The sequence below is a fragment of the Rosa chinensis genome, chromosome 3 (assembly GCF_002994745.2).
Source record: "Rosa chinensis cultivar Old Blush chromosome 3, RchiOBHm-V2, whole genome shotgun sequence".
Lineage (NCBI taxonomy): Eukaryota > Viridiplantae > Streptophyta > Magnoliopsida > Rosales > Rosaceae > Rosa > Rosa chinensis.
In genome coordinates, this window is record NC_037090.1 from 19110005 (window position 1) to 19391476 (window position 281472).

At 38.5% G+C, this 281472-nt stretch overlaps 29 protein-coding genes, 3 long non-coding RNA genes and 1 pseudogene across 82 annotated transcripts; 22 read left to right on the forward strand and 11 right to left on the reverse strand.

Annotated features, from left to right (window-relative positions):
* The first annotated feature begins 890 nt into the window (after positions 1-890).
* Positions 891-2289, forward strand: LOC112194241. Its single transcript, XM_024334487.1, has 3 exons — positions 891-1418; positions 1514-2005; positions 2095-2289. The coding sequence occupies exons 1-3, from the start codon at positions 891-893 to the stop codon at positions 2287-2289; spliced, it is 1215 nt and encodes a 404-aa protein (XP_024190255.1).
* Positions 2290-4358: 2069 nt separating this feature from the next.
* LOC112194242 (BTB/POZ domain-containing protein FBL11-like) lies at positions 4359-5025 on the reverse strand. Its single transcript, XM_024334488.2, has 4 exons — positions 4934-5025; positions 4765-4809; positions 4611-4679; positions 4359-4517 (listed from the first exon to the last, which is right to left on the reverse strand). Exons 1-4 carry the CDS (start codon positions 5000-5002, stop codon positions 4359-4361), a joined length of 342 nt encoding a protein of 113 aa, XP_024190256.1. The 5' UTR covers positions 5003-5025.
* An 8395-nt stretch (positions 5026-13420) lies between these two features.
* Positions 13421-16087, reverse strand: LOC112193373 (protein POLYCHOME). The gene is made up of 3 exons (XM_024333496.2): positions 15973-16087; positions 15407-15770; positions 13421-14295 (listed from the first exon to the last, which is right to left on the reverse strand). Exons 2-3 carry the CDS (start codon positions 15758-15760, stop codon positions 13936-13938), a joined length of 714 nt encoding a protein of 237 aa, XP_024189264.1. The 5' UTR covers positions 15761-15770; positions 15973-16087; the 3' UTR covers positions 13421-13935.
* Positions 16088-16445: 358 nt separating this feature from the next.
* On the forward strand, positions 16446-18431 carry LOC112195315 (iron-sulfur assembly protein IscA-like 1, mitochondrial). The gene is made up of 3 exons (XM_024335725.2): positions 16446-16658; positions 16770-16887; positions 18069-18431. Exons 1-3 carry the CDS (start codon positions 16469-16471, stop codon positions 18172-18174), a joined length of 414 nt encoding a protein of 137 aa, XP_024191493.1. The 5' UTR covers positions 16446-16468; the 3' UTR covers positions 18175-18431.
* A 4202-nt stretch (positions 18432-22633) lies between these two features.
* LOC112193537 (protein POLYCHOME) lies at positions 22634-25121 on the forward strand. Its single transcript, XM_024333721.2, has 3 exons — positions 22634-22727; positions 22923-23286; positions 24393-25121. Exons 2-3 carry the CDS (start codon positions 22933-22935, stop codon positions 24750-24752), a joined length of 714 nt encoding a protein of 237 aa, XP_024189489.1. The 5' UTR covers positions 22634-22727; positions 22923-22932; the 3' UTR covers positions 24753-25121.
* Positions 25122-26114: 993 nt separating this feature from the next.
* On the forward strand, positions 26115-45742 carry LOC112192839 (cell division protein FtsZ homolog 2-1, chloroplastic). 3 transcript variants are annotated; one of them, XM_040516044.1, is made up of 8 exons: positions 26115-26327; positions 26586-27351; positions 27452-27751; positions 28113-28203; positions 29090-29214; positions 29376-29468; positions 45220-45285; positions 45361-45742. In XM_040516044.1, the coding sequence occupies exons 2-8, from the start codon at positions 26698-26700 to the stop codon at positions 45478-45480; spliced, it is 1449 nt and encodes a 482-aa protein (XP_040371978.1). In that variant the 5' UTR covers positions 26115-26327; positions 26586-26697; the 3' UTR covers positions 45481-45742. The 3 variants fall into 3 exon arrangements, with proteins under 3 accessions (XP_040371978.1, XP_024188506.1, XP_024188505.1); XM_024332738.2 differs by lacking the exons at positions 45220-45285; positions 45361-45742 and adding exons at positions 29974-30039; positions 30117-30520 and having other exon boundaries at positions 26119-26395; XM_024332737.2 differs by lacking the exons at positions 45220-45285; positions 45361-45742 and adding exons at positions 29974-30039; positions 30117-30520 and having other exon boundaries at positions 26119-26327.
* LOC112192837 (probable disease resistance protein At4g27220) lies at positions 35990-44174 on the forward strand. Of its 7 annotated transcripts, none has more exons than XM_024332729.2 (12): positions 35990-36080; positions 36267-36955; positions 37083-37804; positions 37905-40763; positions 41923-42056; positions 42174-42336; positions 42405-42489; positions 42593-42662; positions 42764-42855; positions 42922-42969; positions 43070-43124; positions 44128-44174. In XM_024332729.2, exons 2-5 carry the CDS (start codon positions 36929-36931, stop codon positions 42011-42013), a joined length of 3699 nt encoding a protein of 1232 aa, XP_024188497.1. In that variant the 5' UTR covers positions 35990-36080; positions 36267-36928; the 3' UTR covers positions 42014-42056; positions 42174-42336; positions 42405-42489; positions 42593-42662; positions 42764-42855; positions 42922-42969; positions 43070-43124; positions 44128-44174. The 7 variants fall into 7 exon arrangements, with proteins under 7 accessions (XP_024188497.1, XP_040371966.1, XP_040371965.1 ...); XM_040516032.1 differs by having other exon boundaries at positions 42408-42489; XM_040516031.1 differs by having other exon boundaries at positions 42257-42336.
* Positions 45743-54081: 8339 nt separating the features above from the next.
* Positions 54082-56356, reverse strand: LOC112192842. 8 transcript variants are annotated; one of them, XR_005807960.1, is made up of 6 exons: positions 56147-56355; positions 55917-55993; positions 55735-55810; positions 55254-55578; positions 54780-54895; positions 54082-54523 (listed from the first exon to the last, which is right to left on the reverse strand). It is a non-coding gene; the product is annotated as an uncharacterized LOC112192842 (long non-coding RNA). The 8 variants fall into 8 exon arrangements; XR_005807959.1 differs by having other exon boundaries at positions 55735-55832; XR_005807961.1 differs by having other exon boundaries at positions 55735-55840.
* A 1281-nt stretch (positions 56357-57637) lies between these two features.
* LOC112194244 (pistil-specific extensin-like protein) lies at positions 57638-58213 on the forward strand. Its single transcript, XM_024334490.1, has one exon. It carries the CDS (start codon positions 57638-57640, stop codon positions 58211-58213), a length of 576 nt encoding a protein of 191 aa, XP_024190258.1.
* Positions 58214-70085: 11872 nt separating this feature from the next.
* On the forward strand, positions 70086-75311 carry LOC112192838 (probable disease resistance protein At4g27220). The gene is made up of 5 exons (XM_024332736.2): positions 70086-70279; positions 70411-71144; positions 71247-74051; positions 74824-75133; positions 75231-75311. The coding sequence occupies exons 1-4, from the start codon at positions 70253-70255 to the stop codon at positions 74951-74953; spliced, it is 3696 nt and encodes a 1231-aa protein (XP_024188504.1). The 5' UTR covers positions 70086-70252; the 3' UTR covers positions 74954-75133; positions 75231-75311.
* Positions 75312-75610: 299 nt separating this feature from the next.
* On the forward strand, positions 75611-78786 carry LOC121052090. Its single transcript, XR_005807956.1, has 8 exons — positions 75611-75652; positions 75754-75845; positions 76060-76114; positions 77116-77210; positions 77327-77451; positions 77609-77701; positions 78205-78270; positions 78346-78786. It is a non-coding gene; the product is annotated as an uncharacterized LOC121052090 (long non-coding RNA).
* Positions 78787-79816: 1030 nt separating this feature from the next.
* On the reverse strand, positions 79817-80554 carry LOC121052279 (pentatricopeptide repeat-containing protein At5g66520-like). Its single transcript, XM_040516985.1, has one exon. The coding sequence runs from the start codon at positions 80552-80554 to the stop codon at positions 79817-79819; it is 738 nt and encodes a 245-aa protein (XP_040372919.1).
* LOC121052089 (pentatricopeptide repeat-containing protein At4g18520, chloroplastic-like) lies at positions 80539-81932 on the reverse strand. The gene is made up of 2 exons (XM_040516045.1): positions 81919-81932; positions 80539-81383 (listed from the first exon to the last, which is right to left on the reverse strand). Exon 2 carries the CDS (start codon positions 81336-81338, stop codon positions 80577-80579), a length of 762 nt encoding a protein of 253 aa, XP_040371979.1. The 5' UTR covers positions 81339-81383; positions 81919-81932; the 3' UTR covers positions 80539-80576.
* Positions 81933-98209: 16277 nt separating this feature from the next.
* On the forward strand, positions 98210-159256 carry LOC112193791 (probable disease resistance protein At4g27220). 3 transcript variants are annotated; one of them, XM_040516035.1, is made up of 12 exons: positions 98210-98781; positions 98913-99718; positions 99823-102624; positions 103477-103539; positions 103659-103948; positions 104047-104126; positions 104223-104458; positions 104593-104704; positions 105165-105257; positions 105751-105816; positions 158428-158632; positions 158839-159256. In XM_040516035.1, the coding sequence occupies exons 1-4, from the start codon at positions 98755-98757 to the stop codon at positions 103532-103534; spliced, it is 3693 nt and encodes a 1230-aa protein (XP_040371969.1). In that variant the 5' UTR covers positions 98210-98754; the 3' UTR covers positions 103535-103539; positions 103659-103948; positions 104047-104126; positions 104223-104458; positions 104593-104704; positions 105165-105257; positions 105751-105816; positions 158428-158632; positions 158839-159256. The 3 variants fall into 3 exon arrangements, with proteins under 3 accessions (XP_040371969.1, XP_040371968.1, XP_024189790.1); XM_040516034.1 differs by lacking the exon at positions 158839-159256 and having other exon boundaries at positions 158428-158817; XM_024334022.2 differs by lacking the exons at positions 158428-158632; positions 158839-159256 and adding an exon at positions 105890-106373.
* LOC112194245 (pentatricopeptide repeat-containing protein At1g09410, mitochondrial) lies at positions 107178-108029 on the reverse strand. Its single transcript, XM_024334491.1, has one exon. The coding sequence runs from the start codon at positions 108027-108029 to the stop codon at positions 107178-107180; it is 852 nt and encodes a 283-aa protein (XP_024190259.1).
* LOC112194246 lies at positions 117670-118782 on the forward strand. Its single transcript, XM_024334493.1, has one exon. The coding sequence runs from the start codon at positions 117670-117672 to the stop codon at positions 118780-118782; it is 1113 nt and encodes a 370-aa protein (XP_024190261.1).
* Positions 118899-119582, forward strand: LOC112194247. Its single transcript, XM_024334494.1, has one exon. It carries the CDS (start codon positions 118899-118901, stop codon positions 119580-119582), a length of 684 nt encoding a protein of 227 aa, XP_024190262.1.
* Positions 136235-146066, forward strand: LOC112193794 (probable disease resistance protein At4g27220). Of its 5 annotated transcripts, none has more exons than XM_040516041.1 (11): positions 136235-136380; positions 136501-137270; positions 137376-140150; positions 141036-141224; positions 142070-142386; positions 143345-143435; positions 143626-143761; positions 144217-144323; positions 144830-144982; positions 145388-145524; positions 145632-146066. In XM_040516041.1, exons 1-4 carry the CDS (start codon positions 136348-136350, stop codon positions 141115-141117), a joined length of 3660 nt encoding a protein of 1219 aa, XP_040371975.1. In that variant the 5' UTR covers positions 136235-136347; the 3' UTR covers positions 141118-141224; positions 142070-142386; positions 143345-143435; positions 143626-143761; positions 144217-144323; positions 144830-144982; positions 145388-145524; positions 145632-146066. The 5 variants fall into 5 exon arrangements, with proteins under 5 accessions (XP_040371975.1, XP_040371977.1, XP_040371972.1 ...); XM_040516043.1 differs by having other exon boundaries at positions 142070-142160; XM_040516038.1 differs by having other exon boundaries at positions 142070-143435.
* LOC112193796 lies at positions 146430-152503 on the forward strand (annotated as a pseudogene).
* On the forward strand, positions 151992-158365 carry LOC121052280 (cell division protein FtsZ homolog 2-1, chloroplastic-like). Its single transcript, XM_040516986.1, has 7 exons — positions 151992-152135; positions 155625-155661; positions 155765-155895; positions 156374-156431; positions 156516-156655; positions 157680-157772; positions 158288-158365. Exons 1-7 carry the CDS (start codon positions 151992-151994, stop codon positions 158363-158365), a joined length of 681 nt encoding a protein of 226 aa, XP_040372920.1.
* Positions 159257-159871: 615 nt separating the features above from the next.
* LOC112194248 (G-box-binding factor 1) lies at positions 159872-162090 on the reverse strand. Its single transcript, XM_040516046.1, has 6 exons — positions 161598-162090; positions 161407-161464; positions 161143-161191; positions 160809-160990; positions 160409-160543; positions 159872-159954 (listed from the first exon to the last, which is right to left on the reverse strand). Exons 1-5 carry the CDS (start codon positions 161645-161647, stop codon positions 160415-160417), a joined length of 468 nt encoding a protein of 155 aa, XP_040371980.1. The 5' UTR covers positions 161648-162090; the 3' UTR covers positions 159872-159954; positions 160409-160414.
* An 11912-nt stretch (positions 162091-174002) lies between these two features.
* On the forward strand, positions 174003-176851 carry LOC112194249. The gene is made up of 4 exons (XM_024334496.2): positions 174003-174088; positions 175175-175322; positions 176214-176381; positions 176469-176851. The coding sequence occupies exons 1-4, from the start codon at positions 174003-174005 to the stop codon at positions 176667-176669; spliced, it is 603 nt and encodes a 200-aa protein (XP_024190264.1). The 3' UTR covers positions 176670-176851.
* A 301-nt stretch (positions 176852-177152) lies between these two features.
* On the reverse strand, positions 177153-177992 carry LOC112194250 (pentatricopeptide repeat-containing protein At3g13880). Its single transcript, XM_024334497.1, has one exon. The coding sequence runs from the start codon at positions 177990-177992 to the stop codon at positions 177153-177155; it is 840 nt and encodes a 279-aa protein (XP_024190265.1).
* Positions 177993-179743: 1751 nt separating this feature from the next.
* LOC112194251 lies at positions 179744-180526 on the forward strand. The gene has a single exon (XM_024334498.1). The coding sequence runs from the start codon at positions 179744-179746 to the stop codon at positions 180524-180526; it is 783 nt and encodes a 260-aa protein (XP_024190266.1).
* A 6866-nt stretch (positions 180527-187392) lies between these two features.
* On the forward strand, positions 187393-195637 carry LOC112193793 (probable disease resistance protein At4g27220). Of its 3 annotated transcripts, XM_024334034.2 has the most exons (13): positions 187393-187585; positions 187698-188344; positions 188449-191238; positions 192041-192131; positions 192228-192297; positions 192398-192497; positions 192570-192619; positions 192720-192774; positions 193915-194009; positions 194126-194250; positions 194408-194500; positions 195010-195075; positions 195151-195637. In XM_024334034.2, the coding sequence occupies exons 1-6, from the start codon at positions 187565-187567 to the stop codon at positions 192445-192447; spliced, it is 3669 nt and encodes a 1222-aa protein (XP_024189802.1). In that variant the 5' UTR covers positions 187393-187564; the 3' UTR covers positions 192448-192497; positions 192570-192619; positions 192720-192774; positions 193915-194009; positions 194126-194250; positions 194408-194500; positions 195010-195075; positions 195151-195637. The 3 variants fall into 3 exon arrangements, with proteins under 3 accessions (XP_024189802.1, XP_040371971.1, XP_040371970.1); XM_040516037.1 differs by having other exon boundaries at positions 192720-194009; XM_040516036.1 differs by having other exon boundaries at positions 192570-192600; positions 192720-194009.
* Positions 195638-196614: 977 nt separating this feature from the next.
* LOC112194252 (pentatricopeptide repeat-containing protein At5g13270, chloroplastic) lies at positions 196615-197910 on the reverse strand. The gene has a single exon (XM_024334500.1). The coding sequence runs from the start codon at positions 197908-197910 to the stop codon at positions 196615-196617; it is 1296 nt and encodes a 431-aa protein (XP_024190268.1).
* A 2268-nt stretch (positions 197911-200178) lies between these two features.
* LOC112193798 lies at positions 200179-203278 on the forward strand. Of its 3 annotated transcripts, XR_005807964.1 has the most exons (6): positions 200179-200297; positions 200409-200525; positions 201758-201910; positions 202025-202081; positions 202194-202297; positions 202423-202576. XR_005807964.1 is itself a non-coding variant. In XM_024334045.2 (5 exons), the coding sequence occupies exons 2-5, from the start codon at positions 200504-200506 to the stop codon at positions 203109-203111; spliced, it is 330 nt and encodes a 109-aa protein (XP_024189813.1). In that variant the 5' UTR covers positions 200179-200297; positions 200409-200503; the 3' UTR covers positions 203112-203272. The 3 variants fall into 3 exon arrangements, 2 of the variants coding, with proteins under 2 accessions (XP_024189813.1, XP_024189812.1); XM_024334045.2 differs by lacking the exons at positions 202025-202081; positions 202194-202297 and adding an exon at positions 203087-203272 and having other exon boundaries at positions 202423-202552; XM_024334044.2 differs by lacking the exons at positions 200179-200297; positions 200409-200525; positions 202025-202081; positions 202194-202297 and adding an exon at positions 203087-203278 and having other exon boundaries at positions 201332-201910; positions 202423-202552.
* Positions 203279-209662: 6384 nt separating this feature from the next.
* Positions 209663-218279, forward strand: LOC112193795 (probable disease resistance protein At4g27220). Of its 6 annotated transcripts, none has more exons than XM_040516048.1 (12): positions 209677-209985; positions 210091-210192; positions 210438-210994; positions 211104-213930; positions 214800-214914; positions 215046-215220; positions 215315-215394; positions 215487-215569; positions 216193-216273; positions 216362-216465; positions 216998-218098; positions 218256-218279. In XM_040516048.1, exons 3-8 carry the CDS (start codon positions 210795-210797, stop codon positions 215489-215491), a joined length of 3402 nt encoding a protein of 1133 aa, XP_040371982.1. In that variant the 5' UTR covers positions 209677-209985; positions 210091-210192; positions 210438-210794; the 3' UTR covers positions 215492-215569; positions 216193-216273; positions 216362-216465; positions 216998-218098; positions 218256-218279. The 6 variants fall into 6 exon arrangements, with proteins under 6 accessions (XP_040371984.1, XP_040371983.1, XP_024189810.1 ...); XM_024334041.2 differs by having other exon boundaries at positions 209686-209985; positions 215484-215569; XM_040516047.1 differs by having other exon boundaries at positions 209686-209985; positions 215484-215569; positions 216375-216465.
* A 2186-nt stretch (positions 218280-220465) lies between these two features.
* LOC121052281 (pentatricopeptide repeat-containing protein At5g48910-like) lies at positions 220466-226722 on the reverse strand. The gene is made up of 2 exons (XM_040516987.1): positions 226470-226722; positions 220466-220821 (listed from the first exon to the last, which is right to left on the reverse strand). Exons 1-2 carry the CDS (start codon positions 226720-226722, stop codon positions 220466-220468), a joined length of 609 nt encoding a protein of 202 aa, XP_040372921.1.
* Positions 226723-238468: 11746 nt separating this feature from the next.
* On the forward strand, positions 238469-247079 carry LOC112191380 (probable disease resistance protein At4g27220). Of its 7 annotated transcripts, none has more exons than XM_040517196.1 (12): positions 238482-238790; positions 238896-238997; positions 239243-239800; positions 239911-242737; positions 243600-243714; positions 243846-244020; positions 244115-244194; positions 244287-244369; positions 244993-245073; positions 245175-245265; positions 245798-246898; positions 247056-247079. In XM_040517196.1, exons 3-8 carry the CDS (start codon positions 239274-239276, stop codon positions 244289-244291), a joined length of 3729 nt encoding a protein of 1242 aa, XP_040373130.1. In that variant the 5' UTR covers positions 238482-238790; positions 238896-238997; positions 239243-239273; the 3' UTR covers positions 244292-244369; positions 244993-245073; positions 245175-245265; positions 245798-246898; positions 247056-247079. The 7 variants fall into 7 exon arrangements, with proteins under 7 accessions (XP_040373132.1, XP_040373131.1, XP_024186474.1 ...); XM_040517195.1 differs by having other exon boundaries at positions 238490-238790; positions 244284-244369; positions 245162-245265; XM_024330705.2 differs by having other exon boundaries at positions 238490-238790; positions 244284-244369.
* Positions 247080-249877: 2798 nt separating this feature from the next.
* LOC112191385 lies at positions 249878-251246 on the reverse strand. Its single transcript, XR_002932940.2, has 2 exons — positions 250259-251246; positions 249878-250132 (listed from the first exon to the last, which is right to left on the reverse strand). It is a non-coding gene; the product is annotated as an uncharacterized LOC112191385 (long non-coding RNA).
* Positions 251247-258351: 7105 nt separating this feature from the next.
* Positions 258352-269179, forward strand: LOC112191381 (probable disease resistance protein At4g27220). 14 transcript variants are annotated; one of them, XM_024330714.2, is made up of 17 exons: positions 258352-258505; positions 258620-259317; positions 259418-262240; positions 262430-262535; positions 262709-262798; positions 263009-263105; positions 263561-263655; positions 264085-264183; positions 264979-265228; positions 265323-265402; positions 265492-265733; positions 265799-265855; positions 265956-266010; positions 267101-267199; positions 267904-268056; positions 268462-268537; positions 268678-269179. In XM_024330714.2, the coding sequence occupies exons 1-4, from the start codon at positions 258479-258481 to the stop codon at positions 262452-262454; spliced, it is 3573 nt and encodes a 1190-aa protein (XP_024186482.1). In that variant the 5' UTR covers positions 258352-258478; the 3' UTR covers positions 262455-262535; positions 262709-262798; positions 263009-263105; positions 263561-263655; positions 264085-264183; positions 264979-265228; positions 265323-265402; positions 265492-265733; positions 265799-265855; positions 265956-266010; positions 267101-267199; positions 267904-268056; positions 268462-268537; positions 268678-269179. The 14 variants fall into 14 exon arrangements, with proteins under 14 accessions (XP_024186482.1, XP_024186484.1, XP_024186479.1 ...); XM_024330716.2 differs by having other exon boundaries at positions 265495-265733; XM_024330711.2 differs by having other exon boundaries at positions 262697-262798; positions 264979-265402.
* A 701-nt stretch (positions 269180-269880) lies between these two features.
* On the forward strand, positions 269881-276247 carry LOC112191383 (probable disease resistance protein At4g27220). 2 transcript variants are annotated; one of them, XM_024330727.2, is made up of 5 exons: positions 269881-270039; positions 270255-270839; positions 270941-273799; positions 274794-274975; positions 275659-276247. In XM_024330727.2, exons 2-4 carry the CDS (start codon positions 270292-270294, stop codon positions 274855-274857), a joined length of 3471 nt encoding a protein of 1156 aa, XP_024186495.1. In that variant the 5' UTR covers positions 269881-270039; positions 270255-270291; the 3' UTR covers positions 274858-274975; positions 275659-276247. The 2 variants fall into 2 exon arrangements, with proteins under 2 accessions (XP_024186495.1, XP_024186497.1); XM_024330729.2 differs by having other exon boundaries at positions 270304-270839.
* The last annotated feature ends 5225 nt before the right edge of the window (positions 276248-281472 follow it).

A 281472-nucleotide genomic window follows, 5' to 3' on the forward strand; every position in this document is an offset into this window, starting at 1 on the left:
CATTTGCTTACATATCAAAAGAGAAAGAAGACAACTATACATGGGCCTTAACTAGATTAAAGACTCTTTTAGATGACAAATGTGCTCCAAGTGTGATGATTACAGATCGAGAATTGGCACTGATGAATTCTATAAGTAATGTATTCCCGAATACACGACATGTATTCACGACATGTATTATGTCGTTGGCACATCAACAAGCAAGTGTTAACTCATTGCAAGAAATTATTCTCAACAAAAGAAGGATGGGATACATTTAATAATGATTGGCAGTCCGTGGTGAATTCAAATTCTGAAGATGAGTATTCGAACAATTTAAAATTACTTGAATCAAAATTTAGCACATTTCCTGGGGCCATCGATTATTTGAAAACTACTTGGTTGAACAGCTATAAAGACAGATTTGTGGCTGCATGGATAGATACTTGTATGCATCTTGGTACCACTACATCAAACAGGTAATTTTAACTATTTTGTCTTTATTTTTTGTCGTATTTCATTTATTCTTCTATGTGAAGACACTCTAAGTTATCTCTTTATGTTTTTTTTTCTTTCAATTTTTATTATTAGGGTGGAAAGTGCACATTCAAAACTTAAGAGACAACTTGGTTCTAGCCAACTTGACTTCAGCACATCATGGGATTATATTCACTCTTTGATGGAGTTGCATCACACTGAAATTAAGGCATCCTTTGAAAAAAGCCGATGTTTCGTCCAACATCAATTTAAGCATGCATACTTAAAAGAATTGATCGGTAATGTATCTATTACTGCTCTAAACAAAATTGTACGTGAATCAAATAGGTAATTTCCTTTGCTTTTATTTTTACGTTTTCTCTCTCTTTTTATTTTTAATTTTTCCTCCATATAACATACACACTAATTCAACCATGGTATATAGGGTTGATGCAGTTGGAGTTAATGTTGTATCATGTGGTTGTGCCATTCGCCGCACGCACCAATTACCATGTGCACATGAGATTGCCGAATATCGAAATTCCCATCAGCCTATCCCAATTGATGCTATCCATTCTCATTGGAGACGGTTAAGTGTAGGTAATTTTGTAGAGGAAATTGATCCCCAAGAAAAAGTTATGGTAAGACCACGTTTGACACAATTACAAAAATGGCTAGAAGAACAAGATGATGAAACCAAGAGACAAGTTTTGCTGAAGATTGATGAGCTTATAAATCCAAGTTGCACAATGCTTCAAGAACCAAATGAGAAGATTAAAACCAAAGAGCGTCCTTCTAAGATTGACAGTAGCACTCGTCGTCTACCATCTGCTTTTGAGATTGCCGAGGCTTTTTCCGTACATGGTAGTCAGTCACAAGTACCACTTGAAAAGGTTGTTCATGCATCTCCTAGTACTGTGTTGCCTTCTACGAAATCAAATAAGCATCCAGAGAAAAATCAGGTGTGTCTTTCAATTGTGATATATAATAACAATTTCAATTACAACGCCTAAATAAAAAAATTAAAAAAAGCTAACATGTAATTTTTTTTGTACAGCCTATCTGCGTGACTCAAAGCACTTCACCATTTGAGCTAACACAAAAATATACTGTGCAATTTGTTTTCGGTATGAGGCCTTACATTCTAGGTTCATTTGATGTTGAGTCTGATGGTAATTGTGGTTATAGAGTTGTAGCATCAGCTATGGGATTTGGTAGGCGTTTTTGGCGAAGAGTTCGAATAGACCTAATGAATGAGCTAAAAAGTATGCCCCACTTGTACATGAAACTATATGGTAGCGAAAGTAGTGTAGAGAATATTATACAGAGACTAAACCATTCTGGATCTACTGCACCACGTAGAAAATGGATGTGTATAACAGAGATGGGGCATTTGATCGCTACTTGCTATGGAGTTGTTGTGATAAACTTATCTGATCAACAGTGCCTTACCTTTCTTCCTTTGACTGAACACATTACTGGACGATTTCAGAACCAAGAACTGCCTGAAATTGGAATTGGTTTTGTTAACGGAGACCACTTTGTGCAGGTAAGTACTATGGCTACATCTTCATGCATTGGTAATTTATAAAAATCTTAACTAATTGGATGCATTTTTATTTTTTATTTTCTTAACAGGTGTCTTTGCAAGCGGGATGCCCATTACCACCAATCCCACCAAATTGGTACCCCCATGCTGATGATAAAGCAAGATCATTATACAATAGATACAAGGATCGTCTGCATCAATATACCCAAATACCCCATCCAGAAAGAGTTACTGCTATTTCCGAAATTATAACTCTTGAGACTGATGAGACTATGTTTGAATGATTTTTTTTTATATATAGAATTACTGAATCCTTTCTTTACATTTAGAATAATTTTTTTGTTGATTTGCTATATGTATTACACAACAATTGATTGTGAGAATGATTCATGTTTTGAATTAATTTTTTTATTTCACTTGTAATATTGTACATGGGTATAGGAAGAATTACAAGTTTATTGTCAAATCTTAAGAGCAACCATTTTACTTTGAAACTATTCAGTTGGGGTGCTACTTAATTGTCAGATTATGTTGTAAATAATTTTGTTTCAATTAAATGAAAGAGTTCTGACCGTTTGATTCATGAACGAAAATTCTAGAAATTTTGTTTGGGTAACTTTTTGTGTTTGCATGCAAAGAAGAAAAAAAAAAACAAATGGAGGTGTAGTGAGTGAATTAGAGGTATAATGAGTAATTTATTCTTTTGTATGTGAATAATATAGCTAAGGTTATCTTAGGAATTCAAAAGGAGGTCTAGTGAGCAAACAATGGGTATTTAAAAGCAAGAAGGAGGTGTAGAGAGTAGAGAGGTCAGATGAGCAAATTTAAAGAATAATTTACAGAATTTCATATAATTAAATCTGTATTTAATCCGTTAAATTAATAAATCAAGTATAAATTGTATCAGTATTAATTAAGCCAATAAGGCTTATGGTTAAATTTTCAAAAACCCACAATTTACCCTTCTTTGATAATAGTTTAAAAATTTATAATTTAACACATGAAGGATAAAATAGCAAATTGAATTGAAGAAATTACAAAAAAAAAATATCTTAGACGTTTTGTTGTTTTGTTAACTGCAATAGCAGTTTTTTTTTTTTTTTTTGGAGTTTTGCAGTTTAAATAAAAAAATTACTTATTAAATAAAAAGTTAACTTTTTTTTTTTGAAGAAAGAAAAAGTTATTCATAATTTCATAAAAAATAAACATTTTTTTAGAAAAATTACTAAAACAAACTCTTTTTTTATAAATAAAATATTATAGACACAAATAAAGTATAAAATGTCAATTGATACACGCGTGAGCGTGTGTTAAGAGGCTAGTTGCTAATTATGTGGATTTTAATTTGATTTGAAAAGAAAATGAGTAATATCAATCGTACAATTTTATTGGTAAATGAATGACGTCAATTTTATTCAAATTGAGTTGATAAAGAACATACGACAGCAAAATATGAGGGACAATTAGAAAACCGCGCAAAGGAAAGCGAAAGGCCTAACTTTTTTAAAATGATATAATTTTGGGCCATATAGTCGAATTGAGGCACATAATGCTTTTTTGGAAACAGATCAAGGAGACGAATAAGACTTACTCACTACACCCTGATGTTTGGGCAATTCTGGTAAAAAAGAACCGCTTAGGCAGGCAATTTTGTGTTTTAAGTTTTTGGGGATACAACAATATTAAGGTATGATTTACCCATGACATAGTGCAACGATCTAAGGTCAAGCTTTCGAGTAATAAACAAACAGAGAAGAGATTTGCCATCAGACATTGATCAAGAAAAACATCACGTAGACAGAGAAGTTAGCTGATTGAACGCGTCAAAATCAGTAGTAGGAGGTCTAAGAATACATTCCTCCAGTGACAATTGTTTTAGATTAAAAGTCAAGCCAACATGTAAACTCTGAGGGAAAACATATTGTTCATCTGGTATCATACAAAAACCAAGTTGAAGATGAAGCTCTTCAACTCCTTTTGTAATTGCAAAATGAATCCACTAGAAAAGAATGCAGTTATTTTGTGAGACCTTAAACGTGTGCTCAACACATTAGTAAATCATTTCAAATTCTTCTCCGCTTGTGTAAGTAATTGGCGGTGGTGATCAAATTTCATGATGTATTTAGAAACAGCAAGGACCGAAGTTACAAATCCAAAGATTTAACACAAAATTCAATTCTCACTTCCTGGCAATTATGTTCACCAATTTTCATCACATACACTCAAACATAACCTTTTGTGTATAATTGTCTTTAATCAACCTAAACAAAGTAAATTGTACAGCATAAATGCATAATAAGGCAGTTGGTTCACCACTTCAACATCCCTCGAACTTAGAGCATTAGTCTTTCCTTCACCACTGTTCTAATGATAGTTTTGCTGTTCCACACCAGCACAAGGTTTCTTTGTGCACAGGCCTCCTACGAGCCTCGACAAACTGAACCTCCAGACCATACCTCTGAGACTTACATCTAGCGATCTTCACAGTACTTAGAAAATATATGTCAGCATACTGTGAAAAATAAAATAGATTAGACCACGTAATCCAGGGGAGAAAGAGGGTGGAAGGGAGTAATATACTAATAGACAGATTTTCCAAACTTACATCAGGAATATCAAATTCACCTTCACTTGCATCACACAAATCTAATGATACCTTCCTAAGCAGTGGCAACTGAAACCAACATGAAAGGCAAAAAGTTGATGTTAAACTTGGTTCCTTTAACTGATATTAAGAAGCGGTACTACGTTATTATCACCTTTGAAGCAGCATCGGAAATAAAGCTTCTCTTTATCCCAGGACCCTGTACAATGTAGTAAATCCAGCACCACAGGAACAAGCAATCATTATATTGTCGGGGTATATACCTCTTTCAAATTGCAGTAAACATCAATCTAGGATGAAACGAAACAGTCATAGATTCTCACATTATGACGCAGCAAGGGATCTTCAAGAGCTTTACAGTCAAGAAGAAAAGAAACCCCTTTAGTTGTCATTTCTCCACATTCCTAAACAACAAAATTGATCACTTCTGTGAACATGCATAAGCATAAACGAAGGACACCATCTTATATCATACTAAAGCTTCCATCGTATAAATCGGTAAAGATGATCCTCAAGGTGATCCGACCGTTGGATCATCGTATAAATCGGTAAAGATGATCCTCTAGGTGATCTGTGAGGGTCCGACCGTTGGATTGTCGTATAATTGTGATTTGTGAATTATTTTTTGTCAAAAAAGGAAAGGAAAAAAAATCTAAAAAGATAGAAAATAAAAAATTTCAAAATAGAAAACCAAAAAAGTTTAATGGCAAATGAGGGGTTATATACATAAGTCTGAATTGGTTTTAGTTGCTTTGATAAAAAAAAAAAAAATGTTTACAGGTCTTAACGGGTTCCAACAGAAAATCCGCAAACCCGCAAGCTAACAGGTTCTTACCGGGTCGGCCCGTTAATTCTTTACATTCCTCTTATTTGATGTACGTGGCTAAAGCTTTGCTTAATTTTTTGTTTTTTCTTCAATAATGGGTGTTTTATTTGAAAGGTTGCTCAAGGATCCAACTCAGAGGATTTTCCATTAATCAGAAACACAAACTCGGAAGATGAAGAGAGTGATTCTTTCGAAAATGAGGTATGCAAATATAAAGAATTGTTTAAGGATATCTCTATTTGTGTTTGGCCCAAACTCTAGGTTACTTGACCTAGTGGTAATAGGGTTAAATTAGAAGGATCTAGATTCCTATTCAATGTACGATTACTTTCCTTGTACGATTGAGATTCTATGTATTGTAATCCTCTATATAAAGAGGCCCCTATTATCAATGAGAATACACAGCAAATTCCTCTCAAATTCAGTTTCTCTAAAACACGTTATCAGCACGAAGCCCTAACCCTGAAAACCCTAATTTTGTAACCTCCAAAATCCTGCAACCACCACCCCACATATCGAAGCCCTACTCCCAAGGAGCCTAGAACCGGCGGCGGAACCACCGGAACCGGCCGGAAAACCCCTGAACTGGCCGTCGGAAAAATCGAACCGGCCCCTGCCCTGTGCCTGCCCCTGCGAGACCTGCCGAGACCTACCGACAGCCCCTGCAAGCCTCCTGCCGAGAGCTGCCGAGACACCTGCCGAACCCTGCGCACCCATGTGCCTGCCCCTGTCGACATCTGCCGAAAGCTCCGCATAGCCCCCGCTGACACCTGCCGAGCACCTGCCGAGACCTGCGCACCCTTGTGCCTGCATCTGCCGACAGCTGCCTAGCCCCTGCCAAGCATCTGCCTGCCAGCCCTGCACAGCCTCCGCACACCTCCTGCACAGCCCCTGCAGCAACCCTGCCTAGCTCCGGCCACCAGTTTCCAGCCACTTTTCCGGCCATCTTCAACGACTTTTCCGGTCAAGATTTCCGGCTATTTTTCAAGGTAAACTTTTCTAAAAGTTCCCGTTTTTGAAGTTTTTTTTTAATTTCTTCTTCTTTTCTCGGGGACTTCCAACATCCCTTCTTCTACCCCCCTTTCTTCTTCATAGGGAAGACCAATAGCCGAACTGTGGGGGTTCGTGCTCACTCCAAGCTTGGAGCTTGTAGAGTCCTCCAAACTTAGAGTTTGTTGAGAAGAAAACGATCGACCACATACATCGTCATTTCGATCTAATCCAAAACCCCTCTTGGAATCGGATTCTCTTGGAAGCGACTACGCTCAGAAAAATCCCTAATTTCTTGAAAGCGACTACTCTCAGAAATTATATAGTTTTTCGTGGTAGCCTTCTTCGCTCCGAAACTAACCCTATTTTCTTGTTGTTTTTCAGGATGAATAACCTGAACAAGTTGAGCTTCGCTCCACTAGAGACAACAGGCGCAGGATACCACAAGTGGGTCCGTGATGTGCGCCAGCATCTTAAGGCTGATGGGATCCTAAGTACGATCCAAGAGCCAAGTCAGGACGTATGTACTCCTCAACAAGCTGCTGCTTTTGAAGCAAATAGAGCTACGAGAGAGGCGAATGAAGCTAAAGCCATCATTCTCATGACAAGGCACATGAATGACGCGCTCCAAAATGAGTACCTCAATGAGGAAGACCCAAGAAAACTATGGGTGGAACTCGAGCAGCGTTTTGGCAACGTCCGTGATTCCCTGCTTCCAGACTTAGAAGTGAGATGGCATAGCCTCCGCTTCTGTGATTTCAAGTCTGTACTTGACTACAATTCAGAAGCACTTCGTATCAAGTCTATGATGGAATTCTGTGGGCAGAACATCACTGATACGATGTTGATCGAGAAGACTCTCTCCACCTTCCCCGTCTCTGCATTGATGATAGCCAAAAACTATCGAATTGATGTCAATGCTAGACGCATCACAAGATTTCATGAGCTAATTGGCGCCATGAACGTAGCTGAAAAGCACAATAACATACTTGTGAAGAACTATAACTCTAGACCCGTGGGAACCAAGTCAATTCCGGAGTCTAATTATAGTCGCGTCCCCAAGGGAGGACGCAAGGAGCGAAACCCTAAGAGTAGGGATAATTCTGGACGTTCTGGTCCATATTCTCGCCCTAAAGAGGAAGGAAATCGCCAAGATAGGCGTACACGGAACCGTGGAGGTAAACATGTAAAGAGAGAGAGAGGCCAAGCCTCCGGTTATGGTGGTAACGCCACCAAAGGCAATAACCGTCTACAAAACACCCCCAGAGCGCCTCGATCAAGGGAATCTGACCATAATGATGCTTGTCTCAGATGTGGATTAAGTGGACATTGGGCAAAGAAGTGTACTGCATCCCAGAATGTTGCAAACGCATACAAGATGTATCGTGAAGCAAGGGAGGCACATTACATGGAACAAGATGGTCAAGATGGAGATCTCGATCTAAGGGTGGAAGACTACAAGGATCAAGACCCAGAAACTGGCGATTTTGATTAAGTCTTTCTATTTCCAAGAGATGTAGGCAATTGCCATATTATTTTTGTAGTAGATGCCAATGCTATTAGTCTTTCTTCAAACCTCGGAAGGCAGGCCTAGAAAAGGGTTTTGGGCCTGAGTTTAATTTTTTCTTTCTAATTTCTACAGATTTAATTTCAGTCTTTTCATTTTTTTTTTTATTATTTTAAATTGGGTCCGGCCCGAAAACGACTAAAGCAGGCTTTGGGCCTGCGTTTAATTTCCTCTTTCTAATTTCTACAAAATTAATATCAGTCTTTTTGGGTTTTTTTTTTTAATAAATTTGGCCCGGCTTGAAAACGATTTCGGGCCTCATTTTACCGCCCCAAACAGTAGGGTTTCTCATTCCCCTCCCCCTATAAATAGCTCCTTTAGGCATTTTGGCTGAGGCAGCCTACTTACCTTCTATTAATCTATTTGTACTTCACAATTTTATGCATAGAAAAAAAACAATAACAAGTATTCTTATACTTTGGAATGAAGTTTTATGTTTCCCTGCCGATGGCTACAGTCTCTATACTTTGTAGGTTCATATACTTCCAAGATTCCTCTTATTTCTCATTACACCTCTGTATCTGCTAAATTTCAAGTCTTGCAGCAACATGTGGACTCCTTTGCTAGTATAGACTAGGTCACAAAATGATGGAACATGTTCTGTTTATTTGCTATGACTCATTATTTTGGTTATATAGACTAGGTCAAAATGATGGCAGGTGTTCTGTTTATATGCTATGACTCATTATTTTGGTTATATATACTAGGTCACAAAATGATGGAACATGTTATGTTTATATGTGCATTAAAATGATTTGCATCATCAATGCCGTTTCTTTCGACTTCTGTTAGTTTAACCAAGTTTACATTTTTCTTAGGTCTTGCCACAGAGATGTTGTCCTTGCACTTCGGAACCTCTGTTGTGTCAACAACAGAGACTCTTGGTGCATTTCTAGGAAGCTACAGCTCCTCATTTCTATTTGGTGGGGTTGATTTTTCTGCACTCATTTGCTTGCTTTCGGAGGAGAGAGCAAAGTTGGAACGCCGAAGCCATGCAACTACACTGCTCTTGGTCTTGAGGCAAAAACAGCCCTTGGAGTTCTCACTGCACTATTCCTTCTGGGGATGAGTGTAAGTTATTCAACTGTGCATTTTTGTGTTTCTGCCCAAAGTTTTTTTGTTTTGTTTCTGATATGTGTGAAATTTGATTTTTAGGTTAAAGATGCTGAGAGTGTTGTGATGCAGGCCCTATTTCGTGTGATTGTCGTATCCAATGACTCCACACTGAATGGGTCTATCTTCATTATCGGTTTAGACTCGCTTGTTCCTAGTTTGAACTGTGTTTTTAGACATGGTCGTGGTGACAACTCCAAAGGTGAATGATCAACCATTATTTCTGTTTTTTATCGTTTGATTTGCCCAATTGAAAAGTTCATCTATTTGGAATCATTTTCAATTGAATTCAATTTTTGTCCAAAACCTTTACTACTGATTTAAGTTCACAAAACTATTAGGTGAATCATAAACTTAAATCTAGCATCAATTATACATAAACCCTAAAAGTTTCGAACCAATTAGAATTAACATATAAAAGATATCAATCAAGTAAATTCAATCGAACAATCTCACAAAAGCAACTTAGAATCACAAGTATAGGAATCGAAAACTTTATTTAATCATGGAAATTGGGCTTTAAATTTGCCCTAAACGTTATATGTTAACTAGAACAAAATCATACGAATTCAAACAAGGAAAACCGAAAAAGGTTACAAGGAAAAATGTTAAATTACACCGTGAATGGAGATGATGATGAAGAACTTGAATGATGAACTATTGAATCTTGAAAGCAAGCTTCAAAACTCACGGCTTCAAGGTGGATTATGGAGGGATGCTCACGGCTTCTTCTTCCTTGCTCATCCCTTGCTTGAAATCGTAAACTTGAACTAGAGAATGGAGAGAGAGCTTTTACGTTATGAAGTAATTTTCTGAATTAAAGGTTGCTTTTTAAAACGTCAAGAATGAGGGAGTATATATAGGGAACGGCAGAGTGCTCTCCAAGCTTCATGATTCTTCTATTATTTTCTAAGGAATTATCAGAAAATGTCACATAACTCCAACCAATCGCAAATTGTCATGTAAGCCCTATTGTGTTGTCCAACCAATCAAAAGTCTTCAAAATAAAGTCCATATATATTATTGCCGAAATATATAGGATTTATTTCTGATTTTCTTCACCAATTTCGGCCATAATATCCTTAGAGAAAGTAGGGAACGAATCTAGACTTGTTTTGAACCTTTTCTTGTTGCACACACTTCTTGTTTCCTTAAAAGTCTCCCTTGAATATCTCCAAACGTAATCTTTTATTCTCTTCTTGATTTTCACGTTGCCTCCTTCTTTTCCTCTTGGCATTTCACGGCAAACACATATAATTCTTCTCTTATGGGTCACAAACCCTAAATCCAATGGGCACTGAAAATCAAATAAGAAAAAAATATAATTTTCTTTTTTAAATGGAAAATTTCTTTTAAAGAAATACTAACGGAAGTGTAGAACTATATAACAAAATATTTTAGAATTTCTTTTTAAAGAAACATTAGCAAAAAAAAGTGAAAAATTGGCAAAACAATGAAAGAAAATATTGTAACCAAAGAAGGAAGGTGAAGAAAATGGGAAGAAGAAAAAAAAAACAGACAATGAAGGTAGTGTAACTTAACCAAAGAAGAAAGGATGGTGAAGTGTGTGGTTTGTAGTTTTGTACCAAAGAATAAAGAAAGAAGAAAATGGGGAAAAAGGATAAAAGAACTAAGTTCGCTTCTAAAAAGATTCGAACCATAAATAGGGAGGAAAAAGACTCAGCTGGTCTGCCAACTGAATCAAAGTCGCTATCAATGCATGCCGTTTTTTATATAACAGTAGAATAATTTGGGGTGGGCTATAGCCCTGACTTTTTTATTTTTATATGTTGCACCATAACATTTTCAGTTCTTACTGATTTACCCCTTACTATCAATTTCTCATTAATTTTTTCGTAATTTCATCCAAATTTATAATAAAACTCAATTAACATGCCTATCACATATGATGAAATTATTTTCATAATTTACACCATAACACGGTAATTTTTGTACTTTTACATCATTGATAAAATATTTAGAAATATGTCTAGGTAACTTATTAGGAATAAAATAAATGCATTGATGTATGTAGCATCTGAGTTGAATTTGACTACAAATTTGGACGAAATTGCAGAAAACTTGACCTCAAATTGACTAGAGGGTAAATTGGCAGAGATTGAAAAAGGGAGGGTGCAAGTGATCAAAATTGAAAAGTCAAGGGGTAAAAATTGACAGAAATGGAAAAAGTTTGGAGTTAATTTGACTATTTTTGTCTAATTCAATACATGTGGCTGATATCTACTTAATTTCTCAGTCTCTTAAATGAGTATGACTGGATACTGGGATCCACATTAGTGGGTATCTGATGCGCTGTATGGGGGATCCCTCACAATACCCCTTTGTTGGACACCTTTTTTTTTTTTTTTTTGAGACAAAACCCAGAACCACATTAACTTAATATCAATAACAAAGCAAAACTTCAATGGGAGTCCGACATCTCTTCTTAAAGAAACCGAATATAGAGCTTTAGTAAAATATATGCAAAAAGCTACATATTAGTTTAGGAATCTCATAATCAACTATGTGACACAAACAGTTGTACCCAGATAAGAACGGTAAGCTCAGAGCCTTCTTCCTCTTTTGCCACCCTTTCTACGAGTGCTATGGTAATTTCCCAATGAGGGTATTTACGACATATATTTCATTGTGTAGTGGGTAGTTGTTAAGGATAACAGCTTCTACGTTTTATTTTTATTTTTACTTATTTTATTTTTTGACAGTTTTATCCTTAAAAAATACTAAATTTGAAAAATTAGTAGTGTGTTTGGAGGGACATTATAGGAAAACTAAATTTTGCTAAAACCCTTTAACACCAAACTATGGCCTCGATTTATAGATGTATTTTTAACAAACTCAAGCTTGAGTTACACTCGGCTTGGCTTGATTTTAAATTTTGATGTTGAAAGAAATTAGAAAATTTCAATAATAGTTATAGAAAAACTGCGAGAGTAATTATTAATGCATAAAAAGAAAATACATTTTTATTTAGTATAGTATTTAATTTTTTTGGTATTCTTTTAAATATTTAATTAATTGGGTCATAAAGATATATGAGTTGTTCACAAGGTTTATGACTGGACTTGTATTGTGATACAATATCATACCAATTTACAGGACCAAGACTTTAATATTTCAATTTAGATTTTTATTTGGATTTATTTGATATATATGGTTAAATCTAGCTTTTGTTTTAGGCATGTTATTATTCAATAAAATTCAGAAATCAAAAGACTTCTCTCACATAGTGTTTAGGGTTAGATATTGGTCTACTTTTATCTATTAACTTTCACTACATTATGAGTGAAGATAAAAACGCGATCTTTGAATCCAAAGAAGCTGATTGATGTTGGGTTTTCTAGACTTGGTGCAAGAATGACAATGAGTCGAACTTGTTACCAAAATCAACGGTCACCTCAGGGTTCAGAAAAATGAAGCTCCATGATGTTCCTGCAGTCACACGACTACTTAGGGATTACTTGAGCCAGTTTATTGTAGCCCCTGATCTTGGTGAGAATGATGTGGAACATTGGCTTCCTCCAAGAAAAACACGACAAAAGAAAGTCATTACCTAAACAATTACATACTTGCGTATTAGCCATAAGTCATAACACATGCAGAGAACTGAAACCAAGATCTCGGAAGTCTGAAAAGAAGAAACTGAAATTACACACAGGGGATAATCTTTCTTATCTGAGGATAAAATGACTCACAGCTAAAATATGAAGCTCAAAAAAGTTTAGAGCATCTTCATGAGAGATCAAATTTGTATTCGACAAATCTTATCATCAAACTTCCAAATGATGTGTTAAACTATAATTGTACTGTTTTGTTTATGACACACTATTGGAGTTATACACGCTTTCAAATATGTCCATTTCTTCTCCACCAAAGCGATTGAAGGCTAGAATGAAGGTGCTCTTATTGCTTCTCATCCAATTGCTATTGAAGGTTGGGCAACATTTGCTTTTCGTTCTTAATCTTTCAAATTATTTGGAAGAGAAAGATTGGGTTTCCTAATAATCCAGCCACACTTCTTAGGGGTCCTAGATCAAAAAGGTTAACTGACCATTGACTTTTGGGGATTCCAAATGCAGCCAAGGATTTTCATCAAGTACACCCAACCTTTAAAATTTAAAAATACTGGGTTTCAGGCAGCAGATGGAAGCTATCTGCCTCATGTTGCCAAGGCCTACCCTGCATAGCTCAGGATACTATCAGCGTTCTGCTAGTGAAATATAAAACATTGGACAAGAACAGCATAAACGGAGATGATCCAAACAATGAAAGCACACCACATATTCTACAAGCTGATTACTTCGGAAGTCCTTGCTTCCACAACTATCACCGTTAGAAAAGGATCCAAACAAATGCTACAAAAGTGGAGTCCTTGCCATACAGCCTTTATATACATTTCCCCAGAATTATCAACACAATACAGACTAAATTGTCCACCTAAAGTAGAGGTCATATGGCCTGATGCATAAAAGAATGATGTAACGAAACTCAACCATAGTTACTACCCTAAACTAACTCCAAAAAAAAAAAAGAACTTCAGCAGTGATGATATTGCCTACTGATGACCCTAATTCTAAAGACACCTTAGTGAGATGTGAAGTGCAGTCAGCAAAAGGTAAGTTGGCTTGAACCAAGATGGTATCACCAGAAGGTGATAATTTCACTACCATTATCACCAGAGGGTGATGGCTTCACTGCACATTATCACCAGAAGGTGATTATGGTCATCAGTACATAGGGTAGAAAATGATTCACCAGAAGGTGATAACTTTTACTGTAGACGGTCTTCTTTGTCCAAACTACTTTTCTCCTCAACGCATTGACATCAAAGTTCGAACCTTTCTTTCCCTCTCTGCCTTCTTAGCACTCGGGGTCCTCTTCAGCCTCTGAAGTTCTTCCAAGACCACCTTCTCAACTTTGTCAATTGAGTTCAGCAGCTTCTTCTGTGGTGTAACGAACTCTCCCTCATCAGGCTGATTAGCCACCTCTAGCAGAATTTTGTGCACTTTAAGAACAGAAGGAGGCGGGCAAGGTCTCTTCTTAATGGTTGAAGGAGTAGCAGCAAGAACTTGATGCTCAGGAGGAGCATCCTGAACTTGTAGAGATGAAACTTGACCCTCTGCAGTTTCACCATTCTCCTCACCCAAGCGAGCTCTTCTCCTCTCAATGGCCTAAATAGAAAGTAGTGTAAGGCACTGATTAAACATATGGTATGGATCCATAGTGGCTGATAACAAATCATATTATGTGAATAAATAAGAGGCGCTAGTTTCATAACAGACAACACAGAAGCAAAACGTATGTTACATAAGCACAGTGCAGTTATAAACCAAATAAATAGTGTTGAAACAAAAAACTTCACCAAGTTTTTCATGTCCTGTTGGAAATATTTATATAAGGAAAGAAAATGCCAGACAAATGAATGGCATTAAAGAGAGGCATGTACAAAAATAAAGTGAACTCTACTCAAAAAATAGAATTACTAACTTGTTTTACAACTAAACAACAGGACTAGAGGCAAGTTTGATAATGAAGGTATGTGATTATGAACCATATAAATGACACTAGTTTCATAACTTGACAAGACTCCAAAGAGAGGAACGCTGTTAATTGAATATCTAACCCAAGAAAGCTGTGACGCATATATACAAATCAACCACTAAATCAATACAATAAAACTCTTTGATCAATAACCCATTCAAACAAAGAAAAACCAAGGGGTAACAACTGAATCACTGATGATATAGAACACTTTTACTTACGAATAAAGCCAATAATACACCCAAGACCATGAGATGAATCCAATGAGACTCTTTGTTCAACAAACCAATTAAACCCAACTGAGACATGGTAATCCAGTGGACTCTTTGTTCAACAAACCAAGAAAACAGCATTGAAAATGTGATATGAATCACTACAAGTATAGATAGGACACTTGGAATTTCCATTAAACCCCTTGATAAAACTGAGACACAATTTATCAATAAACTGCAAAATGAATCCAATGAAATTCTCCATGAAACAGACCAACCAGAGTGCAAATATATAGGTACTGTGCAAACAGATACCCAATAACTCAATCAGCCAGGAAATCAAATTTCTTCTGCAATTTACGGATCGAACAACACAAAAACCAAAGAGTAATACATGACTCACTGAAAATAGAACTGCAAGCCTAATAATCAGAGATCCATTTATCAATTAGCAAGAAGGTGCCAGACCAAAATTTGGGCTTAGGGTTGATGGTGATCAAACACAGAAGTCGGAGAAAGTGATCCTTACCCTGGAAATCGCAGTTATATCACGGAGAGGGGTTCTTGGATACCAAGAAGGCAACACACTGTTTGATCCCCGTCCCCTTCTCCGGCTAGAACTTCCGGCCAGCAGCACATTCTCTTGACCAATCGCGGCTCTCGGTGTCCTCATTCTGCTCCGCGCGAGCCCATCACCTCCTGCGGCCCATAACCCTAGCCGTCTCTGATGCACCGGTGTCGCTAACGCCCTCCGCCTCGCCGGCGATTCCAACGACTCCACGCGCTGATCGTTTAGAACAGCAAGCGAGCCAGATCGCCTTTGAGAAAAGGCCTCCGCAATGTCAAACGGCCTCTCAAGCCTGAATCTAGACTCCACCGGCATCTTGATTCAACTGGAAAGTTCAAAAACCAGGTCAGATCAATCAACTAATTTCATCACTCAATTTTTCAAGAAACAAAAACACCGCCGGAGATGACATTTTCACCGGAAAATGACCAGTCACCGGCGACTCAGATTCGGGGCTTTCAGTCTATAAATCGATCTGAGAGTGAAGAAAAAGGAACAAAGATTGAAGAAGAAGAGGAGTTGGTTACCTGAACAGCGCTAGGGTTTCTGAGGCTCTCTTTCTCTGTGTGGGTTTCTTTAAGCTCTTTGACACTTCGTGGCTTGGGATTTGAGGTCCGAAGGCAAATTTTTCAAAAAGCCAAACGAGCGGTATTATAGACCCCTAATCCCAAAACCCAAATTTTTGGCACGTGCGAGGTTCTGTGCATTCAAATTTCGTTCCGAGCGGGATTGAAATCTCCAGCGTACATCTGTCGTGGTTCATTGAAAATGGACGTTTTTAGATTAACTTGAGTGTTCATCACGGTTAGGTTAGTTAACTAAGGCGTAATGGAATCGCCTGCACATGTTAATCTTACTGCGTTTGTATGGCTGCACTCTCACAGCCGAGTCCTGTTGCGACAAGTGGGAAATGATAGATGCAATTGTGGGATGCCACGCGGATCCTAGGTGAAATGACTGAACTAGCCTTGATTCTTTGAGCTCTTATACGCTTTGGCTGGAATCTGCGGACGGTGTGTGTTGATGGCTTCGCAGATTCTGGCTGCGGCGGCGGGGAGGACGGCAGCGGCGGCGAGGCGGCAAGCGGTGAGCTTGACGGATGCGGCGGCTTCTAGAATACGGCAGCTGCTAGAGCAGCGCCAGCGGTCGTATCTGAAGCTGGGGGTTAAGGCGCGTGGCTGCAACGGCTTGTCGTACACTCTCAATTACGCAGGTGAGGCTTGCCGGATGCCGGTCCGATCATGATCGGTCATTTTCTGTGCTTGGATTTTGTTTTTGGTGATTCTGATGTTCATAGTTTTGTTAATTTCTGTTTGATGTGTAGATGATAAGGGAAAGTTCGATGAGTTGGTTGAAGATAAAGGCGTGAAGATATTGATCGATCCAAAGGCTCTGATGCATGTTATTGGAACCAAGATGGATTTTGTGGATGACAAACTCAGGTTAGCCTCCTCTCCTCAATTCATTTGGCGTTGATTGAAATTGAGAAAAACGAGAAATGATCACCTTTGATTTTATTTTTGGGATTTGAGGTTCGTTTATTCTTCAGAATTAAGAAATTGTGCTTTGATTTGGTTTAGTTAATATGCTTAGTTTCATTATAGAGAAAACTAGGTTGGAGATGATCGATTTTCTTCCCTGGTAGAAATGGAATAGCCCCTTTGTGTGGCATTGTGGTTATAACATAGCTGATGCAAAGAGAGATAATCGGTTAAACTAGCTTGTAAATGTGCTAAGGAACTCTTTGAGTTTCTTCTTCAACTGGAGACAATGTGAAAATTTTTCCTGATCGGATGAATTAGGACCGAATAACAACCCACAACAAACTCTTTCCTGCTGGAGATTCCCTCCCAAGGCTGATGTTGCTAGAATAGGTACAACTATAATCACATAAAGCAATATGAGTGAGCAATGCTTCCCATTGACTATACCTCTTCATTCTCAACTAGTGATGTTAAGATTGCACATTTTTTCATCTGTACTGATGGTAACACTTCAGCCCCTGCCATCATGACTATCTTCATTGAGTTCACTATGTAGCTATATTGATTAGATTTGTGTCTGTGAAGATAACATAGGATGGAAACCTGGATGTTTTTGATAAAGAATTTTACTCACTGAATTGTTAAGTGGCGTTTACATCTTGTGGTATATATACATATGCTTGTGTTGATCTAATATGATCACCCTGTGTGCATAAAGCTCGATGTTAGGAGAGGTAACGCTGCATATGCACACCAGACCTTGAAGAAAGATGGACTTTAATAGTTATTCGGATGGTTTAGACATATATGTGCTTGTGTTGATCTAATATGATCATCCTGTGCGCATAAAGCTTGATGTTAGGAGAGGTAACGCTGCGTATGCACACCAAACCTTGAAGAAAGATGGACTTTAATAGTTATTCTGATGGTTTGGACCACATAAATTATGCATGTTATTGGGACGTTGACTAGTCTGGACCAATTCCTTGTTGGTTTGATGAGAACTTTTTAATTTTAACTGCTATTTTTCATATCTTGACTAGGCGATTGCACTTCAATTTAGTTAATCAATATAAATTTTTGCTCCAGTTATATTTTCCCTTCCTCATTTGCTCACACTTAAGTTTGCATTTTGGCAGGTCTGAGTTTATATTTATCAATCCCAACTCAAAAGGACAATGCGGCTGTGGTGAATCTTTTATGACAACAGGTAGTACTGGAGCTACTAAGCAAAGCAGCCCCTAAGCAATTATGGCATACTTGTGATGAGCCAAGACTTCTACTAACAATTTTTGTGCTGGCGGTGGTGTGTCATTTATAGCAATCACTGCTGACATGGTGTTCAAGTTCATCTTCTCTGTAAAGCTGATTCCAGATTTCTTAACATGTTGTATACCTGTAGTTTCTGTGCTTGTTGAACTGTATGAACTTTTGTAATGGTACATGTTAAAGCTGCCGACTGGTTGGGGAAGTGCAAAGAAGTTGTCATGGGAAACAATAAAGCTCTCCTTGCTAAGTTTATGTTCTCTGCTTTAAAAAAAAAAAAAAAAAAAAAAACGTTCATGTTCTCTTTATTTAGGTGGATCTCTCTTGTGAGTAAGATGAGCATGCCCTCCTCGCATGGAAGTTTAAAACACTTGTATGCAATGGTATGCTCAACTCTTTCACTCTTAGAGCAAGTCCACCGGTATGACTTTGCCCGGGCAAAGTGAGAGAATGATGATGTGGTGACCGGGCATGGAGAGAAACAACCTTCCACCGGCAAACTCTTGACCAGCCAAACTTTAGCTTTGCATGACTGAGGTCAAAAAAAGGGGCAAGCCCATGACTAAACTCTTGCCCGAAGTCATCCGGCTGCCAGCTCGGCCAACCACAGAACGTGGCTGACCTCACAGGGGCTGCGGAGAGAGAAGAGAAACAGACGCCACGGAATTGCTTCGATCTCGGCCTGGGGGCAGCGTCTGGGCCGGCTGACGCCACGGAGTGGCCGGATGAGGTGAGGCGACCTCGGGTTGCTTCGATCTCGGCCTGGCCGGCTGACGCCACGGAGTGGCCGGACTAGGTGAAGCGACCTCGGGGGAGCCGGGTCAGTGGACGGAGGACGCCGGAGGAGGGAGAAATAGGCGGGTCGGGTCAGACGAGCAAAGTAAACAGTAAAAAAGCAGGAAAGTGAACAGTAAAAAACAGAAAAGTGAACGTTGCCCGGGTAAGAAAAAAACGGGTGCAAACCTATGTCCAGTGGCAGTGAATAGTAACTTGACTGGTCGAATTTTTGACTTTTCGACTTTGCCTTTTCTTGACTACGGGTGCACTTGCTCTTATAAGACAATTTCTCGATTCTCATGAGGCATAGTTACAAACTGGACTTTGTCCTTGGTACTAAGGACGACATTATAACTAATAACCTACGATTTGTATCGACAGCAAGGACTTGTGTGAGTAATGCAAAATATATGGAACTTTGTTAATCGTCTCTGTGTCGGCTTTACCACTAGCAATGTGGTTATTGCTCATATTTAGAGAGCTTCCTACTTCCAAAGTTGGGTGTGATGGTTGTTGTGGTTCTGATGTTCAGATTAGAAAGATTGTCCTCTGTGTGTAATTGAATATTAACTCTGTTTCTTCTGTTCAGACTTCCAAGATCTTGGTTTCAGTTCTCTGCATGTGTTATGACTTGTGGCTAATACGCAAAGTATGTAATTGGTTAGGTAATGACTTCTTTTTTGTCGTGTTTTTCTTGGATGCATATTTAACTTCACTCATAATGTAGTGGAAATTAATAGATAAAAGTAGACCAATATCTAACCCTAAACAATATGTAAGAGAAGTCTTTTAATTTCTGAATTTTATTGAATAATAACATGCCTAAAACAAAAGCCAGATTTAACCATATATATCGAATAAATCCAAATAAAAATCTAAATTGAAATATTAAAGTCTTGGTCCTGTAAATTGGCTTGATACAATATTACAATACGAGTCCAGTTCATAGACCTTGTGTCATAAACTCATAATCCTTGTTAACAACTCATATCTTTATGAACCAATTCGAATATGTCGGCTTATTTGCTAGAATTTATTTGACAGTAATTAGATATTTAAAAGAATACTAAAAATATTAAATATTATACTAAATAAAAATGTATTTTCCTTTTATGTACTAATAATTACTCTCATACGTAGTTTTTTATGTAACTATTATGAAAATTTTCTAACTTCTTTTAATATCAAAAAGGGTTTTTGTCCATTTACCCCATTTCTAGAGATTTTTTTCCCACTAACCCCATTGAGTTTTTTTAATTCCCTCTTACCCAATACACTCTAAGGGAGTCTTCCCTAATACCCCATTAAGATTTTTTTTTTTTTTTTAATTTTTTTTTAATACCATTTTACCCCTCACCCCTTATTTACTTAGAGAGAGAGAGAAAATAGAAGAGAGAGAAACCATAGGAGACTTCGCCGGAGCCCGTCACCGGTCGCCGGAATCCGGTCACCGGCCGCCGGATTCCGGCCAACTTTCGCCGGATTCCGGTCACCGGCCGCCGGATTCCGGCCAACTTTTGCCGGATTCCGATCGCCGGCCGCCGGATTCCGGTCACCGGAATTTGTTGAAAATCTCACCGGAAAGGTTTTTTGGCCCCCAATAGACATCTATTGCCCCCCAATAGACCTCTATTGCCTCCTATTGCCCCCCAATAGACGTCTATTGCCCCCTAATAGACGTCTATTGCCCCCCAATAGACTACTATCAGCCATGTATTGCCCCCCAATAAAGGAGCAATAGATGTCTATCAACCATGTATTGCCCCCCAATAGACGTCTATTAACCATGTATTGCCCTCCCAATAGACAATTATCAGCCATGTATTGCCCCCCAATAGACGACTATCAGCCATGTATTGCCCCCCAATAGACGTCTATCAGCCATGTATTGCCCCCCAATAGACGTCTATTGCCCCCCAATAGAATTTTCGTTTGCTGGAATGAAAATTAATCTTCCTAAAATTAGACAAATAAAACTTTAATTAACGAAAAAAAAATAAGAGAATACATCAATTTAAAACATCTATTGCCCCCCAATAGTCGTCTATTCCTTCACATATCTCTCTGTTTAGCCTTCACCTTTTTTTTTTTTTTCGAGAATGAAACCTTCACTTTCTTGAACCAGTTTCTCTTGCCATTTTTGCTACCTCATCTTTCTTCCTCCAATCCTTGAAACTGGTCTTTACAACTTGGTTCTGGGTTTCGAAGACAACCAGAGTAGCAAAGTAGCAGACATGTTGGATCTTAATGTTGATGTCTCTATCGGAGAAAGAGAAAAGATCTGGGCACCCTATCGGAGTTCAACCGTGAGACTCAAGACCAGACGTCGTCTTCAGCCGGAGATGTCGTTCAGCGTCTTGGTCCAGATCCGGTCACCGGCGAGCTGACGAGCTGACCAGAAGCAGCGTCTTCAGTCGGAGACGTCGTCGAGCTCATTGCTGGAGCAGCAAGAGGAAGAAGGCAGAGTGCTCCTCCGCCGGAACTGGAGATTGGAGAGAGAGAGGGAGAAACCAGATGGCACCGGGACTGAGTTCGAAGAGGAGAGAGCGACAGAGCTTTCATGGCAGAGAGAGAGAGGGAGAGAGAAACCGGAGGGCAAGGACCCAAGGGGATCGGAAACCTTCTTCGCCGGTAAGGTCGCTCTGGACCGCCGAGGAGGTCGATCTCGACCATCACTCACATCCTCCCCTTCTTCGTTGGCGAAATTTGAAGATCCGTTTCGAACTTCTGCTAGGACTTCTGCACGATCTCACTGTTGACTTCGTTTCCGACGACCGGCGACCAGGCCGACGGGGATGTGGCCAGATCGTGAGAGAGAGAGCGAGAAGAGAGAGAGATGAGAGAGAGTGGCATTGATGTAGTTATTTAATTAGGTTGAGGGTAGACTGGTCATTATACTCTAATTTGGGTTAGTGAGAATAAAAATCTGTTGTTGGGGTAAGTGAGATAACTTTTGCTCATTTTGGGGCTTTTGGTCAATGACCCATTTAAGATCAAGCCAAACCGAGTATAACTCAAGCTTGAGTTTGTTAAAAATACATAGCTCGGCTTACTTTATTATAAAAAAAAATCTAAATTAAAAAGAAAACAAAGAACTAAAATATGTCCAAAACTTAAAACACAAAATATTTTGTGCAAATCATAGAGCTGATAGCTAACTCACACACAGAACTCCAGTCATTTATTTTTTCTGCATCATTCCAAAACAATAAAAAATGTAAAGTTTTACATTGGACAAAGAGTCACAACTAAGTAACTAACAACCATAAGAGGAAGATGACATTGGTTGCATGTGGCTAAGAAAGAAAGAATTTGATTTCTCTATGTCGATAACAAGGTCATTTTAATATCTAACTTGTCGCCATGCACACTACTCCAAATCACAGGACACAGAGACTGCAACTAAAACAATGCATTTAAGACCATCTCCAACACTAAGATTAACACGTGCAGGCGATTCCATTACGCCTTAATTAACTAACCTAACCGTGATTAACACTCAAGTTAATCTAACAACGTCTATTTTCAATGAATCACGACAGATGTACGCTGGAGATTTCAATCCCGCTCGTAACGAAATTTGAATGCACAGAACCTCGCACGTGCCAAAAATTTGGGTTTTGGGATTGGAGGTCAATAATTACCGCTCGTCTGTCTGTTTGAAAACTTTGCCTTCGGACCTCAAAATCTCAGAGCTTAAAGAAACCCTCAGAGAGAGAGAGAGAGAGAGACTCAGAAACCCTAGCTCTTTAAAGGTAAAGAACTCTTATATAATCTTTGTTCTCTTTTCTTCACTCTCAGCTCGATTCATGGACTGAAAGCCCCAAATCTGAGTCGCCGGTGACTGGTCATTTTCCGGTGAAAATGTCATCTCCGGCGGTGTTTTTGTTTCTTGAAAATTGAGTGATGAAATTATTTGATTATTCTGATCTGGTTTTTGAACTCTTCAGTTGAATCAAGATGCCGGTGGAGTCTAGATTCAGGCTTGAGAGGCCGTTTGACATCGCGGAGGCCTTTTCTCAAAGGCGATCTGGCTCGCTTGCGGTTCTAAACGATCAGCGCGTGGAGTCGTTGGAATCGCCGGCGAGGCGGAGGGCGTTAGCGACACCGGTGCATCAGAGACGGCTAGGGTTATGGGCCGCAGGAGGTGATGGGCTCGCGCGGAGCAGAATGAGGACACCGAGAGCCGCGATTGGTCGAGAGAATGTGCTGCTGGCCGGAAGTTCTAGCAGGAGAAGGGGACGGGGATCGAACAGTGTGTTGCCTTCTTGGTATCCAAGAACCCCTCTCCGTGATATAACTGCGATTACCAGGGTAAGGATCACTTTCTCCGACTTCTGTGTAAGCCCAAATTTTGGTCAGGCACCTTGTTGCTAATTGATATATGTTTCTCTGATTATTAAGCTTGCAGTGTTCTTTATTTTCAGTGAGTCATGTACTACTCTTTGGTTTTTGTGTTGTTTGATGCGTAAATTGAAGAAGAGATTTGATTTCCTGGCTGATTGAGTTATTGGGTCTCTGTTTGATTACATTTAATTATCAAACCTATATATATTTGCAGTCTGATTGGTTTGTTTCATGAAGAATTTCATTGGATTCATTATGCAGTTTATTGACAAATGTGTCTCAGTTTTATCAAGGGGTTTAATGGAAACTCCAAGTGTCCTATACTTGTAGTGATTCATATCACATTTTCAATGCTGTTTTCTTGGTCTGTTGAACAAAGAGTCCACTGGATTACCATGTCTCAGTTGGGTTTAATTGGTTTGTTGAACAAAGAGTCTCATTGGATTCATCTCATGGTCTCAGGTGTATTATTGGCTTTATTCGTAAGTAAAAGTGTTCTATATTTTCAGTGATTCATTTGGTACCCCTTGGTTTTTCTTTGTTTGATTGGGTTATTGATCAAAGAGTTTTATTCTATTGTTCTAGTGGTTGATTTTTATACATGCGTCTTAGCTTTCTTGGGTTAGATATTCAATTAACAGCCTTCCTCTCTTTGCAGTCTTGTTAAGTTATGAAACTAGTGTCATTTATATGGTTCATAATCACATACCTTCATTATCGAACTTTCCTCTAGTGCTGTTGTTTAGTTGTAAAACAAGTCATGCTATTTTTGAGTAAAGTTCACTCTATTTTTGTATATGCCTCTCTTTAATGTCATTCCGTCATCTGGCATTTTCTTTCTCTATATAAATATTTCCAACGGGACATGAAAAAACTTCACCTAGTTTTATGTTTCAACACTATTTATTTGGTTCATAACTGCACTGTGTTTACAAAACATGCGTTTTGGTTCTGTGTTTTCATTTATGAAACTAGCATCTCTTATTTATTTGCATAATATGATTTATTACCAGCCACTATGGATCTATAGCATATGTTTAATAAGTGCCTTGCACTATGTACTTTCTATTTAGGCCATTGAGAGGAGAAGAGCTCACTTGGGTGAGGAGAATGGCGAAACTGCAGAGGGTCAATTTCCATCTCTACAAGTTCAGGATGCTCCTCCTGAGCATCAAGTTCTTGCTGCTACTCCTTCAACCAATAAGAAGAGACCTTGCCCACCTCCTTCTGTTCTTAAAGTGCACAAAATTCTGCAAGAGGTGGCTAATCAGCCTGATGAGGGAGAGTTCGTTACGCCACAGAAGAAGCTGCTGAACTCAATTGACAAAGTTGAGAAGGTAGTGTTGGAAGAACTTCAGAGGCAGAAGAGGACGCCGAGTGCTAAGAAGGCAGAGAGGGAAAGAAAGGTTCGAACTTTGATGTCAATGCGTTGAGGAGAAAAGTAGTTTGGACAAAGAAGACCATCTACAGTGAAAGTTATCACCTTCTGGTGATACATTTTCTACCCTATGTAGTGATGACCATAATCACCTTCTGGTGATAATGTGCAGTGAAGCTATCACCCTGTGGTGATATTGGCAGTGACATTATCACCTTCTGGTGATACCATCTTGGTTCAGGCCAACTTACCTTTCGCTGATATTGCTGAAGTTCATTTTTTTGGTGGAGTTAGTTTAGGGTAGTAACTATGGTTGAGTTTCATTACATCATTGTTTGATGCATCAGGCCACCTCTACTTTAGTTTGATAATCTAGTCTCTTTTGTAGTAAATAATTCTGGGGAAATGTACATAGATAATTCCACTTTTGTAGCATTTGTTTGGGTCCTTTTCTAACGATGATAATTGTGGAAGCAAGGACCTCAGAAGCTTTTGGAATATGTGGTGGGCTATCGTTGTTTGGATCATCTCCCTTATGTTGTTCTTGTCCTCTGTTTCATGTTACACTAGTAGAATGCTGATAGCATGCTGAGCTATGTAGGGTAGGCCTTGGTGACATGAGGCAGATAACTTCCACTGTTCCACCTGCTGCCTGAAACCCATTATTTCCAAAGGTTATGTGTACTTGATGAAAATCCTTGGCTGCATTTGGAATCCCCAAAAGTCACTGTTCTGTACCCTTTTTGATCAAGTCTACGACCCCTAAGAACTGTGGCTGGATTAGGACACACGATCTTTCGCTTCCATATAATTTGAAAGATAAGAGCGAAAAGCAAATGTTGCCCCAACCTTTGTAGCACCTGGATGAGCAATAAGAGCAGCTTCATAGGAGCCGTCAATCGCTTTGGTACGTGTATTTGATAGCATTTATAACACTAATGGTGTGTCCTACAAAAAACAGTACAATTATAGTTTAACACATCATTTGGAATTTTGATGATAAAAATTGTCGGATACCAACTTGATCTCCCATGAAGATGTTCTAAGCTTTCGAGCTTCATATTTCAGCCGTTGTTTTAGAGGTAAATGTGAAAAATTCATATTTCAGCTCTCTGTCATTTTATCGAAAATTTTCCTACTCCCTATAGAAAAACAAACCAATCAATGATGCTCCCCTGCAAAATTCACAAATGTTGTATTAAAGTTATTGGGAGGTCTTTGGAGATGTGTCTTTCCTATTGTCTTATTTGGAAGCTACTCTAGTAATATGGGCTCAATCATTTGGGCCCAAATAGTTCACACATTTTGAAGCATTTGAAAATTGGCCACTAGCTATCTAAACCCTTCACCCGAGCGATAAGGGGGGTTTATGACTTGGTTCACACTAGAGCATGTTGTTTTCAAGAGAGCCCACATTTTGCTCCCCCTTTCAACAGATCTTTGTTACTTTCCCCATTTCATTATCATCAAAGACCTCGACAGTCCAAACCTGAGTGAGACTTGAAGCTTTGCTAGAACCCCAATTTTTCACACCCCTTTGGGCTCTACGCCCAAATGCTTCAACCCAACTTTGTTGTCTCTCTTTGCTAGGTCTCTCTCTCTCATTTCTCACCTTCACTCTAAACCCCAGGTACCATTTTCTGCTTCTTGCTTGTTTTTTCGGAATTGGGTAGGCAATTTGTTCAGCATTTCTGCTTGGTGGGTCTGATTTGTTCTTAGCTGTTTTAGCTTCATAGTTGCATTGAATTTTGTATAATTGTTGCTTGTCTTTGTGTTTTGGGTTGTAATTATTATCTGGGTGTTTTAATGCCTGCTATGTAGTTTAGTGGGTTTCTCTTTGATTAGGCTTTAGTCCACTATTCTCATTTTATCTGGGTTTCTGTAACAGGAGTTGGAAGAGAGGATTTGTGGTGGAAATTGAAATTTTAAGGCACTTGGGTCTCTGAATTTATTGACATTCATCAGCTTACTGGTCTGAATTTGAGTTTCGCCACTATAGGATGGCGACATATGCATCCACGCATTTTACTTTTTCTGATACTCGAAACCCAGTTGGGGTTCTAACGAGACTGGGAGGGAGAGTATTAGTGGAGAATCACTTGGAAAGAGTTAGAAGTGTGAAAATGCTGCCCGAGAGCAAGTTTGGATTTTTGGGTGCGATCCATAAGTCGACTTTGCCTCAATTTAAGTGCTCAGCCAGCTCTCACAGTGTGGGTTCGTATCCGAATAAAGACCCTTTTCTGAATCTACACCCTGAGGTTTCTATGCTTAGAGGTGAGGGCAATAATACGTCGAGCAATCTGAGGAAAGATACTCCAGGTGGGAATGTGACTGAGAGCTTGAGTGAGAAATCTCTTCCGAATAATTACAACGAAGCAAAGATTAAGGTTATTGGTGTTGGTGGTGGAGGGTCAAATGCAGTCAATCGCATGATTGAGAGTGCAATGAAGGGTGTGGAGTTCTGGATTGTTAACACTGATGTTCAAGCCATGAGAATGTCACCTGTCTTTCCTGAGAACCGTTTACAAATCGGTCAAGAGCTTACCAGGGGGCTTGGTGCTGGTGGAAACCCGGATGTTGGTATGAATGCTGCCAAAGAAAGCAGAGAATCGATAGAAGAAGCACTATATGGATCAGACATGGTTTTCGTTACGGTAAGCTCAAATTCTGTTTCCCTGTTTTCCAACCTTAGCCACTTTGTGTTGTTATCAAATTTATTAAGCCATTCTACATTTGACGTTGAGTTACATGCAGGCTGGAATGGGTGGAGGAACTGGCACTGGCGGAGCTCCTGTAGTTGCAGGTGTTGCAAAATCAATGGGTATATTGACGGTTGGCGTTGTGACAACTCCTTTCTCTTTTGAGGGACGAAAAAGGGCAGTTCAAGCCCAGGAAGGGATTGCAGCTTTGAGAGAGAATGTTGACACACTGATAGTCATTCCAAATGACAAGTTATTGACTGCAGTTTCCCAGTCTACCCCAGTAACAGAGGCGTTTAATCTAGCTGATGATATTCTACGACAAGGTGTTCGTGGTATCTCTGATATAATCACGGTATGTGATTTTTAAAGATGTTGTAATTGTTAACTCTATCTTGATGTAAGTAGAGTATAATTAGACAAAAAAGGGAAAGCAAAGAAAATATTCAAAAGCAAATTGAGAATGAATTCCAAAGTCTGAAGTGTCCTATCAGGAAAGAATTTTTTACTTGTTTGTTCATAAGAGTGATTATATATTTCAAAATTCTTAAATTTATAAGTTGAATTTATGAGCATTGCGTTGGTATATGCTTGGAACGTCACCTTTAGATCAATGGCGTTCTATAAGTGCTTCATTAATCATTTGTAGTTTCCTGTCCTATTTCCTTAGGTTCATATTTTGTTACACTAGTTGATAATCATCACCTTAATTGCAGATTCCTGGGCTGGTAAATGTCGACTTTGCTGATGTAAGGGCTATAATGGCGAATGCAGGTTCTTCATTGATGGGGATAGGAACTGCAACTGGTAATTTTTGATCTACTAACTAGAATGTTTACAGTGCTAATATGATGTCAGAGTCAGAGGCTTCACTTATGATTTTGGACATGATTGTGCTGGAGCCTAATTACCATAATGCTTTCCATGATGGCATCATTGTGGCCAATCTTGTGAAAATTAGTGTTATGAATGACACCAAGAACTTCTCAGTTTATTGGGTTAGGTGTGAGGAGGAAGATGATCTAATCCCAAGTTTGGTAGAATATATAATAAGCCTAGAGAAATGTTCATTTGATTGGATACTCACAAAAGAGGGAAAGTGCCCTTTGCTGAAAATTTATTTTACTGAAAATGATATGTTAGTGTTGCACATGGTCTAAAATACATAGTTTTAGTTGCAGTCTCCATGTCCTGTGATTTGGACTGTGCAATGGCGATAAGTCTGATATTATAATGATTTGGTTATCAATATAGAGAAATCAAAGTCCTTACCTACACATGTGTAACCTTTTTGGTGGTAACCAATCCCATCTTCTAGATGAATGTTCCTCTGATGCTTGTTAGTTGTGACTCCTGTTCAATGCAAAACTTTACATCTTTTCTGTTTTGAAAAAATGCAGAAAAAATAAAATGACTGAGCTCTGTGTGTGACTTAGCTATCAGCTGTGGGATCTGCACAAAATATTTACTTGAGGGTTATACGGATGATGTGAAATTGCTTTCGTTTTTTTTTTTTTTTTTTCCAAAATATAACAGAGTTCTGCATTTCTGCCTTTAACATTTCCATCTGATGTGGTTGACTTGTTTGTTTTCATCTGTGCCTATTTCCTTGTGCGAGTCATTTTATTTTATTTTTCAGATGTAAGGAGATAACTGTCTTCGTGTTTTTTTTCCCCTTTGTTTTTGGGAATAGGGAAGACAAGGGCAAGAGATGCTGCGTTAAATGCCATTCAATCACCTCTATTAGATATCGGTATAGAGAGGGCTACTGGAATTGTCTGGAACATAACTGGTGGAACTGATTTGACACTCTATGAGGTACCACTTCTTCAGTTTGGCATAAAACTTCCTACCAAAACTGCCCTGAATTCCAATATAATTATTCCCCATATACTGAATTCTCCAAATGGTGGTTTTCACCCACAATCGATATGAGACATTTCTCTTCTGCTACACTCTAATTCTGGGTGTTCTCATAGGTAAATGCTGCAGCAGAGGTTATATATGACCTTGTTGATCCAACAGCAAATTTAATATTTGGAGCAGTGACAGATCCATCACTCAGTGGTCAAGTAAGTTTTGTTGCTTTCTCTAAAGTCTGTAATCCTACCCTTGCACATTATGACCTGATCACACCTGCATTAGTTCACTCCATAATATCTTAATGTGCCAGTAACTTAACAAATATGAAAAAGAATAATCAATTGATGGGAGAGTTCTTGTGAGGATTTTCAAATCAACGGTTGGATGAGTGTTTTGAAATTTAATTGAAATATTATTTTTTCAACAGACAAGTTATCCAACCGTTTTTAAAGTCCTACTGGCAAATGCTTTTACTTGGTACCTTCTTTCTGAAATTCTGCTGGCCAGCAAAAGTGGTACCAAGTAAAGAGCCTAAAGGCAATGAAGGTTTTGCATTTGTGCATCTAAAGGCATATTTTATACCTTTAATTTTCTTGTTACTAGGTATAACTATAAGCAAATAGAAGATATGTAGTCCTGATTATCCTAGTATCTGGTGGTATTTCAGTTTGAAAACCTATTAAATGTCATGTTGCTTGTCTTGGTTTCATTCAGGTCAGCATCACTCTAATTGCTACTGGATTCAAACGCCAAGAAGAAAGTGATGGGAGGCCACTCCAGGTATTCCTCATAGCTCACTCTATCTCGGTTTCTCCATACTTGTCTCTCGACAATTTTATTAAAATACCAAATTGCAGGCACAAGGAGACATTACCCTTGGAATCAATCGAAGACCTTCCTCCTTCTCAGAAGGTAGTTCAGTTGAGATTCCGGATTTCTTGAAGAAGAAAGGACGCTCACGTTATCCAAGAGTTTGAAATGCTTCCTTTTTATTCCAATGAGTGCCTTGTCTGAGGCCTCCCAGCCTCTTCATTACCACATCAGCATCAATCTGAGGGATTTAAGTATGCCTCTGTAGATACTAGATGATAGATCCTCGATATGTCATTTGTTAGTACTTGGTAGTGGTTTCTAGCCTTCATATATTAGTGCACACTCGTTTGAGTATCGTGTCTATGTTCCCTTTTGTTCCAAGAATATTTGAATAAAAGCCATTGGCGTGTATAGAGTTTTCCATCTATGAAGTGAGATAGAACTTATGGAGAAGCATGAATTGCTTTGCTTCAGAGAAAATTCTTCTTTGTTATTACTTGATATCTGATTTTAATTTAAGCTGTATTTTGTTGTCTTCAGAACTAGAAGCCATTTAAATATCTGAAAAGCAAAATTAATTGATGGGTGACATTCAGCAATTTTCTTGGTCCATAATTCTTGTGTCTTCCACGAGAGAAGGAAAAAAAAATGCAACTGGTTCCTGTTTCTACATGCCTGGAGATATGAATCTGGAATCCTTGATGAAGAATCTCATCACATCACCTGACAATAGCTACCAAACAATCACTTTTTTACGCACCATAAGCTAATTGAGCTAATAATCCAATGGATAGAGAAATGCAATCGCCTCTTCCAAGTTCAAGACAAAGGCTCTCAGGTTATTCGTCTTCTTACATGCTTTGAATCAAAGCCTATGAGTCCCTTATGCATTCTTAGTGACCCAGGTGGCTGAAAAAAAAATTGTCAGAAAAGTTATATGGCACGTAGGCTAGCTCTTAGTAACCAGGCAAATAACTTTTTTGTATGAGTTCCTTCATGAAACTTTAGCCTTCAAAATTTTTACCAGTAATCTCCACATGAACACAACCCATCTGCGAAATGGTGAAACCGAGTATTATCCCTAACAATAATCTTTCTTCCAACAACCAAGGAGATGTACTTGATTGCAGAATGGCAATCCAAGCACACCCTTATATTTTTCTTCACAATGATTGGCTTCCCAGCAGGCATACTTATCATTGCAAATGCAATCGCTATCCTCTCACTATGATGGTGAAGAAGCTCTACCTTTGAATTGTCGTCCATATCACGAAGAACAAGATCTGTATTTGGAACATATCCAGCTTTCTTTATCTGATCAAGAAGACTATCAAGCTTCTCATATATTTCTTTCTTCTGAGGATGAGACCAATCTTCGGCTCCAAATGTGTGTGTTTTGTTTCCAATGTCAATCCAACTATAACCGGGCAATTTCTTCATGCTGCTGTCCCTCATTATCCTCCTCACACCCCTGAAATCTTCCCATTTCTGCTCCTTTGCATATATAGTTGAAAGCAACACATGTGCTCCACTATTCTCAGGTTCAAGCTGTATCAATTTCTCCGCTGCCAGTTTGCCCCTCTCTTTATCACCATGAATTGTGCAAGCACCAAGAAAAGAGCACCATCCAAAAGCATTTGGCTGCATTGGCATGCTGTTAATGAATTCTTCGGCCTCTTCAAGCCTTCCAGCCCTGCCAAGTAAATCAATAACGCAAGAGTAATGTCCAGCTCTAGGTACTATGCCATATGTTTTCTCCAGAGAGTAAAAGTACTTTAAACCTTCCTCTACCAATCCAGAATGGCTACAGCCTGTTAAAAGACTGATAAATGTTATTGCATTTGGTTTCACTCCTGCCTGGACCATTCTACTAAAAGTTTTCAAGGCGTCATTTCCTAAGCCGTGAACTGCAAATACACTTAGCAATGAATTCCACGCAACTTCAGTTGGGGTGGGTACCTCGTCAAAAACTTGTATTGAATGATCAAGTAACCCACATCTCCCATACATATCAACAAGAACAGAAGACACAAAATCATCTCTGTCAAAATTAAACTTGACCACCTGAGCATGAAGTTGGATCCCTTGTTCAAGTGCAGCTTGGTTGGCACAAGCCTTGATCAAGCTAGAGAAAGTGAACTGATTAGGCTCAGCTCCCCTTCTCTGTAAGTCAACAAACACACTAAAAGCCTTCTCGATTTTATCCATCACAACATAACCATTGATCAGAGAGGAATACGACACAATATTTCTGCACTCAGGGTCAACCCGAAACACATTTAAAGCACTCTCCATATCACCTGATTTCGAGTACACATCAACCAGAGCATTTCCCACAGCAACCTCTACTTCCAATCCCAACTTCACACCTGTCGAATGGACACACTTTCCAAACTGACAAGCCTCCAGTGCAGAACAAGCACTCAATGCACTAGAAACAACATGTTTATCTATACCAATCCCATCACTAACCATCCTCTTATAAGTCAGTAAAGCTGCCTCAAAATCCCCACTCTTTGCATACCCATCAATCATCGAAGTCCACGATACAGCATCCTTACTCGGCATTTCCTCGAAAACCTTACAAGCCTCAACCATGAACCCACATTTCGAATACATATCCGCCAAGTTACTACCCACAAACAGCTCACAAGCCAAGCCCAATTTCAAAGCAAGAGAATGCAGCTGCCTCCCAATCTCAACCGACCCAAGAACCACACAAGCGCTGATGACACTTGCAAATGCAAACTGGGTCGGGCTCTCCCCAGCAATTCTCATCTGGGAAAAGGCCTTGAAACTCTCGGAGAACCTCAAGTTCTGAGAAAACCCAGTGACCATTGCAGTCCAGGAAACCAAGTTTCGGTGAGGCATTTGGTCGAAAACCTTGAGGGCATAATCGACGTGCCCGCATTTGGAGTACATGTTGAGGAGGTGGTTGGTGAGGAAAATGCATAGTGGGTAATGAGTGCGTAGGAGGTGAGCGTGGAGCTCTTTGCCTTTGTTTAGCTGCTTGGTTTTTGCGTAGCTTTGGATGACTTGGGCCAAGGTGGTCGACTCCTCTTTCAGAATTTGGCCGCCAAAAAGGCGCAAGGGTTGAAAATTCATAAAGAAAGGGGTGCAAATGAAATTTTCTGGGAAAAGCTTTACATTTCTACATGAAAATGGAATCATCAATTGTTCCCCATAGCCAAATAAAATGTTTCTATTGTATGATATTCTTCTATATTGCTCTTTAAATATATGTTTGGAGCTAATTTTATTTTACATCCCTAACCTTTACACGTTAAATCAGTTATGGTCTTGCACTTTTAATTTCATCACATGTACCTATGTGCTCTCCAATTTGATCAATCAAGTCCAATCATTATTTTTTTTGTCAATTATTTTTAAATTGAAAATGTGGGTCTAATAGGCTCCCATATATGATGATGATTCATTAATATGACATACAAAGTTATATTGTATGTATTTACAATTTTAGAATACATCACACAATAGTTGGCAAGAAAGCCAAGTGTTAGATAAGATTGATTGAAATTAGTTAGTATAGGGGCACCCGTGATGAAATTAAAAGTGCATGGTAGTAAAGTAAAATTTGCCCTTATGTTTGTGTATAGGGGGTCGATTTTTTGGAATGGAAAAATAACAAATTGCATGGAGCTATAAAAATTAATTGAGATCAAATTGAATTGATGCTAGCTATGTAATTTTAGTTAGTACTTAAGAAGAAGCGAGAAAAACCGAATCGAATAGCAAGAATATAACTAAAAATAGCTATATTATTATTAGGTGTGATTAGTTTTTATTAGTTTTAATTCTATTATAGGCTTTCAAACTAATTTATCATCCCTTTCGTTGGCAACGGTGGTCGTCTGCTGTGGTTTTCGAAGTCTAGGCGATGGAGGTGTGGTGGATTGTCGGCGCAGGTGGTTACTCGCATAGATCCAGTGAAGGAGGATGTTGTGGGAGGCGCGTGGGAGATTGGTGGTATTTTGTCTGTTTGAGTCGGCGGTTGGATCTCTTTTCCGGTCGTTCAACATTGTTGGTTGACAAATATAAAGGTGGCAGGCTGTGACAGTGGTAGTGACAGGGTTACAAGCCAGCGTTGAAATTGGCAGTGGTAGCCAGAAGCGCCAAATCCGTTACCAACTGTGCAGAAGGATTCGGATCTGGGACCCAAGTGAGGTTTGGGCTTGGACTATGGCCCACAATCTTTGTTGGGCTCTTTGTCATATGCTTTTTGGCTTGAGGCCCCTCTGTGTTGCTGATATTGGATTCAAGACCCAATTTTATGGTATCTGTTTGTGAAAGATCGTCTGCCAATGTGGCCATGTTTTGACAACCTTGGTCAACTTCGATCTTTAAGTGGGAGAGTACCCTCATTTCGTCGCTGAATTGATTTTTGTCAGTTTGGGCGTTGGATTTGCATGGGTAGTCAAACTATCGACTACTCAATTCACTATACTGTTGTAATTTGTAGTGTAAAATCAGCTATGAGCAACATTGCTGCTTTTGCTTTATTAATTACTTGTATTTCAGAGCAATTTTTGCATCTTTTCGTTTCGTACTTTCTATTTTCTTTATTGATGTATTTTTGCATCATATAAGTGGTAATCTTTCAATTTCAATGAAAAGCTAACCTCATTTACTCAAGGAAAAAAAAACTAAGTTATCGTCCCTAATTCTTTAAGTAGAAATTTTCTATTGTGAATGTGTTTTACTCTATTTTTTTTTTTTCAAGATATGTTAATTAAAATTATAGTTGAAGATGAGAATATTTTTGTTGAAAAACCATGAACTCAAAGTCTAGCACCTGTTAATGGAGCATCCGGTGGACAGATTCATCATTTTAATTGGTTAGCCCAAAACAAATGTTTGGCATTCACAGATTTCAGGACTCGTGTTACTCAGTTAGAAAATTTCGTCGTCCGCATTCCAGGCTAGGCCCAAACTACCATATGGTCTGGTTAATCTGAGGACCCAACCCACCCCAATTTAACAGCCTCGGTGATCAATCTCACAGCGAAGACAGAAAAGACTGGCCGCTCGCTTAACTCACGCTGATTCCGCGCGTGGAGGTCACTGGAAAACCAGTACTTGCTTGCAAATTAAGGTACTACTGCTAGTGTTTTTGATGAGCAGCCCTACAATTCTCTTTATTTACTCTGTTTCTGTGTTTATTGCTGTTTACAGGTTTAAACTTTGTATCTATCAAGTTGTAAACTTTGGCTGGGTAGATTATGCTTGTTGGGTTTTGCGGGAAAGTTTAAATTTTGACTTCATTGGAGCTTCTCTATTTGATTGATGGCCGGTCTTTTGTGTTCGTTGGATTGTATTGGCATTGTTGCCTGATTCTTCAACGTGGGCCTTGCATTACGAATCCAAGGTTGTATCTTTGAGTTTTACTATTAGATTCTAAACATACATTAGAGGTGAATCCTTGAACGACTAGTAATAATTCACGGCTTGGTGGATTAAAGGCCAGTACGTCACAGATTGGCAAGAGAAGCGAACAAGACGTTTTGATGAGTGTTTCTCTCTTGCAGGATGATGAACTTATGTAGGGTGCATACTAGAAGAGTCAGTTGATTGCGACTTAAATCCGATGACTGCAAAGACTACTTGTAGTAATTCAGGAAACTCATTCGAGTTTCAGTTGACATGCTTAGGATAATGTGTGAACATATTTTGGCTGGTGAAGTTGCTAAAACAAAAAATCTCATTTCAGCACATACTTTACTCACAATGGTTATTCACCTCCATGATTGTTCTTTAATCAATTTATTTGGATTACATAGTTTTTGGCACATATTTTCAATGATGTGTCAATATATATATCCAAGGTTGATAATCTTGCTGAAGCTGCAAAGTTGTTTGATCTAGCTGATGTGCCAATGTATCATCACATTAAAAAACAACTTCCAAAGGGATCATGCTTTATAAACTTCGTGAGAGTGAAGAGATCAGTTGACATGATCAGGATTATGTTTGAGAAAATTCTTGCCACGGTATGTATATACTTAATTCTCTAGAATTCTTTCTATTCACCTCATTGCTGGTCTTTTGTTTATTTCTAGAGTCTGTATCTGCTAGATTATCTTTGTTGCGTGTTTATGTGGATGCTAGCTTTCACTTTGATTTGGGGTATTTGGTTTTCCAAATGTGATTATAACCATCCTCGTGCTCATTGGCAGGGAATTCCTTGTAGTTCCGCTTCTACTACTGTTTGGATCGTAACGCCACCAAATGCAAAAAGAAGCAAACAAAATGCTAAGGATAGTGCAAATCTTTGAGAGAGTGTACTTGTTCTGGATCCAAGTATTTCTTGTTTGTACATCATCACTGTATTGAAACACATATACATAATTTACTCAACAAGGATTCAAATGTGAAACTTTTAGTGTGCATCAACTGCTGCGGTGGGGCCATAAACACCAGTAATTGCCTCAAGCTTTACCTTTTGATGGGGGCCAGCAAGTGGACGATCGAATTATAGGTTGGTCGGTTCAGTGATCAATAATCTCATCGGTCAAATTCGTAGGGATATGCATGAATGCATCTGTGGGAAATTCCAGGAAATGAAAGCGAAAAAGCAATTCACTCTCTTTCCTGTCCTGGGAATAGCAAACAAACCCAGTATGGTAGGAGAAAATTTCACCTCTTTCACATGTGAAAAAGCAAACCCACCCAGCATGTGAAAAAGCAATCCACTCTCTTTCACACTCTCTCTGTTCAACTTTTTTGTTTTTCACATTATCGAGCTTAGCTAGCTCTTAAGGCCAAGGGAGATTCATCTATCCAAAAGTCTCCTCGATCTCCAAGGCACAATACTCTGGGTCTGTAATAGCTGAAGCTAATGGAGTTCTATCACTATGTCTTTGAGGTTAGAAACATATTCTACTCACTATTTCATATATAAGTTGTATCCTCCAATATTTGTTTTCGTTGGTTTTGATTCATTTTTGTTTTCCTCCTCTATGTTTGCATATTGAAACAATAATAATTGAAAGACGATGAGGATGATTATTGTGATTAGTGCGGTAATGGTGCAATGGTTCGGTGTCATAGCCTGTCTTAAGTGGATATGGAAGAATTGGTTCATTATTGTGGTGATTGTGACATGGAACGTAATAGCCAGTCTTGGGTGGATATGGAAGAGTAGGTTCAGTTACATGGTTGAAACCCCACAGTCAATATCAGAGGATAATCAAGAACCGGTTGACGTGGATGCCTTTGCATCTCTTCCTCCATCATCAGCTGAATCATCAGCTCCTAGGTGGAAGCATGATGTATTTTTGAGTTTCCGGGGTGTAGACACTCGCGGAGGTATTACGTTCGAAATATACGATCGACTGCAAAACAGGAGAGGAATCAAAACATTCATGGATGACCAAGACCTTCAAGTAGGGGATGTTATTTCTCCCACTCTCCTAATGGCAATTAAAGAATCAAGGTTTGCAATTATTGCTCTCTCTCCAAACTATGCCTCTTCCACTTGGTGTTTGGAGGAACTTAGAAACATTTGTGAATGCATGAAAGAAGACAACAATAGAATTCTGCCACTTTTTTATAATGTGGATCCTAGTGATGTACGAAATCAGAAGAGGAGCTTTGGAGATGCTTTCACTAAGCATGAAAAATCTGGGAAACACAAATCAGAAAAGGTGCAGCAGTGGAGAGATGCTTTAACAAAAGTGGCAAATTTCTCTGGATGGCATACACTGAATTATAAGTAAGCATGATGAGACCTTTTTTTAATTATTAATACTTGTGCTTTTGGATTTATCATTAATTTTTCCAATGATTTTCTGATCCATAATGCTTTCTGGCAGAACTGATAGAGAGCTTGTGGATGCCATTGAGGAATCTGTGTGCAATAAATTACGATTGACTGAACCTGAGCTTAAAATGTGCATCGGAGGTTTTAATGAATTTGCAGCAACAAAACAAGCCATTGATAAGGTCATGAACGCGCTAAAAGATGATGAGGCCACTACCATTGGAGTCTACGGAATGGGGGGCGTTGGAAAGACGACAATGGTGAAATATGTTGGAGCACAAGCCCAAAAAAGTAGGCTTTTTAATCAAGTGATTATGGCTGTCGTATCCCAAAACCCCGACTTGATACAAATTCAAGAGACATTTGCAGAAATGCTGGACTTTAAATTGGAGGAGAAGACAGAAATTGGAAGAGCCATTAAATTGAAGGAGAAGATAATGAGAGGAACCGGGATCCTCATAATCTTGGATGACATTTGGAAGAGAATAGAGTTTTCAAGAATTGGAATTCCAAACCACAACGAACTTCTAAGATGCAATTCCAAAGTCCTACTGACCACCAGAAGATCAAGTGTTTGTCAGATCATGGAGAGCCATGCAAAAATTCGTCTCAATATCTTATCAAAAGAAGATTCTTGGAGCTTATTTGTGAAGGAAGCAAGGAAGTCTTTTGACAAATCTTCCAATTTCTATGATGTAGCGAGAGAGGTGGTTAGAGAATGCGCTGGTCTACCAATTGCTTTGATAGCAGTTGCGAGGGCCCTTCGAGATGAAGCTTTGGACGGATGGAAAGAAGCTGCTCGACGGCTACAAGTGTCTCAACCTCCCAACCCTGAAGATGAGGGAGATGTGTTCAAATGCATAAAGTTAAGCTATGATTACTTGAAATATGATGATTCCAAATCATGCTTCTTGCTTTGCTGCCTGTTCCCAGAAGATTATGATATCCCAATTGAATACTTACTTATGTATGGAATTGGGAAAGGAATGTTTCAAGATTCCAACATGCTAGAAGCCCGCGCCACAACATATTTAGTGGTGAAGGCCCTTAAAGATTCTAGCTTGCTTTTGGACGCTAGAGCTGAAGGATGTGTAAGGATGCATGATGTCATTCGGGATATGGCAATATTAATGACGTCATTATCTGAAGACGGCCAGCGGTTCTTGGTGAAAGTTGGCTTTGAATTGAAGAATTGGCCAAAGATTGATGCACGTAAAGGCTACTCTGCAATCTCACTAATGCATAACAACATTTGCAAGCTACCCGAAGAGTTGGTATGTCCAAATCTACAGATTTTATTACTACAGTACAGTTTGTCTCTGCATGAGATCCCAAAATCTTTTTTCCGAAGTCAAAATGAATTAAGAGTCTTGGATCTTAGCTACACTTGTATTTCATTACTACCCCAATCAATTAGTTTCCTAACCAACCTTCAAGCTTTGTATTTAGATTATTGTTTGAACATAATTGACATTTCTGTAATCGGAAAACTTCACAAGCTTGAGATTCTTAGTATGAGAGGAAATTCTCTGAGAGAATTGCCAAGAGAAATAGGGCAGTTGACCAAGCTAGGGATGCTGGATGTCAGTGCTGAACGTATCCATCTATTTGCAGTGTCTAAAAGTGCAAGTGGAACCTCGAGTAGACGTCTTGGCACAATTCCATCTAAAGTGATATCAAAGTTGGATAAATTAGAAGAACTATACATGCAATGTGGATTTTGGGACTGGGGGAGTAAAATTGATGGAAAAGGAGAAGAAACTAATATTAGCTTTGATGAATTAGCTGGTTTATCATATTTAAGCATTTTGAAAGTTTGCATATCAGATGCAAATTGCATCCCTAAAAGTGTTAAGACCGTACCGAATTGGGTTTACTTTGATATTAGTATTTGCAGCGACAGTGAAAGACAGAGAGACAATCATTGGTTCATAGAAACCTTTCCTGGGAGCCTACAATCTGGTCATAATTGTAGATCCTTGAGTTTTGATAGTACTGACACAACCATAGGAACCTTTCCGGACTGGTTTGTCAACGTTGTGGTAAAGAATACTGAGAGGCTAAGTTATAGAGAGTGCAGAGGGTTGATTAACATTCTTGTGGAGTTTGACCGTGGGAGGTTACATGGACTGAAAGTTCTCTCTGTACAAGATCGCTGTGAGAACTTGAAAGAATTGATGAATGCAATAACATGTGTTCCAGATATGCCTGTGTTTAAGAACTTGGAAAAGTTGTATCTGGAGAACTTGGATGACCTGAAGCAGTTATGTGTTGGTGAGTTACCATTTGGATCTCTCTGCAGTCTGAAATTACTGAGGGTATTTGACTGTCGTAACTTGGGGAATGTACTGTTGCCATCAAAATTGTTGCAGAAACTACCAAATCTGGAAAAACTACTCTGTAAGAGAAGTGGAATAGAATCTGTGTTTGGATGTGAAGGATTTGAGCCAGAAAAAACAAATCTGAGAGAGATGGAGTTGCAAGATCTATATGAAGTAAGACGCATATGTAACGGTCCTGCTCCACGCGGAATGTTCCAGACTCTAAAGAAATTGGACATTGACTGTGGCAAGTTCCAGGGAAGCCTCTTCACATTTGATGTAGCTCAGTGTCTTTTTCAATTGGAAGACCTTCATGTATCCTTCTGCCCTCACTTGGAAAGAGTAATTGAAGCAAGGAGGGAAACTGTGAATAGCAAGAAGACCGTTCTTCCAAAATTGAAGAACTTATGTTTGCAGTCTCTTCCAATGTTGTACGAGGGAAGTGCTACTATTGATTTTGAGTGTCCTTCATTGGAAAACTTGGTAGTGTTTTGCTGCCCCCACTTGTCATTTCCATCCTCTGCTTCTGACTACTTCCACAGCAGGAACCAAGTCATTTTCAGTGAACGTCCCAAATCTAGAGCTCCAGAGTATGTCGGCATGTCGCTGGGCCAAAAACTTTATTCAATTTTCTTTTCTCTTAAAGTCTGCTTATATAATTGGTAGGCTAGTTTGAATTCCTGCTAGTAAACAAATACAAATTAAAAGCTATTTTGGTGAGTGATCTACGGACGTCCGTAACTTTTCTTAGGTACGGATTTTCAGTTTTTTCCCACTTTCCGATCACACATTCACATCTTAACCATTCAGTTTTGAGATTCTAATGTATAGATCATCTGTACAAAATTTCAGCCAAATTGATGATCGTTAAGGCATTCAAAACTACAATTTATAATAATGTGCACGAACGGTTCCGGTTCGACAGATTCGGTTCGTTTGTGTAAATTGCAGTTTTAGGTACCTTAATAATCATCAATTTGGCTGAAAATTTGCAGAATTGATCTATACATTAGGACCTAAAAACTGAACGGTTAAGATGTGAATGTGTGATCAAAGAGTGGGTAAAAACTGGAAACCCGTTCCTATATATATATATATATATAGTTTTTCCATAATTAACATTATTTATTTTCTTTCTCAAATATCTTAGAGATTATTCTTAATCTTTTATTGCAAACGAGTTCCGCTTTCAAAAATTTAATTGTTAGTTGGTTTCTTCAGCTTTCAAATAATGATGGAAGTTTTTTGATTCGTTGATTCTAGGTTTCCTAATTGCACCACAATTGCGTGCTAGGGTAACTGGCTAGGACATAGGTATTTAGATTTTGCATCATGTTTGAAGGCTTGCTTTTGAATAAGTGAGCTCTCATTGTTTTAGTGAATGATATTCGTTAGGTTTGGTTGTTGTTTGATCCTCGTATATATGGATTGAACCTTGGAAAGCTGACGTATGTGTTGTTTTGGTCTTATTAATATTTCTGATTTTAAAAAAAAAATTGAAAACGAGTTCCACATTTTAGTAGACCAAACTAATTTTGAGTACCAGCTTATTTTTATTTTTTATTTTCATTCTATCTAGATATTAATTTACTCTGATAGTGATCCTGCATTTTAGACTATCTTTTTATTTTATTTGTAGTTCATTTTTTTGTCCATTTAGATCGTGGAGTGCAATGTAAACAATACGGAGACATTTATTAAATTGTTGACTTATTCACTTCTCTGTTTTTTTTTTTGTCATTTGACAAGATTGTCATGGGTGTGTCGAGATTTACATACACTCAAAAAATGGAAGAAACGTTCGGAAGAAGCAAACACCGCTAAATACGCCGCTAAATGAGAAAAGAAGCAAACGGAATGCTGAGGATAATGCAAATTTTTGAGTAAGTCTACTTGTTCTGGATCCAAGTATAGTCTACTTGTTCTGGATCCAAATTTTTGTATTCATTAGGCTTGTACCAATGGGACAGAAAGATCAGTATTTAATTGGTTCTGCACAGATTCCCAAGCTAATTGAGTGTATGGAGATTCCTACTCCGACTGCCTCAACTAACCGGAACTCTTTGCTTTCGTGTACGGCTAGGGATTTCCTCGTTCTCGAACTTCCGGCGAAGCCCCCGCACCACAGAAGCCGAAGAAAGAACCTACCGATGATGAAAAGAGGTAGGTAGCTTCAATTTTAGCAATTTTGAAATGCTACTCAATTTTCCTTGATTTTTGTTTGGTAATAGAAGGATGAAAATAGTGGCCGGAAGCTTGATGAAAGCAGTGATCAGACCTGGTGGAGGTGATTCAACACCTGAAGATGGTGATCAGGTTGGGTTTACATTACGCTTTCTGAAGCCAGTATCGCAATTGAACTGTGTATAAAAGCAAATGGTGGAAGCTAGATTACTTTTTTTTTTCTTTCTATTTGCAGGTCATATATCATTGCATTGTTAGAACATTGGATGGAGTTATTGTTGAATCTTCAAGATCAGAATTTAGTGGTGAGTTGAATTGTTTGTCATGAAGCACATTTTCACAATTCTCTATAGAGATTAATAGAGGAAAACTTTATATTTTGCCTCACAATTATATTTCTCTGTAGCCTTCTATTACGGCGAGAGTGCTGTTCGTTTAGTAATGGGGAAGCTGGTTTGGTTGAGTTGGGGAATTGGAGCTATAAAGCAACAGAATGAGGTACCTTGATATTTTTTACCTTGCCTTATTGTATTATAAACTCTTACCGAATAAATGAAAATGCAGTCAGCTTGGGATGAACTCAAGCATACTAGGCAAGCCATTGGATCCCTGGTATCTTTTAAATCTTATGTCATACCATCTCTTTCTACTTCCAGTAACAATGGTGAAAGCAATAAATGGTACAGTTGTCCTGAAATTTTACATTTTTCAGGTAACATCAGAAACCCAAAAACACAGTTGACGAAATGAGCCACGACCTGTGCCCAGTAAGTAATGTGTGAGCAAGGAATAAGTTAATACATTCAAATCCATTAACCTCCTCTTCAATCATACTCATGTGTACTTGATTTTACGTTTTTGTAACGTGGAAGATATTCTGAATTTTAGGTGCTATCATTTTCCGACCATGCTTTAGTCTTTGGATTTGTTGTTTTGAATTGGTTTTGTTGTTTTCATTCTCTTTGTTATGCAGCTGAGAACTTGATTTCATATCTTTTAGTTGTTTAGGGACTGCAGAACCAAAAAAAACCAATATACTGAAGTTTAATTGGTTTGGTCTTTTGGATTCTATCTGTACTCATTGTCAGTTCGTTTTAGTTGAATTGGTTTAGTTGTTAAGGGACTGCAGATTAAAAAAAAAAAAAAAACACAACTTAGAAATATACACATGATTCCTGTTGATTTTCATATATGTGTCTTATTTGAAGCATGTACGTATATAATTGCTGTTGAAGTTCATATGTTGTTGTTCAATTACGACATATATTACATGAATCATGGACTATCATACCATGCTCCTTTATACATTTTATTATATACCTTGATGCTGGCTTCAGAAGTAGCTTACTTAGCATTGTATCCTTCTCCTGCTTGCTCAGTCTTTGAGCCTAGGAACAAGGTAATTTAGTAGGTTTAAATTATCAGGAGTTTGTGATTGTGTATCTCTGTGTGTGTGTGAGGTAATTGGATTTCTCATAGTTTTCACTATCCATCACCATTGGTATTATTCCATTCTTGCTTCTTCAAAATCCTGAAATTCCCATCTGATTGAATATATATCCAGTGTCTGTAACTATCCCTTCTTTAAATCTATGATAATGCACTTTTGCCTGTAGATAATGAACTACAGACACAAAAACTTTTGGCTCAGTTTAGGAGAACAGAACTTTGAGGTTACCTTAGATGTATTCTAAGCCCATCATATCCAAATGTTTACAGTTGATTTTCTGATCACATGTTAACTTATCTTTCTGTTTAAATTTCATATAGGGTAAGATCTACGTGATTGCTGCTAAGAAGTCTTCAGGGAAGGTGGTGACTACGAAAAGAACAAAATTCAGCGGCTTCAACACATTCTCGAACAGGTTTGATCCTTCCATTGGATACTATGCATTTGTTATGACTTATGATCAAAGTCATGATTGTTACCACATCTTCAATGGAATAACTGTTTTTTTTCCCCTTCCTCTTTGGGAATAGGGAAGACAAGGGAAAGAGATGCTGCGTTAAATGCCATTCAATCACCTTTATTTGATATTGGTATAGAGAGGGCTACTGGAATGGTCTGGAACATAACTGGTGGAACTGATTTGACACTATATGAGGTATCACTTCTTCTGATTGGCATAAAATCTTCTTACCAGAACTTCCTGAAATTGGATTTATTCCCCATCTACTGAATTCTCCAAGTTGTGGTTTTCACTTACAGTCGATGTGAGACGTCTCTCTTCTGCTACACTCTAATTTTGGGTTTTCTTATAGGTAAATGCAGCAGCTGAGGTTATTTATGATCTTATTGACCCAACAGCAAATTTAATATTTGGAGCAGTGACAGATCCATCACTCAGTGTTCAAGTAAGTTTTGTTGCTTTCTCTAACGTCTGCAATCCTACCCTTGGCACATTATGACCTGATCACCTCTGCATTAGTTCACCCCCATAATATCTTACTGTACCAGTGATTTAACAAATAAGAAGGCGGATAATCCAATTGATGGGAGAGTTCTTGTGAGGACTCAATGAGGACTTTCAAATCAACGGTTGGATGAGTGTTTTAAAATTTAATTAAAAATATTTTTTTTTTCAACAAGCAAGTCATCCAACTGTTTTTGAAGTCCTCATTAAGAGAGAACCCATCAATAGATATATGTTTTTACTTGGTCCCTTTTCTTGAAAATCTACTTGCTAGAAAGGAATTGCATTCGTGCATCTAAAGGCATATTTTATACCTTTAATTTTCATATTACTAGGTACAACTATATAAGCAAATAGATGATATATAGTCCTGGTTATCCTAGTATGTGGTGGTATTTTAGTGTGAAAACCTATTAAATGTCATGTTGCTTGTCTTGGTTTCATTCAGGTTAGCATCACTCTAATTACTTCTGGATTCAAACACCAAGAAGAAAGTGATGGGAGGCCAATCCAGGTATTCCTCATAGCTCACTCTATCTCACTTTCTCCATAAGTCTCTCCACAATTTTATTAAAATACCAAATTGCAGGCACAAGGATACATTACCCTTGGAATCAATCGAAGACGTTCCTCCTTCTCAGAAGGCAGTTCAGTTGAGATTCCTGATTTCTTGAAGAAGAAAGGACACTCACGTTATCCAAGGGTTTGAAATGATTCCTTTTTATTCCAACGAGTGCCTTGGCTGAGGCCTTCCAGCCTCTTCATTACCACATCAGCATCAATCTGAGGGATTTCAGTATGCCTCGTTAGATACAAGATGATAGATCCTCGATATGTCATTTGTTATAGTGGTTTCTAGCCTTCATATATTAGTGCACACTCATTTGAGTATTATGTCTGTTCCCTTTTGTTCCCAGAATATTTCAATAAAAGCCATTGGCGTGTATAGAGTTTTCCATCTAGGATGTGATATAGAACTTATGGAGAAGCGTGAATTGCTTTGCTTCAGAGAAAATTCTTCTTTGTTACTGAATATCTGATTTTAATTTAAGCTTTACTTTCTGGAAAGCAAAATAAATTGATGGGTAACATTCAGCTATTTTCTTGGTCCATGATTCTTGTGTCTTTCACGAGAGAGTGTTATGAGTCACGGGCAAATCCATCCTATTGAAGCTGGGGATCAAGGAAACTCACCGTTTTGATTAGTTACTTAAATGGGGGAGCAGCTACTTTTGGTCGTCAGCATGGCTTGCACGTGGGCAAGGTTAATTAGCTAGTAATTAATAAATGTTCATGTACGAATTTCCTGTTAGGGTTTCTGTTCAGTTTTGACTTGGATGATCGACACATGTCAATCATCCGGATATCTACTGGTTGTATAAATAGTCTCTATTAAGTTTTGAGCCGTAATGAATGAATAGCCATTTTCTTTGCTTTCTGTTTTAATTTCCTTTTCTCTCTTCAGTATCCATTTGAGTTGGGGTAAGACCCTATCAAGTGGTATCAGAGCGCTCGTTCTTGGGAGCCATGGTGAAACAAAAAGGCATCGGGGTTGGTGGGCAGGCCCAAAGCTCGGGGGAGCTCTCTCATGTTGAATTTGAGCTGCAGTTACACAAAGATCACACAATAACTAAGTTTGATGAGTTGCAAACTACAATTAATGTGTACCAAGAGGCCCTCAATTCATTTCGCACTGAAATGCTTGAGGAACTTAGCTCCTTGAAGGGCGCCTCTGCAGCTGCTGAAGATAGATTAGATGCTTCCCTCTTAAAGTTTGGATCTTGACCTCCGTCACCGGTTTTAGCCGCTCAACTGGACTCTGCATCCTCCACTCGTGCTATGACTTCGTCGGGAGCTACATCTGGGGGTAAGGGTTCACAACCATCTACTTTTCTATTAGACATGCCTGAAAATGCACATAATGCGGCACCAGCTGCCGGTAATGATGTGGTTTCTTCGGGGATCAGTCTTGCTCCTTCTTGTGCTCTAATTACTAATGCCTCTGGTGCTATTGTGTCTACTGTCCAAACTACTGAAATGGGGGAGAAAAGAAACACTAGCTCTAGTCACATACCTGTGAGTGAAAGCCAACCCTCTACTCATTATTTTCAACACACTATTTTGGGAACTCAGCCAATCCATAATGGTGGCTCGTACTTGGCCGCCTCAAGCAGCTCACAACATGGCCAGTCCCAATTACATAACCATAGTGACCCTTTCATCATGAGTTACTCTGGCCCTTACTCCCATACTGTACTATCTGGGGCACACGCGTTCCCTCAGACTTCACACTCTTATCATGGTCACAATTGGATCTCAACTCCAATGATCTCCCAGATTAGCCCATACACATTACACCCCCAATATACTACACATCCACTTTATTCCACCACCATAACCCCTACTCCTATGTTTACTCAACAACCTGGACCACAATACACCCGCACCATGCATCCTATTCATCCCACCGGGAGCTTTGACCCCAATCTCCCTACCATGAAACAGATGAAATTGGAATTCAGCGTCTTTAATGGAGGCGACCCTGTGGAATGGTTAAATAAGGCCGAACAATATTTCGAGTTTTACCAAATACCAGAAGAGAGAAAGTTGGCTATTGCCACCATGCACCTAACTGAAAAAGCATCAGAGAGGTGGTTCATGTTCAAGCATGAGTTTCCCCAGACTTGGCTTGGTCTTGCAGATCTCTTGATGAGAGAGTTTAGTGGCCAGAATGTTGTGGACTATCAAGCCTCACTAGCCAGGATGTCTCAGAGTGGTACAGTTGAGCAATACATGGATCAGTTTACTAAATTGTCCAGGAGGGCTCCAGGTTTTTCTCCACAGGTACTTCTATCTTGTTTCATTGGTGGCTTGAAAGATAGCATTAAGGCAGATGTCAAGGCTCAAAAGCCCAGGACACTCTATGAAGCCTGTGAGCTGGCTAAGATATATGAACAAAGAGAGCTTAGTTTGAGACAACAGGCAAGAGTGACTTATCCCAACAGATTGGTCCAGAATAGATTACATAACGTCTCTGCCAGAGCACCTACACAACCTCAACCACCTCAAATTAGGCCTCCTGTTGCTCAGCTTCCTGTTGGGGGTGCAAACGTGGGAGGAAATAGACGACTCACTCAAGCAGAGTATCAAGAAAGGAGAGCTCGAAACCAATGCTTCTTTTGTGACGAAATTTTCAGGCCGGGGCATAATTGTAGAAGAGGACAGCTCATGGTGATCGAGATAGTTCAGGAAGAAATTAATGTGGCTGCTGCTGAACCTCTATTTCCTGAGGAAGTGGAAGATAGAGATAGAGTCCAACTTCAGATAGAAGAATTGGACAATCATGATATTGAGTTACAAGCTATGGGAGATGGTTCAAAGACTTCCACTATGCAGCTCAAAGGCATTGTCAACCAAAAAATGGTTCACGTACTCATTGACTCGGGTTGTGAGTTGGTATTAGGTGCAGTTTGGTTACGGACCTTGGGCGATATTCTATGGAATTTTGACACCATGATTATGAAATTTCATTTTGCGGGACATGATTATACCTTACAAGGAGAAACTGAACTCAGGTCTGCTATGGTAAGTTCCAAGGTGATGACCAAACTCTTAAAAAAAGAGAAGGAGGCTGTTTTGGTTCAACTAAGTGCAATGATGCCTTCCCATTCAGAGTCCAACACCCATCCTAAAATACAAAAGCTTATCCAGAAGTATGCAGCAGTTTTTGAACAGCCACGAACCTTACCTCCTGTTCGACCCCAAGATCACCACATTGAGCTCCTCCCAAACTCACCCCCCATTAGTGTGCGACCATACATGTATCCACACTATCAGAAAACTGAGATAGAAAAGATAGTTCAGGAGTTGCTTGAGAGTGGAATTATCAGGCCGAGTGTAAGCCCTTTTTCTTCGCCAGTCATTCTAGTTAAGAAGAAAGATGGTACATGGCGATTATGTGTGGATTACAGGTCCTTGAATGCAGTAACCGTGAAGGATAAGTACCCTATTCCAGTGGTGGATGAGTTATTAGATGAGGTGCATGGAACTACAATATTCACTAAGTTGGATTTAAGATCAGGATACCATCAAATTAGGATGGCGGCTGAAGACGTTAACAAGACTGCTTTTAGAACTCACTCAGGGCATTATGAATTTTTGGTCATGCCCTTCGGGTTGACTAATGCCCCATCTACATTTCAAGCGGTGATGAATGAGGTCCTTCGAGACTACCTCAGAAAATTTGTTCTAGTCTTCTTTGATGACATTTTGATCTACAGTGACACCTTGGAATCCCATTTGCATCATTTGGAGTTGGTATTCAAGAGGCTGCAACAACACTCCTTAAATGTGAAGGAAAGCAAGTGTACTTTTGGCGCACCACAAGTTGAATATCTCGGACATGTTATAAGTGCTTTAGGTGTGGCGGTGGATCCGAACAAGATAGAATGCATTAAGCAATGGCCGCAACCGAAAACATTGAAGCAATTGAGAGGTTTTCTCGGTCTGGCAGGGTACTACAGAAAGTATGTTAAGGGTTTTGGCATAATTGCAAAACCACTCACTAACATGCTCAAGAAAGATAGCTTTCAATGGAGTCCAGAAGCGGTCACAGCATTTGAGAGTTTAAAACAAGCTCTAACTTCCACACCCGTGCTAGCTATACCTGATTTTTCAAAGGAGTTCGTGATTGAGTGTGATGCATCGGATTGGGGAATTGGAGCAGTATTATCCCAAGAGGGACACCCCGTGGCTTACATGATTAAGGCTTTGGCACAAAGACATCTTGCCTTATCAGTGTATGATAAGGAGATGCTGGCAGCAGTATCCGCTGTCCAACATTGGAGGCCATATCTGTTAGGTCACCATTTCAAAATATACACAGACCATAAAACCATTGAGCATTTTTTGGGCCAAAGAATCACCACTCCTGCGCAGCAGAAATGGCTACTCAAACTTATGGGATATGACTATTCCATCCTATACAAGGCTGGGAAGAATAATGCGGCTCCTGATGCGCTGTCTAGAGAGGGCATGTTAGCCACTTTGGGGGTGTCCACACCTGTTCATACCTATGTAGAGGAAATTCAAAAAGCTTGCAAGGCGGATCCCACAACATCCGAGATTATACAGTTGCAGTCTGACCTTAATAGTTGCAAGCACTATACCATGCTGAACTCTCAACTCCTCTATAAAGGTAAAGTTTTTGTTCCTAATTCGGGTGGTTGGAGGCAAAGGGTGATGGCTGAATTCCATGATGGCCTTAGTGGGGGTCATGCAGGCAGCTCAAGAACTTATGAAAGGTTAAAAAAGAACTTTGCTTGGTCAGGAATACAAAAGGATGTGAAGAGATTTGTTGCAGCTTGTGAGGTTTGTCAACGAAATCATTATGAGACGCGCCTACCTCCCGGCTTATTGCAGCCTTTAGCTATACCAGACAAGGCTTGGAGTGTCCTATCCATGGATTTTATAGAAGGGCTGCCTAAGTCAGATGGTAACTCAGTCATTTGGGTAGTCATTGATAAACTCACAAAGTTTGCCCATTTCATTCCATTAAAGCACCCATTCACAGTTGCCACCCTCGCTCAAGTGTTTGTCCAGGAAGTCTTTAGATTACATGGTATGCCAGAAGCCATCATTTCTGACAGAGATCCCATTTTTTTGAGCTTATTTTGGGAGGCCTTCTTCAATCTGCAGGGTACCAAGCTTAGAAAATCTTCTGCCTACCATCCCCAGACGGATGGGCAAACTGAAAATTTGAATAGAACCTTGGAACAATATCTGCGTTGTGTTGCAGGTGACAAGCCACACACTTGGGTGCAGGCACTTCCCTGGGCAGAGTGGTGGTACAATACCGCTCACCATGCCTCCCTCAAAATGACTCCCTTCAAGGCTTTGTATGGCTATGATCCACCCATGGTCACACCCTACATTTCTGGTTCAACTTCAGTGGCTGAAGTGGATGCTCAATTAAAAGAAAGAGATGAGATGTTGGCCACCATCAAGAGAAACCTCCTGCAAGCTCAAAGTAGAATGAAAGGCTACTATGATAAGAAACATACAGAGAGAGAATTCCAGGTGGGAGATTGGGTTTATCTCAAGCTGCAGCCGTATAGACAACAATCTGTCAATGGTAATGCCTTTCATAAACTGGCGGCCAAGTACTATGGCCCTTTTCAAATCATTGCACGAATAGGAACAGTGGCCTACAAATTACAGCTACCAGATTCAGCCAAAATCCATAATGTCTTTCACGTATCTTTGCTTAAGAAGAAAGTGGGCACTTCAGTACTTGTTGAGCCTCATCTTCCCAATGTGAAGGATATTTCGATTGTGCGGTGGACTCCTGAGAAAGTTCTACAAACTAGAATGGTGAAACGCAAGGGAGAAGCAGCAACCCAGTGGCTTATTCATTGGTTGGGCACTTCACCTGATGAGGCCACCTGGGAATTCGCTCATGAGATTCTGCAAAGGTACCCCAATTTCCAATTTTGATAGCTCAAACTTGAGGACAAGTTTTTATTGGAGAGGGCTGCAATGTTATGAGTCACGGGCAAATCCATCCTATTGAAGCTGGGGATCAAGGAAACTCACCGTTTTGATTAGTTACTTAAATGGGGGAGCAGCTACTTTTGGTCGTCAGCATGGCTTGCACGTGGGCAAGGTTAATTAGCTAGTAATTAATAAATGTTCATGTACGAATTTCCTGTTAGGGTTTCTGTTCAGTTTTGACTTGGATGATCGACACATGTCAATCATTCGGATATCTACTGGTTGTATAAATAGTCTCTATTAGGTTTTGAGCCGTAATGAATGAATAGCCATTTTCTTTGCTTTCTGTTTTAATTTCCTTTTCTCTCTTCAGTATCCATTTGAGTTGGGGTAAGACCCTATCAGAGAGAGAGAGAGTGTGAGAGGAAAAAAAAAAAAAGCAACTGGTTCTTGATGACACATATCACCTAACAATGGCTACCAAACGGTCACTTTTTTACACGCGATATGATCTAATTGAGCTAATAATCCAATGGATGAAGAAATACAGTCGCCTCTTCCAAGTCCAAGACAAAGGCTTACATGCATTTGAATCAAAGCCTAAGAATCTTAATGACCCAGTTCACCCAAAAAGATTTGACAGAAAAGTTATTTGGCACATCGACTACCTCTAACCTCTTAGGTAACCAGGCAGATTACTTTTGTATGCGTTCCTTTACAAAACTTTGGCCTTCAAAACTTTGACCAGCAATCTCCACATGAACACAACGCATCTGCGAAAAGGTGAAACCAAGTATTATCCCTAACAATTATCTTTCTTCCAACAACCAAGGAGACACAACCAAGGAAACGTACTTGATTGCAGAATGGCAATCCAAGCACACCCTTATATTTGTCTTCACAATGATTGGCTTCCCGGCAGGCATACTTATCAATGCGAATGCAATTGCAATCCTCCCACTATGATGGTGAAGAAGCTCTACCTTTGAATTGTCGTCCATATCATGTAGAACAAGATCTGTATTTGGAACATGTCCAGCTTTCTTGATCTGATCAAGAAGACTATCAAGTGTCTCATATATTTCTTTCTTCTGAGGATGAGACCAATCTTCGGCTCCAAACACGTGTGTTTTGTTTCCAACATCAACCCAACTATAACCAGGCAATTTTTTCATGCTGCTGTCTCTCATCATCTTCCTCACACTTCTGAAATCTTCCCATTTTTGCTCCTTTGCATGTAAAGTTGAAAGAAAAACATGTGCTCCACTATTCTCAGGTTCAAGCTGTATCAATTTCTCCGCTGCCAGTTTGCCCCTCTCTTTATCTCCATGAATCTTGCAAGCACCAAGAAAAGATCACCACCCAAAAGCATTTGGCTGCATTGGCATGCTGTTAATGAATTCTTTGGCCTCTTCAAGCCTTCCAGCCCAGCCAAGTAAATCAATAACGCAAAAGTAATGTCCAGCTCTAGGTACCATGCCATATGTTTTCTCTACAGAGTAAAAGTACTTTAAACCTTCCTCTACCAATCCAGAATGGCTACAACCTGTAAAAAGACTGATAAATGTTATTGCATTTGGTTTCACTCCTGCCAGGACCATTGTACTAAAAGTTTTCAAGGCGTCATTTCCTAAGCCATGAACGGCAAATACACGTAACAACGAATTTCATGCAACTTCAGTCGGGGTGGCTACCTCGTCAAACACTTGTATTGAGTGATCAAGCAACCCGCACTTTCCATACATTTCAACAAGAACAGAAGACAAAAAATTGTCTCTATCAAAATTAAACTTGACCACCTGACCATGAAGTTGGAATGTTGGATCCCATGTTCAAATGCAGCTTGGTTGGCACAAGCCTTGATCAAGCTAGAGAAAGTGAGCTAATTAGGCTCAGCTCCCCTTCTCTGTAAGTCAACAAACACACTAAAAGCCTTCTCGATTTCATCCATCTCAACATAACCATTGATCACAGAGGAATACGACACAATATTTCTGCACTCAGGGTCAACCCGAAACACATTTAAAGCACTCACCATATCACCTGATTTCGAGTACATATCAACCAGAGCATTTCCCACAGCAACCTCTACTTCCAATCCGAACTTCACAACCGTCGAATGAACACGCTTTCCAAACTGACAAGCCTTCAGTGCAGAAGAAGCACTCAATGCACTAGAAACAACATATTTATCTACACCAATCCCATCATTGATCATCCTCTGATAACTCAGTAAAGTTGCCTCAAAATCCCCACTCTTTGCATACCCATCAATCATCGAAGTCCACGACACAGCATCCTTACTCGGCATTTCCTCGAAAACTTTATAAGCCTCAACCATGAACCCACATTTCGAATACATATCTGCCAAGCTACTACCCACAAACAGCTCACAAGCCAAGCCCAATTTCAAAGCAAGAGAATGCAGCTGCCCCCCATCTCAACCGACCCAAGAACCACCACTACTAGAAAAACAGGTACTTTCACACGGATGGATTCTGTGTGAATACATTGAAATACACACAGAAATCTGTGTGTATGGGCAGTTTCACACAGTACAGTCACAAATTCACAATTTGTATGTGTTGCGAGCGTTGCTAAATCATTTTCACACGGAAAGCTTATCCGTGTGAGCTATATTAGGTGGGTCCCGTATGAATCCCAATTATATTAACTTCCAAATTTACAAACATTTAATTACACTGTAGCATCAATGTTTCACACAGATGATATAACTGTGGGTTTCTTTCCAAAAAAATTAAAAAAAAATTCTATTAAAAAAAGTTATACAACAGAAAGTTTAAAGATACAACCCATCTTCAAAAGCTTAATTATATTCTTCAATATATACAATGGCAACTGCCGCACTAGATTAATAACTCCTAGAAATTTTTAGACAAAAACATACATAATCTAGAAGTCATTAAACCAGGACCAAAACAACAAAAACATGATTAAGTTAAGAGCAACAAACATCATGATGAAGTTAAAGAGTAGCAAACATGGCTGAGCAAATCATGTCCTTGGCATTTCCATCAAGTCTTGCATTTTTTTCATGTTCTCCATCATCTGTAGTTGATCAACTTTTATCTTATCCAACTCTGCCTCACGTTGTTTTTCTCTCTCAGCAAATTCATTCATTTCCCTTGCAAATTCAATTCTCAATCTTTCAACCTCCATCAATGCTCTTGCATACACACTTTTTTGTTCCTCCACAGCAGCCCTTAGTTCCTCCACCTCTTTTGAAATCCCTTTGTTTTCTGTATGGATAAAAGGAACATCAGCCCATTTATATATCCCATTCCCATTCCTCTAACTCAGTTCCTCCTCTCAACACCAAACACGTCAGCATATATATCTTCTACAACCTTAGGGGTTATTTCTATGTTTTGGTTAGCTTTCTCTGCTTCTTTTTGTTCAAAGATAAGCTACAACCATTGAATACAAACAATCATATTAAGCTGCAGCAATTTCAATTATAATGCAAATATTTGTAGTCAAATTTATAGTACTAACCACAGCTTGTGTTGATGCTTCATCAATGTACTTTGTTTTAGATCCCCCTTCTTTAGGTGGGTTATCTTGAATCTCTCTTTACGGTTAGGCGGTGCATCCTTTTTGTTTTCTAGTTGCTGCCAAAATCAGTACTAGTTAAAAATAGGGTGTTGGTGCAATTAATGCAGATAGTTTATTATATAATTAACCACACATATACATATAGAAATATATAATAAACTGGTTTTACAACTGAAAAATTTAGAAGTATGAAATCAATTAGATATATCCTACATATGAACCAAGCAAATATGATAAGAAACATCAGTCCAACCATATTAATCCTCTATAGAGGGTTGCAATTCCCATATGCAGTTGAAGTAACACTGATCAATCTAACCTCCTAACAAATAATACTATACTAGAAGCAAGTCTTCACCCGCAATACACATTATATACTGATGGATTAAAAGTGAAATAAAAAAGTAAACTCACCCATTTATAAATTTTTGCTGCATAAGTCATTGTTCCAGTAGTATGGCTCATCTTCTTTTGTTTCCTATTTCTGACATTAATTGCAGCTTTTTCCTATACGCAAGCACAAGTATGAATAAATCAATGACATCAATTGTTGTTGAACAAATTTCATTAATAAATCAATGACATCAATGGATCCATTTCCTCTATTGTCCTTCATGGTGATTCCGGATCTTCAGTCTTTCAAATTGTCTCAACAGGTTCTATGAAATAGGAAACTCAACAAAACTTGCGCAACTTCTTGATCAAAGCCATGGGCTTGAGCTTCAGACTCCTCTGGAACCTATCAACAACATAAAATTCAAACCAGCAACCCCATCAAAAAAAGTTCTCAGATCCACAAATAATAGATCTTACTCCCATAGATATACAATAAAGAAATAGAAAAAAAGGAAGAAAATTACAAAGAATAACAAAGAGAGGAAATTGAAATCCATACCTTACCTGCAGAGGATTTACAGATTTGGCATCTTGAATTTTACCCGCTGTGCAATGCTGTTTGACTTTCAAATTTCCTATGCATAAAAAATACCCAATCTGAAACCCTAACCCCCAATTATATCAGAATCATATAACGAAATTACCTAAAAAAATATACAAATTTACCCAAAAATCAGAAACCTTGCCAAGGAAGAGAAGGCGGTCTTGAGATTCTTCACGTCAGGGCAAAATCTCACCTCAGATCCACAAGTTTCGGTCTACAAAACAAATTTCTCGTCAGGCCAACCCCATCAGAAAAATTCTCAGATCCACAAATAATAGATCTTACACCCATAGATCTACAATAAGGAATCACAAAAATAGCAAGAAAATTACATAGAATAACAAAGACAATGGTAGAGAGAAATAACCAAAAATCAGATGTAAAGCTTAGTGCTTTATAGATAGATCTGGAGAGAGAGAGAGAGAGAGAGAGAGGTGGGTGGTTCTGACTTCTGACTTGAGAGACCAGAAAAACTTGAATGAAGAGATTAGAATGACTTAGACGACCCTGTTGGAATTTTGCAGAAAGCTATTGATAAGATTTCACACGGATATCTGTGTGAAACTGGAATAGTGAGCCAAATAAAATTACACTACTAAAATTATGTACTTAAATTTTTTCTTTCAGTTTATTTTGATATAAAACTCACACGGATGGTCGTGTCAATTCTAAATATTAACATTTGTTTTTTTTTTTTCAGTTACATAAATATTAACACCATTCATATATAATTATGTTTACTAGAATCTTAATATTCATAATTTTAACACAGATATCCGTGTGAAGAAATATTTCACACGGAAAACCGTGTGAATTTTTAATTTACCTCCAACAAATTTACAAAATTCTCTGAATTTTACTTTATTTGACACGGACTCCGTGTGTAAACTGACTTGAAAAATATTGGGTCCCAGTTTGAACCTTATGTGGCCACAATAGTCTGTGTGAAAAATGTATACACACGGATTTCCGTGTGTACTATAACACTTTATACACGGATAATTGTCCGTGTGAAGCTCTGTGACAATATCATCCGTGTGAAAGGACCTATTTTTCTAGTAGTGCACACAAGCTCTGATGACACTTGCAAATGCAAACTGGGTCGGGCTCTCCCCAGCACTTCTCATCTGGGAAAATGCCTTGAAGCTCTCCGAGAACCTCAAGTTCTGAGAAAACCCAGTGACCATTGCAGTCTAGGAAACCAAGTTTCGGTGAGGCATTTGGTCGAAAACCTTGAGGGCATGATCGACGTCCCCGCATTTGGAGTACATGTTGAGGAGGTGGTTGGTGAGGAAAATGCATAGTGGGTAATGAGTGCGTAGGAGGTGAGCGTGGAGCTCTTTGCCTTTGTTTTTTTTTTTTTTTTGGGAAGAAAAGAATCCATTAATAACTAACAAAATTACAAAGCATTGAAATAACCGATTGTGGTATCAACACCACGACACATATTCCTACCAAGATCCCTAGTTATGGGTCTGTCACTAATAGTAACATCCATGAACCGAAAAGGTCCAACCCCTAACCAATTTTTCCGCCTATCACCCCAGGCTACAAAGTACGATAACCAATCCCGAGCGTCACGATACGACCTCGTCACCAACATCCAGACGAACCAATCCACACTCTTCCACACCGTGTCCATAAACCGCCAGACCACGTGCAAGGGAAATCCACCTTTCCGTTGAAAACCAACCAGCATCGAAATTATAACATATTGTTCCCAGGAGTAACACCATATAGATGGCTCCACAACATGACCAGAACCTCCAAACCCTAGCTCAAAAGAGTAGGGACGATTTATTCGACCTAACCAAAAACCTGAAACTAAAACCCTAATAAAAAACTAAAAGAAACTACCATGATTGACCATCCCTTCACGCACCAGACCAAAGCTATGACAAACACCTTCCCTCTCTCCAATTTGACAGCCGGTAGACCACCGCCACAACTCTTGCCCTTCGACTCACCACCTAGAGGTACCCATTCAACACTGCAAGCCACACCGATTCACCTGCCTGTCGTCGGCCTGATCCAGATCTGGAAACACATCCACTCCAATCCAAACCACCGACAAACAAGAATGGAATCGCCGAGCACTTCCACCTCGGAACGAAATCGCTCCACCAATTTGTGCCCTTCCTCCCGGGAGCCCGAACCCACTGCTGCAAACATCACTGAGCGACCCACCTCCAAGCAGAGATCAGCGCCATACGATCCATGGCAAGCCGCTGCCACGATCTGGCCTCTGACCCCTTGCTCCAAGCCAGCGCCGCCGCCGAAATCCTTCTCCCCACCTGCGCCACTGCCTGAGAGTAGAGAAGAAGCATGCCACGCCCCGACCACCGCAAAGAAGACAAAATCGAAGGTCCCAAGACCCCCATCTCCCGTCCGACAACACCTGCCATTCGTCGCTGAGGCGGGAAGCCCCGATTGACGAGGAGGCGCCGCCGGATGAGCGACCACTGCTCCTTCACTCTTTCCAAACCCTAGTTTTCTCTCCTGTTTTCTCGGTGCGAAAGTAACTTTTGCTCTTTGCCTTTGTTTAGCTGCTTGGTTTTTACGTAGGTTTGGATGACTTGTGCCAAAGTGGTGGACTCCGCTTTCAGAATTTGGCCACCAAAAAGGCCCAAGGGTTGAAAACTCATAAAGAAAGGGGTTGCAAATGAAATTTTCTGGGAAGCTTTACTTTTCTGCATGAAAATGGAATCATCAATTGTGCCGCATAAGCAAATAAATCGAACTATATTCTTCTGTAGTACTTTTAAAATTTACGGGATCCATTTTTTAGAACCGAAGACCGACAAATTGCATGGAGTTGTAAAAAGTAATTGAGATTAAATTAAATCGATAGCATGTAACTTTTAGTTAGTACTTAAAAAAAGCGACATGATCTGAATTAAATCACAAGAATATAACTATCGTAGTTATATTACTTTTAGATGTGTGTTGAAGAATGTTGACATTTAGTGTGTCTTGTCAAACTATTATAAGTTCTATAGTTGTAATAGGAGAGAAGGTTATAGAATTCCTAGTCCTATTCGAAATAGTTTTCCTTGTATCACAAGATTATGTACTTTATAATTCCTATATATAGGGCTCCTATTATCAATGAATACAACACAATTCTCTCTACAATCTCTTTGCATACTTTATTCTTAAACACGTTATCAGCACGAGCCCTAAAAAAAAAACCAAAACCCAAAAATCGAAAAAAAATCCTCACCGGTTAGCCTCGCTGCACCTAGCCCACGCTAGCCTCGCTCGCTATCATTACCTGCGCGCCCGCGTGCCAGCGCGCTGTAACATCCCGACCTCGAAACCTTCTCTCTCTCTCTCTTTGCTCCCTCCATCCTCTATAGGTAGTTAGTCAGGAATTGGGTAGCCATCCAAAACAAAATGGATGGGTCTTCTTCTCACTTTTAACTTTTATTCCCCCCCCCCCCCCCCCCCCCCCCTAAAGTTTCTCTTCTGGTTAAGAGATTTTGAGAGAGTTGTAGAGAATTCTAGAGGGCTGGTGTCTCTTTTTTCAATAGATCTCCTCCTTTCCTCTTCTCTTCCCCCGAACTCTCTCCCTCCTTCTAGATTTGCTATATGGTAGCAAGATATAATACCACGTGTAGGCTTAGAGACCAAATATTTGTTATATGAAGATACAATTCATTTAAATTTCTTTGGATACCCATTGCTAAATCAATAGTAGTCAATTTCTTCGTTTACTAGAAATAACTAATTTCATATTCAATTCTTTTATTCACTTTTCAAATCTGTTAAGATAATAAGAAAATATTTATTTCATTTTCTCGTGGTCTCCTGGTCCTTCTTATTTGAGAGAGATATACTTTGTCAATAATTACTTATTATTAAACAATTATGTCCGTAAAGATTATTTATTTCTAAAGTGTCTCGGGTATTACACGCGCCCTGTCGGCTAGCCTCACTAGCGTCTGTCCTACGCTGCAAGCCAGTGCGTTTGCTGCCCGTGCAGCTCCTTGTTGCCCCCTGCAACGTTCGCAAGCCCTGCTTGCCTTCTGCTCTCGCGCGTATCTGCTAACCAGCTCGGCCAACTCTCTCGGCCTCACATCATCCTGCAGCCCTCGGCCCAGCTTCCAGCAACGTCTCGGCCAACTACTAGCAAACTTCTAACTGCATCCGGCCGCACCTAGCACCATCCGGCCAAGTTTCCTAGCAGCCTCGAAACAACCCTAGCTCACATCAAGCTTCTACATCTTCAAGAAACAAGGTTTTGAAGCTCCAAATTTGAACAAGTAAATTTTAAGATTAAAGTTCCTACTTTCTGCAATTTACTTTCTTCTTCTTTTTCTCGGGGACTTGCAACCTCCCTTCTTCTACATCCCACCTTTCTATAACGTGGGTTCGATTGTCTAAAAGCATAATCGTGGGGATTCACGCTATAAACGAACTAAGAGCGTCTGTAAGCATCGATTTTTGACCATACAAACATCATAGTTTCGGTCTAATCCAAAGATTCTTGGAAATCAATTTCTTGGTAGCATTAAGGCTCGGAAATCTTATATTAGTTATCGTGGTAGCATTGTCTCCGAAACTAATTCGTTCTTGTTTCACCTTTTTCAGGATGTCAAACTCGAACAGACTCGATTTTGTTCCATTGGATTGTGCTGGCAAAAGATACTTAATATGGGCTCAGGATGTTGAGCTCCACCTTGTTGCCCGTGATTTACTGCATACAATCCAAGTGCTCTGTCCTAAAAGAGCCACTCCAGACCCTCAAACTGAGATCAACAATTCTAGTACACTTGCCCTAATGATCCGTCACATGGATAGGGACCTCAGGTTTGAGTTCATGAATGAGGATAGCGTTATAAAGCTATGGCAAGCATTTCGTGAACGTTATGGCAACGTTCGTGACTCAATCCTTTCGAATTTAGAAGCAGAATGGAATGATCTTCGCTTCTCTGACTTTGATACAGTAATGCAATTTTATTCGGAAGCTCTCTGCATCAAAGCAATGATGCACTTATGTGGAAAGACGATCACAGAACAACAATTGATGTGGTACAATCGTCTAAGTGACTACTTGATTGGGAAGGGATCGATATATTAATAATGAAATATGCCCATTCGTGTTCATTAAAAGAACAAGTTTCAGATTTGTAATCGTAGTAGTTTATGTTGATGACATGAACCTAATTGGAACTCTAGATGAGTTAAAGGAAACTGCTAAATACTTGAAATCCAAATTTGAGAAGAAAGATCTTGGGAAAACATGGTTTTATCTTGGATTAGAACTCGAGCACCGTAATGATGGGATCTTGATCCATCAGTCTGCATATACTCAGAAAATTCTAAGGGGCTTCAATGAAGATAAAGTGAAGCTTGTGAGTACTCCCATGATTGTCCGTAGTCTTGAGCTCGAAAAGGATCCGTTTCGTCCAAAGGATGAGGACGAGGATTTATTAGAGGCTGAAGTGCCATATCTAAGTGCAATAGGCGCATTATTGTACTTAGCTCAATACACAAGACCAGACATCTCATTCTCAGTGAACTTGTTAACTAGACATAGCTCTGCGCCAACACGCCGCCATTGGATTGGTGTAAAAACAATCTTTCGATACTTAAAAAGTACGATTGATATGAGCTTGTTTTATCCCTATAGAGAGAAAAGGAAAGAGGGAAGTTTGGGATCAGACCCCATAACGCAAAACGCCACCGTCCATGGTGGCTGGCGTCACCCTCCTCCTCTCCATCAAAACGACAGTGATGTTTTGATGGGTTTTGCTGATGCAGTGTATCTCTCTGATCCTCACAAAGGTCGCTCCCAAATAGGTTATGTTTTTACCATGGGAAGCACTGCAATATCTTGGAGGTCTACAAAACAGACCTTTGTTGCTACTTCCTCAAATCATACAGAGATTATTGCTCTACATGAAGCCGTACGTGAATGTATATGGCTAAGGTCTATAATCAGACATATTCGAGGAAATTGCTGTTTGAAGTCTACCACAGATGAACCTATATGCATTTATGAGGATAATGTCGCTTGTATTGAGCAAATAAAGTTAGGTTTCATCAAGGGCGACAACACCAAGCATATATCGCCTAAGTTCTTTTATAATCAGCAACAACAATCACTTCTAAAGATTGAAGTGAATCAAATCCGATCAGAGGATAATGTAGCAGACTTATTCATAAAGTCGTTACCAAAATCCACCTTCGAGAAACATGTGAAGAGCATCGGATGGAGAAAGTTATCCGAACTCTCATGATTGTAGCAATCAGGGGGAGATGTCGACATCAGGAGGAGGTATGATGTCTACATGTTCGATCTCGAAGAGTGAAGGACGTGTTGTACTCTTTTTCTCTTCCTCGAGGTTGTTTTTCTCCCACAAAGTTTTTATTACTCAAGCAAGGTTTTTAACGAGGCAACGATCAAAGCGTCATCACCAAGTTTGAGCGGCACAAAGGGGATTCTTGAAGAATGTTGACATTTAGTGTGCCTTGTCAAACTATGATAAGTTCTATAGTTGTAATAGGAGAGAAGGTTCCAGAATTCCTAGCCCTATTTGGAATAGTTTTCCTTTTATCACAAGATTATGTACTTTGTAATCCCTATATATAGGGCTCCTATTATCAATGAATACAACACAATTCTCTTTACAATCTCTTTGCATACTTTATTCTTAAACAATGTGATTGATTTTTATTAGTTTTGGTTTTAGTTTCTATTATAGGCTTTCAAACTATTATCTTGACAATCTATGAAAATTACTTTGGGTGTGGAGATTGTGGGAAAACATGAAAGTTGCTTAGGACTTCCTACTTATGTGGGCCATAGCAAGACAAAGCATTTTGCTTTTATTAAGGCAAGTTTGAGTAAGAAGCTTGAAGGTTGGCGAGGCAAGTTGCTCAGTGGTGGTGGGTCGATGGGAAGGACTTGTTGATTAGGAAGGTGGCTCAGGCGCTGCCTTCCTATTCCATGAGTTGCTTTCTTCTTACTAAAGGATTTTGTGCTGCTCTACATCAAATGTGTGCCAAATTTTAGTGGGACAGCAAGCAGGATAATAGAAAAATTCATTAATTGGATGTCTCTCGTCTTCGTAGGCCCAAGGAGCAGGGGTATGAGTTTCAGAGACTTATATGCTCACAATCTAGCTTTACTAGCGAAATAGGGTTGGCGTTTGTTACGCTTCCCAAATTCTCTGCTAGTTAGACTCTACAAAACTCGATACTTTCCTTCTGGTGATTTTTGGTCAGCTAGGATCTCAAGTTTTGTTTCTATGTCGATGAGGGGTGTCAGATGGCAGGTGGGTGATAGTACTTCTATCCGGGTTTGGTACGACCCTTGGATACCTCGGCCTTCTTTTTTTCGTCCACTATTTCGGCCGGATACTCCTGTGACTCTAGTTAGTGATTTAATTTCTGATTCTTGTTGGGATACTAAGCTTATTAATAATATTTTTAATCATGCTGATGGGGATTTGATATTAGCTATTCCCTTGAGTTCAAGGTCAGTTCTAGATAGGCTTATTTGGCATTTTGATGCTAAAGGACTTTTTACCACTAAAACTGCTTATGTCCTTTAATTGGGTGCATTCTCCTGCTTCTGCTTCTAGTAATGATTCTGTTACTGTTAATGTCTAAAAGTCCCGCGGTAGCTGGATCTTAGTTAACGCTGATCCGGTGGGCGGATCGACACTTTCGTTGTTCTTGTTGCTCCCGTCACCTGTCAAGTAAAATACAACGGGCGTTAGAGGGAGACCGCGCCGGGCGGTCTTCAACTCTCCGATGCCTAAGTTAGTCAATGTATTTATGTTGACAAAGTAACAGTAGGTAAGTATTGAATGCGTAATTAATGAAGAGAGAGGAGAGAACCTTTTATAGGTGAGGAAAAGGCTGATCTTGTCTTCGTTTTCGATGTGGGACTGATATGCTTCAGTTCCCAGTTTCAGAAGCTTCTGATGCCATCTTGGCGTGGCGCGTGGCGGCGCGTCGGTGGTGATCTGGAGGTGATCCGACGCTGAGGCTGTAGCCCGCCTGGCGGTGTGTCTACGTGTCATTCCTTTAGTTGGAATTAGTACCCTTGGTGGTACAATGAGCGTGGCCCATTATAGCTAATTATGTTTGCAAATGTACATGTATGTACAGTTACATTGCTTTGGAAACGATTATGGGGAGCTAAAGTTCCAGGTAAGGTTAAAGTGCATACTTGGAGATTTTGTTCTTCTATTCTGCCCACTATTTCCCAGCTTCTTAAAAAGCATGTTTATATTGAGGATGGTTGCGCTTTATGTAACAATGCGGATGAGTCTGTTGAGCATGTTAGTCGAGATTGTCCCTTTCTTATGGGTGTATTCTATGTCGGTGCTTGGGCTTGGGAGGCATTTTTGCTAGCCATTATGAGGTTTCATGCTTAGATTGGTTGCAGTTATGTTCTGACCAAGGATTAAAATATATGTATCCACATATCTATCGAAACTTTAAAAAAGAGATATATCAGAAATACTTGGGAAAATATATCTTTTTTAAAAGAGTCAATTTATTGGAATTACATATAAATACATATAAATATCAACTTCATCTACATCCAAAGAGAGACTCTAGGTGGTTGAAAAATCGTTTGCTAGTCTATGAAAGTGCAATAATCAGACCAAGACATATGATCCATATAGTACGAATTGTAATGATGAACATGATAGTTATAGATCTCTTTACAGTTGCCGAATGTTTCCTTTATAAGGGGATAATAAGGATGAATCCATATATGGTTCCTTTAGCAAAGTCACTTGGCCTTATTTGAATAATTGAGCCTTTATCTTCTTTCCATTGTTCAACTAGAGACTACGTAGAGTCACAGACTACATAGTACCAAATGATTCATATAATTGCACCACATTTTTTTACACTCTTGTGCGGATCATAACCTAATAGTCTGTTCTATTTATCTGAAACTTTAATATAATTGAGACCAATATAGCCACAATATAGCCAACTCATGAAGTGAATGATGAGTTACTTTTTGAAATTGCTTCATCATGAATTCCCCTTGTCCTGATTCGTCTTTAGGGATTTTTTCCTCACCTAGATTCCACTCCTTACTTGGATTTCCCTCGAAGGGAATACTCCTCACCCAAATTCGCTTTGAGAAGATCTCTCCTCACCCCTATTCGCTTTGAGAAGATCTCTCCTCACACAACTTTGCATTTAGAGAATTATTTCTCACCTAGAATCGCCTTGATGGTATTTCTCCTCACCCAGGTTCACCTTGAGGAGAGTTCTCTTCACACAGATTTGCATTTAGAGAATTATTTAGTTTTTTCCTCTTCTTTTTTTTTCATCAGATTTTATAGATATTTCTTCATTTTATTGGGGATATATCCTCAATATCTAATATATCGGGGATATTTGACGATGTCGGAGAAATTTCACAGAAACGGTAGAAGATAAGATATTAACTCTTTAAGATACACCGGGCCCTCGAAAAAAAGAGATATCAGGTGATATATCGGAAATATCGCAGATATTTCAATCTTTAGTTCTGACTCCCTTTCTGAAGATTTATTTTCTCTTCTCTTATTGGGAATCTGGTCTATTTGGAAAGAAAGGAATAAGAGGGTTTGGCAAGATAAATGGTCTTCTCCTGAGCAGGTGAGGCATGGTATTTATTCTCAACAGTTACTTTTCAAATCTGTTGGGCTGAGTCAGAGGCTGGCTAGGAATAGGGTACTAAAACCTTGGTCTCCTCCTCCAGTTGGTTGGTTGAAACTTGAAAGCTAATACTAATGGTACTTTTGATAAGAATTTTGTTCTGGCAATATCGAGGTGATAGTGAGGGACTCTGATGGATTGATTAATTGTTGGTGGTTGTTGCTGCAAAGTTAATAGGATTTTGTCACGGGCAATGGTGGAAGCTCTAACTGCTAGAAGGGCTTGTCAACTTGCTATGAGTAATAACTTGTCTCTTATTATGTTTGGGTCTGATTGTCAGAAATCGGTGAGGGATATTATGTCTCAGGAGGAGGATGCTTCAGGATATGGAGGTGTTGTGGAGGATATTATCTTTATTCATGGTTCTTTATCTGGGTCCTCTTTTACATGTTTATATATAGTGAGTCTAATTTTGCTGGTCATATGTTGGCCAAATTGGCTCTTAATTCTAATTTTGATGTTTCTTGGAGTGGTCAGATTCCCTCTAGCATTAGCAATTATGTTGTACCCATTGTATGAATTAAGTCTAGTTGCTACCCATTGTATGAATTAAGTTCATCAATAAAAACTTGTCAGAAGTTGTCAGAAGTTGGCTATATTGTGGAGGATTGCAAGACTTATCTGAGCTCTATTCTTTCAACTAGAGTACAGTCTATATATCATGAAGCGAATGGTGTTGCACATAGATTGACGCACCTCGCTAGTCTATCGTATTTAGATGAGTATTGGCTAGAGGAGGCTCCTGTTATTATTTAGGACGCACTCTATGAGGATTCTTGTACTACTACTCGAGGTGAAGGTTATATGTTCCCCTCGTTGTACAATGGTTCTCCTATTATTAATAATATCCGGGCGTGGGGTTGAGCCTCCCAGTTAGGCAAAAAAAAAAAAGTCTATTGTCCTGATTCTTTGAGGAGTAATTTTCTATTGTGAGTGATTTTACTCTCTCTTTTTTTTTTTTCAAAGCATGTTGATTAAACTACAGTTAACAGTTGAAGATGAGAATACGTTGTTGGAATTTGGAAATGAGACTCAACTTTTAACACGGTTGGAATCAACCAAAATTGAACTGAATCAGTATGATTTCAATTTTTGAAAATTGAAAAATCGATATTATCAATTGAACTAGCAGAGAAACCAAACCGATCAAACCGAGTGTCATTATGGTGGGAGAATATGTGTGAAAAGCCAAGTATGAACTCAAAGTCTAGCACTTGTTAATTGAGCATCTGATGGACAGATTCATCATTTGGTTTGATAACATTGATAGATTTCAGGACCAAACAACCACATGCGTCGGGTTAATCTGAGGACCCGACCCGCCCCAATTTAACAGCCTCGCTCAGTCATCAATCACACAGCCAAGAGCAAAGTGAGACCTTCGGCTCTGGAACCGAACCATTTCCTTGTATCTGAGAAGAACTTCCAGATTAATAGGAAGGAACCTGCTTGCAATTTAAGGTACTACACGGTCTTTGATGTGTATTGCTGTTTACAATGATGCATAGTTTACTCAACAAGGATTCAAATGTAAAACTTTTAGTGTGCATCAACTGCTGTGATCTCATATGTGATCTCATATGTTAAACAGCTTTTGTTTGATCACATTTTTTTCAAGATACAAATCAGAAGTGATTACATGTCATGCAGAAAACTTATAAATACCAAATGGATCCGGCTCCTCTAAATTTACATTGTCTAAAGTTATGTAAATTTCATAAAATCACAATCTTTCATCTAATCTAACAGATAAAAATGTGGCCATGTCAACTTTTAGGTTTTTTTTTCCTCCCAACCATCTTTAACCCTACTGTCAACGTTAACTCCATCTCCCCAGAAAAATGTTAACAAACATGGATGAAGTGTATGTGAAATCTAGATTTCATGAAATTTCTTACAAATTGGATCAATTGCTCTACAGAATTGTAATCTCTTATTTTTTGAACAATTTTCCTCTCTTTCAGTCCCCCTACAATATCAAATAAGTGTTCAGATTTGAATACTATAGAAAAATTTATTTAGTTTTGTTTCTGCTCGAAGAAACAATTTGATCTGGCAATCACATATCCATTCAATCACAAAGAGATTTTGACTTTGGACCCATTCCTCTACTCCTTGATGTTTATCCGTTTTCATATATAAGAGATGAGGGTTTCTAATTAATTGGCGTCGTGATCATTAATTATTAGACATCGATTTGCTTTGATGCAACTCATTTATGAATGTTCAATCATCTTTTGCTTTGATGATTCTGAATGATTTCAAAATTCGAATGAAAGAAGAGAATTCATTTGTAGTGGAAATTAGTACCCAGAGCCCATAAAATTGAAGGAGTCTCAAATTCATCTTCAAGTAACAGAGTGTAAACTTATTAAAAAGGCAATTGTAACATTCTGAATGATTTCATTCTCGTATCAATGGAAGATCTCCATTGAAGAACAGAACTAAGAGGCTAAGAGTCGAGATAAACAGCTTAAATTAACGTCAGTTAGTAGAAAAGATAATAAAAATCCTTAAGGATCTATATTAGTTGACATGGCTACATTTTTGTCCGTTAGATTAGATGAAAGATTGTGATTTTATGAAATTTACGTAACTTTAGACAATGTAAATTTAGAGGAGCCGGATTCACCAAACGGTATAGTATGTGAAGAAAGAAAAAGTTGTTCATAAGTGGATTTTGGACTCAGTATTGATTTTTGAAATACATAATTTAATAATCTTTAGATTTAACCATATTGTCCTGTGAATTATTCATTTCAAATCGGTATAAGTATGCACATACTTGTGGTGTTGCATGACTACCTAAAACTGAAGCTGAAAGGTAAGTTTAGTTTTTGCAGAAATGAAAGCAATAATCAATGTGTTTGATTATCTAGTTGAAGTCATTTTTATTGAGTCAAGAAGACGAGAACTAAACGGACAAGGTTCAATGAAAAACTCGAAATCAATTGAGGTAGAATCTAAATTATAGAACTATTTAGTGTTATACACCTTGGTTGTAAGAAGTTCATTAAATTAGGCGTGTACCAAATGGGACAGAAAGATCAGTATTTGATCCTGAATAGATTTCACTTGTTAAATTAGCTAGATTCATTTCAACATTTTATAGGTCATATTCAATTCACAAGATTAATTGCACTGTCGGGGCTAGCTTGATGGTAGAATGGTTTCATAGGTTAAGAAACCGGTCATCTTCTCGATGGTAAAGATGCTGTAAGACCATAAGCATCAATAATTTCCTCAAGCCTTAACTTTTGATGGGGGGCCAGGGACCTGCAAGTGGACAAATTATAGGCTGGTTGGTCAGTGACCAATAATTTCATCGATCAAATTAATTTGTCGGGAGTTGCGTCTGTGGAAGTTTCAGAAAACGAGAGCAAATAACCAATTCGATTGTTATATTAGGTTCGTTTCAACATTTCATTTTTGCCCATTCCATTTATAAGATTAATTGAATTTCAACTGTAACAGAGTAAAGGCTTCAATTGAAAGGGTTTGATGCTTTATTTTTGTCGACAATATATTTGATCCAATCACCTTTGGTGTCTAAAGCCATCACATGATCTGGAACTAAAAGTCATCACATTTACATTGACTTTGTTCTCCAACCTGAACTCTGTTCACTTTGTAATCCACGGCTTGATTGATGGGCCGTGATTGAAGCTTGAATGAAACGAGAATTTATGGTGTTATTTTTCGGGTGGCGGGGTGGCTAATTTAGGATTGAATTTTTGTATGAGACCTGGAAATATCAAGACATTCTAATTGGTTGTGTGTATATAAAATCTTTCGAGATATACCTGATTACAGTATTGAAGTGCTAAAATCAAACGTTAACAAGGTATCGATATTACATTAGTATGGTTAAGAAACAGTCCTCTAAAAGACTAAAACCAAGTTCGATGTCTACAGGTGAAGGTGCTGCAGGGCCATAAACACCAATAATTGCCTCAAGCTTTACCTTTTGATGGGGGCCAGCAAGTGGACATGTTATAGGTTGGTCGGTTCAGTGACCAATAATTTCATCGGTCAAATTGGTAGGGATCATGCAGATTCAGAGCACCGTCGTACACTTACACTAACATAAATAAATAGTTAGATTGCATTAAATACACTTTTTGTTTATTAAAAATAAAGTTGATAATAAATATCAATAGTTGAGATTATTTTATAAGAATTAGGTCACTTATATCGTCGGTGCATAGAATAATTTCCAGGATCTGCATATGTGGGAAGTTCAGGATTTAAATTTAATCACCACTTTTATTTTGTGGTGATATCACCACCCTATTAAAATTTACCACATCATATAAAATTAATTAAATATTTAAAATATAATTTTTTCATAAAACATGATGATAAACTATAATTATGTTTTATAAACACGTGGCAGTTTGGTATTGAATAATGGTATCACCACCAAAGTATTAACGGTGAGCAAATTTGAATCTGAAATTCCAAAAAATGAAAAGCGAAAAAGCAATTCACTCTCTTTCCTGTCCTGGAAATAGCAAAACAATGTGTACTTTACCGTAATTTCACCTCTTTCACATGTGAAAAAGCAAACCCAGCATGTGAAAAAGCAACCCACTCTCTTTCACATGCCAGTATGAAGAGACTCTTTATGTTTCATCATCAAAACGACACACACTCTCTGTGTTAAACGTTTTATTGGTTTTCACATTATCAAGCCTAGCTAGCTCTTAAGGCCAAGGGAGATTCATCTATCCAAAAGTCTCCTCGATCTCCAAGGCACAATACTTTGGATCTGTAATAGCTGAAGCTAATGGAGTTCTACCAGTATGTCTTTGAGGTTAGAAACATATTCTACTCACTATTTCATATATACGTTGTATATATCCTCCAATATTTGTTTTCGTTGGTTTTGATTCGTTTTTGTTTTCCTCCTCTGTGTTTGCGTATTGAAACAATAATAATTGAAAGGCTATGAATATGAAGATGATTATTGTGATTAGTGCGGTAATGGTGCAATGGTTCGGTGTCATAGCCTGTCTTAAGTGGATATGGAAGAATTGGATCCTTATTGTGGTGATTGTGACATGGAACGTAATAGCCAGTCTTGGGTGGATATGGAAGAGTAGGTTCAGTTACATGGTTGAAACCCCAGAGCCAATATCAGAGGATAATCAAGAACCAGTTGACGTCGATGTCTCTGCATCTCTTCCTTCATCATCAGCTGAATTAACAGATCCTACGTGGAAGCATGATGTGTTTTTGAGCTTCAGGGGTGTAGACACTCGTAAGAATATTACCTTCTTTTTAAACAAACGGCTGCTAGAAAGGGGAATCAAAACATTCAAGGATGAACAAAACATTGAAGTAGGGGATGTTATTTCTCCCACTCTCCTAACGGCAATTGAAGAATCAAGGTTGGCAATTATTGTTCTCTCTCAAAACTATGCCTCTTCCTCTTGGTGTTTGGAGGAACTAGGACACATTTGTAAAAGCATGAAAGGAGACGAGTCAGACGACAATAGAATTCTGCCACTTTTTTATAATGTGCATCCTAGTGATGTACGACATCAGACGAGCAGGTTCGGAGATGCTTTCACTAAGCTTAAAAAATCTGGGCGACACGAATCAGCGAAGGTGAAGCAGTGGATAGATACTTTAACAAAAGTTGCACAAATCTCCGGGTGGCATTCACTGGAATTTAAGTAAGCTTGATGAAAACTTTTTTTAAATTAGTGACACTTGTGCTTTTGAATTTATCATTAATTTTTCCCGATGATTTTTTGACCCGTAATGCTTACTTACAGAAATGACGGAGAACTTTTGAATAACATTGTGGAAGCTGTGTGCAAGAAATTACCACCGACTGAATCTGTGTTAAAAATGTCCCTCGGAGATTTTGAAGAATTTGCAGCAACAAAAGAAGCCATTCATGAGGTCATGAAGGCGCTAAAAGATGGTGAGGCCACTACCATTGGAGTCTACGGCATGGGGGGCGTTGGAAAGACAACAATGGTGAAACATGTCGGTGTACAAGCCCAAGAAGAAAAGCTTTTTAATAAAGTGATTATGGCTGTCGTATCCCAAAAACCCGACTTGAAGGAAATTCAACAGGAATTTGCAGAAACGCTGGGCTTTGAACTCAAGAAGAAGACGGAAAGTGTAAGAGCCCGTGAATTGAAGAAGAAAATAATGGAAGAAACCAGGATCCTCATAATCTTGGATGACATTTGGAAGGGAATAGACTTTTCAAGAATTGGAATTCCGAGCCACAACGAACTTCAAAAATGCAATTCCAAAGTCTTATTGACCACCAGAAGATTGAAAGTTTGTAGTATCATGGGGAGCCATGCAAAAATTCCTCTCAAAATCTTATCAGAAGCAGATTCTTGGCGCTTATTTGTGAGGGAAGCGGGGATGTCTTCTGACAAATCTCCCAATTTCTATGATGTAGCGAGTGAGGTGGCAAGAGAATGCGCCGGTCTACCTGTTGCTTTGATAGCAGTTGCGAGGGCCCTTCGAGATGAAGGTTTGGACAGATGGAAAGAAGCTGCTCGACGACTAAAATCTTCTCAACCTCCCATCCGTGAAGATGAGAAAGCTGTGTTCAAATGCATAAAGTTAAGCTATGATTTCTTGAAGGATGATGAATTGAAATCATGCTTCTTGCTTTGCTGCTTGTTCCCAGAAGATTATGATATCCCAATTGAATACTTGGTCATGTATGGAATTGGGAAAGGAATGTTTCGAGATTTAACCATGCTACAAGCCCGAGAGTCAACATATTCAGTGGTGCAGGACCTTGAAGATTCTAGCTTGCTTTTAGGCGGTAGAGATGACGGATGTGTAAGGATGCATGATGTCATTCGGGATATGGCAATATTAATGACATCATTATCTGAAGACGGCCAGCGGTTCTTGGTGAAAGTTGGCTGTGAATTGACGAATTGGCCAGAGATTGATGCACATAAAGGCTACTCTGCAATCTCACTAATGAAGAACAAAATTTGCGAGCTACCAGAAGAGTTGGTATGTCCAAATCTCCAGATTTTATCACTACGACAGAATGCTAATTTAAATGATATCCCAAAATCTTTTTTCCAAAGTAAGAATGAATTAAGAGTCTTGGATCTTAGCAACACTCGTATTTCATCACTACCCCAATCAATCGTTTTCCTAACCAACCTTCAAGCTTTGTATTTAGATTATTGCAGAAACATAACGGACACTTCTGTAATCGGAAAACTTAACAAGCTTGAGATTCTTAGTATGAGAGGAACTGCTCTGAAAAAATTGTCAAGGGAAATAGAACAACTGACCAATCTAAGGATGCTCGATATAAGTGCTGCAGCTTTATCCTTGGGAGGAAGTATTTGCACAATTCCATCTAAAGTGATATCAAAGTTGCATAAATTAGAAGAGCTGTACATGCAATATGGATTTTGGGACTGGGGGAGTAAAATTGATGGAAAAGGAGAAGAAACTAATATTGGCTTTGATGAATTAGCTAGTTTATCATATTTAAGAATTTTGAAAGTTTGCATATTAGATGCAAATTGCATCCCTAAAAGTGTTAAGGTCGAACCGAAGTGGGTTTACTTTGATATTAGTATTTGCAGCGGCAAGAGTGGACAGGGAATCTATAACATCCTTCGATCTGGTAATAATTATAGATCCTTGAGTCTTGATGGTACTGACACAACCATGGGAACCCTTCCGGACTGGTTTGTCAACGCTGTGGTAAAGAAAACTGAGAGGCTGAGTTATGAAGAATGCACAGGGTTGAGTAACATTCTTGTGGAATATGACCGTGGGAGGTTGCATGGACTGAAAGTTCTCTCTGTAATTAACTGTGAGAACTTGAAAGAATTGATGAATGCAATAACATGTGTTCCAGATATGCGTATGCCTGTGTTTGAGAACTTGGAAGAGTTGTATCTGGAAGAACTGGATGACCTGAAGCAGTTATGTGTTGGTGAGTTACCACCTGGATCTCTCTGCAGTCTGAAATTATTGAAGGTCCATCAGTGTCGTAACTTGGAGAAAGTACTGTTGCCATCAAATTTGTTGCAGAAACTACCAAATTTGGAAATACTAAACTGTGAGGAAAGTAAAGTGGATCATGTGTTTGAATGTAAAGGATTTGAGCCAGATCAAACAAAACTGAGAGAGATGGAGTTGCGAGATCTAGATTTAATAAGAAGCATATGTAATGGTCCTGCTCCACGCCGAATGTTCCAGGCTCTAAAGCAATTGGTAATTCACAATTGCAACTTCCAAGGAAGTCTCTTCACATTTGATGTAGCTCAGTGTCTTTTTCAATTGGAAAGCCTTGTTGTATCCGAATGCCCTGTCTTGGAAAGAGTAATCGAAGCAAAGAGGAAAACATTGAACAACAACAAGACCGTTCTTCCACAATTGAAGAACTTATGTTTGCAATATCTTCCAATGTTGTACAAGGGAAGTGCTACTGTTGATTTTGTGTGTCCTTCATTGGAAACCTTGCATCTGAGGGACTGCCCCCACTTGTCATTTCCACCCTCCTCTGCTTCTGACTACTTCCACAGCAGGAACCCAGTCAATGAAGATTGGAGTCTGTTTCTCCGATTTAAGTATGCCGCTGGGTCATAAACTCAATTCATTTTTCTTGTTCTCTTATAGTCTGCTTATATAATTGGTAGGCTAGTTTGAATTCCTGCTAGCTAGTAAACAAATAGAAATTAAAAGCTGTTTTGGTGAGTGATCTATATATAAATAGAGCTTTTCCATAATCAACATTATTTATTTGCTTTCTCAAATATCTTAGAGATTATTTATTTTGCTTTCTTAATCTTTTCTTGCAAACGAGTTCCGCTTTCAAAAATTTAATTGTTAGTTGGTTTCTTCAGCTTTTAATGGAAGTTTTTTGATTTGTTGATTTTATGTCTCCTAATTTCACCACAATTGCGTGCGTGCTAGGGTAACAGGCTAGGAAATATGTAGCCAGATTTGCATCATATTTGAAGGCTTGCTTTTGAATAAGTGAGCTCTCATTGTTTTAGTGAGTGATATTTGTCAGATTTGGTTGTTGTTTGATCCTCAGATATATGGATTGAACGTTGGAAAGCTGATGTATGTGTTGTTTTAGTTTTATTAATATTTCTGATTTTAAAAAAATTGAAAACGAGTTCTGCTAACGTTAGTTTTGACTACCAGCTTATTTTTATTTTTTAAATTTGAAAACATAATCCTTGTTGTATTCAATTCATTAGGCTTGTACCAATGGGACAGAAACATCAGTATTTGGTTCTGAGTAGATTTCACTCATCAAATTAGCCAGATTCATTTCAACATTTTATAGGTCCCATTCAATTCATCAGATTAATTGGAATCCAACTGTGACAGAGTAAAGGCTTCAGTATTTCGAAGAAAAAACATGAAGAAAGCAAATCTGAGTGAGAGGGCGCGGCCTCGCTCCAGAGGGAGAGAACACATCAAGAAAGCAAATCTGAGTGAGAGGGCGCGGCCTCTCTGAGTGAGAGGTCGCGGAGGGAGAGAACACATGGAGAAAAAAAGTCGGATTGATAGGACGCGGACTCCCTCCGGAGGGAGAGAACGAGTTCTGGTTGGAATTCAAATACGGAACTGAAGCTTCCAGAATCGACGACTCTCGAGCCAATCACTCCTGATTTGTCCTCACCCATCCGAATTTCAGGTAACCTCTGTGATTCCCAAGCTAATTGAGTGTGGAGATTCCTACTCCGACTGCCTCAACTAACTGGAATTTCACTTTTTGCTTCGTGTACGGCTAGGGATTTTATCATTCTCGAACTTCCGGCGAAGCCCCCGCGCCACAGAAGCTGAAGAAAGAACCTACCGATGACGAAAAGAGGTAGGTAGCTTCAATTTTAGCAAGTTAGATGATGAATCTGTGGAAATTGAAATGTTACTCAATTTTCCTTGATTTTTGTTTGGTAATAGAAGGATGAAAATAGTGGCCGGAAGCTTGATGAAAGCAGTGATCAGACCTGGTGGAGGTGATTCAACACCTGAAGATGGTCATCAGGTTGGGCTTACATTACGCTTTCTGAAGCCAGTATCGCAATTGAACTGTGTATAAAAGCAAATGGTGGAAGCTTACATTACGCTTTTTTCGATTTGCAGGTCATATATCATTGCACTGTTAGAACATTGGATGGAGTTATTGTTGAATCTTCAAGATCAGAATTTAGTGGTGAGTTGAATTGTTTGTCATGAAGCACATTTTCACAAGTCTCTATAGAGATTAATAGAGGAAAACTTTATATTTTGCCTCACAATTATATTTCTCTGTAGCCTTCTATTACGGCAAGAGTGCTGTTCGTTTAGTAATGGGGAAGCTGGTTTGGTTGAGTTGGGGAATTGGAGCTATAAAGCAACAGAATGAGGTACCTTGATATTTTTTACCTTGCCTTATTGTATTATAAACTCTTACCGAATAAATGAAAATGCAGTCAGCTTGGGATGAACTCAAGCATACTAGGCAAGCCATTGGATCCCTGGTATCTTTTAAATCTTATATCATACCATCTCTTTCTACTTCCAGTAACAATGGTAAAAGCAATAAACGGTACAGTTGTCCTGAAATTTTACATTTTTCAGGTAACATCAGAAACCCAAAACGACAGTTGACGAAATGAGCCACGGCCTGTGCCCAGTAAGTTATGTGTGAGCAAGGAATAAGTTAATACATTCAAATCCATTAACCTCCTCTTCAATCATACTCATGTGTACTTGATTTTACGTTTTTGAAACGTGGAAGATATTCTGAATTTTAGGTGCTATCATTTTCCGACCATGCTTTAGTCTTTGGATTTGTTGTTTTGAATTGGTTTTGTTGTTTTCATTCTCTTTGATATGCAGCTGAGAACTTGATTTCATATCTTTTAGTTGTTTAGGGACTGCAGAACCAAAAAAAACCAATATACTGAAGTTTAATTGGTTTGGTCTTTTGGATTCTATCTGTACTCATTGTCAGTTCGTTTTAGTTGAATTGGTTTAGTTGTTAAGGGACTGCAGATTAAAAAAAAAAAAACAACTTAGAAATAAACACATGATTCCTGTTGATTTTCATATATGTGTCTTATTTGAATCATGTACATATATAATTGCTGTTGAAGTTCATATGTTGTTGTTCAATTACGACATATATTACATGAATCATGGACTATCATTCCATGCTCCTTTATACATTTTATTATATACCTTGATGCTGGCTTCAGAAGTCTCTTACTTAGCATTGTATCCTTCTCCTGCTTGCTCAGTCTTTGAGCCTAGGAACAAGGTAATTTAGTAGGTTTAAATTATCAGGAGGAGTTTGTGATTGTGTATCTCTCTCTGTGTGTGAGGTAGTAGGATTTCTCATAGTTTTCACTATCCATCACCATTGGTATTATTCCATTCTTGCTTCTTCAAAATCCTGAAATTCCCACCTGATTGAATATATATCCAGTGTCTGTAACTATCCCTTCTTTAAATATATGATAATGCACTTTTGCCTGTAGATAATGAACTACAGACACAAAAACTTTTGGCTCAGTTTAGGAGAACAGAACTTTGAGGTTACCTTAGATGTATTCTAAGCCCATCATATCCAAATGTTTACAGTTGATTTTCTGATCACATGTTAACTTATCTTTCTGTTTAAATTTCATATAGGGTAAGATCTACGTGATTGCTGCTAAGAAGTCTTCAGGGAAGGTGGTGACTACGAAAAGAACAAAATTCAGCGGCTTCAACGCATTCTCGAACAGGTTTGATCCTTCCATTGGATACTATGCATTTGTTATGACTTATGATCAAAGTCATGATTGTTACCACATCTTCAATGGAATAACTGTTTTTTTTCCCCCTTCCTCTTTGGGAATAGGGAAGACAAGGGAAAGAGATGCTGCGTTAAATGCCATTCAATCACCTTTATTTGATATTGGTATAGAGAGGGCTACTGGAATTGTCTGGAACATAACTGGTGGAACTGATTTGACACTATATGAGGTACCACTTCTTCTGATTGGCATAAAATCTTCTTACCAGAACTTCCTGAAATTGGAATTATTCCCCATCTACTGAATTCTCCAAGTTGTGGTTTTCACTTACAGTCGATGTGAGACGTCTCTCTGCTGCTACACTCTAATTTTGGGTTTTCTTATAGGTAAATGCAGCAGCTGAGGTTATTTATGATCTTATTGATCCAACAGCAAATTTAATATTTGGAGCAGTGACAGATCCATCACTCAGTGTTCAAGTAAGTTTTGTTGCTTTCTCTAACGTCTGCAATCCTACCCTTGGCACATTATGACCTGATCACCTCTGCATTAGTTCACCCCCATAATATCTTACTGTACCAGTGATTTAACAAATAAGAAGGCGGATAATCCAATTGATGGGAGAGTTCTTGTGAGGACTCAATGAGGACTTTCAAATCAATGGTTGGATGAGTGTTTTAAAATTTAATTAAAATATTATTTTTTTTCAACAAGCAAGTCATCCAACTGTTTTTGAAGTCCTCATTAGAGAGAGAACCCCATCAATAGATATATGTTTTTACTTGGTCCCTTTTCTTGAAAATCTACTTGCCACCTTTCATTCGTGCATCTAAAGGCTTATTTTATACCTTTAATTTTCATATTACTAGGTATAACTATATAAGCAAATAGATGATATATAGTCCTGGTTATCCTAGTATGTGGTGGTATTTTAGTGTGAAAACCTATTAAATGTCATGTTGCTTGTCTTGGTTTCATTCAGGTTAGCATCACTCTAATTACTTCTGGATTCAAACACCAAGAAGAAAGTGATGGGAGGCCAATCCAGGTATTCCTCATAGCTCACTCTATCTCACTTTCTCCATAAGTCTCTCGACAATTTTATTAAAATACCAAATTGCAGGCACAAGGAGACATTACCCTTGGAATCAATCGAAGACGTTCCTCCTTCTCAGAAGGCAGTTCAGTTGAGATTCCTGATTTCTTGAAGAAGAAAGGACACTCACGTTATCCAAGGGTTTGAAATGATTCCTTTTTATTCCAATGAGTGCCTTGGCTGAGGGCCTTCCAGCCTCTTCATTACCACATCAGCATCAATATGAGGGATTTCAGTATGCCTCGTTAGATACAAGATGATAGATCCTCGATATGTCATTTGTTAGTACTTAGTAGTGGTTTCTAGCCTTCGTATGAGTCTGAGCATTATGTCTGTTCCCTTTTGTTCCCAGAATATTTCAATAAAAGCCATTGTCGTGTATAGAGTTTTCCATCTAGGAAGTGAGATAGAACTTATGGAGAATCATGAATTGCTTTGCTTTAGAGAAAATTCTTCTTTGTTACTTAATATCTGATTTTAATTTAAGCTTTACTTTATTATCTACTCAGAAATAGAAGCCATTTACATTTCTGGAAAGCAAAATAAATTGATGGGAAACGTTCAGCTCTGTTCTTGGTCCATGAGTCTTTCACGAGAGAGAAAAAAAAATGCAACTGGTTCCTGTCTCTACATGCCTTCAAACCTGGTGATCTGAATCATCTTGATGAAGAATCTTATCACATATCACCTAACAATGGCTACCAAATGGTCACTTTTTGCACACGATATGAAGAAATACAATCGCCTCTTCCAAGTCCAACACAAGGGCTCTCAGGTTATTCGTCTTATATGCATTTGAATTAAAGCCTAAAAAGCCTCTTACTCATTCTGAATGACCCAGTTGGCTCAAAAAGATTTGACAGAAAAGTTATTTGGCACATAGACTAGCTCTAACCTGTAAAGTAACCAGGCAGATAACTTTTGTATGAGTTCATTCACAAAACTTTGGCCTTCAAAACTTTTACCAGTATTCTCCACATGAACACAACCCATCTGCGAAATGGTGGAACCGAGTATTGTCCCTAACTATGATCTTTCTTCCAACAACCAAGGAGATGTACTTGATTGCAGAATGGCAATCCAAGCACACCCTTATATTTTTCTTCACAATGATTGGCTTCCCTGCAGGCATACTTACCAGTGCAAATGCAATCACTATCCTCTCACTATGATGGTGAAGAAGCTCTACCTTTGAATTGTCGTCCATATCATGTAGAACAAGATCTGTATTTGGAACATATCCAGCTTTCTTGATCTGATCAAGAAGACTATCAAGTTTCTCATATATTTTTTTCTTCTGAGGATGAGACCAATCTTTGGCTCCAAACGTGTGTGTTTTGTTTCCAATGTCAACCCAACTATAACCGGGCAATTTCTTCATGCTGCCATCCCTCATTATCTTCCTCACACCCCTGAAATCTTCCCATTTCTGCTCCTTTGCATATATAGTTGAAAGCAACACATGTGCTCCACTATTCTCAGGTTCAAGCTGTATCAATTACTCTGCTGCCAGTTTGCCCCTTTCTTTATCACCACGAATTGTGCAAGCGCCAAGAAAAGAGCACCATCCAAAAGCATTTGGCTGCACTGGCATGCTGTTAATGAATTCTTCGGCCTCTTCAAGCCTTCCAGCCCGGCCAAGTAAATCAATAACGCAAGAGTAATGTCCAGCTCTAGGTACTATGCCATATGTTTTCTCCATAAAGTAAAAGTACGTTAAACCTTCCTCTACCGATCCAGAATGGCTACAACCTGTTAAAAGGCTGATAAATGTTATTGCATTTGGTTTCACTCCTGCCCCGACCATTCTACTAAAAGTTTTCAAGGCGTCATTTCCTAAGCCATGAACTGCAAATACACTTAGCAACGAATTCCATGCAACTTCAGTCGGGTTTACTATCTCGTCAAACACTTGTATTGAGTGATCAAGTAACCCACATTTTCCATACATATCAACAAGAACAGAAGACACAAAATTGTCTCTATCAAAATTAAACTTGATCACCTGAGCCTGAAGTTGAATCCCTTGTTCAAGTGCAGCTTGGTTGGCACAGGCCTTGACCAAGCTAGAGAAAGTGAACTGATTGGGCTCAACTCCCCCCCCTCTGCAGGTCAACAAACACACAAAAGCCTTCTCGATTTCATCCATCTCGACATAACCATTGATCAGAGAGGAATACGACACAATATTTCTACTCTCAGGGTCAACCCGAAACACATTTAAAGCACTCTCCATATCACCTGATTTCGAGTACATATCAACCAGAGCATTTCCCACAGCAACCTCTACTTCCAATCCTAACTTCACAACCGTCGAATGAACACAACTGACAAGCCTTCAGTGCAGAACAAGCACTCAATGCACTGGAAACAACATATTTATCTACACCAATCCCATCATTGATCATCCTCTGATAACTCAGTAAAGCTGCCTCAAAATCCCCACTTTTTGCATACCCATCAATCATCGAAGTCCACGATACAGCATCCTTACTCGGCATTTCCTCGAAAACCTTACAAGCCTCAACCATGAACCCACATTTCGAATACATATCCGCCAAGCTACTGCCCACAAACAGCTCACAAGCCAAGCCCAATTTCAAAGCAAGAGAATGCAGCTGCCTCCCAATCTCAACCGACCCAATAACCACACAAGCTCTGATGACACTTGCAAATGCAAACTGGGTCGGGCTCTCCCCAGCATTCTTGAAACTCTCCGAGAACCTCATGTTCTGAGAAAACCCAGTTACCATTGCAGTCCAGGAAACCAAGTTTCGGTGAGGCATTTGGTCGAAAAGCTTGAGGGCATAATCGACGTGCCCGCATTTGGAGTACATATTGAGGAGGTGGTTGGTGAGGAAAATGCATAGTGGGTAATGAGTGCGGAGGAGGTGAGCGTGGAGCTCTTTGCCTTTGTTTAGCTGCTTGGTTTTTGCGTAGGTTTGGATGACTTGCGCCAAAGTGGCGGACTCCGCTTTCAGAATTTGGCCGCCAAAAAGGCGCAAGGGTTGAAAACTCATAAAGAAAGGGGTTGCAAATGAAATTTTCTGGGAAGCTTTACCTTTCTACATGAAAATGGAATCATCAATTGTGCCGCATAAGCAAATAAATCGAACTATATTCTTCTGTAGTACACTTTTAAAGTTGACGGGATCCATTTTTTAGAACCGAAGACCGACAAATTGCATGGAGTTGTAAAAAGTAATTGAGATTAAATTGAATCGATAGCATGTAATTTTTAGTTAGTACTTAAAAAGAAGCGACAAAATCCGAATTAAATCACAAGAATATAACTACGAAAGTTATATTACTTTCAGATGTGTGTTGAAAAATGTTGACATTTAGTGTGTCTTGTCAAACTATGATAAGTTCTATAGTTGTAATAGGAGAGAAGATTATAGAATTCCTAGTCATATTCGGAATAGTTTTCCTTGTATCACAAGATTATGTACTTTATAATTCCTATATATAAGGCTTCTATTATCAATGAATACAACACAATTCTCTCTACAATCTCTTTGCATACTTTATTCTTAAACACGTTATCAGCACGAGCCCTAAAAAAAAACCAAAACCCAAAAATCGAAAAAAAATCCTCACCGGTTAGCCTCGCCATTAGCCTCGCTGCACCTAGCCCGCGCTAGCTCACTCGTTATCATTACCTGCGCCCGCGTGCCAGCATGCTGTAACATCCCGACCTCGAAACCTCGCTCGCTATCATTACCTACGCCCGCGTGCCAGCGCGCTGTAACATCCCGACCTCGAAACCTTTTCTCTCTCTCTTTGCTCCCTCCATCCTCTATAGGTAGTGAGTCAGGAATTGGGTAGCCATCCAAAACAAAATGGATGGGTCTGTGCCCCCCCCCCCAAGTTTCTCTTCTGGTTAAGAGATTTTGAGAGAGATGTAGAGAATTCTAGAGGGCCGGTGTCTCTTTTTTAAGGTTTCTCTTCTGGTTAAGAGATTTTGAGAGAGATGTAGAGAATTCTAGAGGGCTGGTGTCTCTTTTTTCAGTAGATCTCCTCCTTTCCTCTTCTCTTCCCCCGAACTCTCTCCCTCCTTCTAGATTTGCTATATGGCAGCAAGATATAATACCACGTGTAGGCTTAGAGACCAAATATTTCTTATATGAAGATACAATTCATTTAAATTTCTTTGGATACCCATTGCTAAATCAATAGTAGTCAATTTCTTTATTTACTAGAAATAACTAATTTCATATTCAATTCTTTTATTCACTTCTCAAATCTGTTTAGATAATAAGAAAATATTTATTTCATTTTCTCGTGGTCTCCTGGTCCTTCTTATTTGAGAGAGATATACTTTGTCAATAATTACTTATTATTAAACAATTATGTCAGTAAAGATTATTTATTTTTGAAGTGTCTCGGGTATTACACGCACCGGCTAGCCTTACTAGCGTCTGTCCTACGCTGCAAGCCAGTGCGCCTGCTGCCCCTGCAGCTCGCTCGCTGCACCTACAACCCCACACTGCCCGTGCAGCTCCTTGTTGCCCCCTACAGCGTTCGCAAGCCCTGCTTGCCTTTTGCTCCCGCGCGTATCTGTTAACCAGCCCGGCCAACTCTCTCGGCCTCACATCATCCTGCAGCCCTCAGCCCAGCTTCCAGCAACGTCTCGGCCAACTACTAGCAAACTTCCCACTGCATCTGGCCTCACCTAGCACCATCCGGCCAAGTTTCCTAGCAGCCTCGAAATAACCCTAGCTCACATCAAGCTTCTACATCTTCAAGAAACAAGGTTTTGAAGCTCCAAATTTGAACAAGTAAGTTTTAAGATTAAAGTTCCTGCTTTTTGCAATTTACTTTCTTCTTCTTTTTCTGGGGGACTTGCAACCTCCCTTCTTCTACATCCCACCTTTCTATAACGTGGGTTCGATTGTCTAAAAGCGGAATCGTGGGGATTCACGCTATAAACGAACTAAGAGCGTTCATAATACTTCAGACTAAGAGCGTCTGTAAGCATCGATTTTTGACCATACAAACATCATAGTTTCGGTCTAATCCAAAGATTCTTGGAAATCAATTTCTTGGTAGCATTAAGGCTCGGAAATCTTATATTAGTTATTGTGGTAGCATTGTCTCTGAAACTAATTCGTTCTTGTTTCACCTTTATCAGGATGTCAAACTCGAACAGACTCGATTTTGTTCTGTTGGATTGTGCAGGCAAAAGATACTTAATATGGGCTCAGGACGTTGAGTTCCACCTTGTTGCCCGTGATTTACTGCATACAATCCAAGTGCTCTGTCCTAAAAGAGCCACTCCAGACCCTCAAACTGAGATCGACAATTCTAGGACACTTGCCCTAATGATGCGTCACATGGATAGGGACCTCAGGTTTGAGTTCATGAATGAGGATTGCGTTATAAAGCTATGGCAAGCGTTTCGTGAACGTTATGGCAACGTTCATGACTCAATCCTTCTGAATTTAGAAGCATAATGGAATGATCTTCGCTTCTCTAACTTTGATACAGTAATGCAATTTTATTCGGAAGCTCTCTGCATCAAAGCAATGATGCACTTATGTGGAAAGACGATCACAGAACAACAATTGATGTGGTACAATCGTCTAAGTGACTACTTGATTGGGAAGGGATCGATATATTAATAATGAAATATGCCCATTCGTGTTCATTAAAAGAACAAGTTCCGGATTTGCAATCGTAGTAGTTTATGTTGATGACATGAACCTAATTGGAACTCTAGATGAGTTAAAGGAAACTGCTAAATACTTGAAATCCGAATTTGAGATGAAAGATCTTGGGAAAACATGGTTTTATCTGCACTACAAAAAAGAATTGCAATGGCTACACATGGATAGCGTCGGCACTGATTTTCCGTCGCCAATGGTGCAATATTTGCTTCGGCAAAACATGCAGTGACCAAAATTGCTTTGGCAAAAGATGCCGTCGCCAATGGTCCAGTATTTACTTCGGTAAAACGTGTCGTCGCCCAAAATTGCTTCAGCAATATAAGGCCATCTTAGTAATTGCGACCGCCTGTGGTTTCCGTCGCCTTATCTTCTTTACTTTGCATTAAGCACCAGCCCTAGACATCATATTTGACAAGGAAAAAAAAACAGACATCGAGCCGGCCAACCACTTTAGGCATAAGCTCTCTCTCTCTCTCTCTCTCTCTCTCTCTCTCTCTCTCAATCTCGCCATCGACACCAGTACTCTTGAGAAGCTGCCATCGCCACAGGGGCGGATCCAGCCAGTTCTCTCCTTGGAGCCCCACCGAACTCAATCCTTCAGCACTCCCGGCCGACTGCATAGCCTGATAGCCAGAGTCTTCTTCTTCAGAGTTCAGACTACCGATTCTTCAGATTGAGTTCTAGTCTTCTGCTTCTTCAGTTCTTCCTCCTCTCTTAACTGTGTAACTATCATGTTGGGTCGTAATTTCATATTACCAAATTGCTGGTTATTGATTTAATGATTTCAAATCAGGTGAATAAATTGCTGGGTTGCCGGCAGTGTGTGGGTTGACGAATTTCCTGGGTGAGTTACTGAGTTTGATGAAATTGCTGGGTGAATTGGGTATCAAGCAGTTGAGTAAAAGATTGGAGCTTTTGGTTCTTTGACGTTTTTGGGGAGGTGGGCTTGAATTGGTTTTTGTTGTTTGGATCAGTGAGAGGTTTCTGTAATCATTTGAACTTTGAAGACGTCTTGAAGATTTCTTCTAGTGTAATCATGAATTGAGGTTCAAAATTGATCGTATTGAGTGAATGGTTTTGTATTAGTTTTGGAGAAAGGATGGAGCAAACAACATGGGTTGGTGCTTTTTCTGCAATTTTTCTTTTGTTTTGAAATGCTAGGGCTTTTACTGCAAAGAAATGTATGTTTGTGTCTTCTCTGAAATTGGAAAGGATTTCAGTCAAATCAATTAGTTTTGTTTTAGTTTCTACTGAATTACTGATACTCGTTGTGGGTACCCAATTCAGTAATCATGAAAAGTCTGAAGCTTTTGTGAGACTGGTTTGATGGTTTTGATATTACGGTTTGTGTTTTGAATTGGAGTTTGAGGAGGTTGGAATGAAAAAGATCTATGCTTTTGATTTTTGCAAAGGCCAAAGTTTGTTTTGGTAAGTAAGCTTTGAATTTGATTTTGTCGTGGGATTTGAGAATTGGGGATTTTTTTGATATTTTGAATTTTTTTGGTGCTTCATTGATTTTTGTTGCAGGACCATATATAGAGGAAGCTGAGAAATCATTTGTTATGCGAAGCTGAGGTATGCACCAACAAATATGAGTCTCAAGCTGTATCTCTTTTTTATTTTGATTCATGTGTCTTTGTATCTTTAATAAAATTGGATAAACAAGCCAATTTCATTTGTTAGGATCGTTGTTATTGTTATTATTATCCATTAATTAAGATAATATGTATGAATATGGTTGTGGTGCTAGACCATTACGTATGGGATGTACTGTAAAATACAGGAACAAATGTTAGGCATTGCCTTGAAATTCCAGTTATGTTCATTGAAAGAATCTTGCTTTTGATGATAACAACCCCAAATAAGTTACATTGTTATTTGCTTTGATTATTTGCATTGAAACAAACTTGCTTTCGATTCAGGGTTTTTTGAAAACTCACGCAGGGGCTCCTTATTTATTATGGCTAATTGAGTTCTGTTTATGTCTTTATATGTTCAGGGACTACTCTCTTTTATTTACAATGCAAAAGTACACAAAATGCATGATTCTCTTCTATTTTCCTTTGAACTTGCCTTTGGTTTTCTTTTTTTAGTATTTGTTTTGAATTAGATTGAGTAATAAAATCTGGTCCTTTGGAACCAATAGTTGTGTTACGTAGTCTCTTCCACAATGGGTCAGTCTCCTATTTCATTCATGGTTTTGCATATGTGCATCAAAATGTGATCTCTTAATCTATTTTTTAAATCTCATTTATTATGCTCCTACAACTCTGTTTGGTTATGAAATGATGACTTCGCTTTCTCTTCAAAGGTTGCATGATGAAAATGAAGGGTGTTTGGTATATTCACAGAGAAAGCATCTTTGGCTGCACCACCACAGGTCTCTCCCTTTTCTTTTCCTACCCTCCCTCTGCCTCAAAATCTCATTGTACTCAAAACTATCAATTTAATGTCACTATCCACTGCATTTCTCACAGTTCTAGTTTCTAATGAAACTAAAAATGACTGAAACTTGCAAGAATGATCTGTTATCAGGCTTTCAACTTAGTGTGCATCTCGGTGACACTGTTAGGTGTTTATCAGTTGATGGTAAGAATTATGAAGATTTGGATATCTATAGTAACACTGAGGAGAAGTCTAAACATTTACTTTATAGCAAATACTTATAAAAAGAAGGAAAAAAAGAAAAGAAAAGGTTGTGCTAAAATAAACAAAAATAACTGTGACAGTAAAGGCTTTCAAAGTTTAAAGGTTCACCAATCATCATCCAAAATGTCATACCATTGTACTTGATTATTGTGCAGTGGAGGGAGGGATTGTGCTTGATGAGAGATTTGCTTTAGTGACTGGGTCTAAACTTGATTTCAACTAGTTGATAAAAAAGTAGTACGTGTTTCTTAGTTTTCTCTTTGATTTCTACCCTTCCATTTCATTATCAGTCGGCCTTCTTGGTGGTTTTTCTTTTAGGTTTTCTATCTGATAAAAGAAAATCAGAACTGATGTCTTGTGATGCTTATGCTTGAGCCTTATTCTATACAGATATTTTATAAGGAGCCATTCTTCAATGGACATGATAACTACGATCAGCTAGTGAAACTAGCAAAAGTATGTATGCCGTTCACAAATCTGTCTTGTATATTTGCCTTTATTTATCTTATATGGTCAATCTACTGCCTCTGTCCTATTCAGTTGCTTCCTGTGCCATCACTCTCCTTGCAGCAATTAGTAGTTTAGTTGATTTACTGTGAGTGGAATACTTTATCAAAGGCCTTAGTTGATTTCTAAAGGCATAGCAATAAGACCAGCTAGTGAACTACTCACACTTGCTGAATGCTGACTCAAAAATTAAAAAATTGACTAAGAGTTCAAGTGAAATATTGAATTTAAAGGTATGAACAATATCTGTGTCATGTACATCTCCCATTGATTTTCTAGCTTTTTTTTTTTTTTTTTTTTTTTTTCCGTTAATGAATGCTTGAAGATTTCTGACTTTGTTTTATTGAATTTATAGGAGGCTTGCAACAACACTAGAGTAATTGGTACATGAAGTACGTAGATCGAAGAAGATTCCTGCAAAGTTTATCTTGAAGTAGAGGAAAATAACTAACTTATAAAACTTAATTATCTTGAATACTTTGGTAGAAGCTTCATTCCTTTTGTAACATTCATGAGGAAAATTAAAATGTAACATTTCCTTTTATATTAGCTTTATTCCTTTTTGTATAGCTTTTATCCATAAAAAAGAAAAAGAAAAATTGACATGTAAATGCTTCATTCCTTTTTGTATAGCTTTTATCCAAAAAAAAAATAAAAAAAATTGGCATGCATATTTGCATGCCAATTTTTTTTTATTTAAAAATAATACTTTTGCGATGGCATTTTTGCCGTAGCAAATTTCTTTTGGCAACGGCAAAACACTGCAGTCGCGGTTAGTGGCGTCGCCATTGGTATTTGTGACGGCATTATTCAGTCGCAAAATTCTTACAACGGCAAATGATTTGCCGTCGCTAATAATCTTGCGACGGCGCATTTGCCGTCGCAAATACTATTGGCGACGCCACCAATTGCGTCTGAAACATTGCTGTCGCAGAGCCATCGCCAATGCTCTTTTGCCGTGCTTTTGCCATGGCATGGCGCCGTGGCTATTGCAATTTTTTTTTGTAGTGCTCGGATTAGAACTCTAGCACCGTAATGATGGGATCCTGATCCATCAATCTGCATATACTCAGAAAATTCTAAGGCGCTTCAATGAAGATAAAGTGAAGTCTGTGAGTACTCCCATGATTGGTGACTTGATTCATAAACTCTTCGCAAGTGTACAAATCGTTGTCAAGTAAGGGAAGTAATTGGACCTTAGTTTATCGTACCTCGGGGATTAGGTGTTAGACCTAACCAAGATAATTGGCGGTAGGATACTAAAAACACACAAGAAAAATAAAAAGTAAAATAAGACTATGAACAATCAAGGTGCCAAGCCTTGGCAATGCTCGGCTTAGCTCACACCAAGCCTATTCAAAGCCACTAACTTGTAGCCTCAAGATGGGTATACACAAATGAGTCGATGGATTTAATGTTTGAGAGTGGATTTGAACTTAACAAAAAGTAATAAAATGTAAAGCGATTAATAAAAATGCAAGGAAATTAAACTAGAAAAGTGTGAACAATATAATGAGAATGTCGAGTGCTAGGGAGGTTCCTTCACCCAAATCTCATGTATCGGAATCTAATCTACTGTAGATGCAAATTTTCTACTTGGCGGTAGTCGTATCCAAGGCTGTTCAAGGCTCAAGGACCGAAATTCTCTTGCATGGTATTCCTACTCCGGTTCAAGGGTCGTAGGAACTCACTTGGCATGAATTAGAGCCGGTTCAAGGGTCTCTAATTCACATCAAGAGGCCTAAAGATCGGGGAATTAAACTACTAAGCGACCCACCCGCGCAGTCACGCAACGGGTGTAAATCACCATGCTTATAACCCCTTGAATACGAAATTGAAGGTTTCTAGCTTAGGAATTAGAGGGGGTCAAGCCTCTAACTCCATCCTAGACATGCTCAAAATACACACCCTAGAGTTGACTAGTTTCCTAGACATGCATTTTAACCCAACAAAAATAGATATAAGCATCCATCATATGAAAATTGCATCATTACATTAAAATAAGCATCTTTTACACAAGATTTGGACTAGGGCACACAACCCTAGCCCCCAACAACAAATCTACTCACTACCCATCATTAAACAAACATCAATATACATAATTTAAAAAGGAACAAAGTGAAGAAAAGTAGGAGTAATAAGAACAAGCCACAAATTGCTATAAAGCAATTATGGCTAGCCTTGAATTATGGCTCCCCACTTTTACCCAAATTTGATTTGATGAATATTTTGATGCTTGGGCTTCCCTTTGAATCTTGTGAAATTGATGATAATTAGTGGTGGAGTAGTGAAGAAATTATAGAAAATGGGTTGGTGGTGGTGAGTTTCGGTGGGAAGTAGAAATAGAGAAGGATGTGTGGCGTGGTGGTGCGGCTGATGAAGGAAAATGGGAATTGGAATGAATTCTGGGCGTGTGAGAGGAAGGAGAGGAAAAATGGGGTTTGCAAGAGAGAGGTCTGATGGGATATAGGGTATGCGGCGGAATTGGGGTTCAGAGGTGAGAGAGAATGGAATGAGATATGGGTCGTGATTTCATTCGAGAGAGAGGAGTGAATCCTTAATTGAAGTGGGCGGCTGGGATCTTGTGTGAAGAGAGAGAAAGATGGGACAAGCTGAGGTGTGCCACGTGATGTCACAAAATGAGAAGGGGAAAAGGAGCACGTGGTGTGCTGTTGGCTTTTGGCAAGAATAATTAACCAATTGATTAATTTGTTAATTAATATTCATTTAATTAACCATTTTCTCTTCTCCAATTTTCACAATTAATGCTCTTCCACATATTTTCAGCTCTTTTCATAACATTGACCGCAGTTGACCGGCTTCATCTAATTTGTCAAAAACTCCCAGTTACTTCAATTTCGAGCCAATTTATCTCGGTTTCTACAACTCTGCTTATTTCCTACAAAATAAATAAAAATGGATTAATTACATAATAATTGACTTGAGGATTAACTTATTTTAGTGTTTTAAATACAATTACATGCATAGAAATGCGTGTAATCAATTGGTCGTAATCTTGAGCCCGAAAAGGATCCGTTTCGTCCAAAGGATGAGGACGAGGATTTATTAGAGGCTGAAGTGTCATATCTAAGTGCAATAGGCGCATTATTGTACTTAGCTCAATACACAAGACCAAACATCTCATTCTCAGTGAACTTGTTAGCTAGACCTCTGCACCAACACGCCGCCATTGGATTGGTGTAAAAACAATCTTTCGATACTTAAAAGGTACGATTGATATGAGCTTGTTTTATCCCTACAGAAAGAAAAGGAAAGACGGAAGTTTGGGATCGGACCCCATAAGGCAAAACGCCACCGTCCATGGTGGCCGGCGTCACCCTCCTCCTCTCCATCAAAATGACAGTGATGTTTTGATGGGTTTTGCTGATGCAGTGTATCTCTCTTACCCTCACAAATGTCGCTCCAAAATAGGTTATGTTTTTACCATGGGAAGCACCGCGATATCTTGGAGGTCTACAAAACAGACCTTTGTTGCTACTTCCTCAAATCATATAGAGATTATTACTCTACATGAAGCCGTTCGTGAATGTATATGGCTAAGGTCTGTAATTCGAGGAAATTGTGGTTTGAAATCTACCACAAATGAACCTACATGTATTTATGAGGATAATGTCGCTTGTAGGGCTGGGAATTCCAAACCGAGATCCCGAAACCGATCCTGTCAGATCCGAGCCGAAACCGATCGGGTCGGTATGATGAGTCGTTTCGCCGGAATCCCGATCGGAACCGTACCGAAACTTCTGCAAACGGGTCGGCACCGGTATGGATGAAAAGCATACCGAATGGACGGAACCGAGCTGAAACCAGATCATGACGGCGGTTCCCGTGGCAGTTCTATCTCGGATTGAGTTGCTGGGATTCGTGGTGAGCCATGGGTATGGGTTGATGGAGAAGGCGGGGTGGTGGTGTCCTGTGCGTGGTCAGATCCAACTCCAAAAGCAAAGCGAAAAACAGCTCTTCATCTCCATCTGCAACTGTTGAAACCGATTGAAGCCGAACTGTACCGAATCGATCGGTTTCGGGACCAATCGGTATGCCTGCGAAAATTCCGGTATCGGTCTCGGTATAGGCTCATTCCCGAGCTGAGCCAAACCGATCCCACCCCTAGTCGCTTGTATTGAGCAAATGAAGTTAGGTTTCATCAAGGGCGACAACATCAAGCATATATCGCCTAAGTTCTTTTATAATCAGCAACAACAATCACTTCTAAATATTGAAGTGAATCAAATCTGATCAGAGGATAATGTAGAGGACTTATTCACAAAGTCGTTACCAAAGTTATCCGAACTCTCATGATTGTAGCAATCAGGGGGAGATGTCGACATCAGGGGGAGGTATGATGTCTACATGTTAGATCTCGAAAAGTGAATGACGTGTTGTATTCTTTTTCTCTTCCTCGAGGTTGTTTTTGTCCCACAAAGTTTTTATTACTCGAGCAAGGTTTTTAACGAGACAACGATCAAAGGGTCATCACCAAGTTTGAGTGGCACAAGGGGGATTTGTTGAAGAATGTTGACATTTAGTGTGCCTTGTCAAACTATGATAAGTTCTATAGTTGTAATAGGAGAGAAGGTTCCAGAATTCCTAGTCTTATTCGGAATAGTTTTCCCTTTATCACAATATTATGTACTTTGTAATCCCTATATATATGGCTCCTATTATCAATGAATACAACACAATTCTCTTTACAATCTCTTTGCATACTTTATTCTTAAACAATGTGATTAATTTTTATTAGTTTTGGTTTTAGTTTCTATTATAGGCTTTCAAACTATTATCCTGACAATCTATGAAAATTACTTTGGGTGTGGAGATTGTGGGAAAACATGAACGTTACTTAGGACTTCCTACTTATGTGGGCCATAGCAAGACAAAGCCTTTTGCTTTTATTAAGGAAAGTTTGAGTAAGAAGCTTGAAGGTTGGCGAGGTAAGTTGCTCAGTGGTGGTGGGTCGATGGGAAGGACTTGTTGATTAGGAAGGTGGCTCAAGCACTGCCTTCCTATTCCATGAGTTGCTTTCTTCTTACTAAAGGATTTTGTGCTGCTCTACATCAAATGTGTGCCAAATTTTAGTGGGACAGCAAGCAGGATAATAGAAAAATTCATTAATTGGATGTCTTGGGAGTGTCTTTGTAGGCCCAAGGAGCAGGGGTATGAGTTTCAGAGACTTATATGCTCACAATCTGGCTTTACTAGCGAAACAGGGTTGGCGTTTGTTGCGCTTCCCAAATTCTCTGCTAGCTAGACTCTACAAAACTCGATACTTTCCTTCTGGTGACTTTTGGTCAGCTAGGATCTCAAGCTTTGTTTCTGCATATTGGCAGGGCATAATGGAAGCTAAAGCTATGTCGATGAGGGGTGTTAGATGGCAGGTGGGTGATAGTACTTCTATCCGGATTTGGTACGACCCTTGGATACCTCGGCCTTCTTTTTTTCGTCCACTATTTCAGCCGGATACTCCTGTGACTCCAGTTAGTGATTTAATTTATGATTCTTGTTGGGATGCTGAGCTTATTAATAATATTTTTGATCATGCTGAGGCGGATTTGATATTAGCTATTCCCATGAGTTCAAGGTCAGTTCTAGATAGGCCTATTTGGCATTTTGATGCTAAAGGACTTTTTACCACTAAAACTGCTTATGTTCAAGACCTTTAATTGGGTGCATTCTCCTGCTTCTGCTTCTAGTAATGATTTTGTTACATTGCTTTGGAAACGGTTATGGGGAGCTAAAGTTCCAGGTAAGGTTAAAGTGCATACTTGGAGATTTTGTTCTTCTATTCTGCCCAATATTTCCCAGCTTCTTAAAAAGCATGTTATATTGAGGATGGTTGCGCTTTATGTAACAATGCGGATGAGTCTGTTGAGCATGTTAGTCAAGATTGTCCCTTTCTTATGGGTGTATTCTATGTCGGTGCCCGGGCTTGGGAGGCATTTTTGCTAGCCATTCTGAGGTTTCATGCTTAGATTGGTTGCAGTTATGTTCTGACCAAGGATTAAAATACATGTATCCACATATCTATCGAAACTTTAAAAAAGAGAGATATCAGAAATACTTGGGAAAATATATCTTTTTTAAAAGAGTCAATTTATTGGAATTACATATAAATACATATAAATATCAACTTCATCTACATCCAAAGAGAGACTCTAGGTGGTTGAAAAATCGTTTGCTGGTCTACGAAAGTGCAATAATCAGACCAAGACTGATGATCCATATAGTACGAATTATAGTGATGAACATAATAGTTATAGATCTCTTTACAACTGCCGAATGTTTCCTTTATAAGGGGATAATAAGGATGAATCCATATATGGTTCCTTCTGCAAAGTCACTTGGCCTTATTTGAATAATTGAACCTCTATCTTCTTTCTATTGTTCAACTAGAGACTACGTAGAGTCACAGACTACATAGTACCAAATGATTCATATAATTGCACCACATTTTTTTACACTCTAGTGCAGATCATAACCTAATAGTCTGTTCTATTTATCTGAAACTTTAATATAATTGAGACCAATTTCATATAATTGAGAAACATGAAGTGAATGAGTTACTTTTTGAAATTGCTTCATCATGAATTCTCCTTGTCCTGATTCATCTTTAGGGATTTTTTCCTCACCTAGATTCCACTCCTTTCTTCGATTTCCTTCGAAGGCAATACTCCTCACCCAAATTCGCTTTGAGAAGATCTCTCCTCACCCATATTCGCTTTGAGAAGATCTCTCCTCACACAACTTTGCATTTAGAGAATTATTTCTCACCTAGAATCGCCTTGTTGGTATTTCTCCTCACCCAGGTTCACCTTGAGGAGAGTTCTCTTCACACAGATTTGCATTTAGAGAATTATTGAGTTTTTTTTTTTTTTTTTTTCATCAGATTTTATAGATATTTCTTCATTTTATTGGGGATATATCCTCAATATCTAATGTATCGGGGATATTTGAAGATGTCGGAGAAATTTCACAGAAACGGTAGAAGATAAGATATTAACGCTTTAAGATACATCGGTCCCTCGAAAAAGAGAGATATCAGGTGATATATAGGAAATATCGCAGATATTTCAATCTTTAGTTCTGACTCCATTTCTGAAGATTTATTTCTCTTCTCTTATTGGGAATCTGGTCTATTTGGAAAGAAAGGAATAGGAGGGTTTGGCAAGATAAATGGTCTTCTCCTAAGCAGGTGAGGCATGGTACTTATTCTCAACAGTTACTTTTCAAATCTGTTGGGCTGAGTCAGAGGCTGGCTAGGAATTGGGTACTAAAACCTTGGTCTCCTCCTCCAGTTGGTTGGTTGAAACTTGAAAGCTAATACTGATGGTCCTTTTGATAAGAATTTTGTTCTGGCGATATTGAGGTGATAGTGAGGGACTCTGATGGATTGATTGTTGGTGGTTGTTGCTGCAAAGTTAACAGGATTTTGTTGCGGGCAATGGTGGAAGCTCTAACTGCTAGAAGGGCTTGTCAACTTGCTATGAGTAATAACTTGTCTCCTATTATGTTTGGGTCTGATTGTCAGAAATTGGTGAGGGATATTATGTCTCAGGAGGAGGATGCTTCAGGATATGGAGGTGTTGTGGAGAATATTATCTTTATTCATGGTTCTTTATCTGGGTCCTCTTTTACATGTGTATATATAGTGAGTCTAATTTTGCTACTCATATGTTGGCTAAATTGGCTCTTAATTCTAATTTTGATGTTTCTTAGAGTGGTCAGATTCCCTCTAGCATTAGCAATTATGTTGTACCCATTGTATGAATTAAGTCTAGTTGCTACCCATTGTATGAATTAAGTTCATCAATAAAAACTTGTCAGAAGTTGGCTATATTGTGGAGGATTGCAAGACTTATCTGAGCTCTATTCTTTCATCTCGAGTACAGTCTATATATCATGAAGCGAATGGTGTTGCACATAGATTGGCGCACCTCACTAGTATATCGTATTTAGATGAGTATTGGCTAGAGGAGGCTCCTGTTATTATTCAGGACGCACTGTATGAGGATTCTTGTACTACTACTCGAGGTGAAGGTTATATGTCCCCCTCGTTGTACAATGGTTCTCCTATTATTAATAATATTCGGGCGTGGGGCTGAGCCTCCCAGTTAGGCTGTGTTCCAAACCCTTTTTTTTTTTTAAAAAAAAAGCCTATTGTCCTGATTCTTTGAGGAGTAATTTTCTATTGTGAGTAGTTTTACTCTTTTTTTTTTTTTTTTTTGCAAAGTATGTTGATTAAAACTACAGTTAACAGTTGAAGATGAGAATACGTTGTTGGAATTTGGAAATGAGACTCGACTTTTAACACGGTTGGAATCAACCAAAATTGAACTGAATCAGTATGATTTCAATTTTTGAAAATTGAAAAATCGATATTATCAATTGAACTAGCAGAGAAACCAAACCGATCAAACCGAGTGTCATTATGGTGGGAGAATATGTGTGAAAAACCAAGTATGAACTCAAAGTCTAGCACCTGTTAATTGAGCATCTGATGGACAGATTCATCATTTGGTTTGATAACATTGACAGATTTCAGGACCAAACAACCACATGCGTCGGGTTAATCTGAGGACCCGACCCGCCCCAATTTAACAGTCTCAGTCATCAATCACACCGCTAAGAGCAAAGTGAGACCTTTGGCTCTGGAACTGAACCATTTCCTTGTATCTGAGAAGAACTTCCAGATTAATAGGAAGGAACTTGCTTGCAATTTAAGGTACTACACGGTCTTTGATGTGTATTGCTGTTTACAATGATGCATAGTTTACTCAACAAGGATTCAAATGTAAAACTTTTAGTGTGCATCAACTGCTGTGATCTCATATGTTAAACAGCTCTTGTTTGATCACATTTTTTTCAAGATACAAATCAGAAGTGATTACATGTCATGCAGAAAACTTATAAATACCAAACGGATCCGGCTCCTCTAAATTTACATTGTCTAAAGTTATGTAAATTTCATAAAATCACAATCTTTCATCTAATCTAACGGATAAAAATGTGGCCATGTCAACTTTTAGGTTTTTTTTTCCTCCCAACCATCTTTAACCCTACTGTCAACGTTAACTCCATCTCCCTAGAAAAATGTTAACAAACATGGATGAACTGTATGTGAAATCTAGATTTCATGAAATTTCTTACAAATTGGATCAATTGCTCTACAGAATTGTAATCTCTTATTTTTTGAACAATTTTCCTCTCTTTCAGTCCCCCTACAATATCAAATAAGTGTTCAGATTTGAATAATATAGAAAAATTTATTTAGTTTTGTTTCTGCTCGAAGAAAGAATTTGATTTGGCAATCATATATCCATTCAATCACAAAGAGATTTTGACTTTGGACCCATTCCTCTACTCCTTGATGTTTATCCGTTTTCATATATAAGAGATGAGGGTTTCTAATTAATTGGCCTCGTGATCATTAATTATTAGACATCGATTTGCTTTGATGCAGCTCATTTATGAATGTTCAATCATCTTTTGCTTTGATGATTCTATACTGATATATGCCAAAATTCGATTGAAAGATGAGAATTCATTTGTAGTGGAAATTAGTACCCAGAGCCCATAAAATTGAAGGAGTCTCAGATTCATCTTCAAGTAACAGAGTGTAAACTTATTAAAAAGGCAATTGTAACATTATGAATGATTTCATTCTCGTATCAATGGAAGATCTCCATTGAAAAACAGAACTAAGAGGCTAAGAGTCGAGATAAACAGCTTAAATTAACGTCAGTTAGTAGAAAAGATAATAAAAATCCTTAGGGATCTATATTAGTTGACATGGCTACATTTTTGTCCGTTAGATTAGATGAAAGATTGTGATTTTATGAAATTTACGTAACTTTAGACAATGTAAATTTAGAGGAGCCGGATCCACCAAATGGTATAGTATTTGAAGAACAAAAAAATTGTTCATAAGTGGATTTTGGACTCAGTATTGATTTTTGAAATACATAATTTAATAATCTTTAGATTTAACCATATTGTCCTGTGAATTATTCATTTCAAATCGGTATAAGTATGCACATACTTGTGGCGTTGCATGACTACCTAAAACTGAAGCTGAAAGGTAAGTTTAGTTTTTGCAGAAATGAAAGCAATAATCAATGTGTTTGATTATCTAGTTGAAGTCATTTTTATTGAGTCAAGAAGACAAGAACTAAACGGACAAGGTTCAATGAAAAACTCGAAATCAATTGAGGTAGAATCTAAATTATAGAAATATTTAGAGTTATACACCTTGGTTGTAAGAATTGTGTTCATTAATTAGGCGTGTACCAAATGGGACAGAAAAATCAGTATTTGATCCTGAATAGATTTCACTTGTTCAATTAGCTAGATTCATTTCAACATTTTATAGGTCATATTCAATTCACAAGATTAATTGCTTGATGGTAGAATGGTTTCATAGGTTAAGAAACCGGTCATCTTCTCGATGGTAAAGATGCTGTAGGACCATAAGCATCAATAATTTCCTCAAGCCTTAACTTTTGATGGGGGGCCAGGGACCTGCAAGTGGACAAATTATAGGTTGGTTGGTCAGTGACCAATAATTTCATCGATCAAATTAATTTGTCGGGATTTGCGTATGTGGAAGTTTCAGAAAACGAGAGCAAATAACCAATTCAATTGTTATATTTTAGGTTCGTTTCAACATTTCATTTTTGCCCATTCAATTCATAAGATTAATTGAATTTCAACTGTAACAGAGTAAAGGCTTCAATTGAAAGAGTTTGATGCTTTATTTTTGTCGACAATATATTTGATCCAATCACCTTTGGTGTCTAAAGCCATCACATGATCTGGAACTAAAAGTCATCACATTTACATTCACTTTGTTCTCCAACCTGAACTCTGTTCACTTTGTAATCCACGGCTTGATTGATGGGCCGTGATTGAAGCTTGAATGAAACGAGAATTTATGGTGTTATTTTTCGGGTGGCGCGGTGGCTAATTTAGGATTGAATTTTTGTATGAGACCTGGAAATATCAAGACATCCTTATTGCTTGTTTGTATATAAAATCTTTCGAGATGTACCTCGACAGAATTGAAGTGTTAAAATCAAACCTTAACAAAGTATCGATATTACATAAGGGTAGTATGGTTTAGAAACCTAAGAACCCAGTCCTCTAAAGACTAAATCCAAGTTCGATGTCTACAAGTGAAGATGGTGCAGGGCCAGAAACACCAATAATTGCCTCAAGCTTCACCTTTTGATGGGGGCCAGCAAGGCAGCAAGTGGACGAATTATAGGTTGGTCGGTTCAGTGATCAATAATCTCATCGGTCAAATTCGTAGGGATCTGCATCTGTGGGAAATTCCAGGAAATGAAAGCGAAAAAGCAGTTCACTCTCTTTCCTGTCCTGGGAATAGCAAACAAACCCAGTACGGTAGGACAAAATTTCACCCCTTTCACATGTGAAAAAGCAATCCACTCTCTTTCACACTCTCCCTGTTCAACTTTTTTGTTTTTCACATTATCAATCTTAGCTAGCTCTTAAGGCCAAGGGAGATTCATCTATCCAAAAGTCTTCTCGTCCTCGATCTCCAAGGCACAATACTCTGGGTCTGTAATAGCTGAAGCTAATGGAGTTTTATCAGTATGTCTTTGAGGTTAGAAACATATTCTACTCACTATTTCATATACAAGTTGTATATATCCTCCAATATTTGTTTTCGTTGGTTTTGATTCGTTTTTGTTTTCCTCCTCTATGTTTGCATATTGAAACAATAATAATTGAAAGACGATGAGGATGATTATTGTGATTAGTGCGGTAATGGTGCAATGGTTCGGTGGCATAGCCTGCCTTAAGTGGATATGGAAGAATTGGTTCATTATTGTGGTGATTGTGACATGGAACGTAATAGCCAGTCTTGGGTGGATATGGAAGAGTAGGTTCAGTTACACCTTTGAAACCCCAGAGCAGATATCAGAGGGTAATCAGGAACTGGTTGACGTCGTTGAAACCCCAGAGCCAATATCAGAGGATCATCAAGAACTGCTTGACGTCGTTGAAACCCCAGATCCAATATCAGAGGATCATCAAGAACCGGTTGACGTCGACGCCTCTTCATCATCAGCTGAATCACCAGCTCCTACGTGGAAGCATGATGTGTTTTTGAGCTTCAGGGGTGAAGATACTCGTAAGAGCATCACATTCTCTTTATACAATCGACTGCAAAAAAGGAGAATCAAAACATTCATGGATGACCCAGATCTTCAACGAGGGGATGTTATTTCTTCCGCTCTGCCAACGGCAATTAAAGAATCAAGGTTTGCAATTGTTGTTCTCTCTCAAAACTATGCCTCTTCCACTTGGTGTTTGGAGGAACTGAGACACATTTGTGAATGCATGAAAGGAGACAACAATAGAATTCTACCACTTTTTTATAATGTGGATCCTACTGATGTAAGACGTCAGAAGAGCAGTTTCGGAGATGCTTTAACTAAGCATGAAAATTCTAGGCGACACGGAGAGAAGGTGCAGCAGTGGAGAGATGCTTTAACAAAGGTGGCAAATTTCGCCGGGTGGCATTCAGCGACATTTAAGTAAGCTTGATGAAAACTTTTTTTTTAAATTAGTAATACTTGTGCTTTTGAATTTATCATTAATTTTTCCCGATGATTTTTTGACCCGTAATGCTTACTTGCAGAAATGACGAAGAACTTTTGGTTCAAATTGTGGAAGAGGTGTGCAATAAATTACGACCGACTGAACCTGTGTTAAAAGTGTCCCTCGGAGATTTTGAAGAATTTGCAGCAACAAAAGAAGCCATTGATAAGGTCATGGAGGCGCTAAAAGATGGTGAGGCCACTACCATTGGAGTCTACGGCATGGGGGGCGTTGGAAAGACAGCAATGGTGAAACATGTAGGTGTACAAGCCGAAGAAAAAAAGCTTTTTAATAAAGCGATTATGGCTGCCGTATCCCAACAACCCGACTTGAAGAAAATTCAACAGGAATTTGCAGAAACGCTGGGCTTGGAATTCAAGGGGACGACGGAAATTGTAAGAGCCCGAGAATTGAAGGAGAAAATAATGAGAGAAACCGGGATCCTCATAATCTTGGATGACATTTGGCAGACAATAAAGTTTTCAGACATTGGAATTCCGAGCCACAAGGAACTTCAAACATGCAATTCCAAAGTCCTAATGACCACCAGAAGTTTCAAAGTTTGCCATTCCATGGGGAGCCATGCAAAAATTCCTCTCAATACCTTATCAAAAGGAGATTCTTGGCGCTTATTTGTGAGGGAAGCGGGGATTTCTTCTGACAAATCTTCCAATTTCTGTGATGTAGCGAGTGAGGTGGCAAGAGAATGCGCTGGTCTACCAATGGCTTTGATAGCAGTTGCGAGGGCCCTTCGAGGTGAAGGCTTGGATGGATGGAAGGAAGCTGCTCGACAACTAAAAGCGTCTCAACCTCCCATCCCTGAAGATGAGGGAGATGTGTTCAAATGCATAAAGTTAAGCTATGATTACTTGAAATCTAATGATTCCAAATCATGCTTCTTGCTTTGCTGCCTGTTCCCAGAAGATTATGATATCCCAATTGAATACTTGTTCAAGTATGGAATGTTTCAAGGTTCAAACTTGCTACGAGCCCGAGAGAGAACACATTCAGTGGTGAAGGCCCTTAAAGATTCTAGCTTGCTTTTAGACGGTAGATATGACGGACTTGTAAGGATGCATGATGTCATTCGGGATATGGCAATGCGAATTTCGTTATCTGAAGGCCCGCGGTTCTGGGTGATCAAAGATGGCTATGAAATGAAGAATTGGCCAAACTATGCGATCTCAATAAAGCATAACAGCAAGCTACCCAAAGAGTTGGTATGTCCAAATCTCCAGATTTTATTACTACAAGCCCGTTCTCTAAAGGAGATCCCAAAATATTTTTTCGCAAGTCAAAATGAATTAAGAGTCTTGGATCTTAGCTACAATGATATTTCATTACTACCCCAATCAATCAGTTTCCTAACCAACCTTCGAGCTTTGTATTTAGATCATTGTAAGAACATAACTGACATTTCTGTAATCGGAAAACTTCACAAGCTTGAGATTCTTAAAATGAAATCAAATGGTCTGAGAGAATTGCCAAGAGAAATAGGACAATTGACCAATCTAAGGATGCTGGATGTCAGTGTTAGTGAAAGTTTCTTTCCTAAAATCTTTTCTAGATACAGGGATGGATGTATTAGCACAATTCCATCTAAAGTGATATCAAAGTTGCATAAATTAGAAGAACTGTACATGCAATACTGTGGATTTTGGGGTTGGGGGAGTAAAATTGATGGAGAAGGAGAAGAAACTAATATTGGCTTTGATGAATTAGCTGGTTTATCATATTTAAGCATTTTGAAAGTTTGCATATCAGATGCAAATTGCATCCCTAAACGTGTTAAGGTCCAACCGAATTGGGATTACTTTGATATTAAAATTTCCAGCAGACAGAGGGACAATATGAAATTACAATCTGGTCATAATTGTAGAACCTTGAGTCTTGATAGCACTGACACAACCATAGGAACCTTTCCGGACTGGTTTGTCAACGCTGGGGTAAAGAATACTGAGAGGCTACGTTATGAAGAATGCAAAAATTTGAGTAACATTCTTGTGGAATATGACCGTGGGAAGTTACATGGACTGAAATTTCTCTCTGTAATTGGTCGGTGTGATAAGTTGAAAGAATTGATGGATGCAAATCATGCAATAACATGTGTTCCAGATATGCCTGTGTTTGAGAACTTAGAAGAGTTGTATCTAGAAAACCTGGGTGACCTGAAGAAGTTATGTGTTGGTGAGTTACCACCTGGATCTCTCCGCAGTCTGAAATTACTGGAGGTCAGTCGGTGTCCTAACTTGGGGAATGTACTGTTGCCATCAAAATTGTTGCAGAAACTACCAAATCTGGGAAAACTAATCTGTGAGACAATTGGAGTGGAATATGTGTTTGGATGTGAAGGATTTGAGCCAGATCAAACAAATCTGAGAGAGATGGAGTTGATGGATCTAGACGCAGTAATAAGCATATGTAATGGTCCTGCTCCACGTGGAATGTTCCAAGCTCTGAAGGAATTGGTCATTGACGGTTGCAACTTCCAGGGAAGCCTCTTCACATTTGATGTAGCTCAGTGTCTTTTTCAATTGGAAGACCTTTATGTATCCCACTGCCGTGTCTTGGAAAGAGTAATTGAAGCAAGGCGGGAAACAGTGAATAGCAAGAAGACCGTTCTTCCAAAATTGAAGAACTTATGTTTGGTATATCTTCCAAAGTTGTACGAAGGAAGTGCTACTATTGATTTTGAGTGTCCTTCATTAGAAAACTTGTGTCTAACGGGGTGCCCCCACTTGTCATTCCCATGCTCTGCTTCTGACTTCTTCCACAGCAGGAAGCAAGCCCTTTTCAATGATCCTCTTCTTGGGAATCGGATTCCCAAATTGATAGAGAAACAGTATGTCGCAGGGTCATAAACTTTTAATTCATTTTTCTTTTCTCTCATAGTCTGCTTCTATACTTGGTAGGCTAGTTTTTGAATTCCTGCTAGTAAACAAATAGAAATTAAAAGCTGTTTTGGTGAGTGATCTATATATAAGTAGAGCTTTTCCATAATTAACATTATTTGTTTGCTTTCTCAAATATCTTAGAGATTGTTTGTTTGCTTTCTTAATCTTTTCTTGCAAACGAGAGTTCTGCTTTCAAAAATTTAATTGTTAGTTGGTTTCTTCAGCTTTCAAATAATGAAGTAAGTTTTTTGCTTGTTGATTCAATGTTTCCTAGTTGCACCACAATTGCGTGTTTGGGTAACGGGCTAGGGAATAGGTAGTATCATGTTTGAAGGCTTGCTTTTGAATAAGTGAGCTCTCATTGTTTTGTGAATGATATTTGTCAGGTTTGGTTGTTGTTTGATCCTCAGATATATGGATTGAACCTTGGAAAGCTGATGTATGTGTTCTTTTGGTCTTATTAGTACTTTTGATTTAAAAAAATTGAAAACGAGTTCCTCATTTTAGTAAACCAAGCTAATTTTGACTACCAGCTTATTTTTCTTTTTTATTTTTGCAATCAACTGACTGTTGCAAAATTTGAAAACATAATCCTTGTACAGATCATGAATTAATTCATTTCATTCTATGTAGATATTAATTTACTCTGTATTTTAGACTACCCTTTTTTTTTATTATTTGTAGTTCATTTTTTGTCCATTTAGATCGTGGAATGCAATGTAAACGATACGGAGACATTTATTAAATTGTTGACTTATATAATTTTTTTTTCATTTTTTTTCATTTGACATTCTATCTAGACTTCAGAATAGTATGAGACTGTGCCGAGGTTTGGAAGTCATATATGCCGAGCCGTGAGTGAGGTACAATCTAAATTATGGAAATATTTAGTGTTATACACCTTGTTGTACAAATGGGACAGACAGATCAGTATTTGGTTTTCAGTTGTTAAATTAGCTAGATTCATTTCAACATTTTGTAGGTCCCATTCAAAGAATAAGATTGATTGGAATCAAACTATGACAGAGTAAAGGCTTCAATTCAAAGACTTTGCATGAAGAGAAACAGTAAGAGGGTGACGTTTGTATCTTCGCAGAAAGACAGTGGGGGTGGGAGAGGTAGAGAGTGAGGGGCTTCTTTGCTTCACACGGAGAAAGAGAAAGAGAGAGAGAGAGAGAGGGAACGAGTTCTGGTTGGAATTCAAACAGGGACCTGAATCGACGACTCTCGAGCCAACCACTCCGGATTTTTCCTCAGCCATCTGAATTTCAGGTAAGCTCTGTGATTCCCAAGCTAATTGAGTGTTTACGGAGATTCCTACTCCGACTGCCCCTCAACTAACCGGAACTCTTTGCTTTGTGTACGGCTAGGGATTTCATCGTTCTCGAACTTCCGGCGAAGCCCCCGCACCACAGAAGCCGAAGAAAGAACCTACCGATGATGAAAAGAGGTAGGCAGCTTCAATTTTAGCAATTTTGATGATGAATCTGTTATCTGTGGAAATTGAAATGCTACTCAATTTTCCTTGATTTTTGTTTGGTAATAGAAGGATGAAAATAGTGGCCGGAAGCTTGATGAAAGTAGTGATCAGACCTGGTGGAGGTGGATTCAACACCTGAAGATGGTGATCAGGTTGGGCTTACATTACGCTTTCTGAAGCCAGTATCGCAATTTAACTGTGTATAAAAGCAAATGGTGGAAGCTATTTGCAGTTCATATATCATTGCACTGTTAGAACATTGCATGGAGTTATTGTTGAATCTTCAAGATCAGCATTTGGTGGTGAGTTGAATTGTGTTTCATGATGCACATTTTCACAACTCTATACAGATTAATACAGGAAAAATTGGATCATATGTTTAATAAACTAAACATAGCTGATCTCTTTTCATCACTCTCTCTCTCTCCCCTAGCAGCCAGTGAATTGTACACACGGCTGATATACAAAACCCACATGGCCATACTACAGGGAGCTAGCCAACAGCTGCCAACGGGTTCCACCTTTCTTTACTCTGAATTTTGTTTTAGGTATAATTCCTTTGGATTTAAGCATGGAATCATCGCAGTTGGATTTTATGGATGTTTTAGGGTGCTGCATCATATTCCTTTGCGTGAATTTGAATCTTAATCTTCTCTTGACTAAAACTAAAATCCTAGAAATTATTATTTTCATATAGAACAAGGTGCAATTAAGTTATTTTCTGTTAGAAGCATGTGGGTTATCAGTTATGGTTAATAATAACTGCAGTAGGGTTTCTGAATCAATGATGGGCTATAGGTATTGGAATTTGGATGAGCATTATTGTAGAATCTTTTTTTAAATTGATTTATGGAAAGCCTAGTTCTAAGCTAATTTAATTTGGAATATAATGACAATGAAACCTTTCTCTACATGGTCTTTGTGTCTTGTGCTTGCTGTGGTTAGTGAACTCACATATGATATGAGACATTTCTCTTCTGCTACACTCTAATTTGGGTATTCTCATAGGTAAATGCTGCAGCAGAGGTTATATATGATCTTGTTGATCCAACAGCAAATTTAATATTTGGAGCAGTGACAGATCCATCACTCAGTGGTCAAGTAAGTTTTGTTGCTTTCTCTAAAGTCTGCAATCCTACCCTTGGCTCATTATGACCTGATCACATCTGCGTTCACCCGCATAGTATCTTACTGTACCAGTAATTTAAAAAATAAGAAAGAGGAAAATCCAATTGATGGGAGAGTTCTTGTGAGGACTCAGTAAGGACTTTTAAATCAATGGTTGGATAAGTGTTTTTAAAATTTTTAAAATATTATTTTTTCAACAAGTACGTCATCCAACTGTTTTTGAAGTCCTCATTAGAGAGAGAACCCCATCAATAACTTTTACTTGGTCCCTTTTCCTGAAGATCTACTTGCCAGAAAGGAATTTCATTCGTGCATCTGAAGGCATATTTTATACCTTTAGTTTTCTTATTACTAGGTATAACTATAAGCAAATAGATGATATATAGTCCTGGTTATCCAAGTATGTGGTGGTATTTTAGTTTGAAAACCTATTAAATGTCATGTTGCTTGTCTTGGTTTCATTCAGGTTAGCATCACTCTAATTGCTACTGGATTCAAACGCCAAGAAGAAAGTGATGGGAGGCCACTCCAGGTATTCCTCATAGCTCACTCTCTCACTTTCTCCATAAGTCTCTCGACAATGTTATTAAAATACCAAATTGCAGGCACAAGTAGATATTACCCTTGGAATCAATCGAAGACCTTCCTCCTTGTCAGAAGGTAGTTCAGTCAAGATTCCCGATTTCTTGAAGAAGAAAAGGATGCTCACGTTATCCAGTTTGAAATGCTTCCTTTTTTATTCCAATGAGTGCCTTGTCTGAGGCCTCCCAGCCTCTTCATTACCACATCAGCATCAATCTGATGGATTTAAGTATGCCTCTGTAGATACTGGATGATAGATCCTCAATATGTCATTTGTTAGTACTTAGTAATGGTTTCTAGCCTTCATATATTAGTGCACTCTCGTTTGAGTATTATGTCTATGTTCTCCCTTGTTCCCTTAGTATTTGAATAAAAGCCATTGGCGTGTATAGAGTTTTCCATCTAGGAAGTGAGAATAGAACTTATGGAGAAGCATGAATTGCTTTGCTTCAGAGAATTCTTCTTTGTTACTTGATATCTGATTTTAATTTCAGCTTTATTATATTACCTTCTCAGAAACAGAAGCCATATACATTTCTGCAAAGCAAAATAAATTGATGGGTAAACATTGAGCATTTTTCTTAGTCCATGATTCTTGTGGCTTTCACGAGAGAGAAGAAGAAAATGTAACTGGTTCCTGTCTCTACATGCCTTCAAACCTGGAGATGTGAATCTTGATGAAGAATCTCATCACATATCACCTGAGAATGGCTATCAAACGATCACTTGATCACTTCTTGTTACACTATAAACCAATTGCGCTAATAATCCAATGGATGAAGAAATCAATCGCCTCTTCCAAGTGCAGGACAAACGCTCAGGTTATTCGTCTTCTTACATGCTTTTGAGTCAAAGCCTAAAAGCCTCTTGCTCATTCTTAATCACCCAGTCGGCTCAAAAAATATTTGTCCGAAGTAACCAGACAGATGACTTTTGCATGAGTTCCTTTACAAAACTTTGGCCTTCAAAACTTCTACCAATAATCTCCACATGAACACAACCCATCTGCGAAATGGTGGAACCGAATATTGTCCCTAACTATAATCTTTCTTCCAACAACCAAGGGAGATGTACTTGATTGCAGAATAGCAATCCAAGCACACCCTCAAAACTTTCTTTCACAATGATTGGCTTCCTGGCAGGCATACTTATCAGTGCAAATGCAATCGCTATCCTCTCACTATGATGGTGAAGAAGTTCTACCTTTGAATTGTCGTGCATATCATGTAGAACAAGAACTGTATTTGGAACATATCCAGCTTTCTTTATCTCATAAAGAAGACTATCAAGTTTCTCATATAGTTCTTTCTCCTAAGGATGAGACAAATCTTCGTCTCCAGACGTGTGTGTTTTGTTTCCAACATCAACCCAACTATAACCGGGAAATTTCTTCATGCTGCTGTCTCTCATCATCTTCCTCACACTTCTGAAATCTTCCCATTTTTGCTCCTTTGCATGTAGAGTTGAAAGCAAAACATCTGCTCCACTATTCTCACGTTCAAGCTGTATCAATTTCTCCGCTGCCAGTATGCCCCTCTCTTTATCACCATGAATTGTGCAAGCACCAAGAAAAGAGCACCATCCAAAAGCATTTGGCTGCATTGGCATGCTGTTAATAAAATCTTCGGCCTCTCCAAGCCTTCCAGCCCTGCCAAGTAAATCAATAACGCAAGAGTAATGTCCAGCTCTAGGTACCATGCCATATGTTTTCTCCAGAGAGTAAAAGTACTTTAAACCTTCCTCTACCAATCCAGAATGGCTACAGCCTGTTAAAAGACTGATAAATGTTATTGCATTTGGTTTCACTCCTGCCTGGACCATTCTACTAAAAGTTTTCAAGGCGTCATTTCCTAAGCCGTGAACTGCAAATACACTTAGCAATGAATTCCATGCAACTTCAGTTGGGGTGGGTACCTCGTCAAAAACTTGTATTGAATGATCAAGTAACCCACATTTCCCATGCATATCAACAAGAACAGAAGACACAAAACTGTCTTTATCAAAATTAAACTTGACAACCTGAGCATGAAGTTGAATCCCTTGTTCAAGTGCAGCTTGGTTGGCACAGGCCTTGACCAAGCTAGAGAAAGTGAACTGATTAGGCTCAACTCCCCTCTTTTGTAAGTCAACAGACACACTAAAAGCCTTCTCGATTTCATCCATCTCGACTTAACAATTGATCAGAGAGGAATACGACACAATATTTCTGCACTCAGGGTCAACCCGAAACACGTTTAAAGCACTCTCCATATCACCTGATTTCGAGTACATATCAACCAGAGCATTTCCCACAGCAACCTCTACTTGCAATCCCAACTTCACAACTGTCGAATGAACACACTTTCCAAACTGACAAGCCTTCAGTGCAGAACAAGCACTCAATGCACTAGAAACAACATATTTATCTACACCAGTCCCATCATTGATCTGTTAGAGTTTGAATAGAAATAGGTTTCTATTGAGGAGGATTAGATCTGTCTCAAAGGGATTTGTCAAGGATCATCTCAAGGGGATATTACCTCTCTAAGATTGTCTTCCTCACCCGGATCCATCTCAAGGGGATTTTCACCTCACTTCTATCTTCCTCAATGAGATTTCCAAATAGTGGTGGAATAGAATTCAGTTTTTGACGGTTGAATTCAAAAGCACAAGTCTGATCAACTTACCTTTTGAATTTGAACTAAAGAGGTTATTGAAAGGCAACTTACCTCTTCAATTTAAACTGAAGTGGTGTCTCAAACATTATATAAACCCAACAGGTCTTCCTCTCCTATACACAGATTTATTTTTCCTTCCTTTCCTTCAGAGAGGAAAACACTTAGTACGTTCGCTAGAATCCAAGGTCTGGTGCTAGGCTCTTTGATTAAAGATAGTTGTATCCAGGTTGACAGAAGCCTAACGAACTACAAGCACTGAGTAGGGGTGAAATTCTGTCTAAAGGACATTGCCAATCTGCAAGCCTCTATCGAATCACAAGTCAGTTTCTCTTGCAATTATAATTCCTTTATCTCAGATACATGTTGAGTATTGTAATCCATATATTATTGTATAAATTATTGTTGTAATTACTTATATATTGTAGAAGCATATTTTCAATTCATTGATACAAATCCAACAATCTTTAGACAGAATTTCATGGATCAAGTATCAGTGAATGGTATGAAAACTCATGTTGAGAAACCAGAAAAATTCAAGGGTGTGGACTTTAAACACTGGCAACAAAAAATGTTGTTTTATCTAACAACATTGAACCTTGCTCATGTCGTGAAGGAAGAAGTTCCAAAGGCAGAAGGAGATGACGTGACTGCAGAACAATTGAATGCAATTGATGCCTGGAAACATTGTGAGTTTCTCTTCAGGAACTATATTATCAATGGTCTGGATGATACTTTGTATGATGTATATAGGTCATACACCACTGCAAAGAAACTCTGGAATTCTTTCGAGAAAAAATACAAAGTTGATGATGTAGGTTCAAAGAAGTTCATTATTGGAAAATTTTTGAACTATAAGATGGTGGATAGCAAGACTGTTGTTAGTCAAGTTGATGAACTCCAGGTGATTATTCATGAACTTCATGCTGAAGGTATGGTGATTAATGAAAGCTTTCAAGTTGGTTCTGTTATAGAAAAATTACCACCTTCTTGGAAGGATTTCAAAGTGCATTTGAAGCACAAGAAGAGTGAAATGACCATGGAGGATCTGGTTTTGAAACTACGAGTTCAAGAAGACCACCTGAAAAGTGAGAAGCAACCCGATGGATCTGTCATTGAAGCTAAAGCAAATATGGTTGAGGGAGTAACTTCCAAGCCAAAATTCAAAGGTCAGAAATTCAAAGGCAATAAACATGATGTCAAATACGCAACAAAGACCAAGAATTTCAAGAAAATTAAAGGTAGTTGCTGGGTGTGTGGAAAGCCTGGACACAAGGCACAAGAATGTCGCCACAAGAAAGATGCACCTGCTGCCATTAGGAACAACAACAACCAAGCAAATGTGGCTGTGGCTATGGGGGATTTTGTGGCTGTTGTTTCTGAAGTCAACTTGGTGAATGACAATAAGGACTGGTGGATTGATACCGGTGCGACAAGGCACATTTGTGGAGATAGAAATCTGTTTACCACCTATCAACCACTTAATGGTGAGGAGCAATTGTTCATGGGAAATGCATCTGCATCAAGTGTCGCTGGAAAGGGTAATGTGGTTTTGACATTCACTTCTGGGAAAAAACTCACTCTAACTGAGGTGCTACATGTTCCTGAAATTAGGAAGAATCTTGTGTCTGGTCCTTTGTTAAGCAACAAAGGATTTGAACTTGTTTTTGAATCTGACAAGTTCGTTCTCACTAAGGGAGGAACTTTTGTAGGAAAGGGTTACCTGGCAGAGGGGCTCTTCAAACTCAATCTGTATGTATATGATGTTGCTAATAATAATATAAATAATGCTTCTACTTACTTGCTTGAGTCTTCTAATTTATGGCATGCTAGATTAGGACATGTCAACTTTCGTTCTTTACATAGAATGATTAATCTTGGTTTGTTACCAAAATGCACTATAGATGCTGCACATAAATGTGAAACTTGCACAGAATCAAAATTTGCAAGGCAAACTTTTAGATCAATTTTTGGTAGATCAAATGAGGTGTTGGGATTGATTCATAGTGACTTATGTGACTTTAAATCCACACCAACTCGTGGGGGAAAGAACTATTATGTTACTTTCATAGATGATTGCAGTAAGTACTGCTATCAAAGATGAAACTTTGAATATGTTTAAGACATATAAGGCTGAAGTTGAGAATCAACTTGATAAGAAAATTAAAATCCTAAAGTCAGATAGAGGAGGTGAATATGAATCTAATGTATTTGCAGAATTTTGCTCTTTACATGGCATCATTCATCAAACTACTGCACCATATTCCCCGCAACAAAATGGAGTTGCTGAAAGAAAGAACAGAACATTTAAAGATATGATAAACTCCATGTTAAATAGCTCTGGACTTCCTCACAATTTGTGGGGTGAAGCATTACTTACTGCTAATGCAATCTTGAATAAAATCCCACACAAGGGAACCTACAAGTCTCCATATGAAATATGGAAAGGAAGAATGCCTTCGTATAAAACATTAAAAGTGTGGGGGTGCCTTGCTAAGGTTCAAATTCCTTTACCAAAGAGGAGCAAATTAGGACCAAAAACAATTGACTGTGTGTTTATTGGATTTGCCAATAACAGTGCAGCATATAGATTCTTAGTATTTAAATCAGAAGTGATTGATATACATGTAAATACTATTATAGAATATGTGGATGCAGAGTTTTTTGAAGATATATTTCCATACAAAACTAGAGTATCTTCAAATAAAAGGAAATATGATTCAAGTCATATTGATGATGCTACATCATCTGGTGTACAAGGAAATGATCTGGAACCAAATGCTATCAATAATGACGATCAAGAATCAGTCTTGGAACCAAGAAGGAGTAAGAGAATCAAAATTGCCAAGGAATTTGGACCCGAATTTCTTACTTATATAATTGAATCGGAACCACAAACATACAAAGATGCAATGACATCTCTAGATGCTCCTTTTTGGAAGGAAGCAATCAATAGTGAAGTTGAATCCATCTTGCAAAACAACACTTGGGAATTGGTTGACTTACCTCCTGGTAATAAACCAATTGGATATAAATGGATTTTCAAAAAGAAATTGAAACCAGATGGTACCATAGATAAGTATAAAGCTCGTCTAGTTGCAAAAGGATATCGTCAAAAAGAAGGGTTAGATTTCTTTGACACTTATTCACCGGTCACAAGAATTACATCTATAAGGATGCTAATTGCAATTGCATCAGTGTATAATCTAGAAATTCACCAAATGGATGTGAAGACTGCATTTTTAAATGGTGAATTAGATGAAGAAATATATATGGAACAACCGGAAGGGTTTGTGGTAAAAGGTCAAGAAAAGAAGGTTTGTAGACTTGTTAAATCCTTGTACGGACTTTAACAAGCTCCCAAACAATGGCATGAAAAGTTTGATCACACAATCATTACACATGGTTTTAAGATCAATGAATGTGACAAATGTGTTTACATAAAGAATTTTAAAAATTCTTGTGTCATTATATGTTTATATGTAGACGACATGCTCATCTTGGGATCCAACTTAGATGTCATAACCTCCACAAAGAAAATATTGAACTCTAAGTTTGATATGAAAGATATGGGAAGAGTTGATGTGATTCTTGGCATTCGCATTCAAAGGAGTGCAAATGGATATGTTTTAACTCAATCCCACTATGTGGAAAAAGTACTCAAGAAATTTAGTCACTTTGATAGCAATCCTGCCGTAACTCCTTTTGATGCCAACTGCCAGTTAAAGAAAAATGTTGGTGAAGGTGTATCACAATTGGAGTATTCCCAAGTAATTGGATGTTTAATGTACATTATAAATAGTACTAGGCCAGATATAGCTTATTCCATAAGTAGGCTTAGTAGATACACCAACAATCCTGGAAAAGATCATTGGGAGGCTTTAATAAGAGTACTAAGGTACTTAAAGTATACCATTGATTATGGATTGCACTACACAAGATATCCTCCTGTATTGGAAGGCTATACTGATGCTAATTGGATTTCAGATTGCAATGAATCTAAATCCACAAGTGGATATGTCTTCACTCTTGGAGGAGCAGCAGTATCTTGGAAATCATCAAAGCAAACGTGTATAGCACGATCAACAATGGAATCTGAATTTATAGCCTTAGATAAAGCTGGAGAAGAAGCAGAATGGCTTCGCAATTTCTTATATGACATTCCATTTTGGCCTAAGCCTCTTACAGCTATTTGCATACATTGTGACTGCATGTCAGCAATAGCTAGAGAAAAAAGCCATATATATAATGGTAAATCGAGGCACATAAGACGTAGGCATAATACAATCAAGGAAATGCTCAAAAATGGAACTATTTCCATTGACTATGTTAAATCAAAAGAGAATATTGCAGATCCTCTTACAAAGGGTATACCTAGAGAGCAAGTAAAGTATACATCGAGGGGAATGGGTTTAAAGCCAATTCAATGAATCAAACTTGGCGGAAACCTAACCTAGTTGATTGGAGATCCCATGGTCTAGGTTCAATAGGCAAACTAGTTGAGTAAGATTCAAAACTTTGAACACACAACATTACTCATTCCTAAGATGGGAAAAGTGTGTTACCTGTGACGAAGTGAAAGGTTGAATTCAATATTCTTAATGACACTAATCTCTTACATTTCAAGAGGAATATAGCAGGATATTCATAAATTAGGTGTTACCTATACGAGAGTAAATTTGGGGTCGCATTTATGAGAATTACATGGCTAAGTTCTCTAAAGCTCTCATGAATCCGGGATTTGTTCAGGACCAAAATGAACACAAACGTATGAACTGAAAAGTGTCAGAAGTGATACGTATGATGCTTGTTGTCTTGGCCTACTACAACGGTGAACAGTTCAAGATTTTATATCTACTGTGTCACCAAGAACGTCCGATAAGTATTCATTAAGGTAGGTTCAAGTCCAAAAGACACCTCTCCTGATGTGTATCAATTCCAAATTTCTCTCAAAATGTTTCATCATTAGTACAATTTTGCCATAGTTCCTTATATTCATCTTTCTATTCAAATGTGGGGGACTGGTAGAGTTTGAATAGAAATAGGTTTCTATTGAGGAGGATTAGATCTGTCTGAAAGGGATTTGTCAAGGATTTTCTTCCTCACTCGGATCCATCTCAAGGGGATATTACCTCTCTAAGATTGTCTTCCTCACTCGGATCCATCTCAAGGGGATTTTCACCTCACTTCGATCTTCCTCAATGAGATTTCCAAATAGTGGTGGAATAGAATTCAGTTTTTGACGGTTGAATTCAAAAGCACAAGTCTGATCAACTTACCTTTTGAATTTGAACTAAAGAGGTTATTGAAAGCCAACTTACCTCTTCAATTTAAACTGAAGTGGTGTCTCAAACATTATATAAACCCAACAGGTCTTCCTCTCCTATACACAGATTTATTTTTCCTTCCTTTCCTTCAGAGAGGAAAACACTTAGTACGTTCGCTAGAATCCAAGGTCTGGTGCTAGGCTCTTTGATTAAAGATAGTTGTATCCTGGTGGACAGAAGCCTAACGAACTACAAGCACTGAGTAGGGGTGAAATTCTGTCTAAAGGACATTGCCAATCTGCAAGCCTCTATCGAATCACAAGTCAGTTTCTCTTGCAATTATAATTCCTTTATCTCAGATACATGTTGAGTGTTGTAATCCATATATTATTGTATAAATTATTGCTGTAATTACTTATATATTGTAGAAGCATATTTTCAATTCATTGATACAAATCCAACATGATCATCCTCTGATAACTCAGTAAAGCTGCCTCAAAATCCCCACTCTTTCCATACCCATCAATCATCAAAGTCCACGACACAGCATCCTTACTCGACATTTCCTCAAAAACCTTACAAGCATCAACCATGAACCCACATTTCGAATACATATCCGCTAAGTTGCTACCCACAAACATCTCACAAGCCAAACCCAATTTCAAAGCAAGAGAATGCAGCTGCCTCCCAATCTCAACCGACCCAAGAACCACACAATCTCTGATGACACTTGCAAATGCAAACTGGGTGGGGTTCTCCCCAGCGCTTCTCATCTGGGAAAAGGCCTTGAAGCTCTCCGAGAACCTCAAGTTTTGAGAAAACCTAGTGACCATTGCAGTCCATGAAACCAAGTTTCGGTGAGGATTTGGTCGAAAACCTTGAGGGCATAATCGACGTGCTCACATTTGGAGTACATGTCAGGAGGTGGTTGGTGAGGAAAATGCATAGTGGGTAATGAGTGCATAGGAGGTGAGCGTGGAGCTCTTTGCCTTTGTTTAGCTGCTTGGTTTTTGCGTAGGTTTGGATGACTTGAGCCAAGGTGGTGGACTCCTCTTTCAACATTTGGCATCCAAAAAGGTGCAAGGGTTGAAAACTCATAAAGAAAGCGATCCAAATGAAATTTTCTGGGAAAGCTTTACATTTATACATGAAAATGGAATCATCAATTGTGCCCCGCCCCATAACCAAATAAAATGTTTCCATCGAATGATATTCTTCTATGTTACTTTTTAGATTTACATTTGTGTGCATGGGGGCTGATTTTTTTCGGAACTGAAAACCAACCAATTGCATGGAGCTGATAAAAACTAATTGAGATCAAATTGAATCGCGGGGCAGTTTTTAATTTTTTAATTTTTTTTTTTTGAGAAATAGATAACTTCATTAATTTATTCATGGCCAGAAAGCACATACATCACATGTTGTTTCATACCAACTGTACTAGATGACACAAACTGCCAAACAAATGACAAGTGACCCTCATTGTAAAATACGCACACTTATTAGAGTGCCTAACCAAATGAGAAAAAACCCAAGACTATCTAAGCTCTTCCTTTAGCAACTCTACTCGCCTAGAGACCTCAATTGGTGTACGAGTAAAGAGCTAACTTACATAGCATCAGACTCTAAGTCAAAGGTAGGCACAGAAACAAGAAACCTAAAGTTTCCCCTTGCCTTTAGCTTTAGGGCCAACCTCCTGAGCAGTAGTAATAGAAGGATAGGTAAGACGCAGAGGGTCAGACCAACCTTCTTTTGAGACTTGGGACCCTTGTTCTTGCTTCCCAGCGGTCTTCCCGACCTCTTCTTCAGAGTCACCAGGGCGACATCATCCTCAGCTTTAGCCAGACCAAGAGCTTCCGCATGGAGAGTGAGAAGCTTACCACCCAAAATAGTTTTGAATTTCTTAGGGGAAGGAACAGTTACCTCTTCTCGACCTCTTTTCTTGTAAATTAAGGTTTGCTTCTGATCAGTTTGCATGGCTGGAGTAATAACCGGATCTTGAGAATCCTGGTCAGAAGATTCCACAGCGGACAACCTACTAACCTTGTTCGGCTCCGAAATCTCTTGAACCATTCCTGCCATGTCTGCCGTGCTATACATGGTATCCTGGGAAGCAATTCCAGAAGATGATCGCTCTAACCGACGAATAACCGGCTTCTTCTTTTTCAGCAGTGAAGAAGAAGGCATGGGTAACTCTCGAGTAGGCTAAGCAGAGAATGAGAAGGCGCCACCAGAGGTAGAGGGGCCACCACCAAACTTCAAAACCCTAGGGCCAGAGACAACCGTATTGGGCTCCTCACATTTAGCCCTGGAGTGTGTAATCAATCCACACTAAGGACATCTCCCTTTGAGGTGTTCAAACTGGAACTGCAGAATAGGTTCAACACCAGGGGCCAAGAAAACCTTTCGCTCAAGAATGACCGGTTTAGAGATGTCATGGGAGAAGGGAATTCGAACAATACCTTTACGAAACTCTCTCTTATCGTAATCCAGATAACCACCCAGCAAGTTTCCAATGAGGATGAAATTATCGGGTTCCTAGTAGAGAGGAGGGATGTCAGAAACCCTTACCCACATCCTAGCATGCTTTATAGGGACTTCAGTGATGGGAAGAACACCATCATACTCCTCCAGACATATGGGGGCTCTGTCAAAACACCACACACCCCCTCTGAGTACCTTGTTCCTATCTCGGACCGAATCAAAGGAGAAAAGAAACCGATTGTCAAGCTTCTCTTGAATCCTAAAATCCTGCTCCACCATCCAAGTCTAAAAGAGATGCAATTTGAAGGCATTACAGTCAATAGGTTTACGGGTGAGAGGTTTTCCCAGAAGAAAAGACTAAGAAGATCGGCGAACAGGACCTCCTCCAATCTTATCCAAATCCGGGGCATTACCTCCCTCAGCAAGAGCCAAAGAGGTGGCAAAGCTAGCAGTGACAGCGTCAAGTGAAGCCATTGGGGTATCACAGACGTGGAGACGGCAAAGGATACCGACGTGATAACTAGGGTTTTTGGAGGAGCCGCTAGGTTTGAGAGAAAATCTTGCTAGGTTTCTTGGCAGTGCAGTTTTTAATTAGTATGTATGAAGCGACAAAAACTGAACCTCATAAAAAAGGATAAATAGATCGTCTAACTTGGAACTCGCCTCACGCGCTCTCTCCTACCTAACCTTTCACCCTTGGCCACTCACAATCGCTTTCACCTTACCGGAATACTTTTCTGGTCTCCATCCTTTGCCACTCTTGTCCCCTGGTGACGGCGTCGGAGCCGTCAGAGCCGATCTTCACCTTCTCCGCTCTCCCTTCGGGGAGTGGCGGAGGAGATTCAACTTCACCATCGACCTTCAAGCATGTTCGTATCAATGATAGTTTATGCCATAAAATCATGGCATGCCAAGTTACTGATTCGGAGCCTGATTCTCCTGCTCTGAACAATACTACTGAGCCGCTTAGCTATGCCTTTAAGCTGCTTACTCCCTTGGGTCAATCACGTATGACTGTCATTAAAGACTTTGTTATGACTGAGGAAGATTACCAGTACATACTCAAAAGGAACTTGTGGTCCTAATGTAAGTTTTTCTCAGCGTGTTAATGACAAATTGGATCTGGATTGGCGTTGTGCAGTCATAATCAAACTCATGGGTAAGGCAAACTCCACCTATACCTTTGATTCTATGCATCGTAGCTTAACCCGTAAATGGAAACCACAAGGACCCTGGCAATTGATTGATCTACCTAATGACTATTTTGTCTTTAAATTTCAATTGATTGAAGATATGAGTGTTGCTCTATGTGGAGGACCATGGATTCTCTCAGGTCAAACTTTAGTTGTTCAGCAATGGAAGCCCGATTTTGACCCAATCCATGCTCAAATTAGCAAGATGGCTGTGTGGGTTAGAATCCTTGGTCTTCCTTTCAGATATTTTAAAGACTTCACTATAGATAAAATTGGTTGTCTGCTTGGCTCCATGGTTAAAGTTGACAAGGTGACTTTAGCACAGTCTAGAGGCAAATTTGCTAGACTTTGTGTTGAAATTGATCTACAAAAACCACTTAGACCTTTCATTGAAGTTGAAGGCAAGGCCTATGGTGTCGTTTATGAAGGAATATCTATGATATGTTTTAACTATGGCTGTTATGGACATGTCAAAGCTTCTTGTCCTTATGTGAAGAATGATGATGATCCTACTAGCCTTGACTCTGTACCAAATGCTACTTTTGACAATAGAAAGACCACTCAGATGCCTAATACCATGGCCCCTGCAACTTATAATGAGTCTACTTTTTCGACCTCCTCTGAAATGCAAGTAGTTATGCAAAAGACTGCTCCTACTAAGACCAAAAATGATAATGGACCATGGATGCTAATGTCCTACAAAACTAGGCAAAAGCCTCCTAATGCTTCTCTGAATAATAAGCAAAATTCTGCTTCTGGGTCTAGATTTGAGTTGCTTCAGTCCTGTTCTGATGGTATTGATGAATTCACACAGGTAAATTCCACTGTTTCGCCTTCTAGCCTGAGCACTCAGTCGCAGACAATCCTTGCTAAGCCTCCAAAGATTTGGAAGAAAGTTCAAGATAAAACTATGCAAGCCAGTTCTTCTAAGTCTAATGATGCTCATGGAATTGATGCCTTCCCTCATGGTCCTTCAAAGGTAAAACCACTTCAAGACATCACTAATGATACTGTGCAATCTTCAAGAGTCCAGCTAAAGAATAGTACAGCCATATCGCACCATCCTAAATTGCAGGCTCATAAACTTAAAAATTCCATGGTGCAAGCTGGTGCTAAAGTTTATGTGTTTTCTGATCTCAATTCCTTGCTTAGCAACAATAAATATCCTTCTTCGAATGTTAATGCTTCTGCTGCATTTGGTCATTGCCCACTTGAGCTTGTTCGTACTTCAATTAATATTATGCAGGTGTACACTTCTACCTCTAGTTCTACATGCAATGATCAAATAATTTCTAAATTTGTTGATAAAGTTGTGTAAAACTCTGCAATTATCTCTGAAGATATTTCTTTAGATCCTCCTTCCTCCAATGCGGAGGATATGGAGGATGCTTGACTTTTTTTGGGATTATCCCCACTCCTCCCCCATCTCTCTCAATGTCTAAAGCTATTTTCTGGAATGCTAGAGGCGCTGGTAGTGATAAATTTAGGTCTGATGTTTCAGATCTTATTCAGATTCATAAAGTTGATATTATTGCCATATGTGAACCTCGAGTTCAATTTTCAAAAGCTGAAAAATGTTTTGAGAAATTAGGTTTCTCTGATCATAAAATCATGGAAGCTACTGGGTTTTCAGGTGGTATTTGGCTCTTATGGGACAAATCCAAGCTTTCTGTTGATGTGATTGATGTTCATTTTCAGGCTATTACTGCCAAGATTAATTTACCTGGGGCTTCTACTTGGATTCTATCTATTATTTATGCTAGTCCTACTTATTCCATGAGAGCTTCTTTATGGGGATATTTGGAGAATTTATTTGCTGCAACTGGTCTTCCTTATGCTCTCATTGGTGATTTCAATGAATTACTTGACAGTTTTGCTAAAAATATGGGATCTCTTGTTGGTCGCTTTGGTGGTTTAAGAGATTGGGTTAACAGGAATGGTATCATTGACATTGGTTTCCAAGTCTCTACTTACACTTGGACCAATGGTAGAATCAAGGAAAGGTTGGATAGAGGGTTATGTAGCAGTGATTGGAGGATTGCATTCCCTGAGGCTTTTATCAAACACCTAGCTAAGATGAAGTCTGATCACTGTCCAATTGCAACTTCACTCAAATAACTTGAGTAATCGTGATGCTATGCCATTCATTCAAGCCATGTGGCTCACTCACTCTGATTTTGCTCCTTTTATTGCTCAAACTTGGAATGGTTCATTTGTTAACCCGAATGAAGCCGGTTTGGGGGGTATTTTTAGGGATGCAAACAGTCAGTTTATAGGTGCTTTTTCTTTCAAGGTGGAAGTCCCTAGTGCCATTGATGCAGAAGTTTTAGCAGTAATTGAAGCTATTCGTGTAGCTTGGGTTCGACGTTGGACACATATTTGGCTAGAGACGGATTCTACTTTAGTGTTGCATTATTTTCAGTCTCCCAATCTAATTCTCTGGCGCCTTCGGCGTGCTTGGTTTAACAGTTTAATTACATCATGCTCGTCAATTGTCCGTGCGTGTCTCTCACATTTACAGAGAAGGTAATAAGGCAGCTGATAGTCTAGCTAAATATGGTGCTTCAAGTGCAAGCTCAATCTGGTGGCTCTCACCTCCATCCTTTTTAAGGAATATATTATATTGATCATGACGCATCATTGTGCTCAATGTATCGATCATAGTTCTTTGGACACTTTTTTCTTGTTCTTCCTTGTTTGTTTTGGAAGCGGTTTTGGCCTAGTCCCCCGCTTCTATCTCTTTGGGATTTCTTTTCTGTACTTTGTACTTTTGTATTTTACTTGGCAAGGTTTGGTCTGGTCCCCCTTGCTATGTTTCCTTTTTCTTGTTTATTAATAAATTCGGGGTTAGAGCGATGAGTTAGCTCTTTCTCCGCTTCCATAAAAAATATAAAAAAATAAAAAACTTCGAATGCTGCTCCTGGTGACTTCCAAGGTAAAACTTCCTATCTCGCTAATGCACTTAAGGATTGGAACTTTAATGTGTTCGGTCACATTTTCAAGAAGAAAAGAAGGCTCCTGGCTAGGATTGCAGGTATTCAGAAGTGTAGAGATAAGAGCAATAATCCTTTCCTTATTCAATTGAAGATGATCTCCGTAAAGCGTATGAAGTAAGCAGGGATCAAGAAAGCCTTTTCTGGAGACAAAAATCTAGAGATAAGTGGCTTCAGGATGGTGACAGAAACACAATATTTTTCCATTTAACTACTGCTATCAGGAGGAGGAAAAATAAGGTTGAAGGGCTGTTTGATGATAATGATGAATGGCATTGTGATATGGCTCATATGAAAGGTATTGCGGTTCAATTTTTTACATCTCTTTTCTCTGATAATAATGGTGATGACTTAAGATTTTTTATTCCTCACCTATTTCCTATCATTGAGACTTAAGTCCTTTCTTCTACCACTGCTGAAATCACCATGAATGAGGTTAAAAACGCTATGTTCTCAATTCGAGGATTAAAAGCTCCAGGGTATGATGGTTTCCGTGCTATCTATTATCAGAAATTTTGGAATCTTAATGCTCCTGATGTCTTTAGTGTGGTGAAAAATGCTTTTGACACTTGTACTATACCTGATGGTTTGAATCACACTTTGATCGCTCTTGTTCCCAAAGTCTCATTGGCCCCCAACATATGCATTAGTTCAGGCCTATCAGTCTCTGCACAACTATATACAAAGTCATTTAAAAAATTTTGGTGGCCAGGATTCGACCTCTAATGCAATTACTCATCAGCCCTAATCAGGTCAGTTATATATCCTTGGACGTCAAATCTCTGATAACGTTTTAATTACTCAAGAAATCCTTTATAAGTTTAGGAGATCCACTGGGAAAAAGGGATTTTTTGCTTGGAAAATTGATCTTTCCAAAGCTTATGATAAGCTTAGATGGAATTTTATTGAGAGTGTCTTGTGCGAAACACAACTCCCTCACAATATTGTGAAGCTTATTATGCACTGTATCACATCTACCAACTTTCAAATCTGTCTTAATGGTGAATTAACCTCAACTTTTAAAGCTCAAAGAGGAATTAGGCTGGGAGACCCCTTATCTCCTTACATCTTTGTGTTGTGTATGGAGAAATTGTCTCATCTAATTTTCTCGGCTATCAATGTGGGACAATGGAAGCCGGTTAAAGCTTCTCGTGTAGGGCCAAAAATTTCTCATTTATTCTTTACCGATGACCTTATCCTTTTTGCTGAAGCCTCCATCGAGCAAGCTACGGTTTTAAAGAAATGCCTTAATATTTTTTGCTCTTTTTCTGGACAAGCAGTTAACTTTGAGAAGTCTTTGGTTTATTGCTCTCCAAACACTAGAAATTCTTTAGCTTCTGCCATTGGAAACATCTGTGGCTCGCCTCTCACAAATGATCTTGGCAAGTACTTGGGTGTACCTCTTATACATTCTCGGGTTACAAGGCATACTTATTCTAATATTCTTGACAAAGTGAAAAATAGATTATCCAGCTGGAAATCGAATGTCTTAAGTATGGCGGGTCATCTTACTTTGATTCAATCTGTGCTCTCATCGATTCCTATTTATGCTATGCAAACCACTAAACTTCCTGCTGGATTATGTGAGGACATTGATAAGCTTAGTAGAAATTTTTTGTGGGGTGATACTAAAGAGAAAAGGAAAATTCATCTTCTCAACTGGGATCAAGTTTGTAAACCTAAAGCTCTTGGCGGGCTAGGTATAAAGAAAATAGCTGAAATGAATCAACATATGCTGGATAAAATTTCTTGGAGAAATTTTAACAATGATGCAGGTCTTTGGCACTCTATGTTTATCCGAAAGTACTTCACCAAGGATTCTTTATTCTCACATACTTACTCTCCTCCCACTGATTGTTCTAGTACCTGGAGAAGTATTGCGCATGGTGCCCAATTATTTAAGCAAGGCCTCATTTGGAGAGTTGGCGATGGGAGAACAATCAACTTCTGGACTGATTATTGGCTTCTCCATTCTTCCCTCCAATCTTATAGGTTACCTGATTGTCAAATTAACATTGATGCCGAAGTTTGTGACTTTTGGGACAATAATGGTTGGAACATGAATCTCTTATCTTCTTGCTTAACTTTGACATTATTCACAAGATTATCTTTGTTCCCCCTAGTTTTGATGGATGCGGTGAGGATGTTCAAATCTGGGGAAAAACTTCTAATGGAGTTTTTAGTGTGAAGTCTGTGTACAATTCTTTATTTGATTTCAATGATATTCTACAGACTCAATGTGTTTTACTTGGAAACTTAATGTGCCTCCTAAGCTTAAGACTTTTACTTGGACTCTAACTCAAGGAAAACTCCTCACTGATGCTCAGCGTGTCAGGAGAAATCTAACCTCTGATAGTTGCTGCCCTGTGTGCAGAGTAAACGGAAACTATGTTACACCTCTTCAGGGATTGCGCTAAGTCTATGCCTAGTTGGACTGCTATTTCCCCTCCTAACTCTGTAAGACACCTCTCTCATCTCACTTGGCATCAATGGCTTGCTGCTAACCTTCATTGCAAAAATTCTGGTCCTAATGGTTTAAAATGGTGTGATCTTTTCACTTTCGTTTGCTGGTATATTTAGAAATGGAGGAATAAGGTTGTTTTTGAGCCTTCTTTTCATTACCCTGCAATCACAAGCCAAATCGCTTCCAATACTGCTATGGAATGGTATCAATCAACGAGAACTGCCAATGTCACTAGTGATTATTATTTAAACATCTTGTCTTGGAAAAAGCCTCTCCTTGCAACTGCAAAGCTGAATGTTTATGGTGCTTGATGTTGTGCTAATGGTCGCATTGCTACTGGTGGAGTCTTAAGAGATTATAATGGGGCTTGGATCTGCGGTTTTCAAGCCAACCTTGGTATTGGTCAAGTGCTAGATGCTGAGGCTTGGGGTCTTGTTCTTGGCCTCAAAATGGCATCTAATTGCAGCATCTCTAAACTTGGGATTGAATCAGACTCTGCAATCTTAGTCAATTTAATTCTTCATGGGGATATTAAATCCCACCCTCTTGGTGCTATCATTAAGAGTTGCAGACACATGCTTTCTCTATTTGATTCTGTGAGCCTTATGCATATTTTCAGAGAATGCAACGGCACTGCGGATGCTCTTTCTAAATCGGGCCTTGATCATGACCATGGTGTTGTCGTATTTGACTCCCCTCCTCCCCATGTTGCTTCTGCATTTCTTGATGATCTCTGTGAAGTCTCCAGATCCAGGTCTTGTGTTAGACCTGTAACTTAGCTTTCCTTTTTGTCTTGCTGTGTTTGGGTCTTTTTAAGACCTCCTTGTAACAAAAAAAAAAACTGAACCGAATCACAAGAATATAACTAAAAATAGTTATATTATTATTAGTTTTAGTTTCTATTGTAGGCTTTCGAACTAAGTTATCGTCCATTTTGTTAGCGGCAGTGGTTGTTTGCTGTGGTTTCTAAAGTCTGGGCGATAGAGGTGTGGTGGATTGTCGGCGCAGGTGACTTCTCATATGGATCCATTGAAGAACGATATTGCATGTTGGGGGGGGGGGGGGGCAGGAGGGACAGTGGTGGTGTTTTTTCTGTTGGCGTCGATGGGTGGGTCTCCTTCCCAGCTGTTCAACGTTGCTGGCTGACAGGTCTGAAGGTGGTAGGCTGCGATAGTGGTAGTGACAGGGCTAGGAGTTGGCGGTGGAATTGTCGGTGGGGATGGGCTTGGAGCCAGAAGCGCTGAATCTGGTACCAACTGTGCAGAAGGATCCAGATTTGGGATCCAAGTGAGGTTTGCGCTTGGATTGTTATATTTGTTGGGTTGTTTGTCATATGCTTCAGTGGCTTGGGGCCCATGTGTGTAACTGGTATTGAATTCGGGACCCAAGTTTATGGTATCTATTTGTAAAAGATCGTTTGTCAATACGGCCATGTTTTGACAACCTTGGCTGGCTTTGATCTTTGGGCGAGAGAGTGCCCTCATTTCAGCGCTGATATGATTTTTGTCAATTTCTGCGTTGGATCTGCATGATTATCAAACCACTGACTACTTAATTCACTACATTGCTGCAATCCGTAGCGTAAAATCAGCTATGCGTTTCAATGTTGCTGCTATTGCTTTTATATTCCTTGTATTCCAAATGCAATTTTTGCATCTTTTCCTTTCGTACTATTTATTTTCTTTATTGATGTATTTTTGCATCATATCATTGTATTCTTTCAATTTTAATAAGGAGCTGACCTCATTTTACTCAAGAAAAATAAAACAAAAACTATAGTTGAGTAGTAATTTTCTATTGTGAGTGTGTTTTACACTTTTACTCTATTTAATTTTTTCAAGGTTTTTTTTTTTTTTTGAGGGAAATGGAATCAAATTCTGATATATTATGACGTCATAGCGTCAAGCTAGAGTCAAGAAACCACTCATAGTACAAGTACAAGCACAATACAGACTGCGCAAAGCAGCCAATCTCCTAACTAAACTGCCCAAATCAGCCAAATTATTATTAGCCAAATCTAGAAAAAGAAAAGGCAACAAGTAAATAAACCCAACACCTGCTATCTGACCCTAAATCAAAGCAACTGACATAACAAACATGGATGCCTAAGACCTTCATAGTGTACATCGACACTCATCAAATTAGCACACAGCAATGATCAAGGGAAAAATAGGAGATGAGCCGAGCCTAGCTCAATTATTCAGAACAAAAAAATTGAAAAGCTACCACTCTACCCAAAACCTAAACAGGCCTAATCTAAGAAAAGAAAAGGAATAAGAGAATGGGCTTGCCTAGCCAGACCACTAGGAGCGACCTATGCAGGCGAAGGCCCACTGGCCAAGGCCCATCTCCTACCCCTCTCCTTCCCAGACCCGCCCGAGTCAGGCTTCAGGAGAGCAGCCTCCATTCACCAGTCCGGCGGCCGGCCGTGGACCTCCACCATGGCCATGGTCAAGTCTGGACCCTAACCTGGATCAAACGATCTGTACTCCGATCGCATAGACCGCCGCCTCCTCGCCACTGAGTACGGCTGGACTGATCAAATCACGAACCTGGATCCAACCCTTAACCGCGAAAAGAGCCTGACACACCTGGAGCGAATAACGCCGTCGACCGCCCCAGCCCTCGCCGTGATCAAAGTTAGACATCTTCTGAAATCGAAACCCCACCAACACGATCTGAGAAGCCTCCAGACCAGGAAACCCCTCGTTGCACCCACGATTGCCACAGAGAACCTGCCTTGCGTCACCGCAGTCCACGATCACCGCCTAAAGGAAAGCGCTGCCGCCAGTCGAAACCTAGGTTTCGAAAACCAAGGTCACTTGCTCCAAGAAGCTCGGAGAGCCCGCTTCATGTAAAAAACCTTTTTTAAGGTATGTTGATTGAAACTATAGTTGAAGATGAGAATATTTTTGTTGGAAATGAGACTCAACTTAACGCGCGTGGTCAGAATCAACTAAAATTAAATTGAATCAGTAAGAATTTGAATTTAAAAGATGAAAAACTGATTTTTTTTTTTTTAATTGAACTAGCAAAGAAACAGAACCGATCAAACCTTGTCGTTATGGTGGGAAATATGTGTGAAAAACCAAGTATGAACTGAAAGTCCAACACCTATTAATTGAGCATACTAGAAGAGTTAGTTGATTGCAACTTAAATCCGATTTACTTGTAGTAATTCAGGAAACTCACTCGAGTTAAGGATTCAGTTGACATGCTTAGGATAATGTGTGAACACATTTTGGTTGGTGACTTGGTGATGTTGCTAAATCCAAAAGATCTCATTTCAGCACATACTTTGCTCACAATGGTTATTCACCTCAATGATTTTTCTTTATTGTTGTAGAGAATTGTAATCATGTGTTTATTATTGATAATAGGAGCCCTTATATAAGGAGTTACAAAGTACATAAAAGGTAATAGAATCCGATTACATTGAATACCTAGAACCTTCTCCTATTACAACTCTAAACCCTAGTTTGTAGAGGCACACATTATGTCGACATCCTTCAACACTCCCCCTTGTGCCGCTCAAACTTGGTGATGACTCTTTGACCGTTGCCTCACTAAAAACCTTGTCAGGTAACAAAAACCCTGTGGGACAAAAATAACCCTAGTCGAAGGATAAAAAGAGCACAACACGTCCTTCACTCTTCGAGATCGAACATGTAGACATCATACCTCCCTCTGATGTCAATATCTCCCCATGATTGCTACAATCATGGGAGTTCGGATAACTTTCTCAATCCGATACTCTTCACATGTTTCTCGAAGGTGGATTTAGGTAACGACTTAGTAAATAAGTCCGCTACATTATCCTCAGATCGGATTTGGTTCACTTCAATATTTAGAAGTGCCTGTTGTTGCTGATTGTAAAAGAACTTAGGCGATATATGCTTGGTGTTGTCGCCCTTGATGAAGCCTAACTTCATTTGCTCAATACAAGCTGCATTATCTTCATAAATGCATGTAGGTTCATCTGTGGTAGACTTCAAACCACAAGTTCCTCGAATGTGTCTAACTATAGACCTTAGCCATATGCATTCTCGCAAAGCTTTATGTAGAGCAATAATCTCTGCATGATTTGAGGAAGTAGCAACAAGGGTCTGCTTTGTAGACCTCTAAGATATCACAGTGCTTCCCATGGTAAAGACATAACCTGTTTGGGAGCGACCTTTGTGAGGGTCAGAGGGATATCCTGCATCAGCAAAACCTATCAAGACATCGTTGTCATTTTGATGGAGGGGAGGAGGAGGACGTCGGCCACCATGGATGGCGGCGCCGGCGTCTACATCACGGAAGGTGGCATTTTGCCTTGTGTGGTCCGATCCCATATTTCCGTCATTTCTTTTCTCTTTGTAGGGATAGAACAAGCCTATATCTATCGTACATTTTAAGTAACGAAAGATTATCTTTATACCAGTCCAATGACGTTACGTTGGCACGGGGCTATATCTAGCCAACAAATTCATAACAATTGAGGTGTCCGGTCTTGTATTTTGCTAAGTACAATAATGCGCATATTGTACTCAGGTAAGCACTTTTGCTATTAACACGTTTTCGTCATCATCCTTGGGATGAAATGGATCCCTCTTAGGGCCAAGATTACGGACGACCATGGGAGTGCATCTTTGACTTTATAAAAATGCCTAAGCATTTATTAACACGGTATGCAAGTTCTGAATCTAGACAAAACCGTGTTCTCCCAAGGACCTTCCTCTCAAACTCGGATTTCAGGTGTTCAGCGGTTTCCCTTTACTCTCATGGGTTCCAATTATGTTTATCAACATAAACCGCGACAATTGCAAATCCGGAACTTGTCATGGAAACGTGTGGGCATAGTTCATCATATCCCTTCCCAATCAAGCAGTCACTTTAGTGAGCATTTCAACCTCGTTGCAAACACGCTCCGTAGTCTAGAGCCACTTAACTTGGGTAAATGAAGTTCACAAGAACCTTCATTATATTCCATATCTAGATCCCCATAAAGATACGTAGTGACCACATTCGTAAGCTGCATGTTCAGTTATTCAGAAACTACCAAACTGACAAGGTAATGGAGTGTAATGACATCCATTACGAGAGAATATGTGTTCTCGTAGTCGATTCCAGGGCGTTTTGTGAAAAGCCTTGCGCCATAAGGCGAGATTACCATCTCTTTTTCTCATCACGCTATCTAACAAAGACCTATTAATGTCAACATGTTTTATGTTAGGAGGTGTTGGCATCTCAGGCCCGAAATCCTTCCTCTTCGTTAGTGAATCCAATTCAACATGGATCGCATCTTTCCATTTAGGCCAATTTTCTCTACGTTGGAATTCTTCAACGGAGTAAGGTTCGATGTCATTGGTCTCAATAATTCCACGTCTTTATGTATACTAGTGTAATTCGTAGAGATCTCTATATTCTCAGAAATTGGTTCTAACATTGAGGCGTCCCCCAACGATGTCTCTTGGACATAACCACAATCCAGAATATTCTCATGAGACAGATTTTGAGTATCAATGATCAATGGATCAAGTTGTGCCAAACTCACTCTCTTCTTAGGGCGAGAATCCATCGAACCTATGAGTCTCTTACGCTTTCTAGCGGAACTCATGGCCTATGACGCCATTATGCCACCTTTGTGGCATCACCATACCACCATCCATGGTAGTGGTGCCGTACCCATCTCCTCTAGGTGGCACCACGTCCTCTTATGGGGACATCAATCATAGCAGACATGTTTGCAGCAGGTATATGTGATCTTGTCACTTTTAGGGGATCAAGATGAGACATAGGTGGGGACAGACCATGACAATTCCTGTCGTTTCTGTTGAACATTGACGTTCTAATCTCCCCCTAATGACGGGAAGACTGTCTCATCAAAGTGACAATTCGCAAATCCAGTGAAAAAGAGATCGCCTGTCAAGGGTTTTACATAGCGGACTTATGGTTGGAGACTTATGTCCAAACAAATATATATATATATATATATATATATATATGCATTCGCTGCAATGACTCATGTTGATGCGTTGTGGCGGCGCAATTGGCACGTAAACCGCACACTCAAATATGCATAAGTACGAGATTTTAGACTCGAACCCAGTCACTAGCTATAACGCAAATAAAAGTTAAGTGGCTGCTATGAGTCGTAGACGAATTAGCATAGCTGCATCCGATATTGCATAACCCAAGCGGAAATATTGGTGCGCATTACCAAAGTCTGGGCTACCATCATAGTCTTTTAATGGTGGCTTTTCCGCTAGACCAATTGGGTGTATACATGGGAATATGGTACTTGATATCAATACCCAATGAGATGCAATAGTCATCGAAAATTTTCGATGTAAACTCTCTAGCATTTTCAAGTCGAATGGACTAAATGGGATGATCCGGGTAGTGAGCCCGTGGCCAAATGATTTGGGCTAGGAGTTCATCATAGGCAGTATTACGAGTGGATGATAGCGCGACACGTGACCAGCGTGTCCGCACATTAACCAACACCATAAAACATTTAAGCAGTCCGCAAGTTGGTTGAATCGATCCACAAAATCCCCTTGGATTCTATGTAAGAATGGAATTATTTCTTTAGTGTCGTTTGCATAGGATGGTCTTGATCCTAAAAAAAAGGCTTTACAGAACGAAAGATTGGCCTTATAATCAACCAATGAAGGTTTTGGTTAAGCCAGAATGTCACAATTTACTTTGAGAAGTAGAGAGAGGAGCGAAGTCTCCATACATGGCGTCAATGCCATGTATTGGCCGAAGGGGGTAGGCGGTGCCGGCCATGTGTGGCCAGTCTTGCACAGTCATGGCACCATGAGGCGCATGTGCAGCTTCTTGAACCAATTCTTGGTTCTTACTTCTTTTCGTTCTGAAAAATAGATGTCTGTGTGAAGTCTCTAATACACGGATCATCATGTCACGACCTGGGTGTCCCAAACGGTCATGCCAAAGCCTATATGTGTCAGAATCCCATAAGTCATCTCTCATGACATGGTTGGATTCAATGACTCGAATAGTGGTTGCATACAAACAACTAGAGCGACACATAAGTTTCTCTAATACTCTTTTATGTCCGTAGTCATTAGAGGTGATGCAAAGGAACTCTTGTCCATTCTCACAATGTGTTTCCACATGAAAACTATTGGCTTTTATATCTTTCAAATAAAGTTCAAATTAAGGTATGTCCAAGACATTAAGTAAAAGAATCGACACTTTATTAATAGCCAATGATTACATCAAAGTTTCTTAACCAAAGTCTAATTCAAAATAAAAATGAAACTTAGATAAATTGTAGTCACTCAATCCTTTTGGTAACTCTAATCAAATATGACCAGGAAAGTAGAGAGAGATGTCGGTGGAGCGACGCTCTCTTAAGTATCACTAATCTCGATCACTTTCCTAGACATCATACTTCATTGGATGCGCCACTTCAGAAAGAGTTAATACAAAATTGTCATTTATTGATTAAGGCATAATTGCCATTACATAATTCTTGAAAAAATAAAAGACTATTCGAAATAAAAATATGTGGCATTTTGTCTTCATCGCCAGATTTAAAGTCTTTTTGAACTCGATGTCTTGATCACCATTGATCAAGTACTCCATAAAACATAATGTACAGGATGCTCTCTTGATTGAGGCTTATTGACGCAATATAAATGGTCCCTAGGACCATTGGCGTTGGAATAGTGTTACCATGGCCAAAAGTAGCGCCATGGTGTCCAACCCCCAACCCTCAACGTCATGACTCCTTTGGTCATGTATTTGCCAACTTTGGCGATGACCTTCATGAGCATGTTGATCATATCATCCATGGCGACTTCTTCTAGCCATTGAACGGTGCTCATGGTAGCCATCTTGAGGCCTACCATATTTTCCATTCACAAAGTTCGTGGCTGTGCCTTTCAACACATACCATAGCTCCAATTAGCTGATGGAAATTTGTGATCCGTCTTGCATTTATATGAGTCCAAAATAAATCACAGGACCTCATAGCATAGACAGGGAAGGTATTGAGGGTTTTCTCAATCAAATGTTCTTCTGTGATAGTTGTTCACAGGCATGCATTAATGTCTGATGCGGAGAGCTTCCGAACAATATTCCATAACTTTGTCAAAGTTAGAGAAGCAGAGATAATTCCATCATGCTTCTAAGTTCGGAAAATTGTGAATGTTGTTAAAACATTCACGAAGCGCTACCCAAAGCTTTCTAGCGCTATCCTCATTCATGTACTCAAACTGGAGTGTCATCTCCATGTGGTGCTTCATCAGGGTAAGTGCCCTAGAATTATCTATCTCAGTTTGTGAGTCTTGAGCGGTTCCTTTAGAACAGGGCTCTTGGATTGTATGTAATAAGTCACGGGCAATAAGGTGGAGCTCAACATCCTGAGCCCACATTAGGTATCTTTTGCCTGCATAATCTAATGGAACAAAATCGAGTATGTTTGAGTTTGACATCCTGAAAAGGGTTAAACAAGAACGGATTAGTTTCGGAGTCAATGCTTCCACGAAAACTAATATTAAGATTTCCGAGCCTTAATGCTACCAAGAAATCGATTTCCAAGAAATTTGGATTAGACCGAAACAATGATGTTTTAATATGGTCACAATTTGGTGCTTACGGACGCTCTTAGTCCGAGCATCATGAACACTCTTAGTTTATTGATTACGAACGCTCTTAGTTCGCTTATTATGAACACCCTTAGTTCATTGATTACGAATGCTTTTAGTTCGCTTAGCGCGAATCCCCACAATTCCGCTTATTAAATAATCGAACCCATGTTCGTTTATGGCAAATCCTGCAGCAAATAAAGAAATTTAAAAGACAAGAAAGTAGGAACTTTAATCTTTAAAACTTACTTGGTAATTTGAAGCTTTGCTTCACGATTCTTTATACACGCGCATGTTGATGCAGGCGTGTAGCTAAATTAGGATTGCCGGAATCTGGTCGGAAATTGGCAGTTGGTGGGCTGCCCTTCTCCCTTCCTTTTTTTTTTTTTTTTTTTTTTTTTTTCGCGGCCCAGGCCTGCTTCCCTTTTTTTTTCTTTTCTCTCGGCCCAGGCCTGCTTTCCTTTTCTGGGCACGTGGGCATGAGCCTTTTTTTTTTCTTTTCTTCTTTTCTTTCTTTTCTTTTTCTGAGCCCACTCCTTCTCCCTCCTTCTTCTACGCGTCTTCTTCTTCTTCCTTCTGTTTTCTGGGTTTTTTTTTTTTGCTGGCAGAAGGTAGTCACTGGGTAACAGAGGGGCGGCAGGAGGCTTTTGAGTGAAGGGTTATTACGTGGCTGCACGGAGGCGGTGAAGGAACTGCCGGTAGGATGCGCAAGGTGACTGGCGTGCTTCTGCACTGGCTATCGGCGTGCTGCGTGCGGGTTGGCTTGTGCAGAGCGTGGCTTGGTGCTCGTTCAGCTATGGTAGCAAGGCTAGCACGGGCTAGGAGGCGCAGCAGGGCTACGAGGCTGCTGTGCAAGGGTAGCAGCGAAGGCTGGCTGCTGCGGGGACGGTGCTACTGCGGGGAGCTGGCAGTTGCGCTGCAAGGGCTGCAGGGCTTGCTGTAGGAGGCTGCAGGGAAGCTGCGACAGGGAGTTAGGGGTTTTTTCGGCTAGGGCTTGCGGCTGCAGTTTTGGTTTTAGGTTTTTTCTTTTTGGCTAGGGTTAAGGCTCGTGCCGATAACGTGTTGTAGAGAATTGTAATCGTGTGTTTATTATTGATAATAGGAGCCCTTATATAGGGAGTTACAAAGTACATAAAAGGTAATAGAATCCGATTACATTGAATACCTAGAACCTTCTCCTATTACAACTCTAAACCCTAGTTTATAGAGGCGCACATTATGTCGACATACTTCAACATTTATCAATTTATTTGGATTACGTAGTTTCTGGCACATATTTTCAATGATGTGTCAATAAATCCAAGGCATGATAATCAGGCTGAAGCCGCAAAGTTGTTCGATCTAGCTATGTGCCAATATATCATCACATGAAAAACAACTTCCAAAGGGATTATGTTTTATAAACTTCGTGAGAGTGAAGAGATCAGTTGACATGATCAGGATTATGTTTGAGAAAATTCTTGCCACGGTATGTATATACTTAATTCTCTAGAATTCTTTCTATTCACCTCAATTGCTGGTCTTTAGCTTATTTCTTAGAGTTTGTATCTGCTAGATTATCTATTGTTGCGTGTTTATGTGGAGGTTAGCTTACACTTTGGTTTGGGGTATTTGGTTCTCCAAATGTGGTTATAATCATCCTCGTGCTCATTGGCAAGGAACTCTTTGTAGTTCTGCTTCTACTACTGTTTGGATCGTAACGCCGCCAAATGCTAAAAGAAGCAAATGAAATGTTAAGGATAATGCAAATTTTTGAGTGAGTCTACTTGTTCTGGATCCAAGTTTTTCTTGTTTGTACATCATCATTGTATTAAAACACACAGTGGCGGATCCAGGATATGAAGTTGGGGTGGGCTAATCTAACACTCGCTTAGAAGAAATTTTTTTTATCGATTGTACTTCGAAGAATGTTGAGATTAGATTTTAGAAGAAATTTTTATTAATATATAATGTTATAACTGAAGAAATAATTAAGAAGAAAATGAGGAAAGAGCAAAAAGAAAAAGAAAATAAATAAATTACAGGCAATTCAAGATTAGATTTGCCTTTTAAGGGGGTAAATTTTTAAAAAGGCAGAAGGGAAATGTGAAAGCCTTTAGACAAAAGGGAAATGTTGTAACTAATAGCGAAAAAAAAAAAAAGAGAAGTAAATGGGAAAGAGAGGCAAGACTTGCATTCTGGGGGAGTCGAACCAAGTAAAGCTTGGAGACATTAGCAAAACAACATAGCACATATTGCCAACTGAACCAAACCTGTACTGGTGGAGACTTACACATCTAGTAGCTAAAATATTTTAAGGATTTTGGGTTGGGCTACCTCTCAAGTAGGTCCGCCCTTGAAACAGCCAAACCAGCCTCTCAAGTGGATCCACCCCTAAAAACACATATACATAGTTTACTCAACACGGACTCAAATGTAGAACTTTTAGTGTCCATCAACTGTTGTGATCTCATACGTTAAACAACTCTTGTTTGATTACATTTTTTTTTTTTTTTTGAGATACAAATTTTAATAAACAAAGGAAGGAAATCAGGAGTGATTACATGTCATACAGAAAACTTATAATACCAAAATTGAAGAAAGAAACAAAATTTTTCATAAGTGGATTTATTTGGACTCAGTTATTATTATTTTTTTTTGTTGAGAAAATAGATAACTTCATTCATTTATCCATGGCCAGAAGACACGTACATCAAATGCTGTCTTACACCAAAACCATAAATGGTATAAGCTTCCAGACAAAGGACAGATGACCTCACTGTTAACACATTCGCTCACTTATTGAGCCTAACTACAAGAAAGAAAATCCTCCCTACCAACTTCCCATGAAGTAGTAACCTAGCCGCCTAGAGACCTCAATTGGTGTACAACTAGAGAAACTAAGATGAAAGTAGTAGAAGACTCAACTTCTAGTATTAGGCAAGGAAACCTGGAAAAGCCTAAAGCTTTCCCTCGCCCTTGTCGCTAGGGCTGGGATCAATCCCAGTAACTGCAGGGTAAGAGAGTCGTAAAGCAGCGACATTCGGCTTCTTGCTAGGGAGATGATTCTTGTTCCTACTCCCAAGTAGCTGGCCCAACTTCTTCTTCAACATCATCAGAGTGACATCCATCCAAGTACAAATGAGGTGAGCCTTGAAGGCCGTAGGTTTGACCGGTCGGCAGATCAGAGGCTTCCCAATCAGAAAAGATTTGGAAGACTGACGAACAGGGCCGCCACCAATTCTCCCCAGATCAGGAGCACTACCTCCCTCTGCAAGCGCAAGGGAGGCAGCACAGCTAGCTGTGATAGCATCAATGGAGGCCATGTGGCTGAGTGAGGGTTGAGGGTGAGAGACGTAGAGAAGAAAGCTAGGAGAAGAGGAGGCGAGGGCGCCATAGAGAGCTAGGGTGAGAGAGAAAATCTCTCCTAGGGTTTTTTTTTAAATTTGGTCAGTTATTTGATTTTTGAAATACAGAATTTAATGATCCTTAGATTTAACCATATTGTTCTGTGAATTATTCCTTTCAAATAGGTAATAGTATGCACATACTTGTGGTGTTGCATGACTACCTAAAACTGAAGCTGAAAGATATATAAGTTTAGTTTTTGCAGAAATGAAAGCAATAATCAATGTGTTTGATCATCTAGTTGAAGTCATTTTGATTAAGACAAGAACTATACGGACAAGGTTCAATGAAAAACTGGAAATCAATAGATGTACAATCTAAATTATAGAAATATTTAGTTTTATACACCTTGGTTGTAAGAGTTTTATTCATTAGGCTTGTACCAATGGGACTGCCGAAATATCAGTATTTGGTTGTTAAATTAGATTCATTTCAACATTTTATAGGTCCCATTCAATTCATAAGATTAACTGGATTCCAACTGTGACAAAGTAAAGGCTTCAATTCAAGGACTTTGATACTCTACTTTTGTCGACAATATATTTGATCCAATCTCTACCTTTGGTGTCTAAAGCTAATCTGAAACTAATATGCTTTCATGTTGTTCTCCACTCGTAAAAGAGACTGCTGAACCCCCATCTACTTTCACTTTGTTCTCCACCCAGAACTCTGTTTACTCGTAATCCTGGTTATTGCCTCGATGAATTTCCTGTCATCATTGCAGTTGGCGTCAGTATATAATTGCATGCAGCCACCATTGAAGCATGAATTAGATGAGTTTTATGGTGTTATTTTTAGTGTGGCTGGCTAATTTCGGATTACATTGTTGTATGAAATCTGGAAATATCAAGACATTCTTATTGCTTGTGTGTATATAAAATCTTTCGAGATTTATCTGATCACAGAATTGAAGTGTTAATATAAAACGTTAACAAAGTATTGATATTTAGTTACACCACTACCTATGTACAAAGTCATGGGTTCGAGTCACCATGAGGGCAGAAGTGAAACCCTTTGATCATCTTTTAAAAAAGAGAGAAAAAAAAAAAGTAGTGTTATGGCTAGCAATAACACTAGCTGATGTAATTAATCAATTATATGGTGGTGGGAAGTTTCAGAAAATGAAAGCAAATAATTAATCAATCACTCTCTTTCCTGTCCTGGAAATAGCAAATAATTAACCCAGTAACGTAATTGAAAATTTCACCTCCTTTCACATGCTAGTACAACTGTAAAACCTTTTAATTAATGTCCAAGAAGACTCTTTTTATGTTTCATCATCAAAGCGACACACTCACTCTCTCTCTCTCTCTCTCTGTTCAACTTTCTTGCTTTTTCCATTATCAAGCCTAGCTAGCTCTTTTAAGGCTAAGGGAGATTCATCTATCCAAATTTCTCCTCGATCTCCAAGGCACAATACTCTGGGTCTGTAATAGCTGATGCTAATGGAGTTCTATCAGTATGTCTTTGAGGTTAGAAACATATTCTACTCTCTTTCATGTGTTGTATCCTCCAATATTTGTTTTCGTTGGTTTTGATTCCTTTTTGTTTTCTCCTCTATGTTTGCATATTGAAACAATAATAATTGAAAGGCGATGAGGATGATTATTGTGATTACTGCGGTAATGGTGCAATGGTTCGGCGTCATAGCCAGTCTTAAGTGGATATGGAAGAATTGGTTCATTATTGTGGTAATTGTGACATCGAACGTAATAGTCAGTCTTGGGTGGATATGGACGAGTAGGTTCAGTTACATGGTTGAAACCACAGAGCCAATATCAGAGGATAATCAAGAACTGGTTGACGTCGTTGAAACCCCAGAGCCAATATCAGAGGATGATCAAGAACCGGTTGACGTTGATGCCTCTGCATCTCTTCCTTCATCATCAGCTGAATCATCAGCTCCTAGGTGGAAGCATGATGTGTTTCTGAGCTTCAGGGGTGCAGACACTCGTAAGGGTATTACATCCTTTTTATACGATCGACTGCAAAACAGAGGAATCAAAACATTCATGGATAACCAAGACCTTGAAGCAGGGGATGTTATTTCTCCCACTCTCCTAACGGCAATTAAAGAATCAAGGTTTGCAATTATTGTTCTCTCACAAAACTATGCCTCTTCCACTTGGTGTTTGGAGGAACTTAGAAACATTTGTGAATGCATGAAAGGAGACAACAATAGAATTCTACCACTTTTTTATAATGTGGATCCTAGTGATGTACGAAATCAGAAGAGCAGTTTCGGAGATGCCTTCACTAAGCATAAAAAATCTGAGAAACACAGATCAGAAAAGGTGCAGCAGTGGAGGGATGCTTTAGAAAACGTGGCAAATTTCACTGGGTGGCATACACTGAATTATAAGTAAGCTTGATGAAACCTTTTTTAATTAACAACAGCTATACTTGTGCTTTTGGATTTATCATTACTTTTCCCGATTATTTTTTGACCCATAATGCTTACTTGCAGAACTGACATAGAACTTTTGAATGCCATTGAGGAATCTGTGTGCAATAAATTACGACCTACTGAACATGAGTTTAAAATGTCCATCAGAGGTTTTGAAGAATTTGCAGCAACAAAACAAGCCATTGATAAGGTCATGAATGCGCTAAAAGATGATGAGGCCACTACCATTGGAGTCTACGGAATGGGGGGCGTTGGAAAGACAACAATGGTGAAATATGTTGGAGCACAAGCCCAAAAAAGTAGGCTTTTTAATCAAGTGATTATGGCTGTCGTATCCCAAAACCCCGACTTGATGAAAATTCAAGAGACATTTGCAGAACAACTGGTGGACTTTAAATTGGAGGAGAAGACAGAAATTGGAAGAGCCATTAAATTAAAGGAGGAGATAATGAGAGGAACTGGGATCCTCATAATCTTAGATGACATTTGGAAGAGAATAGACTTTTCAGACATTGGAATTCCGAGCCACAACGAACTTCAAAAATGCAATTCCAAAGTCCTACTGACCACCAGAAGATCGAGAGTTTGTGAGATCATGGAGAGCCAAGAAAAAATTCATCTCAATATCTTATCAAAAGTAGATTCTTGGAGGTTATTTGTGAAGGAAGCAAGGAAGTCTATTGACAAATCATCCAATTTCTATGTTGTAGCGAGTGACGTGGCAAGAGAATGCGCCGGTCTACCAATTGCTTTGATAGCAGTTGCGAGGGCCCTTCGAGATGCAGGTTTGGACAGATGGAAAGAAGCTGCTCGACGACTAAAAGCGTCTCAACCTCCCATCCCTGAAGATGAGAGAGATGTGTTCAAATGCATAAAGTTAAGCTATGATTACTTGAAATCTGATGATTCGAAATCATGCTTCTTGCTTTGCTGCTTGTTCCCAGAAGATTATAATATCCCAATTGAATACTTGGTCAAGTATGGAATTGGGAAAGGAATGTTTCAAGATTCCACCATGCTAGAAGCCCGAGACACAATAAATTTAGTGGTGAAGGACCTTAAAGATTCTAGCTTGCTTTTAGACGGTAGAGATGACAGATGTGTAAGGATGCATGATGTTATTCGGGATATGGGAATATTTATTTCATCATCTGAAGACGGCAAGCGGTTCTTGGTGACAGTTGGCTGTGAATTGAAGAATTGGCCAAATATTGATGCGTGTAAAGGCTACTCTGCAATCTCACTAATGAAGAACAAAATTTGCAAGCTACCCGAAGAGTTGGTATGTCCAAATCTCCAGATTTTATTACTGCAAGACAATGCTTCATTAAATGATATCCCTAAGTCTTTCTTCCAAAGTCAGAAAGAATTAAGAGTCTTGGATCTTAGCCGCACTGGTATTTCACTACTATCTCAATCAATCAGTTTCCTAACCAACCTTCAAGCTTTGTTTTTAGATTATTGCCAGAACATAATTGACATTTCTGTAATCATAAAACTTAACAAGCTTGAGATTCTTAGTATGAGAGGAATTGCTCTGAGAGAATTGCCAAGAGAAATAGGACAGTTGACCAATCTAAGGATGCTGGATGTCAGTGCTGCACATATTCGCACAATTCCATCCAAAGTGATATCAAATTTGCATAAATTAGAAGAACTGTACATGCAATGCGGATTTTGGGACTGGGGGAGTAAAATTGATGGAGAAGGAGAAGAAACTAATATTGGCTTAGATGAATTAGCTGGTTTATCATGTTTAAGCATTTTGAAAGTTTGCATATCAGATGCAAATTGCATCCCTGAAAGTGTTGTGGTCGAAGCGAATTGGGTTTACTTCAATATTACTATTTGCAGCAGCCATAGAAAGAGAACCACTACGAACTTTCAACCTGGTCAGAATTGTAGATCCTTGACTCTTTATAGAACTGACACAACCATAGGAAGCTTTCCGGACTGGTTTGTCAACGCTGTGATAAAGAATACTGAGAGGCTACGTTATGAAAAATGCAGAGGGTTAAGTAACATTCTTGTGGAATATGACCATGGGAGGTTACATGGACTGAAAGTTCTCTCTGTAATTTGTCGTTGTAAGAACTTGAAAGAATTGATGAATGCAATAACATGTGTTCCAAATATGCCCGTGTTTGGGAACTTGGAAGAGTTGTATCTGGAATACCTGGATGACTTGAAGCAGTTATGTGTTGGTGAGTTACCACCTGGATCTCTATGCAGTCTGAAATTATTGAAGGTCCATCAGTGTCGTAACTTGGAGAAAGTACTGTTGCCATCAAATTTGTTGCAGAAACTGTCAAATTTGGACAAACTAATCTGTAGGAGAAGTAAAGTGGAACATGTGTTTGGATGTGAAGGATTTGAGCCGGATCAAATAAATCTGAGAGAGATGGAGTTATGTGATCTACATGTAGTAAGAAGCATATGTAATGGTCCTGCTCCACGTGGAATGTTCCAGACTCTAAAGGAATTGATCATTTATGTTTGCAACTTCATGGGAAGCCTCTTCACATTTGATGTAGCTCAGTGTCTTTTTCAATTGGAAACCCTTATTGTATCCCAATGCCCTGTCTTGGAAAGAGTAATCGAAGCAAGGAGGGACACATTGAACAACAAGAAGACCGTTCTTCCAAAATTGAAGAACTTATATATGGAAGATCTTCCAGTGTTGTACAAGGGAAGTGCTAGTATTGATTTTGAGTGTCCTTCATTGGAAAACTTGCGTCTGATTGGCTGCCCCCACTTGTCATTTCCATCCTCTGCTTCTAACTACTTCCACAGCAGGAAAGAAGTCTTTTTGAAATATAAGAATCCGAAGTTAAGGTAAGTCGCTGGGTCATAAACTTAGTTCATTTTTCTTGTACTCTTATAGTCTGCTTATATAATTGGTAGGCTAGTTTGAATTCCTGCTAGTAAACAAATAGAAATTAAAAGCTGTTTTGGTGAGTGATATAATTAACATTATTTATTTGCTTTCTCAATATATATATCTCAGAGATTATTTGCTTTCTCAATATATCTAAGAGATTATTTGCTTTCTCAATATATACAATTAACATTATTTATTTGCTTTCTCAACATATCTCAGAGATTATTTGTTTGCTTTCTTAATCTTTTTATTGCAAACGCGCGAGTTCCACTTTCAAAAATTGAATTGTTAGTTGGTTTCTTCAGTGATGCAAGTATTTTGATTTCTTGATTCTATGTTTCCTAATTGCACCACAATTGCGTTCCTGAGCTTTTAGGTAACATCATCTAGGAATTAGGTAGTTAGATTTGCTAAAAGCCCGAACACGCAATTGTTGTGCAATAAAAAAAACAAAGAATCAAAAAATCAAAAAATTTGCATCATTGTTTAAAAGAAACCAACTAACAATTAAGTTTTTGACAGCGGAGCTCGTTTGCAATAAAAGATTAGAAAGCAAACAAATAATCTCAAAGAGATATATTAAGAAAGAAAATAAATAATTTTAATTATGGAAAAGCAAATAAATAATGTTTTATCTAGATATTAATTTACCTTTTTTTTTTTTTTTTTCCGATAAGGTATTAATTTACTTTGATCCTGCAGTTTAGACTACTTTGTTTTTCATTTGTGCTGGTAGTTCATTTTTTGTCCATTTAGATCGTGGAGTGCAATGTAAACAATACGGAGACATATATTAAATTGTTGACTTATTTACTTCTCTTTTATTTTCATTTGACAAGGGCTTTACGTGGAGCCAGACTTAGGAAAAGAATTAGGGTGTTGAAGAACAGAGCTTCGGAAAAATCTTCCCATGTTGTATAGGGGAAGTGCCAAACAAACCCTGTTTCTTCTTCACTGCCAACGCGCCATCACCGACGGCTGCCGATCATGTCTACTTCCTCCCGTCCCCCATCTGAATTTTGTTCTAGGTATAATTCCTTTGGATTTAAGCACGGAATCATCGCTGTTAGACGGAATCATCGCTGTTAGACTTTATGGATGTTGTAGGGTGTTGCATGTTCCTTTGTGTGAATTTGTAATCTTAATCTTCTCTTGATTAAAACTAAAATCCTAGAAATTATTATTTTCATATAGAACAAGGTGCAATTGAGTTATTTTCTGCTAGAAGCATGTGGGTTATGGTTAATAATCACTGCAGTAGGGTTTCTGAATCAATAATGGGTTAGAGGTATTGGAATTTGGATGATCATAATTGTAGAATCTTATAATCACGGTATGTGATCTTTAAAGATCTTGTAATTATGACCTCTATCTTGATGTTAAGTGCAGTATAATTAGACAAAAAAAGGAAAGCAAAGGAAAAATTTAAAAGGAAAATGAGAATGACGCCCAAGTGTCTTATCAGGAAATAACTTTTTACTTCTTTGTTCATATACTACATCCAGTAAGAGTGCCTGACAGACTCTAAGATAGGCATCTAAATGCTTTCCCTAATGTGTACATCGTAAGGGCACTAGCAGTTCTGTATGAATACTTACTACTCTTTTCATGGGTTATTACTATTATTATTCTAAAACTGGCACCCAGTTCTGAATATAGTGATATTGTGATGCTATATTTTCAAACTTCTTATATTGATAAGCTGAATAGCCTGAATTTATAACTTATAAGCATTGCATCGGTATATGCTTGGAACGTCATCTTCAGATCAATGGAGTTCTATAATTGCTTAGTTGATCATTTGTAGTTTCCTGTCCTATTCCTTAGGGTCATATTTTGTTACACTAGTTGATAGTCATCACCTTAATTGCAGATTCCCGGGCTGGTAAATGTTGACTTTGCTGATTTAATGGCTACAATGGTGAATGCGGGTTCTTCATTGATGGGGATAGGAACTGCAACTGGTAATTTTTGGTCTACGAACTAGAATGTTTACAGTGCTAATATGATTCAGAGTCAGAGGCTTCACTTATGATTTTGGACATGATTGTGGTGGAACCTAATTACCATAGTGCCTTCCATGATGGCATCACGCTGGGTAACCTTATGAAAATTTGTTACGAATGACATCAAGAACTTCTCAGTTTATTGGGTTAGTGTGTGAGGAGGAAGGTCATGATATAATCCCAGGTGTGTTAGAATTTAGATATATAGGTATTTGTTCCCCAATAAGGTACACGATAAGCTTAGAGAAATGTTTATTTGATTTGGATGTTACGAAAGATGGGAAGTGCCCTTTGCTGATAATTTTTTTTTACTGAGAATGATTTCTTAGAATTGGAGATGGTCTGAATACGTAGTTTTAGTTGCATTCTCCATGTCCTGTGATTTGGAGTGTGCATGGCAGTAAGTTTGATACTAAAATGACTTTGTTATCAACATAGAGAATTCAAATTCTTTGGTGGTAGCCAATCCCATCTTCTAGATGCATGTTCCTCTTATGCTTGTTAGTTCTGACTCTTGTTCAATGCAGAATTTTACATCTTCTTTGTTTTGGAAAAATTTTAAAATGACTGGAGTTCTATGTGAGTTAGGTATCAGCTGTGGGATTTGCACAAAATATTCAATGAAACCTTTTTCTACAATTGGTCTTTGTGTTTTGTGCTTGCTGCGGTTAGTGAAGGAACCAATGAAGCTAGCACTTACTCATGCCATTTTGTTCCTCCGTAGAGGGTCTTAGGCTTTTCAGTTGCAGACCTTGATTCACTGTCTATCATTTTTAAAATATTGGTTTTCGCATTGCTAATTATTCTTGTTATGACATTCGTCTCCCTGATATGTTTCTGTTGGGGAATCAAAATATTATATTGGCTTATGTAATTGAAAGTATTGAAAGGGTGTAGATGGCGTCTCATGGCAAGTCACTGAAGGAATATGCAGCATACATAATTTTGATGCAAAAATTTGGTTTATTTGTTACTTTAAGTAGTGAAACTGATGATACCTTCATTAATTTGACCAAAAGAGCTCTATTGTTCCTTCTGACAATACATGGTAAAGCTTTTGAATTTAATAGCTTAATTTGAGCTTGTTGAGCTATTTAAAAGGTTGGTTGAACTTGGGCTATTTCAAATGCTATTCTGTTCAGAGTCATTGCTGGGAAGGTGGAGTCTAGGTGGTGCTCTCAGTGGAGGGTTACCCCCGCTCCCAATGAGTTCGATTCATTGGCTCATAATAAGGTATATCCATATGTACTATCAACTCTCATAAGGTATTTTTTAGAAAGAGTTATTTAAGGTACCAGTTTAATAAATAAATCCTTGTTTTTGTGATGTGTATACTTCCCTCCCTGTCCCGACTTTGTGGTTTTTAACTTTTTATGCCAATTGAACTCGGTACATAATACTTTGCTCGACAAAAATGTTGTAGGAATGCTATAACATGTTCAGTGCTTTGTTGGTGTCCTGGTGGCTCTATCAGAAGGGAATGGATTCTTTCTTGAAAGTGACTCTGATCTGGGAGCATTCCCCCCAAAAGAATGGAATGAGCCATCTCAAATTGAAAGGTACAGATGTCTACTTTTTGATATCTGGTTTTATTGCAAGTACTATTTTCTTCATTAATATGAATTAAAGTATGAAGCCGTTGAAATGGCATGGAACCAACCAAAGCTTAATAGCTTTTTGAAGAGGTTTCTATGAATTAACCTGCTCAAGACGTTGAGTCAACAATATCATGCAGTTTTTTCTTCTTTGACTAGATACCAGTGGAATAGACGTCAACTTTGTGACTAGATGTATTTACTTCTGGTAGCATTAGGCTTGTAAGTTGCTTTAGGTTTCTATTTCTGGACTAGGTAGTGCAGTAAGTTGAATTTACATATCTGTGCAACTTTAGATTTTGATCGGATGTGATGATGTATAATTGTATATGAATACATTTGCAAACACCATTTATATATTCAACTATTTCATGTTTTTATTTTTTTACTATATTCTTGTACTATGATTTGAATTTCAGGCATTCTTACAACTAAATCTAAATCTGGGTTACCATGGGTTAGCATCAATTGTACCCTAATTGCTTTTGCTTCTGTGAACATCACCACTTGTGCTCTATATATTCTGGTTGGTTCTAATCTCATTTTTGTCCTTCGAATTTATACCCATAAATTCTTGTTGCTCTACCATGCTCTGTATTTGGCTAAACAGTGGTTGATATCATGTTTTTATGTGAATTTTTGCATATAATAACTTGAGACGTCCGCTTGTTAAAATTCATAAACTAATTAAATGGCTTCTCATTTATAATACTCTGATAATTACTTCACATCAACTTATATTTGTCTCTTTATTTCTTTTGATGCCAAAACGAGCCATAATAGCACGACTGTGAACCCAAGCTCGTCATGTCCATGTTATATATGCAGCAGAGCAACTAAATGCATTGCGAGTGTAACTGTGTCAATATATGGTTTAGATAATTAAGTGCACACTTTGATTTGGGGTATTTGGTTCTCCAAATGTGGGTATTCAAGTTCTTCTCAAACATTGCTAATGTTGTTTTAAAAGACATGGAAGTTGAAATTTAATGGTGTTGTACTGTTTTTGGCAATTTGGCTTGCTGTCTTCAGCACTACAAAATGGTTGAAATGAAACTTCAAGCTCAACAAAAGGAAAGTATTATGTTATGTTGGTGAACTGGCGCAGAGCCAGAACAGGAGGAGGTGTCCAAGCTGCATGTTCCATGTCAAAAAGTTGGTTGGTTGCTTCTGCATGAAGTGGAGGTGATGAGCTGAACTTGGTTCTCTGCTAGCAGCCTCATATATAGATGTTTTTGGTGTTAATAGCTGGCTGTAATTTTCTAATGGGGAATAGTGTCTATTTGCTACATAAGTGGAACATGTTAGTTTCCATATTTTAAAGGGAATGATTTTTGATCTCCACTTGAAACTACTTAAAATGGAGTACAAGTATCAAAACGTGTTGAAATGTGGAGTGACTATTTTAATGTGTCTTATTCGTATCCTATCAAATATGACTCCTTCAACTTAGATCAACTTTCTCTTTTGCGTGTATATATAATGTTTTTTGTTTTAATATTGTTCATCATCAAAGTTGTTTAGCCGCAGGTGTGGATTTCTAGATTGTTTCTTTGTTTTACTGATGGATTGCCAATGTAAATTCTGTAGGCGGGGGATATACATTCTGTTACAATTGTGGAGTACAAGTTGTCACTCATACAGCTACCTGTGGAAGCTGTCATAAGTAATGCTATTTAATTGGCTTGCTTTTTGTTAATTGCAAGATTGCAAATCTTTTACGAGTTGTAAGTTCTGTGGTTGGACTGATATAAGAAGATTATATGGTTTCAGGATTTTTTTGACATTGTTTCTTCATATATTAACTATTAAGCGACTCCTTGGTTGTATGTAGGATGCACAGAATCACAGATAGTCAGCTGAAGTATGAAATATATTACGAATACAATCCGGGAAGTAAAGAAACCCGCAGAATCGCGCGGGCTTATGCACTGGTCCCAGACTAGATAGTCGTCACATTTGCTTTCGTGTTGTTCTCCACTCGTAAAAGAGACTGCTGGTCCCATCTACTCTCACTTTGTTCTCCACCCAGAACTCTGTTCACTCGTAATCCATGGTTATTGCCTCTATGAATTTCCTCATTGAAGTTGGCGTCAATATATAATTCAAGCCACCATTATCAAGAGTGTGGAAGTTCCAGATTCAGTAGATTGATTGAAGCTTGAATGAGATGAGTTTTATGGTGTTATTTTTAGGGTGGCTGGCTAATTCCGGATTAAATTCTTGTATGAAATCTGGAAATATCAGGACATTCTTATTGCTTGTGTCATTGTGTGTGTGAAATCTTTTGAGATGTACCTGATCACAAAATTGAAGTGTTTAAATGAAATGTTAACAAAGTATCGATATTTACATCAGGTAGTGTTATGGCTAGGTTGATGCTAGAATGGTTTCATAGGTTAAGAAACCAGTCCTCTACAACTAAGTTCGATGTCTTCAGGTGAAGATGCTGTAGGACCATAAACACCAATAATTGCCTCAGGCTAGTACGTGCTGTAAAACCCTTTTTTTTTTTTTTTTACCATTCAGGGACAGGCCCAAGCCCCAAAGGAGCCCAAAACCTGGGTCCAATAACTTACAAATAAAGAAAGGATACTGCTCGACCAAGTTTACAGCAGAAACTAGTAAAAGGAGAGCAACCCAATCAACTAAAACAGAAATAGTTTGGACAGAGACAGTCATAAACTCATAATCGTTTCTTCAATCACTGGCGAGGTGAGGACGAAATTGCCATTGCTGGCTTACTGCGATCCTTAGATTGGAGCAGTTTTTCAGGTTTGTATAGCGAAATGTTCCAGCTTTTTATGGAACACCAATTTCATATTAATTTGAAAGAGAAGCTTTAGTTGATTAAATGTTGGAAGAAACGATTAAATGTTGAAAGAAAGCTGTTTTGCTTTAGGCCTTTAGTTCAGAATCCATTTGATTTAATAGATCAGTTGCAATTGTAAGTTCAAAGGTTATTCGGGGTTCTTTTTCCAATATGCTTGATCTAGGAGTTGTTTTGAATGATATATTTTCATTGCAGGTTACTTGTTATATATTAACTTGATAAGTTACATGGTTGTAAAGCCTGAGCCAATGTTGGCGAATAATTAAGAACCGGTTGATGTTGATGCCTCTGCATCTCTTCCTTCATCATCAGCTCCTAGGTGGAAGCATGATGCGTTTTTGAGTTTCAGGGGTGCAGACACTCGCAAGGGTATTGCATCCTTTTTAGTTTTTATACTATCGACTGCAAAAAAGACAATTCAAAACATTCATGGGTGACCAAGACCTTCAAGTAGGGGATGTTATTTCTCCCACTCTCCTAACGGCAATTAAAGAATCAAGGTTTGCAATTATTGTTCTCTGTCAAAACTATGCCTCTTCCACTTGGTGTTTGGAGGAACTAAGAAACATTTGTGAATGCATGGAAGAAGACAACAATAGAATTCTGCCACTTTTTTATTATGTGGATCCTACTGATGTACGATATTAGAAGAGGAGTTTCGGAGATGCTTTTACTAAGCATGAAAAATCAGGGCAACAGAGATCAGAGATGGTGCAGCAGTGGAGAGATGCTATAAAAATAGTGGCAAATTTCTCTGGATGGCATACACTGAATTATAAGTAAGCTTGATGAAACCTTTTTCTTAATTAGTAATACTTGTGCTTTTGGATTTATCATTAATTTTCCCGATGATTTTTTGACCCATAATGCTTACTTGCAGAACTGAAAGAGAACTTTTGGATGCCATTGAGGAATCTGTGAGCAATAAATTACGTCCTACTGGACTCGAGCTTAAAATGTCCATTGGAGGTTTTGAAGCATTTGAAGCAACAAAACAAGCCATTGATGAGGTTATGAATGCGCTAAAAGATGATGAGGCCACTACCATTGGAGTCTACGGAATGGGGGGTGTTGGAAAGACGACAATGGTGAAATATGTTGGAGCACAAGCCCAAAAAAGTAGGCTTTTTAATCAAGTGATTATGGCTGTCATATCCCAAAACCCCGACTTGATGAAAATTCAAGAGACATTTGCAGAACTGCTGGGCTTCAAATTGGAGGAGAAGACAGAAATTGGAAGAGCCATTAAATTGAAGGAGAAGATAAGGAGAGGAACCAGGATCCTCATAATCTTGGATGACATTTGGAAGAGAATAGAGTTTTCAAGCATAGGAATTCCGAGCCACAACGAACTTGAAATGACCACCAGAAGACTGAGGGTTTGCCATTCCATGGAGAGCCATGCAAACATTCATCTCAATATCTTATCAAATGAAGATTCGTGGAGCTTATTTGTGAAGGAAGCAAGGAAGTCTTTTGACAAATCTTCCAATTTCTATGTTGTAGTGAGTGAGGTTGCAAGAGAATGCGCCCGTCTACCAGTTGCTTTGATAGCAGTTGCGAGGGCCCTTCGAGATGAAGGTTTGGACGGATGGAAAGAAGCTGCTCGACGACTAAAAGCATCTCAATCTCCCATCCCTGAAGATGAGGGAGATGTGTTCAAATGCATAAAGTTGAGCTATGATTACTTGAAATATGATTATTCGAAATCATTCTTCTTGCTTTGCTGCCTGTTCCCAGAAGATTCTAATATCCCAATTGAAGACTTGCTCAGTTATGGAACTGGGAAAGGAATGTTTCAAGATTCCAACATGCTAGAAGCCCAAGCCACCACATATTTAGTGGTGAAGGCCCTTAAAGATTCTAGCTTGCTCTTGGACGCTAGAGATGACGGATGCGTAAAGATGCATGATGTCATTCGGGATATGGCACTCTTAATTTCGTTATCTGAATGAAGGCCAGCGGTTCTTGGTGAAAGCTGGCTGTGAATTGAAGAATTGGCCAAAGCTTGATGCACATAAAGGCTACTCTGCAATCTCACTAATGGAGAACAAAATTTGCAAGCTACCCGAAGAGCTGGTATGTCCAAATCTCCAGATTTTATTACTACGACACAATGCTTCTCTAAGTGAGATCCCAAAATCTTTTTTCAAAAGTCAGAATGAATTAAGAGTCTTGGATCTTAGCGACACTGGTATTTCATTACTACCGCAATCAATCAGTTTCCTAACCAACCTTCAAGCTTTGTATTTAGATTCCTGCCAGAACATAATTGACATTTCTGTAATCGGAAAACTTAACAAGCTTGAGATTCTTAGTATGAGAGGAAATGTTCTGAAAGAATTGTCAAGAGAAATAGGAGAGTTGACCAATCTAAGGATGCTGGATGTCAGTAAAGCTGCTACTCCTTCTAGACCCTGGTATGGATGTGTTCGCACAATTCCATCTAAAGTGATATCAAAGTTACATAAATTAGAAGAATTGTACATGCAATGTGGATTTTGGGACTGGGGGAGTAAAATTGATGGAGAAGGAGAAGAAACTAATATTGGCTTTGATGAATTAGCTGGTTTATCATATTTAAGCGTTTTGAAAGTTTGCATATCAGATGCAAATTGCATCCCTCAAACTGTTGAGGTCGAACCGAATTGGGTTTACTTCGATATTAGTATTCGCAGCGGCAGTGATACACAGAGAGACATTATGAATTTTCAATCCGGTCATAATTGTAGATCCTTGAGTCTTGATAGTACTGACACAACCATAGGAACGTTTCCGGACTGGTTTGTCAACGTTGGGGTAAAGAATACTGAGAGGCTATGTTATAAAAATTGCAAAGGGTTAAGTAACATGCTTGTGGAGTATGACCGTGGGAGGTTACATGGACTGAAAATTCTCTCTGTAAGAGGTTGCTGTGAGAACTTGAAAGAGTTGATGAACGCAACAACATGTGTTCCTGATAAGCCTGTGTTTGAGAACTTGGAAGAGTTGTATCTGGAATACCTGGGTGACCTGAATGAGTTATGTGTTGGTGAGTTACCACCTGGATCTCTCTGCAATCTGGAGTTATTGAAGTTCCATTTGTGTCATAACCTGGGGAATGTGCTGTTGCCATCAAAATTGTTGCAGAAACTACCAAATTTGGAAGAACTATTCTGTCATGATGGTAAAGTGGAACATTTGTTTGGATGTGAAGGATTTGAGCCAGATCAAACAAACCTGAGAGAGATGGAGTTGTTGGATCTACACGTAGTTAGAAGCATGTGTAATGATCCTGCTCCATGTGGAATGTTCCAGGCTCTAAGGGAATTGGTCATTGACAATTGCAACTTCCAGGGAAGTCTCTTCACATTTGTTGTAGCTCAGTGTCTTTTTCAATTGGAAACCCTTATTGTATCTAAATGCCCTGTCTTGGATGGAGTGATCGCAGCAAGCAAGGAAACATTGAACACCAAGAAGACCGTTCTTCCAAAATTGAAGAACTTATGTTTGCAATGTCTTCCGATGTTGTACGAGGGAAGTGCTGCTATTGATTTTGAGTGTCCTTCATTGGAAAACTTGCGTCTGGAGGGCTGCCCCCACTTGTCATTTCCATCCTCTGCTTCTGACTACTTCCACAGCAGGAACAAAGTCCTTTTCAATGATCTTCGTGATCTGAATCTGATTCCCAAATTGGCAAAGATAGAGTATGTCACTGGGTCATAATCTTTATTTCATTTTTCTTGTTCTCTTATAGTCTGTTTATTTTTTTTTTTGAAAAGGGGTTTGGAACCCAGGCTCATCCCCACGCCCATGTTATTATTTTTCTTGTTCTCTTATAGTCTGTTTATTTACTAAAGAAGTTCGGTTCACTGTTCATCTGGGGTGGAAACGACGATCTTGCCCTCATTTTAAATTTTCTTACGGCTCTATCATTGTCCTAGGTATACCAGACCCTCCCATCGGTTTGAAGAAGCTAGTTTCGGTATAAATCCAAGATTGAGAAAGCAATTTGGATCTCCGCCGTAAAATCCCACTCTAAGCTCTCCCATATCAATATCGTCGACGAACAGGTAATTCTCGCCTTCAATTCCATCAAAATCTTCCATCAAACTTCATTGCTTTTGCTAAAGTTTGAAACTTTGGAATCTATTTCTGAAATGGGCGGCCAGGAACTATCTGATATTGAACCCAAATGTAGCGGATACCCAGTATAAGTAGATTCGGTGTATCTCAAATATTTAACGTTGCTTATGCCTCAGCTCATCATGCCTTCCCTACTGATTCTAACTAAGCCTCAGTTTAGACAGATTTACAAATACACTCATCATTACACAAGAGGACTTAAAGTTAATAAACCGAATTGTAATGCTTATCTACATAATTTTATTGAAACTTTAAGAACTTTTACAATGAGTCTTGCGTGAGAGAGTGATATTCCTATATTCAATTGTTTTAATTTTTATCTGTTATTAGAATCATTTTAGTCTAATATAATGCTACAGTAAGATCTTTACTAATGGTTTATTTACGAGATCAGTTTCTGTAAATTTCAATTCTCATCTTTCAGTTTTAGTCCTAAAAAGTTTCTGACCCACCTTAAATTAATTTGAAGAACATTGAAACACGCTAACCTACTATAACGTAGTTTGACAGTATCAATACTAGGCATGACTAACAGTGGCTGGTTAGCAACCGAATTGGTAATGTTAAGACTTATTCCTGTTTGATGAAATTTTTGGAGTGGTTCCATTTTGTTCATCGCAAACCATGACTCAATATTTGAGGCCAAAACCTCAGGTTTGCGGCAAGTGATGATGTTTTTACTTTCATCACCATCTAGCTAGCTAAGTGTCCCAGGCTCTGTAAGCATCTTTTCTGAACAGTTTTTATTCTCTTGGATTGATTCGTGTGTCCAATGTGTGTATATACTTACCCTGATTATCAGCTAAATGCCAGATAACTAACTTCACCCCATTGATTTAGATTTTTCATACTAAATCTAAGATTACCTAAGCTTTCTAGGTGTCTGGATAACACCCTTCCAAAATATCCTTCTTCATTAGCTGCTTCCACAGTATTATCCTTAGGTTGCTGACCTCCTATACCATCATAAATTATGACCACAAACCTTCCCTTTGTTCAATAAGAAACTGTATGCTTTACTCTGTTGTTGCCTGTGATTATTATGGCTATTGTGTAAATCAAACATGCATTGCCTTTGCTTATAAACTGAATGCCTGAAATTACAAGTCACTGAACATAAGCAGTTTTGGAATCGCAAATCAGTATCCCAAACATGTGCCAATAAAGTTATTGGAATGTTTTCAATTCACAGTACTGACTAGTAACTGTGTACAATATTCACAGGTAATAATAACAATGCACATAGGTAGAATTCGAGATATCAAGACCTTGGAGAATGATATTCAGATCAAAGTTCGAGTTTGCAGGCTGTGGAGGTTTAAAAGATTCAAACCTATTATGAAAAACGATGGACTTCAGTTCATATTGTTTGATGAGATGGTAAGAGATATCAACAATATTTCATATCATACTTTGTAAATAAACTTTAGTTAACCAACTAACACATTCCATGTCTTCCTTCGTTTATATAGAATGATGCTATTGACGGATCTGTAAAAGAAGCACATTATGCAGCTGTGGCACCTGGCCTCATTCAAGGAGAACATATGAGATCAGCCACTTCTACACAAGTCACAGTCAAACAACCTTTAGAGGATTGTTCAACATTCTGCATAGGGTCCATTTCAATACTATGACCGTGATCAAATATGTTCCAAAGCTAGCCCTCTCCATCCCGCTGCGTCATTCTTTCTTTATTGGTTATACTCCTCTTGCCAGCCGCATAGATAACCATGAAGTACTTTCAGGTAAACACTAGCTATTACATCTATTTAGTTTCAAAAAAATAAACAAATACGCCCTGTACTAACATATTTAATCTTTTGATCTTATGTGAAAAAAAAAAATTGGAAAAAAGAAAAAAAAAAGACATTTCAGTTGGATAAAGACAGTCCAACCTACAGAAGAGATATCAATTGGTGATAAGAGGACCGAGTCAAGATGCAAAATCTTTCTACAAAATATAAGGTAGCTGACAATTCCTTTACAGTAAAGTCAGAGAACCTAATTATTTCATTATATTGAACATGCCTGACCATAATTTTCAATTACAAATGCAGGAAAGAGGACACATGAGTGACACTTTGGGGGGTAATCGCACAAATTTTCGATATTGAGGCTATCAGAACAGCCACTCCACCTGCACTAGCTGCTCTCACAAACCTGAAAGTACAACAGTATCAAAGTATGTTATATGAACTTGGATTATATAAATTTCTAATACAAACTTATAAGAAAATCATAAGTCCACCTCAACTCTCACATAGTAATTATTACATATTTCATATTGCAGACAAGATCTCCTTATCAAGCACAGGAAGCACTTTTTACTTCCGTAATCCCGACATTCCTTAGTCTGAAGCTTATAAACAAGTGCAGGCACCTTCTCTAAGACACATCAATCTTTCACACTAAATACCTAAAAAAAGGACTACAAAACTAAACAAAAGACCATCTATTTTTAACATAAACATCTCTGATTGCTTCTTTGTAAAAACACAGATTTGCCCGTTCTTTTTACACACTGTATATCCTAGCCAGTTCTCCTAAGCAACTCATGAGTCCCGAAGAGCTGGAAGCTGTAGAGAGAAAAACAGTGTCAGATTTAAATATTCTTGATCGAAACATATACAAGGTAAAATTCTGATTTACAGTCATAAATTTTTTTTTTTTTTTGGTTGAAACTGGAAGACTGAATACCTTATTATGAAAGTTGTTAGGAATTAAAACCACTGGATACTTATGAATGGAATGGATTTATGCAAAACATTTATGTTCTAGCCATCTTAAAGTGTAGTGTTATTAACTGTGATTCCAGGTTGTTGTTAAATAGCAATGATTGTAGTATATATATCAACCTCACTGATTTAGTATCCTTTTCTGCCATAAGACTGTAGCAATCTGTATGACATAATAAAACCAGCTTTTTTTATTTTTTATTTTTATTGCCTCATGGCTGATAGACTCAGATTAAGGAATTTTATTGTTTTATTGTGGTGCACATGGTTTCGTTGGGGAGTTAAAGAGGTTAGCTCAAGACTTTTCCAGAAAAACCGAGACCAAGTTTTTTTTCCACAAAGAGAACTTTTAAATCCACCCTAACCATATATCCCTTTTTAGAATATTTTAGGGTATACATATAAATGTAATGTGTAAGTAACATTGATATCATTCATAAATATATCGATTTATTCTAATCATTAAAGTTTTCCAAGTTGTATAGTTTTGAACTAGAATGGAATGAAGCTGGTAGTTCCTGAATTATGAAGCTCTGTATTATAAGTATTCATTCAAAGATGCTACTCTTGCATTATGACCAACTTTTGGGAAATTAATTATAGCCAAAAGAATTCTTCCGAAAAAACTGAATAACTGATCTTAGCAGTTAATAAAGACCAATCTTTATGACCAATGCCTCCTAATTGGCAGTTCATTGGAATTTAAATGAAATTGATACCGCCACCTTACACTTTGAAATGACCTCATGGAATGCTTCATTAGTTTACTCACTTCCAGTTTCATCACATTATTTATGCTTTAAAAAGAGATAATGTTATTGTTTATCCAATTAGCTCTGTGTGTCAACAGTTTGAGGTGGTTTCTTTGTGAATCTTTGAAATTAGGTTTTGTTCTTCTCTATGGATTAAATCAGTTAATGGTGCGTACTTATGAAGGATGGGAGATTGGATACTCTTTTTTATTAAGCAATGGATGCAGAGTTACATAAAGTTTAAAGAAGGAGTGTAGAGTTGGGCAGGGCTGAGCGGAATGTCATGAGCAGACATGTTTAGGAGCAGGTTGTGCGAATCAAACCTTTATGATTTAGGGGAGAGACGAAGAATGACAGAAAGAGTTTATTAGCTAAAATTAGGTCTTTCATTATCCAGGGAGTGCACGTTATACAGATATAAGTACCAAGTCTCCTTCCACCCAATTTGCACCCTCTTTCACACAAGTGTCTTTTTCTTAGAAGAAACCTAATATTTTGCTAATATTGTTATTTTTAATTTCTCAAATATGCATGCCTCACTCTCAAATCTCAATAGTTCAGACCAATTTAGAGGAAGAACAAAAATTGTGGTATCCAACATTGCAGATGATCCTAAGCTGCAATAACTTATCACACAAACTATGAATGTCAAACAATCTAATGAATCAATTGTTTCGCAATTTTCTTTTCTCCTGCCTTCAATTAATATGATAGCATTTCTGATCACTGCCTTCAATTTCTTTTTGATTCACTAATAGTAAATATCGGGGGCGAAAAAATTAGATCTCTCACCGATGATTAGTGGCAAACATGTTTATTAATAAACTGAACATTAAAATAATAATATATCTGAACACTTTTCATCAGATTTAGAATTTATTATTTTCTTTTGACAACAGAGAATTTAGGGTGAGCCGATCTACAAAACCCACATGGCCATATGACGGGAAGTTAGCTAACGCGCCATCACCAACAGTTGCCGATCGTGTCTACTTCTGTATTGTGGGTTATGGTTAATAATCAGTGCAGTAGGGTTTCTGAATCAATGATGGGTTATAGGTATTGGAATTTGGATGAGCATAATTGTAGAATCTCTTTTTAGTTGATTTATGGAAAGCCTTGTTCTAAGGCAATTTAATTTGGAATATAATGACAATGAAACCTTTCTTTACAATTGGTCTTTCTGTATTGTGCTTGCTGCGGGTAGTGAAGGAACCAATGAAGCTAGCACTTACTTCTGCCATTTTGTTCCTTCATAGAGGGTTTAAGGCTTTTCAGTTGCAAACCCTGATTCACCGTCTATGATTTTGTAAAATATTGGCTTTTGCATTGCTAGTTATTCTAGTTATGACATTCGTCTCCCTGTTATGTTTTTGTAGGAGAATCAAAATATTAAATTGGCTCGTGTGATTGAAAGTATTGAAGCGGTGTAGATGGAGTCTTATGGCAAGTCACTCAAGGTATATGCACCATACATAATTTTGATGCAAACATTTGGTGTATCTGTTACTTTAAGTAGTGAAACTGATAGTCATTCCAAATGACAAGTTATTGACTGCAGTTTCCCAGTCTACCCCAGTAACAGAGGCATTTAATCTGGCTAACGATATTCTACCACAAGGTGTTAGTGGTGTCTCTGATATAATCACGGTATCTGATCTTTAAAGATGTTAATTATTACCTCTTCTTGATCTTAAGTACAGCATAAATAGACAAAAAAATTAAAGCAAAGAAAAAATTTAAAAGGAAAATGAGAATGAACGCCGAAGTGTCGTATCAGGGAATAACTTTTTACTTTTTGTTCATATACTGCATCCAGTAAGAGTGCTTGATAGACTCTAAGATAGGCATCTCCATGCTTTCTTTAATGTGTACATCTTAAGGACTCCAGTAGTTCTGTATGATTACTTATTACTCTTTTCATGGCTTAAATATTATTATTCTAAAACTCACCCAGTTCTGAATATAGTGATAGTGTGATGATATATTTCAACTGTATATGCTTGGAATGTCATCTTTAGATCAATGGAGTTCTATAATTGTTTAGTTGATAATTTGTAGTTTCCTGTCCTATTTCCTTTGGGTCATATTTTGTTACACTAGTTGATAGTCATCACCTTAATTGCAGATTCCCGGGCTGGTAAATGTTGACTTTGCTGATGTAAGGGTTATAATGGCGAATGCAGGTTCTTCATTGGTGGAGATAGGATCTGCAACTGGTTGTTTTTGATCTACTGACTGGAACGTTTACAGTGCTAATATGATGTCAGAGTCAGAGGCTTCGCTTATGATTTTGGACATGATTGTGCTGGAACCTAATTACTATAGTGCCTTCCATGATGACATCACTGTGGCTAACCTTGTGAAAATTACTGTTGTGAATGACATCAAGAACTTCTCAGTTTATGGGGTTAGTGTGTGAGGAGGAAGGTGATCTAATCCCAGGTTTGTTAGAATTTAAATATATAGGTATTTGGTCTTCAATAAGGTACAGGATAAGCTTACAGAAATGTTTTTTTTGATTGGATGTTACGAAAGAGGGGAAGTGCCCTTTGCTGATATAATTTATTTATTTGTTTGTTTTAGAATGATATCTTAGTTTTGGAGATGGTCTGAATACATAGTTTTAGTTGCATTCTCCATGTCCTGTGATTTGGAGTGTGCATGGCGATAAGTTTGATACTAAAATGACTGTCATCAGCATAGAGAATTCAAATTTCTTAATGGTAGCCAATCCCATCTTCTAGATGCATGTTCCTCTTATGCTTGTTAGTTGTGACTCTTGTTCAATGCAGAATTTATATCTTTTTTGTTTTGGAAAAAGGCAGAAAAAATAAAATGACTGGAGTTCTGTGTGAGTTAGCTATCAGATGTGGGATTTGCACAAAATATTTACTTCGAGGGTTAAAAGGATGATGTGAAATGTCTTTGGATGCTTTTCAAGATATAACATATATCTCCATTGCTGCCTTCCATAACATGTTCACTGAGTTATCTATACTATGAATAGTTTTGTCATGTGATTGACTTGTGGTGCATTAGCAGTTCATTTCATCTGAGCCTAATTCCTTGTGCGAGGTCAATTGACCCCATTTTATTTATTTATCTATTTTATGTAAGGAGATAACTGTCTTTTTTTTTTCCTTCCTTCCTCTTTGGGAATAGGAAGACAAGGGCAAGAGGTGCTGCGTTAAATGCCATTCAATCACCTTTATTAGATGTTGGTATAGAGACTTAGAGAGGGCAACTGGAATTGTCTTGACACTCTATGAGGTACCACTTCTTCTGATTGGCATAAAAACTTCTTGCCAGAACTTCCTGAATTCCAATATAATTATTCCCCATCTACTGAATTCTCCCAGTTGTGGTTTTCACTCACAGTCGACATGAGACATCTCTCTTCTGCTACACACTAATTTTGGGTTTTCTTATAGGTAAATGCTGCAGCCGAGGTTATATATTATCTTGTTGATCCAACAGCAAATTTAATATTTGGAGCAGTGACAGATCCATCACTCAGTGGTCAGGCAAGTTTTGTTGCTTTCTCTAAAGTCTGCAATCCTACCCTTGGCACATTATGACCTGATCACTTCTGCATTAGTTGATTTAGTTCACCCCCATAATATCTTACTGTACCAGTAATTTAACAAATGAGAAAGAGGATAATCCAATTGATGGGAGAGTTCTTGTGAGGACTCAATGAGGACTTTCAAATCAATGGTTGGATGAGTGTTTTGAAATTTAATTACAATATTATTTTTTCAACACGCAAGTCATCCAACTGTTTTTGAATTCCTCATTAGAGAGAGAACCCCATCAATAGATATATGCTTTTACTTGGTCCTTTTCTTGAAAATCTACTTGCCAGAAAGGAACTGCATTCATGCATCTAAAGGCATATTTTATACCTTTAATTTTCTTATTGCCAGGTATAACCATATAAGCAAATAGATGATATATAGTCCTGGTTATCCTAGTATGTGGTGGTATTTTTGTTTGAAAACCTATTAAATGTCATGTTGCTTGTCTTGGTTTCATTCAGGTTGGCATCACTCTAATTGCTTCTGGATTCAAACGCAAGAAGAAAGTGATGGGAGGCCACTCCATGTATTCCTCATAGCTCACTCTATCTCACTTTGTCCATAAGTCTGTCGACAATTTTATTAAAATACCAAATTGCAGGCACAAGGGGACATTACCCTTGGAATCAATCGAGGACCTTCCTCCTTCTCAGAAGGCAGTTCAGTTGAGATTCTCAATTTCTTGAAGAAAGGACGCTCACGTTGTCCAAGAGTTTGAAATGCTTCCTTTTTTATTCCAATGAGTGCCTTGTCTGAGGCCTCCCAGCCTCTTCGTTACCACATCAGCATCAGTCTGAGGGATTTAAGTATGCCTCTGTAGATACTAGATGATAGATCCTCGATATGTCATTTGTTGGTACTTTGTAGTGGTTTCTAGCCTTCATATACTAGTGCACACCCGTTTTGAGATAGAACTTACGGAGAAGCATGAATTGCTTTGCTTCAGAGAAAATTCTTCTTTGTTATTACTTAATATCTGATTTTAATTTAAGCTTTATTCTATTATCTGCAGAAATAGAAGCCATTTAAATCTCTGAAAAGCTTAATCAATTGATGGGTAACATTCAGCAATTTTCTTGGTCCGTGATTCTTGTGTCCTTCACGAGAGGGGGAAAAAAAAGCAACTGGTTCCTGTCTCTACATGCCTTCAGACCTGGAGATATGAATGAATCCTTGATGAAGAATCTCATCACATATCACCTGACAATGGCTACCAAGCAATCACTTTTTTACACACTAAACTAATTAAGCTAATAATCCAATGGATGAAGAAGTACAATCGCCTCTTCCTTCAAGACAAAGGCTCTTAGGTTATTCGTCTTCTCACACGCTTTTCAATCAAAGCCTAAAAAGCCCTTAGAGCATCTCCAATGGTTTTGTTATTTGGCTTTGGTCAAATTTGAATTTGACATATGACATGGCAAATTTGATATAGCAACATTTTGACAATTTTTAGCTCCAATGGAGATGTCAAATTTGAATATTATTTTAATATATAAAATTCTATTTATGTTGTTTTTCCTCTCTTTTTTTTTCTTGTAATCTAAGATCATACAATAAATGGTTCCATTTAAGAAACGCATGAACAGATTATGAGAAAAGAGATGCAATTGAGATTATGAGAATACATCAAGATGGGAATATATAGCAGGAAACAGAAACAACAACAAAAATAGCAGTCAACTAGCAACAAACAGAAATAGCTTGAATTTGATAGCAACAAACTGATATATAGCAACAAACTGAAGGAAACTCTGAGCTGCATTTCTATCATTGAACCATAAACCCTATCATTGACAATAATCAGAGATTATCATCACCTTTATATGTCACAAAAAAACTAAGTTCTTGGGGTCATAACAGAGGAGTCTTTGAATCAATGGTAGTCTGCAAAAAAATAAATCAGTCCGCAAGTCTAGCAAAAGTTCTTCTACCTCAACCAAATGATATGCTAGCATTTGCAAATTGTATTTGACCCAAATCAAATGACATTAGAACATGAGAGAATACTCACCAGTAATGGATTACCAAAATCATTGAAACGATATGCAGCTTCCAATGGTTTTAGTTTTTCAATGTACAATTTCTTCAAGCCATCAGTTATAGATGTAACTGCATTGAGAGGTATCTGAAGAGGAAATTTGCAAAGGAGACAAACAAAAAGAGTCAGGCAATATGGAACAGTGAAGACGTCTCTTTACATACATGTAAGAACAAGTGGATCTAATAGAGTAGAAGAAATTTTATTAAGAAACAGAACAAAACCTAAAAGCAATTTTACCCAAGACTGGGGGCAAGATTAAGGTACAATAGCCATAAAATAGAATAAAGGGAAGGATACACATATACTCACTTTCTTCACTAAACCAAAAACTATGCATCATAAGCTATTGACTACCAAGTTATTAACGATTCAGTTAATAAACTTTAACTCATCAACTTTCTTAAAAATCAATTTTGCTAACAGAGAAAGCAAATTTCATCTAGTTAATGCACATATAATCAAGAATATCAAAAAACACGAATCAACGCTTATTAGTCAAACAAAAGAAGCAAGCATGGAATAGCAATTTGATTCTTACCCTCATTTATGCAGCAACATGGCCACCATAGATATACTTGCGATGTACCTCAGCATCAAGCTGCTTGTTGTCCTTGGAGAAACCAGCAAACCTCTTATCACTGTGTGGAATATCCAAGCCACCGTCCAAAGCTCCCTGTAATCAATATTAAAGCCAAGATGATAAAAGAACAAAACAAATAGGTGCAAACTCCATTGAATTGACCTCAGTCTCTCATATAATTAGATACCACAGGGCTATAAGGCAAATGCATATATGTACACCACAGATTTGGCATACATATGGATATTACTACAATATTTGAACATATTGAGACACACACACGGATTGAAGAACAGAATAACTAGTGAAAAATATGTACTAAAAGAACAATAATTTAAAACATGAGAAAAATTTGTACCTGAATCCAATGGTCACCACCGACAGCGGATGGGGCTCCAGATTGATTTCCTCTCATTTTTGCAGTTCCAGCACCAGCGGGGGATGCATTCCACAAGTCCATTCCCATATTCAGACTAGTTGCAGGCAAAGAAACTACAGGCTTCCCAGGCACTAAAGCTGTGTTATTTTGTGCATTTGCTCCTGAAAAATGTGAGAAAACCATTTTACCAAAATTAATGCAAGTACCATTTACCAATGTCTACGCTTACAATATAGCCTAAAAAGAAGTGTATGTTGAACACGATCACTATAGCAGACCAAAATAAATAAATAAAAGCACAAAATTATAGTACCATCTGCAAGCATCTTGTCAAAGCTTCCCTTCTTGTTTGCACCATACTCCTAATGATATAACAGCCATGTTTCATTAGAAGAAAATCATGCCAACAGTTATTTCTCAGGCCAGGTTAAAGTCTAAAATCCAAAGCACAATATATACTGAGCCAGCTGCTATTTGCAGATAAGTTGCAAAAGCTACTAGAAATTTACTAGCCATTGAAGAAAGGTAGAAGAACTCGAGAACATCTTGGAGTATTAGCTGCAGGGCATACACATACCTGGTGGTTACCATTCTCCGCGCTTCCATCTGATGAACCCTCGCTGCCACTTTCAGCACTGTTAACGAGAAAGTTTACGGTCAAACTGGGTACAGCATCAATAAACTATCTTTAACCAATGTAAAATGGTAAAGACTCAAGAGCAATCTGAAGCTTGTAAAAAGGCATAATACTATGCAAAGACCACTAACCTTTGTGAAGCTCCATCATTTCCAGAACCAGAAGTTGCTTTTCCACTCATCAACTAACAATCCATTTTGCTAACAGATAAACATGCATTTAACTGCAGCTAGAATTCGAAGAAAAACATGTCGATGCATCTGAACCCTTCTCCGAAATACAACTTCTTCATGAACAGGATTTTCAGCAAAATAATCATTGTAGAGTGTTTCCTGACCTTGCAATCGTTGTCTATCTTTATATATGCGACCAGGAATTGAGCCTCGGCGTCTTCTTCTTCCCTTCTCTTGTAGAGCAGCAATCTCCAGATTCATCAATTCTTCGTCTGATGATGAATTGGCAAGATCCCAAAATTCCTCATTTGCAGGATTTGAAGATGAATCTGATAAATTTTGATCCATGTTCCTAATATTCAAGAAGAGAAAAGAAGCTTGAAAAGAGGAAAGCTTGAATTTCCGGGTGAGAGGAGAGGAAGAAAGACGTGAAAGGGAAAGAGAGTGAGTGAGAGAGAGAGAGAGAGAGAGAGAGAGAGAGAGAGAGAGAGAGAGAGAGAGAGAGAGAAACAAAGAATAAAAAAATAAAAGACAGAAACGGAGGAAGCTGTCAAATTTGACAGAGAAGACTCTTGTGTCAAATCCACGTGTAAAAGGCAAATGGGTTGGAGATTAATTTGGTTGGTCAAAAGTTGACGCTGGGTATCCATCTGCAAAAGACACATCTGTTGGAGATGGTCTTAGTAACCAGGCAAAAACCCTTGGTCCAGTCGCTGTTTTCTGTGTCTGTGGTAGGATATTTTGTCTTGCTGTCGTAGTGAATAGTGATAGCGTGTAGTCTGGCTTTTTAGTTTTTTGTCTTTCTGGTTGTTTTGGCTTTTGCTGGTATTGTTGTAGTTTGTTTGTTTCTTTGCCTGGGTGGCTTAATGAAGTTCTTCTTTCAGACCCAAAAAAAAAAAAAAACCAGGCAAATAACTTTCGTTTTAGTTCCTTTACAAAACTATGGGCTTCAAAATGTTTACCAGTAATATCCACATGAAGACAGCCCATATGCGAAATGGTGAAACTAAGTATTATCTCTAGGGGAAATGATCATTTACCCAATTTTAGCTTAAAAATTGCCCACTTACCTAAACACTCTAAGAGATTGCCCACTTGCCCAAACACTCTAAGAGATTATTTCCCTAATACCTAATTAAGTTTTTTTTTATTCATTTTTATTTATTTTTGAGACAATTTTGCCCTCTCCTTCTTTGTCACTTGGAGAAAGAAGTCATTGGATACCTTGCTGGACTCCGGTGGCGAACTCCGGCGTCGGTGAACCTACTCCGGCGACTGGAATCTGACAACCGATGACCGGAATCCGGCTATCGGTCACTGGAATTCCTAATTCGATTACCGGACTGGTGACCGGATCTCGGCGTCTGAATTTATTGCTCCCTAATAATACCTAGTAACCATATTATTGCCCCCCAATAATCATATTATTGCCCTCCAATACTCATATTATTGTCTACCAATAATCATATTATTGCCTCCAATAATCATATTATTGTCCTCCAATGAATTGCATAAACTCCCCAAACCAAAATGAATACACTACAGGCACAGTTGATCAATTTATATGCATATTATTACCCCCCAATAGTCCAATACTCATATTATTGCCCCGCAGACATGTATAACCACTCAAAAACTTTTTTTTTCGTTCTTCTTTCTTATTTCCTTATAAGCCTTCTGCCAAATTTACCAAAAAAAAAAAAAACAGAACGACGCCGTCCAACAGAGTGACGTCGTCCGAGTCCTGCCAGCGAAGCCCAGACTCGATTCGGAGCTTCCCGGACCTCTGACGAACAATACCGGCATCGCCTCTGTCCAGATCGGCTTCGACGAAATGCCTTGTTCTACGTCCGCCATTCTACATCTTCTACACTGCGATCCAAAACTGAACGCAGTAGTCGCCTCGATCTTGGAGATTTAAGACTCTTCGGGGGTCTTAGAGGCCACTAGAAATTGAGGAATTGTAGAGAGAGGATGGGCAATTTAGGGTTTGTAGTTTGGGATATGAGTACGAAGCATTGAGAGAGAGAGAGAGAGAGAGTATGAGGGAAATACTGTCAAACACTGTTAGATGGGGTAAATGGGGTTAAAAAACTTTTAGTGGAGTAAGTGGGCAATTTTTAGTCTAAAATTGGGTAAGTGGTCACGGCCCCTAAAAACTAATATTTTAATTGAGCAAGCAGATATTTTTAAGAGAATGAAATGTAATTTACAACCCACACTCTTTTTCTTTTTGAGGGGAATGGATTATATTTCAGTAATCGAAAGATCATAATGACCGTACAAGGTCAATCTAGGGGATCTGAAGATCACCCATTACATGCATTGCTCAACTGACTGCTGATAGAGTCAGGCTAGCATTTAAAAGGAAGCTGCTAAACCCTTCATCCCCCAACTCGTGCCAGCAGGATCTGGTCCTATCGAAGAGCCACCACCAGCCATCACTGCTCCGGCGGACGTCTGCGACTTTCCACCATCTGAGCACCTGGAAAAGACCCCGCCTTGGGTCGATCCAGGAAAACACACTCAAAACCCGCTGGAATACCAAAGCAAGCCTCCTTAGGTTAAATCAGTTTATTCGTTGATAAAAAAAGAGTTCGACGCTCGTTGCCGCATGTCGCGCGCCTTCACTTGTCACTAGTTCTTCGCTTCCATTCGTCGCTCGCCACCGCACCCCAATGTCCAATACCCACCGCCAAAGAGATGCGAGCGCCAAAACCAAAACACTAGGATTGATCTCACCACGAGACCGAGATCCCTGCTACCCGTAAGCCTCGCTGCGTCACCAGAGACGCTCCTAAGTAGAAAACGAACATAAGTTCGCCACCACCCTGCTGCCAAATCTCTAGGGTTTCGGTATGCTCAGCTCTGAAAAGTCTGGAGTGAATTTTAATTTGCTTAAGCTAGATTAGAGTTTTGATTCTCTGCCCACACTCTTTTTCTTTTCTTTTTTTTACTGAAATTAGTAAAAATGAAAGATAAAGTGTGAATTGTAAAATGAAGAGTGTGAATTTCACTCCTCTATTTTTATTAAAAATATGATTTAATTTGTTAAAATTAACGCCCGGTGAAATTTCGAAGTGGTATGGTTTTGATTTTAAAAAGGAGAAAATCAAAGCCATCAATATGGTAAGCAAAAAAAACCACACTGATCACTTCGAGAACAATCAACAAGTAATTTTGTGGGGACAATATGCGTAAAAAACCAACTATGAACTCAAAGTCTGGCACTTGTTGATGGATTCAAATTTGCTCGCCACCAATACTTTAGTGGTGATACCACCACTCAATATAAAACTGTCATGTGTTATAAAATATAGAGTCCTTGACCAAAAGCCCCAAAATTGGCTAAAATTATCCCACTTACCCCAGTAACAGATTTTTATTCTCACTTACCCAATTTCAAGTAAAATAACAATTTGGCCCTCAGCTTAATTAAAAAACTACATCCATGCCATTGATCTCACTCTCTCCTCTCTCTCATCCATCTCCGATCAGTCTCTCTCTCTCTCTCTCTCTCTCTCTCTCTCTCTCTCTCTCTCTCTCTCTCTCTCTCTCTCTCTCTCTCTCTCTCTCTCTCTCTCCATAAGGCATTTGTATATCCACGTCGTCGCTTTCCTCCTTCTCTCCATAGTCGTGTTCTTCCCCTTCTCCTCCGACCCGGCCCTAGAGCTCTCCCGGATCCAACTCATCCACGTCGGAGTCCACTCGTCGTCGGAAATCACCCTGGATCTCTCCTTCTCGTTGACGATCAAGGTCGATCAGTTCTCCGATCCACCACTGGTCATGGAATCAGACTCATCTTCGAGCCCAGAACCAGACTTCACCTTCGCCTTCAACTACCGCAATTTCTCCGATCAGGTTGTGGAAATTGACGAAGCCGCAAAGCCTTTTGGCTCTATCCCCACATCGATGAAGGAAGAGTGCTAGTTCTTTGAGAATCCGGACGGAGTGCACGTTCGGGATTTGCTCCTTGTTGGAGCTCGCGTCACACTATGTCATTGGATCAGGCTCTTGACTTGGGTGGCCAAATAAGGTTTTTTTTTTTTTTTTTAAGTAATGGGACAGAAGGAAAAAAAAAACAGTTTTGAATGTCTATTGAGGGGCAATAGACGTCTATTGGAGGGTAATAGACGTCTGTTAAATGTCTATTGGGGGCAATAAACGTCTATTGGAGGGTAATAGACTTTTTGAATTGATGTAATCTCCTTGTTTTTTTTTTTGTAATCAAAGTTTTATTTGTCTAAATTTAGGGAGATTAGCTCCCATTCTTGCGATTGAAAAGTCCTATTGAGGGGCAATAGACGTCTATTGGGGGGCAATACATGGCTGATAGTCGTCTATTAGAGGGTAATATATGGCTGATAGTCGTCTATTGGAGGGCAATAGACGTCTGTTGGGGGGCAATAGTCGTCTATTGGAGGGCAATAGACATCTATTGCCCCTCTATTAGGCCCTCTATTAGGGGTCAATAGATGTCCATTGGGGGCAAAAAAATATTTTCAGTGAGATTTTCAGCAAATTCCGGTGGGCGGCGGCCGGTGACCGGAATCCGGGGAAAGTTGGCCTGATTCCGACAGCGGGTGACCGGGCTCCAGCGAAGTCTCTTATGGTCTCTCTCTCTCTCTCTCTCTGTAAGTAACAAAGGGGTGAGGGTAAAATGGTATTAAAAAAAATTTAAAAACAAAAAAAAAATCTTAATGGGGTATTAGGGAAGACCTCCTTAGAGTGTTTTGAGTAAGAGGGAATTAAAAAAACTTAATGGGGTAAGTGGGAAAAAAATCTCTAAAAATGGTGTAAATGGACAAAATCCCTAAAATATAATTATAGTTAATTATGATGTTTTATTAAAAAAAAAAAATAAGTATTCATTTAATTCTATATGACGTGTCAAGTTTTAATAAGGTGGTGATATTACCACAAAATGAAAAGTGGTGAGCAAATTTGAATCCCTTGGCATCTGGTTAACCCAATTGTTCGAGCTCTGTTCAGATTAGTCTGCCCCCCCTGCTGGGTTTATTAAGCTCAATTTCGATGCCTCCGTTCTCAATGGCAATGCGGCTGCTGGTTTCCTCCTGGCCTAGGTAATGGCTCTGGAGCTCCTATATTGGCTGGTTCCAGAAGTTTGGGTCCCGTTTCTGTTCCTATAGCTGTAAGTTTGGCCCTTAAGTATGGTCTGCGGGCAGTCTTAAGAGCCAATATGTCCAATATCATTATTGAAGGAGCTGCTGCCCTCGTCATCCAGTCTGTGAAAGGAGGCTTTCAGATCCTTTGGTATGTGGCTTATTTCTATTATAAGGGATATCAGAAGCTTCGAGTCAGCGCTTGTGAGCATGTTTTCCGGGAAGCTAACTTTGTTGACGATATTGTGGTGGCTTGGGGCCACAACCTTATCAGACAATTTGGGTGAATCGGGTTCCCTGCTGCTACCCAGTTTGATTTATTAGGCTCTGGTTGCCTTCGTGGCTTTTTCTTGTAATTTTTGTTTTCTTCTCAAAAAAAAAAAATAATAATAAAACAATGTAAAAGTAAAAATGGATTGGAATTGGTCTACTCATTTCATTCATAACCCCTTTATACAGGGATAGGATTACAACGGAAATATCAATTACATTTATGATACTAAATGCTGATTGAGCTGTGATTTGTAATTGCTTGATTCCCTCTTCGTCAGTTACTTTGAGGAAGGCACATAATGTGTTTTTCCTTTAACACTCCCCCTTGTGCCAAGTCAAAGACGAAATGGTGCATGAGTTGTTGCCTCACTAAAAACCTTGCCAAGTAACAATAAAAACCCTGTGGGACAAAAATAAAACTTGGTCGAAGGAAAAGAGCACAACGTACCTTCTACATTTAAGAATGACATGTGTGTGTTAGACTCCCCCTGACGTCTACACCTCCCCTTGATCATTACATTAATCAAGTGAGCTTGGAAAGTCTTCGCATTCCTATGCTTTTCACATGTTTCTCAAATGTGGCCTTAGGCAGTGATTTGGTGAACAAATCTGCCACATTCTCCTCAGACCTTACTTGATTCATTTGAATCTTGAGGAAAGTCTGTTGTTGCTGATTGTAGAACAACTTTGGCGATATGTGTTTTGTGTTATCACCCTTAATATAACCTAACTTCATCTGTTCGATGCAAGCTGCATTGTGTTCATAAATGCAAGTAGGCTCTTCAGTGGTAGAACTCAAACCACTTATCCCTCGAATATGTGCAATGATAGTTCTTAACCATACACACTCACGAACCGCCTCATGTAGAACAATGATCTCTGAGTGGTTCGATGAGGTAGCCACAAGGGTTTGCTTGGTTGATCTCCAAGATATCGCCGTGTTCCCATTGGTAAATACATAACCAGTTTGGGAACGACCTTTATGTGGGTCAGAGAGATACCCAGCATCTGCAAAACCAACCAAAACATCATTTGGCGTTTCAGTGTAGTGATTGGCACTTTCGCCATCAATATTTTCTTCAGGGATTGCAGTTCCATCTGCGGTCCCTCTTGTCTCTCTGTAGGGAAAGAACAGTCTCAAGTCAATGGTTCCTTTTAGGCATCGAAGATGTTCTTGATACCATTCCAGTGACGCTGTGTTGGCGCTGAGCTAAATCTAGCTAACAAGTTCATTGAGAATGCAATGTCTGGTCGAGTAAATTGGGCTAAGTACAATAATGCGCCTATTGCACTTAGATAGGGAATTTCAGCTCCCAACACTTGTTCGTCATCTTCCTTTGGACGAAATGGATCTTTCCTTGCATCCAAACTTCGACCGATCATGGGAGTGCTAGCAGGATGTGCTTTGTCCATGTTATATCGCCTGACTTTTGGACATATGCAGACTGGTGGATTAATATTCCACAAACTCGGTGTTCTAGTTCAAGGCCTAGATAGAATCGAGTTTTCCCAAGATCCTTCATCTCAAATTCGGATTTCAAGTAGCTCGCGGTTTCTCTTATTTCATCAAGAGTACCAGTTATGTTCATATCATTGTCATATACTACTACAATTGCAAATCTGGAACTTGTTTTCTTTATGAATACGTAGGGGCATAATTCATTGTTCTTATATCCCTTCCCAATCAAGTAGTCACTTAGACGAGTATACCACATCCGTCTGGATTGTTTCAATCCGTAAAGTGAGCGTTTCAACTTAATTGCAAACGCACTCTGTGGTTTAGAGTCACTTGACTTGGGTAATGTAAGGCCATTAGGCACTTTTCATATATATCTCTGAATCTAGATCCCCATAGAGATATGCAGTAACCACATCCATGAGCTGCATTTCCAGTCCTTCAGAAATTACTAAGCTAACTAAGTAGCGGAACGTTATAACGTCCATTACGGGAGAGTATGTCTCCTCGTAGTCAATTCCAGGGCGTTGTGAGAAACCTTTCGCCACAAGGCGAGCCTTGTACCTCAGGACTTCATTATTCTCATTACGCTTTCTGATAAAGACTTATTTATGTCCTACAGGCTTTACAGTTGATGGGGTTAGCACTACCTGACCAAATACCTGTCTCTTTGTCAGAGAATCTAATTCTACCTGGATTGATTCTTTCCATTTAGGCCAATCTGCTCTTTGTTGCTATTTTTCAACAGAGCGTGGTTCGATATCATCGTGCTCTATGATTCCTTGAGCAACAGTATATATCATCAATGTGTATGGAAGATCTTTCTATCAACTCATACGTACTCTCGTAATCCTTTGAGATTTCTTTATTCTCTGGAATCATTTCAAACATCGGTGCATCCTCCAGTATGGACATAACTATAATCAGAGACAATCTCATGAGAGGGATTCTATACATTGATGATTGGTTTGTGCCATACCCACCCTCTTCTTCCTTGGGTGAGTGTCAATCGAACCAAGTGACCTCCCCCTCTTCCTTGGGGATCCACGGCCTCAACCACACCTCCACTAAGTGCGGTTGCAGTGCCTCTATCTGCGGTACCGTGCCCCTTGTTGGGGACTTCTAACCTTGCAGGCACATTTGCAGCTGGTATATGTGATCTCGTCACTTTTACGATATCAGTATACGCATCAGGCATCGAATCTGTTACGTTCTGAAGATCGATTATTCTTTTCACTTTACTTTCACTTTATGAAGTGCGGGGATCAAAATGAGACAGAGTGGGGACAAACCACAACAATTCCTGTCGTTCCCTTGGAAAATCCTTTTTCCTATCTCCCCCTAATGATGAGAAGACTATCTCATCAAAGTGACAATCCGCAAATCTAGCGGTAGAGAGATCACCTGTCAAGGGTTCCAAATAGTGGATAATTGTTGGGGATTCGTATCCAACATAAATACTTAATCATCTCTGAGGACCCATTTTGGTGCGCTGTGGGGGCGCAATAGGCACATATACTGCTCAACCAAATATGCGTAAGTGTGAAGTGTCAGGCTCATATCCAGTTACCAACTGGTACGCAGAAAATGGTTGGCTAGCTGTGGGTCTTAAAAGAATAAGTAAAGCTGCGTGCAATATTGCATAACCCCATGCAGATATAGGCAAGTTGGTGCGCATAACCAATGCCCTAACCACCATCTGTAGCCTTTTGATGGTGGCTTCTGCGAGACCATTTTGTGTATGCACATGGGGTACAGGATGCTCTACATCGATCCAAATAGATATGCAATAATCATCAAATGCTTTTGATGTAAACTCTCCAGCATTATCAAGCCTTATAGACTTGATAGGGTGATCAGGGTGGTGAGCCCTTAAACGTATAATCTGTGCTAGGAGTATTGCAGCATTTCTTGTGGACAATAAAACGACATGTGACCAGATTGTCGAAGCATCCACCAGAACCATAAAGTATTTGAATGGTCCGCATTCTGGATGGATAGGTCCACAGACATCTCTTTGTATCCTTTGTAAGAATGGAATGTTTTGTTTTGTATCTTTAGAATAGGAAGGTCTCGATCCTGTTTTTGCTAAAGAGCAGGCTTTGCAAAACGAGTGATGTGCCTTTGAAATAGTCAATGAGGCATAATGGGAGGGAGGTAGTGCTTCTGGTACTTCATAAAGCAATGACTGCATTTGAGCAATCCTAGAATCGACACCTTGCAGTGTGGCGAATTTTTCTCCCATTTTTCACTCGAAAGAAGAGATGTCCGTGTGAGTTCTTGAAAAATACAGATCATCATGTCACGACCTCGGTGCCATAGGCGGTCATGCAAAAGCCTGTATGAGTCAGTGTCCCACATTTCATTGTTGGTGACAGTATATGATTCAATGATCCGAATCGTAGTGAGGTACAGTCCACTAAATTGACTCATAAGTTTCTCTAAGATGTGTTTCCTTCCACAGTCATTAGATGTAATATCAAGGTATTCAGTTCCATTCTCACGGTGTGTTTTTACATGATAACCGTTGGCACAAATTGCTTTGAAACATTAACAAGGTTCGATTAGCTCTTGGTGCATACAGAGCGTTTTTGACTTTAAATATATCTCAGATTCTTTAGAGTAATTTTAGTAGAATGATAATCTTTTCATTCTAATAATAATTTTTTCTCTAGATGTATTGCTTTACATCTTTATATTGCAATTTCAAACTATGTAAATATGTGTAGTAAATAAATTTGAATAAATTCAGTGCTTAAGAATAAAATTCAAAATTTATTAATGAGCCAACGATAATCAAATCAAGGTCTTGTTCTAATTCATCAAAACATTATTGAAATAAACTTTAAGACCAAGTAATAGTCTAATTAAGAATGAGGCATTATGCCTTCACAACTGTTTTTATAAAATAAAGTAAATAAAGCAGATCAGTCAAAATCTGAGGCATCGGTTGACTGAGCAAGTTCCTTGTTGCCATTAAAGTCTGCAATTGTGAGGTTGACGTCTGGGTCATGGCCTCCTTCTTCCATATAGTGAGCCTCTTGTTCTTTAGACTCCCTATACCTCTTGTAATTGGCTGCTACTCTGTTGCTTGCTTGGCAGTTCTTGTACCAATGCTCAATGACTCCACACCTATAGCATGGTTAATTGCCAACTCTATTCTGTTTGACTGAAGGGTTCTTATGTGCCCTTTGCACCTTGTTTCCATGACCACTAGGGCCAGCGCCACCATCTCTGCGCCATACATTGGAAGGCCCTCCACGGCCCATATCATGACCCCCATGTCCCTTGCCACGTGGTGCATTGTTGCCACGTGGGTAGGGATCAGCACGTCCAATCCCCTTTGCATTGGGGTTCTTTCCACCATTCATTTTGCCATAATTAACCTCAGGAATTTTCTTTGTTCCAACAGGCCTGGCATTGTTGTTTAACAGAACCTCATTATGACTCTCAGCTACTTGCAGTAGGTTGATCAGCTTGTTGAAGGTTGTGATTCTTTTGTTATCATACTCCAGCCTATACTGGTTCGCTAGTATGATTGCTGAAGTAGGAAAAGTGGAAAGAGTCTTCTTGATCATATCATCTTCTGTGATTTCCCTTCCACAGAAATTTAGACGTGCCTTTAGGCGCAACATGTCCTTGTTGAAGTTATTGACCCTTTTGTAGTCAAGCAAGCGGATTTCATTCCACTGAACGGTCAGTTCTGGGAGCAAGGTGTCATGAATGTTCCCAAAACGTCCCTTAAGGGCATCCCACAGTTCTTTGGGTGTCTTCAACTGAAGGTATTCCCAGCGTAGGCTAGGATCAATATGTCGCCTCAAAAACATTAAGGCATTTGTTTTCACCTTATCAGACGGTCCATCGTCTTTGGGGTCAGTGGGAGTTTTGATGGTGGCAGTGTAGTCTCTTGCCACAAAGGCAGTTTCTACATCGGAAACCCAACGGTGGTACTCAAGTCCGTCTGAGTCCAAAATGTCAAACTCAGGTCGAGTTGGATCAGCCATCTACATAAACAAGAGAGAAGAAATAAATTACGCAGTCATAAAGACATCCACGTTAATTATTTTCCAAACGTATGAATTAGATTTCAAGACCAAGATTCGTAATGGTCACATTTTTTCGATGCTATGTGACAACACTTTATCACAGTAAGTGTGTATTTATAATGCGCATGAACTTTCATTATCATGGCAAAAACGCAATTCTTTTTTTTTTGTATAGCATTCTAAACAAGTAATAATCATAACACGTAATAAATAATAAAAACATAGCATATATTAAAATGAATTACATAACATGCTCAAATTTCACAAATGTATACCAAAATATATGTTACACATAATAATAGTAATAATATATCATGCGTAAAATAAAATATAAATAATAGCATAATATAAAGCATGCGTAGGCATAATTTATATAAGCGTAAAATAAAATAAAACATGCTCAAAATTTCATGATAAAAAAAAACATAAGCAATAAAACATAAAGCATGCTTAAACATAATTATAAATCATGCTTAAATATAATCATATAAAACATAAATAATAAGGCATGCTTAAAATGATCAAAATTATCTAATTAAACATGCTTAATAACAAAATAAAAGCATAAACAATAAAGTATATAAAGCATGCTAAAAAAAATAAAATTCACATGCTTGGTTAAAATCATAAAAGAAAATAAAGAAAACATACTTGATTTCGAGAAAACAAAACTATCTTAGCGCACGCGCGTGTTGATGCAGGCGTGCGTAGCGATGTTTTTGTGCTTAAGGTTTCTCCCTTTCTTTTTTCAGCAGTGGGCCAGGAGGCCTTTTTTTTTTTCTTTGCTTTTCTCTTCTTTTTTTTCTCCTGGGCTGCAGGCCTTTCTTTTTCTTGTCTGGGCCGCTGGGCCTGCTTAAGCAGTGGGCCGGGTCTTTTCTTTTATTGTTTTTGTTTCTGGGCCGGGTGGCCTGTTTCTATATTTTTTTTTTCTTCTGGGCCGCAATGCCTTTTTTTTTTTTTTTTTGTGGGTCGCAGAGGCCTGTTTTCATTTTTTGGGCCGGGTCTTTACTTTGGCTCGGGTCAAGTCTTTTTTTTTTTTTTCTTTTTCTTTCCTCTCTTCTTCTTTCTCGGCTTCTCCTTCTGGTTTTTTTTTTTTTTTTTCGGCAGGGCTGCTGCGTCGGGGCGTTGCAGCAGGGGCTGGGCCGTGCTGCTCCGGCGTGGTTTCCGGTGGATCGATCTAGAAGGGCTGCCGGGCGCTGGTGTCCACCGGATCGATCTGGAAAAACAGCCGGGCGCTGGGATCTGCAGAGGCGGGGCCGTGAGAAACGGTGCTGAGCAGCGCTGCTGGGTTGTGCAGGCGTTGTGCTGTGTTGCGACTAGGCTGGGCTGTAGGTAGAGGTGGGCAGGAGGTGAGAGGCCGCGCAAGGCTACGCTAGGTTGCTGGGATCTGTAAAGGTGCAGAATCGCTGCAGGGCATGGCCGGGTGCAGAGAGGCTGCTGGATCTGTGTGCTGCTGTGCGCGGGGATGGGTGCTGCGAGGCCGTGGGGTTCGCTGGCTGTGGAACGAACCGGCTGTGAGGCAGGCCAGTTTTGGGAGGCTGCAAGGCGCACGTCAGAGGCGTTGCCGACGCTGGGGAATTGAATATGTATTAATTTTTTTTTGTTGGTGGCGGCAGAAATTTTTTTCTAGGTTTTGGTTTTTTTTTTTTTTTTTTTCACGGAAGAAGAAAGAAACTAGAAAACTAGATTTTTTTTCTTGGCTCTTGGCTCAGAGCGTGCTGATAACGTGTAAAAGTAAAAATGGATTGGAATTGGTCTACTCATTTCATTCATAACCCCTTTATATAGGGATAGGATTACAACGGAAATATCAAGGGTAAAAAATACAAACAGTACCCAAATTATGGTCGACTCCGAATTTCTGTACCCAAGTTTCCAAAACTATCACTTTGGTACCTGAAATTCGAACCCCGACCCAACTTTAGTACCTAGAACACTGTTGGTCGTTACGGAGTTAGTCAACTGTCAAATTTTGAGGGGTATTCTCATCCTTTCACCAGATTTCTTCTTCTTCCTCAAACTCTCTTCATTTTCTTCTTCCTCCCAACTCTCCCATCATCTTGGGCACGGGTGGGCTGCGCAGGCGCGGGGCGCTGGGTGGGCTGCACAAGCGTGGGACGCGGGTACATATGTTGGGTCGGGCTAGATAACCTGGGTACCATTGTGATAGTTTTTGAAAATTTGGGTACAGAAATTCAGAGTCAGTCATAAGTTGGGTACTATTTGTATTTTTTTCCCTGGAGGTAAAGACAGAGGGTCGGTTTTACCCCTAAGAAAATGCCACGTGGCATGATAGTTAACGCCGTCCATGACGGCAGGTACGAATGTTGGGTCGGGTGGGATATTTGGGGTACCATTGTGATAGTTTTAGAAGTTTGGGTATAGAAATTCGGAGTGGCCCATAAGTTGGGTACTGTTTGTAATTTTTTCCCAAATATCAATTACATTTATGATACTAAATGCTGATTGAGCTGTGATTTGTAATTGCTTGATTCCCTCTTCGTCAGTTACTTTGACGAAGGCACATAATGTGTTTTTCCTTTAACAAACAAAACAAATTGTTGGTTTGATAACAGTGACGGATTTGAGGACACACGTGTTACCGAATTAAAATGATTTGGGCCGTCCGAATTCCAGGTTAGGCCCAAAAAACCACATAGGTCGGGTTATTCTGAGGACCCGAGCCTCAGTCATCAATCACAGAGCGAAGAGCAAACTGAGAGGCGCGCAGAAGTTGAAGCGCGTGGAGTTCACCGGAAAAATCAGTACTTGCTTGCAAATTAAGGTACTACTACTTACTACTGTCCGCTCTTTGTTCTTGAAAATGGGTGTTTCTATGTGTATTCATATTTGGAGTTTTAAACTTTGATTGAAACTTGGCTGCTCCTCTGTGCTGCTGGGTTGTTGGGTCGAAATTTTGAGTTCATTTGATTGTTCTGGTTGATGAGTGGTTTAAAGGTTGGGGCTAAAATTTAATTTCAATTAGATGAGGGGAGACTACTGTTTCTCTGTAGTTACGCCGCATAATCTTCCATTTCAATTTCAATCGCTCTTGCAATTTCTATTATTGGTGGGTTTTCTATTTGATTACAAACTGCTCAGAATTTGAGGGGTCTTATAAGCTTGATTGATGGCCATGTGTTTTGTGTTTTGTTGGCTTCTGGCTCCTGTGCTTGTATTGGCATTGTTGCTTGATGTTTTTATTTGAGCCTTGCATTACAAATCCAAGGTTGTGTCTTTGAGTTTTACTATTAAAATCAAATCATACCATATAGTAGAATCCATGAACCAGTAATACAGGGCTTGAATTAAAGGCCAGGCAACAAATTGGCAAGTGAAGCAAGGAAGACATTTTGATGAGCTCCTCTCTTGCAGGATGATGAACTTATATAGGGTGCAAACTAGAAGAGTTAGTAGATTGCGACTTAAATCCGATAACTGCAAAGATTACTTGTAGTAATTCAGGAAACTCATTTGAGTTAAGGGTTCAGTTGACATTGCTTAGGATAATGTATGAACACATTTTGGCTGGTGATGTTGCTAATACCAAATGATCTCATTTCAGCACATTCCTTACTCACAATGGTCATTCACCTCAATGATTTTTCTTTAATCAGTTTATTGGGATTACATAGATTTTGGCATATATATTCACTGATGTGTCAATATATCCAAGGTTGATGATCTGGCTGAAGCCGCAAAGTTGTTCGATCTAGCTGATGTGCCGATATATCCTTACATTAAAAACTTCCAAGGGGATTCAAGCAGCCATCCCATAAACTTCGTGAGAGTGAAACGATCAGTTGACATGATCAGGATTATGTTTGAGCAAATTCTTGCCACGGTATGTATATACTTAAGTCTCTAGAATTCTTTCTGTACACCTCTATTGCTGGTCTTTAGCTTATTTCTTAGAGTCTGTATCTGCTAGATTATCTACTGTTGCATTTTTTATGTGGAGGCGAGCTTACACTGGTTTTGGGGTATTTGGTTCTCCAAATGTGATTATAACCATCCTCATGAGCATTGGCGGGGAACTCCTTGTAGTTCCGGTATCTACTGCTGTTTGGATCCTAACGCAGCTAAATGCAAAAGCAGCAAATGGAATGCTGTTATAATGCAAATTTTTTAGTGAGTCTACTTTTTCTGGATCCAAGTTTCTCTATACATCTTCAATGTATTAAAACACATATGCATAGTTTATTCAACAAGGATTCAAATGTAAAACTTTTAGTGTGCATCAACTGCTGTGATCCCATATGCTAAACATCTCTTTCATTCAAAGAATTAGAGTTGATTAATTTTTCTTTTTTAGATACAAAATATTTAATAAAACAAATAAAGGAAATCAGGAGTGATTACATTTCATACAGAAAAATTCTAAATACCGAACTATATAATATTTGATATAGAGAATGTAATGATCTTTAGATTTAACACTGATTTCCAGTCAAGTAGTTGCATTTTAAACCCCAAACAATATTGTCCTGTGAATTATTCCTTTCAAATGGGTATAACTATGCACATACTTATGGTGTTGCATGACCATCTAAAACTGAAGTTGAAAGATAAGTTTAGTTTTTGCGGAAATGAAAGCAATAATCGATGTGTTTGATCATCTAGTTGAAGTCATTTTGATTGAGATAAGAACTGGACGGATAATGTTCAATGAAAAAGTTCGATACATATCAACTAGAACAGAAGACACAAAACTGTCTCTATCAAAGTTAAACTTGACCACCTGAGCATGAAGTTGGATCCCTTGTTCAAGTGCAGCTTGGTTGGCACAAGCCTTGATCAAGCTAGAGAAAGTGAACTGATTAGGCTCAACTCTCCCCCTCTGTAAGTCAACAAACACACTAAAAGCCTTCTCGATTTCATCCATCTCGACATAACCATTGATCAGAGAGGAATACGACACAATATTTCTACTCTCAGGGTCAACCCGAAACACATTTAAAGCACTCTCCATATCACCTGATTTCGAGTACATATCAACCAGAGCATTTCCCACAGCAACCTCTACTTCCAATCCTAACTTCACAACCGTCGAATGAACACACTTTCCAAACTGACAAGCCTTCGGTGCAGAACAAGCACTCAATGCACTAGAAACAACATATTTATCTACTCCAATCCCATCATTAATCATCCTCTGATAACTCAGTAAAGCTGACTCAAAATCCCAACTCTTTGCATACCCATCAATCATCGAAGTCCACGACACAGCATCCTTACTCGCCATTGCCTCGAAAACCTTACAAGCCTCAACCATGAACCCACAATTCGAATACATATCCGCCAAGTTACTACCCACAAACAGCTCACAAGCCAAGCCCAATTTCAAAGCAAGAGAATGCAGCTGCCTCCCAGTCTCAACCGACCCAAGAACCGCACAAGCTCTGATGACACTTGCAAATGCAAACTGGTTCGCGCTCTCCCCAGCACTTCTCATCTGGGAAAAGGCCTTGGAAACTGTCGGAGAACCTCAAGTTCTGAGAAAACCCAGTGACCATTGCAGTACAGGAAACCAAGTTCCGGTGAGGCATTTCGTCGAAAACCTTGAGGGCGTAATCGACGTGCCCACATTTGGAGTACATGTTGAGGAGGTGGTTGGTGAGGAAAATGCATAGTGGGTAATGAGTGCGTAGGAGGCGAGCGTGAAGCTCTTTGCCTTTGTTTAGCTGCTTGGTTTTTGCGTAGGTTTGGATGACTTGAGCCAAGGTGGTGGACTCCTCTTTCAGAATTTGGCCGCCAGAAAGGCGCAAGGGTTGGAAACTCACAAAGAAAGGGGTGCAAATGAAATTTTCTGGGAAAGCTTTACATAATGTAAAATGGAATCATCAATTGTGCCCCATAAGTCCATAACCAAATAAAATGTTTCTATGATGTTATTCATCTAAATTACTTTTTAAATTTACGTTTGTGTACGGGGTGGATTTTTTGAAACTGAAAACCAACTAATTGCATGGAGCTGTAGAAATTAATTGAGATCAAATTGAACTGATGCTAGCGATGTAATTTTAGTTAGTACTCAAAATGAAGTGACAAAAATCGAATCACAAGAATATAATTATTAGATGATGTATCCATTTTGACCGATAGAAAAATAATATAGAAATCGATTGAGAAAATCTGAGCTTAATGGGCTTCTCCCCTAGTTGGGGCTCAAAATCTGAGAATATGAGCCGAAGTCTGGGTTGGGCCTGGAACTTTGGGGATGAAGTCGGGGCTTGGTTCTTGGGTCTGGAAAAATTATTGGGCTCTATGCCCATTTTTAGTTAGTTTATCTTGTACTAGCCTATTAATAAGCGTTATTGGCGATAGTTGAATAGGCTCGCTTTTAATAAGTGAGCATAACATGTTGAATAAGTCGTCATAGTCTATATATTACCGTGATGTTGACTTTATCACGACTTCTTGAGTATCTGTATATGACAGCGAAATGATATGTAATGGTCATTCTCGTCTTATCTTATATTAATGAAATCTCTATTATAATGTTCTCTGTCAAAAAAAAAAAAAATTATTAGTTTTCTTTTTCATTGTAGACTTTTCAAATTAAGCTATCGTCCCTAATTCTTTGAATAGTAATTTAATTTTTTGTTTTTACTCGGTCTTTTTTTTTTTTTTTTTCCATTCAAAGCATGGTTATTAAAATTAGGTTATAGTTGAAAATGAGAATATTTTTGTTGGAAATAAAGACTCAATTTCTTGATCTTACAGTGTGTTTGGATGAAGAATTTTTAATTTTCATAAACATTCTTAAATGACAAGAATTATGATTCTAGGAATTAAATTCTAGTAATTGAGAATTCCGTTGTTTGAATATCATCATATAGAATTTCAAAAGTGACAAGAATCCAAAGTATGGCACTTGTTACTTACGGCTCAATAAAATGAGAGCAGAGCAAAGAAAACAAGAAAAAGAATGAGCGCAAAGACATGTATTTCCCTTCTTGTGGAAGGTATTGTTTCTGAAAATTAAGGGATCCCTCCCTACCTTATCGCCATCTTCCAATGTTTAAAATTTTATGTTGGAATGTGCGTGGTGCTGGGGGTAAGAATTTTAGATCTGCTATTCCTGATCTTGTCCACTTTTATAAGGTTGATATTTTAATTATCTGTGAACCTAGAGTTCTTTTCTCTAGAGTTAAAAATTTTCTTCGAAGACAAGGTTTTCCTGATGCTGAAGTGTCTGAAGCAATGGGTTTTTCTGGAGGAGTTTGGGTTTTATTTGATAGGAATAAAGTGAATGTTGAGTTTGTTGATAATAATTCCCAATATGTCACTCTTAAAGTTTCTGTTGGTGTTGCTCAGGAATGGTTTCTTTCAACAATTTATGGTAGTCCTACTACCTCTATGAGATGCCAACTATGGAATTATCTATCTGTATTTGCTACCCGATGTCAGCTTCCTTGGTTAATCATAGGTGATTTCAATGAATTATATTGTAGTGCAGATAAAAATGGGGGCTCAGTGGCTGGAAAAATTAGTGGGATGAAGAGGTGGGTTGATCAATATGGTTTGATTGATCTGGGATTTCATGGATCTACTTTCACTTGGACTAATAAGAGGATTACAGAACGACTTGATAGAGGGTTTTGTAATGATTTATGGAGACTTGCTTTCCCTGAAGCTTTTATTCAACATTTACCACGCCTGAAGTCTGATCATTGCCCTTTACTTTTACAGTCTACTTCTTCTATCATTACCACTGGTGTGAATAGGCCTTTTTGTTTCCAGGCAATGTGGATGGAACACATTAATTATAATCAGTTTGTTCATGATCAGTGGAAGAGCTATAATGGTACCCTGCAAAATAAAGTTGTTCGACTTGCCTGTGATCTCAACGAGTGGAACTCTACTGTGTTTGGTAATCCTTTTAAGAAGAAAAGAAGACTGCTTGCTCGTATTGCTGGGATTCATAAATGTACGGACAGGAACTCTAATTCTTTTCTTATTTGTCACGCCCCGAATTTTGAATAACAAATTCAAATCCGAAACATGAATAATAACCAACGCAAATAACGTCCTAAATTTTTTTCTTAACTAGCGTCTCACAAACCATAATACAAGCCTCGTAGCAAACTATCTCTCAAGTCAATTATTACAATACCATCATAGATAAAAAGTTACGCTCAAAAGAGTCAACAAAACATAACAAAAGAACAAGTGCTGAACTCAACACTACCGCTCTACCCAACTCGATCTCCACCCTGATTCTCCTGACCTGTGAGATTCGCCGCTACACCGTTTGAATAGTGTACCGGGATTGCAACAACACAAAACCCGGTAAGCTTTCTGAAAGCTCGTGTGAGTAAATAAGAAATGAACGATTGATTTATTAAATCACAATTCTTTTAAATCAAGTAAAACAATCCAACAATCCGAACACACAACAATCCCAACAATTAAATCACCAACCCAACTCACGTGGCACAAAGTACTCACAATGCAATAACCTAGTTACCACCATGACCGTACTCCCACGACAGACTAGAGCTCTAACAGCATCGTAACCTGTCACCTCCGTCGGGGTTCAGCCTTACGATACCTGCATCGTAACCTGTCACCTCCGTCAGGGTTCAGCCTTACGCTAACTAAATCGTAACCTGTCACCTCCGTCGAGGTTCAGCCTTACGATATCAGTGCACCCAGGTTACCACTGTAACCTTCAGACTTCAGACCATTCGGCCCTCAGAACAAACCCAGGTTTACCACTGAAACCTTTCGACTCACAATTGTCACAACACAACCCCAAATCACTCTTTCAACAATATAAATCATCAAAAAAAAAAAAAACCACATATTTCAATGTCACACCATTCCGTATAAAATCAAGTAAATATATATATATATATATATATATATATACACGTAATCATCCACTCAGGAATGACCACTAATACCAACTATAGTTTACACGTAGTAAAATCAAGAAATTCATTTTCTTATATACTTTAAATCTCATTTTCTTAAAACCATTTTCTCACACATAACAATTAATTGTGCAATAAGGAAATTCGGTTCGTAAATGAACCATGTGAGATTTACTCACCTCCAATCCCGCTGCGTCTTCTCAATAGCTTAAAATACGGTTCACAATCGTCCGCCAACTCAAACTGTCAATCACCTAACCAAATACGATAATTAACTTAGCGTACAATTCAAAAACGCACTTATATGAAGATCCAACGGTCGGATCATCACCCGTGACCACACAAAGTCATCGGGACAGTCCTACGATCATCATATCACACTACAACTCTAACGGACGGTCCGATCTTCACAGATCACAAATCGAACGATCGGAATCGATCGAAATCGTAAAATTCATAACTTGATCATACGATCTCCAAAATTTACATGCTATTTATCAAAATGATCGTAACAACATGTAGAACAATAAAATGGGCAGAAACTGCCCTTGAGACCCCCGGAAGTGGCTGGAAAATGCCGTCGGAGTTAGAGGCAGAGCCGTCGCCGACCACCGCCAACGGCGTCGGGGCCAGGCTACTCCTCTTTGTTTCATCGATCTGAGAAACTTTCATAACTAGAACGAAGTCAGAAAAACGAAAGGAAGTGGTCGAAAATTACCAAAACAATCGTGTGTGGCCGGAATTTTTCCAGAAACCGATGATGCTCCGACGAACGAGAAAACCTTCACTTCAGGTGCTGTCGTTCTTGGAGCTTTATCAGGAGGTTGAGGCGAGTTCAACAAGCCAAGAAACTCGAGTTTTGGTGGCCGGAGCTAGGAGAAATCTAGATTGGAACCCAAATCGGCCTCTAACCGAAAACGTGCTCCCGCCGCCGCTACAGACTGTGCCGCAAGGCTGCCACTGGAAGCTGCGCAGGGTCAAGGCGAAGCTAAAGGAAGAAGTTTGATGAGGATTGGTGGCCGGAGGAGTGAGATATCGGCTGGAGAAAACGTGCTCTGTTTTCGGCTCGGGGGAGAGGAGAGAGAGAGAATAGGGCCGGCTACCAAAAATGGAAACTGACACTTTTGGAAAATTTCCAAAAATAGTTAGGTATTTATACCCGAAATGGAAACTTTTCAAACGCGATAACTTCTTCATACGAACTCCGATTCTTGCGTTCCGCATATGCACGAACTCATATCGACGGGCTCTACGACTTTTGTGAAGGAAGTTTTCGCAAATTCCGTACGTATAAAAAGTCGACTTCGTAACCCCCCCTTAAAATGTGCATTTCAAATAATTATTCGCCCGAAACACTTCTGCTCCATCCACGAGCCACGAAACCATCCAAAAATCACTAAATTAAATTCCAGAAAATCCTCGAAAAATAGTCACGAATTTCCGGGGCATCACATTATTAATTTGGAACAACAACTTATCCAGGAATATGAAGCTTTGAGGGACCAAGAAACTTTATATTGGCAACAAAAGTCCAGAGTGAAATGGCTACAAAACAGGGACAGAAACACCAAATTTTTCCATATGTCAACCATGGTCCGCAGAAGGAAAAACATAATTGAGGCTCTACTTGACAATGATGGAGTTTTATGTAGTGACATAAATGGTATGAAATCTATTGCAGTTGAGTTTTTTGCGAATTTGTTTTCTTATAATTCTGCTGAAGATGTGAGATTCATTATTCCTTATCTTTTTCCTACTCTGAATAGTTATGATTTGAGAAAGATGAGTAGATGCATTTCTAGGGATGAGGTTAAAAATGCTGTGTTCAATATTGGGGGCTTGAAATCTCCTGGTGCTGATGGATTTCCTGCTCTTTTCTATCATCGCCATTGGGATATCCTTGATGAGTAAATTTTTCAGTTGGTTAATTCTGCTATGCATTCTGGCCAAATTCCTGATGGTCTTAACCACACTCTAATTACTCTTGTTCCCAAAGTGGCGAGTCCTCAAACTTTGGCTCTCTTCCGACCCATTAGCCTTTGTAAAACTCTCTATAAAGTTATCTCCAAAGTGTTGGTTGCTCGAATCAGACCTCTTCTTAAGTATCTTATTAGTCCTAACCAGGTGAGTTTTGTGCCCGGTAGGCATATTACTGACAATAATATTATTACTCAGGAGGTTTTGCATAAGTTTCAACGCTCTGTTGGTAAGAAAGGGTTCATGGCCTGGAAAATTGATCTTTCCAAAGCTTATGATAGGTTGAATTGGAACTTCATTGAGTCAGTTTTATATGAAGCTTGCTTCCCTGAGAATATTGTTAAATTGGTTATGAGTTGCGTCTCTTCCACAAGCTTTCAGGTTTGCATTAATGATGAGCTTTCTAATACATTCAGGGCTAGTAGAGGCATCAGGCAAGGAGATCCCCTGTCTCCGTATCTGTTTGTTCTTTGTATGGAAAAATTATCGCATCTGATTACTTCTACTGTGAAAGTTGGGCAATGGAAGCCTGTTAGAGCCTCTGGTTCTGGTCCTTTTATTTCACATTTGTTCTTTGCAGATGACCTTGTTCTCTTTGCTGAGGCTAGTTGTGCTCAAGCTACAATTCTTAAGCGATGCTTGGATCTGTTTTGTGCTCTATCTGGGCAAGAGGTTAGTTATTCTAAATCTGTGCTGTTTTGCTCTCCTAATGTTTCTAAATCTCTAGCCAAAAATATTGGCAAAATTTGTGGTTCCAATCTCACCTCTAATCTTCGTAAATACCTCGGGACGCCTCTTATTCATTCTAAAGTTACAAATCAGACTTATGCTTCTATTGTTGACAAAGTCCAAAGTAGACTCTCTGGATGGAAAAGCAAACTGCTTAGCTTAGCTAGAAGGCTTACACTTATCCAATCAGTCACTTCTTCCATGCCAGTTTATGCGATGCAAACTGTGAAGCTCCCTGTGTCTATCTGTGAGAAGCTTGATCGAATAAACAGAAATTTTCTTTGGGGTGATTGCAATGGGGAAAAGAAAATCCATTTAGTTAATTGGGATCCAGTGTGCAGACCTAAGCAATATGGTGGTTTGGGCATTAAGGCTACAAAACATATGAATCAGGCTATGCTTGCTAAATTAGGTTGGCGACTATCTCAGGGTGATGAGGGCCTATAGAGCAAGGTTCTTCATAAGAAGTACATTAAAGATGTTCCTCTTCTGCACCCTCAATACTCTAGTCCTTCTGGTAGCTCTAGTACTTGGAGAGGTGTTGTGTCGGGTTTTCAACTTTTGAAAAAAGGATTATTGTGGAGGATTGGGAGTGGTACTACTATTAATTTCTGGACTGATGCTTAGTTGCCTATTGGACCTCTAATCAATGTTGTTCCTATTCCTCCCAATGCTGATATTAATTTGAAAGTTTGTGACTTTTGGGAAGATAATGGTTGGAATCTAAATTTGCTTTGTTCTTATTTTGATGAAGACATTATTAAAATGATTATGCATATTCCTGTTGGTTTTGATGGAAGTGGCTCTGACAGAATTATATGGGGTGAGACTTCTAATGGGTGTTTTTCTGTGAAATCAGCTTACTTGGCCTTGATTAAGGAAGAAAAGTATGATGCTTTTCCCTGGTACTTTATTTGGAAACTCCCTATTCCTCGTAAACTAAAGACGTTTATGTGGTTATTATGTCATGGCAGAATTCTCACTAATGTTGAAAGAGTCAAAAGAAGGATTGCTACCGATCTTTCTTGCCCTATTTGTCATGAACATCCTGAAACTCTTGTTCACATGCTTAGAGATTGTCCCTCTGCTAAGAATGTTTGGAATGATGTTCTCTGCCTGGATACTATTGCAAGGACTATGCAATTAGGATGGCATGAATGGTTGGCTGCTAACACTCACTGCAATAGACCTTGCTATGATGGGTTGTTTTGGTGTAGTGTATTTGCTTATACATGCTGGTACATATGAAAATGGCGCAGCATGGCAGTTTTTGATGGTAACTACTACCCTCCTTCAGTTTCTAGCAAAATCATTTTAGATTCAGCTAATGATTGGAAGAATGCTAATGTTAGTTCTACTGCTAGTCGTAGAAAATCTACAATATTGTTATCTTGGTCTAAACCCCCTGACCACTACTTTAAACTTAATGTTGATGGAGCTAGAGGACAAAATGGACATATTGGTGCAGGAAGGGTTTTGAGGGATCACAATGGTACTTGGATTTTTGGCTTTTCTGCTAGTCTTGGTATTGGATCTGTTTTACAAGCAGAGGCTTGGGGGCTCTTACTTGGTCTCCAATTGGCTAGTAAAAATCATTGCCAGCATCTTATTGTTGAACGCGACTCTGAGGTGTTAGTTAATCTAATCAACAATGGGGTTCATGACCTGCATCCTCTTAGGTCAGTTCTGTGCAGCTATCATTTTTTGCAGGAACAGTTCTTGAGTTGTGAAATTCGACATGTTTATCAGGAAATAAACTTGGTTGCGGATTTGCTTTTTAAAGATGGTGTTGGGGCTGATCTTGGAATGCATATCATGGGGCAACCTCCTCCGCAAGTTATCAATGTTTTGCTTGATGATTTGTGTGCAAGTCATAGATCTAGGACTGTAATTTGTGATATTTAGTTGTTGTTTATTTTTTTGGGCCTTTTGGCCCCCATCTATCCAAAAAAAAAAAAGAAAAAGACATGTATAACCAATTCACAATGGCATCAACTGTGAGCATAAATCATTCAAAACCTATAATACCATATTAGCAAATTTCAGGCCTTTGTTCATGTAAATAGTAAACTAGTGAAGCAATTTCAACATAATCTATTTACAAATTTTGCTTCCATGCCTCTTTGCAGCAACCAAATCATCATCATCATCACTCGTGAACCAAAGCAACAGCTACAGCAACAACAAGAAAAGATATAAAGTAAATAAGAAGATGTCTTTTTTTTTTTTTTTTTTACACCAAATTCATATTCAACAAAACCCCATTATTATTTTTAGCTGCCTCAGAAGTATAGTTGAAGCCATAGTGATTCAAGAATCTTGTTCATTCAGAGAACTAAAATTAGAATACACAGAACCGATTTTTATTAAATATAACGACAATCCATTTCCCCAATACAAGTCACCCAATCCAGTTTTCCTTCACCAAATTATAATCAAGTTGTCCAGTGGAGGTGAAACAAGGATGATACCGTCTCCTCTAACAATCAGATTTGGAAGGAGCGACAAGAGAGGGCAGAATGATGAAGGCGAGACAAGAGTAGGGGACTGGATGAGAGGCGAGACAGGCAGAAGAGGAGGAGACAAGGGAAGCGGTGGTGGAGATGGAAAGTCAAAGGGTGTGTCGTGGTGGAGAGTAGGCTCAAGAACCTGTTGCTGGCACCACCCATTTTTATTAGGATTTGGGATTTGGGTTCTAGTTGTAGTTTGCAGAGTCTATAAATAATGATTCGGTCGAAAAAAGATATATACAGTGAATCAGCAAGGAATTGATAAATAACATCTAATTTTGAGGGAATTGAAACCGAAAATCTCGACCCAATTCCCTCGAATTTTCCTCTGCTTCATTTACAAGTTATGTGGGATAGGATATCAAACGGGGAAATCGGACAGATGGAATTGTGAAATCCAGAATTTTAATTACATTCCAGCGTATTTTTTCGTATCCAAACACACTTTAACGCAGTTGAAGACGCGCGTTAGGTTCTTCTCAAAAAAAAAAAAAGGACCCGCCACTTCTTGTTGCAAGAGATGAACAAAAACGGTTAAATTGCTCGTTTTTACTTCCCCGCGGGTATAGCATGAGGGAATTGTTCGGAGTTTGCAGTTTAAACAATAAGGAACTCAGACGTGTTAGGCTTCAGGACACGTGTTACCCCGAATTAGATATATCTGGGCCGTCTGGATTCCAAGCTAGGCCCACACAACCACTTGGGTCGAGTTGTTCTGAAGACCCGACCCACCCCAATTTAACAGCCAGCCCTCGGTCATCAATTCAATCACACAGCGAAGAGCAAATACAGAGAAAAAGAGTCAACGCTCCGATTCCGTGGGTGGAGGTCACTAGAAAATCAGAAGTTGCTTGCAAATTAAGGTGCTATCCAAAAGTCTCCTCGATCTCCAAAGCACACTACTTCTGGGTCTGAAACAGCTGAAGCAAATGGAGTTCTATTTCTTCCAGGTAAGAAACATATTTTACTAACTATTTCATATGTAAGTTGTATCCTCCAATATTTGTTTTCATTGGTTTTGATTCGTTTTTATTTTTCTCCTCTATGTTTACATATTTAAAGATGGTGTTGGCGATTCTTGTGGTAATTTTGACATGGATCGGTGTCATAGCCAGTCTTAAGTGGATATGGAAGAGTTGGTTCAGTTACATGGTTGACAAGCCAGAGCCAATATCAGAGGATAATCAAGAACCAGTTGACGTCGATGCCTCTGCACCTCTTCCTTCATCATCAGCTGAATCATCAGCTCCTAGGTGGAAGCATGATGTGTTTTTGAGTTTCAGGGGTGGAGACACTCGCAAAGGTATTGCATTCGAATTATACGATCGACTGCAAAACAGGAGAGAAATCAAAACATTCATGGATGACCAAGACCTTCAAGCAGGGGATGTTATTTCTCCCACTCTCCTAACGGCAATTAAAGAATCAAGGTTTGCAATTATTGTTCTCTTTCAAAACTATGCCTCTTCCACTTGGTGTTTGGAGGAACTTAGAAACATCTGTGAGTACATGGAAGAAGACAACAATAGAATTCTGCCACTTTTTTATTATGTGGATCCTACTGATGTACGATATCAGAAGAGGAGTTTCGGAGATGCTTTTACTGAGCATGAAAAATCAGAGCGACACAGATCAGAGAAGGTGCAGCAGTGGAGAGATGCTTTAAAAAAAGTGGCAAATTTCTCTGGATGGCATACACTGAATTATAAGTAAGCCTGATGAAACTTTATTTTTTATTTTTTATTTAGGCTTGTGCTTTTCGATTTTCATTAATTTTTCAGATGATTTTTTGACCCATAGTGCTTACTTGCAGAACTGAAAGAGAACTTTTGGATGCCATTGAGGAATCTGTGTGCAATAAATTACGACCTACTGAACTTCAGTTTAAATTGTCCATCGGAGGTTTTGAAGCATTTAAAGCAACAAAACAAGCCATTGATGAGGTCATGAATGTGCTAAAAGATGATAAGGCCACTACCATTGGAGTCTACGGAATGGGGGGCGTCGGAAAAACGACAATGGTGAAATATGTTGGAGCACTAGCCCAAGAAAGTGGGCTTTTTAATCAAGTGATTATGGCTGTCGTATCCCAAAACCCCGACTTGATAAAAATTCAAGAGACATTTGCAGAACTGCTGGGCTTTAAATTGGAGGAGAAGACAGAAATTGGAAGAGCCATTAAATTGAAGGAGAAGATAATGAGAGGAACCGGGATCCTCATAATCTTGGATGACATTTGGAAGAGAATAGACTTTTCAAGCATAGGAATTCCAAGCCACAACGAACTTCAAAGATGCAATTCCAAAGTTCTACTGACCACCAGAAGATTGACTGTTTGTCAGATCATGGAGAGCCATGCAAAAATTCATCTCAATATCTTATCAAAAGAAGATTCTTGGAGCTTATTTGTGAAGGAAGCAAGGAAATCTTTTGACAAATCTTCCAATTTCTATGTTGTAGCGAGTGAGGTGGCAAGAGAATGCGCCGGTCTACCAGTTACCTTGATAGCAGTTGCGAGGGCCCTTCGAGATGAAGGTTTGGACGGATGGAAAGAAGCTGCTCGACGACTGAAAGCATCTCAACCTCCCATCCCTGAAGATGAGGGAGATGTTTTCAAATGCATAAAGTTGAGCTATGATTACTTGAAATATGATGATTCCAAATCATGCTTCTTGCTTTGCTGCCTGTTCCCAGAAGATTATGATATCCCAATTGACTACTTGTTCAAGTATGGAATCGGGAAAGGAATGTTTCAAGATTCAAACTTGCTAGAAGCCCGAGCCACAACATATTTAGTGGTGAAGGCCCTTACAGATTCTAGCTTGCTTTTGGACGCTGGAGATGACCGATATGTAAGGATGCATGATGTCATTCGGGATATGGCAATCTTAATTTCGTTATCAGAAGGCCTGCGGTTCTTGGTGAAAGCTGGCTGTGAATTGAAGAATTGGCCACAGATTGATGCACACAAAGGCTACTCTGCAATCTCACTAATGGAGAACGAAATTTGCAAGCTACCCGAAGAGTTGGTATGTCCAAATCTCCAGATTTTATTACTGCAATACAATGCTTCATTAAATGATATCCCAAACTCTTTCTTCCAATGTCAGAAAGAATTAAGAGTCTTAGATCTTGGCGGCACTGGTATTTCATTACTACCCCATTCAATCAGTTTCCTAACGAACCTTCAAGCTTTGTATTTAGATTATTGCCGCAACATAATTGACACTTCTGTAATCGGAAAACTTCACAAGCTTGAGATTCTTAGTATGAGAGGAACTGATCTGGAAGAATTGTCAAGAGAAATAGGACAATTGACCAATCTAAGGATGCTTGATGTCAGTGGTGCTGGATTTATTTGCACAATTCCATCTAAAGTGATATCAAAGTTGCATAAATTAGAAGAGCTGTACATGCAATGTGCATTTTGGGACTGGGGGAGTAAAATTGATGGAGAAGGAGAAGAAACTAATATTGGCTTTGATGAATTAGCTGGTTTATCATATTTACGCAATTTGGAAGTTTGCATATCAGATGAAAATTGCATCCCTAGAAGTGTTGAGGTCGAACCGAATTGGGATTACTTCGATATTCGCATTTGCAGCGACGGTGATGGAAAGATTGAAATTATGAGCTATCTATCTGGTGATTCTGGTCGTAAGTGTAGATCCTTGGGTCTTCATAGTACTGACACAACCATAGGAACCTTTCCGGACTGGTTTGTCAACGCTGTGGTAAAGAAAACTGAGAGGCTGAGTTATGAAGAATGCACAGGGTTGAGTAACATTCTTGTGGAATATGACCGTGGGAGGTTACATGGACTGAAAGTTCTCTCTGTAAGATATTGCTGTGAGAACTTGAAAGAATTGATGAATGCAATAACATGTGTTCCAGATATGCCTGTGTTTGAGAACTTGGAAGAGTTGTATCTGAAAAATCTGGATGACCTGAAGCAGTTATGTGTTGGTGAGTTACCACCTGGATCTCTCTGCAGTCTGAAATTATTGAAGGTCGAACGGTGTCGTCACTTGGGGAATGTGCTGTTGCCATCAAAATTGTTGCAGAAACTACCAAATCTGAAAAAACTAATATGTGGGGTAAGTAGAGTGGAATATGTGTTTGGATGTGAAGGATTTGAGCCGCCGGATCAAACAAATCTAAGAGAGATGAAGTTGTTCGATCTAGACGCAGTGAGAAGCATATGTAATGGTCTTGCTCCACGTGGAATGTTCCAGGCTCTAAAGGAATTGGCCATTGAGAGGTGCAACATCCAGGGAAGTCTCTTCACAATTGATGAAGCTCAGTGTCTTTTTCAATTGGAAAGCCTTGTTGTATCCAGTTGCCCTGTCTTGGAAAGAGTAATCGAAGCAAGGAGGGAAACATTGAACAGCAAGAAGACCGTTCTTCCAAAAATGAAGAACTTATGTTTGCGATATCTTCCAATGTTGTACGAGGGAAGTGCTACTGTTGATTTTGAGTGTCCTTCATTGGAAAACTTGCTTCTGAGGGACTGCCCCCACTTGTCATTTCAATCCTCTGCTTCTGACTACTTCCACAGCAGGAACCCAGTCAATGAAGATTGGAGTCTGTTTCTCCGATTTAAGTATGCCGCTGGGTCATAAACTTATTTCATTTTTCTTGTTCTCTTATAGTCTGCTTATATAATTGGTAGGCTAGTTTGAATTCCTGCTAGTATACAAATAGAAATTAAAAGCTGTTTTGGTGAGTGATCTATATATAAATAGAGCTTTTCCATAATCAACATTATTTATTTGCTTTCTCAAATATCTTAGAGATTATTTATTTTGCTTTCTTAATCTTTTCTTGCAAACGAGTTCCGCTTTCAAAAATTTATTTGTTAGTTGGTTTCTTCAGCTTTTAATGGAAGTTTTTTGATTTGTTGATTTTATGTCTCCTAATTTCACCACAATTGCGTGCGTGCTAGGGTAACAGGCTAGGAAATAGGTAGCCAGATTTGCATCATATTTGAAGGCTTGCTTTTGAATAAGTGAGCTCTCATTGTTTTAGTGAGTGATATTTGTCAGATTTGGTTGTTGTTTGATCCTCAGATATATGGATTGAACGTTGGAAAGCTGATGTATGTGTTGTTTTGGTTTTATTAATATTTCTGATTTAAAAAAAAATTGAAAACGAGTTCTGCATGTTAGTAGACCAAGTTAGTTTTGACTACCAGCTTAGTTTTATTTTTTTACTTTTGCAATCAACTGACTGTCGCAAAATTTGAAAACATAATCCTTGTTGTATTCATTAGGCTTGTACCAATGGGACAGAAAGATCAGTATTTAGTTCTGAATGGATTTCACTTGTCAAATTAGCTAGATTCATTTCAACATTTTATAGGTCCCATTCAATTCATCACATTAATTGGAATCCAACTGTGACAGAATACCGCCTTCAATAATTCAAAGAAATTACATGATGAAAGTAGTGATCAGACCTGGTGGAGGTGATTCAACACCTTTAGATGGAGATCAGGTTGGGCTTACATTACGCTTTCTGAAGCCGGTATCGCAATGGAACTGTGTATAAAAGCAAATGGTGGAAGCTAGATTAGTTTTTTTCGATTTGCAGGTCATATATCATTGCACTGTTAGAACATTGGATGGAGTTATTGTTGAATCCTCAAGATCAGAATTTGGTGGTGAGTTGAATTGTGTGTCATGAAGCACATTATTCACAAGTCTATAGAGATTACTAGAGGAAAACTTTATATTTTGCCTTACAATTATATTTCTCTGTAGCCTTCTATTACAGTGAGAGTGCTGTTCGTTTAGTAATGGGGAATATGTAAAAGCTGGTTTGGTTGAGTTGGAGCGTTGGAGCTATAAAGCAACAGATGAGGTACCTTGATATTTTGACCTTGCCTTATTGTATTATAAACTCTTACTGAATAAACGAAAATGCAATATGCAGGTTCAGCTTGGGATGAACTTAAGCATACTAGGCAAGTCATTGGATCCCTGGTATCTTTTAAATCTTATGTCATACCATCTCTTTCTACTTCCAGTAACAATGGTGAAAGCAATAAATGGTACAGTTGTCCTGAAATTTTACATTTTTCAGGTAACATTAGAAACCCAAAAAGACAGTTGACGAAATGAGCCACGACCTGTGCCCAGTAAGTAATGTGTGAGCAAGGAATAAGTTAATACATTCAAATCCATTAACCTCCTCTTCAATCATACTCATGTGTACTTGATTTTACGTTTTTGTAACGTGGAAGATATTCTGAATTTTAGGTGCTATCATTTTCCGACCATGCTTTAGCCTTTGGATTTGTTGTTTTGAATTGGTTTTGTTGTTTTCATTCTCTTTGTTATGCAGCTGAGAACTTGATTTCATATCTTTTAGTTGTTTAGGGACTGCAGAACCAAAAAAAACCAATATACTGAAGTTTAATTGGTTTGGTCTTTTGGATTCTATCTGTACTCATTGTCAGTTCGTTTTAGTTGAATTGGTTTAGTTGTTAAGGGACTGCAGATTAAAAAAAAAAAAAAAAACAACTTAGAAATATACACATGATTCCTGTTGATTTTCATATATGTGTCTTATTTGAAGCATGTACATATATAATTGCTGTTGAAGTTCATATGTTGTTGTTCAATTACGACATATATTACATGAATCATGGACTATCATACCATGCTCCTTTATACATTTTACTATATACCTTGATGCTGGCTTCAGAAGTGGCTTACTTAGCATTGTATCCTTCTCCTGCTTGCTCAGTCTTTGAGCCTAGGAACAAGGTAATTTAGTAGGTTTAAATTATCAGGAGGAGTTTGTGATTGTGTATCTCTGTGTGTGTGTGAGGTAGTTGGATTTCTCATAGTTTTCACTATCCATCACCATTGGTATTATTCCATTCTTGCTTCTTCAAAATCCTGAAATTCCCACCTGATTGAATATATATCCAGTGTCTGTAACTATCCCTTCTTTAAATCTATGATAATGCACTTTTGCCTGTAGATAATGAACTACAGACACAAAAACTTTTGGCTCAGTTTAGGAGAACAGAACTTTGAGGTTACCTTAGATGTATTCTAAGCCCATCATATCCAAATGTTTACAGTTGATTTTCTGATCACATGTTAACTTATCTTTCTGTTTAAATTTGGGTGTGTGTGTTTGGTGGGGTGGTAAGGCTTTGGTCTCATTTATAAGAGGTCAGGAGTTTGAGCCCCATCAAGGGTGGGAATGGGGTGGGGTTTTTAAAAAAAAAAAAAAAAAAAAATCTTTTTGTTTAAATTTCATATAGGGTAAGATCTACGTGATTGCTGCTAAGAAGTCTTCAGGGAAGGTGGTGACTACGAAAAGAACGAAATTCAGCGGCTTCAACGCATTCTCGAACAGGTTTGATCCTTCCATTGGATACTATGCATTTGTTATGACTTATGATCAAAGTCATGATTGTTACCACATCTTCAATGGAATAACTGTTTTTTTTCCCCCTTCCTCTTTGGGAATAGGGAAGACAAGGGAAAGAGATGCTGCGTTAAATGCCATTCAATCACCTTTATTTGATATTGGTATAGAGAGGGCTACTGGAATTGTCTGGAACATAACTGGTGGAACTGATTTGACACTATATGAGGTACCACTTCTTCTGATTGGCATAAAATCTTCTTACCAGAACTTCCTCAAATTGGAATTATTCCCCATCTACTGAATTCTCCAAGTTGTGGTTTTCACTTACAGTCGATGTGAGACGTCTCTCTTCTGCTACACTCTAATTTTGGGTTTTCTTATAGGTAAATGCAGCAGCTGAGGTTATTTATGATCTTATTGATCCAACAGCAAATTTAATATTTGGAGCAGTGACAGATCCATCACTCAGTGTTCAAGTAAGTTTTGTTGCTTTCTCTAACGTCTGCAATCCTACCCTTGGCACATTATGACCTGATCACCTCTGCATTAGTTCACCCCCAATAATATCTTACTGTACCAGTGATTTAACAAATAAGAAGGCGGATAATCCAATTGATGGGAGAGTTCTTGTGAGGACTCAATGAGGACTTTCAAATCAATGGTTGGATGAGTGTTTTAAAATTTAATTAAAATATTATTTTTTTCAACAAGCAAGTCATCCAACTGTTTTTGAAGTCCTCATTAGAGAGAGAACCCCATCAATAGATATATGTTTTTACTTGGTCCCTTTTCTTGAAAATCTACTTGCCAGAAAGGAATTGCATTCGTGCATCTAAAGGCATATTTTATACCTTTAATTTTCATATTACTAGGTATAACTATATAAGCAAATAGATGATATATAGTCCTGGTTATCCTAGTATGTGGTGGTATTTTAGTGTGAAAACCTATTAAATGTCATGTTGCTTGTCTTGGTTTCATTCAGGTTAGCATCACTCTAATTACTTCTGGATTCAAACACCAAGAAGAAAATGATGGGAGGCCAATCCAGGTATTCCTCATAGCTCACTCTATCTCACTTTCTCCATAAGTCTCTCGACAATTTTATTAAAATACCAAATTGCAGGCACAAGGAGACATTACCCTTGGAATCAATCGAAGACGTTCCTCCTTCTCAGAAGGCAGTTCAGTTTAGATTCCTGATTTCTTGAAGAAGAAAGGACACTCACGTTATCCAAGGTTTGAAATGATTCCTTTTTATTCCAACGAGTGCCTTGGCTGAGGCCTTCCAGCCTCTTCATTACCACATCAGCATCAATCTGAGGGATTTCAGTATGCCTCGTTAGATACAAGATGATTGATCCTCGATATGTCATTTGTTAGTACTTAGTAGTGGTTTCTAGCCTTCGTATATTATTGCACACTCGTCTGAGCATTATGTCTGTTGCCTTTTGTTCCCAGAATATTTCAATAAAAGCCCTTGTCGTGTATAGAGTTTTCCATCTAGGAAGTGAGATAGAACTTATGGAGAAGCATGAATTGCTTTTCTTCAGAGAAAATTCTTCTTTGTTACTTAATATCTGATTTTAATTTAAGCTTTACTTTATTATCTACTCAGAAATAGAAGCCATTTACATTTCTGGAAAGCAAAATAAATTGATGGGAAACGTTCAGCTCTGTTCTTGGTCCATGCGTCTTTCACGAGAGAGAAAAAAAAATGCAACTGGTTCCTGTCTCTACATGCCTTCAAACCTGGTGATCTGAATCATCTTGATGAAGAATCTTATCACATATCACCTAACAATGGCTACCAAACGGCCACTTTTTACACACGATATGAAGAAATACAATCGCCTCTTCCAAGTCCAACACAAGGGCTCTCAGGTTATTCGTCTTATATGCATTTGAATTAAAGCCTAAAAAGCCTCTTACTCATTCTGAATGACCCAGTTGGCTCAAAAAGATTTGACAGAAAAGTTATTTGGCACATAGACTAGCTCTAACCTCTAAAGTAACCAGGCAGATAACTTTTGTATGAGTTCATTCACAAAACTTTGGCCTTCAAAACTTTTACTAGTAATCTCCACATGAACACAACCCATCTGCGAAATGGTGGAACCGAGTATTGTCCCTAACTATGATCTTTCTTCCAACAACCAAGGAGATGTACTTGATTGCAGAATGGCAATCCAAGCACACCCTTATATTTTTCTTCACAATGATTGGCTTCCCAGGCATACTTACCAGTGCAAATGCAATCGCTATCCTCTCACTATGATGGTGAAGAAGCTCTACCTTTGAATTGTCGTCCATATCATGTAGAACAAGATCTGTATTTGGAACATATCCAGCTTTCTTGATCTGATCAAGAAGACTATCAAGTTTCTCATATATTTTTTTCTTCTGAGGATGAGACCAATCTTTGGCTCCAAACGTGTGTGTTTTGTTTCCAATGTCAACCCAACTATAACCGGGCAATTTCTTCATGCTGCCATCCCTCATTATCTTCCTCACACCCCTGAAATCTTCCCATTTCTGCTCCTTTGCATATATAGTTGAAAGCAACACATGTGCTCCACTATTCTCAGGTTCAAGCTGTATCAATTACTCTGCTGCCAGTTTGCCCCTCTTTATCACCACGAATTGTGCAAGCGCCAAGAAAAAAGCACCATCCAAAAGCATTTGGCTGCATTGGCATGCTGTTAATGAATTCTTCGGCCTCTTCAAGCCTTCCAGCCCGGCCAAGTAAATCAATAACGCAAGAGTAATGTCCAGCTCTAGGTACCATGCCATATGTTTTCTCCATAAAGTAAAAGTACGTTAAACCTTCCTCTACCGATCCAGAATGGCTACAACCTGTTAAAAGGATGATAAATGTTATTGCATTTGGTTTCACTCCTGCCCGGACCATTCTACTAAAAGTTTTCAAGGCGTCATTTCCTAAGCCATTAACTGCAAATACACTTGGCAACGAATTCCATGCAACTTCAGTCGGGTTTGCTATCTCGTCAAACACTTGTATTGAGTGATCAAGTAACCCACATTTTCCATACATATCAACAAGAACAGAAGACACAAAATTGTCTCTATCAAAATTAAACTTGATCACCTGAGCATGAAGTTGAATCCCTTGTTCAAGTGCAGCTTGGTTGGCACAGGCCTTGACCAAGCTAGAGAATGTGAACTGATTAGGCTCAACTCCCCCCCCCCTCTGCAGGTCAACAAACACACTAAAAGCCTTCTCGATTTCATCCATCTCGACATAACCATTGATCAGAGAGGAATACGACACAATATTTCTACACTCAGGGTGAACATGAAACACATTTAAAGCACTCTCCATATCTCCTGATTTCGAGTACATATCAACCAGAGCATTTCCCACAGCAACCTCTACTTCCAATCCTAACTTCACAACCGTCGAATGAACACACTTTCCAAACTGACAAGCCTTCAGTGCAGAACAAGCACTCAATGCACTAGAAACAACATATTTATCTACACCAATCCCATCATTGATCATCCTCTGATAACTCAGTAAAGCTGCCTCAAAATCCCCACTTTTTGCATACCCATCAATCATCGAAGTCCAAGACACAGCATCCTTACTCGGCATTTCCTCGAAAAACTTACAAGCCTCAACCATGAACCCACATTTCGAATACATATCCGCCAAGTTACTGCCCACAAACAACTCACAAGCCAAGCCCAATTTCAAAGCAAGAGAATGCAGCTGCCTCCCAATCTCAACCGACCCAAGAACCACACAAGCTCTGATGACACTTGCAAATGCAAACTGGGTCGGGCTCTCCCCAGCAATTCTCATCTGCGAAAAGGCCTTGAAACTCTCGGAGAACCTCAAGTTCTGAGAAAACCCAGTTACCATTGCAGTCCAGGAAACCAAGTTTCGGTGGGGCGTAATCGACGTGCCCGCATTTGGAGTACATGTTGAGGAGGTGGTTGGTGAGGAAGAGGCATAGTGGGTAATGAGTGCGTAGGAGGTGAGCGTGGAGCTCTTTGCCTTTGTTTAGCTGCTTGGTTTTTGCGTAGGTTTGGATGACTTGCGCCAAGGTGGTCGACTCCTCTTTCAGAATTTGGCCGCCAAAAAGGCGCAAGGGTTGAAAATTCATAAAGAAAGGGTGCAAATGAAATTTTCTGGGAAAAGCTTTACATTTCTACATGAAAATGGAATCATCAATTGTTCCCCATAACCAAATAAAATGTTTCAGTCGAACAATAGTCTTCGGTAGTACTTTCAAAGTTTCAATATTTACGTTTGTGTACAAAAGGGTCGATTTTTAGAACTGAAAACCAACAAATAGCATGGAGATGATAAAAATTAATTGATATTAAATTGAATCGATACTAGTGTATAGTTTTTAGTTTATTTTTTGAGGGAATAGATAATTTCATTATTTTATTTTTTTTGAAAGGATAATTCCATTACTTATTTATGGTCATAAAGCATGTTCCGTTAATTGTTGTCTCATACAAAAAAATATAAATAAGCACTATGCCAAAAACTGCATCACACTACACTTTTTAGACAACGAAAAAAAAAAAGTGTTGTGTGAAGAAGAAAAGTTAATCACACAACATGTTTACTAAACTTCCGTTGTATAAGGTGGTTAAAATTCTGAAGTTTTTGTTTAGAAGGTCATTGCACAACGGTTACAAGAATAATCTGTTGTGTGAATCAAAAAAAAAATTGCGGCAGATTTCCCTCCTAGATGGACTCAAATTTGGCTCCAAATTGTACCCTAGATGCTACTAAATTGTACAATAGTTTAGTTATTTGTGTTGTAGGAGTATACTTGCAAATCATCATACAATGGTTTTTAATGTGCCGTTGTGCAAGTAAGTGGCATAATTTGGAGAAGTCTCCAAAATGACATTCATTCCCCCCCTGAAAACAAGCAAATTTGGCTTCAATGGTTTGTCATGCTTGCAACTTCCTACAACATAATGAACTATCTCTGTGAATGAGAAATGCCTAGCCTAAGCGCCAAAACTGGCATTTTGATTTGCACAAGCGGGAAATTTTCATCTTTTGTTCCCTCAGCTATGTAGCAATTCAGACAACGTAAATGTATCTATACGTTGTCTGAGTAACTTAAAAAAAAAAAAAAAACAAAGCTATTGCTTACTGCGTAGACAACAAAGGGCGCATTTAAACAAAGTTAGTGCCTTGTTGTTTTTCATTACCTCTCGATCTCCTCTCAAGATGCCTAACACTCACAGCTCCACATCTCTCTCGCGAAATCTCTGTCCTCTCTCACGTTCTACTCTCTCTCTCTCTCTCTCTCTCTCTCTCTCTCTCTCTCTCTCTCTCTCTCTCTCTCTCTCTCTCTCTCTCTCTCTCTCTCTCTCTCTCTCTTCAGATCGCTCCTCTCCCTGTCTCACTCTCAGTCTTCTCTCGCTCTCTTCTTTACCCAGAAATCATAGTCTTCCTCTCTCTTTCATTCTGAAATCCCAAATAGGGAAACCCCAATCTCAGATTCCCCGAAATCAACCAAATCTCTATTGGTCGAACCCTCAATTTGAAACCCAAATTTCATTGACCTAACTCTTGTCTCCACAATTAGTCGGATTTACACTGCACAACCATGGGCCAGGAACTTGATGAAGAACAAGCAGCGCCGCCGGTCATCCTCTGATGGCAAGATTTGGGCGAGTTGCTAGAAAACGAGCTGATTATTGAGGCTCCCGAAAAGGCGAGAACGGGCGGTGGAAGATGGTTTGCAAAAGATTGCTTAAGAACAGCTGTGAATCTAGGGTTTTGTAGAAGAATACCCGATATCCACTACTAGTTTCAGGTGAACTCTCGGCGAGATTGCACAATTTCAAGAAGTCCCACTGCTTATTTCTGGGTATGATTCTTTTTCATGTTCTTCCTAGCGATAATTGACAATTTTTGTTCTTTTTCTATTCCGTCAAATCTCTTGGTTTGATAAGCCTTACTGATCTACTTTCTGTTTTACAAATCTCATCGATATAGATCTGTCTATTCAATTTTCTATTCAATTTCTTCTGTCTTAATACCTGGGTCATATCTTGGAAAAACAGGTTGAATGGCAAAATGGTGCTAATGGCCGGACAGTAGAGGTATCTTTCACTTTAATTAGCTCTACATTAGACTGTCAATATGCATAATATATAATGTATATCGCAATTTGTATCTGATTCTTGTTTGTGCAGATTATGATTCCGAAAGCTCGTGCAGATATACACATCAATCTTCCAGCACTTAAGAAGTTGGACTCGATGCTTATTGTAGGTGGCCTCTTATATGCCAGCAATGTTCATAGCACTTTTTTTCTTTTCTTTTCCTGGCTTACATTAACTGATAATTTCTGTTCACCTCATTAATCTTCAATTTGGCAGGAAACACTTGATTCAATGGTGGATACTGAGTTTGGGTATGTAGAAGGTGGTAGCAGGGCAGAAGGACGAAACAGAACTCCAGGTCAGAGCAAGAGATGGTGGCTGCCATCACCTCAGGTACCAGCTACTGGATTCTGGATCTGTCTGTTAAGCATTAATAGTTTCTTCCATGTTTAGTTTATGGAATTGCTTATGACAACTGTCATCAATATATATAGGGTATATGTATACGAGTGAATCTAGCAATGACAGATCAACCCTATTGTAGTAGGATTTATATTAGGATTACAGGGCCACTCCACTAGGCAATTAGGTAGAGATACCCTGTTGTTTTGACCTTACTAGGCCACATGCTTCAGATTATGATTCATCGAACACCTATTAATCCATAAAACAGCTTTAGGACGAATTGGCCATGGACTTGAAAACCAAGACATTGATATATCTTTGCTGCGATAAAGTTTTAAGTAATGATTAGTCTTATGTTCATGATTAAAATGTTCATTTTTATATGTTGTTGGGTTTTGATCGAGTTCAATTACATTTGATTTCTGTACTCTTTTATATGTCCCTTCACTTTGTTCATTATAGATGTGGATACCAATTTAGACTTGGAATAGCTGACAGGTGATAACTATGTTTTCTGTAATGATTAAATAAGAAACATCTTCTATGAATTTCATCATTGATTGATTGATAAATTGATTGATAATTTGAATATTGCTTGGCATAATTCCAATAACTCAACTACCATTTAGAAATGGTTAAACATTTCTTTCTTTAATACCATCTGTATTCTATAAGGTTTTGGCTTTTCTTTATTCATGTTCACCTAAATGATCAGCTTTATCAAATATACAAGATGCATGTACTGTATATGATGCTGCTGAAGAACACGGATTAGTTGAATTTTGCAGTTTATTTGCCTTCAGACCATATTTTTCATTGCAAGCTCAATGCTACTTGCCCACAGTTGATTTGCCTATATGACCATATATAAGGCATCTGAGGTTTTAATTTAGAATCTATATTTTCTATCATGCATATGTAATTGATTAATTATTGGATATATTGGAGCTTCTGAGATGATTTGAATCGATTATTCTACTGTTTGTTCTTGATGATGGCATATATATCATGAACTGTTTTCAATGTGGTGTGATCATCAAGTTATAATTTTTGTTATTGGAGTTGTTAACGTTAATTCCTTTCCATTCATGAGATATTGACTACACTCTGTGATACATGTATGAAGCTCATTTGTCAAGTGAGTTTTTGATTTCGATATTTGCTTTTATAATTTAGATCAATGATCTTACAAGTCGATAACAAAATCCATTTGAAAACAGTGATGTCAATAGAGTGTGGAAAAAAGAGCAAATTTTTAGGAGGCAATAATAGAGACAGTCAAAAGAGAGGACAAAGAATGCTTAATGATCAGAATATGACTATTCCTAACATGACCATGGATTGTAGAAGAAAATCAAAAAGGTGGAGAGAAGGTAATTAGGTATTATTAACTTGATAATGTTTGTGTAGATGAGTAATTTTCATAGAATTTCTTTTAGTGTCCATAGATGTAAGATGGTTGACATTATTAAAACTTTTGTTTGCAGCATCTGAGACATTAATCATCAAAGACAATCAGATTTTTGACAGCAATGATCAAAATGGTAATACATTTTGACTAAGAATGATTTTTTACTTGAATAATCAGTGATTTGCATCTTTCCAGCTAAAATCATGTACAACTTCATTGATAAATGATCGTCCTTTGAATACAAGGATGTCAACAAACAGTGGAAAAAGGAAACTAAGGAGAGTTTCAGAAGGTGATGTTGCTAATATGAGCATGTATTGTTGAAGAAAATCAAAAAGGTGGAGAGAAGGTAACCATATATTATTAACTTTAAATTGTTTATATCGATGAATTACTTACATAAAATTCCTTTTGCATTCATCTGCTGTATTTACATATTTAACATAGTTGATATCACTAAAATTTTGTTTGCAGCATCTGAGCCAGTGTTAATAAAAAAGAATCAGACGTTCGAGAGTAATAATGAAAATGACAATGCATCTAACTATTGTGATGAGGGAAGTAGAAACGATCGACAAAATTCTGACGTGATTGTAAATGAAAGGTTCTTTTCCCATGAAAATTCAGATGCTTATAATACAAATATGATAGGTAAGTGTAATAATGTTGGATACTTCTTAGTAATAGTCGTTGTTTTTCATTTATATGGACTGCTAAAACTGAGTAATAGTCATTATTTTTCCAAACTGAGTAATAGTCTTTTTTTTTTTGTTTTTTTTTTTCATTTGTACGAACTGTTAAAACTAAAAATGTAATTATTTCTGCATGACGACACTATAGTTTTCAACTCTATTTTCTATGTTTTTGAATTTAGACCTTAAATAATATCGTTGTAGTTCCAAAACCCGCAGCAAAGCGCGGGTACAATTTCTAGTCATATTAAGAGTGTAGCAATTGACTAATATACAGCTCAGAGATGTATATGACTTCTATTTGGACAACTTGACTTGCAACTTTCAATATTTAAATCATAGGCATAACAATTGGATATATGCACTTTTGGATGGCATGCAGAAGGTTGTGTTCTGATGGATAGAAAGGAATTTCAACTTTCTGAAGCTTATTTGTTTGTATATAGGTTCTGGACTGGCTTTTTTGGCTGAGGTGTCTTTGGTTGCAAACCACTCGCTTCAACTTTAAAGGCTTGACACCATGGTTGCACAGACTAAGTTCCTGGAATAGTGGGAAGACAAGAGTTTGTATCAATATGTTGGCTATTGAAACCAAGTTCCTGCACAAACTCTATATGTGGCATGTTTTACGTAGTTGTATAAGCTTTTCGGAAATGCTTTTAACATTAAGAGATATATGAAATAGGTTTGATTACTCATTTGAGCATTTGCAATGTGCTTTCTTTCCAATTGATCAACGATCTAGATGTACCATTATTAAGGTAATAATAGAGCATTAATTTTGCCTAATTCTGATCAAACAATGATCAGGTAACAAAAATAGGACAAAAACACATTGTAATCAATCATATCACACATCGATTTTTAACAAATCAGTGTCTTCTAATTTATACTCAGACAACAGAATTAATTGAACTCTGTTGTCCTAAAACTTAATCACACAACAGAATTAATTGAACTCTGTTGTCGTAAAAGTTAATCACACAACAGAATCAATTGAACTCTGTTGTCCTAAAGTTAATCACACAACAGATATAGTCCAAGAACTGAAGTTTGAAGATCAATCAGACGACAGACAAAATAAAAACATGTTGTCTGACACGCTTAACATACAACAGCTTAAAACTGACACTGTTTATTGAAGGCAGCGCTTCAACTGCTGCGCAGCTGCGCATGGCATCTGCCGAGCCATCTGTCGAGCCATCACACAACAGTTATAACACATACCCGTTGCCTGTTTATTTATCAGACAACTGTGTTCCACCGTTGTCTGAATTTTCAACAGACAACGGCTCGCTCTACAACGGTGGCACTCCAAATCAGACAACAGTTTCTGTCTGTCGTCTGATAAGGATTTTGGCATAGTGAAGCCGCCCAACAAATTAATCGACAACTCTCATTGCAAACAAAATGAGCTCACTTATTCGGGCCTAAAAATAAAAGGACCCAAACTCTCACAATCTATCTCTCCTTTATAGTAAATCTAGTCACTTAGAGACCTCAATTGGTGTACAACTAGAGAAACTAAGAATTAAGTCTTGGGACTTTCCAGTTGCAGGAAAAAAATTAAACTAGATTAGGACAAAGCACACTAGATCCACTAGAAAAAGCCTAGAGAGGAAAAAACTAGAAAACAAGGTTTGCTGGACCAATCAGCAGCTCAATCATGGTCCAAAGGAGAATCTAGCCCAAGGTCAAAGCCCAACAAGGCCAACCATGCCCAAACCCATCTCCACCCCTGTAGCATGTAAGCCCAAGCAGCAGCCACGACCCTGGTTGCCGTCCTTCCAGGAAAGCCACCTCCCATCACCGCCGCCATCCAAGTAAACGAATATGCATGCCAACCAGGCCCGAGCCGATCGGGTATGGGATGCCCAGTATACTCCGCCATCTACTGGATGCCAACAATGCTTCCACAGCCTCAAATCACAGTCCCTGGAATTCTGCCGCGACTTGCAATGTTGCCAAAGAGGATCGAAAAGGGATGAACGTTGGTGAACCAATGTTAGATTCTTCCCCGTCCAGAAAACCAAGAACCATCACTGAAGTCTGGTAGCACCGCAACATTAGTGCTACCAAAGGCTAGTAGTAACGTTGGGCCGTCGCCGGACGAGCACTCTTGAAACGACAGAGAAGACGCTAGGGTAGGAAACGACTGCGGCTAGCGAGAAGACGCTAGGTTTTTTTTTTTTTTTTTTTTCCCTTTCCAGAATGGCAGTGTGGTTTTTAGTTATTACGTAAGAAGCCACAAAACCACCCGAATCGCAAGAATATAAGTAAAAATAGTTATATTATTATTAGGTGTGATTAATTTTTATTAGTTTTAGTTTCTACTGCATGTAGGCTTTCAAACTAAGTTATTGTCCCTTTCGTTGGTGGCGGTGGTCGTCTACTGTGGTTTTCGAAGTCTAGGCAATGAATATGTGGTGGATTGTCGGCGTAGGTGGCTGCTCACATAGATTCGGTGAAGGAGGATGTTGTGTGGGGCGGTGAGGGAGTTGTGTCCTAAAACAATCATTTTGATATAATTATTAGGGCTAAATACTAGTTACTACTCTGTTGTTTAGGTCCAAAATCAATTCAGTCCCTGGACTTCTAATTTCATCAAAAACACCCCTGCACTTTCAATTTTGATCTAATAGGTCCAATTCGTTAATATTCTGTTATGAGTTCAAGTTATAGTTGGATTATTTGTTAAAAAACTATTTATTTTATAGTAGGACTCACTCCTAAATTGACTATGCAGGCCACCTCGACACTACATCATAAAACATAGGCCATATATGAGACACATTAACAAGTTAAATAACTTCAATTTTTGGAAAACTAATAAATTGGACCTATTATATCAAAATTGAAAGTGCATGGGTGTTTTTGATGAAATTAGAAGTTCAGGGACTGAATTGATTTTGGACCCAAACTACAGGGTAGTAATCAGTATTTAGCCCTAATTATTATTGTAATTATTATTAATCAAAAGGACAAGTTTATTGTTCATTGCTTATATTTGATATTTGATTGAACAAGGTCCAAGGAATATGAGTTAAAGAGAAAGTAATCTAAAAAGTTAGATGTGTGAGACCTTTACTCTTTTACACTCTTATCCTAAAAGGTTCCTAGTCATAAGATTATCACTTGGACATTGATGATCCGGAAAGACTGGCACATACTGTGTATGCTCAATATGGAGGATGATATGTCTCTTATCATTTGTGTAGAGACATTAATACAAGTATGTGGGTGCTCTTATCTTAAAGAGTACACTGAACGCGATCATTAGAGTTCTTGTATGGAGTCTTACTTACATGTCAAACTTGAACTCTAAATTGTAATAATACAAATTAGTCCTTTGACCTGAGACACCATAGTTGTCTTATGAGTGAATGGATTATCTCTTGATGATGCAATAATATTGTGTCCCTTAATGGATATAATAGATGCATTCATTGGTATAATCAATTCGGTCATGGAGACATGTGAGTGTAGAACAAGGAATCTCTATCCTTAAGTAAATAAGGTGTATGTTCAAAGATGTGATTCAATGAGTCTTTGGCCAAAGCAATGAATGAGATTAAAAAGGAGTTTCTAATCACATTCTAAGAATCACATAAGAAAGAAAATCACATTAGGGGATTGACATATTAATTCCATACCCCGATGATGTGATTTAGAACATCGTGTTAGAGAAGGACCGTATTGTAATGTAATTCCAATTGAATAGGTTCTTTCTCATTCTACATTAACTAGGGTAGTCATGATATGGTGCAAGACGTCACTCATATATGACTTGTGAAGTCCCCGAGGATTAATAAACATTTATAATCCTAATAATAAGGGAGAATCAAAAATGGAGTTTTTAATTCGTAACCAAAATAGAATGGTTTTTATAAGCTTCACTGCCTTGTTAATTAGAACCTAAGAGATTGCACAGCATATAAGTGGATCCTTGAGATTGTATATGAAGAAGATTAAACAAGAGTTGGTTATGACCAAATAATTAATTAGATTTATTATTTGGACATAATTAGGATTTTCGGGTAAAAACAGAATCTATTGGGCCTAAACGATTGTCGGATTTTGGTGTGGACTTGGCTTCACTAAATGAGATTTAAATGAAACCCCAAGACACATTTTTAGTGCCTAATAATATGTATGGACCAGCCAACATATTGGCTTTATGAAAGTCAATATTTTTCTTTTAGTAATTAGATTTATTTCCTATTATATAAAGTGAAATCATGGACAAAAGTGAGAGAGTATCTTCACACTATTATTTTCAGATTTGAGAGAGAGAGAGTTCTCTCTTGGTCCATTACAAAAATTAAAAGAAAGAAGAACACTTGCATACTTCTTCTTTTCTTTCATCTTTCTTCATCTCTTGATTCACTTGGTGAAGATCTTTAGAGGCCATATCCTTTTGTGACTTTACTTGTTACATCAAAGAGAAGATTACAAGCACAAGAAGGAGTTCTTAATCCAAGGTGCTTCAAGGTGGAGGAGACGCACACAAGGAGAGGAACTTTGGTGGTTCACTTGGATCGGATTGAGATCACGCTCCAAGGGTGAGTAGAACATAAACTCCCTTTTTGTTCTTCCTTACTATGCATGCTATGTTTGTATACATATCACAATAAGCCAAGATCATGGGTTAAAGGAATGAATTTTATGTCTAGTTAGTAGTTTAATTGTTAAACTAATTCCACACTAATTAAAAAGTTTTGAAATCCATCCATTCCTACAGGCGGATGGGACAGTGGTGGTGTTTTATCTGTTTGGCTTGGCAGTTGGGTCTCCTTTCTGGTTGTTCAACGTTGCTGGTTGACAAGTATGAAGGTGGCAGGCTGTGACAGTGGTAATGATCGACAGGGCTACGAGTCGGCGGTGGAACTGGCAGTAGGGCTGAGCTTGGAACCAGAAGCACCGAATCTGATACCAATTGTGTAGAAGGATCTGAATATGGGATCCAAATGAGGTTTGGGCTTAGACTATGGCCCATTATCTTTGTTGGGTTGTTTGTCATATGCTTCATTGGCTTGGGGCCATGTGTGTTATTGGTATTGGATTTGGGACCCAAGTTTATGGTATTTGTTTGTGAAAGATCGTCTGCTAATATGACCATAACCTTGACCGGCTTCAATATTTTGGATGGGAGAGTGCTTTCATTTCAGCTCCGAATTGATTTTTATCAGTTTGTGTGATGGATTGGCATGAGTATCAAACCACCGACTACTCAATTCACTACACTGCTGCAATCCGTAGTATAAATCAGCTATGCGTTTCAACGGTGCTACTCTTGCTTTATTAATTCCTTGTAATTCAGATGTAATTTTTGCATCTTTTCCTTTCGTACTGTTTATTTTCTTTATTGATGTATATTTGCATCATATCATTATAATTTTTCAATTTCAATAAAAGATTAACCAATTTTACTCAAGGGAAGGCAAAAAAAAAAAAATTTAAGTTGTAGTCCTTGATTTTTTTAGTATAGTATGACTGTGTTTTACTCTCTTTTTTTTCAAGGTATGTTGATTAAAACTATAGTTGAAGATGAGAATATTTTATGTTGGAAGTGAGACTTGACTTAACCTGGTTGGAATCAACCAAAATTGGTAATAGTGACAGATTTGCGGATATACTTGTTAAATTTCGGGTCGTCCGAATTCCAGGCTAGGCCCAAACAACCACATAAGTCGGGTTAATCTGAGGACCCGACCCACCCCAATTTAACAGTCTCGGTCATCAATGACACAGCGAAGACCAGCAAACTGAGGGAAAAGACCGGCCGCTCGCTCAACTCAACGCTCTGATTTCGCGCGTGGAGGTCACCGGAAAACCAGTACTTGCTTGCAAATTAAGGTACTGCTACTGTCTTTGATGAGTAGCCCTACAATTCTCTTCCTTTACTCTGTTTCTGTGTATTGCTGTTTTACAGTATTTAACTTTGTATCTATCAAGTTGAAGTCATTTTGATTGAGACAACAACAAGACGGACAAGGTTCAATGAAAAACTAGAAATCAAAACAGGTACAATCTAAATTATAGAAAAATTTAGTTTTATACACCTTGGTTGTAAGAGTTTTATTCATTAGGCTTGTACCATTGGGACTGCAGAAAGATCATTATTTAGTTGTTAAATTTGATTCATTTCAACATTTTATAGGTCCCATTCAATTCGTAAGATTAATTGGGTTCCAACTGTGACAGAGTAAAGGCTTCGATTCAAAGACTTTGATGCCCTACTTTTGTCAACAATATATTCGATCCAATCTCTACCTTTGGTGCCTAAAGCTAATCTGGAACTAAAAGTCATCACATATGCTTTCTACCTTTGGTGCCTAAAGCTAATCTGGAACTAAGAGTCATCACATATGCTTTCAAGTTGTTCTCCACTCGTCAAAGAGACTGCTGGTCCCCATCTACTTTCACTTTGTTCTCCACCCAGAACTCTGTTCACCCATAATCCATGGTTGTTGCCTAGATGAATTTCCTGTCATCATTGCATTTAACGTCAATATATAATTTCCGCCACCATTCTCAGGAGTATATATGGAAGTTCTAGCTTGATTTAAGCCTGAATAAGATGAGTTTTTATGGTGTTATTTTTAGGGTGGCTGGCTAATTTCAGATTAAATTCATGTATGAAATCTGGAATTATCAAGACAGTCTTATTGCTTGTGTGTATATAAAATCTTTCTGAGATGTAACAAAATATCAAGACAGAATTGAAGTGTTAAAATGAAATGTTAACTAAGGATCGATATTACATCAGGTAGTGTTATGGCTAGCTTGATGGTAGAATGGTTTCATAAGTTGAGAAACCAGTCCTCTAGAAGACTAAAACCAAGTTCGATGTCTTCAGGTGAAGATGCTGTAGGACCATAAACACCAATAATTGCCTCAAGCTTTACCTTTTGATAGGGGCCAGGGAGCTGCAAGTGGACAAATTATAGGTTGGTTGGTTCAGTGACCAATAATTTCATCGATCAAATTTGTAGGGATCCCCTGCGTCTGTGGGAAGTTTCACATTAGCAAATAACCAATTCACCTCGCCAGTAATAAGTATTAATTCACTCTCGTTTCCGGTCCTGGAAATAGCAAGCTAACCCAGTTAGGTAGAGTTAATAATAACGTAAGAGAAACTTTCACCTTTTTCACATGCTAGTACTACTGTAAAACCTTCTAATGTCCAAGAAGAGACTCTTTTTATGTTTCATCATCAAAGCGTGGAAGTATAGACTATAGACAGAGAATCGCCTTTATGTGTTTCATCTTCTTGTCTTCTAGTCTTCTTCTTCCAAAGAGTCTTCGTCTTCTACTCTTCTAGTCTTCTTCTTCTAAAGAAATTGTAAGTATGTATTTCAATTTGTTCAATTCAACGGATTCAATTTGGAGAAAATTTTAAGATTGATTTCGAATACAATATGCCGATTATATGGTTACTTTTGGGCAGAGACAGTCATTAACTCATAATCGTTTATTCGATCACTGGTGAGGTGAGACGAAATTGCTATTGCTCGCTTGCTGTGATCCTTGGATTGGAGCACTTTTTCAGGTTTGTACAGTGAAATATTCTAGCTTTTATGTAACACCAATTTCATATTAATTTGAAAGAAAGCTTTAGTTGATTAAATGTTGGAAGAAACGATTAAATGTTGGGAGAAAGCTGTTTTGCTTTAGGCCTATAGTTCAGAATCCATTTGATTTAATAGATCTCTTGTAAGTTCAAAGGTTACTCTGGGTTCTTTTTCTAATATGCTTGATCTAGGAGTTGTTTTGAATGATATATTTTCATTGCAGGTTACTTGTTATATATTAACTTGATAAGCCAATGTCAGAGGATAATCAAGAATCGGTTGATGTTGATGCCTCTGCATCTCTTCCTTCATCATCAGCTCCTCGGTGGAAGCATGATGTGTTTTTGAGTTTCAGGGGTGCAGACACTCGCAAGGGAATTGCATTTGAATTATACGATCGACTGCAAAACAGGAGAGGAATCAAAACATTCATGGATGACCAAGACCTTCAAGTAGGGGATGTTATTTCTCCCACTCTCCTAACGGCAATTAAAGAATCAAGGTTTGCAATTATTGTTCTCTCTAAAAACTATGCCTCTTCCACTTGGTGTTTGGAGGAACTTAAAGCATCTGTGAGTGCATGGAAGAAGACAACAATAGAATTCTGCCACTTTTTTATTATGTGGATCCTACTGATGTACGATATCAGAAGAGGAGTTTCGGAGATGCTTTCACTAAGCATGAAAACTCTGGGCGACACAGATCAGAGAAGGTGCAGCAGTGGAGAGATTCTTTAAAAAAAGTGGCAAATTTCTCTGGATGGCATATACTGAATCATAAGTAAGCATGATGAAACTTCTTTTTTAAAAAAAAAAATTAGTAATACTTGTGCCTTTCGATTTTCATTAATTTTCCCGATGATTTTTTGACCCATAATGCTTACTTGCAGATCTGAAAGAGAACTTTTGGATGCCATTGAGGAATCTGTGTGCAATAAATTACGACCTACTGAACTTGAGTTTAAATTGTCCATCGGAGGTTTTGAAGCATTTGCAGCAACAAAACAAGCCATTGATAAGGTCATGAATGCTCTAAAAGATGATGAGGCCACTACCATTGGAGTCTACGGAATGGGGGGCGTTGGAAAGACAGCAGTGGTGAAATATGTTGGAGCACAAGCCCAAAAAAGTAGGCTTTTTAATCAAGTGATTATGGCTGTCGTATCCCAAAACCCCGACTTGATAAAAATTCAAGAGACATTTGCAGAACTGCTGGGCTTTAAATTGGAGGAGAAGACAGAAATTGGAAGATCCATTAAATTGAAGGAGAAGATAATGAGAGGAACCGGGATCCTCATAATCTTGGATGACATTTGGAAGAGAATAGACTTTTCAAGCATAGGAATTCCAAGCCACAACGAACTTCAAAGATGCAATTCCAAAGTCCTACTGACCACCAGAAGATTGACTGTTTGTCAGATCATGGATAGCCATGCAAAAATTCATCTCAATATCTTATCAAAAGAAGATTCTTGGAGCTTATTTTTGAAGGAAGCAAGGAAATCTTTTGACAAATCTTCCAATTTCTATGTTGTAGCGAGTGAGGTGGCAAGAGAATGCGCCGGTCTACCAGTTGCCTTGATAGCAGTTGCGAGGGCCCTTCGAGATGAAGGTTTGGACGGATGGAAAGAAGCTGCTCGACGACTGAAAGCATCTCAACCTCCCTTCCCTGAAGATGAGGGAGATGTTTTCAAATGCATAAAGTTGAGTTATGATTACTTGAAATCTGATGATTCCAAATCATGCTTCTTGCTTTGCTGCCTGTTCCCAGAAGATTATGATATCCCAATTGAATACTTGTTCAAGTATGGAATTGGGAAAGGAATGTTTCAAGATTCAAACTTGCTACAGGCCCGAGCCACAACATATTTAGTGGTGAAGGCCCTTAAAGATTCTAGTTTGCTTTTGGACGCTAGAAATGACAGATGTGTAAAGATGCATGATGTCATTCGGGATATGGCAATCTCAATTTTGTTATCTGAAGGACAGCCGGTCTTGGTGAAAGCTGGCTGTGAATTGAAGAATTGGCCACCGATTGATGCACATAAAGCCTACTCTGCAATCTCACTAATGGAGAACAAAATTTGCAAGCTACCCCAAGAGTTGGTATGTCCAAATCTCCAGATTTTATTACTGCAACACAATGCTTCATTAAATGATATCCCAAACTCTTTCTTCCAATGTCAGAAAGAATTAGGAGTCTTAGATCTTAGCGGCACTGGTATTTCATTACTACCGCACTCAATCAGTTTCCTAACCAACCTTCAAGCTTTGTATTTAGATTATTGCAAGAACATAATTGACATTTCTGTAATCGGAAAACTTAACAAGCTTGAGATTCTTAGTATGAGAGAAAATACTCAGAGGGAATTGCCAAGGGAAATAGGACGATTGACCAATCTAAGGATGTTGGATATCAGTAGTGATTCTATACCCCAATCCCCATATGGATATAATCGCACAATTCCATCTAAAGTGATATCAAAGTTGCATAAATTAGAAGAACTGTACATGCAATGTGTATTTTGGGACTGGGGGAGTAAAATTGTTGGAGATGGAGAAGAAACTAATATTGGCTTTGATGAATTGGCTGGTTTATCATATTTAAGCATTTTGAAAGTTTGCATATCTGATGCAAATTGCATCCCTAAAACTGTTGATGTCGAACCGAATTGGGTTTACTTTGATATTAGAATTTCCAGCAGACATATGAGGGACAGTGTGAACTTACAATCTGGTCATAATTGTAGAACCTTAAGTCTTGATAGCACTGACACAACCATAGGAACCTTTCCGGACTGGTTTGTCAACGCTGCGGTAAAGAATACTGAGAGGCTATGTTATGAAGAATGCCGAGGGTTAAGTAACATTCTTGTTGAATATGACCGTGGTAGGTTACATGGACTGAAAGTTCTCTCTGTAAGAGGTTGCTGTGAGAACTTGAAAGAGTTGATGAACGCAAAAACATGCGTTTCTGATAAGCCTGTGTTTGAGAACTTGGAAGAGTTGTATTTGAAAGACATGGATGACCTGAAACAGTTATGTGTTGGTGAGTTACCACCTGGATCTCTCTGCAGTCTCAAATTATTGAAGGTCTGTAAGTGTCCTAACTTGGAGAATGTGCTGTTGCCATCAGAATTGTTGCAGAAACTACCAAATCTGGAAGAACTATTCTGTGAGGCAAGTGGAGTGGAATATGTGTTTGGATGTGAAGGATTTGAGCCGGATCAAACAAATCTGAGAAAGATGGAGTTGATGGATCTAGACGTAGTAAGAAGCATATGTAATGGTCCTGCTCCAAGTGGAATGTTCCAAGCTCTGATGGAATTGGTCATTATGTATTGCAATTTCCAGGGAAGCCTGTTCACATTTGATGTCTCTCAGTGTCTTTTTCAATTGGAAACCCTTACTGTATTCGAATGCCCTGTCTTGGAAAGAGTAATCGAAGCAAGGAGGGAAACATTGAAGAACAAGAAGACCATTCTTCCAAAACTGAAGAACTTATGTTTGATAGATCTTCCAATGTTGTACAAGGGAGGTGCTACTATTGATTTTGACTGTCCTTCATTGGAAAACTTTTATATGGAGGATTGCCCTCACTTGTCATTTCCGTCCTCTGCTTCTGACTACTTCCACAGCAGGAACCAAGTCAATGGTGATAAGCCTAAAAACTGTATCCCACTCCTCGATATAAAGTATGTCAGCTGGGTCATAAACGTAATTCATTTTTCTTGTTCTCTTGTAGTCTGCTTATATAATTGGTAGGCTAGTTTGAATTCCGGCTAGTAAATTTGAAGTTGTTTTGGTGAGTGATCTATGTCTATATATATATATATATATAGAGAGAGAGAGAGAGAGAGAGAGAGAGAGAGAGAGAGAGAGAGAGCTCTTTTTCATAATTAACATTATTTATTTGCTTTCTTAATCTTTTATTGCAAACGAGTTCCGCTTTCAAAAATTTAATTGTTAGTTGGTTTCTTCAGTGTTCAAATAATGAAGTAAGTTTTTTGCTTGTTGATTCTATGTTTCCTAATTGCACCACAATTGCATGCTAGGGTAACTGGCTAGGAAATAGGTAGTCAGATTTGCATCATGTTTGAAGGCTTGCTTTTGAATAAGTGAGCTCTCATTATTTTAGTGAATGATATTTGTCAGGCTTGGTTGTTGTTTGATCCTCAGATATATGGATTGAACATTGGAAAGCTGATGCATGTGTGTTCTTTTAGTCTTATTAATACTTTTGATTTAAAAAAATTGAAAACGAGTTCCTCATTTTAGTACACCAAGCTAATTTTGACTACCAGCTTATTTTTCTTTTTTGTTTTTGCAACCAACTGACTGTCGCAAAATTTGAAAACATAATCCTTGTACAGATCATGAATTAAATCATTTTCATTCTATCTAGATATTAATTTACTCTGATCCTGCATGCATCAGGCTGCATTTTAAATTTATTGTTATTATTATTTGTAGTTCATTTTTTGTCCATTTAGATCGTGGAATGCAATGTAAACAATACGGAGACATTTATTAAATTGTTGACTTATATAATTCTTTTTTTTTATTTCATTTGACATTCTATCTAGTCTTCGAAAAGTGGAAAGAAGGCAACGAAAGTATGCCGCGGAACTCCTCGACATGGACAGACTGCTAGAGCACTTGCAAAACAGGCAAACGGAACTGAGGATAATGCTAGAAAATGTAAGTCTACTTCTTCTGGATGCAAGTATAGTGTTATACAGCTTGTTGAGTAAGGTACAATATCTAAATTATGGAAATATTTAGTGTTATACACCTTGTTGTACAAATGGGTGACGTGTGTATCTTCGCAGCAAGACAGCCCGGGGGTGGAAGAGGTAGAGTGAGGGACTTCTTTGCTTCACACGGAGAGAGAGAGAGAGGGGGGGGAACGAGTTCTGGTTGGAATTCAAACAGGGAACTGAAGCTTCCAGAATCGACGACTCGCGCCAACCACTCCGGATTTTTCCTCAGCCATCTGAATTTCGGGTAAGCTCTGTGATTCCCGAGCTAATTGAGTGTACGGAGATTCCTACTCCGACTGTCTCAACTAACCGGAACTCTTTGCTTTGTGTACGGCTAGGGATTTCATCGTTCTCGAACTTCCGGCGAAGCCCCCGCGCCACAGAAGCCGAAGAAAGAACCTACCGATGATGAAAAGAGGTAGGTTGCTTCAATTTTAGCAATTTTGATGATGAATCTGTGGAAATTGAAATGCTACTCAATTTTCCTTGATTTTTGTTTGGTAATAGAAGGATGAAAATAGTGGCCGGAAGCTTGATGAAAGTACTGATCAGACCTGGTGGAGGTGGATTCAACACCTGAAGATGGTGATCAGGTTGGGCTTACATTACGCTTTCTGAAGCCAGTATCGCAATTTAACTGTGTATAAAAGCAAATGGTGGAAGCTAGATTAGTTTTTCGATTTGCAGTTCATATATCGTTGCACTGTTAGAATATTGGATGGAGTTATTATTAATCTTAATCTTAATCTTCTCTTGACTAAAACTAAAATCCTAGAAATTATTATTTTCATATAGAACAAGGTGCAATTAAGTTATTTTCTGTTAGAAGCATGCGGGTTATCAGTTATGGTTAATAATAACTGCAGTAGGGTTTCTGAATCAATGATGGGCTATAGGTATTGGAATTTGGATGAGCATAATTGTAGAATCTTTTTTTAGTTGATTTATGGAAAGCCTTGTTCTAAGCCAATTTAATTTGGAATATAATGACAATGAAACCTTTTTCTACATGGTCTTTGTGTATTGTGCTTGCTGAGGTTAGTGAAGGAACCAATGAAGCTACCACTTACTCCTGCCATTTTGTTTTCCTTAGTAGAGGGTCTAAGGCTTTTCAGTTGCAGACCCTGATTCACCGTCTATCACTTCGTAAAATATTGGTTTTTGCATTGCTAGTTATTCTAGTTATGAGATTCATCTCCCTGTCATGTTTTTGTAGGGGAATCAAAATATTAAATTGGCTCATGTAATAGAAAGTATTGAAGGGGTGTAGATGGAGTCTCATGGCAAGTCACTGAAGGTATATGCACCATACATAATTTTGATGCAAACATTTGGTTTATCTGTTACTTTAAGTAGTGAAACTGATAGTAATTCCAAATGACAAGCTATTGACTGCAGTTTCCCAGTCTACCCCAGTAACAGAGGCATTTAATCTAGCTGACGATATTTTACAACAAGGGGTGTTCATGGTATCTCCGATATAATCACGGTATGTGATCTTTAAAGATCTTGTAATTATGACCTCTATTCTGATGTTAAATACAGTATAATTAGACAAAAGAAGGAAAGCAAAGAAAAAATTTAAAAGGAAAATGAGAATGAACGCCGATGTGTCCTATCAGGAAAAAACTTTTTACTTCTTTGTTCATATACTACATCCAGTAAGAGTGCTTGACAGACTCTAAGATAGGCATCTCAATGCTTTCCCTAATGTGTACATCGTAAGGGCACCAGTAGTTCTGTATGAATACTTATTACTCTTTTCATGGGTTATTATTATTATTCTAAAACTGGCACCCAGTTCTGAAACAATATCACATATTGTGGTGATATATTTCTAACTTCTTATATTGATAAGCTGAATTTATAACTTATAAGCATTGCATCGGTATATGCTTGGAACATCATCTTTAGATCAGTGGAGTTCTATAATTGCTTAGTTGATCATTTGTAATTTCCTGTCCTATTTCCTTAGGGTCATATTTTGTTACACTAGTTGATAGTCATAACCTTAAATGCAGATTCCGGGGCTGGCAAATGTCGACTTTGCTGATGTAAGGGCTATAATGGTGAATGCGGGTTCTTCATTGATGGGGATAGGAACTGCAACTGGTAATTTGTGATTTACTAACTAGAATGTTTACAGTGCTAATATGATGTCAGAGTCAGAGGCTTCACTTATGATTTTGGACATGATTGTGGTGGAACCTAATTACCATAGTGCCTTCCATGATGGCATCACTGTGGGTAACCTTGTGAAAGTTACTTTTATGAATGACATCAAGAACTTCTCAGTTTATTGGGTTAGTGTGTGAGGAGGAAGGTGATCTAATACCTGGTTTGTTAGAATTTAAATATATAGGTATTTGTTCCTCAAAAAGGTACAGGATACGGCCATAAGCTTTGAGAAATGTTTATTTGAGAATTTTTTTTACTGAGAATGATTTCTTAGTATTGGAGATGGTCTGAATATGTAGTTTTAGTTGCATTCTCCATGTCCTGTGATTTGGAGTGTGCATGGCAATAATTTTGATACTAAAATGACTGTGTCATCAACATAGAGAATTCAAATTCGTTGGTTGTAGCCAATCCCATCTTCTAGATTTATGCTTGTTAGTTGTGACTCTTGTTCAATGCAGAATTTTACATCTTTTTTGTTTTGGAAAAATTTTAAAATGACTGAGAGTTCTGTGTGAATTAGCTATCAGCTGTGGGATTCGCACAAAATATTTACTTTGAGGGTTATAGCTTATAAGGATGATGTGAAATTTCTTTGGATGCTTTTCAAGATATAACATATATCTCCATTTCTGCCTTCTATAACATGTTCACCAAGTTATCTACGACTATGAATAGTTTTGTCATGTGATTGAGTTGTGGTGCATTAGCAGTTCATTTCATCAGAGCCTATTTCCTTGTGCGAGGAACATCCATCCCATTTTTTTTTATGTAAGCAGATAACTGTCTGTTTTTTTTTTCCTTCCTCTTTGGGAATAGGGAAGACAAGGGCAAGAGATGCTGCTTTAAATGCCATTCAATCATCTTTATTAGATATTGTTATAGAGAGATCTACTGGAATTGTCTGGAACATAACTGGTGGAACTGATTTGACACGCTATGAGGTACCACTTTCTGATTGGCATAAAAACTTCTTACCAGAACTTCCTGAATCCCAATATAATTATTCCCCATCTACTGAATTCTCCAAGTTGTGGTTTTCACTCACATATGATATGAGACAATTCTCTTCTGCTACACTAATTTTGGGTATTCTCATAGGTAAATGCTGCAGCAGAGGTTTTATATGATCTTGTTGATCCAACAGCAAATTTAATATTTGGAGCAGTGACAGATCCATCACTCAGTGGTCAAGTAAGTTTTGTTGCTTTCTCTAGAGTCTGGAATCCTACCCTTGGCTCATTATGACCTGATCACATCTGCATTGGTTCACCCGCATAGTATCTTACTGTACCAGTAATTTAAAAAATAAGAAAGAGGATAATCCAATTGATGGGAGAGTTCTTGTGAGGACTCAGTAAGGACTTTCAAATCAACGGTTGGATGAGTGTTTTTAAAATTTTTTCAACAAGTAAGTCATCCAACTGTTTTTGAAGTCCTCATTAGAGAGAGAACCCCATCAATAACTTTTACTTGGTCCCTTTTCCTGAAAATCTACTTGCCAGAACGGAATTTCATTCGTGCATCTGAAGGCATATTTTATACCTTTAGTTTTCTTATTACTAGGTATAACTATAAGCAAATAGATGATATATAGTCCTGGTTACCCTAGTATGTGGTGGTATTTTAGTTTGAAAACCTATTAAATGTCATGTTGCTTGTCTTGGTTTCATTCAGGTTAGCATCACTCTAATTGCTACTGGATTCAAACGCCAAGAAGAAAGTGATGGGAGGCCACTCCAGGTATTCCTCATAGCTCACTCTCTCACTTTCTCCATAAGTCTCTCGACAATTTTATTAAAATACCAAATTGCAGGCACAAGGAGATATTACCCTTGGAATCAATCGAAGACCTTCCTCCTTGTCAGAAGGTAGTTCAGTCGATATTCCTGATTTCTTGAAGAAGAAAAGGATGCTCACGTTATCCTGTTTGAAATGCTTCCTTTTTATTCCAATGAGTGCCTTGTCTGAGGCCTCCCAGCCTCTTCATTACCACATCAGCATCAATCTGAGGGATTTAAGTATGCCTCTGTAGATACTGGATGATAGATCCTCAATATGTCATTTGTTGTACTTGGTAATGGTTTCTAGCCTTCATATAGCACTCTCGTTTGAGTATTATGTCTATGTTCTCCTTTGTTCCCTGAGTATTTGAATAAAAGCCATTGGCGTGTATAGAGTTTTCCATCTAGGAAGTGAGGATAGAACTTATGGAGAATCATGAATTGCTTTGCTTCAGAGAATTCTTCTTTGTTACTTGATATCTGATTTTAATTTCAGCCTTATTTTATTAACTTCTCAGAAACAGAAGCCGTATACTTTTCTGCCAAGCAAAATAAATTGATGGGTAAACATTGAGCATTTTTCTTAGTCCATGATTCTTGTGGCTTGCTCGAGAGAGAAGAAGAAAATGTAACTGTTTCCTGTCTCTACATGCCTTCAAACCCGGAGATGTGAATCTTGATGAAGAATCTCATCACATATCACCTGAGAATGGCTACCAAACAATCACTTGATCATTTCTTGTTATACTATAAACCAATTGAGCTAATAATCCAATGGATGAAGAAATCAATCGCCTCTTCCAAGTGCAGGACAAACGCTCAGGTTATTCGTCTTCTTACATGCTTTTGAGTCAAAGCCTAAAAGCCTCTTGCTCATTCTTAATCACCCAGTCGGCTCAAAAAATATTTGTCCGAAGTAACCAGACAGATGACTTTTGCATGAGTTCCTTTACAAAACTTTGGCCTTCAAAACTTTTACCAATAATCTCCACATGAACACAACCCATCTGAGAAATGGTGGAACCGAGTATTGTCCCTAACTATAATCCCTAAATATAATCTTTCTTCCAACAACCAAGGGAGATGTACTTGATTGCAGAATAGCAATCCAAGCACACCCATAAAACTTTTCTTCACAATATATAATTGGCTTCCTGGCAGGCATACTTATCAGTGCAAATGCAATCGCTATCCTGTCACTATGATGGTGAAGAAGTTCTACCTTTGAATTGTCGTGCATATCGTGTAGAACAAGAACTGTATTTGGAACATATCCAGCTTTCTTTATCTCATAATGAAGACTATCAAGTTTCTCATATAGTTCTTTCTCCTAAGGATGAGACAAATCTCAGTCTCCAGACGAGTGTGTTTTGTTTCCAACATCAACCCAACTATAACCGGGAAATTTCTTCATGCTGCTGTCTCTCATCATCTTCCTCACACTTCTGAAATCTTCCCATTTTTGCTCCTTTGCATGTAGAGTTGAAAGCAAAACATCTGCTCCACTATTCTCACGTTCAAGCTGTATCAATTTCTCCGCTGCCAGTATATATGCCCCTCTTTATCACCATGAATCGTGCAAGCACCAAGAAAGGGGCACCACCCAAAAGCATTTGGCTGCATTGGCATGCTGTTAATAAAATCTTCGGCCTCTTCAAGCCTTCCAGCCCTGCCAAGTAAATCAATAATGCAAGAGTAATGTCCAGCTCTAGGTACTATGCCATATGTTTTCTCCATAGAGTAAAAGTACTTTAAACCTTCCTCTACCAATACAAAATGGCTACAACCTGTTAAAAGACTGATAAATGTTATTGCATTTGGTTTCACTCCTGCCTGGACCATTCTACTAAAAGTTTCCAAGGCGTCATTTCCTAAGCCATTAACTGCAAATACACTTAGCAATGAATTCCATGCAACTTAGTCGGGATTTTCAAGTTTTATGATACACACACATATGTAATTTTCAAGTGATGGTATTTTTTTTGTGTGTGTAATTTTCAAGTTTTATGATACACACATATGTTTTTATTTACGTAAAATAGATTAATTATATTAATAGCCTCGTCAAAACCATACTCAGTGTTGAAGGAAAATCAAGTTTAATGTGCCTTATCAAACTAGGAATAGGAATAGGAGAGAAGGTTCTAGATTTCCCAATCCTACACGGATTGGTATTCCTTGTAACATTAGATTATGCACTTTGTAATCCCTATATATAGGGCTCCTATTCTCTATAATGAAAGACATCTCTCTCATCAATCTCTCTCAAATACCAATATACTTAAACACGTTATCAGCACGACTCTAGCCATAAAGAAAAAAAAAGAAAAAAACCCCACAAAACTTCCTTTGCCAAAAATCTGCCGCAAGCACTTGCCTGCAGCCTTCTGTCTACCTGCGTGCCGACTACCCCAGCAGCCCCTAGCCGAGCCCCCACCGCGTCTGCCCTGCGCTACGCGCCCCTGCGCTCGTCTGCCTGCGCGCCCGTGCGCCTGCAGCCCTGCTGCCTGCCTTCCCTGCGCGCCCGTGCGTCTGCAGCCCCGCGTCGCTGCCCTGCTGCTCCTGCAGCTCTGCCGCACATCTGCTGCCCCGCGCACACCTGCCCCCGCAGCCCGTACGCACACCTGCGTTCGCTGCTGCCTTGCCCGCAACAACTGCTGCCCCGCAACCGGCCTGCCTACTTCGCGCCCGTAGCCCCTGCACCCCCTGCTGCCCCTGTAGCACACCTGCAACTCACTGCCACTGCAGCCCCTGCTGCCGTGCACCACTGCACACCTTTACTCGACTCGCTTCGTTCCATCACGCCTGCATCGACACGCGCGTGATCCGAAACCAAAAAGTAAGTATCCAAAAGAGTAAGTTTTAAAGTTCCTAAATTGAAATTCTTTCTTTTTCTCGGGGACTTAAAAACCTCCCTTCTTCTTCATCCCACCTTTCTTATAACGTGGGTTCGATCATTGAAAAGCGGAATCGTGGGGATTCACGCAATTAACGAACTAAGAGCGTTCGTAAGACTTCGGACTAAGAGCGTCCGCAAGCATCGATTTATGACCTAATAAACATCATTGTTTCGGTCTAATCCAATTTTCTTGGAAATCGATTTCTTGGTAGCATAGCTCGGAAATCTTAAATATTTAGTTGTCGTGGAAGTTTTAACTCCGAAACTAATATATTTCTTCTTCTTATTTCAGGATGTCGAAACTTGACTTTCCTGCACTTACCTCAACTGGCTCGGAATATCATAGTTGGGCCACGGATGTTGAGCACCATCTCACTTCAAAAGGGATCCTACCCTTAATTCAAGCTCCTAATCCTACTCTCATATTTGAGCGTACGGCTACGAACAATGCCACCGCCCTCATCTTGATGAGGCGCCACATGGATAAATCACTCCGACTGGAGTACATGGCAATCAAGGATGCTAGAGAATTATGGGTCGCGCTAGAAGAGCGATTTGGAAATATCAAGGATACCCTCCTCCCTGACTTGAAAGTTCAATGGGGCAATCTACGATTCGCCGACTTCAAGTCCGTAGCTGAATATAATTCAGAAGTTCTACGCCTCAAAACCATGTTGGGGTTCTGTGGACAACCCGTCACAGAGCAAGAACTAATTGAGAAAACTCTCTCCACCTTCCCCGTCTCAGCAATTTTGCTCTCAAAGCAATATCGAACGGAATTCGATACTAGACGGATCACGAGATTTCATCAGCTCATTACTATTATGTCTGTAGCTGAAAAGCATGATAATATCCTCGTGAAGAATTATAATTCAAGGCCTATCGGAACTAAGAGCGTTCATGAGGTGAATTATAATAATGCACCCAAAGGAGGGCGCAAGGAGCGGAACCCTAAGAATAAGGGACACAACGGACGTTCTGGTCCATATAACCGCCCTACAAAGGAAGGTACTCGTCAGAATGAAGGACGATCACGTGGCAATACATGGCAACGTGGGAGAGGAGGCCGTGGGGCTCCAGGACATGGAGGAACCACCCAGGGCCGTGGGAATGGCGCCAACTCCTATGGGGGACGCCACCCAAGTGCAAACAATGCACCTCAATTAAAGGGAGGAAATCACAATGACATGTGTCATCGATGTGGATCTAGTGAGCACTGGTTCAAACAATGCAACGCAAGCAAACAATTAGCTGCGCATTACAAGGCATTTAGAGACTTCAGAGAGCATGAAGCCAATTTTGCCGAAAATATAGAAGAAGATGGTGATGATGCCGACGTCAATCTCACCATAGCGGACTTCAAATCTGACAAAGAATTGCACAAGGATGCTGCAGATTTTGATTAGTATAGTCCTTTACTTTTCCAAGAATTATGTAATGGCAATTATGCCCTAAATCAATAAAATGACTTATTGTATTAACTTTTTCCCTCTAGGCGTACTCAAGAGTACTTGTGATGTCTAGGCAAGGTTTGATCTGAGAGAACGGTTTTAAAAAGTGAGCAACGCTCCACCAAAATCTCGCCTTACCTTACCTGGTCACAACCAAATTGAAATTACCGAACGGATTAAGTGACTACGATTCGTCTACTATTTGATTTTATATTGGATTAGATTTTAGTCAAGAAATTTTGATGTAATCATTGGCTATCATTAATAAAGTATCGACTTATTTTATTCAAATGTCTTGGACATATTCTAAATTCGAACTTTATTATTTTTCAGTATGTTTCCCGGAGAGCTCGAATGCCTCGTGGATAGTGCCACTACACATACCATCCTTCGAAACAGGCAGCTATTCCTATGGATGGCGCCTACTCGATCTTCTGTGACTACGATGGCTGGACCATCTCAATTGATTCATGGTCGAGGACCAGCTCAATTTATGTTGCCTAATGGCACTACTTTGAATGTCACCGAAGCTCTTTATGCTCCTAGGGCAGGAAGAACCCTATTGAGCTTCAAAGATATAAGAGCCAATGGTTTTCATGTGGAAACACATTGTGAGAATGGACAAGAGTTCCTTTGCATCACCTCTAATGACTACGGACATAAACGAGTCTTAGAGAAACTTATGTGTCGCTCTAGTGGGTTGTATGCAACCACTATTCGAGTCATTGAATCCAACCATGTCATGAGAGATGATTTATGGGATTCCGACACATATAGGCTTTGGCACGACCGTTTGGGACACCCAGGTCGTGACATGATGATCCGTATATTAAAGACTTCACACGGACATCCCTTTTTCAGAACGAAAGGAAGTAAAACTCGAAATTTGGATCAAGGAGGAGCACCTGCGCCTCACGGCGCCTTCCCCCTTCAAGTCCGGCCACCACTAGCCGGCGCCGCCATCCCCCTGCGGCTCCAGGGTGGCTTTGACGCCACCCCTGCTCCCCTGACTCCAATTTCTGCTTCTAAAGTCAAAAGTGACTTCATGGCTCAACCAAAATCCTCATTGGTTATTTCGAAAGCCCATTATTCGTTCTGCAAAGCCTGCTCTTTAGCAAAGTTAGGATCGAGACCATCCTATGCAAAGGACACCAAAGAAAATATACCATTCTTGCAAAGAATCCAAGGTGATATTTGTGGACCTATTCAACCATCATGCGGACCATTTCGATATTTTATGGTATTGGTTGATGCATCGACACGCTGGTCACATGTCATGTTATTGTCCACAAGGAACGCTGCATTTGCTAAACTCCTAGCACAAATAATTAAGTTAAGGGCTCACCACCCTGATCATCCTATTAAGTCTATAAGATTAGACAATGCTGGAGAGTTTACATCAAAGACTTTTGATGATTATTGCATGTCCATTGGGATTGATGTTGAACATCCTGTTCCTCATGTTCACACCCAAAATGGTCTCGCAGAAGCCGCCATTAAACGACTACAAATGGTCGCTAGGGCATTGGTAATGCGCACCAATCTCCCTATTTCTGCTTGGGGCTATGCAATATTGCATGCAGCTGTGCTTATTCGTCTGAGGCCCACTGCCACTCAACCCTTTTCTGCGTCCCAGATGGTGACTGGGTATGAGCCTAATGTCTCACACTTACGCATATTTGGGTGTGCAGTTTATGTGCCAATTGCGCCTCCACAGCGCACCAAAATGGGTCCTCAACGACGATTAGGCGTTTACGTTGGTTATGATTCTCCAACGATCATCCGCTACATAGAACCCTTGACAGGCGATCTCTTTACCGCAAGGTTTGCGGATTGTCACTTCGATGAGACAGTCTTCCCATCGTTAGGGGGAGATAAGAACATCAATGTTCAACAGGAACGACCGGAATTGTCGTGGTCTGTCCCCACTCTGTCTCATCTTGATCCCCGAACTGCACAGTCTGAAATTGAAGTGCGGAGAATTCTCGATCTTCAGAACGTAGCAGAATCGATGCCTGATGCGTTTTCTGATATCGCTAAAGTGACAAGATCACACATACTTGCTGCAAACGTGCCTGCAAGGATTGATGTCCCTAAAAGTAGAGGACATGACGCCAACTCAAGAGTGCATGAGCATGGCGCCAACGTCCCATCTCTCAATGATGGTGACGTTATGGCTAGGCCCACGGCTCCTGCCAGGAAGCGCGGGAGGCCCATAGGTTCGATGGATTCTCGCCCAAGAAAGAAAGCGAGTTTGGCACAGAATAATCCATTAATCATCGATATAAATAATCCATCTCATGAGAATATTCCGGATTATGGTTATGTCCAAGAGACATCATTGGGGGACGCTCCAATGTCAGAACCAACTCCAGAGAATAGAGAGATCTCCATAAATTACACTAGTGTACATGAGATGATGGATAGAAATTCTATGGCAATTGATGATGCATTTGCATATCATATTGCGAAAGGGATTATAGAATATGATGATATCGAACCTCGCTCTGTTGAAGAATGTCAACGAAGAGCAGATTGGCCTAAATGGAAAGATGCGATCCAGGTTGAATTGGATTCACTAACAAAGAGACAGGTATTTGGGCCTGTAACGCAGACACCCCCAAGTGTAAAGCCTGTTGGCCATAAATGGGTCTTTGTTAGAAAGCGTAATGAGAAAAATGAGGTGGTAAGATATAAAGCCCGCCTTGTGGCGCAAGGTTTCTCACAACGCCCTGGAATCGACTACGAGGAGACATATTCTCCCGTAATGGACGTTATAACGTTCCGCTACCTTGTCAGTTTGGTAGTTTCCGAAAAACTTGACATGCAGCTTATGGATGTGGTTACAGCATATCTCTATGGGGATCTAGATTCAGAGATATATATGAAGGTTCCAGATGGACTTCAATTACCCAAATCAAGTGGCTCTAAACCACGGAGCGTGTTTTCAATAAGATTAAAACGCTCACTATATGGATTAAAACAATCCGGACGGATGTGGTATAACCGTCTAAGTGACTACTTGATTGGGAAGGGATATATTAACAATGAAATATGCCCATGCGTGTTCATTAAAAGAACAAGTTCCGGATTTGCAATCGTAGCAGTTTATGTCGATGACATGAACCTAATTGGAACTCTAGATGAGTTGAAGGTAACTGCTCATCCATGAAAAACTTACAAGCCTCAACCATGAACCCACATTTCGAATACATATCCGCCAAGTTACTGCCCACAAACAACTCACAAGCCAAGCCCAATTTCAAAGCAAGAGAATGCAGCTGCCTCCCAATCTCAACCGACCCAAGAACCACACAAGCTCTGATGACACTTGCAAATGCAAACTGGGTCGGGCTCTCCCCAGCAATTCTCATCTGCGAAAAGGCCTTGAAACTCTCGGAGAACCTCAAGTTCTGAGAAAACCCAGTTACCATTGCAGTCCAGGAAACCAAGTTTCAGTGGGACGTAATCGACGTGCCCGCATTTGGAGTACATGTTGAGGAGGTGGTTGGTGAGGAAGAGGCATAGTGGGTAATGAGTGCGTAGGAGGTGAGCGTGGAGCTCTTTGCCTTTGTTTAGCTGCTTGGTTTTTGCGTAGGTTTGGATGACTTGCGCCAAGGTGGTCGACTCCTCTTTCAGAATTTGGCCGCCAAAAAGGCGCAAGGGTTGAAAATTCATAAAGAAAGGGTGCAAATGAAATTTTCTGGGAAAAGCTTTACATTTCTACATGAAAATGGAATCATCAATTGTTCCCCATAACCAAATAAAATGTTTCAGTCGAACAATAGTCTTCGGTAGTACTTTCAAAGTTTCAATATTTACGTTTGTGTACAAAAGGGTCGATTTTTAGAACTGAAAACCAACAAATAGCATGGAGATGATAAAAATTAATTGATATTAAATTGAATCGATACTAGTGTATAGTTTTTAGTTTATTTTTGAGGGAATAGATAATTTCATTATTTTATTTTTTTTGAAAGGATAATTCCATTACTTATTTATGGTCATAAAGCATGTTCCGTTAATTGTTGTCTCATACAAAAAAATATAAATAAGCACTATGCCAAAAACTGCATCACACTACACTTTTTAGACAACGAAAAAAAAAAGTGTTGTGTGAAGAAGAAAAGTTAATCACACAACATGTTTACTAAACTTCCGTTGTATAAGGTGGTTAAAATTCTGAAGTTTTTGTTTAGAAGGTCATTGCACAACGGTTACAAGAATAATCTGTTGTGTGAATCAAAAAAAAAATTGCGGCAGATTTCCCTCCTAGATGGACTCAAATTTGGCTCCAAATTGTACCCTAGATGCTACTAAATTGTACAATAGTTTAGTTATTTGTGTTGTAGGAGTATACTTGCAAATCATCATACAATGGTTTTTAATGTGCCGTTGTGCAAGTAAGTGGCATAATTTGGAGAAGTCTCCAAAATGACATTCATTCCCCCCCTGAAAACAAGCAAATTTGGCTTCAATGGTTTGTCATGCTTGCAACTTCCTACAACATAATGAACTATCTCTGTGAATGAGAAATGCCTAGCCTAAGCGCCAAAACTGGCATTTTGATTTGCACAAGCGGGAAATTTTCATCTTTTGTTCCCTCAGCTATGTAGCAATTCAGACAACGTAAATGTATCTATACGTTGTCTGAGTAACTTAAAAAAAAAAAAAAACAAAGCTATTGCTTACTGCGTAGACAACAAAGGGCGCATTTAAACAAAGTTAGTGCCTTGTTGTTTTTCATTACCTCTCGATCTCCTCTCAAGATGCCTAACACTCACAGCTCCACATCTCTCTCGCGAAATCTCTGTCCTCTCTCACGTTCTACTCTCTCTCTCTCTCTCTCTCTCTCTCTCTCCTCTCTCTCTCTCTCTCTCTCTCTCTCTCCTCTCTCTCTCTCTCTCTCTCTCTCTCTCTCTCTCTCTCTCTTCAGATCGCTCCTCTCCCTGTCTCACTCTCAGTCTTCTCTCGCTCTCTTCTTTACCCAGAAATCATAGTCTTCCTCTCTCTTTCATTCTGAAATCCCAAATAGGGAAACCCCAATCTCAGATTCCCCGAAATCAACCAAATCTCTATTGGTCGAACCCTCAATTTGAAACCCAAATTTCATTGACCTAACTCTTGTCTCCACAATTAGTCGGATTTACACTGCACAACCATGGGCCAGGAACTTGATGAAGAACAAGCAGCGCCGCCGGTCATCCTCTGATGGCAAGATTTGGGCGAGTTGCTAGAAAACGAGCTGATTATTGAGGCTCCCGAAAAGGCGAGAACGGGCGGTGGAAGATGGTTTGCAAAAGATTGCTTAAGAACAGCTGTGAATCTAGGGTTTTGTAGAAGAATACCCGATATCCACTACTAGTTTCAGGTGAACTCTCGGCGAGATTGCACAATTTCAAGAAGTCCCACTGCTTATTTCTGGGTATGATTCTTTTTCATGTTCTTCCTAGCGATAATTGACAATTTTTGTTCTTTTTCTATTCCGTCAAATCTCTTGGTTTGATAAGCCTTACTGATCTACTTTCTGTTTTACAAATCTCATCGATATAGATCTGTCTATTCAATTTTCTATTCAATTTCTTCTGTCTTAATACCTGGGTCATATCTTGGAAAAACAGGTTGAATGGCAAAATGGTGCTAATGGCCGGACAGTAGAGGTATCTTTCACTTTAATTAGCTCTACATTAGACTGTCAATATGCATAATATATAATGTATATCGCAATTTGTATCTGATTCTTGTTTGTGCAGATTATGATTCCGAAAGCTCGTGCAGATATACACATCAATCTTCCAGCACTTAAGAAGTTGGACTCGATGCTTATTGTAGGTGGCCTCTTATATGCCAGCAATGTTCATAGCACTTTTTTTCTTTTCTTTTCCTGGCTTACATTAACTGATAATTTCTGTTCACCTCATTAATCTTCAATTTGGCAGGAAACACTTGATTCAATGGTGGATACTGAGTTTGGGTATGTAGAAGGTGGTAGCAGGGCAGAAGGACGAAACAGAACTCCAGGTCAGAGCAAGAGATGGTGGCTGCCATCACCTCAGGTACCAGCTACTGGATTCTGGATCTGTCTGTTAAGCATTAATAGTTTCTTCCATGTTTAGTTTATGGAATTGCTTATGACAACTGTCATCAATATATATAGGGTATATGTATACGAGTGAATCTAGCAATGACAGATCAACCCTATTGTAGTAGGATTTATATTAGGATTACAGGGCCACTCCACTAGGCAATTAGGTAGAGATACCCTGTTGTTTTGACCTTACTAGGCCACATGCTTCAGATTATGATTCATCGAACACCTATTAATCCATAAAACAGCTTTAGGACGAATTGGCCATGGACTTGAAAACCAAGACATTGATATATCTTTGCTGCGATAAAGTTTTAAGTAATGATTAGTCTTATGTTCATGATTAAAATGTTCATTTTTATATGTTGTTGGGTTTTGATCGAGTTCAATTACATTTGATTTCTGTACTCTTTTATATGTCCCTTCACTTTGTTCATTATAGATGTGGATACCAATTTAGACTTGGAATAGCTGACAGGTGATAACTATGTTTTCTGTAATGATTAAATAAGAAACATCTTCTATGAATTTCATCATTGATTGATTGATAAATTGATTGATAATTTGAATATTGCTTGGCATAATTCCAATAACTCAACTACCATTTAGAAATGGTTAAACATTTCTTTCTTTAATACCATCTGTATTCTATAAGGTTTTGGCTTTTCTTTATTCATGTTCACCTAAATGATCAGCTTTATCAAATATACAAGATGCATGTACTGTATATGATGCTGCTGAAGAACACGGATTAGTTGAATTTTGCAGTTTATTTGCCTTCAGACCATATTTTTCATTGCAAGCTCAATGCTACTTGCCCACAGTTGATTTGCCTATATGACCATATATAAGGCATCTGAGGTTTTAATTTAGAATCTATATTTTCTATCATGCATATGTAATTGATTAATTATTGGATATATTGGAGCTTCTGAGATGATTTGAATCGATTATTCTACTGTTTGTTCTTGATGATGGCATATATATCATGAACTGTTTTCAATGTGGTGTGATCATCAAGTTATAATTTTTGTTATTGGAGTTGTTAACGTTAATTCCTTTCCATTCATGAGATATTGACTACACTCTGTGATACATGTATGAAGCTCATTTGTCAAGTGAGTTTTTGATTTCGATATTTGCTTTTATAATTTAGATCAATGATCTTACAAGTCGATAACAAAATCCATTTGAAAACAGTGATGTCAATAGAGTGTGGAAAAAGAGCAAATTTTTAGGAGGCAATAATAGAGACAGTCAAAAGAGAGGACAAAGAATGCTTAATGATCAGAATCTGACTATTCCTAACATGACCATGGATTGTAGAAGAAAATCAAAAAGGTGGAGAGAAGGTAATTAGGTATTATTAACTTGATAATGTTTGTGTAGATGAGTAATTTTCATAGAATTTCTTTTAGTGTCCATAGATGTAAGATGGTTGACATTATTAAAACTTTTGTTTGCAGCATCTGAGACATTGATCATCAAAGACAATCAGATTTTTGACAGCAATGATCAAAATGGTAATACATTTTGACTAAGAATGATTTTTTACTTGAATAATCAGTGATTTGCATCTTTCCAGCTAAAATCATGTACAACTTCATTGATAAATGATCGTCCTTTGAATACAAGGATGTCAACAAACAGTGGAAAAAGGAAACTAAGGAGAGTTTCAGAAGGTGATGTTGCTAATATGAGCATGTATTGTTGAAGAAAATCAAAAAGGTGGAGAGAAGGTAACCATATATTATTAACTTTAAATTGTTTATATCGATGAATTACTTACATAAAATTCCTTTTGCATTCATCTGCTGTATTTACATATTTAACATAGTTGATATCACTAAAATTTTGTTTGCAGCATCTGAGCCAGTGTTAATAAAAAAGAATCAGACGTTCGAGAGTAATAATGAAAATGACAATGCATCTAACTATTGTGATGAGGGAAGTAGAAACGATCGACAAAATTCTGACGTGATTGTAAATGAAAGGTTCTTTTCCCATGAAAATTCAGATGCTTATAATACAAATATGATAGGTAAGTGTAATAATGTTGGATACTTCTTAGTAATAGTCGTTGTTTTTCATTTATATGGACTGCTAAAACTGAGTAATAGTCATTATTTTTCCAAACTGAGTAATAGTCTTTTTTTTTTTTTTTTTTTTTTTTTCATTTGTACGAACTGTTAAAACTAAAAATGTAATTATTTCTGCATGACGACACTATAGTTTTCAACTCTATTTTCTATGTTTTTGAATTTAGACCTTAAATAATATCGTTGTAGTTCCAAAACCCGCAGCAAAGCGCGGGTACAATTTCTAGTCATATTAAGAGTGTAGCAATTGACTAATATACAGCTCAAAGATGTATATGACTTCTATTTGGACAACTTGACTTGCAACTTTCAATATTTAAATCATAGGCATAACAATTGGATATATGCACTTTTGGATGGCATGCAGAAGGTTGTGTTCTGATGGATAGAAAGGAATTTCAACTTTCTGAAGCTTATTTGTTTGTATATAGGTTCTGGACTGGCTTTTTTGGCTGAGGTGTCTTTGGTTGCAAACCACTCGCTTCAACTTTAAAGGCTTGACACCATGGTTGCACAGACTAAGTTCCTGGAATAGTGGGAAGACAAGAGTTTGTATCAATATGTTGGCTATTGAAACCAAGTTCCTGCACAAACTCTATATGTGGCATGTTTTACGTAGTTGTATAAGCTTTTCGGAAATGCTTTTAACATTAAGAGATATATGAAATAGGTTTGATTACTCATTTGAGCATTTGCAATGTGCTTTCTTTCCAATTGATCAACGATCTAGATGTACCATTATTAAGGTAATAATAGAGCATTAATTTTGCCTAATTCTGATCAAACAATGATCAGGTAACAAAAATAGGACAAAAACACATTGTAATCAATCATATCACACATCGATTTTTAACAAATCAGTGTCTTCTAATTTATACTCAGACAACAGAATTAATTGAACTCTGTTGTCCTAAAACTTAATCACACAACAGAATTAATTGAACTCTGTTGTCGTAAAAGTTAATCACACAACAGAATCAATTGAACTCTGTTGTCCTAAAGTTAATCACACAACAGATATAGTCCAAGAACTGAAGTTTGAAGATCAATCAGACGACAGACAAAATAAAAACATGTTGTCTGACACGCTTAACATACAACAGCTTAAAACTGACACTGTTTATTGAAGGCAGCGCTTCAACTGCTGCGCAGCTGCGCATGGCATCTGCCGAGCCATCTGTCGAGCCATCACACAACAGTTATAACACATACCCGTTGCCTGTTTATTTATCAGACAACTGTGTTCCACCGTTGTCTGAATTTTCAACAGACAACGGCTCGCTCTACAACGGTGGCACTCCAAATCAGACAACAGTTTCTGTCTGTCGTCTGATAAGGATTTTGGCATAGTGAAGCCGCCCAACAAATTAATCGACAACTCTCATTGCAAACAAAATGAGCTCACTTATTCGGGCCTAAAAATAAAAGGACCCAAACTCTCACAATCTATCTCTCCTTTATAGTAAATCTAGTCACTTAGAGACCTCAATTGGTGTACAACTAGAGAAACTAAGAATTAAGTCTTGGGACTTTCCAGTTGCAGGAAAAAAAATTAAACTAGATTAGGACAAAGCACACTAGATCCACTAGAAAAAGCCTAGAGAGGAAAAAACTAGAAAACAAGGTTTGCTGGACCAATCAGCAGCTCAATCATGGTCCAAAGGAGAATCTAGCCCAAGGTCAAAGCCCAACAAGGCCAACCATGCCCAAACCCATCTCCACCCCTGTAGCATGTAAGCCCAAGCAGCAGCCACGACCCTGGTTGCCGTCCTTCCAGGAAAGCCACCTCCCATCACCGCCGCCATCCAAGTAAACGAATATGCATGCCAACCAGGCCCGAGCCGATCGGGTATGGGATGCCCAGTATACTCCGCCATCTACTGGATGCCAACAATGCTTCCACAGCCTCAAATCACAGTCCCTGGAATTCTGCCGCGACTTGCAATGTTGCCAAAGAGGATCGAAAAGGGATGAACGTTGGTGAACCAATGTTAGATTCTTCCCCGTCCAGAAAACCAAGAACCATCACTGAAGTCTGGTAGCACCGCAACATCAGTGCTACCAAAGGCTAGTAGTAACGCTGGGCCGTCGCCGGACGAGCACTCTTGAAACGACAGAGAAGACGCTAGGGTAGGAAACGACTGCGGCTAGCGAGAAGACGCTAGGTTTTTTTTTTTTTTTTTTTCCCTTTCCAGAATGGCAGTGTGGTTTTTAGTTATTACGTAAGAAGCCACAAAACCACCCGAATCGCAAGAATATAAGTAAAAATAGTTATATTATTATTAGGTGTGATTAATTTTTATTAGTTTTAGTTTCTACTGCATGTAGGCTTTCAAACTAAGTTATTGTCCCTTTCGTTGGTGGCGGTGGTCGTCTACTGTGGTTTTCGAAGTCTAGGCAATGAATATGTGGTGGATTGTCGGCGTAGGTGGCTGCTCACATAGATTCGGTGAAGGAGGATGTTGTGTGGGGCGGTGAGGGAGTTGTGTCCTAAAACAATCATTTTGATATAATTATTAGGGCTAAATACTAGTTACTACTCTGTTGTTTAGGTCCAAAATCAATTCAGTCCCTGGACTTCTAATTTCATCAAAAACACCCCTGCACTTTCAATTTTGATCTAATAGGTCCAATTCGTTAATATTCTGTTATGAGTTCAAGTTATAGTTGGATTATTTGTTAAAAAACTATTTATTTTATAGTAGGACTCACTCCTAAATTGACTATGCAGGCCACCTCGACACTACATCATAAAACATAGGCCATATATGAGACACATTAACAAGTTAAATAACTTCAATTTTTGGAAAACTATTATATCAAAATTGAAAGTGCATGGGTGTTTTTGATGAAATTAGAAGTTCAGGGACTGAATTGATTTTGGACCCAAACTACAGGGTAGTAATCAGTATTTAGCCCTAATTATTATTGTAATTATTATTAATCAAAAGGGCAAGTTTATTGTTCATTGCTTATATTTGATATTTGATTGAACAAGGTCCAAGGAATATGAGTTAAAGAGAAAGTAATCTAAAAAGTTAGATGTGTGAGACCTTTACTCTTTTACACTCTTATCCTAAAAGGTTCCTAGTCATAAGATTATCACTTGGACATTGATGATCCGGAAAGACTGGCACATACTGTGTATGCTCAATATGGAGGATGATATGTCTCTTATCATTTGTGTAGAGACATTAATACAAGTATGTGGGTGCTCTTATCTTAAAGAGTACACTGAACGCGATCATTAGAGTTCTTGTATGGAGTCTTACTTACATGTCAAACTTGAACTCTAAATTGTAATAATACAAATTAGTCCTTTGACCTGAGACACCATAGTTGTCTTATGAGTGAATGGATTATCTCTTGATGATGCAATAATATTGTGTCCCTTAATGGATATAATAGATGCATTCATTGGTATAATCAATTCGGTCATGGAGACATGTGAGTGTAGAACAAGGAATCTCTATCCTTAAGTAAATAAGGTGTATGTTCAAAGATGTGATTCAATGAGTCTTTGGCCAAAGCAATGAATGAGATTAAAAAGGAGTTTCTAATCACATTCTAAGAATCACATAAGAAAGAAAATCACATTAGGGGATTGACATATTAATTCCATACCCCGATGATGTGATTTAGAACATCGTGTTAGAGAAGGACCGTATTGTAATGTAATTCCAATTGAATAGGTTCTTTCTCATTCTACATTAACTAGGGTAGTCATGATATGGTGCAAGACGTCACTCATATATGACTTGTGAAGTCCCCGAGGATTAATAAACATTTATAATCCTAATAATAAGGGAGAATCAAAAATGGAGTTTTTAATTCGTAACCAAAATAGAATGGTTTTTATAAGCTTCACTGCCTTGTTAATTAGAACCTAAGAGATTGCACAGCATATAAGTGGATCCTTGAGATTGTATATGAAGAAGATTAAACAAGAGTTGGTTATGACCAAATAATTAATTAGATTTATTATTTGGACATAATTAGGATTTTCGGGTAAAAACAGAATCTATTGGGCCTAAACGATTGTCGGATTTTGGTGTGGACTTGGCTTCACTAAATGAGATTTAAATGAAACCCCAAGACACATTTTTAGTGCCTAATAATATGTATGGACCAGCCAACATATTGGCTTTATGAAAGTCAATATTTTTCTTTTAGTAATTAGATTTATTTCCTATTATATAAAGTGAAATCATGGACAAAAGTGAGAGAGTATCTTCACACTATTATTTTCAGATTTGAGAGAGAGAGAGTTCTCTCTTGGTCCATTACAAAAATTAAAAGAAAGAAGAACACTTGCATACTTCTTCTTTTCTTTCATCTTTCTTCATCTCTTGATTCACTTGGTGAAGATCTTTAGAGGCCATATCCTTTTGTGACTTTACTTGTTACATCAAAGAGAAGATTACAAGCACAAGAAGGAGTTCTTAATCCAAGGTGCTTCAAGGTGGAGGAGACGCACACAAGGAGAGGAACTTTGGTGGTTCACTTGGATCGGATTGAGATCACGCTCCAAGGGTGAGTAGAACATAAACTCCCTTTTTGTTCTTCCTTACTATGCATGCTATGTTTGTATACATATCACAATAAGCCAAGATCATGGGTTAAAGGAATGAATTTTATGTCTAGTTAGTAGTTTAATTGTTAAACTAATTCCACACTAATTAAAAAGTTTTGAAATCCATCCATTCCTACAGGCGGATGGGACAGTGGTGGTGTTTTATCTGTTTGGCTTGGCAGTTGGGTCTCCTTTCTGGTTGTTCAACGTTGCTGGTTGACAAGTATGAAGGTGGCAGGCTGTGACAGTGGTAATGATCGACAGGGCTACGAGTCGGCGGTGGAACTGGCAGTAGGGCTGAGCTTGGAACCAGAAGCACCGAATCTGATACCAATTGTGTAGAAGGATCTGAATATGGGATCCAAATGAGGTTTGGGCTTAGACTATGGCCCATTATCTTTGTTGGGTTGTTTGTCATATGCTTCATTGGCTTGGGGGCCATGTGTGTTATTGGTATTGGATTTGGGACCCAAGTTTATGGTATTTGTTTGTGAAAGATCGTCTGCTAATATGACCATAACCTTGACCGGCTTCAATATTTTGGATGGGAGAGTGCTTTCATTTCAGCTCCGAATTGATTTTTATCAGTTTGTGTGATGGATTGGCATGAGTATCAAACCACCGACTACTCAATTCACTACACTGCTGCAATCCGTAGTATAAATCAGCTATGCGTTTCAACGGTGCTACTCTTGCTTTATTAATTCCTTGTAATTCAGATGTAATTTTTGCATCTTTTCCTTTCGTACTGTTTATTTTCTTTATTGATGTATATTTGCATCATATCATTATAATTTTTCAATTTCAATAAAAGATTAACCAATTTTACTCAAGGGAAGGCAAAAAAAAAAAATTTAAGTTGTAGTCCTTGATTTTTTTAGTATAGTATGACTGTGTTTTACTCTCTTTTTTTTCAAGGTATGTTGATTAAAACTATAGTTGAAGATGAGAATATTTTATGTTGGAAGTGAGACTTGACTTAACCTGGTTGGAATCAACCAAAATTGTAATAGTGACAGATTTGCGGATATACTTGTTAAATTTCGGGTCGTCCGAATTCCAGGCTAGGCCCAAACAACCACATAAGTCGGGTTAATCTGAGGACCCGACCCACCCCAATTTAACAGTCTCGGTCATCAATGACACAGCGAAGACCAGCAAACTGAGGGAAAAGACCGGCCGCTCGCTCAACTCAACGCTCTGATTTCGCGCGTGGAGGTCACCGGAAAACCAGTACTTGCTTGCAAATTAAGGTACTGCTACTGTCTTTGATGAGTAGCCCTACAATTCTCTTCCTTTACTCTGTTTCTGTGTATTGCTGTTTTACAGTATTTAACTTTGTATCTATCAAGTTGAAGTCATTTTGATTGAGACAACAACAAGACGGACAAGGTTCAATGAAAAACTAGAAATCAAAACAGGTACAATCTAAATTATAGAAAAATTTAGTTTTATACACCTTGGTTGTAAGAGTTTTATTCATTAGGCTTGTACCATTGGGACTGCAGAAAGATCATTATTTAGTTGTTAAATTTGATTCATTTCAACATTTTATAGGTCCCATTCAATTCGTAAGATTAATTGGGTTCCAACTGTGACAGAGTAAAGGCTTCGATTCAAAGACTTTGATGCCCTACTTTTGTCAACAATATATTCGATCCAATCTCTACCTTTGGTGCCTAAAGCTAATCTGGAACTAAAAGTCATCACATATGCTTTCTACCTTTGGTGCCTAAAGCTAATCTGGAACTAAGAGTCATCACATATGCTTTCAAGTTGTTCTCCACTCGTCAAAGAGACTGCTGGTCCCCATCTACTTTCACTTTGTTCTCCACCCAGAACTCTGTTCACCCATAATCCATGGTTGTTGCCTAGATGAATTTCCTGTCATCATTGCATTTAACGTCAATATATAATTTCCGCCACCATTCTCAGGAGTATATATGGAAGTTCTAGCTTGATTTAAGCCTGAATAAGATGAGTTTTTATGGTGTTATTTTTAGGGTGGCTGGCTAATTTCAGATTAAATTCATGTATGAAATCTGGAATTATCAAGACAGTCTTATTGCTTGTGTGTATATAAAATCTTTCTGAGATGTAACAAAATATCAAGACAGAATTGATGTGTTAAAATGAAATGTTAACTAAGGATCGATATTACATCAGGTAGTGTTATGGCTAGCTTGATGGTAGAATGGTTTCATAAGTTGAGAAACCAGTCCTCTAGAAGACTAAAACCAAGTTCGATGTCTTCAGGTGAAGATGCTGTAGGACCATAAACACCAATAATTGCCTCAAGCTTTACCTTTTGATAGGGGCCAGGGAGCTGCAAGTGGACAAATTATAGGTTGGTTGGTTCAGTGACCAATAATTTCATCGATCAAATTTGTAGGGATCCCCTGCGTCTGTGGGAAGTTTCACATTAGCAAATAACCAATTCACCTCGCCAGTAATAAGTATTAATTCACTCTCGTTTCCGGTCCTGGAAATAGCAAGCTAACCCAGTTAGGTAGAGTTAATAATAACGTAAGAGAAACTTTCACCTTTTTCACATGCTAGTACTACTGTAAAACCTTCTAATGTCCAAGAAGAGACTCTTTTTATGTTTCATCATCAAAGCGTGGAAGTATAGACTATAGACAGAGAATCGCCTTTATGTGTTTCATCTTCTTGTCTTCTAGTCTTCTTCTTCCAAAGAGTCTTCGTCTTCTACTCTTCTAGTCTTCTTCTTCTAAAGAAATTGTAAGTATGTATTTCAATTTGTTCAATTCAACGGATTCAATTTGGAGAAAATTTTAAGATTGATTTCGAATACAATATGCCGATTATATGGTTACTTTTGGGCAGAGACAGTCATTAACTCGTAATCGTTTATTCGATCACTGGTGAGGTGAGACGAAATTGCTATTGCTCGCTTGCTGTGATCCTTGGATTGGAGCACTTTTTCAGGTTTGTACAGTGAAATATTCTAGCTTTTATGTAACACCAATTTCATATTAATTTGAAAGAAAGCTTTAGTTGATTAAATGTTGGAAGAAACGATTAAATGTTGGGAGAAAGCTGTTTTGCTTTAGGCCTATAGTTCAGAATCCATTTGATTTAATAGATCTCTTGTAAGTTCAAAGGTTACTCTGGGTTCTTTTTCTAATATGCTTGATCTAGGAGTTGTTTTGAATGATATATTTTCATTGCAGGTTACTTGTTATATATTAACTTGATAAGCCAATGTCAGAGGATAATCAAGAATCGGTTGATGTTGATGCCTCTGCATCTCTTCCTTCATCATCAGCTCCTCGGTGGAAGCATGATGTGTTTTTGAGTTTCAGGGGTGCAGACACTCGCAAGGGAATTGCATTTGAATTATACGATCGACTGCAAAACAGGAGAGGAATCAAAACATTCATGGATGACCAAGACCTTCAAGTAGGGGATGTTATTTCTCCCACTCTCCTAACGGCAATTAAAGAATCAAGGTTTGCAATTATTGTTCTCTCTAAAAACTATGCCTCTTCCACTTGGTGTTTGGAGGAACTTAGAAGCATCTGTGAGTGCATGGAAGAAGACAACAATAGAATTCTGCCACTTTTTTATTATGTGGATCCTACTGATGTACGATATCAGAAGAGGAGTTTCGGAGATGCTTTCACTAAGCATGAAAACTCTGGGCGACACAGATCAGAGAAGGTGCAGCAGTGGAGAGATTCTTTAAAAAAAGTGGCAAATTTCTCTGGATGGCATATACTGAATCATAAGTAAGCATGATGAAACTTCTTTTTTTAAAAAAAAAAATTAGTAATACTTGTGCCTTTCGATTTTCATTAATTTTCCCGATGATTTTTTGACCCATAATGCTTACTTGCAGATCTGAAAGAGAACTTTTGGATGCCATTGAGGAATCTGTGTGCAATAAATTACGACCTACTGAACTTGAGTTTAAATTGTCCATCGGAGGTTTTGAAGCATTTGCAGCAACAAAACAAGCCATTGATAAGGTCATGAATGCTCTAAAAGATGATGAGGCCACTACCATTGGAGTCTACGGAATGGGGGGCGTTGGAAAGACAGCAGTGGTGAAATATGTTGGAGCACAAGCCCAAAAAAGTAGGCTTTTTAATCAAGTGATTATGGCTGTCGTATCCCAAAACCCCGACTTGATAAAAATTCAAGAGACATTTGCAGAACTGCTGGGCTTTAAATTGGAGGAGAAGACAGAAATTGGAAGATCCATTAAATTGAAGGAGAAGATAATGAGAGGAACCGGGATCCTCATAATCTTGGATGACATTTGGAAGAGAATAGACTTTTCAAGCATAGGAATTCCAAGCCACAACGAACTTCAAAGATGCAATTCCAAAGTCCTACTGACCACCAGAAGATTGACTGTTTGTCAGATCATGGATAGCCATGCAAAAATTCATCTCAATATCTTATCAAAAGAAGATTCTTGGAGCTTATTTTTGAAGGAAGCAAGGAAATCTTTTGACAAATCTTCCAATTTCTATGTTGTAGCGAGTGAGGTGGCAAGAGAATGCGCCGGTCTACCAGTTGCCTTGATAGCAGTTGCGAGGGCCCTTCGAGATGAAGGTTTGGACGGATGGAAAGAAGCTGCTCGACGACTGAAAGCATCTCAACCTCCCTTCCCTGAAGATGAGGGAGATGTTTTCAAATGCATAAAGTTGAGTTATGATTACTTGAAATCTGATGATTCCAAATCATGCTTCTTGCTTTGCTGCCTGTTCCCAGAAGATTATGATATCCCAATTGAATACTTGTTCAAGTATGGAATTGGGAAAGGAATGTTTCAAGATTCAAACTTGCTACAGGCCCGAGCCACAACATATTTAGTGGTGAAGGCCCTTAAAGATTCTAGTTTGCTTTTGGACGCTAGAAATGACAGATGTGTAAAGATGCATGATGTCATTCGGGATATGGCAATCTCAATTTTGTTATCTGAAGGACAGCCGGTCTTGGTGAAAGCTGGCTGTGAATTGAAGAATTGGCCACCGATTGATGCACATAAAGCCTACTCTGCAATCTCACTAATGGAGAACAAAATTTGCAAGCTACCCCAAGAGTTGGTATGTCCAAATCTCCAGATTTTATTACTGCAACACAATGCTTCATTAAATGATATCCCAAACTCTTTCTTCCAATGTCAGAAAGAATTAGGAGTCTTAGATCTTAGCGGCACTGGTATTTCATTACTACCGCACTCAATCAGTTTCCTAACCAACCTTCAAGCTTTGTATTTAGATTATTGCAAGAACATAATTGACATTTCTGTAATCGGAAAACTTAACAAGCTTGAGATTCTTAGTATGAGAGAAAATACTCAGAGGGAATTGCCAAGGGAAATAGGACGATTGACCAATCTAAGGATGTTGGATATCAGTAGTGATTCTATACCCCAATCCCCATATGGATATAATCGCACAATTCCATCTAAAGTGATATCAAAGTTGCATAAATTAGAAGAACTGTACATGCAATGTGTATTTTGGGACTGGGGGAGTAAAATTGTTGGAGATGGAGAAGAAACTAATATTGGCTTTGATGAATTGGCTGGTTTATCATATTTAAGCATTTTGAAAGTTTGCATATCTGATGCAAATTGCATCCCTAAAACTGTTGATGTCGAACCGAATTGGGTTTACTTTGATATTAGAATTTCCAGCAGACATATGAGGGACAGTGTGAACTTACAATCTGGTCATAATTGTAGAACCTTAAGTCTTGATAGCACTGACACAACCATAGGAACCTTTCCGGACTGGTTTGTCAACGCTGCGGTAAAGAATACTGAGAGGCTATGTTATGAAGAATGCCGAGGGTTAAGTAACATTCTTGTTGAATATGACCGTGGTAGGTTACATGGACTGAAAGTTCTCTCTGTAAGAGGTTGCTGTGAGAACTTGAAAGAGTTGATGAACGCAAAAACATGCGTTTCTGATAAGCCTGTGTTTGAGAACTTGGAAGAGTTGTATTTGAAAGACATGGATGACCTGAAACAGTTATGTGTTGGTGAGTTACCACCTGGATCTCTCTGCAGTCTCAAATTATTGAAGGTCTGTAAGTGTCCTAACTTGGAGAATGTGCTGTTGCCATCAGAATTGTTGCAGAAACTACCAAATCTGGAAGAACTATTCTGTGAGGCAAGTGGAGTGGAATATGTGTTTGGATGTGAAGGATTTGAGCCGGATCAAACAAATCTGAGAAAGATGGAGTTGATGGATCTAGACGTAGTAAGAAGCATATGTAATGGTCCTGCTCCAAGTGGAATGTTCCAAGCTCTGATGGAATTGGTCATTATGTATTGCAATTTCCAGGGAAGCCTGTTCACATTTGATGTCTCTCAGTGTCTTTTTCAATTGGAAACCCTTACTGTATTCGAATGCCCTGTCTTGGAAAGAGTAATCGAAGCAAGGAGGGAAACATTGAAGAACAAGAAGACCATTCTTCCAAAACTGAAGAACTTATGTTTGATAGATCTTCCAATGTTGTACAAGGGAGGTGCTACTATTGATTTTGACTGTCCTTCATTGGAAAACTTTTATATGGAGGATTGCCCTCACTTGTCATTTCCGTCCTCTGCTTCTGACTACTTCCACAGCAGGAACCAAGTCAATGGTGATAAGCCTAAAAACTGTATCCCACTCCTCGATATAAAGTATGTCAGCTGGGTCATAAACGTAATTCATTTTTCTTGTTCTCTTGTAGTCTGCTTATATAATTGGTAGGCTAGTTTGAATTCCGGCTAGTAAATTTGAAGTTGTTTTGGTGAGTGATCTATGTCTATATATATATATATATATATAGAGAGAGAGAGAGAGAGAGAGAGAGAGAGAGAGAGCTCTTTTTCATAATTAACATTATTTATTTGCTTTCTTAATCTTTTATTGCAAACGAGTTCCGCTTTCAAAAATTTAATTGTTAGTTGGTTTCTTCAGTGTTCAAATAATGAAGTAAGTTTTTTGCTTGTTGATTCTATGTTTCCTAATTGCACCACAATTGCATGCTAGGGTAACTGGCTAGGAAATAGGTAGTCAGATTTGCATCATGTTTGAAGGCTTGCTTTTGAATAAGTGAGCTCTCATTATTTTAGTGAATGATATTTGTCAGGCTTGGTTGTTGTTTGATCCTCAGATATATGGATTGAACATTGGAAAGCTGATGCATGTGTGTTCTTTTAGTCTTATTAATACTTTTGATTTAAAAAAATTGAAAACGAGTTCCTCATTTTAGTACACCAAGCTAATTTTGACTACCAGCTTATTTTTCTTTTTTGTTTTTGCAACCAACTGACTGTCGCAAAATTTGAAAACATAATCCTTGTACAGATCATGAATTAAATCATTTTCATTCTATCTAGATATTAATTTACTCTGATCCTGCATGCATCAGGCTGCATTTTAAATTTATTGTTATTATTATTTGTAGTTCATTTTTTGTCCATTTAGATCGTGGAATGCAATGTAAACAATACGGAGACATTTATTAAATTGTTGACTTATATAATTCTTTTTTTTTTATTTCATTTGACATTCTATCTAGTCTTCGAAAAGTGGAAAGAAGGCAACGAAAGTATGCCGCGGAACTCCTCGACATGGACAGACTGCTAGAGCACTTGCAAAACAGGCAAACGGAACTGAGGATAATGCTAGAAAATGTAAGTCTACTTCTTCTGGATGCAAGTATAGTGTTATACAGCTTGTTGAGTAAGGTACAATATCTAAATTATGGAAATATTTAGTGTTATACACCTTGTTGTACAAATGGGTGACGTGTGTATCTTCGCAGCAAGACAGCCCGGGGGTGGAAGAGGTAGAGTGAGGGACTTCTTTGCTTCACACGGAGAGAGAGAGAGAGGGGGGGGAACGAGTTCTGGTTGGAATTCAAACAGGGAACTGAAGCTTCCAGAATCGACGACTCGCGCCAACCACTCCGGATTTTTCCTCAGCCATCTGAATTTCGGGTAAGCTCTGTGATTCCCGAGCTAATTGAGTGTACGGAGATTCCTACTCCGACTGTCTCAACTAACCGGAACTCTTTGCTTTGTGTACGGCTAGGGATTTCATCGTTCTCGAACTTCCGGCGAAGCCCCCGCGCCACAGAAGCCGAAGAAAGAACCTACCGATGATGAAAAGAGGTAGGTTGCTTCAATTTTAGCAATTTTGATGATGAATCTGTGGAAATTGAAATGCTACTCAATTTTCCTTGATTTTTGTTTGGTAATAGAAGGATGAAAATAGTGGCCGGAAGCTTGATGAAAGTACTGATCAGACCTGGTGGAGGTGGATTCAACACCTGAAGATGGTGATCAGGTTGGGCTTACATTACGCTTTCTGAAGCCAGTATCGCAATTTAACTGTGTATAAAAGCAAATGGTGGAAGCTAGATTAGTTTTTCGATTTGCAGTTCATATATCGTTGCACTGTTAGAATATTGGATGGAGTTATTATTAATCTTAATCTTAATCTTCTCTTGACTAAAACTAAAATCCTAGAAATTATTATTTTCATATAGAACAAGGTGCAATTAAGTTATTTTCTGTTAGAAGCATGCGGGTTATCAGTTATGGTTAATAATAACTGCAGTAGGGTTTCTGAATCAATGATGGGCTATAGGTATTGGAATTTGGATGAGCATAATTGTAGAATCTTTTTTTAGTTGATTTATGGAAAGCCTTGTTCTAAGCCAATTTAATTTGGAATATAATGACAATGAAACCTTTTTCTACATGGTCTTTGTGTATTGTGCTTGCTGAGGTTAGTGAAGGAACCAATGAAGCTACCACTTACTCCTGCCATTTTGTTTTCCTTAGTAGAGGGTCTAAGGCTTTTCAGTTGCAGACCCTGATTCACCGTCTATCACTTCGTAAAATATTGGTTTTTGCATTGCTAGTTATTCTAGTTATGAGATTCATCTCCCTGTCATGTTTTTGTAGGGGAATCAAAATATTAAATTGGCTCATGTAATAGAAAGTATTGAAGGGGTGTAGATGGAGTCTCATGGCAAGTCACTGAAGGTATATGCACCATACATAATTTTGATGCAAACATTTGGTTTATCTGTTACTTTAAGTAGTGAAACTGATAGTAATTCCAAATGACAAGCTATTGACTGCAGTTTCCCAGTCTACCCCAGTAACAGAGGCATTTAATCTAGCTGACGATATTTTACAACAAGGGGTGTTCATGGTATCTCCGATATAATCACGGTATGTGATCTTTAAAGATCTTGTAATTATGACCTCTATTCTGATGTTAAATACAGTATAATTAGACAAAAGAAGGAAAGCAAAGAAAAAATTTAAAAGGAAAATGAGAATGAACGCCGATGTGTCCTATCAGGAAAAAACTTTTTACTTCTTTGTTCATATACTACATCCAGTAAGAGTGCTTGACAGACTCTAAGATAGGCATCTCAATGCTTTCCCTAATGTGTACATCGTAAGGGCACCAGTAGTTCTGTATGAATACTTATTACTCTTTTCATGGGTTATTATTATTATTCTAAAACTGGCACCCAGTTCTGAAACAATATCACATATTGTGGTGATATATTTCTAACTTCTTATATTGATAAGCTGAATTTATAACTTATAAGCATTGCATCGGTATATGCTTGGAACATCATCTTTAGATCAGTGGAGTTCTATAATTGCTTAGTTGATCATTTGTAATTTCCTGTCCTATTTCCTTAGGGTCATATTTTGTTACACTAGTTGATAGTCATAACCTTAAATGCAGATTCCGGGGCTGGCAAATGTCGACTTTGCTGATGTAAGGGCTATAATGGTGAATGCGGGTTCTTCATTGATGGGGATAGGAACTGCAACTGGTAATTTGTGATTTACTAACTAGAATGTTTACAGTGCTAATATGATGTCAGAGTCAGAGGCTTCACTTATGATTTTGGACATGATTGTGGTGGAACCTAATTACCATAGTGCCTTCCATGATGGCATCACTGTGGGTAACCTTGTGAAAGTTACTTTTATGAATGACATCAAGAACTTCTCAGTTTATTGGGTTAGTGTGTGAGGAGGAAGGTGATCTAATACCTGGTTTGTTAGAATTTAAATATATAGGTATTTGTTCCTCAAAAAGGTACAGGATACGGCCATAAGCTTTGAGAAATGTTTATTTGAGAATTTTTTTTACTGAGAATGATTTCTTAGTATTGGAGATGGTCTGAATATGTAGTTTTAGTTGCATTCTCCATGTCCTGTGATTTGGAGTGTGCATGGCAATAATTTTGATACTAAAATGACTGTGTCATCAACATAGAGAATTCAAATTCGTTGGTTGTAGCCAATCCCATCTTCTAGATTTATGCTTGTTAGTTGTGACTCTTGTTCAATGCAGAATTTTACATCTTTTTTGTTTTGGAAAAATTTTAAAATGACTGAGAGTTCTGTGTGAATTAGCTATCAGCTGTGGGATTCGCACAAAATATTTACTTTGAGGGTTATAGCTTATAAGGATGATGTGAAATTTCTTTGGATGCTTTTCAAGATATAACATATATCTCCATTTCTGCCTTCTATAACATGTTCACCAAGTTATCTACGACTATGAATAGTTTTGTCATGTGATTGAGTTGTGGTGCATTAGCAGTTCATTTCATCAGAGCCTATTTCCTTGTGCGAGGAACATCCATCCCATTTTTTTTTATGTAAGCAGATAACTGTCTGTTTTTTTTTTCCTTCCTCTTTGGGAATAGGGAAGACAAGGGCAAGAGATGCTGCTTTAAATGCCATTCAATCATCTTTATTAGATATTGTTATAGAGAGATCTACTGGAATTGTCTGGAACATAACTGGTGGAACTGATTTGACACGCTATGAGGTACCACTTTCTGATTGGCATAAAAACTTCTTACCAGAACTTCCTGAATCCCAATATAATTATTCCCCATCTACTGAATTCTCCAAGTTGTGGTTTTCACTCACATATGATATGAGACAATTCTCTTCTGCTACACTAATTTTGGGTATTCTCATAGGTAAATGCTGCAGCAGAGGTTTTATATGATCTTGTTGATCCAACAGCAAATTTAATATTTGGAGCAGTGACAGATCCATCACTCAGTGGTCAAGTAAGTTTTGTTGCTTTCTCTAGAGTCTGGAATCCTACCCTTGGCTCATTATGACCTGATCACATCTGCATTGGTTCACCCGCATAGTATCTTACTGTACCAGTAATTTAAAAAATAAGAAAGAGGATAATCCAATTGATGGGAGAGTTCTTGTGAGGACTCAGTAAGGACTTTCAAATCAACGGTTGGATGAGTGTTTTTAAAATTTTTTCAACAAGTAAGTCATCCAACTGTTTTTGAAGTCCTCATTAGAGAGAGAACCCCATCAATAACTTTTACTTGGTCCCTTTTCCTGAAAATCTACTTGCCAGAACGGAATTTCATTCGTGCATCTGAAGGCATATTTTATACCTTTAGTTTTCTTATTACTAGGTATAACTATAAGCAAATAGATGATATATAGTCCTGGTTACCCTAGTATGTGGTGGTATTTTAGTTTGAAAACCTATTAAATGTCATGTTGCTTGTCTTGGTTTCATTCAGGTTAGCATCACTCTAATTGCTACTGGATTCAAACGCCAAGAAGAAAGTGATGGGAGGCCACTCCAGGTATTCCTCATAGCTCACTCTCTCACTTTCTCCATAAGTCTCTCGACAATTTTATTAAAATACCAAATTGCAGGCACAAGGAGATATTACCCTTGGAATCAATCGAAGACCTTCCTCCTTGTCAGAAGGTAGTTCAGTCGATATTCCTGATTTCTTGAAGAAGAAAAGGATGCTCACGTTATCCTGTTTGAAATGCTTCCTTTTTATTCCAATGAGTGCCTTGTCTGAGGCCTCCCAGCCTCTTCATTACCACATCAGCATCAATCTGAGGGATTTAAGTATGCCTCTGTAGATACTGGATGATAGATCCTCAATATGTCATTTGTTGTACTTGGTAATGGTTTCTAGCCTTCATATAGCACTCTCGTTTGAGTATTATGTCTATGTTCTCCTTTGTTCCCTGAGTATTTGAATAAAAGCCATTGGCGTGTATAGAGTTTTCCATCTAGGAAGTGAGGATAGAACTTATGGAGAATCATGAATTGCTTTGCTTCAGAGAATTCTTCTTTGTTACTTGATATCTGATTTTAATTTCAGCCTTATTTTATTAACTTCTCAGAAACAGAAGCCGTATACTTTTCTGCCAAGCAAAATAAATTGATGGGTAAACATTGAGCATTTTTCTTAGTCCATGATTCTTGTGGCTTGCTCGAGAGAGAAGAAGAAAATGTAACTGTTTCCTGTCTCTACATGCCTTCAAACCCGGAGATGTGAATCTTGATGAAGAATCTCATCACATATCACCTGAGAATGGCTACCAAACAATCACTTGATCATTTCTTGTTATACTATAAACCAATTGAGCTAATAATCCAATGGATGAAGAAATCAATCGCCTCTTCCAAGTGCAGGACAAACGCTCAGGTTATTCGTCTTCTTACATGCTTTTGAGTCAAAGCCTAAAAGCCTCTTGCTCATTCTTAATCACCCAGTCGGCTCAAAAAATATTTGTCCGAAGTAACCAGACAGATGACTTTTGCATGAGTTCCTTTACAAAACTTTGGCCTTCAAAACTTTTACCAATAATCTCCACATGAACACAACCCATCTGAGAAATGGTGGAACCGAGTATTGTCCCTAACTATAATCCCTAAATATAATCTTTCTTCCAACAACCAAGGGAGATGTACTTGATTGCAGAATAGCAATCCAAGCACACCCATAAAACTTTTCTTCACAATATATAATTGGCTTCCTGGCAGGCATACTTATCAGTGCAAATGCAATCGCTATCCTGTCACTATGATGGTGAAGAAGTTCTACCTTTGAATTGTCGTGCATATCGTGTAGAACAAGAACTGTATTTGGAACATATCCAGCTTTCTTTATCTCATAATGAAGACTATCAAGTTTCTCATATAGTTCTTTCTCCTAAGGATGAGACAAATCTCAGTCTCCAGACGAGTGTGTTTTGTTTCCAACATCAACCCAACTATAACCGGGAAATTTCTTCATGCTGCTGTCTCTCATCATCTTCCTCACACTTCTGAAATCTTCCCATTTTTGCTCCTTTGCATGTAGAGTTGAAAGCAAAACATCTGCTCCACTATTCTCACGTTCAAGCTGTATCAATTTCTCCGCTGCCAGTATATATGCCCCTCTTTATCACCATGAATCGTGCAAGCACCAAGAAAGGGGCACCACCCAAAAGCATTTGGCTGCATTGGCATGCTGTTAATAAAATCTTCGGCCTCTTCAAGCCTTCCAGCCCTGCCAAGTAAATCAATAATGCAAGAGTAATGTCCAGCTCTAGGTACTATGCCATATGTTTTCTCCATAGAGTAAAAGTACTTTAAACCTTCCTCTACCAATACAAAATGGCTACAACCTGTTAAAAGACTGATAAATGTTATTGCATTTGGTTTCACTCCTGCCTGGACCATTCTACTAAAAGTTTCCAAGGCGTCATTTCCTAAGCCATTAACTGCAAATACACTTAGCAATGAATTCCATGCAACTTAGTCTGGATTTTCAAGTTTTATGATACACACACATATGTAATTTTCAAGTGATGGTATTTTTTTTGTGTGTGTAATTTTCAAGTTTTATGATACACACATATGTTTTTATTTACGTAAAATAGATTAATTATATTAATAGCCTCGTCAAAACCATACTCAGAAATATATTCTGTGCTGGGAAAAAGAGTACTAGAGTGCTAGAGTGCGAAGTGCTAAAACATAAACAACATAAAGTAAAACAATGACACTAACAATTATTGAAATACATATAAATAAAAAAAAACTAATATTAGCTAATATTCCGGCAGATTAGCATCACTTCCTCCATGACCATCACTTGTTATGAATCCATCACTTTGATTGTCTTCAGGCACAACTTCAACACTACTTGTTCCAAATTGACTACTTCCTCCAGCATGAGGCACTCCTCCATACGCACCGCTTCCTCCGAATCCACTTAGGAATTGTAAGGAACTGCCAAAAATAATGAAAGGTAGATTCGATCAGGTGAAGATGCTGTCAGCTAATGGCTAGAATGGCTCATGGTGTCAGCATTCTTTCTCATTCACAAGGTCATATTGATGCAAGAGTAAGTACTACCTCCCATATTCGATGTCGATTCACTGGTTTCTATGGAAATCCTAATCTTAGAGATCGAAAACACTCTTGGGAGCTACTTCGTAGATTGGGAAACATCTGCAATGAACCTTGGTTGATTGGAGGCTAGGTAACTTTAATGAGATTCTTAGAGAAGAAGAAAAGAGCGGAGGAAGATCTAAATCCCTTAGCCAGATGCTGGTTCAAGAAGCTATTAATGCCTGTGTTTTGAGGGAAGTTTCGTTTGTGGGAGCTCAGTTTACTTGGGACAACAAGAGACAAGGGGAAGAGAATGTGCAAGAAAGAATTGATCGAGCTTTTATGAACGAGGCTTGCCTTAATCTTTTTAACCATGTTTTGGTTCGTCATCTTGCCTCAAGAAACTCTGATCATCTACCCTTCATTATTGAGCTTGGTGAGCGCTCAGGAAATTTATGCTGGAAAAAGAAAAAGAAAAAAAGGTTTTTCTTTGAAGAATTTTGGTCTGAACAATTAGAATGTGAAGAAGTAATTAGAAGAGTTTGGGACAGTGGTGGAGGATTCACTCAAATGATAAATAGATGTGCAACTGATCTATCTCATTGGAACAAACAATTGAATGGGAGTATTCCAACAGCTATCAACAAATTGAGAGATCATATGGAATGATTACAAGCACTCCCTTACTCAGACCATGTGGATTTGAAATTGAATGAGCTCGGAAAGGAGTTTAATGATTTACTTGATAAACAAGAACCCTCTGGAAGTAGAGAAGTAGAGTTTTATGGTTGAAAGGTGGCGACAAAAATACCAGATTTTTTCTTGCATGAAGCTGCCAAACAAAGAGGAAGAAAAGTTTTATTGAAGGGATTATGGACAATGATGGGGTCTGGCAAAGAGATGAGAACGTTGTTGGAAAGGTTTTTGAATCTTATTTTTTGGAGTTATTCAAATCTGATTATTCTGGTATTGATCCTTCTTTGCTTTTGGCTTTAAGACCTACTGTGGATGATTCTATGAATGAGGCATTTTGCAAACCCTTCACTAGAGTTGCAATTGAATAAGCCCTTGGCCAAATGTTTCCCACGAAAGCCCCTGGTGAAGATGGAATGCCTGCTTTGTTTTACCAGAAGTACGTATTGGGAGATAGCAGGGGAGGATATGGTGTCCACTTGCTTGAAAGTTCTCAATGGTGATGGGAGTGTCAAAAATCTCAACTATACTCTTATTGCCCTTATTACCAAAACAGATCATCCAAAAACTGTAACGGAGTTTAGACCGATAAGCCTTTGTAATGTCATCTACAAATTGATTTCCAAATCCCTTGCCAACTGACTTAAACTGGTTCTACCTTTGATCATCTTTGAGTTTCAAAGTGATTTTGTCCCTAAGCGATTGATCACGGACAATATAATTGTTGCCCATGAATCAATTCATGCCATAAAGAGGAGGGGGAAGAATGGAAGAAAAAAAATGACTTTGAAGCTTGACATGGCCAAGGCTTACGATAGAGTGGAGTGGGGTTTTTTGGCTAGTGTGATGGTGAGATTGGGGTTCAATGGGAGGTGGATTGCACTTATGATGGATTGTATTTCTACGGTAACTAATTCAGTTATTTGTAATGGGATTCCAAAAGATTTCGTTTGTCCATCTAGAGGCCTAAGACAAGGAGACCCCTCTCCCCTTATCTTTTCCTTATTTGTGCGGAGGGTTTGTCTGCCTTACTTAGAAGGGAAAAGGCATGTGGTCTAGTTCATAGGGTGAGAGTGATGAACGAGGCTCCCCCAAAAATGAGACTATCATCGGCGAAAAATAAGTGATTAATTGGGGGAGCCTCGTTCACTTAACCGCGGCCCTTCGCCAACTGCAACCGTTCAATTGCTGTCCTTTGCTATGTCGCAGCTAATGATTGAATTCGTGATATATTTATGTAGCCCCTATTCCTTGAGCCTCGACTCGAGCAGAGTGGTGAAGGAATTAGTGATGAAAGTCGGCCTCATTGTCGAATGACGTCCAAATTTTTTCTAGCCGTGATCATAGAAATATTTAGACCTTATAGTTTTGTGCCTATGGAACAATTAAACGGCTCCCAAAAACACAATTTTTCACTGATTTTATTTTTTACAGAAACTAAAGCAAGAAAGCAAAATGTAAAAATCTTGTGTGCCGCTATGGAGGTGGTCAACAATAATTGGCCATAAACACCAATAATTGCCTCAAGCTTTACCTTTTGATGGGGGCCAGCAAGTGGACAAAATGGACAAATTATAGGTTGGTCGATTCAGTGACCAATAATTTAATCGGTCAAATTCGTAGGGATGTAATTATTGTTGGAAGCGAAAAAGCAACTCACCTCTTTCCTGTCCTGGAAATAGCAAACAAACCCAGTGCGGTAAGAGAGAATTTCGCCTCTTTCACATGGAAAAAGCAAACCCAGCATGTGAAGGAAAATGATTTGTGGCCTCAATGAGGCCTAAGATTTGTGGCCTCAATCTTAGGTGTCATGCCATGTCACCTACACACATCACCTATTTGCCAAATCATGCCATGTAATTCTAGAGTAAAAAGACTATCTTATCCTTCCAAAATCTAATGGCTCTAAATTATTTTGGTTTTCATCTAAAAATAAAATATATTATTTTGGTTTTTTCTTTTTTCTTTTTTTCGTTATATATATAATTATATATATATATATTTGTTTGTGAATATATATATATAATTCGTCAAAAATAAATTATATACAAATGTGTTTGTGTGTATAAATATATATATATATATATATATATATTCACAAACATATATATATATATATAATTATATTATATATGTATATATATAATTCGTACAAAAATTTATATATGTATATTCGATGTAGAATTAATATGGTGTGTATATATATATATATTAATGTCATAATTCTAACCCACAAAAATTTTAAAAAAAATTTAATTAAAAAAAAAGTCAAATTTAAAATTGATTCCACAAAAATGGAAAGAAAATATATTAATATCTTAATTATAACCCATCAAATTTGGTAAATTGAAGTAATATTCAACTCTTTTAATAAATGAATTTAATAAAATTAATGGAAGATTAGTTTACCTTACACTAACAAGTTAATTAGAAAAGGCAAAAATTAAATTGGATCCACAAAAATGAAAAGAAAATGTATTGAAATCGTAATTAAATCTATGAAATCTGGTAATTGAAGAGATAAGAAAATATCATTAATAAATTGAATTTATAAAATTCTAGATTCCATCATTTCAAAATTTCTCGATAATTTAATATTGTCTCATCCAAACGCAACATTAGGAAGTGTTCCTTAAAGGTCAAGTGACGCTTCATTAATACAACTGTTCGTTTATTTTTACATGAAAAAACAATCATAATGTTATTAATACGATGTAGAAATTCAATGAACAATAGGTGTATAACACAACAATAATCAAAGAAAAAGTGCAATTAAGGAAGGTGTAAAATAGAAGTCATCGTCCACATTAACATTAAAGTCAGCTAACTTGTCTTACACGAACAAATAAGTAATAAGTAGCTAATAATGAGCCAGTAAAGTTTACTGGGGACTTTTCCCTAATGGCATATTTACACTGAAATAGAAATCATCATCCACACTGAAATTTAAAGTCAGCTAACATGTCTTACAGTAACAACTAAGTACTAAGTAGCCAATAACGAGCCAGTACAGTTCACTGGAGACCTTTACCTAATGGCATATTCACACTTAAATAGAAGTCATCATCTACTGAAACTGAAAGAACTAACATGTCTTGCACAAACAAGTAAGTATTAAATAGCCAATGATGAGCTAGTAGAGTTCACTGGAGACCTTTACCTAATGACATATTCACACTTAAATAGAAGTCATCATCTACTGAAACTGAAAGAGCTAACATGTCTTGCACGAATAAGTAAGTATTAAGTAGCCAATGATGAGCTGGTCAAGTTTACTGATGATCTTTTTCTAATGGCATAATTACACTAAAATAGAAGTCATCATCCATATTGTCTTACAGTAACAAATAAGTACTAAGTAGCCAATAATGAGCTAGTAAAGTTCACTGGGGACCTTTTCCTAATGACATAATTACACTAAAATAGAAGTCATCATCTATACTGAAATTTAAAGTTAGCTAGCATGTCTTACACAAACAATAAGTACTAAGTAGCTAATACTGAGCCAGTAAATTTTACTAGAGACCTTTCCCGAATGACATATTCACACTAAAATAGAAGCCATCATCTATTGAAACTTAAAATAAGCTAGTGTGTCTTGCACAAACAAGTAAGTACTAAGTAGCCAATAGTAAAGTTCAACGGGGAATCTTTCCCTAATAACATATTCACACTAAAATTGAAGCCATATATCATTCACATTGAAATTGAAAGTCAGCTAAGTACTAACATGTCTTATACGAATAAAAAAGTACTAAGTAGCTAATAATGAACAAGTAGAGTTCACTGAGAACTTTTTTCTAATGACATATTTACACTAAAATAGAAGCTATCATTCACATTTAAAAATCATTATTGTCTATTGAAAAAATTGGGATCAACAAATCAAGTATACTTTCAAAAATTAATTTCCTCATGTGCAATATATTGTATTCCATATTAAGTAATTTCTTTTCAGATATCAACTTCCCAATCAATTTAGATATCTAGGTTTTTAATCACCAGATTTTATGAGTTAAAATTACGATTTAAATACATTTTCTTTCCATTTTTGTGAATCTAATTTAATTTTTGATTTTTCAAATTAACTTGTTAATATAAGGTAACTAATCTTCCATTAATTTTATTTATTAAAAGATTTAAATATTACTTCAATTTACCAGATTTCATGGATTATAATTACGATATTAATATATATATATATACACACACACACACACCACATTAATTCTCCATCGAAAATATATAAATTTTTTGGAAGAATTATATATATATACACACACACACCCATACTTTTTTTTTAATATGTTTAATGAAAAAAATCTAAAATAATGAAAAAGAAAGAAAGGAGAAAAAACCAAACAATATTTTTTTAAAAGAAAGTCAAAATAATTTAGAGCCGTTATATATTCAACAACATATATATATATATATATATATATATATATTTTGACGAATTATAGATAAACATATATATATATATATATTCACAAAAATATATAAATATAAAAAAAAATTAGACAAATTATATATATATATATATAAAATAAAAAAATAAAAATAAAAAATAAAATAATGTATCTTTTATAGAATAAAGTTAAAATAATTTAGAGCCATTAGATTTTGAAAGGATAAGATAGTCTTTTTATTCAAGAATGACATGACATGATTTGACAAATTAATGAGGTGTATAGGTGACATGGCTTGACACTTAGGATTGAGGCCACAAATCTTAGGCCTCATTGAGGCCCTATATCATTGCCCGCATGTGAAAAAGCAATCCACTCTCTTTCACACTCTCTCTGTTTAACTTTTTTGCTTTTCACATTATCAAGCTTAGCTAGCTCTTCATTCTAAAAAAAAAAACTTAGCTAGCTCTTAAGGCCAAGGGAGATTCATCGATCTCCAAGGCACAATACTCTGGGTTTGTAATAGCTGAAGGCCTGAAGCTAATGGAGTTCTATCAGTACGTCTTTGAGGTTAGAAACATATTCTACTCACTATTTCATGTATAAGTTGTATCCTCCAATATTTGTTTTCGTTGGTTTTGATTCGTTTTTTGTTTTCCTCCTCTGTGTTTGCATATTGAAACAATAATAATTGAAAGGCGATGAGGATGATTATTGTGATTAGTGCGGTAATGGTGTAATGATTCGATGTCATAGCCAGTCTTAAGTGGATATGGAAGAATTGGTTCATTATTGTGGTGATTGTGACATGGAACGTAATAGCCACTCTTGGGTGGATATGGAAGAGTAGGTTCAGTTACACGCTAGAGCCAATAGCAGGGTATCAAGAACCGGTTGACGTCGATGCCTCTACATCTCTTCCTTCATCATCAGCTCCTGGGTGGAAGAGGCTTGTGGATTTGCGTCCGTCCAAGGGACTGCGACAACAGGAGGCTTTCATGGTGGGAAAGCTACTCACAGCGAGAGACTATACTCGCCGCTCGTTCATGGGAATGTTCCAATTTGCATGGAGGGTGAATGACACTCTTAGGGTTGAGGAAACTGGAGAAGATGATCGGGTTCTATTCTCATTTTCGGAATAGGGCTCCGATTGCAATTGCAGATTATGATGGCGTTGGGCAGATCTCGGCGGTGCCATTGAAGACGTCGTTTTACTGGATGACGTTATTGGGTGTTCCTCCTGCCTTTCGATTTGAAAGGATTATGCGACTAATTGGCAGTACCTTGGGTGATTTCAAAGAGTATGATAGAACGGCTTTCCGGCAAATGGTACTGCGTATAAGAGTTGAGATCAAGTATGCTAAGCCATTGTTGTTCAAGTAGAGGTTCTGGGTTGAAGATGATGTTCAGTTTCTGGTAAAGTTCAAATATGATAAGGTCTTTGGGCGTTGTGATTTTGTTACCCACGTCGGCCTCTATGCTCCAGCACGGAACTGGAGGAGGATGAGGAGGAGGTTGCAGGTGTGGTGGCGCAACCGTCTGCACTAGCGGTATTGCGAGATGAGCCAGGGACGAGTTCCAATGCACCTAGGGTTTTGGCGATGGGCCAAACCCTAGTTTTCAAGGCCAAGCTACAGTGGCGTAGTCAGAAATCCTATCAAGGAGGGTCAAGAATATGATCAAAATAGTACAATATCTTTATATACAAAAGAACTAAAATTTCATAGAGTTTAATGGTTTTTTCATATGTTTGTGGCTTAATTTCTATTGAAACTTGGATGGTTTACTAAAATGTAAACAAAAAAAAATGATGAAAAGTCACAAAATCTAGAACGAGGTAGAGGGGTCAACGAAGGCTTTACAAGCTATGTGAAACTAGAAACATCACATAACTGAAACATATAAGCTATAGTCATAGGGGTCAATTGACCCTCCTCGACCACCCATAGCTACGCCCTTGCCAAGCTACCTAGCACCGTCTTGGATTTCTGTCTTCCTCCGGCAGTGGCAGCAGCGCGGCGTGAGAAGCGACAGGTGCAGACTAGGGAAATCACAAAACCACAGCAACAGGTCGAGTCTATTCTTGGCCAACGTTGGGTTAGAGATGGTGATGAGGTAACTATTTCTCCCAAAAAACTGAGATTGAGCTTAGCTATTGGCAAAAAGAATTTGGATGTAGTGACTATGGGACTTTTGGAGGCGCCATCTAAACATGTTGAGCAGCAGAAAAGAAAGAGAGGCCAACCTCTGGGAAGCTTGAATAAATTGTCTTATGGCATGGCGGGAAAAGAAAAAAAATGCCAAGAATGAGGGTGACTCGGGTAAGATGTTCCAAACAATAGCAAGAAGACCAACCTGATGCTGAGGTTGTTAGCTGATGAGGGGACTGAAGATGGTACTACCTCCAACCCTAAGGGGAAGGAGATGGTGCTTTCTTAGATCTCTATGGTGCCTAGATATCTGGATGCAAGTCTTTTAGAGTAGGAATTTTCTCTATGAGCTTTTCCAAGATGTTGCTAGTCTTTGTTTGTACCACAATTGAGTGTTGGCAGATTAGGCTAGATTCATGATTGATTTTTCCTTAGGAAGTGAGTTATTCTTGCTCTCCAGCGAGCGTCCCTTTAGACTTTAATGAGTTTAGTATAGGTTTATATAGTACATCTGGTGTTTTGTACTAGATTTCTTGTGTAAGTGTTAGACTTTGACATGTTTTCATGGCTTGGATTTCTAATAATATCAAATTCTATTAACAAAAAAAAAAATTTCATTGTAGACTTTTCAAATGAAGCTATCATCCCCGATTCTTTGAGTAGTAATTTAATTTTCTATTCAGTGTGTTTTACTCTAATTTTTTTTCCTTTTCCCTCTCGAAGCATGTCGATTAAAATTAGGTTATAGTTGAAAATGAGAATATTTTTGTTGGAAATAAGACTCAAGTCTTAACGCGGTTGTTCCCAAGAACCGTGCTAGGTTTCAGGACACACGTGTTAACCCGAATTAGATAAATCTGGGCCGTCTGGATTGCAAGCTAGGTCCACACAACTATTCTGAAGACGCGACTCACCCCAATTTAACATCACTTCTGAGAGTCAACGCTGTGATTCAACAGTCTCCACTTCTGGGTCTGAAATAGCTGAAGCTAATGGAGTTCTACCAGTACGTCTTTGAGGTTAGAAACATATTCTACTCACTATTTCATATATAAGTTATTGTTTTCGTTGGTTTTGATTCGTTTTTGTTTTCCTCCTCTGTGTTTGCATATTGAAACAATAATAATTGAAAGGCGATGAGGATGATTATTGTGATTAGTGCGGTAACGGTGCAATGGTTCGGTGTCATAGCCAGTCTTAAGTGGATATGGAAGAATTGGTTCATTATTGTGGTGATTGTGACATGGAACGTAATAGCCACTCTTGGGTGGATATGGAAGCATAGGTTCAGTTACATGGTGGAAACCCCAGAGCCAATAGCAGAGGGTAATCAAGAACCGGTTGACGTCGATGCCTCTACATCATCAGCTCCTAGGTGGAAGCACGATGTGTTTTTGAGTTTCAGGGGTGTAGACGCTCGCAAAGGTATTGCATCCGAAATATACTATCGACTGCAAACCAGGAAAGGAATTAAAATTTTCATGGATGACCCGGACCTTCAAGTAGGGAATGTTATTTCTCCCACTCTCCTAACAGCAATTAAAGAATCAAGGTTTGCAATTATTGTTCTCTCTCCAAACTATGCCTCTTCCACTTGGTGTTTGGAGGAACTTAGATACATTTGTGAATGCATGAAAGAAGACGAGGACAGAATTCTGCCACTTTTTTATTATGTGAATCCTACTGATGTACGATATCAGAAGAGCAGTTTCGGTGATGCTTTCACTAAGCATGAAAATTCTGGGCGATACGGATTAGAGGAGATGCGGCAGTGGAGAGCTGCTTTAAACAAAGTGGCAAATTTCTCTGGATGGGACACAAAGAATTATAAGTAAGCATGATGAAACCTTTTTTTAATTAGTAAGACTTGCGCTTTTTGATTTATCAATAATTTTCCCGATGATTTTTTTACCCGTAATGCTTACTTGCAGAACTGAAAGAGCACTTTTGGATGCCGTTGAGGAAACTGTGTGTGATAAATTACGAGCTACTGAACTTGAGCTTAAAATGTCCATTGGAGGTTTTGAAGTATTTGAAGCAACAAAACAAGCCATTGATCAGGTCATGAATGCGCTGAAAGATAATGAGGCCACTACCATTGGAGTCTACGGAATGGGGGGCGTCGGGAAGACGACAATGGTGAATTATGTCGGTGTACAAGCCCAAGAAAATAGGCTTTTTGATAAAGTGATTTTGGCTGTCGTATCCCAAAACCCCGACTTGATGAAAATTCAACAGACATTTGCAGAAATGCTGGGCTTTGAACTCAAGGAGAAGACAGAAATTGTAAGAGCCCGTGAATTGAAGAAGAAAATAATGAGAGGAACAAGGATCCTCATAATCTTGGATGACATTTGGAAGAGAATAGAGTTTTCAGACATTGGAATTCCGAGCCACAACGATCTTCAAAGATGCAATTCCAAAGTTCTACTGACCACCAGAAAATTGGATGTTTGCCGTTCCATGGATTGCCATGCAAACATACGTCTCAATATCTTATCAGAAAAAGATTCTCGGAGCTTATTTGTGAAGGAAGCAAGGAAGTACCCTCTTGACAAATCATCCAATTTCTATGATGTAGCGAGTGAGGTGGCTAGAGAATGCGCTGGTCTTCCTATTGCTTTGATAGCAGTTGCGAGGGCCCTTCGAGGTGAAGGTTTGGACAGATGGAAAGAAGCTGCTCGACGGCTGAAAGCGTCTCAACCCCCCGTCCTTGAAGCTGAGGAAGATGTGTTCAAATGCATAAAGTTAAGCTATGATTACTTGAAATCTGATGTTTCGAAATCATGCTTCTTGCTTTGCTGCCTGTTCCCTGAAGATTATGATATCCCAATTGAATACTTGCTCAATTATGGAATTGGGAAAGGAATGTTTCAAGATTCTGACATGCTAGACGCCCGCGCCACAACAAATTCAGCGGTGAAGGCCCTTAAAGACTCTAGCTTGCTTTTGGACTCTAGACATGACGTATGTGTAAGGATGCATGATGTCATTCGGGATATGGCAATATTGATATCATTATCTGAAGACGGCCCGCGGTTCTTGGTGAAAGTTGGCTGTGAATTGAAGAATTGGCCGAGGATTGATGCACGTAAGGGCTACTCTGCAATCTCACTAATGAAGAACAAAATTTGCAAGCTACCCGAAGAGTTGGTATGTTCAAGTCTCCAGATTTTATTACTGCAAGACAATGCTTCATTAAATGATATCCCTAACTCTTTCTTCCAAAATCAGAAAGAATTAAGAGTCTTGGATCTTAGCCGCACTGGTATTTCATTACTACCCCAATCAATCAGTTTCCTAACCAACCTTCAAGCTTTGTATTTAGATTACTGCAAGAACATAATTGACATTTCTGTAATCGGAAAACTTAACAAGCTTGAGATTCTTAGTATGAGAGGAAATGCTCTGAAAGAATTGCCAAGAGAAATAGGACAGTTGACCAGTCTAAGGATGCTAGATATCACTAGAGCTGATAGATTCCTTTTCACATCCACGAATGGATGTATTGGCACAATTCCATCTAAAGTGATATCAAAGTTGCATAAATTAGAAGAACTGTACATGCAATGTGGATTTTGGGAGTGGGGGAGTAAAATTGATGGAGAAGGAGAAGAAACTAATATTGGCTTTGATGAATTAGTTGGTTTATCATATTTAAGCATTTTGAAAGTTTGGATGTCAGATGCAAATTGCATCCCTATAAGTGTTGAGGTCGAACCGAATTGGGTTTACTTTGATATTACTATTTGCAGCAACAGTTATTTCACTTCGAACAGTCAATCTGGTCATAATTGTAGATCGTTGAGTTTTAATGGAACTGACACTACCATAGGAATCTGTCCGGACTGGTTTGTCAACGCTGTGGTAAAGAATACTGAGAGGCTACTTTATAGTTACTGCAAAGGGTTAAGTAACATTCTTGTGGAATATGACCGTGGAAGGTTACATGGATTGAAAGTTCTCTCTGTAATTGGTTGCCATGAGAACTTGAAAGAATTGATGAATGCAATAACATGTGTTCTAGATATGCCTGTGTTTGAGAATTTGGAAGAGTTGTATCTGGAATACCTGGATTACTTGAAGCAGTTATGTGTTGGTGAGTTACCACCAGGATCTCTCTGCAGTCTGAAATTATTGAAGGTCCTTAAGTGTCCTATCTTGGGGAATGTACTGTTGCCATCTAAATTGTTGCAGCAACTACCAAATCTGGAAAAACTAATCTGTGAGTCAAGTGAAGTGGAACATGTGTTTGGATGTGAAGGTTTTGAGCCAGATCAAACAAATCTGAGAGAGATGGATTTACGGTATCTAGATGTCGTAACAAGCATATGTAATGGTCCTGCTCCACATGGAATGTTCCAGGCTCTAAAGAAATTGGTCATTCGTAATTGCAACTTCCAGGGAAGCCTCTTCACATTTGATGTAGCTCAGTGTCTTTTTCAATTGGAAGACCTTATTGTATCCGAATGCCCTGTCTTGGAAAGAGTAATTGAAGAAAGTAGGGAAACATTGAACAACAAGAAGACCATTCTTCCAAAATTGAAGAACCTAGCTTTGGAAGATCTTCCAATGTTGTACAAGGGAAGTGCTACTATTGATTTTGAGTGTCCTTCATTGGAAAAACTGAGTCTGTTTGGCTGCCCCCACTTGTCATTTCCATCCTCTGCTTCTGACTACTTCCACAGCAGGAACCAAGTCGTTTTCAATGATGCTCCTCGTCATTCTCTGCTACTCAGCAAACTAGGGTATAAGTATGTCGCTGGGTCATAAACTTAATTCATTTTTCTTTTCTCTTATAGTCTGCTTATATAATTGGTAGGCTAGTTTGAGTTTCTGCTAATAAAAAAATAGAAACTAAAAGCTGTTTTGATGAGTTATATATATATGCTATTGGTAGTTATTCTATTTATGACATTCGTCTCCCTGTCATGTTTTTTTAGGGGATTCAAAATATCAAGTTGGTAGGGGAATCAAAATATCAAGATGGCTCATGTAATTGAAAGTATTGAAGGGGTGTAGATGGAGTCTCATGGGAAGTCACTGAAGGTATATGCACCATACATAATTTTAATGTAGACATTTGGTTTATTGTTACTTTAAGTAGTGAAACTGATGATACTTTCATTAATTTCACCAAAAGGGCTCTGTTTTCCATTCTGACAATTCATGGTAAAGCTTTTGAATTTAATAGCTTAATTTGAGTCTAGCTTTCTATTCAGAGTCATTGCTGGGAAGGTGGAGTCTAGGTTGTGCTCTCAGTGGAGGGTTACCCCCGCTCCCAATGAGTTCGATTCATTGGCTCATAAAAGGTATATCCATTTGTACTATCAACTCTGATTAGGTATTTTTTATTTAAGGTTCCGGTTTAATAAATAAATCCTTGTTTTTGAGATGTGTATACTTCCCTCCCTGGCTCGACTTTGTGGTTTTTATGCCAATTGAACTCGGTACATAATACTTTGCTTGACAAAAATGTTGTTGGAATGCTGTAACATGTTCAGTGGTTTGTTGGTGTCCAGGTGGCTCTATCAGAAGGGAATGGATTCTTTCTTGAAAGTGACTCTGATATTGGAGCATTCCCCCAAAAGAATGGAATGGGCCATCTCAAATTGAAAGGTACAGGTGTCTACTTTTTGATATCTGGTTTTATTGCAAGTACCATTTTCTTCATTAATATGTATTTGAGTATGAAGCCTTTGAAATGGCATGGAACCAACCAAAGCTTTATAGCTTTTTGAAGAGGTTTCTATGAATTAACCTGCTCAAGACGTTGAGTCAACAATATCATGCAGTTTTTTCTTCTTTGACTTGATACCAGTGGAATAAACGTCAACTTTGTGACTATATGTATTTACTTCTGATAGCATTAGGCTTGTAAGTTGCTTTAGGTTTCTATTTCTGGACTAGGTAGTGCAGTAAGTTGAATTTACATATCTGTGCAACTTTAGATTTTGATCGGATGTGATGATGTATAATTGTATATGAATACATTTGCAAACACCATTTATATATTCAACTATTTCATGTTTTTATTTTTTTACTATATTCTTGTACTATGATTTGAATTTCAGGCATTCTTACAACTAAATCTAAATCTGGGTTACCATCAGTTGTACCCTAATTGCTTTTGCTTCTGTGAGCATCACCACTTGTGCTCTATATTCTGGTTGGTTCTAATCTCATTTTTGTCTTCAAATTTATACCTATAAATTCTTGTTGCTCTACCATGCTCTGTGTTTGGCTAAACAGTGGTTGATATTATGTTTTTATGTGAATTTTTGCATATAATAACTTAAGACGTCCACTTGTTAAAATTCATAAACTAATTAAATGGCTTCTCATTTATAATACTCTGATAATTACTTCACATCAACTTATATTTGTCTCTTTATTTCTTTTGATGCCAAAACAAGCCATTAATAGCACGACTGTGAACCCAAGCTCTTCATGTCCATGTTGTATATGCAGGAGAGCAACTAAATGCATTGCGAGTGTAACTGTGTCAATATATGGTTTAGATAATTAAGTGCACACTTTGATTTGGGGTATTTGGTTCTCCAAATGTGATTATAACCATTGTCGTGCTCATTGGCAGGGAACTCCTCGTAGTTCCACTTTCTACTGTGTTTGGATCGTAACGCTGCTGAATGCGAAAAGAAGCAAAAGGAATGCTGAGGATAATGCAAATTTTTGAGTGAGTCTACTTGTTCTGGATCCAAGTTTTTCTCTGCATCATCAATGTATTAAAACACATATACATAGTTTACTCAACAAGGATTCAAATGTAAAACTGTTAAGTGTGCATCAACTGCTGTCATCTCATACGTTAAACGGCTCTTCAATTCAAAGAATCTGAGTTTCATACATTTGTTTAAAATGCAAATTTTAATAAACAAAGGAAGGAAATGAGGAGTGATTACATGTCATACAGAAAACTTATAAATGAACTCTAATATATATATATATATATATATATATATATATAAGTAAAATTGCTCATAAGTGGATTTTGGACTAGTTATTTGAATTTTGAAATACAGAATTTAATGATCTTCAGATTTAACCATATTGTCCTGTGAATTATTCCTTTCAAATCCGTATAAGAATGCATATACTTAGGGTGTTGCCTCACCACCTAAAACTGAAGCTGAAAGATAAGTTTAGTTTTTGCAGGAATGAAAGCAATAATCAATGTGTTTGATCATCTAGTTGAGGTCATTTTGATTGAGACAAGAACTAGATGAACAAGGTTCAATGAAAAACTAGAAATAAATAGAGGTACAATCTAAATTATAGAAATATTTAGTGTTATACACCTTGTTGTATTCATTAGGCTTGTACGAATGGGACAGAAAGATCAGTACCAATGGGACAGAAAGATCAGTATTTGGTTCTCAATAGATTTCAGTTGTTAAATTAGCTAGATTCATTTCAACATTTTATAGGTCCCATTCAATTCATAAGACTAATTGTAATCCAACTGTAACAGAGTAAAGGCTTCAACCCAAAGACTTTGCATGAAGAAAAACAGTAAGAGAGTAACGTCTGTTGCTTCACAGAAAGACTGCAAGGGTGGGAGAGGTAGAAAGTGAGGGGCTTCTTTGCTTCGCACGAAGAGAGATAAAGAGAGAGAGGGGGAACGAGTTCTGGTTGGAATTCAAATAGGGAACCGAAGCTTCCAGTATCAACAACTCTCGAGCCAATCACTCGGGATTTGTCCTCAGCCATCCGAATTTCTGGTCAGCTCTGTGATTCCCAAGCTAATTGAGTGTATGGAGATTCCTACTGCAACTGCCTCAACTAACTGGAACTCTTTGCTTCGTCTACGGCTAGGGATTTCATCGTTCTTGAACTTCGGGCGAAGCCCCTGCGCCACAGAAGCCGAAGAAAGAACCTACCGATGACGAAAAGACGTAGGTAGCTTCAATTTTGGCAAGTTAGAGTATGAATATGTGGAAATTGAAATGCTACTCAATTTTCCTTGATTTTTGTTTGGTAATAGAAGGATGAAAATAGTGGCCGGAAGCTTGATGAAAGTAGTGATCAGACCTGGTGGAGGTGATTCAACACCTTAAGGTGGTGATCAGGTTGGGCTTACATTACGCTTTATGAAGCCAGTATAGCAATTGAACTGTGTATAAAAGCAAATGCTGGAAGCTAGAGTGCTGTGCGTTTAGTAATGGGGAATATATAAAAGCTGGTTTGATTGAACTGGAGCATTGGAGCTATAAAGCAACAGATGAGGTACCTTGATATTTTTATCTTGCCTTATTGAATTATAAACTCTTACTGAATAAATGAAAATGCAGTATGCAGGTTCAGCTTGGGATGAACTCAAGCATACTTGGCAAGCCATTGGATTCCTGGTATCTTTTAAATCTTATGTCATACAATTTCTTTCTACTTCCAGTAACAATGGTAAAAGCAGTAAATGGTAAAGTTGTCCTGAAATTTTACATTTTTCAGGTAACATGGAAAACCCAAAAAGACACTTGAAGAAATAAGCCATGAGCTGTGCCCAGTAAGTATGTGTAAGTAAGGAATTAGTAAATACATTCAAATCCATTAACCTCCTCTTCAGTCATACTCATGTGTGCTTGATTTTATGTTTTTGAAACGTGGAAGATATTCTGAATTTAGGTGCTATCGTTTTCTGACCATGCTTCAGTCTTTGGATTTGTTGTTTTGAATTGGTATAGTTGTTTTCCTTCTCTTTGTTATGCAGCTGAGAACTTGATTTCATTTCTTTTAGTTGTTTAGGGACTGCAGATCCAAAAAAACCAATATACTGAATTTTTTTACTTGAATTCGTTTTGGTCACAGAACAATGCCAAAAAAAAAAAAGGTTTCTGTTCGGGGTGAATATATCTCTGCTGCCTTCCGAATGCTGCTTGCTTCAACTCACTTCACTTTTTGGATTCTATCTGTACTCATAGTCAGTTCGTTTTAGTTGAATTGGTTTAGTTGTTTAGGGACTGCAGATTAAAAAAAAACAAGCAACTGAGAAATATACACATGATTCCTGTTGATTTTCATATATGGTCTTATTCGAAGCATGTACATATATAATTGCTGTTGAAGTTCATATGTTGTTATTCAATTACGACATATATTACATGAATCATGGAACTATCATACCATGCTCCTTTGTACATTTTATTATATATACCTTGATACTGGCCTCAGAAGTCGCTTACTTAGTATTGTATCATTATCCTGCTTGCTCAGTCTTTGAGCCCAGGAACAAGGTAATTTAGTAGGTCTAAATTATCAGGAGTTTGTGATTGTGTATCTCTGTGTGTGTGAGGTAGTTGGATTTCTCATACTTTACTAGCCATCACCATTGGTATTATTCCATTGTTGCTTCTTCAAAATCCTGAAATTCCCACCTGATTGAATATATAGCCACAGTCTGTAACCATCCCCTCTTTAAAAATCTATGATAATGCACTTTTGCCTATAGATAATGAACTACAGACGCAAAAACTTTTGTCTCAGTTTAGGAGAACAGAACTTTGAGGTATTCTTAGATATATTCTAAGCCCATCATATCCAAATGTTTACAGTTGATTTTTGGATCACGTTAACTTATCTTTCTGTTTAAATTTCAGATAGGGTAAAATCTACGTGATTGCTGCCAAGAAGTCTTCAGCGAAGGTGGTGAGTACGAATAGAACAAAATTCAGCGGCTTCAACGCATTCTTGAAAAGGTCTGATCCTTCCATTGGATACTATGCATTTATTATGACTTATGATCAATGTCATGGTTGTTACTGCATCTTCAATGACATGCTAGGGTTAGGTTCTATTAGAAGTTGAGCTTGCCATGGATGTCTTATTGCTTGCAGTTTGAATTCCAATTCTAATTTATAAACTCTGTAATTCAATATTAATATTGGAATATTTAATGTTTAGATTGATTTTGTAATGCGGCTTTTGAATGCTTCCGAGTTGTTGTATGAAATGTTAACTGAATTGTAGATTTGAAACTTGAATTTTTCTCATGTGGAACACAAGAAAATTCTTTCAGGATGAAAGGCCTTTTGTGAAAGGCAGTTTCTTGATCTTTTTTCCCAGAAAGGTTTGCCCATTAAGTTTTACTTCTTTCTTTTCTTAAAGACACAATATTTTTCATGTTGACCATTGGGGTTATGACTCTTATAGTTCTATTCAATTTCCCAAGTTTAATACTTTGCACAGCTGATTTGCTAAAACTTAATTGGGATTGAAATGAATGAATATATGAATCCAATTTTAAGCTTTTGCTTTTGCTCTGCTTTTGTTTTTTCGTTTGAATCATACTGGAAGCTTATTCAAGTTCTTCTCAAACATTGGTAATGTTTTTTTAAAAGACATGGAAGTTGAAATTTAATGGTGTTGTACTGTTCTTGGCAATTTGGCTTGCTGTCTTCAGCACTACAAAATGGTTGAAATGAAACTTCAAGCTCAACAAAAGGAAAGTATTCTGTTATGTTGATGAACTGGCGCAGAGCCAGAACAGGAGGAGGTGTCCAAGCTGCATGTTCCATGGCAAAAAATTGGTTGGTTGCTCCTGCATGAAGTGCAGGTGATGAGCTGAACTTGGTTCTCTGCTAGCAGCCTCATATATAGATGTTTTTGGTGTTAATAGCTAGCTGTGAAAGATAGTAATTTTCTAATGGGGAATAGTGTCTATTTGCTACATAAGTGGAACATGTTAGTTTCCATATTTTAAAGGGAATGATTTTTGATCTCCACTACTTAAAATGGAGTACAAGTATCAAAATGTGTTGAAATGTGGAGTGACTATTTTAATGCGTCTTATTCGTATCCTATCAAATATGACTCCTTCAACTTAGATTAACTCTCTTTGGGTGTATATATAATGTTTTTTGTTTTAATATTGTTCATCATCAAAGTTGTTTTGCTGCGGGTGTGGATTTCCAGATTGTTTCTTTGTTTTACTGATGGATTGCCAATGTAAATTCTGCAGGCGAGGATATGCATTCTGTTACAATTGTGAGAGTACAAGTTGTCACTTGTACAGCTACCTGTGGAAGCTGTCATAAGTAATGCTATTTGGCTTGCTTTTCAAGATTGCATTGCAAATCTTTTACGAGTAATAAGTTCTGTGGTTGGACTGATATAAGAAGATTATATGGTTTCAAATGTTTCTTCATATATTAAGCGACTCCTTGGTTGTATGTAGGATGCACAGATAGTCAGCTGAAGTATGAAATATATTACGAATACAATCCGGGAAGTAAAGAAACCTGCAGGATCGCGCGGGCTTATGCACTGGTCCCAGACTAGAAAGTCGTCACATTTGCTTTCATGTTGTTCTCCACTCATAAAAGAGACTGCTGGTCCCATCTACTCTCACTTTGTTCTCCACCCAGAACTCTGTTCACTCGTAATCCATGGTTATTGCCTCTATGAATTTCCTCATTGAAGTTGGCGTCAATATATAATTCAAGCCACCATTATCAAGAGTATGGAAGTTCCAGATTCAGTAGATTGATTGAAGCTTGAATGAGATGAGTTTTATGGTGTTATTTTTAGGGTGGCTGGCTAATTCCGGATTAAATTCTTGTATGAAATCTGGAAATATCAGGACATTCTTATTGCTTGTGTGTGTGAAATCTTTTGAGATGTACCTGATCACAAAATTGAAGTGTTTAAATGAAACGTTAACAAAGTATCGATATTTACATCAGGTAGTGTTATGGCTAGGTTGATGCTAGAATGGTTTCATAGGTTAAGAAACGAGTCCTCTAGGTGTGCGTTTGAATGAGAAAATTATAAAATCCGTAGGAATTTATAAATGATGGAATATTTAACTCCATCAATCTAAAATTCCATTAATTGCAATTTCTATTGTTTGGTTGTATCTATTTAGGATTTGAAATGTGTAATAAATTAAGAAAGTTTAAAACAAATAAAAAGATAAAATAGAAAAAAGTTTTGTTTTAGAAATACAAATTGAATACTGCAAAGGAATTCGTAAATGATGATGGAAATTAAAGTGAGGAATTTAAATAACAAATTCTTTTTGTTTTTTTTTACAGAGAAATTTAAAATTTTCAATCTGATAATGCCAAATTAGAGAATTGACTTTTAGGAATTATGAAATCTCACTTTCAATTAAATTTCATCATTTTTTCTCTCATCCAAACACACTCTAAAAGACTATTAAGTCTAAAACTAAGTTCGATGACTTTCAGGTGAAAATGCTTAGGACCATAAGCAGCAATAATTGCCTCATGCTAGCATATGCTGTGAAAATGCTGTAAAACCTGTTTGTTTTTGGACAACTGGAAATTTCCATTCAGTGACAGGCCCAAGCCCCAAAGGAGCCCAAAACCTTGTAAAAGGAGAGTAATTACAGCAGAAACTAGTAAAAGGAGGGTAATCAAGTCAACCAAAACAGAAATAGAAGCACAGACGGACTTCCAGTCGTTTGGGCAGAGACAGTCATAAACTCATAATCGTTTCTTCAATCACTGGCGAGGTGAGGACGAAATCGCCATTACTGGCTTGCTGCGATCCTTAGATTGGAGCAGTTTTTCAGGTTTGTATAGCGAAATGTTCTAGATTTTTATGGAACACCAATTTCATATTAATTTGAAAGAAAAGCTTTAGTTGATTAAATGTAGAAAGAAACGATTAAATGTTGAAGGAAAGCTGTTCTGGCCTTTAGTTCAGAATCCAGTTGATTTAATAGATCAGTTGTAGTTGTAAGTTCAAAGGTTATTCTGGGTTCTTTTTCTAATATGCTTGATCTAGGAGTTGTTTTGAATGATATATTAACTTGATAAGTTACATGGTTGTAAAGCCTGAGCCAATGTCGGAGGATAATCAAGAACCGGTTGATGTTGATGCCTCTGCATCTCTTCCTTCATCATCAGCTCCTCGGTGGAAGCATGATGTGTTTTTGAGTTTCAGGGGTGCAGACGCTCGCAAGGGTATTGCATTTGAGTTATACGATCGACTGCAGAACAGGAGAGGAATCAAAACATTCATGGATGACCATGACCTTCAAGTAGGGGATGTTATTTCTCCCACTCTCCTAACGGCAATTAAAGAATCAAGGTTTGCAATTATTGTTCTCTCTCAAAACTACGCCTCTTCCACTTGGTGTTTGGAGGAACTTAGAAACATCTGTGAGTGCATGGAAGAAGACAACAATAGAATTCTGCCACTTTTTTATTATGTGGATCCTACTGATGTACGATATCAGAAGAGGAGTTTCGGAGATGCTTTTACTAGGCATGAAAAATCACAGCGACACAGATCAGAGAAGGTGCAGCAGTGGAGAGATGCTTTAAAAAAAGTGGCAAATTTCTCTGGATGGCATACACTGAATTATAAGTAAGCATGATGAAACTTTTTTTTAAATTAGTAATACTTGTGCTTTTCGATTTATCATTAATTTTCCCGATGATTTTTTGACCTGTAATGCTTACTTGCAGAACTGAAAGAGAACTTTTGGATGCCATTGAGGAATCTGTGTCCAATAAATTACGACCTACTGAACTTGAGTTTAAAATGTCCATTGGAGGTTTTGAAGAATTTGCAGCAACAAAACAAGCCATTGATGAGGTTATGAATGCACTAAAAGATGATGAGGCCACTACCATTGGAGTCTACAGAATGGGGGGCGTTGGAAAGACGACAATGGTGAAATATGTGGGAGCACAAGCCCAAAAAAGTAGGCTTTTTAATCAAGTGATTATGGCTGTCGTATCCCAAAACCCCGACTTGATGAAAATTCAAGAGACATTTGCCGAACTGCTGGGCTTTAAATTGGAGGAGAAGACAGAAATTGGAAGATCCATTAAATTGAAGGATAAGATAATGAGAGGAACTGGGATCCTCATAATCTTGGATGACATTTGGAAGAGAATAGACTTTTCAGACATTGGAATTCCGAGCCACAACGAACTTCAAAAATGCAATTCCAAAGTCCTACTGACCACCAGAAAATCGAGAGTTTGTAATACCATGAAGAGCCATGCAAAAATTCATCTCAATACCTTATCAGAAGAAGATGCTCGGAGCTTATTTGTGAAGGAAGCAGGGAAGTCTTTTGACAAATCTTCCAATTTCTATGATGTAGCGAGTGAGGTGGCAAGAGAATGCGCCGGTCTACCGGTTGCTTTGGTAGCAGTTGCGAGGGCCCTTCGAGATGAAGGTTTGGACGGATGGAAACAAGCTGCTCGACGACTAAAAGCGTCTCAACCTCCCATCCCTGAAGATGAGGGCGATGTGTTCAAATGCATAAAGTTAAGCTATGATTACTTGAAATCTAATGATTCCAAATCATGCTTCTTGCTTTGCTGCCTGTTCCCAGAAGATTATGATATCCCAATTGACTACCTGTTCAAGTATGGAGTTGGGAAAGGGATGTTTCAAGATTCAAACTTGCTAGATGCCCGAGCCACAACATATTTAGTGGTGAAGGCCCTTAAAGATTCTAGCTTGCTTTTGGACGCTGAAGATGACAGATGCGTAAAGATGCATGATGTCATTCGGGATATGGCAATCTCAATTTCGTTATCGGAAGGCCAGCGGGTCTTGGTGAAAGCTGGCTGTGAATTGAAGAATTGGCCACAGATTGATGCACATAAAGGCTACTCTGGAATCTCACTAATGGTGAACAAAATTTGCAAGCTACCCCAAGAGTTGGTATGTCCAAATCTCCAGATTTTATTACTGCAACACAATGCTTCATTAAATGATATCCCAAACTCTTTCTTCCAAAGTCAGAAAGAATTAAGGGTCTTAGATCTTAGCCGCACTGGTATTTCATTACTACCGCAATCAATCAATTTCCTAACCAATCTTCAAGCTTTGTATTTAGATCATTGCAACAGCATAATTGACATTTCTGTAATCGGAAAACTTAACAAGCTTGAGATTCTTAGTATGAGAGGAATTGCTCTGAGAGAATTTCCAAGAGAAATAGGACAATTGACCAATCTAAGGATGTTAGATGTCAGTGCTGAATTTAATCCACGGACACAGAGATTTGATGGACGTATTGCCACACTTCCATCTGAAGTGATATCAAAGTTGCATAGATTAGAAGAACTGTACATGCAATGTACATTTTCGGACTGGAGGAGTAACATTGATGGAGAAGGGGATGGATTCTCCGAGAGCTTGGAGAGTGATACTGATGGAGAAGGGGAAGAAACTAATATTGGCTTTGATGAATTAGTTGGTTTATCATATTTAAGCATTCTGAAAGTTTGCATATCAGATGGAAATTGCATCCCTAGAAGTATTGAGGTTGAACCGAATTGGGTTTACTTCAGTATTAGTATTGGCAGCTGCAATGATATAGCGAGACATAGTAAGAACATTCCATCCGGTCATAATTTTAGATCCTTGAGTCTTGATAGTACTGACACAACCATAGGAACCTTTCCAGACTGGTTTGTCAACGCTGTTGTAAAGAATACTGAGGGGCTACAGTATAAAGACTGCAGAGGGTTAAGTAACATTCTTGTGGAATATGACCATGGGAGGTTACATGGACTGAAAGTTCTCTCTGTAATTGGTCGCTGTGAGAACCTGAAAGAGTTGATGAACGCCATAACATGTGTTCCTGATAAGCCTGTGTTTGAGAACATGGAAGAGTTGCATCTGCAAGAGCTGAATGACCTGGAGGAGTTATGTGTTGGTGAGTTACCAGCTGGATCTCTCTGGAGTCTGAAATTACTGAAGGTCAGTCGGTGTCCTAATTTGGGAAATGTACTGTTGCCATCAAAATTGTTGCAGAAACTACCAAATCTGGAAAAACTAATCTGTGAGACAAGTGGAGTGGAATATATTTTTGGATGTGAAGGATTTGAGCCGGATCAAACAAATCTGAGAGAGATGGAGTTATGGGATCTAGATGTAATAAGAAGCATATGTAATGGTCCTGCCCCACGTGGAATGTTCCAGACTCTAAAGGAATTGGCCATATATAATTGCAACTTCCAGGGAAGCCTCTTCACATTTGATGTCGCTCAGTGTCTTTTTCAATTGGAAAAGCTTACTGTAGTCAAATGCCCTCTGTTGGAAGGAGTAATCGAAGCAAGGAGGGAAACATTGAACAACAAGAAGACCGTTCTTCCAAAATTGAAGAACTTACGTTTGCATAGTCTTCCAATGTTGTACAAGGGAAGTGCTACTATTGATTTTGAGTGTCCTTCATTGGAAGACTTGCATCTGCAGGACTGCCCCCACTTGTCATTTCCATCCTCTGCTTCTGCTTCTGACTACTTCCACAGCAGGAACCAAGTCCTTTTCAATGATAGGCGTCATCGCGTTGATTTAATGTATGTCGCTGGGTCATAAACTTAATTCATTTTTCTTTTCTCTTATAGTCTGCTTATATAATTGGTAGGCTAGTTTGAGATCCTGCTAGTAAACAAATAGAAATTGAAAGCTGTTTTGGTGAGTCATATATATATATAGAGCTTTTCCATAATTAACATTATTTATTTTCTTTCTCAATATATCTTAGAGATTATTTGTTTGCTTTCTTAATCTTTTATTGCAAACGGGGTGCCGCTTTCAAAATTTTAATTGTTAGTTGGTTTCTTCAGCTTTCAAGTAATGATGGATGCTTTTTGATTTCTTGATTCTATGTTTCCTAATTGCACCACTATTGCGTGCTTGGGCTTCTAGGTAAAATGTGGATAGGAATTAGGTAGTCCGATTTGCATCATGTTTGAAGGCTTGCTTTTGAATCAGTGAGCTCTCATTGTTTTAGTGAATGGTATTTGTAAGATTTGGTTGTTGTTTGATCCTCAGATATATGAATTGAACCTTGAAAGCTGATGTATGTGCTGTTTTGGTCTTATATTTTAATAAATATTTTCTGATGAAAAAAAAAATGAGAACTCACTGATTCAAAAGCATGTTTGATCCTCAGATATATGAATTGAACCTTGAAAGCTGATGTATGTGCTGTTTTGGTCTTATATTTTAATAAATATTTTCTGATGAAAAAAAAAATGAGAACGAGTTCCGCACATTAGTAAACCAAGCGGACTTTGACTACCAGCTTATTTTTCATTTTTCTTTATGCCATCAACTGATTATCACAAAATTTGAAAACAGAATCCTTGTACAGATCATGAATTAAATCAATTTCATTTTATCTAGATATTAGTTTACTCTGATCCTGCATTTTAGACTACTTTGTTTTTTATTTGTGCTAGTAGCTCCTTTTTTGTCCATTTAGATCGTGGAGTGCAATGTAAACAATACGGTGACATTTATTAAATTGTTGACTTATTTACTTCTCTTTTATTTTCATTTGACAAGAACTATACGGGCAGCCAATTTATTTATGTACAAAATGAATGCACCGAAGTTGAAGAACACTTGAAGTTGTCCTTCATTTGGAACATTTGCATGTGAGGAATTGCCCCCAGTTTTCCTCTGCTTCTGATTATTTCTACAGCAAGTCCAATATTATCATCAACAATTCAAGTTTATGGGTTAAGGTACGCCTCATTGTCCTAAACTTACTTCAATTTCTTTACTCTCAATTTTGTTCTAGGTATAATTCCTTTGGATTTAAGCACGGAATCGTCACTGTTGGACTTTATGGATGTTTCAGGGTGTTGCTTGTTCCTTTGTGTGAATTTGAAATCTTAATATTCTCTTGATTAAAACTAAAATCCTAGAAATAACTATTTTCATATAGAACAGTGTGCAATTAAGTTATTTTGTGCTAGAAGCATGTGGGTTATGGTTAATAATCACTGCAGTAGGGTTTCTGAATCAATGATGAGTTACAGGTGTTGGAATTTGGATGAGCATAATTGTAGAATCTTATTTTAGTTAATTTATGGAAAGCCTTGTTCTAAGCCAATTTAATTTAGAATATAATGACAATGAAACCTTAGTTAATTTATGGAAAGCCTTGTTCTAAGCCAATTTAATTTAGAATGTAATGACAATGAAACCTTTTTCTACAATTGGTCTTTGTGTATCGTGCTTGCTGCGGTTAGTGAAGGAGCCAATGAAGCTACCACTTACTCCTGCCATTTTGTTCCTTCGTAGAGGGTCTAAGGCTTTTCAATTGCAGACCCTGATTCACTGTCTATATTTTTGTAAAATACTGGTATTTTGCATTGCTAGTTATTCTATTTATGACATTCGTCACCCTGTTATGTTTTTGTAGGGGAATCAAGATATCAAATTGGCTCATATAATTGAAAGTATTGAAGGGGTGTAGATGGAGTCTCATGGCAAGTCACTCAAGATATATGCACCATACATACTTTTGATGCAAACATTTGGTTTGTTGTTACTTTAAGTAGTGAAACTGATAAGTCATTCCAAATTACAAGTTATTGACTGCAGTTTCCGAGTCTACCCACCCCAGTAACAGAGGCATTTAATCTAGCTGACGATATTCTACGACAAGGTGTTTGTGGTATCTCTGATATAATCACGTATGTGATCTTTAAAGATGTTGTAATTATGACCTCTATCTTGATGTTAAGTACAGTATAATTAGACAAAAAAAGGAAAGCAAAGAAAAAATTTAAAAGGAAAATGAGAATGAATGCCGATGTGTCCTATCAGGAAATAACCTTCTACTTCTTTGTTCATATACTACATCCAGTAAGAGTGCTTGACAGTCTCTAAGATAGGCATCTCAATGCTTTCTCTAATCTGTACATCGTAAGGACTCCTGTAGTTCTGTATGATTACTTATTACTCTTTTCATGGCTTAAATATTATTATTCTTAAAAGGATTTATAGTATTTGCTGTGTATTCTTCTCATTGTGAGGAAAGCATTATATACACAAAGGATTACTAAATTACAGCTATCTAGATCCTCTGTCTAAGCTATCTAGATCCTCTGTCTAAGCAATTACAATGAGTTAGCTAATTAGATCTTTAATCTAGGCAATTACATAATGAAGAGGAAGCTAAGATCAAGCAATTACAAAATACAATGAATCTGGACAGAGATGGTTAATTAGGTGATTTAGCACTCCCCTGCAAATCTGACGATCCAGGAGAGACAAGATTTGACCGTAGAAGATCAAACCGCTGGCGGGAAAGACCTTTCGTGAAGATATCAGCAATCTGATCTGGAGATGGAGTGAATTGAACGCGATGAGCACCAGAAAGAAGGTATTGGCGGATGTAGTGATAATCGAGTTCAATATGCTTGGTACAGGCATGAAAGACTGGATTAGAGGCCATGTAAGTGGTACTGAGGTTGTCACACAAAAGGAGGATGGGTCGAGGAGGTGAAAACTGAAGTTCAGTGAGGAGATATGAAATCCAGATAGTATCAGCACAAGCATGAGCAAGAGAACGATACTCAGCTTCAGCAGAGGAGCGAGAAATAGCCTGTTGCTTCTTAGCACACCAAGATATAAGATTAGGTCCTAAAAACACACATATACCTGTGGTGGAACGTCGAGTGTCAGGACATCCAGCCCAATCCGCATCCGAATAAGCACGAAGAGTGAGAGGACTCGAGGAGCGACGAAAAGACAAACCAAAATCTGGAGTCCCTTTCAGATAGCGAAGTATACGTTTAGCGGCAATGAGATGAGAGGTGCGAGGAGCACTCATAAATTGAGCAATTGAGCAACATGGTGAACAGCATAGGCAATATCAGGGCGAGTGAATGTTAAGTATTGAAGAGCGCCCACAATTTGCCGATACTCAGTGCCATCAGGCAGCAAATCACCTTGCAGGTGAGACAGCTGAGAAGTAGCACAAACCGGTGTAGTACAAGGTTGGCACGCAGTCATGGAGTGGCGATGAAGGAGATCCATGGTGTACTTGGTCTGAGAGAGTCGAAGACCGGTAGAAGTAGGTTTAGCTTCTAAACCCAAAAAGTAGGAAAGACCACCAAGATCACTGAGCTCAAACTCTTTGTTAAGAGTGGTGACAAACGAAGAGAGAAGTTCAGGTTGATTCCCAGTCAGAATAATGTCGTCCACATACAGTAAAAGCAACATGATGGCAGACTCGGTTCGAAAAATGAACAGAGATGGATCAGCCTGACTTTGAAGAAAACCAAATTGAAGTAGGAATCCACTGAGCCTCTAAAACCATGCACGAGGAGCTTGCTTCAAACCATATATTGCTTTGTTGAGGCGACAAACATGATGAGGGCGAGCTGGATCAGCGAAGCCTGGAGGTTGATGCATAAGCACTGTTTTAGCAAGAACACCGTGAAGAAAAGCATTCTTCACATCCAACTGACGGAGGGACCATCCAAAGGAGACAGCGAGGGATAGAACTGTCCGGATGGTGGTATGTCGGACTACAGGACTATAGGTCTCATCGAAGTCAACACCAGGTTGTTGATGAAAACCCTTAGCAACAAGACGGGCTTTGTACCGCTCAATAGAACCATCAGACTTGCGCTTGAGTTTGAACACCCACTTACAACCAACAACATGCTGTTGCGGATCAGGAGGGACAAGAACCCATGTGTGGTTTTTAAGAAGGGCATTAAACTCTGCAGACATGGCCTGGCGCCATTCAGGATGACAAGCAGCGTCAGTATAACAAGTTGGTTAAGCAGGAGAAGAGCTGGTGAGAGCTAGAAGAGCCTTGGGTAAGGGATATCAAACAGTACCATCAGTGCGGACGAAAGGTGTGAGAGTGCCATCCCGCTTGCGAGTAACCATGGGATGGATGGCTACGGTAGGAGAACCTGGAACTGAGGAGGAATCATCTAAAGAAAGCTCTGGAAGAGAGGGTAGGACAGAGTGTGTGCCGGATGGAGAATGTGAAGTAGGATGTCGACGTTGATAGGTGCGTAATGGTGCTGGAGGAGGCTGTGAAGCCGGAGGAGGTGGTGGAGCAAAAGGGGGCTGGGAAGCCGGAGGAAGTTAGGGAGCCGAAGGGGGCTGTGGAGCTAGAGAGGGCTGTGGAGCCTGAGGGGACTGGGGAGCCGAATGAGGCTGGGGAGCCGGAAGAGGCGGAGTAACCGGAATGCAAGTCCACTCAAAGGAGGTGGAAACAGGAGAAGATTTGAGTTGAGCAAATGGAAAAGATTGCTCATCAAATCGAACATGTCTGGAGATGTAAACACGACCAGTGGTGCGATCCAAACACTTGTATCCTTTGTGTTGTAGACTATAGCCTAAGAAAACACACTCAACAGTCCTAGGCAAAAGCTTGTTAGTCAGATAGGCCCCCAAATGGGGATAACATGCACAACCAAAAACTCGCAACTCAGAATAGGAAGGGTTAATGCCATAGAGACGAATGTATGGAGAGGACCACTGAATAAGTGGAGAGGGAAGGCGATTAATAAGATATACCGCCGCTGACACAGCATCGACCCAAAAATTGAGAGGAACATGGCTGGTGACAAGAAGGGTTCGAGCGACGTCAACAATGTGTCTATGCTTACGTTCAGCAAGGCCATTTTGTTGAGGAGTGTGGGGACAAGAAAAACGATGATGAATACCAAGGGAGGAACAAAAAGTTTTAAAAGTAGCATTATCATACTCTTTGCCACCATCACTTTGGAATTGTTGTATAGTGGAGGAAAACTGGTTGTTAATATAAGACAAAAAATTCTTGAAGTGGTCAAGAACTTCAGACTTGTGTTTCATAAAGTATAACCATGTAAACCTTGTGTAATCATCTGTAAATAGAACATAATACTTATAATTTTTAGCAGAAGAGATTGGTGATTTCCATACATCAGAATGCACGAGCTGAAAAGGAGATTCGGTATTTATTGTATGAGAAGAAGAAAAGGGGAGTTGTGTGGATTTTCCCAAAGCACAACCCTTACAAAAATTTTTGTCCAATTTAAAGTTGGAAGATAACAATTTATTTTTGCCTAAGTAAGACATAATCTTACTAGACGGGTGACCAAGGCAACTATGCCATAAAGTAGATGACTGCAGAGAAGCTGACAAGGCTTGTAGACTGGACGGAAGTGAAGGTAGTTTGTAAAGACCATTCTTACATAGGCCCTGAAACAGAAGACAACCCGTAGAACGATCAAAAATATAGAAATGATGAGAGTCAAAGGCACAAAGCACATGATTATCAGTACAGAATTGGGCAATAGAAAGAAGGTTTTTACGCATGGAGGGAATGACATAAACATTATTCAACCTATATGAGTTGGAGCCAAGAGAAAGTGACATGTTACCCGTATAGGTGATAGGCAGCTGATCACCCGTTCCAAGCATAACAGAGTCGGAGCCGGTATAAGGATAGCGCTGTTGTAGATGGGTCGGGTTGCCAGTCATATGAGTGGAAGCACCAGTGTCAGGATACCAAGTTGTGTCATAAGGAGGTTGCCCAGCAATTTGTAAACCCGCAAAGGCAGTATGGAGAGAGTTCGGAACTGGTGGGCGAGCAAAGCGGTTGATCATGGGGCATGTGGGAGCAAAGTGACCTGGTCTATGACAAAGTTGACACAGACTTGAGCTAGGAACGCTGCCTAAGATACCAAGAGAAGATATCCTTGCAGGAGTATTGAAAGCATTGGTGTTGTTCGGGCGATTTCTATTGTTAAGCCGATTATGAGGGCGATACCCGGAAGACTTGTTCTGGTGAGAATGTGTATGGGGGGATGCTAATTAACATAGCGAGAGGTGGTGGTGATGAGCAGTGCTTGGCCTCATGGTTGAGAAGGCGAGACCGTAGAGTAGAGAAGTGAGGTAGGGTGTCATGCGATTCAAGAGCGATGACCAGCATATCATATTCATCTCCAAGACCCCTCAAGACTGCTTGAACCAGATCAGTGTTGGAGACGGGTTCACCAATGGAGGCAAGTTGATCTGAAATAGACTTAGCTTCTTGTAGGTACTCAGAAACGGTGCGGGTTCCACGAGAAAGCTCATTAATCTTACGTCGCAAATGAGATGAGTTGGCAGTAGACTTCTGTGTAAAATAGTCCTGAATGAGATCTCAAATGGCTTTTGAGGTTTTGCAGCCAACAACAGAAGCGAGCATGGGCTCAGACAAAGTTGCTGACAAGGTATTGACAAGATTCTTATCAGCGCAGAACCATGCCTCATGATCAGAAGAAGAGGGAGCTGGGCAAGGGAATGACCCATCTACAAATTTGAAGAGTTTGTTACCATGAAGATAGGATTCAATTTGGTGAGACCAAAGCAGAAAATTATCATCATTCAGTTTGACTGTGACAGAATGATAGATAGGTTGAGAGGGAACTAATGGCATGGATACAGATGAAGATGCAGCGGAGGATGTCATGGAAGCAAAAGACGTGGTGGCAGTTTCAAGAAATTTGGAAATTGGGAAGAGAAAGCACTGGGCTAAGACTAAGAATTTGTGGGGATTGAGGAAGAGAAAGAGGTTGAACAATCAGCAGTATGATGATTGCAAGAAAAAAGGAGAAGAGCAAGAGCCAGAGGAGGATCTTGGCTCTGATGCCATAAAAGGATTTATAGTATTTGCTGTGTATTCTTCTCATTGTGAGGAAAGCATTATATACACAAAGGATTACTAAATTACAGCTATCTAGATCCTCTGTCTAAGCTATCTAGATCCTTAGTCTAAGCAATTACAATGAGTTAGCTAATTAGATCTTTAATCTAGGCAATTACATAATGAAGAGGAAGCTAAGATCAAGCAATTACAAAATACAATGAATCTGGACAGAGATGGTTAATTAGGTGATTTAGCAATTCTAAAACTCACCCAGTTCTGAATATAGTGATAGAGTGATGATATATTTCAACTCTATATGCTTGGAATGTGATCTTTAGATCAATGGAGATCTATAATTGCTTAGTTGATCATTTGTAGTTTCCTGTCCTATTCAATTTGGGTCATATTTTGTTACACTAGTTCATAGTCATCACCTTAATTGCAGATTCCCGGGCTGGTAAATGTTGACTTTGCTGATGTAATGGCGAGTGCAGGTTCTTCATTGATGGGGATAGGATCTGCAACCGGTAAGTTTTGATCTACTGACTAGAATGTTTACAGTGCTAATATGATGTCAGAGTCAGAGACTTC

Bases quoted from the DNA above. Each gene is read 5' to 3' on its own strand.
- LOC112194241 (XM_024334487.1), top strand. From the start codon at position 891: ATGGTATATAGGGTTGATGCAGTTGGAGTTAATGTTGTATCATGTGGT. The intron at 1,419-1,513 runs GTGTGTCTTTCA...TTTTTTGTACAG, and splicing joins AGCATCCAGAGAAAAATCAG to CCTATCTGCGTGACTCAAAG. The intron at 2,006-2,094 runs GTAAGTACTATG...TTTTCTTAACAG, and splicing joins ACGGAGACCACTTTGTGCAG to GTGTCTTTGCAAGCGGGATG.
- LOC112194242 (XM_024334488.2), bottom strand. From the start codon at position 5,002: ATGACAACTAAAGGGGTTTCTTTTCTTCTTGACTGTAAAGCTCTTGAA. The intron at 4,680-4,764 runs GTGATAATAACG...TGTTGGTTTCAG, and splicing joins TTTCCGATGCTGCTTCAAAG to TTGCCACTGCTTAGGAAGGT. The intron at 4,518-4,610 runs GTAAGTTTGGAA...TATTTTTCACAG, and splicing joins GTGAATTTGATATTCCTGAT to TATGCTGACATATATTTTCT.
- LOC112193373 (XM_024333496.2), bottom strand. From the start codon at position 15,760: ATGCCGGTGGAGTCTAGATTCAGGCTTGAGAGGCCGTTTGACATTGCG. The intron at 14,296-15,406 runs GTAAGGATCACT...CTTTCTATTTAG, and splicing joins ATATAACTGCGATTTCCAGG to GCCATTGAGAGGAGAAGAGC.
- LOC112195315 (XM_024335725.2), top strand. From the start codon at position 16,469: ATGGCTTCGCAGATTCTGGCTGCGGCGGCGGGGAGGACGGCAGCGGCG. The intron at 16,659-16,769 runs GTGAGGCTTGCC...TTTGATGTGTAG, and splicing joins GTACACTCTCAATTACGCAG to ATGATAAGGGAAAGTTCGAT. The intron at 16,888-18,068 runs GTTAGCCTCCTC...GCATTTTGGCAG, and splicing joins TTTGTGGATGACAAACTCAG to GTCTGAGTTTATATTTATCA.
- LOC112193537 (XM_024333721.2), top strand. From the start codon at position 22,933: ATGCCGGTGGAGTCTAGATTCAGGCTTGAGAGGCCGTTTGACATCGCG. The intron at 23,287-24,392 runs GTAAGGATCACT...CTTTCTATTTAG, and splicing joins ATATAACTGCGATTACCAGG to GCCATTGAGAGGAGAAGAGC.
- LOC112192839 (XM_040516044.1), top strand. From the start codon at position 26,698: ATGGCGACATATGCATCCACGCATTTTACTTTTTCTGATACTCGAAAC. The intron at 27,752-28,112 runs GTATGTGATTTT...CCTTAATTGCAG, and splicing joins GTATCTCTGATATAATCACG to ATTCCTGGGCTGGTAAATGT. The intron at 45,286-45,360 runs GTATTCCTCATA...ACCAAATTGCAG, and splicing joins GTGATGGGAGGCCAATCCAG to GCACAAGGATACATTACCCT.
- LOC112192837 (XM_024332728.2), top strand. From the start codon at position 36,929: ATGGAGTTCTATCACTATGTCTTTGAG. The intron at 36,956-37,082 runs GTTAGAAACATA...AATAATTGAAAG, and splicing joins TCTATCACTATGTCTTTGAG to ACGATGAGGATGATTATTGT. The intron at 37,805-37,904 runs GTAAGCATGATG...GCTTTCTGGCAG, and splicing joins TGGCATACACTGAATTATAA to AACTGATAGAGAGCTTGTGG.
- LOC112194244 (XM_024334490.1), top strand. From the start codon at position 57,638: ATGATTGACCATCCCTTCACGCACCAGACCAAAGCTATGACAAACACC.
- LOC112192838 (XM_024332736.2), top strand. From the start codon at position 70,253: ATGGAGTTCTACCAGTATGTCTTTGAG. The intron at 70,280-70,410 runs GTTAGAAACATA...AATAATTGAAAG, and splicing joins TCTACCAGTATGTCTTTGAG to GCTATGAATATGAAGATGAT. The intron at 74,052-74,823 runs GTATGCCGCTGG...CAACTGTGACAG, and splicing joins AGTCTGTTTCTCCGATTTAA to AGTAAAGGCTTCAGTATTTC.
- LOC121052279 (XM_040516985.1), bottom strand. From the start codon at position 80,554: ATGGAGAGTGCTTTAAATGTGTTTCGGGTTGACCCTGAGAGTAGAAAT.
- LOC121052089 (XM_040516045.1), bottom strand. From the start codon at position 81,338: ATGAGTTTTCAACCCTTGCGCCTTTTTGGCGGCCAAATTCTGAAAGCG.
- LOC112193791 (XM_040516035.1), top strand. From the start codon at position 98,755: ATGGAGTTTTATCAGTATGTCTTTGAG. The intron at 98,782-98,912 runs GTTAGAAACATA...AATAATTGAAAG, and splicing joins TTTATCAGTATGTCTTTGAG to ACGATGAGGATGATTATTGT. The intron at 102,625-103,476 runs GTATGTCGCAGG...CATTCTATCTAG, and splicing joins CCCAAATTGATAGAGAAACA to ACTTCAGAATAGTATGAGAC.
- LOC112194245 (XM_024334491.1), bottom strand. From the start codon at position 108,029: ATGGATGAAATCGAGAAGGCTTTTAGTGTGTCTGTTGACTTACAAAAG.
- LOC112194246 (XM_024334493.1), top strand. From the start codon at position 117,670: ATGGCTGTGTGGGTTAGAATCCTTGGTCTTCCTTTCAGATATTTTAAA.
- LOC112194247 (XM_024334494.1), top strand. From the start codon at position 118,899: ATGTCTAAAGCTATTTTCTGGAATGCTAGAGGCGCTGGTAGTGATAAA.
- LOC112193794 (XM_040516038.1), top strand. From the start codon at position 136,348: ATGCTAATGGAGTTCTATCAGTATGTCTTTGAG. The intron at 136,381-136,500 runs GTTAGAAACATA...AATAATTGAAAG, and splicing joins TCTATCAGTATGTCTTTGAG to GCGATGAGGATGATTATTGT. The intron at 137,271-137,375 runs GTAAGCTTGATG...GCTTACTTGCAG, and splicing joins TGGCATACACTGAATTATAA to AACTGACATAGAACTTTTGA.
- LOC121052280 (XM_040516986.1), top strand. From the start codon at position 151,992: ATGCACATAGGTAGAATTCGAGATATCAAGACCTTGGAGAATGATATT. The intron at 152,136-155,624 runs GTAAGAGATATC...ATGTTTTTGTAG, and splicing joins TCATATTGTTTGATGAGATG to GAGAATCAAAATATTAAATT. The intron at 157,773-158,287 runs GCAAGTTTTGTT...GGTTTCATTCAG, and splicing joins ATCCATCACTCAGTGGTCAG to GTTGGCATCACTCTAATTGC.
- LOC112194248 (XM_040516046.1), bottom strand. From the start codon at position 161,647: ATGAGTGGAAAAGCAACTTCTGGTTCTGGAAATGATGGAGCTTCACAA. The intron at 161,465-161,597 runs GTTAGTGGTCTT...TCTCGTTAACAG, and splicing joins AATGATGGAGCTTCACAAAG to TGCTGAAAGTGGCAGCGAGG. The intron at 161,192-161,406 runs GTATGTGTATGC...TTATATCATTAG, and splicing joins CGGAGAATGGTAACCACCAG to GAGTATGGTGCAAACAAGAA.
- LOC112194249 (XM_024334496.2), top strand. From the start codon at position 174,003: ATGGGTGCTGCGAGGCCGTGGGGTTCGCTGGCTGTGGAACGAACCGGC. The intron at 174,089-175,174 runs GTCAGAGGCGTT...TCCGAATTCCAG, and splicing joins TGGGAGGCTGCAAGGCGCAC to GTTAGGCCCAAAAAACCACA. The intron at 176,382-176,468 runs GTATGTATATAC...TGTATCTGCTAG, and splicing joins TTGAGCAAATTCTTGCCACG to ATTATCTACTGTTGCATTTT.
- LOC112194250 (XM_024334497.1), bottom strand. From the start codon at position 177,992: ATGAGAAGTGCTGGGGAGAGCGCGAACCAGTTTGCATTTGCAAGTGTC.
- LOC112194251 (XM_024334498.1), top strand. From the start codon at position 179,744: ATGGGTTTTTCTGGAGGAGTTTGGGTTTTATTTGATAGGAATAAAGTG.
- LOC112193793 (XM_040516037.1), top strand. From the start codon at position 187,565: ATGGAGTTCTATTTCTTCCAG. The intron at 187,586-187,697 runs GTAAGAAACATA...ACATATTTAAAG, and splicing joins TGGAGTTCTATTTCTTCCAG to ATGGTGTTGGCGATTCTTGT. The intron at 192,298-192,397 runs GTGAGTTGAATT...ATTTCTCTGTAG, and splicing joins CTCAAGATCAGAATTTGGTG to CCTTCTATTACAGTGAGAGT.
- LOC112194252 (XM_024334500.1), bottom strand. From the start codon at position 197,910: ATGGTAACTGGGTTTTCTCAGAACTTGAGGTTCTCCGAGAGTTTCAAG.
- LOC112193798 (XM_024334044.2), top strand. From the start codon at position 201,718: ATGATCTTACAAGTCGATAACAAAATCCATTTGAAAACAGTGATGTCA. The intron at 201,911-202,422 runs GTAATTAGGTAT...TTTTGTTTGCAG, and splicing joins ATCAAAAAGGTGGAGAGAAG to CATCTGAGCCAGTGTTAATA. The intron at 202,553-203,086 runs GTTCTTTTCCCA...GTTTGTATATAG, and splicing joins GACGTGATTGTAAATGAAAG to GTTCTGGACTGGCTTTTTTG.
- LOC112193795 (XM_024334041.2), top strand. From the start codon at position 210,795: ATGGAAGAAGACAACAATAGAATTCTGCCACTTTTTTATTATGTGGAT. The intron at 214,915-215,045 runs GTAAGTCTACTT...GTATCTTCGCAG, and splicing joins TGAGGATAATGCTAGAAAAT to CAAGACAGCCCGGGGGTGGA. The intron at 215,221-215,314 runs GTAAGCTCTGTG...GTGTACGGCTAG, and splicing joins CTCAGCCATCTGAATTTCGG to GGATTTCATCGTTCTCGAAC.
- LOC121052281 (XM_040516987.1), bottom strand. From the start codon at position 226,722: ATGGTAACTGGGTTTTCTCAGAACTTGAGGTTCTCCGAGAGTTTCAAG. The intron at 220,822-226,469 runs GTAAGTTTTTCA...GTGTATTTGCAG, and splicing joins TGGGTTCATGGTTGAGGCTT to TTAATGGCTTAGGAAATGAC.
- LOC112191380 (XM_040517195.1), top strand. From the start codon at position 239,274: ATGTCAGAGGATAATCAAGAATCGGTTGATGTTGATGCCTCTGCATCT. The intron at 239,801-239,910 runs GTAAGCATGATG...GCTTACTTGCAG, and splicing joins TGGCATATACTGAATCATAA to ATCTGAAAGAGAACTTTTGG. The intron at 242,738-243,599 runs GTAATTCATTTT...CATTCTATCTAG, and splicing joins ATGTCAGCTGGGTCATAAAC to TCTTCGAAAAGTGGAAAGAA.
- LOC112191381 (XM_024330711.2), top strand. From the start codon at position 258,479: ATGGAGTTCTACCAGTACGTCTTTGAG. The intron at 258,506-258,619 runs GTTAGAAACATA...AATAATTGAAAG, and splicing joins TCTACCAGTACGTCTTTGAG to GCGATGAGGATGATTATTGT. The intron at 259,318-259,417 runs GTAAGCATGATG...GCTTACTTGCAG, and splicing joins TGGGACACAAAGAATTATAA to AACTGAAAGAGCACTTTTGG.
- LOC112191383 (XM_024330727.2), top strand. From the start codon at position 270,292: ATGGTTGTAAAGCCTGAGCCAATGTCGGAGGATAATCAAGAACCGGTT. The intron at 270,840-270,940 runs GTAAGCATGATG...GCTTACTTGCAG, and splicing joins TGGCATACACTGAATTATAA to AACTGAAAGAGAACTTTTGG. The intron at 273,800-274,793 runs GTATGTCGCTGG...TCATTTGACAAG, and splicing joins CGTCATCGCGTTGATTTAAT to AACTATACGGGCAGCCAATT.